We start from the raw sequence: 288,358 nt of genomic DNA, 5'->3' as shown, positions 1-288,358 counted from the left end.
ATTAAAGACACTAAATATGTATACTTTGGTTAAATTAATTAAATGGGGGACATAACAATCAATACCAGAAGGGTATAAACACCAAGGTCAGACAGGAATTTAGGCTTGTATAAGTAAAAAGTATAATAAGAAATAATGGAATTAAATTAGGAAAAGCAAGATTGAGTGGGGTTCCAATTACTCTTCCTTCAGAAACAAAATTCCCTTAAACTTCAACCAGAGCAGGATTGGGTACAAAAATACTAGGAAAAACTGACAGTGAGATGTAATGTATTAGTCCTCAATTCCACGCTCAGACTCTTATTTCAGCAATGAACCAGTTTGCTAATGGCTGACTCATCTTTGAGCCCAAGCTGACTTTAGCACCATGCTCAGAATAGGGGTGTCAGAAGGCATCCCTTCCTGGAGCACTCTTGTGCAGCGAGCCAGGGCACAACAGGCATGTTTGACTCAATTTCTCTTTCAGAGCCCCTAGAAGTAGTCCAAATAGTCTAAGTAGTCCTGTACGTCACGTAGAGCTCCTCACCATGCCCCAGCTCTGCAGTACTGCCTCACTCTCATCCTTCAGCTCTGAAAGCTAGCAGGCATCTCTCTCTGCTATTCTAAACATTCAGTTCTCACGGGCCTTCTCTGCCCTTGGGTTCTTTGGCTCAGGGGGATAAGAAGCTAGCCCCTCCTCTAGCTTCCTGATAATTGCTTCCTCTTTCAGGGAGAGAATGGTAGGGGGAGGGAGGAATTCCAGATCCCCAGAGACCTGCTCCACGCTCCTGACTCTCTGCCAGCTCCCTTTTCTTGATGATTTTCACAGACTTCTGAATCAGCTAGTCTTCTCCCTCTCAGGCTATGTTCACACTAGGAATGCTACAGTGGCACAACTGTGCTAATTTAGTATGAACACTTACTATAGTGATGGAGGGAGCTTTTCTGCCACTGTAGAAATCCACCTCCTTGAGAGGCGTAAACTAGGTCAACAGAAGAATTCCTCCGTCAATTCTGAGGCATCTACAGCAGGGCTTAGGTCAGCTTAATTACATTGCACAGAACATGACATTTTTCACATGCCTGATCCATGTAGTTAAGCCAACCTAATTTTGTAGTCTAGACCAGCCCTCGGGCTCTCCCTGGTTCTTTATAGCCCCAGGTGCAGCTTCACCCTCTTAATTCACCAGACTGGCAGCACCTGTTCTGACACAAGGAAGCTGGACCTGCTTCATTTACAGGGGCCAGCAGCCATCCTGTGATAAAAGGGAAGGGCCAGTCTGCCAGATTTGGGGGTAGCTTTTCCATGGGCAGGAAAACCCTGACACAATGATGCAGGGCTGTCCTCTCTTGTGGCTTTTACCCAAGAGGGGACAAGCTGATCCTTGGTGTTTATTCTATGTCGTTTAGATCCTCCTACTTTTGGAAATGTTCCTACACCATGAAACTTAATCACATAGCATATAGATTTTCAGATGAAAATCTATCACTATCTGTACCCACAGGTACCAAAAGTAGACATGCACAGAAATTATCTGCAAAAATTCCATTATCTTCCAATTTTCTCAAAATGTTTAATACATTTTGATCTCCTGATATTACCAGAGCCAAAAACTAGGGAAAATACTAGCTTTTAAAGACCTTCTAGTCATTTAACATGGCACCAGTGAGCCCTCCAGTGGCTGTTTTAAATGTTGCACATTATAATGCATATTATAATAAAGTGTGTAAAACAAACACACAACAAAAACACTAATCCAGGAACCTATCCTTGCAACAAAGCCCGTTGCCAACTGTGTACACATATCTGTTCAGGGGACACCATCATAGGGCTTAATCACATCAGCCACACTATCAGAGGCTCGTTCACGGGCACATCTACCAATGTGATATATGCCATCATGTGCCAGCAATGCCCCTCTGCCATGTATATTGGTCAGACTGGACAGTCTTTACATAAAAGAATAAATGGACACAAATCAGACGTCAAGAATTATAACGTTCAAAAACCAGTCAGAGATTCTCTTTGGTCACTCGATTACAGACCTAAAAGTGGCAATTCTTCAACAAAAAAACTTCAAAAACAGACTCCAATGAGAGACTGCTGAATTGGAATTAATTTGCAAACTGGATACAATTAACTTAGGCTTGAATAAAGACTGGGAGTAGATGTGTCATTACACAAAGTAAAACTATTTCTCCATGTTTATTCCGCCCCCCCCCCCAACCCACCCCCCCTCCGTACTGTTCCTCACACATTCTTGTCAACTGCTGGAAATGGCCCACCTTGATTATCACTACAAAAGGTCCCCCCTGCTCTCCTGCTGGTAATAGCTCACCTTACCTGATCACTCTTGTTACAGTCTGTATGGTAACACCCATTGCTTCATGTTCTCTGTCTATATAAAATCTCCCCACTGTATTTTCCACTACATGCATCCGATGAAGTGAGCTGTAGCTCATGAAAGCTTACGCTCAAATAAATTTGTTCGTCTCTAAGGTGCCACAAGTACTCCTTTTCTTTTTGCGGATACAGAATAACATGGCTGCTACTCTGAAAAGAAACATTTGTGACACTGCACTCCATATTCTTCATAGTTGTATTATTATGATATAATTATGATGCATTTTGTACACCATATATGTCTTGTCAGGTGTCTATGCAAAAGTTATGATTTGCTGAATATGATCATCCTAGTTGTATGCATGTATCATTTTTGTATCGGAAGTTCTGAATATTGACTAGGTATCTGTATTTCAAATGTGTTTACTCTGGGAACATCCACAGCTAGCCTTTCAGGTTCAGCAATAAAGAAGCTAGACAGTGTTGATGGCCCATCAGCAAAGATAATGGACTATGGAAGACTTAGCCTTCTTGTAAACATTTCTAGAGCTGGGGCACACCTGCTGGGAGACGGGGCTGAAGCCCCAAGACCCACCCCCCCCCACTGAATAGAAGCCCCTACCCCACCACCCCACTGCAAGGCATAGGTCCCGAGTTCATCCCTCCTCCCATATGGGAGGCAGAGAATGGGCAGATTGGGGGCTTGTGAGCTGCACTTTAACAGTAAAAGAGCCGCATGTGGCTCATAAGCCACAGTTTGGACACCCCGCTATATAAGGTGAGGTGTGACATCATCTAGTGGCCTCACTCCTCACACAAGAGCACTCCTGGAAACACCCGAGAAACAAAGACTGAACTGGGGGAAATGCTGGTCCCAAGCTAAAGGGATTTCTAGCCTGTGTATGGAAACTTGGTGGACTGCTTGTATCATCAGCCAGAGTGAGAAATTGCTAATTCATATCAAATCTATCTAGTATGTTAGGCTTAGTTTATGGTTTTGTTTATTTACTAGGTGTGCCACTCTGTACCTCGGAAGAACACCCTACATCCCCATGTTCATCCTTATAATATGATTGTGTGGTATCCAATGCAAAGTTTGTCATTTGGGATGTCTTTGGATGGCTCATGATGCATTGTTGTTATAATAATTATGAAAAATGAAGTGGGGGGTAGCTCCCTTTTATGCACTTCCAGCCAGCCAGTTATCTATAAAATCCCCGTTAGTAGCTATTCTCTACTTGCTTTACCAGTAAAGGGTTAAAAAGTCCATAGGTAAAAGGAAGGGAGTGAGCACCTGACCAAAAGAGCCAATGGGAATGCTAGAACTTTTTAAAATTGGGAAAAAACTTCCCCTTGGTCTGTGTGTGTTTCCTCTCTCAGAAAGGAGGGACAGAGCAGTGATGCGTAAAAAGCTTTGGGCCAGGTATGAAAATCATCAGATCATAACTAGAGAGTACTCATTTGAAACCCCAGATATGTAGGTAGATCAGGAAATGTCTAGGAAGACGTGATTAGGTCTCTCTCATTTTATTTCTTTATGGCTTGTGGACTCCTCTGTGCTAATCCCAGATGCTTTATGTTCAAAATGATCCCACCGCTGTGCCACCATGTCAAGGCTGATTCCCCATTCTGGCACTTCGAGTGCAGAAGGTGGGGGCCCGAAAGGATTCTAAAAATTAATACTGACCACTCCAGGCTTGTATTAAACCCCCAATGTTACAGCCTCTCTCTGATCTTAGATGGGTAGATGCTGCCATAACCCAAGTGCAAAAAACCCCTTTTGGAACCCAGGAATGCGCACTTGGGAATTCCTTCCTGTGGGGTACCCTCAAGCCCTTTCACCCCCACTCCAGGGAAGAGCTGAGAAAGAAAACAAAGAAAATTAGCTGTTGCCACCAGCTAATTAAACAACATATGCACAAACCTCTTAGGATGCAAAAATCCAATCCTGTTCTTAAAAAAAGGTAAATTTTATTAAAAACAAAAAAGAAAGAAAATACATTTGGAACTTAGGCTTTTTGCCAGATTTAAAAGAAAATGGTTACAAGGATTAAGCATCAAGATAGCTTTCTTGAGGTCCAGCTTAATGGCTACAAGCAAAACAAAAGCACCTGGAGTTAGCACAGAGGAGTACACAAGCCATAAAGAAATAAAGAGCAATAAACCTAAGCAGATATTCCTAAATATTTCCTGATCTACTTACATAACTGGGGTTTCAAATGAGTAGTTTCTAGGTATGATCTGATGATTTTTCATACCTGGCCCACAGCTTTTTACAGCTTCATTGCTCTGTCCCTCCTCTCTGGAAGAGCAAACACACACAGACCAAGGTAAAGTTTTTTCCCAATTTTAAAAAGTTCTTCCATTGGCTCTTTTGGTCAGGTGCTCACTCTCTTCCTTTTACCTATTGACTTTTTAACCCTTTACAGGTAAAGCAAGTAGAGAACAGCTACTAACAGGGATTTTGTAGCTAACTGGCTGGCTGGATGTCCATATCCCCCCTTCATTTATCACAGTAAAGTTAGAGGTTGTAATTTTATGTATATAGTTATGAGGCTGAATATGTGTCCTCATGGCTTAAACCAAGCCCAGGCAAAACTCTCCAAGAGCAGAAGGGAAGTTCACACCTCATTAAGGCATGTATGGGACAATCCCAGCCCAGCCTCACAGGAACAAAGGACACGGGCCCAGGCAGCAACAAAGGATCTGTTGGACTCTCGAGTGAGTCACCCCCCTTCCCTTGGTCAGTTTGGGACTACAATGAGGTAATGCTCCCCTGACTCTGAAGCAGGGGGGAAGCCAAGAGGGAAGAAAGAACATGACAAAAGGGAGAGACATTTGCCATGCTCTCTCTCTTCCACCTCCATCTACAGACACCACCACCAAGCGACTGAAGCGCTGATCAAAGGAGAGAGCCTGGCTGAAGGACAACCAGCCAGCCTGTGGTGAGAAGCATCTAAGTTTGTAAGGGCACTGAAAGTGTTAAGATAATCTTAGAATGCATTTTGCTTTTATTTCATTTGACCAAATCTGACTTGTTTTGCTTTGACTTATAATCACTTAAAATCTATCTTTTGTAGTTAATAAATTTGTTTGTTTATTCTATCTGAAGCAATGCCAGAGACTCCCCTTGGGATAATAAGCCTGGTACATATCAATTTCTTTGTTAAATTGACAAACTCATATAAGCTTGCAGCATCCAATGGGCATAACTGGAAACTGCAAGACGGAGGTTCCTAGGGTTGTGTCTGGGACTGGAGATATTGGCTAGTGTCATTCAGTTGCACAACCAAGTAGCGGCTGGCCAAAAGTGCTCACTCATGTAGCTAAGAGCAGCTTACATGCTAGAGGCTGGGCGTGCACAGCCCAGGAATGGGGGTTCTCATAGTAGAGCAGGGTAAAGCTGGATCCCAGAGTTGAGGATTGGACTGACCTAGTGGATCACCAGTCCAGATAACGCCAGGGGAACATCACATTAGGTAATCTGCTTTGTTCTGTTTGCTATCACTTATAATCACTTAAGATCTATCTTTTTGTAGTTAATAAACTTGTTTTTTGCTTTATCTAAACCAGTGTGCCTTTGAATGAAGTGTCTGGGGGGAAATCTCAGCTTGATTAACACACGCTTGTTGCATATCCACATCGAGGGGAAGGCAAACTTTATTAATGAGCTTACATTGTACAAATCCCTATGCAGTGCAAGATGGTATAACTTTGGGTTTATACTTCAGTGAGGGCTGCGAGCCTGAGGAGCTGGGAAATTGGCTGTCTTTAAGTGGCTTAGGTATGCACCCAGGTAGCTCAGTTTGGGGGTGCGGCACCACCTGCTGTCATGTCGGGTGGTAACAGGGCCTAGTGAGGCTGGCCCTCCAATTAAGTGTCTCCAATCAAGAAGTGTGGGCAGGGCTAGCCCAGCTGGGTGATTAGAGGGGCACAGCGGTTCCCACAGCTCCCAGACTGCATCCCAGGGGTGACAACCCATCACAATATTCTTAAATTGTTTTTACATAGAAGTGATTTGTTCAGCTTCTATTTAATTTTAATCAAATTCAATGTCCCAGTAATCTTACACTGCTCTGTTCATTACATGTTATAAAAACCCAGATGCAAACTTGATAATACAATTTCAGCTCAGGTGCCATCTGTTCCCTCTCATGTCCCTGATCATTTTGAAAATAAAACAAATAAATAATAACTCAAAACAGATAAAACTAGAGAAACAACCCACAAAAATTAATGAAGCAAAATAAATGTTCAGAATTCTTTGTAAATAATACCTGCCCAGCTACAGTGTTTGCTTCCCATCATCTTCTCTCACCATGTTGTGTTGGACTTTCTCATTGTGTTATCCATCTAATTTACGCCGATACTGCCAAGACTTAAACATGTGCTTAATTTTTCACACAAGTACTTTCAGTGAAGTCAGTAGTAAGAATGTGTTTAAATCTTTGCAGGATCAGGGTCTTAGACTCCTTAGTGTAGGAAACTTGAGTGAGATTCACAAAGGGACTTAGGCGTTGAACTGATGACCATCACAGTGCTTACCTTTTAGGCACCCAGAAAATCACAGGAACACTCCTGTTCAAAGCCTCTCTTCACCTCAGGTAGAGAGTGGGAATTGAATGTTGATCTCCCACACCCCAGGTGAGTGTCTTAACAACTGAGCTAAAAGTTCTAAAGTGGGGACTGGCAGCACCACCTCCTCCTTTGGCTGGATTCTGAATCGGATCTGATCTGGTAGGCCTCTGAGCACACTTACGGGATTGGGCTCTGTGTACAACTTAGACAGATGAATGCCTATCTTCCCCTGGTCTGTGAATCGCTCTGGGGCTTAGGTAGGGAGATGGGCATCCAGATGCTTATCGGGAGGCAGCAGTGCACCTGCTCAGAGGCTGAAACTTGGGTGCCTAGGGAACTTTTACCTAGAAAGAGTAGGCAGTGAGTGCAGTTAGGCACCTACAGAATTTGGCAGTTGTTTTATTGATTGCAGTGAAACCAAAACTGGGATTTAGGTGCCCAAACCTGAGACTTTGTGGATCTGGGCTCTTATCTCTAGACTACTATGGACATGGAAGGCAATGAATAAATAAATAATAATAATCATTACATCAAAAACTATTGGCAACCTAAAAATAAAGCCATTTTCCCACTTTGGGGTGTTGTGATGCTGAACAGCCGATGAGGAAATTCTGGGCAGGAGGCAGGATTGTGCCTCCTCACACTCCATTTTCTTCTGCTTGATTCTCCAATTATTATACCTTGTAATCCTGTCTTTGAGATACCAGAGTCAGTTGCTATGGAAATAATCATTTCCTAAATTCAGTGTTATGATTTCGTTAAGCACAAGTATTCTTCAATAGTGACTTCTTTTGAAATCCATCTGTACCTTACTACTGTTCCAATCACTCCCCTCACAAGAAAACATCCAAGAGTGGAGTAAATGGAAGGAAATCTCAGCAAAATTATCCTCACAGAGATGATTTGCCATGAAAAACTCTATGGGCCCCCAAAGCCTGTGGATCTGCAGAGACCTGCCTCAATCCTCCTGAGCAACCAGGAGGCACATATGCAGAGGCCCTGTACTTCTGCTGTACCCAGCCCTATGCCCAGCCCTGGTAGTATGGCTCCATTGGAGCCATGCAACCAAGACTTTCCCCGCATCTGGCTGCCCTGGACCTTCCTTAAAAGGGGAGAATGTTCAGAATTCTTTGTAAATAATGCCTGCCAGTTACATTGTTTGCTTTTGTGTCACTGTGTTTGTTTCCCATCATCTTCTCTCACCATGTTGTGTTGGACTCTCTCATTGTGTTCATCCATCTAATTTAACCCCTGATACTGCCAAGACTTAAACATGTGCTTCATTTTACACACAAGTACTTTCACTGAAAGTGCATCTCTTTCCAGTCCTGCCTGGCCCACCCACTCCTTCCTAGCACATAAACTCTCCCACCAGCTCCCTACTTAGGGAATCATAGAATATCAGGGTTGGAAGGGACCTCAGGAGGTCATCTAGTCCAACCCCCTGCTCAAAGCAGGACCAATCCCCAATTTTTGCCCCCGATCCCTAAATGGCCCCCTCAAGGATTGAACTCACAACCCTGGGTTTAGCAGGCCAATGCTCAAACCACTGAGCTATCCCTCCCCCGCATAAGTTGGAAAACTTATGGATTTCCAGATCCATGGAGCACTCTCTTTAGTGTATGGGCTGCAGGAAGGACACTGCCATGACAGCAGCTCATTCAGAATGCTCTATGTGAGGTGTGATCTACACACGGAGGTTCCCCATTCCCCATTATGCAGGCACAATTGAGCCCTAAAATGCTACACTCTGTGGCACCAAAGATCTGTAAGTCTGATCTAATTTACAGTTATACCCACATTTTTACTCCTTTCCTTCAGTCTAACTCTCAAGCTGACAGAAGTAGCAGTTCAACTGTTGTTTATATTTCCAGGTCTGATTCTGCTCTCAGGTAGATACACACACAACCCTATTGAACCAAATTCTGTACGGTTATCAAATAGCTGCAACTCTAACTGATCTGAATTTGGATGAGTGGGTTTCCACCAACGAAACATTCTTCAGTAGAAGTATATATACATGTTTTTGGGTAGAATTTGACTCAAGTGACTAGAAGTAAAAAACTGGAAAATTACAATATAGCTCAACATACTACTTCTTTCCTGAGAAGAAGAATGGCTCACTGGTCATGATACTAGTCTAGGACTTGGGAGATGCGATTCAATTCACGGCTCTACTACAGATTTCTTGTGTGATCCTGGGCAAGTCATTTGGTCTTTCTGTGATTCAGTTCCCAATTTTAAAATGGTGATAACAGTATTTCCCTACCTCCCAGGGTTGCTGTGAGGATAAATACATTAAAGACTATGAGGTGCTCAGATAATAGGGGCCAAAGACGTACTTTAGATAGAAAGTCACTAAGGTAAAGAACTGAAATGAATTCAGGACATACCATGCTTTGATTCTAAAGAAATCAGGGATTAAAGGTGAATTGAAAATAAAAAAAAAACCAAAGTTTTTCAAATGTGGGGGCTTGAATTTAAACATAAATTCATCTTTACACTGGGGGGTGAGGGGTTTCAATCTAAGAGTATGTCTACACTACGAAATTAGGTCGAATTTATAGAAGTCTTTTTTTAGAAATCGTTTTTATATATTCGAGTGTGTGTGTCCCCACAGAAAATGCTCTAAGTGCATTAAGTGCATTAACTCAGCGGAGTGCTTCCACAGTACCGAGGCAAGTGTCGACTTCCGGAGTGTTGCAATGTGGGTAGCTATCCCACAGTTCCCACAGTCTCCGCTGCCCATTGGAATTCTGGGTTGAGATCCCAATGCCTGATGGGGCTAAAACATTGTTGCGGGTGGTTCTGGGTACATATCGTCAGGCCCCTGTTCCCTCCCTCCCTCCGTGAAAGCAGCAGCAGACAATCGTTTTGCGCCTTTTTTCTTGAGTTACCTGTGCAGACGCCATACCACGGCAAGCATGGAGCCCACTCAGGTAACCGTCACCATATGTCTCCTGGGTGCTGGCAGACATGGTACTGCATTGCTACAAAGCAGCAGAAACCCCTTGCCTTGTGGCAGCAGACGGTACAATAGGACTGGTAGCCGTCATCGTCATGTCCGAGGTGCTCCTGGCCATGTCAGCCAGGAGGGCCTGGGCAGACATGGGTGTAGGGACTACATTAGAAGTGACTTGACCAGGTCATTCTCTTTAGTCCTGCAGTCAGTCCTATTGAACCATCTTATGGTGAGCAGGCAGGTGATACGGATTGCTAATAGTCCTATTGTACCATCTTCTGCCGAGCAGCCATGAGATGTGGATGGCTTGCAGTCCTTCTGCACCATCTGCTGCCAGCCAAAGATGTAAAAGATAGATGGAGTGGATCAAAACAAGAAATAGACCAGATTTGTTTTGTACTCATTTGCTTCCCCACCCCTGTCTAGGGGACTCATTCCTCTTGGTCACACTGCAGTCACTCATAGAGAAGGTGCAGGGAGGTAAATCTAGCCATGTATCAATCAGAGGCCAGACCAACCTGCTTGTTCCAATAAGAACAATTACTTAGGTGCACCATTTCTTATTGGAACCCTCCGTGAAGTCCTGCCTGAAATACTCCTTGATGTAAAGCCACCCCCTTTGTTGATTTTAATTCCCTGTAAGCCAACCCAATAAGCCATGTCGACAGTCGCCCCTCCCTCCGTCAGAGCAACGGCAGACAATCGTTCCGCGCCTTTTTTCTGTGCGGACGCCATACCAAGGCAAGCATGGAGGCCGCTCAGCTCACTTTGGCAATTAGGAGCACATTAAACACCACACATATTGCCAGCAGTATATGCAGCACCAGAACGATACCAGGCGAGGAGGCGACGTCAGCGCGGTCACGTGAGTGATCAGGACATGGACAGAGATTTCTCTGAAAGCATGGGCCCTGCTAATGCATGCATCATGGTGCAAATGGGGCAGGTTCATGCAGTGGAACACCGATTCTGGGCTCGGGAAACAAGCACAGACTGGTGGGACCGCATAGTGTTGCAGGTCTGGGACGATTCCCAGTGGCTGCAAAACTTTTGCATGCGTAAGGGCACTTTCATGGAACTTTGTGACTTGCTTTCCCCTGCCCTGAAGCACATGAATACCAAGATGAGAGCAGCCCTCACAGTTGAGAAGCGAGTGGCGATAGCCCTGTGGAAGCTTGCAACGCCAGACAGCTACCGGTCAGTTAGGAATCAATTTAGAGTGGGCAAGTAGCCCACGCAATCAAAGATCTGCTGATATCAAGGGTAGTGACCCTGGGAAATGTGCAGGTCATAGTGGATGGCTTTGCTGCAATAGGATTCCCTAACTGTGGTGGGGCCATAGACGGAACCCATATCCCTATCTTGGCACCAGAGCACCAAGCCAGAGAGTACATAAACCGCAAGGGGTACTTTTCAATAGTGCTGCAAGCTCTGGTGGATCACAAGGGACGTTTCACCAACATCAACGTGGGATGGCCGGAAAAGGTACATGACGCTCGCATCTTCAGGAACTCTGGTCTGTTTCAAAAGCTGCAGGAAGGGACTTTATTCCCAGACCGGAAAATAACTGTTGGGGATGTTGAAATGCCTATATGTATCCTTGGGGACCCATCCTACCCCATAATGCCATGGCTCATGAAGCCGTACACAGGCAGCCTGGACAGTAGTCAGGAGCTCTTCAACTACAGGCTGAGCAAGTGCAGAATGGTGGTAGAATGTGCATTTGGATGTTTAAAAGGCGCGCTGGCGCAGTTTACTGACTCGCTTAGACCTCAGCGAAACCAATATTCCCACTGTTATTACTGCTTGCTGTGCGCTACACAATATCTGTGAGAGTAAGGGGGAGACGTTTATGGTGGGGTGGGAGGTTGAGGCAAATCGCCTGGCTACTGGTTATGCGCAGCCAGACACCAGGGTGCTTAGAAGAGCACAGGAGGGCACGGTATGCAGAGAAGCTTTGAAAACCAGTTTCATGACTGGACAGGCTACGGTGTGAAAGTTCTGTTTGTTTCTCCTTGATGAAACCCCCCCGCCCCTTGGTTCACTCTACTTCCTTGTAAGCTAACCACCCTCCCCTCCTCTCTTCGATCACTGATTGCAGAGGCAATAAAGTCATTGTTGCTTCACATTCATGCATTCTTCATTCATTCCACAAATAGGGAGATGACTACCAAGGTAGCCCAGGAGGGGTGGTGGAGGAGGGAAGGAAAATGCTACACAGCACTTTAAAAGTTTACAACTTTAAAATTTATTGAATGCCAGCCTTCTGTTTTTTTGGAAATCCTCTGTGGTGGAGTGGCTGGTTGGCTGGAGGCCCCCCCACTGCGTTCTTGGGCATCTGGGTGAGGAGACTATGGAACTTGGGGAGGAGGGTGGTTGGTTACACAGGGGATGTAGCGGCAGTCTGTGCTCCAGCTGCCTTTGCTGCAGCTCAACCATACACTGGAGCATATTGGTTTGATCCTCCAGCAGCCTCAGCACTGAATCCTGCCTCCTATCATCACGCTGCTGCCACATTTGAGCTTCAGCCCACCACTTACTCTCTTCAGCCTGCCACCTCTCCTCCCGGTCATTTTGTGCTTTCCTGCACTCTGACATTATTTGCCTCCACGCATTCGTCTGTGCTCTGTCAGTGTGGGAGGACAGCATGAGCTCAGAGAACATTTCATCACGAGTGCGTTTTTTTTTTCTAATCTTCACTAGCCTCTGGGAAGGAGAAGATCCTGTGATCATTGAAACACATGCAGCTGGTGGAGAAGAAAAAAAAAAAGACAGCGGTATTTACAAAAAAGACATTTTATAAAACAACGGCTACACTCTTTCAGGGTAAACCTTGCTGTTAACATTACATACATAGCACATGTGCTTTCGTTACAAGGTCGCATTTTGCCTCCCCCCACCATGTGGCTACCCACTCAACCCTCTCCCCTCCTCGTGGCTAACAGCGGGGAACATTTCTGTTCAGCCACAGGCAAACAGCCCAGCAGGAACGGGCACCTCTGAGTGTCCCCTGAAGAAAAGCACCCTATTTCAACCAGGTGACCATGAATGATATCTCACTCTCCTGAGGATAACACAGAGAGATAAAGAACAGATGTTGTTTGAACGCCAGCAAATATACAAGGGAATCATTGTACAACAAAGCATTGCAGAGTACGTGCTACTGGCCTGAAGTGGTAAAGTGTCCTACCATGGAGGACACAATAAGGCTGCCCTCCCCAGAAACCTTTTGCAAAGGCTTTGGGAGTACATCCAGGAGAGCCGCGAATGCCAGGGCAAATTAATCCTTTCACATGCTTGCTTTTAAACCATGTATAGTATTTTAAAAGGTACACTCACCGAAGGTCCCTTCTCCGCCTGCCGGGTCCAGGAGGCAGCCTTGGGTAGGTTCGGGGGGTACTGGCTCCAGGTCCAGGGTGAGAAATAGTTCCTGGCTGTCAGGAAAACCGGTTTCTCTGCTTGCTTACTGTGAGCTATCATCTTCTTCGTCCCCAAAACCTGCTTCCCTGTTGCCTCCATCTCCACTGAAGGAGTCAAACAACATGGCTGGTGTAGTGGTGGCTGAACCCCCTAAAATGGCACACAGCCCATCATAGAAGCGGCATGTTTGGGGCTCTGACCCGGAGTGGCCGTTCGCCTCTCTGGTTTTCTGGTAGGCTTGCCTCAGCTCCTTAAGTTTCACGCGGCACTGTTTCGGGTCCCTGTTATGGCCTCTGTCCTTCATACCCTGGGAGATTTTGACAAAGGTTTTGGCATTTCGAAAACTGGAACGGAGTTCTGATAGTACGGATTCCTCTCCCCATACAGCGATCAGATCCCGTACCTCCCATTCAGTCCATGCTGGAGCTCTTTTGCGATTCTGGGACTCCATCATGGTCACCTCTGCTGATGAGCTCTGCATGGTCACCTGCAGCTTGCCACGCTGGCCAAACAGGAAATGAGATTCAAAAGTTCGCAGTTCTTTTCCTGTCTACCTAGCCAGTGCATCTGAGTTGAGAGTGCTGTCCAGAGCGGTCACAATGGAGCACTCTGGGATAGCTCCCGGAGGCGAATACCGCCGAATTGTGTCCACAGTACCCCAAATTCGACCCGGCAAGGCTGATTTAAGCGCTAATCCACTTGTCAGGGGTGGAGTAAGGAAATTGATTTTGAGAGCTCTTTAAGTAAAAAAAAAAAAAAGAAGGGGCTTCATCGTGTGGACGGGTGCAGGTTTACATCAATTTAACGCTGCTAAATTCGACCTAAAGTCCTAGTGTAGACCAGGGCTAAGTTACACAACTTCAACTAGGTGAATAACGTAGCTGAAGTAGACGTACTTAGATCTACTCAATGCAGTATCTTCACTACGGTGAGTCTACTGCTGCCGCTCCCCCGTGGACTCTGCCTGCGCCTCTCGTGGCGGTGGAGTACAGGAGTCAACAGGAGAGTGCTCGGGGGTCAATTTATCACATCTAGACTAGATGTTATAAATCTATCCCTGCTGGATCAATCGCTGCCCACCAATCTTGCTGGTAGTGTACACATACCCTATAAATTAAGACAGTCTAATTTTCAGAGGCCCCAGTCCTGCAACAAGCACATAATTAACTTTATGCATGAGAGTAGTCCCATTTAAATTTTCAAAATCAGGGCTTCAGCATGGGGTTTGCTTTTTATTCTAATTGTCAGGTTTCTTGCAAAGCCTGTGGTGCTATATAATTCACAAACAACAACAAATGATCGTGTGTCATCAACACATAAGTGTGATTCACGCTCAAAATCTTCCCAAACTATCAACTGCTTCAGTGATTGTTACTTATTAAGGCAGGGACTAAAGGTTCTTTTGGCACTAATCTGACTGTTCTACTCATCCAGGAAAATATTCTGTGCCAATTTCTAATAAGAACATGTTTGAAAATTGAACTACAGTAAAAGTACATCTAACTTAAAATTCCTCAAATATTTTGCAGAATTAAAAAAGAAAAGGCTGCAGAGAAATCTAATCAGAAATCATTATGTAGACCACAGATGAGAAGCTTTTCACCTTCTCCTTTCTGCCAAAATACAAGAAAACTATTTTTATTTTCATGTGCTAGGCACAAATCCTGGGTCCTGTGCATGTAACAGTAAGGCACAGATAAGTCCCTTGTCACCATGTATACTGGTTTACAATAGCCCAACAAACGCAGCGTATCATCTTCTTGTCATGTCCTCATACTGCTTTCCACCACACCTGCGCACATCCAATTGCCTGATCATTGCACTCTGTCAGGTCATTGGAAGAGCATTTATGCTCAAGCAGCTGGCATCACAAAAGATGCTTCATATTTTGAGTCTGCTACAGTCTGGTATTGGACTCAGTGATGTAGCCGCACTTTATCATCAGGTCTCTAGACCAGCCAACTCCAGTGCAGATGGAGTTGATCTGTACCAGGAGATAGGTGCTCAACTGGTGGCAGCTGGAGCACACGGGCTACAGTGTCATTCTCTACTCTTTTTTGCCATAACTGAACCCTTGGCTGTTTGGGTGATAGTGTTAAGGGGTTTAACATGGCAAGAAAACTTTGTTATGACTTCAGTTGACTCAGAGTCAGTGTTATATCATTACTCCTGGGGGAATTCTGCACTACTGTGCACTCATAATTAACGTGCCATGCATATTTTTAAATTTTTGCACAGAAAAAGAGCTTCTGGTGAAATGTTGCTGAAGTTCTGCCTTTTTGCCCACTAGAGGGCACTGTGGCTATAGAACACAGCAGGTCCCAGCCAGCTAGGAAAGAGAAGAATCCTGCAGAGCCTTCTTTGCAGTGGGCCAGGTCAGGAAACAGGAGCTATGGGGAGACAGACAGCATGGGGTTTGGGGGGGGGGGGTCAGACAGAGGCTCATAAGGGCTAGTGGGGGAGGACAGACTGGGGCAGGGGCTGAATGGGAGCGGAAGCACAGGGCCACAGTAGGGAGGGAGGTGCAGGGCCACATGGTGATGGGGGGAAATGGGTGTCTGCGTGGGGGTGGAGGGACACATGTGGGTGAAGGAACACATGAGGATAGGCGCAGATGTGCCTGACTGAATGGGAGAGGCTAGGGGTCAGCCAGGGTCTGCATGGGGGAAGCGTCTTAACAATCCCTCTCCACCCACCCACCCCCAAAAAACCCTATTCCATACTTTTCCCACCCATACCCAACAACTCTTCAAGTTCACACCCAGGCTCCTTCCCAGCAATTTACTTCCCTCTCCCTCAACTCTTCCGTTAGCCCCAACTCCCACAAGCCTTTGCACTGTTTCTGAGGGGTGTGGGAAATAAGGGTCTGTATTTTAGTTTAAATGAATTACTCATAATTCTATATTAATATGCCTAGTAAGGAATCTATTTGTCAAAAAACATTTCCTGAATCTTTTTTGTTGTCTGTATTGTTACAGACATACTTGCTGACAGGTATTTTGAAATAAATGACCAAAAATAATTGAAACTGGTATGATTATATTGTGTTATATTGACAAATAAAATATGCAGAATTTTTAAATACTGTGCGCAGAATTTTTAATTTTTGGTGCAGAATTCCCCCGGGAATATACTTTTTTTTTTCCCCTCAAGAAAGGAGGAAAAATGGCTTCATGATTTAGATTTTGAGCTGAGGGTTTGACTACAGAATTCAACTAAATCGTGACGTGCACTTATGTTTTTGTCATTTACCTCTATATTGTCAATCTGGAAAAAGATCAACAGAAAATTTGTTTCTTTAGAAAACTATATTAAAGCTAAAATTAATAACAAATACATAATTGCATTTATACAATTATTTGACTGTGCGTAGATGGGTAAGTATTATTAGCCCATTTTACAAATGGGGGTACAAGTGGTTATAGGAGTCAATAATAGAGTCTAAGAATAGACCCTAGATGTCCTTATAATTCTGCCTTCTCAAGTATACAGACATGTTCTAGTAATCTTATATTATTTGTTCAATCAACTGGTGTAACCAGAGATGGGTTAGCACTAGGACCTCTTGGTTTAAACAATGTAAATGGAACCTGAAAAAGAGTTTTGTGCAAGCTTAAAAGCTAGGTATTTTTTAACCAACAAAAGTTGGTCCACCTTTGTGTCTGTACATGTAAATAGACACACATGCAGTTTTTCAGCTACCTAGAATCCTCAGTTAAATTTTTACTCTGAAGACAAGGGTATCCCAAATCATTGCCAGATATCTTACAGATATCCTGTCCAACAAAAGCTAGAAAACCAGCCCCAATACATCATGCATTAGTCAGTCTTAGTCATTAACTAGGATACCCAGTAACCGAGCTAAGAGAAAACAAGTACTGTGGTTGCCTGCTGGTGAAGTCAGTCTGTCCTTATTTTTGCCTTCATGACTCTTATGGATTGCTGGAACTGTGACTCTGGCACACAGCACTTAAATAGTTTTGTCATGCCAATGAAACACTTTGAATTGACTGTCTCTCAATAGCCTAAGAACATTCCTAAGTAAACATCTCAAAAAGCTAGAGCAGAGATAGTCAATAGCCAGACCATAGGCCAAATTCAGACCGCCACGTGCTTTTGAACGGACCCCAAAATCTTTTCATTTACTTACTGTCATTATCATTGCGTTTATTAATTATTATTATATTCTCTGGAGGCTGGACCTTGACTATACCTTTGACCAAGAAATTTGGACCTTAACAAAATAATTGACTACCCCGGAGCTAAAGTAAAAGCATCCACACAGGGAGATACATTAGTGTAACTCTAGATTTATAATTACTCTGGTATAGTTTGCTTGTAAATTTTCACACGTAGACAAGCCTTAAGACTCAATCCAGATAAAACAAAGGCACTGTTGGTAGGTTATAGGAAGTAGTTGGATGAACTGGCAAGTATTATAACACCATCTGTTTGTCACTCAGGGCAGGTTTACACTTACAACGCTACATTGGCACAGCTACATCAGTGCAGCTGGGCTACTGTAGTGCTTCAGTAAAGATGCTACTATGCCAACAGGAGAGTTTTTCCTGTCAGTGTAGTTAATTCACTTCTGTGGAGGCGGTAGCTATGTCGACAGGATTTTTCACACCTCTGAGCAAAGCAGTTATACTGATGTAAGTTTAGAGCAGACCTGGCCTCAACTTTACAATTTAGGGGTATTGTTAGACCTATGGCCACTTTAGTTGGATAAGAAGAAGTCACTTTAGTTGGATAAGGAGAGAGTGACCATTTATTTTTGATATGGAACTGGTAATACTTTATCTACCCATGGCTTTATCACCTAAAGATTAGACTGTTGTATGTTAAGACCATTCCAACCGAACAGATGCAGCATTTATCAGTTTGCCTACTGAGGCCAGGAATTCATGATGGTATCTGGTATTTGCTCTGGCTACCCATGAATTTTTGGGTAGAAATAATGGTTTTAGCATTAACCTTTTATCCCTAAATGGGTATTTGCGAGAACTCCTCTCCTGTCATGCAATTCTGCTGCAGAACAAGTGCCCTTGGTCAAACTAAGGCAAATTGAATCCTCATCCCACACTTGTACGGTACATGTATATCCCAATCCCTGGGTGCAAGCTTGCAAACTGATAGGTGTGTAGTTTCCAGCCTTATCAAGATGCACCCATTTATGCTCCTCAATAGGTACAAGGGATGTTCATTAGAGAAAATTCCCAATGTAATAAGCAGATGTACTACTTCCACTTGAGCCTGTTTTAAGGTCAAAATTATAGAGATGATAGTATCATGTTCATAATACGTAAAGGTGAGCATTTTCCACCATTGGTGATATTGTTTCTCAAAGGAGGATACCTGTGGGAATATGATTCTCTTGAATTCTAGTGGAATTTGTTGATCTATCCCATCTCATATTATAGACTTAGCCACTGCAAGTAACTATTGTTGGTACTGAATACAACTTAATGTCCCTAAAGCCTCATTAATGCATAAGTTAACAACTGTACTTGCATCCATTGTGGGAAAATTTTGGTTATATCTACTGTGGTGGAAGCTAATGTTGAGAAAGCGGAGGCTATAGGTTCAGATAAAGATGCATCATGTCCAGCTTCCCCTATGTGCTTGGCTAGGTGCCACTGATCAACAGAATTTAACATTTCCAAACTAGCTGCCACTCCTCCTAAAACTGTTGCTTCCAGGTCTCACTTATTACGAGTTAGAGTTTGTGAATGTGGTGGGAGAACTCCCTGCAACCAGGTTTTCCATCCTAATATTAAAGGAGCAATATAATATGCATAGGTCCGATGGATTGTGGCCATAGAAATTTGCATGGGCACAATTACCTTTAGGAGTAAATATTGGGACTCTAACATGAGAGTTCTTGAGACATCTCTTTTAACAGTAAGAGGACCCATACGATATTGCGAGGGAGGTGGGATTACCTGTACTTCTCGCATTATCTCAGTTTCAAAAGGTGCCTTAAAGGGCCATAGTCCTGAATGCAGTAAAGTTACACTAACCACTAAATTACCTATACATATAATCAAGTTTATCATTGGGCTGTTTAGTAGACAAAAAACTTAGAAGTAGTATACTCAGGAGTTGAAACGTTACAACCATATTTCAGAGGGGCACAATTCCTGGTCAAGATTAAGCTAGAGTTATTTGGGGAGAGCATTCGGACCTTTATTTTGGTTAATTGAGGGTCCTGGTGGATCATTTCCCCATGGATGCAAAGCTCACCTGGGACTACTAAGGGAGGCATGTCTATTTTTATATAGATGTATTTTGAAACATTTCCAAAGGAAAGCATTAGTGAGCAATTTGCGAACATATCAGCCACAATATTACATTCACAATTTGGACTGATTTTCCTAATGGGCCCAGCTTCAGCTAGGAAGGGTCCCATTAGCTTGTTAGTTACTGCGAATGCTATGTATATATTCTGTCATGACCAGATGACAAACACCTGCTAGCTGATTGGATGCCAATGGCAATAGTAGCCGTTGTTTGTTATAGACTGCTTCTCTTTTTCTTTTTTCGGTGACTGGCTTAAATTGAACCCATCCTTGCTGCAAGTCTCCTATGAATTGCTTTGATCTTATCTTTTCCTTCCTTTGGGGCTACAATTTCGAGGTTGAAGGTTGTATTGTAGAAAGAATTGTGGGAACCATTACCTTGATATCCTCTTCCTATTCTTGGTTGAATATCTCTTCCTGAGACCGGAGTATGTCTTCGATGATGTTTATGCTTGTATTTAGCTCCACTTGCGAGTTATCAATTCCGAATCTTGGGAGGCCTAAGTCCTGCACAATCTCTGGTTGAATCATGCACTCCCAATGCTTGTTTTCATGTATCCTAAACAGATATATTAGATGGTTCCTATCCTTTTCCAAGTTCATATGATAAAAAGAAATAGCAACAATATACAATAAAAAGAATATGGTAGCACTTTCCATCTTCTCTGGATGTTTATACCTGCAGAAAGAGAAGAGAAGACTGATTAGTACTTCAGCCTACAGAGGTTTCTGATCTTCTGCTTTAGGTTTATGGTTGGAGTAACCCCCTTCCATGGCTTTAATTGGGTACTGTGAAATCATTTAAAAAAAAAATCTTTCCTTTTCTCAGTACTTAGTTCCAGCAGATACACAGTAGGACCTGCTTTTTGTACAATTTTGGTGGGACCCATCCATCTGGGACAAAGTACGTGGTACTGTTTGAGATATGATTTGAATAGGACATGGTCTCCTAATTCCCATTCCACTATTTTAAGATTCTCCCTAAGCCTCTGGTCCATGGCTTTGATATTGCTTTTGAGGTTGACTGCCACAGACCTTTGCACTTGTAAGCAAGTTTTGTATCCAAGCCTCTGATTTGTCTGGGGCAGAATTCCTCAGGAGGCACCCCTCCTGGAAGGCACCAGACTTCAGATGTCCTCCTGGGCCTTCCAGTCATGACCTCATGTGGTATAAATCCGTGAGATCCTACAGAGGATCTTATTGCCATGAGAAAGATGATGGGGATCTTTTCATCCCAATTCTTTCCAGAGGACTTGAATACTTTCCTCAGGCAGTCTTTTAAGGTGCGGTTGGTTATTTCGACCAGTCTGGACAATTGCGGGTGTCCGGCAATGTGAAATTACTGCTTTATTCCTAATGCCACGCACACCTGTTTCATGAATTCAGCAGTGAAGGGACTCCCTTGATCAGAAACTAACTCTGGGGAGCCTGAACCTGCTGAAGAGGTTTCCAATAAAAGCTTTGGTGTTCGTCGCTGTACATCTAGTTGTCGGATAAGCTTCTATCCATTTGCTGGATGGATCTTAGACCACTAGACAATAATTACCCCTCCTTGATTTTGGCAAGGGGCCAATGTAATCTATTTGAAGGTGGTGCCAAGGGCCTTCTACATCTTGATGCTTGAGTGGGCCCTTTAGGATTCATGCATCAGGGTTGTTGACAGTGCATTGGAGATAGTAACATAAAATACAAACTGTGTCCCATTGCACAGACTGCCACCATCCTATAGTTAATATGCATTGCAATGTTTTTTCAGAAGCAAAATGCCCTTGTTGGTGTGCCAACTGAATCAGTTCCAATCTGATAACTCCAGGAATCACCAGTACAGGCAGAGAACCCTCCCCTCCTGGACCGTAATCTTGAGCCATTTTAAGCCCTGATTCATGGGTTGTAATAGTCCGGTGTTTATATTTTCCATGCTTTAGCAGCTGATGGAGCTCTGGGTCAGCTTTTTGTAAAGCTAGAACGTCCACACAGTCTACTGATGACTTTCTTGGTTTTACAGCGATTATTGGAGCTGGTATTTTATTCCATAATGCTTCTGGTCCCATTCTTGCTGCCTGCTTGGCTAATTTGTTAGCCATGTTATTTAAAACAGACTTCTCCCTGATTTTTCCTGTGAGCTCTGACCTTGAATAAAAATGTTTCTCCTGATTGCTTTTCTGCCACCTTCCATGCATATAACAGATATTCAGAATAGGTTACTGGATTGTTGTCACTCGTGGTCATATCTCTAGTTTTCCACATGATCATCCAGTTGATCAATGCCCTTACTACCTAGTCCAAGTCAGTACAGATGGTAATATTCTCGGCAGGGTCAGCATTTTCTAGAGCTGAGGTGACTGCAACTACCTCCGTCGCCCGAGCGGAGTGTTGGATTATTTTTTCCTGAAACATCTCTCCTATAGTAGCGTTCATGGTAGCAAAACCAGTGGCAGGCTTGCCATTATGCATTAGGCTGCTACCATCTACCACCCATATGGTCTGACCTTGATTTTTGGCATTCTCAAATTTCGCCTCTAATTTAAAAGGTGACTTGAATTTGAGCGGCGATGCATCCGGGATTGGACATTCATGATTGCTGGTGTTAGCCAGAAGCACACAGAGCGTGTGTGAGTTGACTAGGGGAGCCAATTTTCCTCCACACTGACCTGTTTGTTAATAAGAGTAAGCATCCAATTTGCTAACCTCAGGTGGCTAGTCTGCCTTTGGTTTGCCTTGCCAGATAAAACATATTTTACTGGTGTATGAGAAGTCCAGAGAAGCACCAGGGCAGTACCTGTGAGAAATTCCCAGTGCAATAGGGCCCACACCAAGGCCAAAACCACTTTCTCGCAACTTGTGAATTGTACTTCCACAGGACTTAACAACCTGGACCCATATGCAATCAGTTTTACTGAGCTACCTTGTTCTTGTAGGAGCACAGCACTGATAGCAGTGGATGTACTAGATATTTGAAGGTGGAAGCCCTTATTTGGGTTGCGGAATGCCAAGGCGGGAGCCTCCATTAAGGCCTTCTTGAGTGCCAACATGCCTCCTGTTGTGAGCTTCCCCACTCCCATGGTTGTTTTCTCCTTAGTAGAGCATACAAAGGTTTAGCCTTCTCACTATAGTTCTCAATAAAAGTCTTGCAAGAACCCCACTAGGCCTAAAAAACGACCATAATGAAGTGATGTCAGTTGGGGCTGGTAGTTTGGAGATAAGTCGCACCCTGCTTTCATCAGGGCAACTTCTGGTATAGTCTAACTCAGGGGTGGGCAAACTATGGCCCGCAGGCCGGATCTGGCCTGTCAGGGCTTTGGATCCGGCCCACGGGATTGCCCCCCCGTGGTGCCGCAGGCTCCGCGCTGCTCTCAGAAGCAGCCAGCATCACATCCCTGGGGGGGGGGGGGGGAAGGAGAGAGGGCTCCATGCATTGCTTCTGCCTCGAGGCACCGTCCCCCGCAGCTCCCATTGGCTGGGAACGGGGAACCGCAGCCAATGGGAGCTTCAGGGGAGGTACCTAGAGGCATGGCAAGGGCAGCACACAGAGCCCTGTGGCGCCCCACTCCCACCCCCGGGCCCACGCAGGGACGTGGTTCCGGCCACTTCCTGGAGTGGCGCGGTGTGGGGCCAGGGCTGGCATGCAGGGAGTCTGCCCTGGCTCCGGTGTGTGCCACTGCCACCCCAGAGCTGCTTTAGGTAAGCGGTGCCGGAGCCCAAACCCCTCCTGCACCCTGCCCCCCAACTCCCTGCCCTAAGCCCCCTGCCTGCATCTTGCACCCCAACCCCCTGCTCTGAGCCCCCTGCTGCACCTACAACCCTCTTGCACCCCAAACCCCTACCCTGAGCCTCCTGCTGCACCCCAACCCCCTGCCCTGAGCCACCGCTGCACCCCACACCCTTCCTGCACCCCAAACCCCTACCCTGAGCCCCCTGCTGCACCCCAAACCCCTGCCCTGAGCCACCGCTGCACCCCACACCCTTCCTGCACCCCAATCCCCTGCCATGAGCTCCCTCCCACAGTCTGCACCCCTGCCCTGAGCCCCCTCATGCACCCCAACCCCCTCCTCTGCCCCAATCCCTTGCCCTGAGCCTGTTCCTGCACACTGCACCCTCTCCTACACCCCACACTTCCTCCCGCATCCCAACCCCCTGCCCTGCATACAATTTCCCCACTCAGATGTGGCCCTCGGCCCAAAACGTTTGCCCACCACGGTCTAATTTAACCCCTAAATAGGTTACTTGCTGTTGAAGCAACTGGGCTTTCTCGGGATTTATGAGGAGCCCAGTCTCCTCAATTATTTGTAGCGCTTCTCCCAACACTCAGAGATTGTCTTCCCGAGATCAGGTGGCTATTAAATGTCATCTGTGTAACTGACAACATGCTTAGAGTTCTTCAGGGATTTCCTCATTGCTGAAACCAGCTTGTGACAGATGCTAGGGGCATTGTGCAGGCCCTATGGCACGCTGGTAAATATGAGAGGAGAGTTGTCAAGCGTAAAGGCAACTTTGTGTTGACATACCAGGTTTAGCGGAATAGAGAAAAAAGAATCAGTGAGATCCAGCACCGAATACCCCTGTGCCCCAACTGTAATTACCACTATGTCACAGTGTAGCACTCACCCCTGCGGTGCCTCCTGCTGGTCATCCAGAGAATTAACATTCCAGCCTCCAGAGCACCTTCTGCAGGCCAGCGTCCCGCTTGCCTCTCCCAGTGCCTCTTTTACCCAGGGTGCTCCCCCTGGGCAGTATTCCCACAGTCTCTGGGTCTCCCCTCCCCAGGGAACCTCCACCTCACCTCAGTCTTTGGATACTGTCAGTCACCATTGAGCCCCTGCACACTGGGGCGGACTGCAGTGTATAAACCAATCATCACAGGCAAGGTGAGTTTAGACCTGCTGCCTCTGCCTACCCATGGGCTGCCCCCTGCAACCCCAGTACCTATCCTCAGCCATCTGCTAGGCCTGCAATCTGGGGCTTTTCCAGTCTAGAGCCTCCCAGCTTCTCTGGCCTTCCCCAGCCCTACTTCACCTCTGGTACACTCCCCAGCAGCTAAGCCCATCTCCCTCCACAGCTAGAGAAGACTCTCTCTGCTTCTGGCTCACTGCCCTCTTATAAGGGCCAGCTGAGCCCTGATTGGGATGTGGCCACAGCTGAGCCTGCTTCCCCAATTCAGCCTGGGAACAGCTTACTCCCAGCCACAGCCCTCTCCTGGGCTGTTTTAAGCCCTTTAAGGCCGGAGCGGGTGACCACCCTCTACACACCATTATCTCCGGATACCATGTGATCATAGGTGCCATCCTAGGGGTATTTTTGTTTAGCCCTTGGTAATTGATGGTCCACCATGCGGTCCCATTGGCTTTTTTGATGGGCCATATGGGCGAGTTACACAGGCTATTGCAGGTAACCAACACCCGCTGCTGGAGTAGGGCTTCTATAGTTGGGCATATACCCTGTTGGGCTTTCATCGAATAGCGATACTGCCTTACAGGTTTTGGGTTTGGGCCTTGGATGTTAATGCAGGCATTGATTTTGCTGCAGCTTAATTTTGATTTTGTGAAAACCCTCTCGTGTTTGTTTACCTCATTCATCACCTTCTGTTCCCAAGCTGGCATTTTCAGTGGTTGAGGGGCCTTAAACACAGCCACTCTATGTGTGACTGAATAACTTTGCCTTCCTTTCCCAGCTCTGCCAAGCTTAAGGTCTGATGGGGCAGATCGACTATAACTCCAAACCTGCTCAGCATGTCAATTCCAAGAATACCCTGCTCCTCTAGATCCTGTAACCCAAAAGACCCCTTCTGTTTTAGCGAACCTAGGATGCACATAATGTCCTTTGTAAATGGAATCAGGCTCTCTTTTTCATTATATGAAACAAAAGGCCTAAATTTATGTATTGGTAGTTGTATGTCATTTAAGTGTGTCTGATCCAAAATGCTGGTGGAAGCCCCTGTGTCCACCGGAACCTTTTGGGAAAATGTCCCCAAGTTCCCCTTTAAAGTAATTCTCACAGTCTGCCTTCCCCATTGATCATTTTGAAAGGGGGCCACTACGTTGGGGCTTAGGGAGCCTGAGCACCCTCAACAGGGTGTTTGCACAGACCCACCCTTGGAGGCGGCTATTGGATCCTTATCAGTCTGCTTCCCTTACTTGTATTTGATTAGTCTGGAAAATAGAGAGTCTAGGTTCAGTTTATCTACCACTTCTTGGGGTTTGTACTTATAGAGATGCTGAGCTAACACTTGCTTAGCAGCCCCAAATATCTTCCTTGTTCCCTTGGATCATATACTCTCTTGATCGATAAACTGATCTTTTATAAGACTCTGTTTTTTCTTGGATTCTATTACCTTTATTACCCTTAATTTGGTTGGTACCATTGTTAAACGCAGAAACGTGTTTTTTGGTTGGTATAGTATGGGCATTGGACATTTGCTGGAGCTCATAGATTTCTTTAACCTGAGATTCCAGCTCCTGGTTTCCTACATGTTGTACATTTATAGGACTCAAGGCTAGCCTAATCCCTGGTCTGAGTCCCTGCAAATAAATACCTCTTAACTCTGCTGTATCATATGTTGTAACACCATTTATTGTTCTGCCCATTCCCGCAAGCCAAAATAATAACTTTTTTCTCAAAAAATACCTTTCAGGTTTTTCCCCATCTTGCTGTTGATCTGCATATGCCAAGCCCGTTACATTCTCTTGGGGGTTGAACATTCTAAAGACACCCCTATATACTTCAGTTTGGTTGTTATGCATATTCATAATGACATCAACTGGGACATTTGCAAAATCTTCCATTGACATACATTGCCTTAGCAATGCAATGAAATCATCGTGGGTTACAGTTGGAATAACAGAGATTCTAGGTAAGTACTCTAATGCAGTTTCCCGCATACACTTCCCTAGTTGCTTTCCCAGGGTTTGGGTTTGTTCTGGTGTTAACACCCTGTTCTCTTCCTTTACTATAGGAGCCTGATTTAATCCTGGATATCGAGTCACCAACGTGATGATTGGAGCCATAGGTGTTACGGGCGAACCATCATAAGTAGCATGGCTAAAATAATCTGGGGCAGTGGTGAGACTAGGATACATACTACTGTGATAGTCCTGGTTAACCATTTTTTTGTTATTATATGTACACTGGGGTTGATTCTTTTCCTCCACCTCCATTGTACTTTCATTGTCTGATGAGTCCGCATCCGTGCAATCCTCCTTGGTTTCAAAAGCCGCTAGAGGATTGCACTTCTGTGCCCCCAAAAATCCTTTGTCTAATCTGAGTTCCTTTTGAAGGTTAAAAATCTTAAACTGGCATACAATGTGATTTTGTTTTGAGGTGAGCTTCTCTCAAACCTCTATCAATGACTGTCTCACCACAGCCTGAACCTCTTTCAGTTCTACCTCCCCCTTTTCGGCTGCCCTCTCTGCTGCAGTAGTCCTTTAAAATGTTTCTCCAATTTGCATTTCTAACATGGAGACTTGGAGGGTTAAGGAAGTGATTTGGGCTTTTTCGGCATTTAAGTCCAAAAGGCATTGTTGGGCTCGTATATCACATTCCCGTTTCCCTTTCTAAGCAGAGAACTTTTTCCTTTAATTGCTCAACTTGATTTTGTAGTTCTCGGCCGGTTAAAGCCAGATCGTAAATTAAGGCGCTTCATTTTTCCTTTTTTTTAGGTTGTGGTTTGCCAATGTTATCTCTTTCAGTATTCGCCATCTGTGAAGACTGAATACTTGGTTCATGACAGCTCCTAGGGAGTCCTACCACACTCCCCTATAAAAGGTTGCAGAAAAATGTTTTTGGATGGAAAACCTTAATGCCAAAATTATGCGGGATCTCTACGCTGGTGGTTGACTCACCGAGAGCCACCGTTAGCTGTGAGGATATCTCCTTCACCGGCCCCAGCTTCGAGACTATCCCTTGCCTATCACAGCACGGTATTCCCATTCAGAAAAAGACAACACAAGTGCCTAATTAATCAGCCCCTGGACATTGCTGGGCAGCCAGTGCACTGTGTGCTGGGGTAGTTGAGCACTTACTAACCCCTATTGCCTACTTAAGGAAAGAAGGGGAGGGTTAAAACTAATGGATTCTTCCCACAGACCAGCAGTATTTATGTGCCAGTTGTCCTCCTACTGCTTCGGAGTTCGCACCACGACAGTGGATTTCAGAGTACAGGCTCCAACCTGAGCAAGGACATCTACTGCTATTTTTGCAGTGTAGACGTACCCCAGGTCTCCACCACTATTGTAATCTGAGGTAAGAACAGACAGCAGAGTAGTCTACAGTGCAATGTTAAGTGCAAATTTAGGAAAACTTGAGTTAGCAGAGGGGATTTATTAACGTAAGGCTTGAGCAGCTACATTTATTTGTAACCCCAGGTTAGGAATTGTTGAACCCTGATTCCCACCTGCAGATCCAGCCTATCCACTGCATTAAACAGGTCCAAGTCCAGCCACCCATATCCCAGACTTCCTAGTGCTCTCCCAAAATGTGTCACTCTGGCCTTTTGTTCATGGTGCAGTGTGGAGAAATTTGACTGTCCAGCAGACAAAGCCAGGCTGCCCATGGGATACTTCTAGGGTACTCCCAGAGAGAGCACAAGTCCAATGAGGCTATGTCTACACTGTAAAACGATAGGGCTTGAACCCTGATTCCTGGCTTGACTCAGGCTTCAACCCTCAACTCCCATAGGGTCCTAGGTGCCAGTTCCAGGTTAGTGTGATTGGGGAGCAGGGGAAGGAGTTAGGCTTGAGCCTGTCTGAACCCTGTGCTGACACTACAGTATAAGCACAGCCAGACCGCCTCTCACTGCTAGCTGCAGCAGGTAAGTAGCGCTGTGGGGGGGCGCTGCGGGGGACACGCCTCAGCAGAGGGTAGGAGACGAGCAGGATCGGCCCCTATGTCGGGAGGAGCGGGGCAGCTCAGCAGCCTGTCAGCTTCATCCGCACATGAAGCTGAAGGAAGTCTACACACTGCTGGAACCCGCCCCGTTCCGTAACCGCTGGCAACCGCAACCCATCCCGCCCCTAACCGCCCCACTGCAGCTCACGAGGCAAGCGCATGTCTGGAGAAGACCAAACGGCCTGAGCGGGCGCACGCGCTGACTCCAACTCCCTCCCAACCTCTGCGCGCGCAGCGTACTTTAACCGTCCCACTCATATACCATGCCCTTCGCTCTCATGGCCTCTAAATGGTTGGTCGGGAGAAAGTGAAGGGTACGGGTGATGTAATTGTCTGACGTATGTGATAGCGCGCTCTGTGATTGGCTGGCACTGCCCGCCAATAAACGTTGAATTGTTGGATTCAAATTGAGTGGAAAGCTGAAGGGGTCAGTTAATCAGCGGGCGCTGCCTCAGGTTGAGGAACGCGAGCTGGGTGCTGCTGGTGCTGCTGCCTCCGCCATGGCCCACAAGCAGATCTACTACTCCGACAAATACTTTGACGAGCACTACGAGTATCGGTGCGTGGGTTGCTTCTCGCTGTCCTCCACCCCCTTCCGTGCCGCGGGGCGTGAGCTGGCTGGTCGGCCGCGCGCAGGGGCGTCCGGGGGGGAGGCGCGCGGCGCAGCGCTCTCTGGGGTGGGGGGTGTAAATGCTTTGCCCCGCTGCTCCCCTCCGGGGGTGTGGGAGGGATCACTGGCTCTTCTGGGGCTGCCAGGGGGCTCGGGTCAGAATATGGCGCTCTAATATCGGGACCCGACTCAGGCTCTCTCCGCCCGTCTCGAGCGCAGCCGCCGCTAAGTCCGCCCCGGGAAATGAGGGGAGGGCTGCTCCTTCCGCAGGGGTTGGGGGAACAATGGGCCCTGCGCGAGGAGAGGGGAGCCTGGGGCGGTCGGGCTGTGAGCGCTGAAGGGGCTCGTGAGCCAGTGACTAAGTCGCGGGCGCTGCTCGGAGCCGTCTCCCAGGGAAGCCAGGTTTCCTGGAGTTGATCTCGGGAGAGTTGCTGTGAGCTCACTGTCCCCGAAATTCACTGGGGACACTCTAGCGGCCATTGTTGAGCACTGGCGGGCTCGCAGGTCCCCTTACCCGCTCGGAGCAGACATTGGTGGGACTGGGTTTTACTACCTGTAAACAATCCTGATCTCTGGAATGGGGTGACAACAATGGCGACTGCCTGTTGGCCACATCAGGGGAGGTGCCTTTGGCTCCCTCCAGAACCTGACTCTGCTTTCGCTAGCTCAGAGTGAGGCAATTACTGCTCTAGTCACTTTATAGACGCTCAGTGAGACCACGTGGCCTGGGCAGATGTGCACTTAGCCTTTTGGGGTGTAGCTGTTCTGCAATGCAAGGGAGTCTTGGGAGGTTAACTTGAAGTGTATTAACACACTACCCTGAACAAATCTTAGTAGTAAAGATGCCATGCTTTCTGTGGGAAGTTTTGCTCCGGGTATATTGCTGACTCCTTATGCAGGTTAATGACATTGAGTGCAAGGCTATGGGATAGATGACCTCTTGCTTACCCCACTTGAGTGTTTTGTTCATTCAAGCCTGAAACAATGCTGTGTGACCAGTTTGCATAATAGGGAAGCAGAATACACTGGTCTGAGAGGGAAGAGGTAAACAGACTCCACAGTGCCCTATGAAATACACTACAGTGCCTCTGTTTTGTGACTTTATTAAATGTTACTCTCCTGAAGATAGGTTTGTGATCTGCATGTACAGTTTGGTATTCAAGGGCAGAGGTGAGATTATGTTGGTCAGCAGTTGACTTGGCTGTGATAAGTGGTTTTAGGAAACATTCTTATACCACCAGTCCTGATTCACTTATCTGATCAAGTAGATAGGAGTTTCCTTTGTCTCTTAAACAGTGTGGCAATAACCAAATGCCAGGAGCACTCTTTGCTTTGACTAGGCAGGCATTCTCTCCTGGCTCAAATATATTTCAGATGAAGTAGGGAATACCTTCCCTTACATGGCTGAAGGGTTAACATCTACAGTACTGGCTCTTGGATTTCAAAATTTAGCATACCACCTCTTTTTTAAGCTTAAAAGTGTTTTAATATGAATACTTAAATCTGCATGAATTAAAACTATTGAATCTTTAAATAGCCCGTATATTGCCATTGGTACATCAACATGTAGAACAGTTGGTCTCTCTCCCAGGAAACTTGAGAACAGATGGTGGGCATCCTTCTAGCAGCTAACAGAAATAGATTGGGAGGGGCACAATATCTTAGGAAAAGTGCACTGGGCTTCCCACTGGTGGTCAGGATATTGCCAAGTTGCCTGATATCCTCCATCTGGAGGATATCGTTTTTCTGGTGTCTGGCAGACTGAGTCCAGCTTAAGACATTTCTCTAGGAAAGGCAGTAAGGGTTATAGCCTATAAATACAGGTGTTCTCAAAAAGAAAACTGATCTGTACTGTAGGATAACTTTAGTACTATTATATCTTCAACAGACATGTGATGTTACCCAGAGAGCTTTCAAAGCAAGTACCAAAAACCCATCTAATGTCTGAAGAGGAATGGAGAAGACTTGGTGTCCAGCAAAGTCTTGGCTGGGTCCATTACATGATCCATGAGCCAGGTAAATAGGATGACTGTTCTATTGCTATAATGGCACTTTTAACTGACTATGCAGGTACTTGTTGGGATTAAAAGGACACCCTGAATCTTCTCCTATTAGCAATACCCAACGTTACAGGAATCAAAAGATTGTCATAACTCTGTAGTTGCTTGGGAAAACTAACAGCAGTGGAGAAGCATTGGGGTCATTTTTTTGTGGGGGGAGAATGGGAAGGGGTGGAGGGTGTGGCTTCAAATTTCCTTAACACTTACTTTTTAGATCCAGGGCAGGATTTCTCTGGGTCTAACTAGTGGGCATCTCATGTCTAGTTTGTAGCTGTCAAACTTTTCAAGCCCTGAACTAGAAAACTAACAAGTTGCTATCTGTGCTAGATTAAAGCTTAGACACTAAGGGCTACTCTACACTGGCAACGCTCAAGTACTGCCGTGGCAGCGCTTTAATGTGCCTTGTGTGGTTGTGGCATGCGTTGTTGGTTTTTTTTTTTTTTAAAACCACCTCAACGAGGAGCCGTAGGTCCCAGCACTGGGGCATTGTTTACACTGGCACTTTACAGTGCTGCAACTTGCTGTGCTCAGGGGGGTGTTTTTCACACCCTTGAGCAAGAAAGTTGCAGCGCTGTTAATTGCCAGTGTAGACAAGCCCTTAGATATAGGTAATTGTATAACTTGGTCTTCGTGAACCAAAATAAAACTGTCGTCCAAGTGGCTATATTATAGCTGATTTGCTAGAAACAACAAAAGTTAAAGATTAGAAGATCTTAACTGTAATATTATAATCTTTGTATCAAAGTACAAGTGACTCAATTTCAGACCCTACTTTGGTACTTATCATGAGTGTTTAAAACTAGTACAAACCTGACTGACAGTTATGTTAACTGTCAGTGGACAAACTGCAGGTGATCTCAGTGGTCTTCCAAGTTCGCTGTTTGGAAGAACCAGCAAGCAAATTCAACCAAAGGTAGATTCAAATTTTCTGCAAGCATGGCCTTTCCTTCCAATGACTTACTGTATTTTACTCTCCTGCTAAAGGATGTGCATGCACCACTTGGCCTGAAGGTCTTGTTAATTGATTCAACTTCCTTGTTTAAACTAGACCTGCCTAGAAATCGGTCTAGTTAAATCAATGTACCCACTTGTGGAGACACTCTTGAGCCAGTTTAAAACCGACAAGCCAGCTCTCTACTAGAAAAGGTTGGCTGTATAGCCAACCTGTAGTGTAGATAATGGAGCATAAAGGTGCTCTTGCTAGTATAAGCCAATATAAACTGCATCTACATAGGAAGGTTTGGTATGGAAATGTTGCGAAAAATCAAACTCTACTGACTTTACGGTACTAGCAATAGTCTTCTGTTAAACTGATACAAATTCCTTACCGAAACATGATCAATGCTTATGCATTACAGTTACACATAGATATAATTTCACACTAAAATGTACTGATCAGTCATTTCCAAGTATTTGAAACTTGAGCATTCATGGAAATACTTAACTATTATAGTAATTCCCATCTTAATTTTGAGTGGCCTCTCTTGGCACCAAGGGTAAAACTTCTTAAAAGCACCTAATTGGCTTAAGAGCCTAAGTCACTCAGGTGCTTCTGAAAGTTTTACCCCATATAGAAGGGCAAGCTTGAAGGCACTAATAGGAATGGTCATTTTTCTTACGCTCAGTGGGGAGACTTAACGTTTTGTCTATTAAATGTAGTAATTGAGTACTAAGCTGCTGTACACAAATGTGCAGGACTGGCAATGATAAATATTGCAGGATAACATTGAAATTTGCGTTCAATCTTATTTCCACAGAACCACACATCCTTCTCTTTAGAAGACCTCTTCCGAAAGACCAACAAAAATGAACTTTTTTTTCTGGAAATCTTCTATTAAATCTTCTGGAACTTTATGTATATGAGTGTATATATGTTGGTAGTATTCAGTGAATACTTGAAAAAAATGTACAAAACATACATCCGTATCTGTGCATGAGCTGTATTATTCACAGCAACAGAGCTCAGTCAAATGCAATTCCAAGTAGGCTGCTATGGTGTCTAAAGATTAATAAAAACATATCCCTTTACTGTAATATAAATGCCTATTTGACTTTTTATTAAATTACTTTTGTTTAATAAAGTGTTCATGTTGCATGTCTATGTCCTGACTATAGACTTTCACTTATTACATGTATTTTTTTTCTTTAGAAACTTGAGTAACTCAGTATTGAAACAATGTACAGCATTGTAATTACATATGTTTGACTAGTTCAAAGCCCATGGCTTCCTGACTCTTCACAAGGGGTCTAAAGAAATAAACACTCTCTTAATTCTAGATATTTACTTTTGTGAAGTCTTTCTAAGAAATCTTATGTGTTAGCGGATCGGAATCAACTACGTAGAATTTAGGAGTTAAAGCTAAACTAGTGGAGGAGGAGGTACCTGTCCAAAACTGATCATGAAATCGCTGCATAGGTGGAAAAAAACCACAACCGTGGCTTCACAGGGACATAGTTCTCTATGACATAATACCTGTCTCTGGGAAGACACAGTTGCTGGCTGACTACTCTGAATCAAGAATCTCTTCACAAAACAGGCTAATATAGGCTCTGCTGCCCCACAACAGAATGTGCCCCATCACTTTGCTGCGCTTAGGCTATTTGAGCCACCTCTCAAATCACTTTAGTATGATGAAGCTAGTCAGAAGATCACACTAAAACCAGCTGGAGAATGCAGTTGGCTGTCCTGGCTTTAAGATTATAAATATGCCTTGTGCTGCGTGAGTTTGCATTCAGTGAATAGCAAAAATTCCAGGCTATTCAGGTATTAGTTGTATCTGTCTGTCTTCTGACCACTCATTCCCTTCTGAAGAACTTCCTGCTATAATTTTATATCTAGGCCATCTCAAACCCAAGCCTGGCAATACACTTTCACAGCATGTAGTGTAAATCCAAATCAAAGTTGCTATGGTAAGCTTACCCCGGCTATCTTAGTGGGGTGTATCAGCTCAGGCATCTGTATTTGTGGATTTCTAGGCAACGTGCAGGTATTTGACTCTCTACTATGCCATTATACATGAGTCAAAAGTAAACGACTGCTAACTGGGCCTTCTCCCTAAAGGTCTCTTGACATTAGTGCTTCCCTTTAGGAAGGCATAATTTGTCAAAAATCTAAGTATATGAGCAAGCCATGCTGTTTACTGGAGGTGTAGGAGGGGAAAATATATTAGCTGACAATAGTTTAGCTCATGAATCATGGTTAATACTTAATCACAGTGCAATAAGCTGTAGCCTGAGAATACATCCTTGAAAGGTGAATAGGATAGAGTAAGGGCTGTTCCACTGCAGTCAGTATATTCAGAACTGTATGTAGATTAAAAGCATTAGATTGTAGAATGGTATAGGTTGATAAGGCCATCGGGGCTAGAATCATCTTGTTAGTACTTTGTAGAGCTGAATCTCAAAAATCATTAATGTAACTTCCTAATTATGTTGTAGCTGTGTTTGGTCCCAGGACAAGAGAGACAAAGTGGGTGAGGTAATATTTTGGGATCAACTTCTGTTGGCAAGAGAGACAAGTTTTTGAGCTTACACTGAGCTCTTCGCTTCTAAATTAGTCCCCTTAATTGTCTTAAAGTTCTATCCTTGCACTGGTCAATAGACATACCAAGTGCCTGTGGCTATATCAGATTTAACTTGGGGCTGGCTGTCTTTTGTAAATTACATGTTGGTATTTTATGTTCATGTTATACAAGCACATTGCTTTCTGATATGCTAAGCATGATGAAAGTTTAAACAATGAGATCCTTCTAAGAGTGAAAATGTCATCCTTGTTTTTTATTTTTCATATAAGTTAACTGATTTAGCTCAATGTAAATCAGACATTGGAAATATATTTCAGACATGTTACAAACATTGAGAATGGGCTCTCTACTAGTGCAGTTCTTCTTTTAATAATTTGAAGTAATGATATAGATTTTGTGGAAGAAATAGAAATTTTACTTATGATCATAAACACACAGTTGCACACAACTGTCATAAAAATGGAACAGCCTCAGTAAAAAATGTGCTTGTGTATGCTTCTCACAATGGTGATGATAAACTCTCCTTGTTTCCTTGATGGAGTCATGTATCTGACCCACATGGCTTGCAGTGGAGGGCTGCAAAGACAACACATTCAGAGAACAGCAGCTATGAGTAAGTAATTTTTCCAAAACATATCTTCAGATGAGTGACTACTAACTTTTAAAGGAAATAAAGAGACAACTTGGATGAGGTAAAATCTTTTATTGGACCACTTCTGTTGGTGAGAGAGAGAGAGAAGCTTTCAAGCCACACCAAGCTCTACTTCAGATCTGGGAGAGGTACCTGAAGAAAAGCTCCATGTAACTTGAAATCTCACCAACAGAAGTTGATCCAATAAAAGATTTTATTTCATCAACCTTGTCTCTAATATTCTGGAATCAAAATAGCTCTAACTACATGCCATAAAGGACATTTGCATGAAAAGTTTATGGGATGCCCTCACAATGTTTTGTTGCTGGTGCAAAATCATACACTTGTATCAATTTTTGAATCTTTGCATTGTTGTTGCTGAAATACAGGACAAAGAGGGTCCTGTATTGACTTGATGTGGAACTTTAGGCACTGCAATGTTTATCACCACTCAGTCATCAAGTTTTTTTGAGAGAGAAGACACCACACACATCAACTGGCAAGTACTTTGTTCAAGACTGCTCAGAAATATATGCAAAGGGGAGTACTGGGCACAAACTTCCATTCAAGAAATTGAATTTTGCATTGCTGATGTACTCATAGCACCACATTGATCCCTCTAAGACTTGCTTTCTTGATGGCCAAAGCTCTGTGGTTGGGAGTGGTGGTGTAAAGTATCCCCCCACACACACACTTTTTAAAATTATTATTTTAAATAGGAAGGAGGGAAGAAATTGAGAGGCCTTCAGTTGCCCCTACTCTAAGAAGTTCTCATTCTCTTTCTCACTATGTGTAAGAGCAGCCTTAGATGTTGTGTGCATGTGCCTATTAGCTGGCTCTAGGTGCCTTGTTTTATTATTACTGCACTGCTGTAGTACTGGGGAAACAAACAAGCAAATATAAATAGAAATGGTGAAAATGGAAAGAAAGGTGCCTGATTAATTTGTGCAGTGATTGATGGGAATAAAGTGTTCTCAGATGGTTGTAACAATCTTGGGGTTAAATAACAAACGAGTGAATGAAAAAGGCATACAACTTTAATAAAATTGGAGAGTATCTGTGGTGAACTGAGGCACACAACTATGCCGTGTTACCAACCCTTGCCTCCAGGGCACATCACCAAATGCCTAGGTTCATAATGTTAGGGGGCTTATTCCTTTGCCCACTTACTTCCCTGGTCCTTCTCACATGAACAGAGAGCAATGATACCCAAAGTCCAAAAGTGCAAACAATTTGATGTTTATTGGGGTGAACTTCCAGCAAGCATGATCCCAGTTTCCTTCCTTAGTATCCACCTTCCCAGCTCTGACACCACAGAGCCTTACCTGTGTCCCTGTTCCCATTCCCCGCAAAACATGATTCCAATTTTCCCATTCCCATTTCTGCCCCTTAGCAAAACATGATTCCAATTCCCTCTTCCCATTCCCCCCCTTTACTTCCTGATTGACTGCAGACTATATAGTAAAACTTGAGTTCTGCTTAGCTATACCTTAACCAATCATTTTCCTGAAATTTAACTAACCAATCCTAACATATTGTAACATGATTATTTAACCAATTATATCCCACTACCTTAATTAGTTTACACCCAGCAAAATTAATTATACAGCAGACAAACAATCACAGAACCAGAGAGAGATTATACAGACAAACAATAGGGAAATGGGGACTACAATGATAGAACAACACAGAAATGAAGATTTCACAACTACATCTCTAAAGACATAAGGGTTTCCCAGCTGTGTCTATTGATAAGTGAGTTCTTGCCTGACAGGATGCTATCAAACTAAGTTTCCTTTTACATCTTCTAGGTGCTTCCCTTTCTCTGGAGGTGATAGGCGTTATCGGGACAGGATTGTACCTAACAGCCCAATAGCACCTTATTTCAATGTGACTAATTTGGAATGTGAGTATGTGACCGTTTGCTTCTCAGCTTATGGCTGCCTCTGCAGCTTAGCCAAAGGCCTTAGCCCAAGAACAGGGCCTCAGACTGTCACAGTAAGAGAAGGCCCTTACACTGACAGACAGTGATTTTGATTCTTTCTTATATATCTCTATAAGTAGCGAAGTGATAAGAATACACTTAAATTCTTAGAGTATAGGCGTTTACAGACAGGCCTGAATATCTATATCCTAACACATAATACTATCCCACATAAGGGAGCATTTCTAAATTATAATAGTCTACAAAATACCACTATAGTGTTTACTTGGCCATGAACTGCAAGAGCCAGATAAGAAGGAAAACCCTGGAAAACTGACAAAAATACCATAATTCCAAATGGATTATTTTCACAAAATAACACAAGCAGCTCTCCGTGAGCCACACGCACAGGAGCGCGCCACCCAGACGCTTCAGGGAGTACCACCCAGTCTTGCGCACCGCCTCCAAACTCTCGGGAGGCAGGTTGGGCAGTGCGGTCATGTGACCAGACCAACAGGCTCCTCGTCAGTCCCTCGCTGCTGCAGTTGATTGGAAGGTGACGTAGAACCAGCTGCGCCGCGGCCCTTCTGACGCACCTGGCTGGCGTCATCAGCCAGTCAGACTCGGGAGCTGGTTTGGGGGAGAGGCGGCGCGCGGTGCTGTTGCCCTTCCCGACCAGCCATGGCCACGGAGCGGGAGCCGGGCACGGCCAGCGAGGTAAGGGCGGGAAGGCGGCTCTGGGCCGCGCAGCCCCCCCCCTCATCCGTTACATAAGCGGGGGCCTGGTTACACCGCTGGCCCCGAGGCGCCCTATGCCGTTCCCGAGTCCCTGACAGCGGCGTCGGGGGAGCCCCCGAGAGAGTCACTAACCATCCCCGCGGAGCAGCCGCCCGGACCTGCCCCCGGGGGTCCATGTCCTGCACGGGGAGCCGGGTGGAAACCTCCCCCGGCGCTGGACTGCCCTGCGGACTCGTGTGCTCTGCAGCTCTGCCCTGGGGCGGGGGGGGGGGGAAGCAGCGGCGGCCTCAGCCTTGGCCCTGCGTGGGACGGGCTAAGGGGCTCCGAACTGGCCTTTGAGTCCAGTGGCTTTCTTTTTAAAGGGACCATCAACTTGAAATGATACTTTTGGTCTGAAAATACTTTACCTGCTGTTGCTGCAAGTACTCCACCGGTATTACTGCAGCTGAAAGGGAGCCGGGTCAGGGAGATACCTTGTCTTTAAGTTTTTCTTGTGCTTTTAACAGTTGTTTAGCCTTGATCTTACAATCAGATCCGTGCAGGTGAGCTCTGTGTGTGTGCAGAGCCATGTCCAGGTGTAGGGATTTGCTTATATATGGCTCTGATTGCAGTGGGAGAGGCAGGTCCTTTGCCTGTCATAAGTTTCACACTTTCTTTGTGAAGTCTTAGAACTTGTCTATATGGGAAAGTTATACTGGTGTAAGCTAAAGTGTGCATATAGATCTACTGGTATAACCTCCTGTGTGAACAATCTTATTCTGGTGTAAAGAAATGGCTCTTTTCTGCGTAGCTGGTGTTGCTTGGGAATGGGTTTAATTGATTCTGCAAACGCTCAAGCATGTATGACAGGTTTCAGAGTAGCAGCCGTGTTGTAATTTTACTCCTGATTAGTCCCAGTAGTGTTTGTCCCTGATTCTGCAGCTGGATCCATGCAACTGTTGACCTCTATGGCTCTCTGCATAGGCGTTGGGGTCTGCCTCCTCAGATCCAGTTGCAGGATTGAGATGTCAGTCCTGCAAAAACTTAAATACGTGCATAAGCCTTTACAGAATCAAGACTCTGTTGTTTGTGTGAGCCTTTCACGCAACATCAAGGAAGAGAGAAACTTTTATGAAAAGGAATATATATTTATGAAACCACAAATAAGTAGGAGAGTCAGGAGCTTATGTAGTAACTGAAACATCTTATTAATTTTTAAAGATGGTGTTTGTTCTAATTATCCCAAAGAATTAAAAACCTTTTGTGAGTATTTTGGGCAGCATAGGAAACTAAATTGTACGTGCTGATCTATATGTGAAATATACTTTTCTCCCAAAGCCCTGAAATAGTTATTTTTGTCAGATACTTGTGGAGGAGAGAAGCAAGTAATTCAGAGAAGTATATACAATATTAAGAGCATACTTAAAGGAAACTGCTTTAGAATGCTTCAAGTTCTTTGACTAAAATCAGTCTTTTTACCATTACAGCATTATCAGCAGGAAATGTATTTGAATAAGCATTCAGTGAATATATTGCACCAGTACCTTAAGAACCAAAATCTCATGTTAAGAGAGTAAACACACTGTAGGCATGGTGAAGTGTGTGTGTGTGTGAGAGAGAGAGAATATGTATGAAAGGAACCCATTACTTTTAAGAGTCAGCTATGCTATGGGATAGTCTTCTATTACATTCATTCTGTGAATAATGCCCCCTAGGTTGTGTGTCAAATATAAAATGTACATATATAACCAATATGGCACTAGATTCCATAGAGATCTCCCAGTCAGACTAAGATGTTCTTAAAATTAATGATCAACCCAAATTAAAAGTATTGTTATGGTTGGTATTATTTATGCCTTATTCATTTGTCTGGTAACTAAGCTTTAACTCCAAAAATAACTTGGATTTGTTTTTATACTCGTGTGTACATATTTCATGTCCTGTTTCTCACCAATGCAATCTATATTTTGTATTTAAATGGCCAGGATACATTTGACAACAGTTGAAGTGGACACACTTCCTGACAAACCCATGAAGCCAAGAATCCATATTATCTGTTGGGTTGTAAAAGCCTTAATCCTCAAATTTCCAGGTGCACACTTAACCACAAGAGGGTGCTCATGTGCATTCTAAACACTGAAATTACTGTCAGTGAAACATTTATATAAACAAGTCTCCATGTGCCCTTGCATGGATACAGCAGTTCATGAAGTTGACTTTGTTTTACTGCTTTAACAATGAGAACTAATAAAGCAAGTTATGCCACTGTCTTAGTTATGAAGACCTATATAATCAGCTTTAAAATGACTTACTGCATGTATTAGAATGAATGGAATTATGAAATAGTACTTTGTCCAAGCACAAACTATGAAGTGCAAGCAACAAGTAACATCAATAAATACATTCTGGTTTTAACTTTGGAGCCTCCTTTACATTCAGAAGGCCTCTTGAAGGCAGTAGTAGTCCAGCATGTGGAACACCTCCAAAATTGGGCATGTCAATATGAATATATTAGTGCTGTGACAATCTCATTAAAAAGATGTAGAATTTAATGTTTGATCCATATTTTTTAAAAAGTATGCTTATAGTCAGTCACACTTACTGTACCTTTGGAGACAGCTTTTACAATAATGCTAATAATCTGCTGAGATGATTAGTCACTTAATCAGTATAATCTGAAAATGGAATATTCTTATTTTTGCATCTCACATGTTAAGCAGGATCCTAGCATTTTTGTAATGTAGCTTTCTTTTGTGTATTTTCTGTTAAATGTAGGCATTATGTGGAAATAACTTTCCAAAGCAATCAAATCTTTGCTGTTTATTGTTTTCCCCTTCACTTTCCTTCTGAGAATTTTGTTGTTTCACAGCTATTAGTATTATTATTAGAACAAGTGAACAAACTAGCTCTTTCTTGTGCAGTTTTGCTCTCCCAGAGAAAAGGTTGGTTCCCCTCTACCCCACTTACTTTTGGTTCATCTCAAAATGCATGTATCCAAAAAACATTTTGTTTCTCAGGGCTTCAGGTTCTCAGCAGATGTCAAACCGTTTGTCCCAAAATACACGACAGTCACTGTGGCATGGTCAGAACCCTCAGAAGCATGCGTCTTTCCTACTACATACTACCCATGTGTTCAGGAACAATCTGTGGATAAGTATGTATTTTTCTGAATCTCATATGGGTAATTTTAACCTTCTAGTGCCTTGACTTTGACTACTTTTTCAAAATTGCAGTAGGAGCCTCTAATGCTTTAATTCTTCTAACTGTAGTAGTGCTTGCCCAATGGTTTAGACTTCTACATTGCTCTCTGAGTGATACAGATTTGGTACCTAGGTTGTTGATCCCAAAGACCTGGTATTGTGGAGTCACTAGAGAAGGACAAGGAAGAGTCGTGTTGCTCTGCAGTGCCTAATCTAGCTGATTCAGATGTGGTGTTTGGCTCTGGAAGGAATCACATTCAGTCCTGGGGTAGAAGAATGATAGCTATTGTTTCTCCCATCCATATAATAGCCTATGTATAGAAGGGGAAGGGAGGACCCTTGAGAATGGGGAAGGGGGAGCCTCTCCAAATGCCTTCCTTCTAGATATAAGGAATCTTCACGGTCCTTCCTTGGTGCTCTCCCCCCCACCCAAAAAAAACCAAACAAACAAAAAAACAACTTATTTTAAAAGGTAAACCTAGTAAGAATAAGATACACTTGCAAAAAAACCCCAAACAAATCTATTTTCAATGTAGCAGTTTTCAGGATTTCCAAAAGTAGATTTTACTAAATGGATTGTTAATGCTGTATATTAGGATAAGAAAAAAACAACAATTAGAAGGGTTGGGTTTGATATTCAGTAAGTGTCCTAACTTTTTTATTAGTTTCTCAGAATGGTAAGCATTGGTTTCATTTTAGGCATAATTGCAGTGTCCTGCAACTCATTTATTGCCTTAAAAAAACCCCAAAGATTGTGTTCTTTTTTTTTATGCCTTAACTGACTTTTCCCACGGGCGATCTCAGAATTGTGACAACATTTCCTTTGTATGCAGCCTGTATTTTGGATTGTTCTGATCCATTTAATGATGAGCTGAATTGAAGTCTGATTTATGACAGAATATAATATAATTAAAGACATAGTGAGAAGCACCAATATTGTGATTAAGGTTGCATTGTTGGGGACTTAAGTCAGAAAATGAAGGTTAATGGTTGATACACTATTGTGCATATTTCTCCATATAAATTAGGATAGGCTGAAGTCAAAACAACTCTTACTACCAGAGAGAGAGCATTTCTTCTTTTGTATTGCATATCTGAAGTATCTGCTTATTACAGAATTGAACAGATATATGAAAATAGGAAAACATCAGGCTTATAAACTCTGGCCACACTAAACTGGTTTTTAAAATTGGATATGCATAAGCTAACATTTGTTTGCTCAAATTGAGACTGTCACCACTAGCTGTTCACTTTACATCTGTAAATGTAATTTCTGTGGGAAATGTGTCTTCACTTTCAGAGGCCCGCTTAGAATTTGGCATGATCTGGGTGGTGGAGCCCTTACTGATATCAATTTAGAAAATGTTTCCTTTTCCTCTTTTTTTTTTTTAAACTTTCAGATACGTTGAATTTGCGCAAGTTGTATTTAAGGCTTCCTTTAGCCACTAAGCACAACCCAAATATCTACCATCTAAGCCAGTGGTTCCCAAACTTGTTCCTCCACTTGGGCAGGGAAAGCCCCTGCCGGGCCGAGCCAGTTTATTTACCTGCCGCGTCCACAGGTTCGGCCGATCGCAGCTCCGAGTGGCCGCGGTTTGCTGCTCCAGGCCAATGGGAGCTGCTGGAAGTGGCGCGGGCTGAGAGACAAACTGGCCGCCGCTTCCAGCAGCTCCCATTGGCCTGGAGCAGCAAACCGCGGCCACTGGGAGCCGTGATTGGCCGAACCTGCGGATGCGGCAGGTAAACAAACCAGCTCGGCCCGGCAGGGGCTTTCCTTGCACAAGTGGCGGAACAAGTTTGGGAACCACTGATCTAAGCACCTTTTACTATAGTGTTTTATTGGGATAAATTCTGTCCTACAGAGTACTATATTTATACTCCTGTTTTTAAACTGTATTTTAAAAGAAGTTTCAGTACTTCATATTCCTTTTATTGTAGCGAAGTGCATTCGCACACATCTCTTAGTTGTATTACACTTTCAGTCCTCTCTGTCTTTTAGTTTAAGCTCACTCTTTACCACAAGGAAGTCTGGCAAAATAATAAAGAACTTTCCATCAACTGTTAAAGCTGAAATAGGGAAGTATAACTTTAAGTAAAGCAGAATAGTTTTGAAACTCAGTAACAAATATTTTATAGGTAGAATCATTGTGGTTTTTGAATTTTAAATAACCATTATAAAAGTTTAACTGTAAAAAGGAGAGAAACATTAATATTTTAATCATGTTTGAGGAAAAACTTGAATTTTATAGTTAAAACTCTTATCTAGAAAGCAGTGAGTAAATACTTAATTGAAATTATGGACAATGCTTTTCTTGCAAAATATTATGCCTGCCTTGATATTGAACAAAATCTTCAACTAAGGAATGGTGTATTTATTTAGGCCACAGATGTGTGCAGAAGATGTGTCCTGGAATGGTGCTTCATCTCTTTCTCAATATATATCTGGTAGCGTTATGGGATATACTCCACTTGGTGAATACTCCAGCTCGCTGTCTTCATCCGATGCTGCACCAAATATGTACTCACTAGCCAGTGCACGGTGTAATTATAACAACTCTCAACACTACAGTCATTCCAGGATAGTTAATGAATGTGCCGAACAAATTTGTCCAGTCAGACAGGAGACTAGAAAGACTTCTAAGGTAGGTGAATAACCTCTTCTGTGAGCTTTAAAATGAATAATCACTATTTGTTCACTATTGCTACTACAACAGCATTTAGAGAGGTTTCAGAGTAACAGCCGTGTTAGTCTGTATTTGCAAAAAGAAAAGGAGGACTTGTGGCACCTTAGAGACTAACCAATTTATTTGAGCATGAGCTTTCGTGAGCTATAGCTCACTTCATCGGATGCATACCGTGGAAACTGCAGCAGACATTATATACACACAGAGATCATGAAACAATACCTCCTCCCACCCCACTGTCCTGCTGGTAATAGCTTATCTAAAGTGATCATCAAGTTGGGCCATTTCCAGCACAAATCCAGATTTTCTCACCCTCCACCCCCCCCCCCACACACACAAACTCACTCTCCTGCTGGTAATAGCCCATCCAAAGTGACAGCTCTCTTCACAATGTGCATGATAATCAAGGTGGGCCATTTCCTGCACAAATCCAGGTTCTCTTACCCCCCCCCCTTTTTTTTTCTGGGGACACACACACAAACTCACTCTCCTGCTGGCAATAGCTCATCCAAACTGACGACTCTCCAAGTTTAAATCCAAGTTTAACCAGAACGTCTGGGGGGGGAGGGTTAGGAAAAAACAAGGGGAAATAGGCTGTGCAGTTTCCACGGTATGCATCCGATGAAGTGAGCTGTAGCTCACGAAAGCTCATGCTCAAATAAATTGGTTAGTCTCTAAGGTGCCACAAGTCCTCCTTTAGCATTTAGAGAGATGTTATTAGCAGTAATATAGACTAGATTTAGATTTTTGTAGCAGCAAGATTTTTTTTTTTTTACAGAATCGAAGACCAGTAGAAGTATTTCTATGAAACTCTTACAATTCAAGTATGCACAATATTTTAAAATTCCACATCTTTTATTTGTCAAAATAACACAATATAATCAAGCCAGTTTCAATTAGTTTAATTTATTTCAAAATACCTGTCGTCAAGTACATCTAACAATACAGACCCCAAAAAGGATTCAGGAAATGTTTTCTGACAAATAGATTCCTTACTAGGCATACTAATACAGAACTGTGAGTAATAGTTCATTTAAACTGTGATACAGAAATGTATTTCCTGCACCCCTCAGAAGTAGTACAAAAGCTTGGGGGAGTCAGGGTAACGGAGGAGCTGAGTTGCTGGGAAAGAGGCAGGAAGTGAACCTGGAGCCTCGTTGGGTGGGAGTAGTATGGAACAGGTTTTTTTTTTGGTTTTGTTTTTTTTGGTGGGTTTTGGGAGGGCGGGGGATTGTTAGGGAGCCTCCCCCATGCAGACCCTGGCTGACCCCTAGCCTCTCCCATTCAGTCAGGTACATCTGCCCTGTCCCAGTACCTCCATTTAGCCAGGCATATCTGCATATGGCCCCTCACCCCCACTCACATTCAGCTCCTGGTTCAATGTTGTTACCCCACTAGCTTCCGTGTCTCAACCCCAGTCTGTTCCCACCACTAGCCTTTCTGAATCCCAGTCTGAGTGAGCCTCCCAGCAGCCCTGTGTGCCCTGCTCTGTTCACCCTCCCCCATGCCTCATGCCTGATTACCTGGCTCTGTGGGCAGGGTGCTGTGAGGAAGGCAGCCTCTGGCCTATGAGCCAGTTGCTCTCTCTTCTGGCACCACATCAGACCCTGGTGGGTGAAAGGTTTAATTATAGTGCAACCCCTTTCATGGCTTCCCTTAGCCTCCTTGTCAGAATCAGTTCTTCTGCAGGAGGAAAAATCTGTGGTGGACATTAATTCTGCACTTGCACGGTGGTGCAGAATTCCCCAAGGAGTAATATATATTTGAACAAATAAACACGTCTCTGAACTGAGTTGTCAATTCTCCCAGTATTTTTGTGAGTTGCCACTTCTTTTGTGGCATTAAAATTGTCCTCTTACCATATCGCCAGAAATTCTTGGTGGGTATCTCAAGGTTTCTGACTGAGGTTAAAGAGATACTGCAGTTCTTGCTGCATCCATCAAAGGCCACAGGTAGGAGACTAAATAGCGGGGTTTGGATATCCGTTCCAGCTGCCACCAGCATAGGCTGCTGCTCTCTTTTTTTGACCTGCAAAACGAATCTCTATTTCCTTACTTGTGCTCACTGTAACTAGAGCTAAGCAAATAATCGATTTTTCTGGTTTGGAGGCCAAACCAAAAAATCTGAAATGTTTTTCGACTGAGATTGAAATTTTTCTCACCCAAAAACTTGAAAAAATTTAGTTTCAGAAAATACCACCACACCATGTTTCCAAAAAGAAACTTGCTTCCCAGCACTGGCAGTTGCTAAGTGAAATTAGCATTCTTTTCAATTTCAGCTACTGCAGCAGAGCAATAGCAGTGGTGAAAATGATAAGAATGTCATTTTCTCTCAGCAGCTGCTGGTGCTCCCTGGCTCCCAAACAGCCCCACCATGCATATTGCCTAGGGCTTCCAGATTCCCAGCCCTGCTTGGACAGTCCACATGGCACCACTGCCATAGACCCTGGGATGCTGACCCCGGGCATCTAGGCTTCTGGGTCTGAGGCAGTGAAGCTGGAAGCTCTAAGATCCCTGGCTTGAGTTGGAGTTCTCAGGCCTGCAGACTCCCTGCTGCAGAGCCAGGAGCTGAGTCCCAGGTCAAGATGGGGCTCCCATGGTAGGGTGGGCATTTGACCAGTCCAAAAATAACTCGTCAAATATTTAAAGCAGTAATTTATTGGAACAGTAATGAAAAGAGTAAGACTTTATGGTCTCCAGTAGGCCTAGACTTAGCCTTAGAGTCTTATCCCTAATTGCAAAAAACAAGTTACTTAAATGAGTTGTTTTAACTCGGAAAAATGCAAAACACAATGAAATCAAGTTCTAAAAAAATGAAAGAATGGCACCAGATGCTAGGCCGCTGCCTACATCAAGGCATCACTGGAATATTTGACCATGGTTAATAAAAGCAGGTCAACTGACCAGCTTGCTAAGCCTGTCCCATAGTTTCCAGGCTCTCTGATGCAGAGCTAAGAGCCTAGAAGTCATGCAAACCCTGGCTCAGCTGGGTCTTCCAGGGCTGCCCTGGAGCTGCAGACTCTGGAAACTCAAGCCACGACTCCAGGGGGTTGCAGACAGTTTTCTGCAGAGCTGCTGTGGACCCTAAAATGCTGACTCTAGATTCGGGGAAATGATTCAGACCACAAAATCGACATTTTTCTGACCAACTCTCACTGTAACAAGCATGGGACATGTAATCTGTGAGACAAGTGGAGAAGCAGGTGAGCAAGGATAGTAAAGTGGGGGACCAAGAGGTGTAAAGGTGATCCAAAGAGTGTGTATGGTTCCCTTTCCCTGCAGGAAGTCAACTCTGCTGCACACTCTTAAGAATTGGCAAGGGAAATATGGAAGGGAGAAGAAGGTGGACTGCAGCAGTATCAAGAGTCTGGGGGACAGAGATTGGCAGGAGTCAGAGGTAGTGCTTTGGTAGAAGGAGAGCTGAGCAGAGCCACTCTCCATGGATGGTGAAAAAGGTGTTGAGCAGGGGACTATGTCCTTGAGTGGAGCAGGACAGGGCAATGGCCAGCTGAAGTAGAGCGAGGTACCCATTGGAGGGAAGGGCCTACAGAAGGGAAGGCATAGAGGAGGGAGCTGAGATTAGTGTTTGGAGAAGGATGCCCCCATCAATGAAAGAAAAATGGAGGCAGTCTTCCAGTCTATGGAGATTTTTTATTTGTGCATTTTAAGATGAATTTCCTGAAATCCTGAGGAAGGAAGGCAAGTCCCCAAAAAAGTTTACACATGTTTTAAAAAACCAAAGAAAAACTGCCACAAAACAGCATGATGTTAAGCCATTCTCTTGATGATTTTGGTCTGTTGTGATTTTTGAACTTGTTAGGTTAGCAGTTTTGCAGGCAGCATGCAACTCAGACTGCCTGTCCTGAAATTGCATCCACATAGCTTTCAGAGTAACAGCCGTGTTAGTCTGTATTCGCAAAAAGAAAAGGAGTACTTGTGGCACCTTAGAGACTAACCAATTTATTTGAGCATGAGCTTTCGTGAGCTACAGATCACTTCATCGGATGCATACTGTGGAAGCTCATGCTCAAATAAATTGGTTAGTCTCTAAGGTGCCACAAGTACTCCTTTTCTTTTTGCATCCACATAGCTGGCCTCTTGCGCCAGTGCTGAGCCCTGCTGACTCCAGTAAAACCCTGTCTTTGTGCGGTAGCCCACCCATGTAGATACAGTTGCAGGATCAGAGCCTAAGTATGCATTAGCATGAAGTGTCATGAGAACCTCAAGGTCCAATTGATTACAAATAAGTGGACTAATGTAGTTTTGTTGTCCAAACTGTGAGACATGCAAAAACTAAATAGCAGAAATAACAAAATGTAAATCAGATTTAATAATCTAAGAAGTTCCTCTGATTTTTATTGGTCCTCAAACTGTGTTGGTTATTTTAGTACTAATTTAAAGTCCAAACTCTTAAGGTTATTCTAGTTAAGTATAACTTAAGTTATGGTAATGGAAATATAGTGATCTGACCAAGTGTAACTAAAAAATCTTCCGGAAAGGTTTTCATTTATTCAATTGTTTCTTATTCAATTGCCAATTCATTGTTTCTTACAGAGGAGATCAAAAGGCGATGAGCAGAAATTGGGCAATAAAAGGCTTGATGGAAGTGAGTCATCAGACAGAACAGCAAATAGAAGTTCACTTCTTACTTCTGTGTACGGCAGAGATGCTTTGAAACCAGGTACAGGTGCTAATATGTGGCTTAGTTAAAATATATGCAGTAGAAATTATAATTGTTAATTATTTAGTAGTTTCTAGTTTAGTGTGACTATATGTTTCTGAATCTCGAGGTGCCAAGTCAAGGGGTATGGGGAGAATACTTCTTCGAGTGACTCCCTTTTTGAGAGAGGACCATGAATAACCTTATTTGCTGACTCCACAACATAAGGTAGATTGATATGAAGAACTTCCTAGGCAAGCAACTTCTCCTAGGTTCACTGTTAAATTATTCTTTCTGCATCTTTATTATAATGATTAGTGTACCAATATCTTCAAAATGAGATATCGTTGACCTAAAACTATTCTATTACAATCAGTGTGCTTGGATATCATGACATTTGAGGTGACATAAAAATCTGGGTATAATTTAGTGATAGTTGGCTTCTTTGACTTTACATGTTTTAATTAGACAGGTCTCATAAAGCCATGAACTGGAAATCAAAACAGATTCCAAAAACCGAGTCTCTTCCAAAACCTGCTTTTGAAGTTACCCTTTCGGATTTCCCTAAGTTGCAGAGTCTGGGAAACAATGATGTAGTGGACCTACAAAAACATAAATGGGGACCGTTATGCTCAACTGAAGGCAATACTGCACTCTTGAGACAACCAGTGAGAACACAGACTTCTGCTTTGGTGACCACAGAGGTTAGTTGATGTTTGTACTTTGGAGCCTTGTAGAGTATTTCATAAAATGACTTGTTTAGTGATTCATTAAACCACTTGTGTCATCAGTAGGGTGATTAAGTAATACAAGAACAAGGGGCTGCCAAATGAAATTAATAGGTAGCAGTTTAAAAACAAACACGAAGTATTTTTTCACACAATGCACTGTCAACCTCTGGAACTCCTTGCCAGAGGGTGTTTTGAAAGCCAGTACTATAACAGGGTTCAAAAGGGAGCTAGATAAATCCATGGAAGATAGGTCCATCGATGGACCTATTAGCCAGGATGGGCAGGAATGGTGTCCCTAGCCTCTGTTTACCAGAAGCTGGGACTCGGTTACAAGGCATGGATCACTTGATGATAACCTGTCTGTTCATTCCGTTTGTGGCACCTGCCATTGGCCACTGTTAGAGGACAGGATACTGGGCTTGATGGACCTTTGGTTTGACCCAGTATGGCCATTCTTACGTTCTTATGTAATTCTCCCCCAAGGAGTTCGGTCACAAATTTAATTAATGCATTATTTTTTTAACGAGCGTTATCAGTATGGAAGCACGTCCTCTAGAATGGTGGCCAAAGCATGAAGGGGCATATGAATATTTAGCATATCTGCACGTAAATACCTTGCAATGCCACTACAAAAGTGCCATGCAAATGCCTGTTCTCACTTTCTGGTGACATTGTAAATAAGAAGCGGGCAGCATTCTCTCCACTGTAAACAAACTTGTTTGTCTTAATGATTGGCTGAACAAGAAGTAGGACTGAGTTGACTTGTAAAACTTCAGCACCTACATTGTTTTGTTTTTGACTGCAGTTATGTAACAGAAAAAAATCTACATTTGTAAGTTACACTTTCATGACAAAGATTGCACTACAGTACTTGTATGAGATGAATTGAAAAATACTATTTCTTTTGTTTATCATTTTTACACTGAAAATATTTTTAATAAAAAATAATATACACTTTGATTTCAGTTACAACACAGAATACAATATATGAAAATGTAAAAAAAAAATCCAAAATATTTATTTAATAAATTTAAATTGGTATTCTGTTGTTTAACAGTGCAGTTAAAAGTGTGATTAATCATGATTAATTTTTTTAATCTCAACTGATTTTTTTAGTTAAGCTCATGAGTTAACAGCCATTAATTGACAGTCCTACTTATTAGCAACTGATGGATAACAGCAACCCCTCAGGTGCCAGCAAAAAGTTGCTAATAAGTTGAATCTATCATAGTAAGATGCTTCAGTAGCTCATCCCCTCCTTGTTCCCTCCAGCTACTTTCTTACGCGGGGGCGGGGGGGGGGGAAATAAGGCAACAACCACCACCTCTGTGCAAGGCATTGCCTGTCGATTAATGACTAACTGGCATCAGCTTCAGCCAGTCATTAATTACCAGGAAATGCTCTGCATCTCATTTTTATTGCTAAAGTAAAGTAAGTCTGTGTTCTGATTTGCATTTCGTTCACATAATTGCTGGAGCCTGAGAGCAGGAGTGTCATGGAACCTTTTATGCCAGATCTCCACTGGCAGGAGGTATTCTCAGGGTGCCATTTCTACCCCCTTTTAAAGATGCTTTTTTACTAATTGAATGGTATAAAAGGGTCTTGGTATAGTTGCAGAATATAATCGGGCCCAGTGATTCTGTTCCAGATGAGTCTAAAAAGTTATGTACATTTGGGAGTCTTCTGTATTTAAGAATACAAAACAATATGTTGTTGCTTTGTAGAATGAAGCTTCCATGGAAAAGAAAGCTGTATCAAAAATTTATACAGAAGCAGGTTCAGTTTCCTCTTCACTTGATACTAGAGGTAAGTGCTGGAGAAACCCCAAAATATCTGCCACTTATTGGGTTTGAATTGACTCTGCATCTCCTTAATATAAAAGTTACAGTAGTGCTGAATGCTTCTTGAGAATAAAATAAATGTGCACGTTTTAAAAATAAAAACCTACAATGTGAAAACTAACCAGTGAGAGATAATGAAGCAAACTTGAAACCAATTTCTCCTTCACTGAAGTGTCTGTGTGGCTTGAGGGGACACTTAACTTGAGTAATTGTTTTAATTGCTATGTAAATATCTTGACTTATCACAAACTACTTCCAAAATATATGTAAATAATGGATTTCTAATGCAGCGAGAGTTCTTAGTTTGTAGCAGATCTCTAGGTTTAAAGTTAAAAATTCACTTTTAAAAAGCAAAAATGGCAAAAGGAAAATTGTTCTTAGCAAACCACTTTGCATTGAAAATGCATTCATTTTTCTTTTAGGGCTTAGGTCTCCTCAGATTTTATGTATAAGCTTATCTTGTAGGGTTAAGAATATTTTATGGTAATGTATCAGTTTTTATGTTTCAAAACTATATCCATTTGTATTGCAGCATAAATATCTGCTCTCTCAATTAACCGCAAGTTGTTAACGGGTGTATATAGAATTCACAAGCTAATTGTCCCATTTTTGTCTGTGATGTCATGGACGTTTAAAGAGTAGTGCTGATGTACTTATTCCTGTGCTGCTGCTTTTTTTTTTTTTTTTTAATTAAGAGAAATTATCAGGTATTGAAGTATTTGAAGTCTAGTGATCTTTGACTTCTGATGTTAAGAGTACTCCAAGTTTAGAGCTTTGCTTTCTATTAAAAAAAAGATCAGTAGCAAATTACAAGTACCCTTAACAACATTTAGTAAACCTTGATAAGCAAACTTGTTTTGAGTGGTTGACTACCTGGTTGTTAGTAGCTGTCTTCTTTCACTGGCTGGCTGAGTCCTTGCCATTACAAGTATATTTCATGCTGTCTTGCAGATAAAATGGATCCAATTCAGACTTCACTGTCTGTTTCTGTGGCTGCAGGGCAGTGTCTTGAGAGGAGAAATGCAAGGTCTTCGCTGCTTGAATTTGGGACAGTCTCTCTCTCTTCCCTTCTCCCTTCCCCCCCCCCCCCCCCGAGATGGCAGAAGTGTTGTGAATACTTTTTTGTCATGAGCTGTGCTCTGGACTCGTGTTCCTTGCTGGCTGAAGGCCAGGATGAAAAATCTGGCTCAATTTATTGGCAGAGGTCATCAGTGCCTACTTTAGGGAGAATAGAATGCTAGCTTCTGCTAAAGAAATAGCCAACTATCAGCAGTATCATCCAGTATTGTGGCAAGACAGTTCTGAATATATGGCTGCCTCAGATCTCCTTGATGCAATCTCAGTACAGACTTGAGCACAGGAACTGGTAGCACTACTAGATGAACTCATGTCTATGCTGATATTAAATCTATCTCTGCCTTTGATCCATTGATTGTGAGGTGTTGATGCCTTGTCTCTGAACCCCAGCAGGAGTAGATGGGTAATTTTGTTCTTATGGTCCATGTTGTCTCTCCTCTATTGAATAGGTAAGTGTTGCCTATTATGGAAGGCAGTTGAAGGGTTTGAGTTGCTCTCGCCCAGCCCAGCCAGTGCTGTCAAGATATCTGTTCAAATGTCTTGGTATAGTAGGGTAGACAAGGGAGGTAAGATGGTAATGTTTATTGGACCAATTTCTGTTGGTGAGAGAGAGAAGCTTTCGAACCACACAGAGCTGTGTGGCTTGAAAGCTTGGACTTGTCTATGCTTACATTTTATAGCGCTCTAACTTGCTGGCTCAGGGGTATGCAAAATCACCCCCCTGAGTGCAGCAAGTGTGAGCGCTTTAAAGCGCTAGTGTAGAGAGGCTTCAAGCACTGGCAGCTCTCGGAGCTAATCTCCTTATGGAGGTGGATTACCAGGAGCGCTTGCAGTTGCGTGCGACCACACTCTCACTTCAAAGTGCTGCTGCGGGAGCCTTCCCACAACAGCGCTTCGAAGTTTCCAACGTAGCCATGCCCCTTGTGTCTCTCACCAACAGAAGTTGGTCCAATAAAGGATATTGCCTCACCCACCTTATCTCTCTAATATCCTGGGACTGACACAACTACATCAATACTGTATACAACATTGATATGGTTGGGACATGGATAAGAGCTAGCTGGCTGAAGTTCAGCCCAGATAAGACTGAGGTAGTATTGGTAGTTTGAGTGAGTGGGAGAAGGGAGCTGCTGGCAGGAGGTTCTTAGTGTGAGGATTCCTACTTCTCTTTGACTCTCAGGGCACTCTTGAACCTTATTTCTTTATCAGGGCTATTGTGGGGTAAGGGGTGATGAGGTGGTATTTAAAACAGAGTTATGTTGGGGTGTTCGGTTTCTCATTTTGGCTTTATGGTGGCTGTTTATAGTTTTGTTTTTTTTTTTGTTTTTTTTTTAAATCGAACACTTGAGCCTAGAATAGTTCGGAGGGGGGGTCCTCTTGCATTTAACTGCAGTTGTTTTCCCAAAACTTAATTTTCAGTTCTCTTTTGTAAATAAAAATTAATGTCAAAGCCCACGATCTGCATAACAACAAAGAAGTATGCATGCCCAGTGGAGGAAAAATGTAGTAAGGAAACACTTTGCTCTCTAGCTGCCAAGTAACTAATTTGAACAGCAGTCAAAGAAACTAAATTAAAAACATTCAGAATACCTTGTCACTAACTGTAGACGTGGTAGTATTTGATTAATTCCTAAACCTTTTAAATATTAAGTATCTTGTGAAATAATTTACCTTTAAATAGCTCTGAATATTTTTTTTCTTTCCAGCAGCCCTTCCTCCGACATCTGCACCTTACTCCACGCAGTCACATTTATCACAGGCCACCATACTATCGCAGGCTCCAAAGAGAGTTGTTTCCTCACCAGCCTCTGAACTTATTTCCAATAACCATTCTTGCAGCAAAGAAAAACCAGATGTTCAGGCAAATAGTAAGGTATTCAGAGAATTGTCTGTTACACTCCATTGATCTTACAGTGGTTCTCAAACTGTGGGTCAGGAACCCAAAGTGGGTTGTAACCCTGTTTTAATGAGGTTGCCAGGGCTGGCATTAGACTTTCCGGGGGCTGGGGCTGAAGCCTGAGCCCCACCGACTGGGGCTAAAGCCCTTTAGGCTTTGACTTTGGCCCCCCCCCACCTGGGACAGTGAGGCTTTGGCTTTGGTACCCCTGCCCAGAACGGCAGAGCTCAGGTGGGCTCAGGCTTCAGTCTGTCTTCTTGGTTCAGCGAAGTTTGAGAACCCCAACATCATCCATTGACACATTTAATGGCTTTTTTTTATAGTATCTGTAAACCAAATGCCTCTTTGCTAAGGTAGTTTAGGTGTAATTTTACGCTGTTTGTTAGAAGTGTTGTCCATAATTTTAAATTACACTTCTTCCACATCTTGCTGTCTTCAAAAGTTAAAGTTGAAACATGTCCTCTTTTAGGAGAAATGTTTTCTGCCCAAATCACTGTATCCAAGGTATGCTGTGATAATTGTGCAGTACGTTTACAGCAATATGTTTTCTGCTGTGCTCTGACTGCTGCTGGGTCTTAAATGATGATCAAACTCTGCCCATATGCTATCACAATGTAGATTGGTTAGGGCATACTTTGTTGTACATGTTTGATCATTTGCATAAGTTTGGTGTTTTTTTAAAAAATATTTTTACTTGTATTCTGATACTAGTCGTCTGTAAATTGTTGATTTACTCCACTCGTGGTCTTTCAATAGACAAAAACAAGAAATGATGCTCGTGAAACCGAGCCTGAAGAAGGATCAGAAAAGAAGAAGAAAAAAAAGAAAAAGAAACCTAAATCAAATCCTGAAGTGGAAAAACCTCAAAATGACAGCTTTATAGTACAGGAACCACCGAGGATTGAGGTACAGTCGAAATGTGTGCACATTAAGGGGTTGGTATATGATTTCTAATTTGTAGAAACCTGGATTCAGGTCTGTGGTGTAGACTGATTCTGTATGTATATTTAAGAAGGTAATTTTCTCCCTAGTCCTAAAGTACAGTTGTGACCAGAATCCCAAGGGATCCAGCTGAGGTCACTCAATTAAGGTGAACTGCAAAGAATGGGGCAGACAATCCCCAAAGCTGGTGGATATTCCAATACTTATATTTACCAAGCCAGCACAAAACAGCTTCCATAATAACCTCACTGGTTACCCAGAAACCAACAACACACTTTCCTTAAAGTAACCCAGCCTCAGGCCTCCACCGAGGCACCCACGTTAGATATGATGAGGATTAACAAATCTTATTCATCATACAAAAAAAGGTCCTACCAGTCCCAAAGGATCGGACATATTACTTCCCAAGTCAATGAATCTTCCAGATCTTACTTAAATACACGATAAGAATTACAGCCAATTCTTATTAACTAAACTAAAATGTATTTAAAAAAAAGAAAAGGGAGAGAGGATTGGTTAAAAGATCAGTATACATACAGACATGAGTCAATCTTGAGATTCAGATTCATAGCAGAGATGGTGAGCTTGTAGATGCAAAGAGTTCTTTCAGAAGTAGTCCATAGGTTATAGTCCTATGTTTATATTTCAGGGTGGTCCAGTCAGAACTGGGATCTCAGTCCTTGTGGCTTAGGGTTCCCCTGCATGAAACCTCAAGCAGATCTGAGATAAACAGGATCAGGACCCAAGGGTCTTTTGATACAGTTTTCTAGCAGCCACTTGACCATACAGTCCTGGGTAAACAATAGGCTTTTGATGTAACCTTCTGTTTCCTAAGCACCACCAGTAATTAGTTACACAAATTAACATAGACTGCCTAATGGATAAAGTGCTGCATCACAAACTTCAAAGAGACATATAGACATTGACATTATTTCACCCAAGATTCATCTAAATGTTAATACTCCCTTTTGGTATCTGAATTAATAGTTCTAGTCACAGATGGCTAAACAGATCGTTCCTATGTAAAGTTTGAGTGCACACAGACAATTAGTATCACTTCTAATGTCTAACAATATAGGTTTGCATTTCAAAGTTCTAGCCAATCTAACATCGAATGGTCCTAATTACCATTTCTAATATGTCTCTATAGGTTGGCTCTGGGTTGGTTAGCCTGCAAGCTATTTAACCCTTTCTGGCTGCGTGTTACACTTTGTATAAGATTCGTTGCAATTATATAACAGTGGTAGCAATGATGATTTGCATGGTTATATTTTAATTAGACAATGTCACAACAGTATGTTACAAAACCCTAACTGAGAAGTTAGGCAATTCAGACTCTGTATGTGACAATGGAGATCAGAGGGGAAAACAGGGTGTGGTAGCATGACCCTTGGACATGTTAAGTCCCACTGAATTCCACACCAGTTCTAGTAGATTCCTCTGCAGGATTTGCAGCCATAATGTGCATCATGACTACAAGCAACTAAAACCTTCAACTTGGGATTTCTTTTTGGTAGCAAAGGAAGCAATTAAAATCTGCTTCTTATTGCTTTGCTACACTGTACAGCTAACATTGTGTCATGTGCAGAACCTTCCTTACCCATATGCAAAGTATGCAGCTGCGTAGGGTACCAGGAAATTTGGGGCTCAAAATTTCCTGGTGCCCTGGGTAGCTGCATGCTGCTCCGGCTCTTCCCCAAGCCCCCGCCCCTGCTCTGCCCCAGCCCCGCCCGCACTCCCCTGAGGACTCTAGAAGCAGTCGGGCCTGCACTCACCGGTAAGTAGAGCTACCTGGCCCCAGCCTGCTCCGCTCCCGTGGCTCCCAGCTGCACCACCGGTGAGTGCTGAGGGACGGTTCCCCCCTCCCCCCAAGGCTGGGAGCCAGGGGAGCAGAGCAGGCTGGGGTTGGGTCACTCCACTTCCTGCAGGAAGTGGCCAGCCCTGCTGCTCCCCCCTGCGGAGGCCTGGGGTTGGGGCCCCCCCGCGGAGGCCTGGGGCCCCACACAGCCCCCCCTCCCCCGTGAGGTGGCTGCATAGGGCACCAAAATAGCTAGGGACAGCCCTAGTCATGTGCTTCAGATTAAGTATTATATTGGAGTGGGGGAAGATCCAGTTGATTTGTCCAATATAATTATTCAGGAGAAAATCAGGTATTCTGCTAGGTAAAGATTACACATGTACATTTTTGTGTATTACATGTTAAAAAAAAAAAAAAACAGCCTTTTAATGGTAAGTAGTAACTCTGAACATTTTTCCCTAAGATTACGGAATTGTTCCTGTGTTTGTGCATTGGACAGCACTTTGTATGTTAATTTTTGTTTCTCTAGTAAATGAAGCAGTTTCCATTTGTTTGTGTGGCTCTTTCCTCCTACAGCAGTGGGGAGAGAGGCTTTTTCAAAAATGTGTGGTAAAACGTTGAACTGACTGGGACTTGGAGGGCAGGACATGTGTAGGACCTCAGATTACCCTATTTTTTTGACATTGTCTAGATTTTAAATTGGTTTCCCTTTTAAGATTTTCATATTAACCTTAACTCTTCCACCTTACCTACGTATAACCCAATTTGGTCTTCAGATTCATGCAACTCCTGCTGAAATTGATCAATATGAAGGCATAAGTACTCCTATCTTTATATAAATGGTATATGTTTACAACAGACCTATTTCAAAATATGTGTGTAATTTGGGCAATTTAAGGTTACTGTGAGAGTATTAATGTAAATTTGTTTTTCCTGCCTCCAGAAAAGAATAGTTCTAATCAGCATTATTTTTACTCTAAATTCCTATTGTAATTTAGCTATTGCACAAATAAAACTGAGAAGTAGTTTTCATAGATAACATTCAGTTTTACTTAGTGTGAGTTGCATTTTAAAGTACATTTTGATTGAAAACTGTTTTTTTAATATATTCAAAAATTCCATTAAGCATAGTGTTATGGTGCTAATTGGCTGAGCAAAGAAGTCTTTCACTCAGCTCAGAGATGTCAGTCTGTTCATTACAGATATTTGAACACCACATCCTGTCAGTTCCAAAACTTGATGTTCTAAGCATCAGTGGGCAAAACTCCAATTGATCTGGGTAAAAATTGAAAAAACCTGAAGGGGGAAATAGGGGATTCATGGAGCTCCTTGAATCTTGTAGCAGCTTCAGCTACCTCTGTAATGGTCTTTAGATTGAAGAACTAGTTGATGGCAGCCATTAACACTTTCCAGTGTATCTATATCACCCATCTCAGATCTGCCTGTCCTCCAAGTACAGTTTAAAATTGTTGACATCCTGAATTACTTACCTCCCAGTCAGAGAAAAAAAGAAAAGAAATGAGAATGTGGGGATAGGGAATAGGGAGGAATGAGTAGGCAGGCCATTTGTCCTGCTTTTTGAAGGTTTGTTCCTATCTGATACAAAATTAGACGTGGCTTCCAGTGGAAGTGGAGACATGCCATTCCCAGAAGTACTGAAATGTCGTATTCTGGGAATATGTGAGTGGCCTTTTTAGGAATGAGGGCACATACAGAGGGGACCGCAGGGGTGGGGTGGGTGGGGAAAGCATGGAAAATGGTATGGGAAAGGGAACATGGGGGAGAGATGCCTACCATGTGGCAGAGTGGGGAAATGAGCAGGGACAAAACTCCTGGCGTGGGAGGAGGAGGACAAATGGAACACAGAGCTCCTGGCATGTGGCAGCAGGAAATGGGGAGGGCACACAGAGCCCATGGCATGGAGAGAATGGAGGGCCATGCTATCTTTGGCCTGAGGTGGAGGGTGGGGTGGCTGCAAGGAGTCCCTGAAATTGTGGGAGATTGGAGCATGGCATACAAGGAGCTTGTGCGGAGAATGAAGGCAGTCAAGGAGCCTGTAATGTGCTTTTTTTAATGCCCTCGGCCTACAGAAGCAACAAGAGCGTGGCCTTCTAGTTCGTTTAATATTGTATACTGCATACATGCATTCTCTGTGCTGTTGTTTCGCTGTAAACATACATGGTCAGTTGTATCAAAACGTGCATATACTGATTTCTTTGAGTTCACAATTCCATAGTCCAAAACTTGTGGCACTCTATTTTGTCCCCCTTCTCTCTCACCTACGCTTTTTAAGTCAGAACTACATAACTGGAGGCTAGAGTTGGAAATGGGGGCTTTGTAGTTCAGAATGCTTGTAAATCATCTAAAGAGTGGTTCCTAAAAGGAGCCATTTTGTTACTTTTAACTGTCCATACTAGTTGGCTGCAGTACTGACTGCACTCAGAGTACAAGAAAAGATTCAAGGTCTGGCATCTGTTAATGCAAGCTTTTTTTTTTTTTAAAAAATAATCCCTTCATCTCTGAATTGTTTGCTGCCATATGCAAAATCTGTGCCTTCTGCAGCTTTTAAGCATTAAGATGTTGTTAATAGTTGAAGGAGACGCACTCAGATCTGTGAACCTCTATACACCAAAACAGATGATGTATGTTTCTTTATGTGGAAGAGAGGGAGAGAATGTATATTTGATTTGTAGCTGGGAATTTGGAGCTGATTGTCTTCTTTAAAAATGATGGCTTGTATTTTATTTAGGATGTTGAAGAGTTTCCTGACCTGGCAGCTGCCGCTGACCGAAAAAACAGGGTGGGGACTCAGAAATCATCCTATACTCCTCCTGTTAGCAGAAGGCAGCCTGAAGTAAGAAATCTTGTCAGATGACTCCCATACACTTGCTTTGTATCTCCAAAAACCGAACAGAGAAAAATGGAAACTTTAAAATGTTGAATTTCCATAGTAGTTGTGCTTCTATTTGGTGAAGAGGCTTGCTCTTAGAACGAGTAAGGGAAAATGGACACAGGTGTCTACTGCAGTGTTGTAGCCATGTTGGTCCCAGGACATTAGAGAACAAGGTGGGTGTGATAATATCTTTTATAGGACCAACTTCTGTTGGTGAGAGACAAGCTTTCGAGCTTACATATGACCTGAAAAAGAGCTCTGTGTAAACTTGGAAAATTGTCTCCAACTTCTGTTGGTGTGAGACAATTTTCCAAGTTTACACAGAGCTCTTTTTCAGGTCATATGTAAGCTCGAAAGCTTGTCTCTCACCAACAGAAGTTGGTCCTATAAAAGATATTATCACACCCACCTAGACTCTCAGATGTCTGTTGCTGAGTATCTTCAGCTTCTGGCTCTGCAGCCTGATCAGTGTTAAATCTACTCAATTATATATCTAGGGCACCTAGAACACTACATTTCAGTGCCAGTCTGCAGCAAGGGTAAGAACTGTGCAGCTTTTTGGCAAAAGTAATCTACCTGCATATGCATTCCTTTCACTATTTTCCACTTCAAAATTACTCTATAGTGAAGGAGTAAATCTAAGGCATGACCTGTACTATCAACTTATGTCAGCATAACTACATCGCTCAGGGGTGTGGAAAAGTGACATAGCTATACCAACCTAACCCCCAGTATAGACAGCACTGTGTTGATAGGAGGGCACTGTCATGTCAGCATAGGTAGTGTCTTGGCTAATTGCTACAGTAGCACTGTGAGTGGGTAGACAAGCCCTAAGCCATTTCTGTGTTGCACTAGAGTAGTGTTTATAAATCTTTGGGCTGTGATCTGCAGGGGGATAACAAAAGACAATTGGAGGGTGGGGTGTGTTCACAAAGTATTAAAAACTTTTATTCTAAAGCAAAAAATATAAAATTTCCAGAATAACTTGGAGGCAGCCCAAACCTTCAAAGTTTGTGAGATGAAGCATGGTCTCAAAACACACACACCCACCATATAGGTTTGTCATATTTTTTTTATTGTTGTAATAAATGTAGAGGGGTCGCAAAAATATTTTTCACCACCAACCAGAAAAGAATGAGACATTGCATTAGAAGAATCTAGGTACTATCATAGTAGGCAAACTAGAAATACTGAAGAAAGAGAGAGGGCTTGGATGTAGTTGACTAATCTAGCAGCCAGTAAATGCTCACTGTTTCCTCACAGTGAGAGGAAACTCATTGCTTATTATTTCAGGTCTGGGTCACAGCTCCTGTTACTATAGGTAGACTTGACTACCACATGCTCCCTTTATTCCCCTGCAGATATTCATATTGCTTACATTTTGGTGTTTTAAGTCTATATGACTGGAGTCTAAACATTTTCTGTTCCTTCTTGGCACTTTCTGTCTTTAAATTTCAAAGGTACATCTAACCAAAGAGTCCTGTGACCGCCATTATCAAAATGATATGTCGCACTTGGGAGCTGTTGTAACAGCAGGGAAAAAAACAGGGAAACAGGCTTTATCTGCTATGTTGGAAAGAAAAAAACCTCAGGTAAACCAGTTCCCATAGAAAGTAAGTGATCATAGGCTGAAAATGCAATAAGGACCAAAAGATTCAAGCTTAAATGCAGGTGTATCTTTTTTGTATCTACAGTAAGTGACCTGATTCTTTAGTTGGAAGCACTTGGCACCTTTGTAAATCAAGCCACTTTAGGTTATCAGATGTGAAGAAATTTGGCCAGTGTCTTCACTTGTTTTTGCAGTATATATGTTTTAAGTATTGGAGGTTGTCCCCTTAGCCCAGGGGTTCTCAAACTGGGGGTCGGGACCCCTTGGGGTCATGAGGTGGGGGGGTTGCAAGCTGTCAGCATCCACACCAAACCCCCCTTTGCCTCCAGCATTTAGAATGGTGTTAATATATTTAAGTGTTTTTCATTTATAAGGAGGGGGAGGGTCGCACTCAGAGGCTTGCTATGTGAAAGGGGTCACCAGTACAAAAGTTTGAGAACCACTGCCTTAGCCCATCTGACTTGATCATGACGTGCCCTATCCTAAACCAGTGTCTTAAGAATTCAGGAACAGTTTGTGCTGGAGTCTGAAGTATATTACACACCCAGAGATTATATTCTCCCTTCTACATCCAACCATAGGCTCATCATTTTTAAGCTGTGGAAGGAAAGCAACTTCTCTCTAGGGCTGCAGTGCTGCCCCAAGCTACCTTTTAAGACATAAGCTGCCTTATTCCAAAAAATTCTTGCTGGATCAAGCTTGACTTGGGTTTATTAGCATTCTACTGGGTCTATATTGTTCTCTCTAAACTTTGAGAAATGCTTTTACTGTTTTAGTGAGCTCTTCAAAATTATTTCTATCTTGATATCAAACAGGTGGTAGGGCAAGCTAGTAGTCAGCCATGCGGAGCTAGGTTGTAGCATAGCTCTGGTAATGGAAGTAAATCAGAATGCCCTAGTCTCCTGCTTCCTGGCTTGGCTTGTTATTGGGTTGGTACATTACTAAAATGATGATGGCTGGGACTATGAAGGAAGAAAGAGTTACAACAATTTAGGAAGGCAACCTTGGTTTGGGTATATTGCTTACTCTGGCATGGTTTGTGTACAGAAATCAAGAAGACCATGATCCTGCAGAGATTGTCTTGTGTCTTATTTAGGTAGCTATAAAATAACATTTTGTTAGTACTTTCTGCAACCTTAGGCCTGGCCTACACTTAAAAATTAGATTGACTTAGTCATGTTACTCAGGACTATGAAAAATTTTGCACCTGGAGTACTGTGGTAAGGTTGACCTCACCCTTGGTGTAGACACAGCTAGCTTGATAAAAAAAATTCTTCTGCTGACCTCACTACCACCTCTTGGAGTAGTGGATTAACTACATCAATGGAAAAACCATTTCTGGTGATGTAGGAAGTGTCTATGTTACAGTGGCACAGCTATAGTAAAGACATACCCTAGGTTTCATGTTTCTGCCTCTGTTAGGTTATTTATTTACAGTAATAAAAGCAAGTACATGGAGCTTCTGTAAATTTGGATCTAAAATTAATTTTGTCTCTGGACAGAAGAGGCTACTGAGAAGAATAGTGCCAGCCATGGAGGAGGCTACTTGCCCACCTTCTTGAATAGAGAGACAGGAATATAAGGCTATTTGTCAGATGACTGCACATAAAGTGGGAATCACTAGAGAATTCTTTTCAAAGAAAGGCCTGGGGAAGGGTGAAGTGTCTGCACCAGGCCCAGGTGTTGAAAAACAGCTGCCTAAAACAAAAATGCATCAACTATTTATCCTATATATTTCTGAAGTAAAATTAGTAACTCCAGTAAGCCTTTTTAGTAAAAGGTACCCTACATACTTCCCAAAGCAGAAGCCTGTTCAGTCGTGAAATGTCTGCTGAAGCTAGTGTAAAGAGGTCTTTGATGCTCCATTACAGTAGGTGTCAAAAAACATACATCATTAATCCAAAACAATCACTGTTCCAAAACATTAAGATTTGATGTGTTTTTTCCACTTTAACTTGTTTTAATCTTTGAACACAAATATTCCTGAATGAATGTGTCCATAGTATATTGTACGTCACAAGAAATGCAGCCTCTTAAGATCTGAAATGGGACAACCCCTGTTTTGTTCCTGTCTTTCTTAGGAAGCTTCTAAGAGCAGTGGAAAGAAGAGTCAGATTCCAGTGAAGTTGGATTTGGGAGGCATGCTGGCTGTATTGGAGCAGAAGCAACATGCAGAGAAATCGAAACAGTCCTCAAAACCTGTGGTGCTTTCAGGTATAAGCTATGATTAATTTCCTTTTTTCATGTCAACTGTGTTGATTTCAAATATGGGAAATTTAAAAATAGCCTCACTTTTAATATGTGGTAATTGGAGGAATATACTTCACATTTGTGATGGACAAGAAAATCAAAGTGAAGCAAAGTTCTATATGAAAAGTTAAGATAGATAACATGGGGTGGAGGTATGGAAGAACTACAATTTAGCTGGATAATATCTATTCAGATGGGTTGGAAAGATGACTGAAAATTAACCTGAAGAGTTGGCAAGAGGGGGACATATTTGGTCTCTCTTCTGCTTTATGATGTATGGGGATGGCTGAAGTCTGTTTTAGCTTTTGTTTTTAAAATTAAAACTGTCGGGTCTTGTTTGCTCTTCCTTTGCTTGAGGTCTTCCTTATTGACAATTGGGGAACTGATAAGATTATGACATTGCAAGTGGCAAGACTGGAACCTGAGCAAATGAAAGTGAACAGAATTTCAGTCAGTTTCATTTTTTTTTAACACTGATTTAACTGAAACTCCTGACTAACACTTGGGAGAAAAGCTCTCTGGTAAAGATTCAAACCTTTCCATCTCAGCCCTTTCAGCTGAGGGCTGAGAACTCCCACAGCAATTCCCTGGTTCATGGAAGAGTTATCTAGGCAAAAACAAAAGACAAGACTAGTTAGTTGTAAGGTAAAAAATGAGCAAAAACCTGGCTATGGTGAGGGAAAGAAATGCTTTCAAGCTTTATTTGTATATCCTAAAGAAACAAAAATGGCACAACACATTGCATTGTAGATCACCTGTAAGGAAAACTTACATTTAACTACATTAGTTCAAGTAGAAAGGAAAAACTTAGTAATCCATATCACTCGGCAATGATTAAGAATTTCTCTCCTTATTTTGGTACTGTGGAAACAATATACTGACAATATACAAATATTACCGAGCCCTTGTAACTCAGGGCTCAGTAACATTTGTACATTGTTACAAATAATTTAGTAACAATAAATTATTATATGGTAAAATTAATTTTACGGTAAAATTAATTTCATAACTTTTTTTTAATGCCATGCCATTCTTGAGATTTCAAAGGAATAACTGGATATCAATTATCGGTGTTTTTTGTCTTTGTTCACTGTGAGAACTTGGAATACTTTGCGTATAATCTCTCTTCTAGCATTAAAGGCAGCCAAAATATAATATTGGAGAGATTCTAGCAACTACAATTGTTAATCCTAAATCACAGAGTAGTTTTTAAAAGTACTTACATGAGGATAATTTTAGGTGGGGACAGGGCGAGTGGTGTAGCAGGAAGTAAAGCATCATGAATCATAGCGTCTGCCCCTGTAGTAGTAATTACATTAGATTACTTGTGTCTGGCATTGTCTCGTAAGAGGGATGAGAATGTCTTGGTTGTACCGAGGAGGGATAAGACAGCTATTGCATTATTAAGAACTTTTTGAGACTCAAGTGTTCACAATAAATCACTTGAGACTGAGCCAAAATTTTGAGTCTGGCTTATAGGTTGTGAAATACCTTTATGCTAACAGCTGATATAGCTGCAAAAAAGTAAAGAGAATAGGAAAAGCCACAGCAATCTAATAGTGTGACAAAGATAGCATTTATTCACATTATTGCCTTTCTACCTTTGTGCTTCATTTTCAGAGTATGGTGAAAGTGAGAGAGTGGCTCAGTCATAGTAATTTAAACAACTTTAAATTTTATAAAGGATGTATATATATATATATATATATATAGACATCTGTCATTTTAAAGAACTGGAAGGAAATCACATCTTAACTATGTTAAATTACTGACTTGTTTGACAGCTTCAGAGATTATTAAATGTCTGTTAATTGGTCCTAGAAACAACAAATAGTAATCTCTTAGGATCTGCCTTACATCATAGTTTAAATTCTAAATCATCAGCTGATTGGTTCTTGAGTACTTAAATTGAGCAATATCCTTATTTTGTTTTATTATAACTGTTAGAGGGCAAGACAAACACACTTGGATTTATTAATGTCTGAAGGTAAAGTGTTTGACTCTAAGGGCTAATTTTCGAAATGCTATAACCATATACAAACGACTACAGTATTTATATTTTTTGCCTTCAGGAATGCTAGCAAGGGCTCAGTAAATGTACAACACTGAGTAATTTCTTAGGGCATGGCTACACTTGCAGATGTAGAGCGCTGTGAGTTAAACCCGCCTCCTTAGAGCGCAGTAGGGAAAGCGCTGCAGTCTATCCACACTGATAGCTGCAAGCGCACTGGCATGGCCCCATTTGCAGCACTTGCAGTGGCATTGGGAGCGCTGCATTATGGGCAGCTATCCCACAGAGCACCTCTTCCCATTCTGGCACTGTGGCTTGTGGGAAGGGGGCGGGGAGTGTGGGGCATTCTGGGTCCTGTCCCAAAGACCCGTGATGCATTGTTTCGCATCCCAGCATTCCCTTTGCTTCCGTCCACATTTGGTGCCATCTTTCAGCGTTTTTTGTACTGCGTGCTTTGTCTTCCCTTTCAGTCTGCGGGAATGGAGCCCGAACTGCTGAGGAGTATGCTGACGAGTCTCGCCAGCGTGTCCTGTTTAGCAGTCGAGTTATTCCTTGTGATCTAAAGTGACAGTGAGGGCTCCGACGATGCTATTGACTCAAGTAACGCATATGACACGAGTTTGCTTGTGGCATTCACGGACATACCACCATGGAACGCTGCTTTTGGGCTCGGGAAACAAGCATTGAGTGGTGGGATCACATTGTCATGCAAGTCTGGGATGATGAGCAGTGGCTGCAGAACTTTCAGAAGAGAAAACCCACTTTCATAGGGCTCTGTGAGGAGCTCGCCCCCACCCTGCGGTGCAAAGACATGAGATTGAGAGCTGCCCTGATGGTGGAGAAGCAGGTGGCTATTGCAATCTGGAAGCTGGCAACTCCAGACAGCAACCGATCAGTTGCTAACCAGTTTGGAGTGGGGAAGTCGACCGTTGGAATCGTGTTGATACAAGTTTGCAGGGCCATTAATTGCATCCTGCTCAGAAGAACTGTGTCTCTGGGTAATGTGCATGACATTTTGGCTGGCTTTGCACAAATGGGTTTCCCTAACTGCAGAGGGGCGATAGATGGCACGCATATTCCAATTCTGGCACCAGCCCATCTAGCCTCCGAGTACATTAATCGGAAGAGGTATTTTCTCAATGGTTCTCCAGGCGCTTGTGGATCACTGTGGGCGTTTCATTGACATTAACGCAGGCTTGCCCGGAAAGGTGCATGAAGCACGCATCTTTCGGAACACTGGCCTGTTCAGGAAGCTGCAAGCTGGGACTTCTTTCCCAGACCAGAAGATCACCGTAGGGGAAGTCGAAATGCTCATTGTGATCCTTGGAGACCCCACTTACCCTTTAATGCCGTGGCTCATGAAACCCTACACAGGGAGCCTTGACAGCAGCAAGGAGCGGTTCAACAACAGGCTGACCCAGTGCAGAATGACTGTGGAGTGTGCCTTTGGCCATTGCAAGGGCCGCTGGTGCTCTCTGGGAAGCTGGACCTGGCCGATGACCGCATCCCCACGGTTATAGCCGCGTGCTGTACCCTCCATAACATTTGTGAAGAGAAGGGTGGAAGATTCACTCAGGCATGGAACATGGAGGTTCAACACCTGGAGGCTAAATTTGAACAGCCAGAGAACAGGGCTATTTGAGGGACCCAGCACGCGGCTGCAAGGATTTGGGATGCCTTGAGGGAGCAATTTGAGGCTGAAAGCCACCAGTAATGTCTGGTGCCCTGCACGGGAGTGAATTGCAGTGGTTCCAGTGTTAGGAATCTGTGCTACGCTGACTTGCAGTTCCTGTTTCTTTCCTGGGCTAAGGTATCTTTTACTTTATGCAATAATAAAGAATGTTTTCAAAGCCAAAAAATCCATTTATTGAAAAGAAACATAACTGCTTGGGAAACAGAAAGGGCAAGGGGGTGGGGTGGGGAACAGGACAATCACAGATTTGTGTATGTCTTGTTATCATGCTCGACCTTCTTGTCTGGAGTGCTGTGCAACGCGTGCTGCATTTCAGGATGGCTATACTGCATGGTGATGGGGGTTGAGTGCAGCGGGTAAGGGTCGTAGTTTTCAGGGCTGGGTGGTGAAGCTACAGGTGTTGGAGGCAGCTGGTGGCGGTAAGAACCCAGATGTTGGGGAAAGTGGGTTGGGGGTGACATGGGGGCACAAGGGAAACAGTTTTGGGGCAAGGGCTGCAGGGGCGGGTGGGCCGCGGTAGTGCTCCGCCTGCATGGCTGCAAGCACCTGGATAGAGTCCACTTGGCGCTCCATTATGCTTATCAGCTGATCTGTGCTTTGCTGCCAGAGCACCACGCTTTTGTGCCGGCTTTCCTCATTCTGCTGGCGGATCCTCCTTTCACTCTCCCGCCACTCCTACACTTTTTGATTTTCATTACTTGAATGCTGCATTACTTCATGCAACATGTCTTCCTTGCTTATACATGGCCTCTTTCTGATTCTTTGGAGTCTTTCGGCCGGTGATAACACGGATGGCTGAGATCTCAGTGTTGCATCTGTAAAGGCAAAATGCAACACTTAACAGAGGCAGCATTGTTTACACCAGACAGAGCAATGATTTCCCCTGTATTTAAGGGCAAGCACAATCTACACAATAGCATAATTTGCCTGTCCCAAAGCGAGCGCACATAACCCACAGGAGCCCCAAAATGCTGAGTAAGTACAGGGTCAAGCGTGACTGATTGTTTCACGACTGTACTATCCTCTGGATTTCTGTGCCTTGGGGAGAGCCAACAGCGGCAGGGGGTCCCTATACTGTACACTGTCCCCACATTTTCCACAGGAGTTCATCCTGGAAGATATCTCGCTGCTGAGGGTGACCTGGGAAGCAAGGGAGGGTCTTCTGCTGCAATGTGGATTCCATCCTGACCCATATGCAGCTTGCCTGTGTGCAGCAATGGTCCTCCCGCCTCTCACGGCACAGTGGCGTGGACAAGTTAGCCTGACTGGGACAAGGAACACAGTGGCTCTCCCAAGAAACCTGCGTAAGCACATTGCCCAAGTTCTGGATGAGACTTTTGAAGAGATCACTGAGGCCGATTACCATGATGTGAGAGAGCCCATCAACACCCTATTCCGCATCTAGGCATGCGTGCAGCCCTAACCCTCCTCACCTCAGGAGCCTGCATCAAATAACTTCCTTCCCAAAATAAAAGCCGCTTACCGGGAACCTCCTCTGGTGTTTGGCCTTCCCCAAGCACCAGCTGCCACGACTGGCTACCTTCCTCCTGGCTTGAGAACAGCTCCTGGCTGCATGCATCTAGGGATTCCAGGGTATCTTCCTCCGCCTGAGCACCCTCGCTCCCGCTTTGCTGCTCCTCCTTCTCCTCCCGCCTTGTTGAACTGGGCTCTGAAGTGTCCATGGTGGTCCTCAGAATGGAGGTGAGGTCGCCCCCAACTATCGCGTCCAGCTCTTCATAGAAACGGCAGGTTGCGGGGGCACCACTGGAATAGTTGTTTGCCTCATGGGCTTTGCGGTAAGTATTCCGCAGCTCCTTCACTTTAATCCTGCACTGCAGTGCGTCCCAGTCATGGCCCCTTTCCATCATGTCCCTTGATATCTGCCCGAAGGTATTGTAATTCCTACAGCTGGAGCGTAGCTGGAACTGGACAGCTTCTTCCCACCAAACACTGAGGTGCAGCACCTCGCCATTGTTCCATACTGGGGCTCGCCTGGCACATGGAGGCATGGTCACCTGGAAAGATTCACTGAGAGCACTCCACACCTGGCTGAGCAAACAGGAAGGGGATTTTCAGAATTCCCAGAGAATTTAAAGGGCAGGTCTGACGGTTGGTCACCTGAGGGCAGGGCAGTAGAGTTCAAAAGTGATGACCGGAGTGGCTAGAACAGGTATTATGGGACACTTCTGGAGACAGATCAGATCTCACTATAGGACCAGGGCATCCATACAAACGTTATTCCACTCACCGAGGTGGAGTACCAGCAGCGCTGTAGCCGTGGAGTCAGAGCGCTCTCCGTGCCTTGCCATTGTGGATGGGTCGTGAGTTAGGGCACCTGGGGTTCCTTTATTGCGCTGTAACTCACAAGTATAGCCTAGCCCTTAATTATTTTTCTCCAGGCTGTGAATACGCAGGTATATGCATAGTTTGACAGATGTATTGGAGCCTCAGGATTTTATGCATATTACTGGACATGAAGCAGCACGTAACCTTTAGCTCTACCTACACACACCTTTCTATTGCAGAACTTCCTTGGCTGTGTTCTCAACTCAGTTCTCGTTTACTAAGTCTAGCCTGAAAAGAGAAGCTGTCTTGTATCAGCTTTAAGTAATCTGAGTGCACAGTAGCTAATCAGCTCTGAGTAACTTGCTTGATATTAGAAAGATACTATGCAAATTCCCTTGAAAGCTCTAAGTAGAGGTGGCTGGGAGATACAAAAAGTGACTTGCAATATTTTCAGGAACAAGTGTGGCAATTTCACTCTGCTGTTACTTCTGATGTCTTATTCATTGAAGTACTAAGGTAAAATGATTTCTGTGCAGATCCTGAAAGTTTCATAGACTTAATGCATCTACAAATCCTTATTGGAAGCATGTTAGAGGAAAGATGGTCTAATGGTTAGTGTGCTAGCTTGGGACTTGGGAGATCCAGGTGCAGTCTGTGCTGTATCACAGACTTCCTGTGTGACCTTGGGCAAATCACTTACTGTCTCTGTGCCTCAGTTCTCCATCTGTAATGGGGATAATACTTCCCTACCTCATGGGAGCATTGTGAGGATAAATACATTAAGGATTGAAGTGCTGAGATGATGATGGGAGCCATATAAGTACCTTAGATATCTCGTTGTTCATTTGTTACACTCCAGTAGAAATAGTGTGGTGCTGGCTTGCAAGCAGTTCACAAATAAGAGGGGTGCAGGAGGTTAGACACATTTAACTTATTCACAACAAATAATTCTAGAAGCTCTAGCATATCCTTGAAGCTACCATAGAATCTGTTTGTGGAGGGGACGAAATCCCAAATGGCAAGTCTAGTAGAACTTTAGGTTTCCTAAAATATCCCAAATTAGATTGGTATTAAATTGAATATAGCCTGCATTGCAATATTTAGCTTAATTTCTTCTCCATGTTTTTGAGATTGAGAGATCAGAGCTAATTAATAGAGATGGGTGGGGTAATATTTTTTTGGGAAGGAGCCGAGATAAACTGAGGCTCTTCTTCCGCCCGCCCCCTCCCCCCCAGCTCAATATTGCTTAAAAAATGCCTCTTTATATGGTAGGGGACCTGTTGCATATGACAACCAAACACTAAATTTGCCTTAGATTTTGTTCAGATGTTAACATTGAGTTACAGCTGTCTGATTAAAACTCTCTTATCTCAGTTGGCGGTGCCATACCATTGCTTTCAAAGGAAACTACAACAGTAACAAAAAATCAACAATTAAATCAAGGGAAGACACCACATAATCCATTGGACTCCAGCGCTCCTTTGGTAAAGAAAGGAAAGCAGAGAGAAGTCCCCAAAGCAAAGAAACCAACATCTCTTAAAAAGGTGCTCCAATTTATTACCTTTTATTAAATAGCTCTATTATCTTTTTAAGCAATCACCATCATCTGTTAAATGTATTAATCTGGATTTTAGCCTTCCTACAAATTCAGTTTTAGATATCTTTGATTTTTTAAAAAAAAAAAATCTTTGTATATGATGAAGCTAAATATATTATTCAGTGTTCCAAATCAGCATTTTCTAGTCCTAACTCAAGCCACTTTATAGCACAAGGACTGTCTATATGAAAAAGTGCTCAACTCTTTGGGATGGGGAAACGTATTAAGTACCAAGTTTTTTAGTTTAGCCAGACTGTGCTCAGTGCAGGTTTGGGCAGGATGGTCTGATCCCTAGTATAAATTAGAGCAGCCCGAAAGCTTCTCTAATTTCTGCCTGGTTGCCCATGGAGCTTTTATGGAAACTGAAAATATAAGGACATCCAGGCCCCTTCGCATACCTCTTTGGCATCCCTTTTATGGTGTGGGCAGTGGCGTAGCATTAGTTCAGTTTCACCTGGGATTCCTTAGTACAAGGAGATCCTCATGGAGCCAGTTAGGATGGCTTAATAACTACTCTGTACTGCTGAAGTGCACCTGAAAATTGTACAATATAAAAACTATAGCTAACAAGCAGCAACAACGACATCACCCTTTGTTTATCAGTTTTCAGACTGTAAACTTAAGGGATGTGGACCATGTTTTGTGGGCTTTCTGGGGGGTTGGGGTCTGTACAGTGTTTAGTACATTTAGTAGCCATTGTAATAGGAGTATCTGATTTTGCTTTTTCTTGTTTTTCCCCTCTTAAACTGGGCCCTGTGGTGTGAGTGGTCACAAAGCTTGGACCAGTCAACTGAGCCAGTAGCCCCATACATGTTACCTGCTGCAATAGCAAGCTACGCTGGGGGCTGTTGCAAATGCAGGGAAGGATGACTGATTTCAAGAAGCGGTCCACTGCTCTAGCTATAGCAGTACACTTGGAATGAGTCATCAGACTGGATCCAGTGTTACACAGCTTTCCTCATCCCCAATACTCCCCTTTATCACCCTGTACCACCACTCTCCTTTCCTTTTTGTCGTCTCTGTACCCCTCAGATTTGTCTCTTTTCCCTCCCTCCCCCATGCCTCGCCCCCACAGTTGAGGAACACTGATGTACTACAAACTGACTGGATTTTACATAGTAGGATGGGAGGGAATAAAGCGTCAATCCAGCAAACTACCTTAAATGTGTATGCAATTGGACTACTCCCATATTTTACGTTCATACTTAAGTGCTTTTATCTGCCCCTTTGTTTTGGGCCAACTTTTTGCTCTGACTCATCCCTAATCTTCAGCTTTTCTCTGAGTCCTTGTAGTTGGCCACTAAAAGTCTCTCTTCCAGTTATGACGGTATCCATTAGAAAGCATCAATGTTAATGTAGGTGCAGAAAATTCATCTTTTCCCCTTTGATACAGAGGCAGGCTAGGGCATATGTGGCTTTTGGCTTGAGTCTTTACACTTACTCTGACATCAGGCTGCTTAAGCCTGGTGTGAGGGGATACACCCACAATGAAGCTCAAATGTTAGTGACATGGAGGAGTTGGTGTTTGTGTATTTGGTCTTGGTGTTAAAACTTGATTGTATTGGTGCCTGCCTGACACTGAACTGTTTAATGTTTAAGATTATTTTGAAAGAGAGAGAACAGCGAAAACAGCACCTTTTAGAACAGACAACAATTCCAAAAGATGATGGAGATACTGTTCATCAGTGTGAAGAACCCAAAACTGAAGATCAGACACTTACTCAGGATACCAAAACAGGTATTTCCTGATGCTGAATGTCTTATTTTTTTATTGGTATGGGGGAGGCTCTTTAATTTTTTTAAAGAGCTAACTAACTGGATACCACACCAGCAGTGTCACATTGCTGAGTAGACAATACAATGCGTAGGTGGCTGTGTGGGTGTAATTGCACTTGCTGCTTTAAAAAACTTTTACACAAGACTTGTGAAATGAAGATTAGTATAGAGCTCAGGCCTCCACTAGGGGTTTTCTAAAAGTTTTTTTTTGCAGAGAACAATTCCAGCCCAGCTAGAAGAGCATGTCCGAACTGATGTCTGTGCTGCTGGATAATTGCAAGTCTAGTTGTTGTTGCCTCCTTTCTAGGCACATTGGATTTACTGTATTTGTAATGGTGTCACAGCCCTGGTAAAGCTCCTCCTGCTGAAAGAAAAGGAGTACTTGTGGCACCTTAGAGACTAACCAATTTATTTGAGCATGAGCTTTCGTGAGCTACAGCTCACTTCATCAGATGTTTACCGTGGAAACTGCAGCAGACTTTATATACACACAGAAATCATGAAACAATACCTCCTCCCACCCCACTGTCCTGCTGGTAATAGCTTATCTAAAGTGATCAACAGGTCCCACCTGTTGATCACTTTAGATAAGCTATTACCAGCAGGACAGTGGGGTGGGAGGAGGTATTGTTTCATGATTTCTGTGTGTATATAAAGTCTGCTGCAGTTTCCACGGTAAACATCTGATGAAGTGAGCTGTAGCTCACGAAAGCTCATGCTCAAATAAATTGGTTAGTCTCTAAGGTGCCACAAGTACTCCTTTTCTTTTTGCGAATACAGACTAACACGGCTGTTCCTCTGAAACTCCTCCTGCTGGACGCTCACCATGCTCTGTGATTGGGTCCTACCACACTTGGCTTGTGTACTCTTAAGCTTCCCATTGTGTCTTTTCTTGACCCCTCTGGCACACTTATGGGCACTGGCTCTGTCACCACTTCATTGAAATGGGGTCCTGCCTTCCCGGGGGCCTAAGCCCAATAGCATTGACACTCCCACCCAGACTCCCTAGAAGCTTAAACATACCCTTTCCCAGAGCTCCAACCTTGTGGGCACTCTGGATTTATACTTCACTTCTTCAGGGATTATAGACTTTGTATGGGTTCCAGTCATTTTACTTTAGCTAGCACAAGAAACATGCAGATGTACAAAAACCAATAAAATATCTATACACACTTCCCTGCTCAGTTTCCGCGCCACTCTGGCATAAGCGCAGAAAATGCTTCAGAGGCCTCTACGGTGTCAAGGATCCACTTCCTGCAGCCCATGACTTCTCTGAATCATGGAGTCTGTTTTGCTCCTGCAGCCAGCTTTCTGCTCCTGGTCTCTTCTCCCCCTTACTCTAAGCCCTGCATACAGTGCTCTTCTGCTGTCTTGCACAAGCTTACTCTAAAATGGCTGGTGAGTGACCCTTTTTCATAAACTTCAGTCCCTTGTGTCAAGTAACCCCACTCTGCCCTTCCCTCCTCTCCCCATCCCCCCATCCCTCATCTGCCTTGTCAAGTAAAGAAAGTCCCCAGGAAGTCCACGTACCACCACCCCTGGAATTCAGACTTGAAAAACAGGTTTGCCATGGGTGGTAGCTGTTTGTCCAGGGACGCTCCATATGAATGGATGATCAGCAAAGTTTAACAACCCTCCATTATTATCCTTGTGTCAGGTGCAAGAATTTCTTTTGTCAGTTCCTGTGGGTTTTAGCTCAATATGGAGGCAAACAAGCCCCATGTTGAAAATGAAGTTGGAAGTTTGATATAGGCATGCAGAGTCTCCAATATCAAACAGAATTTGTAAATTGTACAAAGATTGCCCAAATTGTCAAACCGTAGTAGCCTCCCAGGGAAGTGTTACCTAGTGTGCATCTATGTCTTTAGAGAATCTCTGTCTCTTAGGTCATCTGATCTGTTGTTATACCAATAACATAAAAACCAGCAGGATCTTATAAAGGGGATAAGGCAAAATGCCATGTTTATTGTGAATACAGAAAGAATCAGAGTAAGAAATCAGTTATAGCTGTAACATCTCATTCACTCTCATACACATACACACACAAGTTCTGCAAAGTTGTTATAGTTACCAGCCTAGGAGTTGTTCGTGCCAAGTCACTGGCCTGGTGGCCTGGACACGAGGACGGAGCAGGGCCGTGTCAGATGCTCCTGGAGGTTGGTTTGCAGAATCAGACCCAAAGTCAAGGAGTACTTGTGGCACCTTGGAGACTAACCAATTTATTTGAGCATAAGCTTTCGTGAGCTACAGCTCACTTCATCAGATGCATACTGTGGAAAATACAGAAGATGTTTGTTTTTATACACACAAATCATGAAAAAATAGGTGTTTATCACTACAAAAGGTTTTCTCTCCCCCCACCCCACTCTCCTGCTGGTAATAGCTTATGTAAAGTGATCACTCTCCTTACAATGTGTATGATAATCAAGATGGGTCATTTCCAGCACAAATCCAGGTTTTCTCCCCCCCGCCCCCCCCAAATCAGCGGCACTGCTATGGGTACCCGCATGGCCCCACAGTATGCCAACATTTTTATGGCTGACTTAGAACAACGCTTCCTCAGCTCTTGTCCCCTAACACCCCTGTTCTACTTGCGCTATATTGATGACATCTTCATCATCTGGACCCATGGAAAAGAAGCCCTTGAGGAATTCCACCATGATTTCAACAATTTCCATCCCATCATCAACCTCAGCCTGGTCCAGTCCACACAAGAGATCCACTTCCTGGACACTACAGTGCTAATAAACGATGGTCACATAAACACCACCCTATACCAGAAACCTACTGACCGCTATTCCTACCTACATGCCTCCAGCTTTCACCCTGACCACACCACACAATCCATTGTCTATAGCCAAGCTCTGCAATACAACCTCATTTTCTCCCTCAGACAGAGACAAACACCTACAAGAGCTCTATCAAGCATTCTTACAACTACAATACCCACCCGCGGAAGTGAAGAAGCAGATTGATAGAGCCAGAAGAGTTCCCAGAAGTCACCTACTACAGGACAGGCCTAACAAAGAAAATAACAGAATGCCACTAGCTGTCACCTTCAGCCCCCAACTAAAACCCCTCCAACGCATTATCAAGGATCTACAACCTATCCTGAAGGATGACCCAATGCTTTCACAAATCTTGGGAGATAAGCCAGTCCTTGCCAACAGACAGCCCCCCAACCTGAAGTGAATACTCACCAGCAACCACATACCACACAACAGAACCACTAACCCAGGAACCTATCCTTGCAACAAAGCCCGTTGCCAACTGTGTCCACATATCTATTCAGGAGACACCATCATAGGGCCTCATCACATCAGCCACACTATCAGAGGCTCGTTCACCTGCACATCTACCAATGTGATATCCATCATGTGCCAGCAATGCCCCTCTGCCATGTACAATGGTCAAACTGGACAGTCTTTACGTAAAAGAATAAATGGACACAACAGATGTCAAGAATTCTAACATTCATAAACCAGTCGGAGAACACTTCAATCTCTCTGGTCACGCGATTACAGACATGAAAGTTGCGATATTACAACAGAAAAACTTCAAATCCAGACTCCATCGAGAGACTGCTGAATTGGAATTCATTTGCAAATTGGATACAATTAACTTAAGCTTGAATAGACACTGGGAGTGGCTAAGTCATTATGCAAGGTAACCTATTTCCCCTTGTTTTCCTACCCCATTCCCCTCCCCCTGCTCCTCAGAGGTTCTTGTTAAACCCTGGATTTGTGCTGGAAATGGCCCACCTTGATTATCATACACATTGTAAGGAGAGTGATCACTTTACATAAGCTATTACTAGCAGGAGAGTGGGGTGGGGGGAGAGAAAACCTTTTGTAGTGATAAACACCCATTTTTTCATGATTTGTGTGTATAAAAACAAACATCTTCTGTATTTTCCACAGCATGCATCCGATGAAGTGAGCTCTAGCTCACGTAAGCTTATGCTCAAATAAATTGGTTAGTCTCTAAGGTGCCATAAGTACTCCTTTTCCTTTTGCGAATACAGACTAACACAGCTGCTACTCTAAGACCCAAAGTCCTCAGTCTTCAGGGTCTGTTTTTATAGGGATTTATCCTCATACAAATTTATAGGGTTTGCTTCATCATGCTGTTCTCATGTTCGAGGTGATAGTCAATCATGCTGATGGCACAGCAATGACTAAATGATGTTATCTTGTTCTTCAGTTCTTCGGCCCTCCTGTCCTTGGGGCACAGGGTTATCGGGCTATCTCATCCACTGCTTTCTTCAGCCAAATGATCTAATTTTAAGGCTGGCACCTCAACCTTTAATCTTTCATTTCTCATTTAATCATATGTACGTACAGTTACACTCACACTCCAACGTATGTCCTGTCACATCTGCATTTTATCATCTACCCATCCTTTAACATAACCATTCTAAAATCAGTGGGACATGGCAGACTTTAATAAGTTTATTCATCCCACTTGTTACATCTAAAAGGAAACAAACAAGGTAAGCATGCAAGAGTGGGGGGTTCACAAATCTTATTCTGGAGTTTAGGAAAACAAAGTTGTACCATCCATAAAGAACAGCTGTTATCTTGTTACTTTTAGAACAATCTGTGTCTCTGGATGTGCTTCTGCATTTAACATTGATCTTGTAAAACTGACAGGCAATTTCAATTAACACAGACTCAGCAGGGTGGCTGAGAAACGTATTTCTTTCTAATGGTGAGGCCAAATTCTGGCGTCTGCTGTGGAGTCACTCTTTCTTACATTTCCCATATCAGAAATATACCAGTTATTAATCTAGTCCAACGTTGTTCCTCTGCCAATATAGATGGCTAACTCTTTTGTCTAGTCTGAGGTATTCAGCAGGGATTCCACTTCCACCATTTCCAAAAGGAAACTGCTCCACACAGGCTAATAAATCATATTGTTACTGAGGGTTTTAAAATATCAGCTACATTTCCCTTTCTTAACTGTATTCCATTATTCCCAATTAAATCTGTACAGAATAATGCGGTATATGTTATGAATATACATACTTGAATATACTTCAATTTTTAAAGAATTTCTCTGAAAATCCTGAATACATGTAAAGAGAACTAAACTTCCCCTGTATTTGTAATTGTGTTTATCCATTATAATGAAGATTGAGACTACTGAACTGTTTAACAGCCAGTTTTCCAAGTGTTCCAAAATCCACATGCTTGCTTGAATTGTTTTGGAAATTGCTGTGCCCAATGGAGGCCTGAGATAGGGTTAGTTTTCCAGTTTAGAGGTTGTTTGAGCAACTGTTTCCAAAAGTACAGCCCCCCTAAAATCATATGACATCAAAATTGTATGGTGCTTACAACTTTTTTTGCATGCACCTGGGGCTCACACTATGGCTCTGATATCCATCCCAAGCAGGTGATCTCAGTGTTTGGCACCACTGTTTCTTTGGGAAATCAGTGTTTTAAGTTATACAGACTAAAAGTTGATCTACAGTGTTGCCCACACCAAGTTGACAAGCCACAGAAGGGCATTTGCGTATGTGTAGCAGGAAGCACTCTGTTGAAGCCAAAGGCTTTCCAAGCAGCCTGATATAGTAAGTGGGTGGCTCGTGGTGATGATGTGGCCACTGAACCTGAGTAGTACCCATGTGTTGTAAGTTTGAGTCCTGCCTTTGTCAGTCTCTTGATAATGTGGTGTGCACATTAGTTGCTGACTGTCTACTCTTGGCCAGGGTCCTTTTAGAAATTTTACCCTGAGAGCAAAATTTATAGTTTAACAGCTATATTTCAAACTATTCTAAAATCCATGTGCATACTTATATTTTTCTTTAGAAGTATTGTCATGGAAAATAGTATTAACAAGAAGGAAGATTGAAGACTCTGGTAAACAATAAGCTTGGGGCAATGTAATCATGCCACATGCTCATCACCTGTTCCAAGAACAATAGAGTTAAGGCTAGATCTACTCTTAAAAAGTTAAGTTAACCTAGATATATTGTTCAGGGGTGTGAAAATCCACATCCATGAACAATGTAGTTAAGCTGACCTAACCCTGCTCTAGACGGTGCTTTGACAGAAGAATTCTTCCATTGTCTTAGCTACTGTATATCAGGTAAGGTCTACGCTACAAACGCTCCATCGATGCAGCTGCAGCGCTTTGATGAACACGCTCTAAGCCGACGTCAGGTTAGTTACTCCACCTCCATGAGAGGTGGTAGCTATTTCAGTGGGAAAAGCTCTCCTGCTGACATAGGGCTGTCTGCGCAGGGGGTTACGGTCGGTATCACTATTGCTCAGGAGTGGATTTTTCACACCTTTAAGTGACTGTTATACTGAAGTAAGTGTGTCGTATAGACCTGACTTCATGGAGCTGAATTAGCTATAGTGATTGGAGAACCCCTCCTATTGCTGTAATGAGTGGCTATATTTTAAGTGCTGCAGCAGTGTAAGTGTAGCCGTAGTGTTACCCAGAGGTTTCTGAACCCAAAACTATGGTAACTAATCTTCATTTCCCAGGTGGTTTCAGGAAATAAATCAATGGGGGACATAACTCTTCCTTCTGATAAATGATTGGTGCACTCAAGAGGGCTTTCACTCAAAGATCTTTTTTTTTTTTTTTTTTTTTTTTGCGCCTGAAGTGCACATCTGAAATAGTCTAGAGCAACCCAGACATAGTTATCCAAAACCTGAGATGGTGTTGAATGGTCAGTGGCAGGTTTCTGGTGGCCAGCCTTCCTCCTAGTCTCTGGGGACTTAGATGTCAGCCTCCTAGCTTGTAGAAATCCTCTCCGAACTTCTCCAAATTACACACACTAACCTTTTAATAGGTTTGTTCAGAACAAAGGACATAACTCGTAGTAACCCCTAGTGGACTACCAATTTTCCTAGCATCAGCAAAAACCTCAGAATTCTACTTGTCACCAAAGCAACTCCTAGTCATAACAGCATAAAACTCATGGTCATAGATACCCAGGTCCAAGGTCCGTAATCCACACTTCTCCCACTCTCATGAATCTGTCACTTACTCTGTCCTTATTAGCAAAGCTATCACTGCAGCTATTTCGCATGCTTATGCAAACCTCAAGTTATTCCTGACTTTGTGGTGTTCTCGCTTGCAGTTAATGGTGGCTAAGTGCACAAAATGGCTGTGGTTATGTCAAGTCCAGTTCTCTCGTAACAATAGCCTGAGTGCTCAAAGAAAAGAGAGTAGCTGCAACTCTCATCAGTGTCAGAATGATCAAAGTGGTTGCTGAGCGTTACGAAGTGAACCCATAATAGAAAGCTGTATTCTAATTGTTGGTGTAAAGTTTACATTTTCAAATGTAAAACCATGATCCTGGCATCAGTCAAAAGAGTATTTTTTATTTATCATGAAAACTTAACACAACAAATTTCAACTGATAATCATCAATCCCATCTCTGCCAACCAAGGGATCATGCCTATCAATTTTATTTCTTAGTGATGTGTAATTATCTAGAAAAAAGAAAAGGAGTACTTGTGGCCCCTTAGAGACTAACCAATTTATTTGAGCATAAGCTTTCGTGAGCTACAGATGCATCCGATGAAGTGAGCTGTAGCTCACGAAAGCTCATGCTCAAATAAATCGGTTAGTCTCTAAGGTGCCACAAGTCCTCCTTTTCTTTTTGCGGATACAGACTAACACGGCTGCTACTCTGAAACCTATCTAGAAACAGGGATCGAAGGAAATGTCAGACATTAGAAAAATTTTAGTCACGTTGTCCTCTTTAAAACAGTCACAGCAAACTTCAAACTGTATTTTCCCCCGTAAATTGCTATAGAAAAATTGAGCAGTGCACAAACTATTTATTTATTTTTTTTAAAATGATGCTCTAACCCAAATGTGTGTAGAACTTTTTCACACCTATTAAAATGGAAATTCTGTGTAACCTTAACTGTGGTGGCACTGCCATCCATATATTACTGTGCCACATTAGGGTCAGGGTTAGAGATAGTGGTGCAAGTTGGAATTACTTTGTCAAGGGATTCTCAGGTACAGCCGCCCCATGAAGAGCTCAAACACTTCTGAGCATAGTGAGATTATCTTGAAAATTGATGTACTTCAACAGGGGCTGGGGTAGATTTTTGGGATAGTGTGGGAGGATAACACCCATTAAGATGAATAGGTTAATTCACACTTCTCAGAGTTAAGGTTGATTAACAGTGTCTCATGCCCTTTCAGAATGTCTAATACAGCTAAACTTCTTAAAACCTGGAAATACAAAATTAAAGTACATACCAGCCCTGTACTACCCTTCAACCTTAGCTGGTCTCTTTGAGTGACGCCCTGTGCAACATCTGACAGGTGCCGTAGCAGTCTATCTTTGCTGATGATATGGAGCACTGTGGGGATACAGCATGAGTACAATAGGAGAAATCGAGAATGGCGAAGTTGCATTTAGGTTGGCATAATGAACAGCAGTTGGCTATACCTGGTGTATATTCAACCACGTCATCTGCTCTTTCCAAGCAGCCAGTTTTACCAGGTGTCACCACCCCCTTGAACCTTGTCCTGTAGATTCCCCCTGGAATATTACTTGCACTTACCTCTGCTCTGTGTGCTAGCAGACTGCTACAAATCCCCATGGCAAGGATAGACAGTTGTGCTCCTTTACTTGCACAACTGACATAACTTAGCCCAGAAAGCAGATGGACCTCTCCTCGTTACAGTGGCAACCTGCTGCAAGTAATCTCTGCACTGTACATTCAGCTGTCCCTGACGCAGTAAAGGGCAGTTGGGAGTGCATACAGGTGAATGAGAATACAATTCTGGGGGCAACACCACACCATGTAAAGTGGCATACTTAGTCATTCCTCATATCTGTTTATTGTAGGGCAGCTGTGACTTATATTGTATCTTGCGGGTCCAATGGGCAGACTTAAAGTGTTGGCACAGGGCTGGTGTGTACCATAACTCTATTTCCTTTCCTGGTTTTCAAGGAACTGCCAGTTAACCATAACTCTGCATTAACAATGTTTTTAGGATGTGAATTTTTATCTAATGCTGCGTCTTAGCCAAACCTATCTAAAATTGAAAGATCTGAATCTACAGGGAATAGATTGTAAAGCACTCTGGTCATATTTTAATAGTACTTGCTGAGTTATTCACTTCAGTAATAGAAATGATCCAAATAACCCTGAAACAAGTAAAAGCAGGGCTTGTAGGAACTACCTATCCTATTTCTGTGTAGGAGAGTCCTTGAGTTATATTCTCACTTATAGATCAGTTCAATTTTTCATCTGCCTTTTATAACACAAATACAACAGTTTATTTCTTTATGCTTAGATATAGCAGATGATGATCCCATAACCTCAGTTTCCGTGGCTCAGGGCGGTTCAGAAGTATTCCTGGAATGTAAAGTCCTCAAGGATTCTACAGAAAGTTCCTCCAATCTAACACAACTAAACTCCAGCCTTCCAAAAATTCATAGCAGGAGATTTAGAGAGTAAGTATTTGTTAGTATTGACACTTCCTTTATACTATGGTACCACAGGCAGGACCTTGCTTGAATAAGGTAAGTTACATCAGTAACATTCTGTGAAATGCTAACTGAATTTTAAACTCACAACTCTGAATTCTTATTTTCAGCTATCCTGCAGGTTGGCACCTAATAAGTGACATGCCAGTAAGCAGCAAGTGCAGTACTAATATGTCATCAGTCAGGCTAGGAAGGCAAATCCAAGATCAGCAGAGGAGAGGAGGATAATAGGTTTAGTGACGGCAAAAGGAAGGAGCAGCAGATACTCTTAGAAACATAAACACCTTGCTTATAATGTGGAATAAATCACGTAGTTATACAGTAAAACCTGTGTTATCTGGACCTGTACAAACCAGAAAGCTCTCTAAACTGGTATTTCTAACCGTCATAGAAAGCCCGGTTTATAGTCCTGTTGGTGCGTGGCCGGCAGGCTCCCTGCATGGCTCCCTACCCAGTTCCCTGGAAGGGGTGATGTGTCCCTGCTGCTCCTAGGCGGAGGAACAGCCATGAGGGATTTGGAGTACAGGAGGGAATGTGGGGCTGGGGTTTAGGTGTGGGAGGGGGCATGGGGCGTGCGCTCAGGAATGGAGTTTGAGTGTAGGAGGGGGTGCAGGGCAGGGAGTTGAGGCACAGGATGAATTTCGGGGTGCTGGATCCAGAGGATGCTCACCTTGGGCGGCTCCCCACAAGTGGGGACCTGTCCCAGCTGCTCCTAGGCAGAGGCACGGCAGATAGTTCTTGGCCAATGGGAGCTGTGGAGCCAGCACTCGGGGCAGGGCGGGGGCAGTGCGCAGAGCTGCCTGCTGCACCTCCACCTAGGAGCAGCCTGGATAGGTCACTGTTTGTGGGGAGCCGCCCGAGATGAGCCCCCCCAGATCGGGCACCCCGAAACCTGTCCCCAGCCCTGTGCGCTCTCCCGCACCCAAACTCCCTCCCAGAGCCTGCACCCCCTTCTGCACCCAAACTCCCTTTCTCTTAGTTAACTGGCATTTTTCACTTACCAGCAGCCCCCCATACTCCAACATGCCAGATAAAAAAGCTTTTACTGTACTGAGAGAGAGAATTAGGGCTCTTTCACCTTTCCGAAAACACTCTTACTATGGTTAGAATATTTCTTCATTTTCTGCTGCCAGACAAAATGATAGAGAGGTACAAAGCAGAATGTGATTAGCAGGATGACGTGTTTGTGTTGCATGGAAAAATCAAGGGGACAAGTTAGTTGCCCTCTTGTACAAACACTTTAAATGTTGTTACGATAGCAGCTGTGTGTACGTGTTTCCTTTTAACAAGAAACTTTGGTTATTGTGTTTTTGAACAGCAGGTCAAAGATCCACTATAGGAAAAACGAAACTCTGCCATTGACGTAACTGTTTAATAAGTGTTGCTTTCATCTTCATTCTTCAGAAAGGCACCACAGCCTTTTTATGAGTCACGATTTAGTTAATGTAAAAAAAGTCACTTTTTGTATTCCCTCTATCCTAGGTAACAGTAAAAGCAAACTTTTAATTGCTTTTTTTAAAGTGAACAAATTTCTTGGGTCCACAGTAACCGAACATTATTGCACTGAAATGGCAGATAGGTCTGGATATGCTCAGGGCTACTCAACCAAAGAGATCTTCTATTGCTTGGCATTCAGGGTGAAGGATTCTTTTATACAGCTAGATTACATTGTTTTGGATTTTAATGGGTTTGTCCATTAAACTGTACTGAGGTAAATCTGAAATAATAAATGAAGTTCTTCTACCAAAAAAATCCCACTGAAATATAAGACTAACCAATATGAAACCTAGTTTCACTTGTAAGATGAGTAATGGTTAGAAATAGGAGGCCAGATCTCACCCTTCATGGTAATACCTGCAGGAAAGGGCAAGAAACTCTTTGGCTCCCCTTGTGGATTATCCCTGCATTCTTCTGGTGTAAGGAGAGTTAGTGGGCTCCAGTATACCTCCAGAGCAAGAAAACAAGGGTCTGACTTGCAAAGTGCTGGGATCTGTGGGGATACAGGACCGTCCATACAAAGGCCCTATGAATCTGTAGCCACTTACTTTCTGGTAGCCTGGCTTCATGGTGCCAGGGATTCCCTTCAATACAGCTGTCCCCAAAACCCTTTTTTAGAGTGGTTACCAGTGTTGAGGAAGTCTGTGGGAAACTTCAGTGTAGCTGTCTAAGGCTACGTCTACACTAGCACTTTTGTGAATAAAATTTATGTTGCTCAGGGGTGTGGAAAACAGCCCCCCACACACCCTGACTGACATCGACAGAAGCTCCAGTGTGGACAGCACTATGTCAGTGAGAGATGCTCTCCAGCCAACGTAGAGCTGACGGGAAAGCTCTCCTTGTTGCCATAGAGAGCTACATGAGAGACCTCACAGTGGTGCAGCTGCATCAGTGCTGCTGTAAGGTCTCTAGTGTAAACAGCCTAACTTTCCACACTGATTTCCACTGGGTGCTAAGAGGAATGAGGTTCATCTACTCTTCCTGTGGATCCCCCTCCATGGGCAGATCACAAGGGGATCTGGCCCAGAGATAAGTAAAATGATAGTTGATTTTCTCCCTTGCCTTTGGCTCTTGCTCCAACTTTGACATTTCAATCTTGTTATAGGTGACAGTGCTATAAAAATCAACTAGTACTTCTACAATATGGTTGCTATCTCTTGATTCTTATGAGTGAAAATAGGCTGTGACATTGGGAGAACTTTTTCGTTAACAAAACTTGTCCTTTTTCTTGATATCATGTCTTGGTATAACTTGATACAGGAGCTGGAGTGTCAAGAAACAAACCTCCCTATACCTTTTTAATACACTGAAAAACCTGGAAAACTTTTTTTTATTGTCCTGTACATAGAGCTTGTATTTGAGAGAGTGCAGTTATGTTTGCGATTGCAGAATATTTAACACTTAAACAACTGATTCTTTTTTTCCAGTTACTGTAGCCAGGTACTTAGTAAAGAAGTTGATAGTTGTGTGACAGATCTTCTAAAAGAACTGGTTCGTTTCCAAGATCGCTTGTATCAGAAAGATCCAGTGAAGGCCAAGACAAAACGCAGACTTGTTATGGGACTCAGAGAAGTTTTGAAACACCTGAAGTTGAAAAAATTGAAATGTGTCGTCATCTCTCCAAACTGTGAAAAGATTCAGTCAAAGGGTAAATGTTTTACAAAAAATCAAGTTTTATTTTCAGAAGATAAATGTAGAACAGACTTGTTATATTGATGGTAGTACCCTTTGAGGGCCACATCTTACACTTGGAGAAAACTGGCATGGAAGACCAATGATTTATTGGTGCCTTCCTTGAAAAGTAAATCAGATTAAGGAATGTGAAAGCAAATGACTGGTTGGAGGACGTATCAACTTGTCATTGACGTATTATTGCAATGTTATAAGTACATCTCTATCCCAATATAACGCGGTCCTCGGGAGCCAAAAAATCTTACAGCGTTATCTGTGAAACCATGTTATATCGAACTTGCTATGGAGGGCCGAGTAGGGAAGGCTGTGCCTCCCCAAACAGCCTGGCCCCACCCCCATCCGACCCCCACCTACCTCCTGCCCCTTGACTGACCCCTCAGAACCCCCAACACCATCCAACTCCCCCTGCTCCTTGTCCCCGGCCGCCCCCCGAGACCCTCTGCCACTTATTCCACCCCCGCCCCCTTAACATGCCGCTCAGAGCAGCGTGTCCAAGCCAGACATACTGCTACCATAGGCGCCGACTCCGTGGGTGCTCCAGGGCTGGAGTACCCACAGAGAAAAATTGGTGGGTGCAGAGCACCCACCGGCAGCTCCCAGCTCTCCTCCCTTCCGCCTCCTCCCCTGAGCACACTGCTGCTGCTCTGCTTCTCCCCTCTCCCTCTCAGGCTTGCTGTGAATCAGCTGTTTGGTGCGGCAAGCTTGGGAGGGAGAGGGGAGAAGCGGAGCGCTCTGGGGAGGAGGCAGAAGTGAGCTGGGGCGGGGAGCAGTTCCTCTGTGGGCTCTCCCCCCCCCTGCCCACCATTACTTGCTGCTGCCCTCCCTGTGCCCCGCCCGCTGCCTCCCCTCTTCCCTCCCAGGCTTATAGATTCATAAATACTAAGGTCAGAAGGGACCATTATGATCATCTAGTCCGACCTCCTGCACAACGCAGGCCACAAAATCTCACCCACCCACTCCTGCAAAAAACTTCTCACCTATGTCTGAGCTATTGAAGTCCTCAAATCGTGGTTTAAAGACTTCAAGGAGCAGAGAATCCTCCAGCAAGTGACCTGTGCCCCATGCTACAGAGGCAGGCGAAAAACCTCCAGGGGCTCTTCCAATCTGCCCTGGAGGAAAATTCCTTCCCGCCCCCAAATATGGTGATCTAAACCCTGAGCATATGGGCAAGATTCACCAGCCAGATACTACAGAAAATTCTTTCCTGGGTAACTCAGATCCCATCCCATCACAGCCATTAGGCCTATTTACCATGAATATTTAAAGATTAATTACCAAAATCATATTATCCCATCATACCATCTCCTCCATGAACTTATCGAGTTTAATCTTAAATCCAGGTAGATCTTTTGCCCCTGCTGCTTCCCTTAGAAGGCTATTCCAAAACTTCACTCCTCTGATGGTTAGAAACCTTCATCTAATTTCAAGTCTAAACTTCCCAATGACCGTTTATATCCATTTGTTCTTGTGTCCACATTGATACTGAGCTTAAATGATTTCTCTCCGTCTAGTATTTATCTTGCGCAAGCCTGGGGGGAAGGAAGGGAAATGCTTTACCGCGTTATATCGGATCGCCTTATATCGGGGTAGAGGTGTAACTACTGTTCAGATTACTGTCTTTGATCTGTGATCTTGAAGTGATTTTGCTTTTAAAAGTTTTCTTTTTTTGACAGCCATACTTTACCAACACTGCATTGTTTCATACTGTTGATAGTGGTGCTGGTGTGTCATCCAATCTTTGTTCTTCAAATGTAGTAAAATCTGGAATTTAGTAGCAGTGTTATCTGAGGATTCTTGTTGATTCAAAGGGAGAATTGTCAGATTAACCTTTTAGAAGAGTAGATCGTACAGTACACTATCGAGTTTCAAGTAATGTTTCTGTGCACTGCACATTCATAAGTATATTTTAACACATACATTCTGGCATTTCTAAACGCTGCATCTTAAACCCGTAGCTTTTACTAAGGGACTTCTGGCAGTAATGCCTTTTAGTTATAACTGGATTGAATAAATGATACTTTTTGAATAGTCTCATTCTCAGTTCGCTGTCTGTTCCAGGTGGGTTGGATGAGACTCTACATACCATTATTGGCTGTGCCTGTGAACAGAATATCCCATTTGTCTTTGCTCTCAATCGCAAAGCTCTAGGACGCTGTGTGAACAAAGCAGTGCCTGTCAGCGTGGTCGGAATTTTCAGTTATGATGGTGCTCAGGTGAGTTGAACAAAGACACTGGTTCATAGCTTTAATTATTATTACTGTGTGTGTGTGTATATATATATATATAATGCGTACAATAAAGACCTGACTCTTAGGCAGCTAGACAGTCTCTGTCTCACTCCATTCTCTGTATTAATAGTCGACAGGTCTATTATAATGTTATACAGAATTAACATTTATTTCCACACCACCTTTCTCCTTTTTGCTTTGTTCACAGATGTATTTTTGGCCAGCTCTCCGCCTCTTCTCTACCCAAATCTGCTGTTCAAAAAGCTTTTCTTGAGGATAACTGGTATTTTAAATACCTGATGAGATGTCTGGAGGGAGGAGCCTAGTGGCAGCCCTTTTTTAAAAAACAAAAACAAAAAAAACCTTGTTGCAAATTGGGAGAACTACTAGGGACAGAGAGGGGGATACTGAATGTTTTTAAAAGAGACATTTGAAAATGTAAAATCTTCCTCTTCTAGCTGGTAGAATATTAGTTTGAATAACTTTTCAGGAAGGGGGACTAAATTTTCAAACTGGTACATAATAAAAATAGTATTTATAACCCATTAAGTTCAAAGCAATCTATAAAAATGCTATAGCAATACATGTCAGATGTGTGGCTAAAACCACACATTGCTTAAAAATGTACCTTTGAGTTCCTCACTGCATCAGAAAGTCTCTTGATGCATTTCCCTGTTTATCATTAACCAAAACAAGATAAAACAGTTACTAAACAAAATCCAGGTACATGGTTTATTCTGTTTTGCCTGCTCATGTGCTTATTTAATATTCGGAGTAGAAGGCGTGCAAAAACTGTACCCTACATCTTTGCACACTTCAACAGAGAAATATGGTTTAAGCCATAATAGTGTTTCATGTTCTCTTATCACTGGTTTCTCTCTTACTTTTTTTCCCGTTAGGACCACTTTCACAAAATGGTAGAACTGACAATGGAAGCCAGGCATGCATACAAAGATATGGTGGCAGCTTTAGAGGAAGAGGCCGCTGAAGGGGGAGGAAGTGAAAAGCACAGCACAATCTTAACCACTCAATATGAAGAGAAGAGCTTGTCCAAGACTGGTAAAACGCCCCATGTGGAATCTGATGAGGATGTACCAAATTACAGTGAGTGTTCAGTGGTTTATTCTTTGTGTTCAATCAGTTTTCCTTCCTTTGTACTAAAATTATCTGATCAGAATCTTTGTGAGGCAGTGCAGACTAAGGATGTCTGGTTAGGAAGGGCAAACATATCTCTTTGGCCCATGACCTTACCAGACTTCATGAATTGAAGTCCAGCCTGGTCGCTGTTTGGATGGGAGACATCTAAGGAAAACCTAGTTTTTCATGAAGTTATATGGTTGACATATCTGGGTATGTCTGCACAGCAAAAGCTTTGCATGGGCTAGCCTACCTACGCTGGATTTAATCCAGCTAGCGCAGGTAGTAATAGCAGTGAAGTCAGCAGAGAGCAGGCTAGCAAGCCAAGTGTAGTCAGGCTCAGTGCTGGGCTTGTGCTACCTGCGCTGTTTACTAAGTTACCCATGCTAGCTGGGTTTAAGTTAGCTCAGGTAGGCTAACCTGTGCACAGCTTTTGCTGTGTAGGTGGACATATCCTTTGTAAATGGCACTCTTCCTTTAAGTAATTTCTGAAATAGTCCACCTGGTGGTAGATGGCATATGCTGCTCTTTCATATAAGACTTGTAACAGAGCTCCTGACTGTTTGTTTGTGGCTAAAATTCCACTGGTACTTCTTGTAAGATTAGTTGGCCCAAGCAGGCTGGCTAAATTCTGATTAGTTTGACAATTTGCTACTACAGCTTCAAATATTCTTCTTTCTGTCCTAAAATATTTCTATGCTGTATGAAGGCCTTCAACCCTGTAGGTAACTGCATTTGCAGTACTGAAGGAATGATCCCTTTTTGTGTATATCTGTGTGCATATTAGGATCTGTAAATAAAATGTGCTCCTGATAGAGCATTAGAAAGTTATTAGTCAGATCATTACTTTGAAACAGCAGTAGGCAAATGAGTCTGTATCCGTTCCTAAAATGCAGCAAATAACATAGGGTTTAGATAGTCCCCCTGGAGAATTTTCAGATTATCTTCCAGCAGGTGCTTGCAAAGTATGTTGGCTTAAGAGTCCCTTACATGCTGATTTCTCCCTCAGTTCTTACATTGTCCTTCATACCGGGAGATTGAGCATTTCAGTGCTTAAGTAGGGTTGTCTGTGAATACTAAACTGGGGGGAAGAGAATCTGTGGGATACTCTAGGAGAAATTTAAAGTGACTTTCATACTAATATTCTGTTCTTTGTTTATAGTCAAAATCTGGAAGAGAAAGCTTGAGGAGGAGTATAACCCTTATACCTTGGAATTAGAAAAGATTGCAACTACTGAAATGCTGACCTTGAATTTAGAAGAGCCTCAGTAAAGCTGGATCATATTTTATTGGGCCTTATTACTTTTTACATAGATATGTAAATACTGAATTATCTAAAATCAGTGGTCCATCTAAGCTGTGAGGTGTAGCAAATAAAGTAATCTAGGAAACGTTTAAAGTTGGCTAAGACGACTATTCTGATCTCACTTGAAATGCATTGGAATGCATGAAACATTGGCTGATTCTTACAGGTTTCTGTATACTTGACTGGCTACTAAAGCTGCTGCTGCTTCATTCTTTGTATTAGAGAATTAATTTGAAGGGAGGAGAAACTCGTTTTAACCCAGGACCACTTAGGAATGGGCTTGTTTTAATACATGCCATGTTTTTAAGGGTTGGTAAGGCTGATTACTGCTGGTGTCTGGTGACACAAGTAGGGCTAGCTAGAAAACAAAATTTCAACATTTGTTTGAGACGCAGAAATTCTGAAAACCTTCATTTTGGGAAAATATTTCACGTTGCTGGTTATCTGCCTAGAAGGGTCTTGTTAATTTCACTTTCTCCCTGCAGGCAGAAAGTGAGATTGATAAGAACCTTCCAGGTGGGAGCAGTCACTTTAGTTTTTCCAATAGAAAATTTGAAATTTTCTTAGAAAAACTGGAAATTTTCTGAAGGGAAAATAGCCTCCTCTCCCTCCCTCCCCCTCCCCCCCCAACAAAAATCAAAATTATCAACCAGCTCTAGCGTCAAGTCAACTAAAATCTCCCTTCCTTCACTTGGGGCATGCAGCAGCTGGGAGGGGGATGGGGTAATGAGTCAAGAAATTCCTGAGAGATGGGGAAGCTGGTAAAGTTAAAATGGACCACAAAGGAGATTCCTACCCTAAAGAGCTCTTAAGATCTGATGCAGATAGAGCCCTTCTGCTGGCAGAGCTTAGGAATGCTTCAGGGAAAGAGGTGGGTCAGCCTGTTCTGTCCCCTCTCTCCTCTTACAGAATTTCTTCTCTGCCTTAGGAGTACCACAGCTTGGAAGAAGCAGGGCTATAGCAGCGGTACTCAATTCTGCAGGGAAGGGCTATTTCTTCAGCACCTGCTGCCTGCATTTTCTTTAGCTGTTGTCCGGCTGCCTCAGCCAAGCCCCAAGGGCAGCCATTTGTGTAGCACTGTTGCATAAGGGAGAATTATACAGCAATGTGCTTGGCTGCATAAACACAGTATGTGAGCTCTTAGCCCTTCCCTTCAGAAGAATTCGTCAGTCTTGTTGCTACTCTGTTTTTTTAATGTACAATTGTGTATTTTGATTCAGATAATGAAGACTTAATTTGAGGAAAAAGAACTAATATGTTAGAGCCAAGACTGACTGTATATAATTGTGTATCAAATGTAGAGAAGTTTTCTGAAGACAAGCTTAATTTACTTTTGATATTGAGACTTTTTTTAAACTGGACATGTACCTGGTGGTGGTAGAGCACTTTTGTGGGAGGTTTCTTTTATAAATAGCAATGCTTTATATATTTTTAAAATGAAGATGGCACACTTAATGGAGAGGGCCAAATAGTGTAGCAGAGTATTCAGATTTGTATAAGGGTGAAAACCAAAATTAGGATTTCTGATTTCAATGTGTGCAAAATAAAATGGGTGTAAATCCCAGATGCATCTAGTACCTCTGTGTCGTCCACTATGCACTGCATCTAACTTCTCAGAGCAGCTTTCATTTCAGCTTCTCTAGCACAATCCTCCTGAAAAGCAAGTGCCAGGAGGAATCACAGGTAAGCCAAAAGCGACAGAGGTAATATCAAGTCAACCTTGAAATGATTTTTAAAGTATAAAACTGATGTAATTTTATCGTATGTAAGACACAGTATATTATTTATATTGATTTCAGAAAATATGGTTGGGGTTGTCGTCTTTCTGACTTGCATAGCATCCTGTGGTTAGAGCGTAGCTAATGCTTGAGATTGATGTGTGAACCACAGTCTTATGCTCTGGGGAGTAGTCAGTAAAGGAGACAAAGCAGCTCTGCTTTGACACTGAGCTGATCACTGGATAGGAGATTGTTCTACTTTTCCATAATTGCAGCTGACCTTAACTTGACTTTGGGAGTGGGGAAAAAGTTCAGTGCTGAAAGATGATTTGGACTGGCAGTAGACATTCCTGGCCCAGTAGGAGGTTGCTGTGTACTCACAGCAATGCAAACTGTTGTGTATGAAGGTAGTTATGGTTGCACTCTGCTATTAGACTGTTTATTGCTGCAAATACCACTACAGGAGAGGTTTTGGTTTGTTTTGGCAGGGGGCCGGTGTTGGGCAGGTTCACTGCATCATGGAAAGCTCTCCAGCAGCTGAAGAGGTAGCTAGGTTTTTGCTTTACACAACTTCCAGAAGGCAGAAGTGCAGATGATAGAGAATCTGTGTGCTCTAGGGTTGCTACTCTGCACAGGTCATTTTGCACTCCATAGAAGTGCATAAACATGACTGTTAGCCAAGACTTAATGCTAGCATCCTTAGCAGTTTTCATTGTAACAAATTTAGGGAGTTACTCACCCATGTCCTCTCTAAGAAACCCACTGTTGAAGGCAGAATTAGTGTGGAAGATGATTAAGCAGTGAATGGATATTTGTCCTTCAAAACAGCTTTTGAGGGGTTGAAGTGTTCAACCTCATTATCACTCAACCATCCCCTTTAAGACAGTAGTTCTGTGGGCAACACTGTAAGAGAATCTCTGCTGGATTCCCCCCCCCCCCCTTTCTAATCCTGTTGCTTAGTTTCCAAAGTGTTTTTACTTCGCATTGCCACAATGTGCTATGCTTCCCACAGTTTGAGATCTAGCTTAAGTTAAAGCCAGCCTCGCTGCCAACCAACCCGCTCTGCTGGGCCAGCAGTCAGTTATAACTTCTACACATTTCATTTTTCAGTATATAAAATCACCTGATAGTAGTTTCCTCCCCATAGCGTCCACTTTTTTGGGTGGTTGGGAGGGGGGCAGAAAGGCCTGTGGTGTGCTGAATTACAGCCTAGCCAACTGTAAAGGCTTCCTTTCTCCTTGAGACTTTGGGTCACTGGTGGGGGCAGTTCTTGCTGAGGTAGCACAGCAGTAGCACATATCTTTGTGCTCGCCCTCTTTCGCTTTTTTTTAACAGGTAAAGCAGCAGTATTTTAAAAAACTGATTATCTTCTGTGCTACTGCAACAGACGTTAATAGCAAAAGGAAGTCAGGTCACTTGTAGTTTCGGGTAGGAAGAGGAATTGGCCTATTTGCTCAAATTATGCACAGGCAGGTGAAGTGTAAAGTAACCTAAACTGAGGGTAATGTTCTGAGAACAACTTACAATAATGTATGTCAAAGAAGCTATCAGTACTTCATAGTAAGCAGGTAACTTCATTTCTCTAAAGGCTGGGTGTATTTCAAGTGTTTCTCTTCGTTAGCCATTGCACCCCAGCATAGCAGTAGTCTTAGCAAAGCCTCTGATCACCGCTCCTTTAGGACTTCAATAGTGTAAAAAGGAAGGGTCTGATTTTGCCTTTGTTTTGCTTATTAGTGCATCCAACCTTTTGCTCCAGGAATGTCACTTAGTGTGTCAAACTTTTTGAAGTGGGAGGACTTTGGTCCTCTTTTTCACAACTGTCATTGAGGAAATGCAGCTGGCTTCTTCATCCTAAGATCCACAGGATCTGTTAGAATGATACTTCAGCATTGGTCAGTCACTGGCAGGAGGGGAGTGTCCAGTCCCTGAAGTTCCCTTCAGTTTTTCCTGGCACATTAACCAGGCCCCCCTGATTTGAGAATTCCAGCCTGTTAAGTCTAAACATTTGAAATGCAATGTGTCTCATTCCCAGCTGTGTCCGAGGGCAGCATTTGATTTTAGGGGTGATTGTCCCCTCATTTCTGCTTCCCCTTTTGATACATTTGCAGATGCTGGTTCTCCTACAGGCTTGCTGGGAGCGGGGGGGGGGGGGGGGGGAGTAGGAAGAAGAGTGCTAGACTGAGAAAAGCCAGAGGCAAAAAGGAAGGCCTGTCTCTCCAGCTGCCCCCTCCCTCCTCCTTACCAGTTGTCTTGTGTGGGGCTCTGCCAGCTCTGTGGGTAGAGGGCATTTTTTCCTCACAGCTCAGGCCCAGTGAAGTTGGTTCGTCTCTTGCCTATGGAAGAAGGGGCAGGTGGGATTGGAAAAGAACAGGCTCTGGGGCAAGCAGTCCCATCTCCATGAGGGGAGCAAAGCCAGAAGGGCATTTGGAAGACCATGTTTGAGCTCCTACAGCCTGCACCAGCAGCCATGCTTCTGACTGCAGAGCTCAGCTACCTCATGGATGGAGGGCACAGGACACAGCACAGCTGCTACCAATTCCAGAAAGTGGTAAGGGGCCTTCAGACCCAGCTTCCTCCTGCTAACACCCTTCTGCCCAAGGCGGTCAGGGGCTCAGCAATTCTAGCTGGTAAACTTTTACCTGAAATATTAACCTCTCTTATTCAATAGGCCCTTCACAGGCAGCCAAGCCTAGGCTGGCATCTCACAATGAAAACTCAGCCCAAAAAATTAAATATGAACTATCAAAGTGCCCCTGCATGCTTTCACAAGCAGTGCTAACATGAGTGGACAGTATTTCACATATGGTCCTTCTCAACCTAAAAATCACGTGGCCTCTCCCGAGGTAGGGAAAGGGGGGATTTAAATCTGTTTCAGGGAAACATATGGGACTTTGATCCTTGGGATTAGCTACTGTGACAAATCTGTGCATTGACAGCTGGAAACTGAACTTAAAGTATGGACTTTGCACCAGCCAGTAGAATAACTACCATGTTAAATAAAACCCCGAAAGGTTTTATTGTAGGTATATTAAATGTCCAAAGAAAAAAGCCAAGTGGCTGGAGTGCGATGTGTTTAGCATGTTATGAATCTTCCTTTTTTTGATGATTCCCAACATGAAATGCTTCCTTAAGGCAACCAACTTATTCCAGTTTCATGATGTTATAGAACATGACCTTCGAACCTCATTCTGCTCCTCACTGTACTATCCAGATTGGACATGGGGAGCTTTCTCAAACAAGACCTAGTATTGTACTTCTAATTCAGAAGGTAGGTGTAAATTCTGTAGGTAAATTAGAAATGCTGTTCTTCGGTTAGGCATTCAAGTTCAGTCCTTATGAGCACGGACAGTCTCAGGGCAGAATACTCATATCTTCTGTACTGAGACTGCCTTCATCAAATTCTACATATTTTGCATCCAGTCTTCTGCCAAAAAAAAGGAAATGGCATTGGCTAAGTCTTCTCCAAGGGCCGATGTCCATGTCCTGCTTCCCATCCTAGAGGCGAACTGCTACGAAAATCCCATTGTAATGGATCTGTGGACCCTAGAGTCAAGTGGATCACTGAGATGAAAATTGACATTCAGGGACTTAAATTTTACTTAATGAGGACAAGCCCACCATGCTTTGCTTGAAGAAATTGTTATTTTTCCTCAAAGTATATTTAACAATTTGAAGTGCTTAACAAGAGGGAACTTCAGGCATGGGGTATTCCCCTGCTGCCAGGTCTGGTCCCCAAGCTCCAGGCAGGCTGAAGTACCATTGTAAAAGATCTGTAGAGCTTGCTGCTTAAAGAAAGGAATTATTCAGGTAAGCGGGGAAAAGTTTTATTTCATATAAATTCAGGGTTAGGGAGAGAATACAGTACTTTTTGAATGACCATTCCCAGCACAATCAAGCCAAAGCTTTTATATAAAAAGTGAGGGATTTATGTGCAATGCTAACAGTGGAAATGTTGAGGACAAGAGAAGAACAAGTAAATGTCTCAAACTTTTTATTGATCCTTTGCAGAAAGATAAAACTTATTTTAAAACAGCACTGTGAAACAAGTAGGTTCCCAAAATTTGATTGGCTACCTCACTGTTAAGTCTGCAAATGTTTACTAGGAATAATAAAAACAATCCTGGTATCACATTATCAATTGCTGAATATTTGTTTAGAGATGTTTAGCATAAATCAGACTTGATCTTCCACAGTACCAAATATTATGCATATTTTGTAGCTCATTGTGTGCTGTGATTTACAGTATGCCAACTATTTTCAAGTCCTGTAAGTAAATATTTACTGTACCTTAAGTTGTCAAATTTTGTTTATACAAGTTTTCCTGTACCAATCAACAGAAATTTAACTTCAAAACAACCTTTGTACATTAATACTTTCCATGAATTAGTTTTCAATTTAAGGTCTCTCTGTCTGTGATGAATCACACAGTTTCTTTTTGAAATACTATTGTAGCTTTGCTGCCTATTTATACAAACAAGGAAAGTGAATTTGCCCCCACCAAAAAGGAATGTTCTTTAAAATGCCAGAACAGACTTTCAAGGTAAATCTTACTCTCCCCCATTACTTTTCTGAAAAATGTGTTCCAAATCCTTGTTAAATCTCCACTGCTTTAATAATGTTAAAGAGCATCACAATCAAAGTTACCTCGTCTGCATAAAACAGGATTTAGGGGTTGCATTACAATGTTTGAGCACCACAAGTCTCAGTAGGAACACTTAGTTCTTTTTCTGCTAGTTATTGAGGAACAGGTATCAGGTTGTTCAAAAGGGGTAGGGGAGTGTCTTGGTAGTAGATAAATCATTCTTCAGTGCAATGAGGAAATCCTGTTTTGCCTAAATTTTCAGCAGAGTCTCCTGAACAGCAAGCCCCCCTGCCAGCTACCATATCTGCTGAATCCTTTTTCAGATATGCTGGTTAGAGTACTGGAAGCCTCATTTTACAGACATTTCCTTGTCAGCCAACTCTTACTCCTGTCTCTGTCCATTAGGGCGTGTCTTTCTTCTTGCAACTCTCCTGAATGAACAAGACCATTTCATTTTACTTTAGAAATCTAGATTAATATTTTCATGTTAAACAAGCTGATTTTATTTAAAGCCAATCCTATGAGCTAGCAGTAGATCTATCAAGCTGAATTGTCATGCCCATAAGGGTATGTTATCTCTTGAATCTGCTTTTTCCTCAAGACCAGAAGCACTGGAAGTGGCTACATGGAACCAAGAATCTGGTCATCAGACTGGTGGTGCAGAGGGGCAATAATGGCAGCTTAAGGGACATACCCACAGTCTTTGGTGTTGGGGTAAAAGGGATCAGCCAGGAAGCAGCCCTGTGGCTCCAGCTTTGCTTAGCAGCTGTAACAGTCCCTTGGAGGCAGGAGCAGGTGGGCATTATTTACAATAGCCAAATAAGCCCCTGGTCTGTACACTTCTTAGAGAAAGGAATAGAGGTAGGAGTAGTGGAAAGCCACTTCAAATCCCCACCCCACATTGGTCCTACTGATAGTACCATCCATTTCATAGAATCAAAGGGGAGGAGGAAGGAGAAAAAATACGCTCACACTTCACTGATTTGTCTTGGTCCTAAGGTGGACTTTGAGTTGATGACAACATATCCAGGTATGATTCAACTGGCTGGAGACAGTTTGGTGTTATCTATAGGAACCTGGATTTCATTCCTAGCATCAACCCCCAAGGTACTAGATCTTAAAACACCAGAGGAAGGCAATTTTTGTCTAGAAGTAACTGAATGACAAGCAGGCAGTACTATATATGGACTACAAATGGAATCCTATCCTGTTCTCTCAGTTCAATATAGTGGTAAGTCAAAAATAAGGATTTTCAGGCTCCTCCCACTCGCTCACTTAAACAGCATAGCACAAGACAACATGCATGTCAAGAAACTTACCCAGGTCGTCTTCCAGCTTTGCATCATTGCATGATGTTCACTGACTGCACTTTTCCAGCTGTCATACCCCTTTACCCATCCAGCCTGACCAGCACTATCTGAAAATTGTAAGTCATGAAACAAGCTACATGAATAGGCTGTGATTAAATAGATGAGTATCTGCCATTGACTTCAGGGGAAGCTTTGAAAAACGTCTGAGTTAACATCAGTGGAGTTTGGAGAGAATGTTGGTGCTCTCTTGATCCCCAGAATCAGTAGGCACCAGAGCACTTGTATTCTCAGCACTTTTGAAAATCTAGCCAACAGCTCCTATTGCCTTCAGAGGGAGCTGATGGCTACACTCAGCCCCTTTGAAAATCAAGCTCCTTATTTAGATACGTACAGAGGGATTTAGGAGCCTAATGTTAAACACCTACTTTTGAAACCCTTCAGCAAGTGGTTATTCTGGAAATTTTAAGTGACTTCAGTAATATAAATGGCAGGGGGTTGAAGTAGCTACCAAACACAGTAAATCAGTACTGGAAATATAAAAAGCTGACAGCTGTATTCAATCAGGAAACTAAAAATCCAAGCTTGTCTAAATGAACATGTTTTATGGTGGTTTTGAAATTACCCGTCAGCAGACTACCTGTTTTCATAACTCACCAACTATGTAGTCTAGAAATGAAACGACAACAGCAATCACAGTCAGTATGGATATGCTACTTATTCCTTCCAGAAACAAATGCAGCCCTCATGGGAATAAGCCAGCCTTTTAAATATTGTGAACTAGGAATCCCTTCTACAATAACATCTGAAGTGGACACTAAATTTACTTAGAAATTAGAGTGTTTTTTTTAATAGTGACAGTCTTCAAGCATGTATATGGTCTTTATAGGTGAGCTAATTTTAAAGCTGTCCTCCCTGCATCAGGCCAGGATAAGCAGTGCATACCCACTGCAAGAGCCTACCTTTTCCTTCCACTGTGATGAGCACTTTTGATGTTTTATTTCCAGCTTTTGAGAGGACTGAACAATGGTATTCAGAGTTTTCTGCTACAGCATCTTTCACCCAGCTTAGAATATGCACTCTGCCATCAGCCAATGCATGGGATTGCTCACTGACACATGCTTCCACTTTCTGTCCATTCTTCTTCCAGACAAAATGTGCATCACTGGGACCTGTGAAAATGTTAGTTTAATTACTGAAGAAACCATTTGTAAGAAATTAAAAATGAAGAGAGTGTCAAATGTAGATTAAAGTGTGATGAAACATTAACATGAAACCCTGAAATTGTGATGATTAGACAGCACCAGATTCTGGATTTTAGAATATAAATAGCTGAAGATAAGAACTGTTCTGAGGGCTCTGTTTGTTCCTATGGTTCTTGAGTGCAGTGTGGTCAGAAGACTGGGACACCAGTGTTGATGAGCAGGTAAGAATAAAAGCTTAGCACTCCAACAGAAAAGATTCTCAGGGAATTGTTAAGTGGGAAAGAAACACCTGGATTCTGACATTCTCAAAAGTAGAAGCCACCCCTGGAAGAAGTAACATGATTGTAGACTGGACAGTGAGGGAACCTAGGTAAGCCCGTGTGCAAGAGGTGCAGCACTTGTTTTCTTGAAAAGAAGACCAATACCAAGTACAAGCCACTAGCAGAAAAAAGGCCAGAAACTCAGAGCCGTTGAAGATATTAGGTGTAATGGAAGCAAAATCAGATGAAACAGAAGAGACATCACAAATGTCAGCAGGGTAGTCAGATAAAGGAGGTGAAAGAACTTGGCATCTTAGGGTAAGAGGAGCAGAGGGCAAATAGCTATCTAGCCTTTATGCCTAATCACCAATATTCATACCATCCGTGAGGAACAGAATGCAACCAAGCTAAAGATTGACATTGTTTTCTTGGGATAAAGTAAAATAGGGGCTATCAAAGACAGACAAATGCAATTCTGCTTGGTGTGTACAGTTAGGAATTTAGCTGAGACAGATATAGCCCAGATAAAGAAAACAGGGATGTATGCTGTCTTTGGCTTTCCATATCGAACAACTTAAAAAAAAAAAATCCATTACCATTCTGAAGGCAAGTCCTGATGTGCCCATGTGACCTATAATCAAACACCCTTATTGATGAATAGAGGAGGGAAGATAGCAGTGAGGCAGGTGGTCTTAGGCCTCTTTTTGTTGACAACGAAGGGAGGAGACACCATATTAGAGAGACTTACCTACATTGCAAGGGGTGGATTCACTGACCACTACTATGAACTGTATAATGAGTTGATTTGGATTAGTGATTGTCACATAAGAGGGACACTGACCTACATTCAAACAGGCAGACCTTATTAGGTAGGCTTTGCATGGAAAATGGAGAACTTTCACATTAGTGTTCTACCACCACACCCGATGCAGTAGGCATTGTACACATACCAAAAAACCTTCGTCCTTATCTCGGGTTTCAGTAGACAAAGTGGAGTGGTTTGGAAGTTAAAGGAATAAGAAAAGCTTCCTGTTTGTTAAAATACCTTACACAAATGCAAAGAAACAACAAAGGGGTAGTGAGGATGAATGATGGAGATTATGATCTAATTAAACCTTGATAGGACCATTCTGTAAGAGCAAGATAAAAGGGAAGAGATAGGAGATTGGCACAATATATTTAATAGTACTTAGATACCAGCTGATAATCAAGATGGGAGAGATTAAATTATTTGGGAAAAATATATAATGAACTGAAAATACCCAACCCTCAACATCTGCAACAGCCCAGGTGTGCAAGAAGACAATGGAAATGAAAGTTTGCTGGACTATTTGCAGGGCACTGGTATTTTAGCTTCCCCAGTATCTGTACAGTAAACTATACACTCAAAAAACAACAAGGTCAGGATTAAAAAAAACAAAGGCCACACCAATTCTGTGATTTAGACTGATAATTAAAAGGACTCTTGTGGGAGTAATGCCCACAAGAAACTTGAATTCAGGATACTAGTGAATTGGGCAAGGATAGAGATTTTCTTGTTATTCTTTCTACTGATCCCAGATGTGTCATCGAAGTCCAAGGATATTTTAATTTCAGGAAATCAAATCTTGGAATTAAAAATTTAGATCCTGATTCTTCAAAGCCTTACGTAGTTTCCTACTGACTTTTCTAGGCGAGGAGAGTGTTTTATTGGCCTAGGTGCCATGCATACATCTGGTATTGTATTGATAGTAATGTTGCAAGGGACTGCATTCTTCTTGCAAATAAAGAGTAACAAGTTAATATAAGTTTTACTATCCCTGGAAATGGAGAAGTGAGAAATGATCCACCACAAATATGGAAGATCAGTTTAAAAAGAAAAAGTTGATTCTAACTAAAAAGTTAGAAGACATAAAATGGACTTTTGCAAATGTCAAGATAAACGCTTGGAGAGAGAAAGTCCATTGATACAGTGGAAGGGATAAATTTAGTAATGACTTCAACAGCTGAGGAAATTAGTTGCTTTTCCAAAATTTCTGAGAGAAATTGAAATTTGACCAATTGAAAGTCTAGAAATACTTGTTAAAAAGAGCAAGCTAGAGAATACTGTGAAAGTTTGAACAGAGAACAGCTACTATGTAATTGGTTTACTAGTATAACACACTTCATTTTATGACATGTCCCATAAGAATTCATGTGACCTTATCTAATCTTATCTTCCCACTCAGTTGGCATCGTATCATATATATTACTAATCAACTAAATTTAACTATTTGTTGCTTTTAGCAGTGACCTAACCCAGAAGGGGGAAAAGAGATACTAAGCTATACTAAGCTAGTAATTTGCCTGGTTCACTATTCAAGTTTTTCAACAGTTGCAATATGCATTTTCTTTTAAATGAGCTAATGTAAAACTATTCAGTGTACTCAAGTACCACAAAGGATAAGAATGCAGTGTATGACAAGCCATCCTAGATAATACTAACTCTTCTCAAGACCTTGCAAATATACCAGTGTCTGGATAAGTATATATATTTCCATGCAAAAGTAATTGTACAGCAGAATATCAAGATGACTGGCACTAGAAACAACATAAATGGCATACACAAGAAGATGAAGCAACTTATTCCCTTTCCCTCAAAATCCTAATTCTATTCAAAATACAGATCTTCACTCATCCTCTTGCTGTTTGGAAGAGAGGGTCCCGTGATTAGGCCCTTGCTTGGGACTTGGGCTATTGAGGTTCAGTTCCCTGCTTTATCAGACTTCCTGTGTGACTCTGGACAAGTCCCCTCTCTCTGTGTCTTCATTCCCGATCTGTAAAATGGCTAAGATATTTCACTATCTCACAAGGTTTTTGTGAGCATAAATACGTTAAAGATTGGCGGGTGCCCAGACACCACATAAGCATTTAAGAGTGTCATTTTCAAACAAATGGATTCATAGTAGTTCAGCTACTAACTTTACCAAGTTTGATTTGAACTACTTACTATCTTGACCTTCTAGAATGTCCCTTTTTCCTACAGTAGTGGGCGGGCCATATCATGAAACAGCACGTTTAATGCAGAAGACCATTTCCTGCAAACTTATTTTCAATTAATTAGAAATGCAAGTCAGTGTGATTTCATGCTATTTCCCATTTATACTGAAGTGCCAAAAGAGTTGCCAAGCGCCTGCTCTGTTTTCATTACCAAAACAATCTCAGTTCTTAAAAATCATAATGGTCTTGGAAAGGCTTCAGACGCTTTAAAAAAGCTGTAGTTTCCAAAAACAAACAAACTTGGGTTTGGCAATCCCTTTAGAAACTTCCTTGTTCTGGTTATCTCACAAGGAGTGTGATCCTGGGTCATCACTCTGGGGAGTCACTGAACAAGTGACTACTTTGCTGTCTTCCCACAAACATCCATCATATGCATAGTCAACAGTACTGGGATTTCCCACACACACTGCAAGATTTTTTGCACATCAGACTTTTACAACAACCAACCAGGATGCAAACAACATGTTTGTGCCCTTTTTGGTCTGCTTGGGAAAGAAAGCTTTACTGGCCTTTCTGCACGTTTCACGGCACGTTTCACGGTAGTTCAGTCCTGATTCTCTAATCTAATCACATCTTCCACTATGGTACTTAGTTTCATTTGCTCAGCTTCCCAGAAGCATGCAAAAGGTTAAAAAACAAACAAAAAAAAACAATTGCTAGGAAACATCTTGATCTCCCCAATCTTCTGGTTTACATTAAGTACTATATTATGATTTGCATAAATCTTGATTCAAACACCTGTTATGTGTACCTCAGCTTTAACTCTCCAGAATCCTCTGAGATACATTGTTTCTGTAAGTGATATTTAATAGATTCAATGAAAGAATGCCTGCTAAAGTTTCTTGCAGAGATGTGCTGGTGAATCCAATACAAAGGACTGTGCTTCTTTTTAAATTAAGTGATGATACCAGATGATAGAAGTATTGATACTGCTGAGAAATAGTTGGCAATCATATGTCATAACTAGAAAATTTATAGTTTCCTTTGTATTTATGAAGTGGATAGAACACAGATTGAATACAAGAGAATTGCTCACTGAGTGACCATAGAATTTCATATCTTGGGGTCTTCAAACATATTTAAACAAATACTTACATTCAGTTGTTATCCTCTCTTTGTGAGTGCTTGAGAGATTTAAAAAAAGGATTATAAAATGAAAGAAAAGGATCAAATTAATGCATAATAATAGGAGTGCAATATGCATCAGAAGCTATTCTGCACATGTAACCATCAATATAGTAAAACCAACCTTAGGAAATGGACTTTTCAGGGGTGTCATCTCAAAGCCACTGTTTCAAGCAAAGTCACTAGTTACAGAAAGCCATCAAAACTTGGACAACTATTTGGAGATTTACTTGAAAGGAGTAAAATTAATGGTCTGTCATATAGTCACATAAAAAAGCCCCACGCACCACTCTCCCAACAAGCACTGATCTTGAGACTGAACTATTCTTTTCCTCTGGAAAGCTCCTCCCGGTCAGTATGGAGTGATTGTCTGGGTAGTGAAAAGAAGCTTGCATTACCTGTGTTATGCTTGTGTGCATATATACAAGGCTTCATTTTCCAGAGCTGCCACCCTAGTACATTTCACACAAAGCCAACATTTTTAGACTTAACACCTTTGAAAATCAGAAACTTAAAGTTCCCCCAGCTCCAGTTCACATCAATGGGAGCTGCAGATCCTCATCACCTCCAATTTGGGTCACTTTTTAGGTGCCTAATTAGGGATTTAGGTGCCTAACTTTAGTCACTGAAATTTGAAATGTTCTGAATTCCCTTAAAAAATTACAATTTTAAAAAGCAAAGTAAAAAACTCTCCAATGTATGAAGAATACAGCTGCAGATGTTCTACCGGCAATATGCAAGAATACACTTAGAATACTAAAATTCTACTACCAATTTACTGATTATTAAACGGTTCACTGTATACAAACCTAATCCTGAAACAGAGTGCAGACTGCTTCCAAAAAACCTCTGAGATACTAATTTAAACAGCTCATTGGAATGAGCTGTTTCCTTGACAGGAGAAGCAGTAGTACAAGAAAGAAAGATTGCCTGAAGGAGAATATTGGAAAATCCTGGGTCCTGTGGCCAAAAGGCTTCCATGCCTTGCAAAAGAGGGGAAGAAAGTGAGCTTCCACCACTTAATGAGCCACTTAAAGATGCATTATGTAGAACACAAGAAATGCTGTCACACTGCCACTACACAATTTAATGTAGTATTTTTCCAGAATCATGCTATTCCTGGAGCTAAAATGAAGAAGCTTAGATCAGGTCTCCCTGAAGGTCACTCTAAGATTATCAAGGATGGAAATTAAATAGTAAAGGAATGTGACTAGTAATCAGGTAAAAGCAAAGAGTGAGCTGCTAGCAAGAATAAACAGCTTAGAGTTGTACCTAGCTAATCTCTAAAAGTCACCAGTGAATTGATATGCAATGAACTTTAGTGATTAATCAGCAATGGCTGCAAGGGAATCAGAGAACCTTCATCTCAGAATAGAAGGGCTTTTGTACTAGCCTAATGAAAATTTACTCTGGCATCTCAGGTGTGTCCTAAAGCAGGATAACAAGAAGGACTCTTTGTACCGATGGTTGGAATGATGAGAGAAAGGCACTATAAAGAGAGCCAATAGAAAAGGGTGTCATTAATGAATGGTGTACAGGTATGGAAGAACAGAAAATATATACAGATAGAAGATGTGGCTGGCAGCCATGGAGCTGGTTCAGAACAGCCCATACAGGAATAGTGACATTTCTTAATCTCAAAAATGAGAGACATATGGAGTAACAGCTGGTCTACAGGTTTGGTTTGAACTGAACATACTGTACTGCAATAAAAAAAAATTAAAACATCAGAACCATTTAGGAATCCCTCATCCAAAACTAGGATTAGGTTTTAACAAACTGTATAATCTGGTTGCAGAAAAAATGATCAGGAGCCACAGGACAGAAAAGTGAAAGGCAAGATTAGTCTTTTCAAAGCAGTGAACAGAAAAAGAGAGAGCATGCTTCAGGTGGAGCAATTCCTGTTACATTAGAAAGGCAACTACCAATACTATTCTTTGAACAGTAGGTGAATGAAAACTGGGTGTTAGGCTGAGTGATTCTCTATTTGGAAACTGTAAGGGCTAGATGAGAAGCAGAACTCTTGAGGGCTTGTCTAAATTACCCACTAGATCGATAGGCAGCGATCAATCTAGCGGGTCAATTTATCACGCCTAGTCTAGATGTGAGAAATCAACTGCTGAGCGCTCTCCCATCGACTCCAGGGCGAGAGGCGCGGGTGGAGTCAACGGGAGAACGTTAGCTGTCGACTTACCACAGTGAAGACACCGCAGTGAGTAGATCTAAGTACACTGACTTCAGCGATGTTATTCACGTAGCTGAAGTTGCATAACTTAGATCAATTCCTCCCCTAGCGTAGACCAGGTCTGATTGAGTCACAGGCTAGCTGATAATGAACTGATACAACTGAAGCAGACGTAAGAGCTGTGACTCAGCAAACCCCTGTGAACAAGTAGTAAGAAAACAGGGCACTTGCTGAGGGAAAGGAAGTTTCTTGACATGAACAGATTGCAACAAGTCCACAGAGATATGACCTAAAGTGTGGTCTGCTGTTGCGCTTTCCAGATAATGACAAGGAAGATGTTTGTATGAAGGTACCAGCTCCTTACCCCTGTAGAAGAGAAAGTGGATTAGCTTCAATAGAAGCTAAAGTCACAAAGAGAAACATGGGAAAACAGATCTCTCCAACTCCTGGACAGAGGGTTCATTATGTATCATAAAATACTGTTTGTTTCAATTAGCAGCCAATTCATATCTAAAGAACACAACCTGCTGCTTGCACAAAACTGGATTGTTTGTTAAATTACTGCTAAATTTACAGAATAGCTACACTGAAAATGTGTTGATGTCAGCCTTATGGAAAAGATTAAATAGATTGCACATGAAATGCTGCACGTACAAACTAAAAACAATAGAATGTCTCTTGTGGGGAAAAATATCCAGTCACCACTGCGCAATACACATGTATGAATGTAAGACCAAGCATCTAACCTGAAGATGGTAAAAAATGCAAAGAGAACAAACCAGAGGACCGCTGACCTGTCTACAAGGCTGGAAAAGTCAGTCCACTTACGACCTATTGCTTCCAGTGTGTCAATAGTATGAATTTAGATATCAGCTAGGTGGGTCCAAGAAGGGTCTCACAAAAGGAAACCTACATAGTTGCCTGTAAAAGATAATACATGTTAGAAAGCTGAACACTAGGGATTAGTGGGATTACTTAGTTTCCAGATTATGGGTTTTCTAATTTAAAGTACTCTAACAGGTTGGTAGCCTCTTGCATCTAGTAGCAGGGATAAGATGTTCATTTTTTAGTTTAGAGGCAAGGCAAAATAAAGTTCAGCTTCCCAGACTGTTTACGGAGAGCATCTACGTAGCCACTGTCTGGGGGCAATGGGGAAGAAAAGCATGTACCAAAAAACCCTCTAACTGCGGTGCTCTAAAGTGAACAAGGGAATATGTCCCATCATTTTACCTTCATCTTTTGGAGGAGAGGGGATATGGTGTGAAGAAGGCTAGAGAAGGGCAGAAATTAAGTTTGATCCTTGCTGGGGTGGGGGGAGAGGTACATAAAACCTATATACAGCAGGTGAATGATTTCAGCAGGAACAGTAAAAGTTAATGGGATTTACTCAGGCTCCAGATAATGGAAATACCAGCAGTCTGAAAGGTAAGGATTTTTCATTAAAAGAGCTGATCCTAGCTGAAGGCAGAAAATTAGGTCCTCATTCATATTCGTGACCCAACACTAAGCAAGGACACCTAATCACCCCTTCTAAGAGAGAACATGGAAGCTGGCAAAACATATTCTGTTTATAGTCCTTGAATGTTCTTAATATAATGCCTCATTGCTGCAACATGGGTCCACGCATATCACTGATCAGTAATGCATTTTACAATCTAGAACTGTGAAATCCAAATTCTTACTGGTACCAAGGGCTTAGCAGTAAATCTTGGCTTGCTAGTCTGGTCTAAGGCACTACAGAACCTATGATATACACATTAGGCATGGGGGAGGAGATCAAAGAACGGTTTAAGAACTTTATCTGTATTATAAAATAAGAGAGAGGCTAAGATATGAAGTCTAGTAAAACCAATCTACAAAGAACCCCTCTCTCTTCTGAGAGTCTTGGAGTCCACTGCAAGAATCTACACACCATATTTGGGTCAAAAACATACCACAAGGTAACTCAGAGTGCAGACTTTACAAGCTAAATTCAGTATATCTAGATGCTTATGTCTTATCCTTCGTCACAGTGTAAGTTTACCACAGCTGATTTTGTAAACAATTTGTTCTTGTGTCTTGCATTGTATGCCAGCTCAAAATATCACTTCCTCCCCCACTTGGAATCTCTTATGAGAGAGACTGAATCACTGATTTTAAATAACATGTGTGAGTGCACTGGGTTGGCAGCGGGAACACTGGTATTTTAATAACCAGATCAACTTATGTAACTGAGACAAAGGCTATGGCTACACTACAGTTTAAGTTGACATAAATTGTGTCACTCATGGGTGTGAATTAGCCACCTTCCTGAGCAACATAGCATGCCAACTTAAACACCAGTGTGGACAGTGTTAAGTTGGCAAGAGAGCTTCTCCCACCAACAAAGCTACCGTCTCTTACGGGAGCTGGAGTAATTAAGCCAACGGGAGAGCTCTCTCCTGTCAGCTTAGAGCGGCTACACTAGAGACCTTACATCTTACCGATCCTAAGTACTGCACTAATCATTATGTAATGCACTAAGCAGCAAAGTGGTAGGTTCATACAGGTATCCAATGGTAAGTTTTCTACCCAAGTTAGAAGGTACACATCATCGGCTGTATATTTGAGTCTCAGGAGATTATTCACTTTCTATAATAGAACTCAACAGGGTACATTGCCAAAAGAGAGTAGAGATCTCCTTATTAATGTAACACATAGATACCACTCTAAAATTAATTTTAAAAATGTACTTCAGATCTTTGAAGTGTGATCAATAATGCAGTGATAAAATCCCACTGCAAAGAATCAGATTTCACATTGTCTTGATCTTAACTTCCTTGTTATTATTAGTTACAAAAACCCACCAGACTGATGTACCAACTTAAATCATCCAATCTCTTAACAGTGAATGTGCATAAAATTTATAAACAAAATTCACTGATACTTTGTCGAAAACTAAAATAAAAAATACCACTACTGTTTGTAAGGTGCATTTGAAAACATTACATACATGCTAAGAATAACTATTATAACTACAATACCAGTTCTAACTTGAGAAAAAAACCTCTCGAATTTTTAAGGGGAAAATGTTTTTTATAGCATTGCCATTTTCACTATGCTGGTTAAGGTAGTTGTTTGGAATATATGAATGGTATACTAGAACAATGTAATCTACTGCTGTACCTAATGATTCAGTAGAAGGGGAAAATCTCATTGATCCTAGCCAATTGCACAATATTATACTATGGGGGAATACATTTCTCTCTGATCTCAGCTGCTGATTTATAATTAGGGCCTTACCAAATTCACAGCCATGAAAAATGCGTCACTGACCATGATACCTCGTCCCCCACCCGTGAAATCTGGTCTTTTGTGTGCTTTTACCCTATACTATACAGTTTTCATGGGAGAGACACGTGTTTCTCAAATTGGGGCTCCTGACCCAAAAGGGAGTTGCAGGGGGGTTGAAAGGTTATTTTAGGGGGTCGCAGTATTGCCACTCCTGCGCTGCCTTCAGAGCTGGGTGGCCAGGGAGCGGCGGCTGTTGGCCAGGTGCCCAGCTTTGAAGGCAGCACCCCGCCAACAGCAGCACACAAGTAAGGGTGGGAATACCACACCCTGCCTCCCTTACTTCTGCACTGCTGCCTTCAGAGCTGGGCAGCCAGAGAGCGGCAGCTGTTTGACTGAGGGCTCAGCACAGCAGGCAGCAGTGCAGAAGGAAGGGTGGCAATACCATACCAGGCCATCCCTACTTCTGCGCTGCTGCTGGCAGCTGCTCTACCTTCAGAGCTGGACTCCTGGCCAGCAGCCGCCGCTCTCCAGCCGCCCAGCTCTGAAAGCAGCGCCACTGCCAGCAGCAGCGCATAAGTAAGGGTAGCAGCACCGCAACCCCCTCCCCCACAACTCCTTTTTGGGTCAGGGCCCCTACAGTTATAACACCCTGAAATTTCACATTTAAATAGCTGAAATCATGAAATTTATAGTTTTTAAAATTCTGTGACTGTGAAATTGACCGAAATGGACCATGAATTTGGTAGGGCCCTATTTATGTCCCAAAGAGGAATGATATAACCCTTGTAATTCTTACCCCGTTGATTCAGAGTTTATACCATTTAGGCCTAATGTGCTCCAGGCTAAATTTGTAAACAACCATCTAGGGGCTGGAGGATGGTACAGACTTTCACTTAAAATGAACCAACAATGATAATTGTCCCCATTGCAGTTATTTCTTTTAGGGTTCCAGGTTATACTGCATTCAGTTTGGTCTTCAAATGTATCAATGTATAGCAACCGTCAGTCTAACAAGGGAGCTGTTTTCTGTTTGTTCAGATCTACCATTATCACCAAGAATTTAAAAACATTACATTAATTTCAAAGGTTTCCGTGAAGATGCTGTTAACTGACTAGATATTTTTCCAGAAAGGGGGAGGGAAAAAGAGGTGTGAAATAATATTGGCATTTAGAATTGTTTTGCATACAAGATAGGTGTGATCGGTCAAAGCAGGGTCACTGGTCTCTGAAACAGGAAGTGCTCAGTTAACAACATTATAATGAGTCAATAACAACTGTAGGCTCTCAACGAATTTGAGACATAAACCAACAAAAGCAAAGACATTCTTAGTCTAGTTTAACAGGACTACATGCTTTTGATGCAAGTCTTTCTTCAAAGGAATTTAGTTGGTTGTGTAAGCTTGAGTGACCAGCTTTCAGGCCTTGTCTGTTAATATCAATAGGGACAGTATTTTTCAGCCTTGCAGGTTACCTTTGATACTAAAAACAAAAAAGAAATAAGGGGACACAGATGTATATGTAAGGCATAAAGATATCTCAGTAAAGATCAAGCTCCATCAGATTACTATATCCACAGAGGCCGATATTAAATAGTCCTGGGCAGTCAGTTTCAGATTAGAAACAAAAGGTTTAGGGACAACCTAATACAAGAAAGAGGATATAAAACTGGTTAGCAAGTTCAAATTTAGCATCCCCGCATGAAGATAAAGATAAACCAAGCATGGATTAATAATGACTGTGCAGATTAAAGTCAAGGGTATGGGCTGTAGCAAAGAAAAAGCACCACATTATTTTATACTCAAAATTAATTTACTGTCCATAAAAATGTTACAGTAAAACCTCAGAGTTACGGACTGCTCTGGAATGGAGGTTGTTCGTAACTCTGAAATATTCATAACTCTGAACAAAACGTTATAGTTGTTCTTTTAAACATTTACAACTGAACATTGACAATACAGCTTTGAAACTTTACTATGCAGAAGCAAAATTCTGCTTTTAACCTTCTTAATTTAAATGAAACAAGCACAGAAACAGTTTCCTTACCTTATCAAATCTGTTTTTTAAACTTTCCCTTTATTTTTAATAGTTTACATTTAAACACTGTGAACACTGTGCTGTACTGTACGAGCTTTTTTTATTTGTCTCTGCTGCTGCTTGATTGCGTACTTCCAGTTCCAAATGAGCTGTGTGGTTGACCAGTCAGTTTGTAACTCTGGTGTTTGTGACTCCGAGATTCTACTGTACAGATAAAACATTTTAGGAAGTATTCAAATACTTTTTTTCTAAGGGATTGGATGGCTCTAGAAGACATGAGGCTTTTCACCTCTAAGTTATAAATTTGATTTAGGAACAGCTTGTTTATGAGCCATCTGACGGCTGGTCAGTATTCTCAAACTCTGATCTATGAACCACTACTATTGACCTTTCAACTGGTCCACAGAAGTAATAATTAAAAACCATGTACTGATGGGAGGTAAACTCCAGGAATAGCCACTCTCAGAGAAGGAGAAAGCTTGTGTGGAGGTGTATATTGTTTTATTCTTTTGGATTATCAATAAAACCAAACCTCAGGCATTTGTCTGAACACTAGCTCAGGCATGGCCTGTTGAGGACATGATAGATATGCATTCTCTCCAGAGTTATGGGTAACACAATCTGAAGTATTCTCAAAATAACTGTGAGGCTCATAGGGTAACGTCTACACAGACTGAGGTAACAAGCCTCCCGGCCCAGAGCAATGGACTTGGGCTAGTGGGACTCATACTAGTGCTCTAAAAATAGCTGCCTAGACAGCTCTCTGAAGTTGCAGGTGGGGCTGGAGCTGAGCCTTTGAAGCCCAGGGATAAGGGTGGGCTTTAGAACCCGAGCTCCAGCTTGAGCCACAACTTCAAAGTGCTGTCTACGCAACTGTCGACCTTGGCTGGGAGACTCGCTGCCGCGGCCTGTGGACACATACCCTAATGCAGAAGTTTAAAACAAGAAGCGTAGAAATGTTTGCAATGGTAATTCAGTGGAAGCAATATTTGTCCTGAGAAGTGAGAAAGAATAGCCTTCAGAAGTCATTTGTGATTTTAAAGAATTATGGGTCTTTTTTCCCAGTAATATTACGGTTGAGGTTTAAGGGAGGACGGGGGACTATTTGTTTGCACCATATTTTGATAAAGTAACCCTCAAATGGTGATGTGCCCAATCAGGGCAAAGTAATTAAAGGGCTTATTACCTGATTAAGGTATAAATAGCTCCTTTAAAATCTGCTTCTGAACTTAGGGAGCATTTATTGTCATTCACATGGGGTTGTCATTCAGGCTGGAGAGTTGGGAAAAAATAGTAATGGAAAACCTTCAACTTCAGAGAAAAACATCTGGGGAAGGCAGAGTCCCCAAAACAATGAAAAGCAATATTATCTGAACCTGAAAGCCAACACCACAAGGTTTCTCCCCATTACCGCTAGACCACTTAAACCTTCATTGACTCTGACCTGTTTTTATTCTTTTAGTAAAATGAGAGCAAACATAATATATAACTGTAATCACCATTAACAAAAGGAGCTGTATAGCTAGCTATCTGTACCCTCTAGTAGCTCAACCCCATACAGAGATTAATGAGTCTGCTACTGCCTGTGAGCTAATGAGCCTGATCCCTTAGCTCAAAAAATACAGCCTCATGATTTTACATTCAGCAGTGTCCTGGGTCAGTCCTCACAAACAACCAATTATTACAGAAGGAAAACTTACAAAAGAGTATCCTTCCAATCCCATTTCTTAACCTCATTAAAACTTCCACTAATGCCAGCCACCAAGCTCTGGGAGGCTCCTGATAAATGTTGGTTTCCCAGATATGATGTCCAAAATCAAGAGAGAACTCTCTTATGGCATGATTATGAGAGTCTGTTCAGAGAGAACATTAGCTGATTCTTCCTGCCATTACAAATAATGTTAAATGTGGAACACATCACTCCATTGATCTCTGGACTTTCTCCAGAAATGTTCAATGAAGCTGTGAAGTAAAGATTAAATTCCGTTAAGGTAAATTATAACGACCTCAAGCGGGCAGACAAACTATAACCAGAAAACTCCCATTAATAAACAACAAACTTCATCAGTGTACATAGTGTTCCTGCTTGTTTTTTAAACATCTATTTTAGTCAGCTCATGCTGGAGTGATGGGATAGAGTAATATATTTATCTTTATATTCACCCTCCCTTGGTGACTGTTCCTAATGATAGAGGATTAAAACGGGGAAAATTGGCAGATCACTGTTACACCATCCATGACATACTACATTTTAACAAATAAATACTTATAATTTCTCCAAACTTAGGCCACAATCTTGCAATTGCAAGTGCAGATCTTAGCATCTCTATGAAGTCCTACTGACTACAATAGAACTCTGTAGCTGTGTATGTTGGCAGATCCTGATGCAGGCTAAGTGCCAGTTAAATGACAAATAACCCCTTCAATAGGTTGCACATCTCTGGGGCTGGTGTTTACCTGGAGCAGCCTGCCATGACACACCACTGAATATTATGGAAAAGTTAATCATTTTGTGGTAGAGTGAGTGAGTGAGTGTGTGTGGGGAGGCTCAACCAGTGAAGGAGAAGGAACTATAATTGTCCCACCTATGAACTTACTTTACTATTTTTAAACAAAATTCTCTGTTGGTAATATAGCCAAAACCCTTGTGTCCTAGACCTGAATTCTTCACCAGAAACCCCAGAATCATGTGGCACTCTGCCCCCTCCAGCCAATTCCCCCTATCAGGAGTATAGCATTCTTTTTGTTATTAAATTCAATTTATTTTAGTATGCACCAAAGATTGTTTACACATGCTGCGAATTTCTAAATCCACAGAGAGTTGTTGCATTATAGAGATGATTAGGGGAAGCTGGAGATTTGGCAGGTGGGTGACCAACTGTTTGGTCTTCTAGGACCCTGGATAACATAGGAGATTTTGTTCTTTTGTAACCAGCAGGCAGTTAGGCTTTTGGTAATGGGAAGAATTGCATCCTTTTGGACAGCAGAGGTGACTTTAATTTTGGGGTAGGAAGATAGGAATTCTTTCCTCACCTCAGCACAATTTGACAACTAGCTCTCCCCCCTGTACCCATGCTGCTGCTAAAATGTTCAGCCGTGACCTCGTGAGCAATGTTTCCATTTAAGGTATATTATAGTAAGTCTTCAGTGTTAATAGGACCTTGAGATGAGTGGGAGAAGTTCATACCTTTTTAGAACTATTGCTTCAAGGTGTTTGCAGACTTGGACAGACATCATTTACATTGAATTCACATTCAACTGTTTTCTTCCTAACTTAATTTTTTAAAAATAAAGCATAGATTCTGGAGTGCAGTTATGTGGTAGTTTATGTGGCTGCATTATACGTGGGCTCCTGCTTCTTCGAAACTATAGCATTTATTTCTCCACCTGGAAGACAGGATACTAGGCTAGATGGACCTTTGGTTCGACCCAGTATGGCTGTTCTTATGTTCACCCATGCCATGTTATTCTTCTCTGTGTAGCAAAACACCATATTTTATACTGCAGGTAGTACTGCAGGCAATATGACTCCTTTATGGTTATTTCTAAGTAAGATATCACCACTATTCTCTGCAAGAATGCAAACTGCTCTTAATAGAAAGCTTGTTAGGTAACTAGTGCTGCTCAGCAGTAAAAGCAGCATACACCGTTTTCAGAAGTTCCTGCAAAGTTGTGGCCACTGCTTCAGTTTGGTGATTTTGTAATTTTTCAGCAGTGGAATGTGCCCATTCTGCCAGCTGAAGATTCGTAATGTTTCAGAGGAAAGCAAACAGCTCCAGCCTCTGCAAAAGGCCCAATAGTTTGATGCTCTCATTTGAACCCCACAGGTGGCTAAGTTGACACCCTGAATAAAAACACATTTCGTTTTCCCGTATCATTGTTCTAGCCTGCAGAATTTCAAAAGTAAAAATTTATGACATTATCCAGTTCTTTTCAACTATTTGTCTCTACCTTCTGTGAATTCCATAGACTGGCTTTAAGAAACAATTCCTTTTGTTTTAAATTTACTGCCATTTTTTTTTAATTATAATTTATATTTGAGAGAGAGAGAGCACATGAAAACAAGTTAGAACAGACATTTCCAAATACCAATTGAAGAGACACTACATTGGTTAAAAAACAATTTTTAAAAATAAACAAGTTTCCTACCTACATTACTAACATCAACTTAGATTATTGAAACAAAGAATATTTACACATTTTCTTTTTACTATTTATGCTGTTTGCTCTTTGCATTTCCTCATCTTGGACAATAACATAATTATTTTCACTTTAGTTTATAATAATCTTAAACTTGCTACAACATTTGTATCGCAAACACTGAAAGAAATGTTTGTTAAACAGTTTCCACTAACTTTTTTTTTAACTTATGGAAAAATGGCCTTCAATTTTGTAAAGGTTTATTTTATAAAACAAAATATTTTGATCAAGTTCAATCTGAAAGTTGTCCATTAAGAAACATATGCAGAGGCACAGCAAAATGAAAAAAATGCCTTACTTCTAGGGCTAACAGTCTACCAAACACTTCCAAGTCTATTCTTCAAATCAGAAGATAAAAGCGTTTAAGAACATATTTTCTACATGTTTCGTTTCGTGCTCCAAAACCCCCAAAGTAAAATTCTTTTAACTCCAAACAGGACAAATTCTGTACCACATACCTGTTAAAGACAAACTATGAATTTCTGAAAAAATAATAGCTTTGGCCTCAGAGTTACAGCTTTCAGCTGACATATACTGTGACATGAAAGATAGCAAAATAATAAGAATTTTACCAGACCAAAAAAATATGAAAAGTAATTGGTCAGGTCTAGGTAATGTTCAACTCAAATAAATGCAAGCCAGTAAAATTATATAATGAAAAAAAGATCATATAAACCATGAGACTGAAAATGTTTATTCATGTGAGTGAATTTACATATGGAAAGCCACTATTCAGCAAACTACTTAAGCACATGAATAATTTAATTAAAGGCAAGGGACTATTACATGCTTAATGATAACGGCATGCTTAAGTATTTTGCTGGGCTAAGGCTGAAGCATTTACAGTACAGAATTCAGGCCTAACCCTGAAAGATACTAAACACCCTCTGCAGCCACTGATTTCAGGACAGATCCTTAGACTTCCACATGCCATTTATTAATCAGGACATGGGGATGGATACAAAATATGCAATGGAGAAAGTGTTGGTTTACAGAGGGTCTTCTTACTTACCAGTGGCTTGACAGAAGAGGTGAAAGGTCCCCTGGACACTAACATGCTGTGCCTGGTCACTTAGGAAAGGCGGTAACAACATGACCATTACAAGCTCTGTGCTAGCCCAAACATCAGGCATGGTATTGGTGGGTGAAGGAGGTGAATCACTTCCCACACAGGACAAAAAGGAGGTACCAGTAGGAGGGAAAGGTATAGAAGATGAGGCTGTGTGACAGAAGAGGACAGAAAAGAAAAAAGAGGGCACTAAGGAAAAAAGTTTTAAGAAATACATAACACACTGAAGAAATAATGCAAAAAGGACACATGAGTTTTAGAAGGATGACAAATAAAAATCACTAGATTCCTGGAAATGAGCTCTATTCACTATCTACCCCCTAGGAATTTGAAGCTGAAGAGAAAACCTCTGTGAAATTCATTACAGAAGTCTCATTAAAGAAAAGCACAACTTAAGGCTTTACAATATTTAAAGTGGTTTCACTATGTACACTGGATGAAAGTCAAGGATATAATACAACTTATTTTAATATTTATTCTGTTGCTTTTCATATGTACATGATTAAAAATAGAAAAATAAAACCAAACTGAATCTTATAAAATATAAACTGTTTACACTAAGATGATCTATGTTTGAATGAGAGGTCAACAAAAACAACAAAAAGAAGCCTGGGCATACTGCTATTTACTCTGACAATTCTATTTCTAACATTTACAGAAAGACACGATGGAAGAAACAATTCTTCAGAACTGTACCACACAAAAAACTTTTACAGACAAATAGAGCCGCTGTGAACCAGGTTTAGAATGCTTGTACTTTTTCCACTTGCAGGCATGATTCATGTGACAATTCAGCTAACCAATTCTTTTGAGCAACTCCAGTTTCAGTCTCCAGTTGCATACGAGATTGGTGGAAGTTATCCAGAAATAGTGTAAAATTGCAAAGACTTCGTTTTTAAAGAGAAGTTCAGTTACTTTTGAGTATAAAAAAAACTGCAGTGTTGTCTTGTCTAGCTATCAACTGCAGCAAGTTTCCCCCATTCAATTATTACATCAAATTCTTCTAATAAATTCTGAATTGGTTCCACAGAGCAAAAACCTCTCAGAAAGGCATGGCTAAATGACAGCTGCTTCCTGTGCCATTTCACTTAAAAATAAAAATCTAGTTTTATATAGCAACAGAATGCAATGGTGTCCATCTTGTTGGGTTTTTTTTAAATCTTACCTATGTTCCTGAAATCCCAAAAAAATAACATTATCTATTCAAATGACTGTTGTACCTAAATTTCTAGAAAGCAAAAAGATAGCACTTAAAGCAAAGATTATCCCTGAGAATCTTAAGCAAATCAAACCAGCTCTTTCCCAATGCACATTTAAATCTAAAAGGTACACAAACAGCAATTTTTAAAAATTAATTCTGAAACCCATTAAAGCTACCCAACTTGCCAACAGATTCAAAACATTATACTAAGAATAAGAATCACTAGAAGCAAAGAAATGTCCCAATCTGGACAAAATGCTATAATTTACCAATCTGATAAACTAAACTTCATTTCCAATTTGGAATTAAAATGAAATTATTTTTTTTTTAAAATGGCAGCTAAAATATGTGCAGACTGGAAGTATTTTATTTAGTTGATTGCATTAGAGAGTCATTTTTATTGTATGGAAGGAAAGGGATTAAATAAAACAGTAATTGCATTTGCAACTGTTAAAAGTACTCTGAAAAATCCTGGAACAAACATGGTGATCTGCAACTGGCCATTTTTTAAAAACCATGAAATACGATTATCGGATACACCAGTACATTGTTTTCTACTCTAGTGAGGTTTGAAACTGGCGTGCTGAATCTTTTGAGCGCACATAACCCTCTATGGCTAAGTTGTCACATCCAAAGTATCCGTGCTCAACTAATTAACCGTAAGAACCACAGTTATTTTTATGCTTAATGTGGAGGAATTTCTCCTTCAGTCACCCTCTGCATCTGAGTCAGCATATTTTAGTTCACACTTAACATCAAAAGGTTTGTCCTTGACTTCTTTGTGAGCCTGCGAGGAGACATCATCATGTTGAACCTGGCCATTTCCACAATCTGGTTCAGTCTCATATCCAGTGTCATGAGCTGGCTTTGGATGCTCTCCAGTTTCATTCTGGATAATACCTTGCTCCACTAGAGTTTCTTTTACACTTTGCTCACAATCAGAAAAATCTGATTTGGGTTTTTTCTTACCAAGTAACATAGCAGAGCGGAATTTTAAACACTGGCCTGGTAAATAGCCTTTGTAACAGTTGTAGGACAACAGGCTTAGGAAGAGAACAAAAAAGAACAGAAAGAGAAACATTAAAAGGAAATTATCATTTGACTTTAAGAACATTGTCTTTTCGGGGACTCCATCAGGAACAGAATTGAAGATTTCAGGGTTGGAGGCTGCGCTTGTTAGGATGGGGCTGATTGGCTTTGTAATTATCCTTCCTGTTGTTATTGATATAATCTGGGTGGTTGAAGTTTGAGCAGTAGACCCTTCTGTTGGTACAGTTGACATTTTTGGTACATCGGTATTACCTTCTGTCTGTGTTGCTGGTTGGATTGGACCCACAGTACTAGGCTGGATTTTTTTCAGTTTCAAGACATGTTTAGCCACCACTTGAGAAAATTTCTTATTCTTCACTTTTTCTTCTGACAAACACTGATAAATACCACTATCTTCTTCTGATAAATTGAAGATGAGCAATGCTTTCTCCAGAAGACGATACTTGGGGCTCTCAACTTTCAATACATCATCTTTGAATTTCCAAACTACCTGGGCCAGGTTGGATTTTTGAGAACATTTGAGTTCTGCTGTGCTCCCATGCTTGAATGTATGCTGCAGAGAATTCTCTCTTACTTTATCTGGAACATCAAAATAAATTTGCAAAGTATCAGCAATGATTTTTGATTGCATTAATCCCTATAGTTTCATGATTCTGATAGTTTTAATGGAAATATAAAGTTTACTCCATGAAGTCTACCTCTATTCCTCAGTTTGAAACAGGATTACATCACCACCAACTAGGTACTTTTTAGTTCACACCAGCAGGGTTTACACAGGACAGTTAGAGCGCAACACTTCAGAGTGCTCTCCAGATCAAACCCTCTTAGTCCAGACTGTGGTGATGGGTAGACAAGCCCCTAGGCCATGAAGACATTCAAAGTCTGAACAAACCACCAAACAACAGCTATGCCTGAGATAGTGAAGATACTGAGGGATATAAAACCTCAGACTTTAGGATTTACACTAACTTCTTAATTTAAGAATTAGGATTAGGCCTTTACGGGGTAGATTATCCCACATCTTCCTATTAAGGAGTGTCTTGCACCTTCCTCTGAAGGACCTGATGCTAGCCACTTTTAGAGACTGCCAGGATATTGGCCTAGATGGACCACAGGTCTAATCCCATATGGTAATTCTTATGTGTAAGTAGTACATTTTTGAGTATGTAAATATTGTAAGCATCTAAAATATGATATTGATATTACTCAGAAATATCACTTATCAGTTGTAACACACTAACCCCCCCACACCAAAACAAAACACAATTAAAAAAAACAACATATACACAAAACCTATACAGCATGATAAAGCTAAACAATCAGCAAACAGCATTCTGAAAGTGATCCATACAGTGCTTGATTTAATAATAAACATGGTAAAGTAAACCCTTTGAAAGCCTCAGCTACTGCAATGCAAGTCTCCTGGAATCCTAATTCTCCCCAAGGATTCCTTGATGTGGTGACAGCAGCAACACACACATTACAAAAAAGAAAAGCTGTGATTATTTGAGCTTTCAATACCCTGGAGCATCGTTTCAGCTACTCTAGATATCTGCTCAGTGGTATTCAGAACCTTTCTCCCAACCATAAATCAGTTTATCTGAAGATCATTTCCTTTGCTCTAACCATAATAATCAGTTATTTCTTAACACTGCCATTAAAATTCCCAAGTCAGCTAATAAGTATCAAGAATGTAATTAAGGACTTCAATGTAATTCCTTACGGCAAACATCATTCTCATTCATAAGCAGCAGCTGCAATGGTACACATTCACTGTATTATTGCACTGACTGTAACTCTATGCAATGTATGTCTATCAATACAGACATTCTAAGATAATACACCTATTGTACAGATTCTCAAATACAATATATACAACTGAAGTTTAAACACATGAAATGGAAATGCACCTTGATAAATAAAAATATAAAACAAATGAATAAACATGACAATTTAAATGCACCACATATTTATTTTTTAAATCACTTTTATAAAAAAACAAAACTTACCAGGGCAGGAAGAGGCATCACCACCTATGTTCTGAATCCAATCCCTATACAAATTAATCAAGCATTAGAAGTTATAATCATATATTCCTCACCACCACCCCATAATTAAAAGGATCAGGATAATGATGATGCTTAAATTATGCAGACAATAGTCAACTAATAGGAAAATCAGAGTTTGAAGATACACCGCGTGCATGGACCATGAATATAAATAAATTGTTACAGCGTGCTTCTTGTTCATTAATGTCAACTGGACTTTTTAAAATTAAAAAAATTATAAATGATAAATAAGGTAACAAGTGTATCAATATTACATAATTTTGTCAGGGAATATTCACACTACAAATGTAGAGTTTCTTATTGCTAATCGCAGGACAGTCAACAGGTGCTATTACCTTTCAATTTCATCTTCTTTAAGAATATTAGTACAGGAGGCTTCATGTGATTTCCAAGCACAGTAGGGATCTCTAGCTAGAACACAGTCAACACAAGTGCTGTACTTGTCACAGAATGCAACAGGAGACTGAACCACACCAGAATTGGAACCTGCATAGAGATACCTTTTGCCCTGCGGATGTAACAGAGAGAGATCGTCCACAATCATCCTCTGGAAATCATGTAACAAACATATTACATTCATTAATTAACCACATTCTTAGGACTTGCAGGCAGAGAACAAGAGGACAGCCAAGAAAATGATGGATAGACCATCTACAGGAGGACAGAGTGGATATGGGGCAAGCATTGGACCAGCAAGCCTGGAAAATACTGATCCAGTGACCCAGCCCAGTTAGCTAAGGGGAAAAAAAAAAAGGGGGGGGGGGACAGAAGAAGAAAATTAGGACTTGAGGGGGCATATTATAAAATACAGATATATACTAGTAGAGGACTGGTGGGAGATGAGGGAAGGAGTACTTTGTTTTGAATAGTATTTTAAAAAGGCAAGGAAGCTGTCTCAGCGTGGGGGTGTGGATTAGATGATCCCTCAAGGTCCCTAGCAGCTAGGGTGACCAGATGACCCAATTTTATAGGGACTGTCCCGAGTTTTGGGTCTTTTTCTTATATAGGTTCCTATTACCCCCCACCCCCTCTCCCGATTTTTTCACATTTGCTGTCTGGTCACCCTACTGGCAGCCCTACATTTCTATGATTCTATGATCTTGACAGTGTTCAATGACTGGAAAAATGAGGGGAAATTGTGAGCGTTATGAGTGCTTGTAATAGGAGTAAATATTCAACTTTAAATCTAAGAGTCATCCATCGATTTAGAGCTGGGAAAACAACAGATTTTTCGGTTCACTGGCAATTCCAAAATAAAAAAATGTGTTTCAAGTCAACCACCACATTTTCTTTTGACAAAACTGAAATCTTTTATTTAAATTTCGACCGTTAAAAAAATCAAAAAACATTTTAAAATAAAAGAAAATTGTAAAACTAAACATCATTTTGAACCAAAAAAAAAAAAATCAAGAAGTTTTGTTTCAAAAAGGTCAAAACAAAATGTTCACATTTTTTCAGAATTTATATGAAGTGTTGTTTTTTTAAAACCAAAACAATCTGGTAAAACTGACATGAATTAGCAGTATTGCTGAATCTGCCTTTCTGAAAAAAGTTTTAGATGAAAAAGTTCACTCAGAGCTGCGCATGCAAAGCCCATGCTGCTGAGGACTCCAAAAAACAGGAATGGATGGTGGGTTGTGGGATCCACACTGACACCAACATCTCAGAGACTCACAGTTACTACAGGGTAAGGTAACTTCTCTCTTCTGAGTGTGTCACAGTGCAAATCCCACTGCAGGTGACTGGCAAGCAGTATCCTTCCTGGACTGTGGGAGTGAGGAGTTTCAGTTGCATTAGACAAATAACTGAAGTACCACTCTCCTGAACTTGGCATCAGACCTGGTTGCTGTGTCACAAACATAATGTTTAACAAAGGTCAGTAGGTTCTTCCACGTTGCTGCCCTGCAGTTCTCGGATACAAACACATTCCTAAAGCAGGTCAAAGATGCTACCTGTGCACTGGTGGAGCATGCCTTGATATTTGGAGGGAGAGACTCAGCAAATATCTGACAGCAGGTAGAAATGCACTGTGATCCACTTAGAGATCGTTTCAAATGAGATGGCTTGGCCTTTTGATGGGCTGGATATGCCCATAAGGAGGCAGGGAGACCAGCCTAAAAGGTTGGTTAAGCTCTGTTAAGGTAATATAACAAGGCTCCTGAAATGTCCAACATATGTAGCTTCTTCTCTCCTGGGGCTAAATGAGGTTTCAGGAAAGACTGGCAAGTTGACTACTTTAAGTGAAATTATGAAACCACTTAAGGATGAAGTTAGGTTGTGTTCTCAGAACGGTCCCTATGAAGAGGCATTCCTTCCTGTTCTGCAGAGCGCCACAGTGCAGATCCTGATGGACAACACATCTGTAATGCACTTACAAATAAGTAGTAAATAAGCTCACAGGCACTTGTTCATCCCCTCTCTGCCAGCAGGCCATCAGACTGCAGACTTGGTGTCATCACCATGAAGTAAACCCCACTGGCTCTGCACCTTTCAGGAGTCAGTAACAGTCTGGCAGACTTCTTAAGCAGACGTATACTGACATGAGCATGAGTGGTCACTGCAGAATTCCATCACAGAACTGATATTTCACCATTGGGGGACTTCTATAATAGATCTGTTCATTACAGAGGACACCACCAAATGTTTTAATTTCTGCTCTAGAGGGGGCATGAGGCTGACCACCTTATCAGACACCTGCCTGCTCCAGTGGTCTCCAGGCCTCCTGTATGCCTTTCCACCAATTCTCCTGAGCTTGAGAGTAATATCTAAGGCTACTCCAGACAGGCTATATTGATTGTTGATAGCTTCCTACCAGCCTGATGGCTTGGACGTTGGCTGGCTGAGTACTACCCACAGGGACCATTCTTGACAGGTTTGAGAAATTCTCATGCTGCCCAGGAAGCCATCTGCTAGGAAGACTTACTCCTCCAAATGGAATGGTTCTCCGTATGAGCAGTCCAACATAATTTAGACCACATCAAAGATCCTCAAGTACGTGCAGCATTTGAAGCATTCTAGATTGGCATTTAGTTCTCACAAAGTCCACCTTCCTGCCATACTGGCATGTCACATTCTGATTCAGTAATATTTGGTTTCACATCTGATGGCATCAAGGTTCCTCAGAGGCCTCCTGATACTTACCCACCTGTCTCCTATGTGGGATCACAACATAATCCTCCTGAAATCAGTGAAGCCTCTGTTTGACAGATCACCTTACCCTCAAGATTGCCTTTTTCTGGTGATTATCCTCTCAGCTTGAAAGGTTAGCAAACTCCAAGCCCTTATTGCTAGACCTCCTTACAATGGCCCTAGGCTCCAGGACGTTCATATGTACATTCAAATAGATCTGAGACCATATCCCTTGCATCTGCAGATGGTTCTGATGAGTTCCCCAATCTATCCCCAAGGTGTCCATGATGAATGTCATAATCAAGAAGAGGGCAAAGAGGGGCACCCCCCTTTGTATATTTCCTGGGCCCAGCCACCAAGTGAGCTTTCGCAGGACATAGGGTGAGACTGTGATTCTCTTGATCATACAGTACTTGGACAGGGAGTACACTGATCTCAGCCTTAGCTCTAAGGGTTGCAGGTGAAGTCTGGCAATTGGCATCACTTACATACTTGCCAACATGTGACCTTGTAGCCCCAGACATATCCAACATCACTGTTGGATTTGATTTTATTGGATTTATTTATTGTTGGATTTGATTATTTGCCATTGACTGGAGAGACTGCAACCTGTCCATTCTCTGGGAGATAGGGCAATCCTGGATAGCCCGGAAATTGTCAATATGTTGAATATATGAAATTTCTCTTATGACAGATGTCTCCTCTCTAGGAACTCTAAAATTCTCATAAATTCTTGAAACAACTTTAAACCATCCAGCACTGGCACCAGTGCAGAGACACTGCCTTGTTGGGTGATGAAGAGAGATTTTTTGGTCGTTGAGTGGGGCCAGAGCAGCAACAACGTCCTGAGTCCAGTTCTTGGTAGTCCTCTCTCTCCAGGTCTGGCCAGGGATACCGTTGGGGAGAGCATCCTCTTCTTAGAGTGCAGTGGAGATTGGCTCCTAGAAGCACGAGGGGGGACACGAGTAAGCCCACTAGGACTATGGCAGCATGCTGTAAGGCTACTGCTAGCTTGTTTGATATTGGCCAGTCCACAGCCATTCCTGATGGGGGCAGTGGTTGAGCCCTGTAGGAACAGCTGACTGGCCTTTTGGAGATACTGCCCTTGGATCTCAGAAGAGAGGATTCTCTGCTTAAAGGGGACCAGAAGACATGCCCCGGTGACAGGGAGAATGAGTAAATCTCTTCTAGAGACAATGCTAAGGTATAGGCACTCTCATTACACGGTCTGCAGTGGTACCAAAGATGGTCCTGCTTTCTTGCAGGGTCATGTCAGTTCGCTTTATTTCAATTGTAGGGGTCGGTATGGAAGGTTGTGTCACTGGTACTGGGATTGGTGTCGGAGAAGTTTTTTTCTCCGTCACAGGCTACTCCTTATCAACAGCCTTCAGTGCTGTGGGGGATTTTGTGGGTCTCTCTCCCGAGGCTTTAAGAGGTCCATCTTTGTGCAAAGACAATAAGCTCCACATGGATTCTCTGGCTTTGCATTTGGAGAGGCCCCCTTGGAGCTGGGCTTCAATACCGGTGGTGTTGGTGTCAATGCACTCTGCTTTGGTGCTGGTGATGCTGATGCCAAAGCGGGTGCCAGTCTTTCCTTGATGTTATCTTTTTCTGAGCTGGTCTTAAGCACCACATGTCTACTAGATGAGGTGCTGGTAGAAGCTGCCTTTCTTTTCAGCTCTGAAGACACAGTCATTGATTGTTCTAGTAGACAAAACTTCAACCATGTGTCCCATGATTTACATGCCTTCACAGAGAACGAGAGGCATACTAAGTATCTGCTTAGCACATGGGACTCTCCTACATAGGAGAAGCATCTGCTATGCTTGTCTTTTAATGGAATTAGTCTATTGTGGGAAGGGCAGGCTCGCAGGTTTATAATCCACCATACTGCAGTACCCTGTACAGGAGAGGGGTGTTTATGGGGGTATGACCATACAAATTCAGTCCAGATGAGTCTAGGTCATTCACAGCAATTCTGAAGAGTTTGGGCAAGGAGAGTTCTGAAGAAGTTTGGAAAATTTAGCTAGAGAGGGTTAGACAGTTATCAGGTTTCATCTCACTGCTCCAGGCGATATCAGGGACCTGGGAGAAGGTTGCAGTCACCCTGCACCTTATGCTCCTGCATAGGAGTCTGAGTAGACACAGCGCCCCTACATGACCCTAACAGACACTGCTGTTCAAGAGACTCCAATCTCATGGGCATGAAGCCCATGGGCATGCACATCTACCGTGGGATCCACACTAACACATACTCAAAGAACCAAAAAGAAATTGGTGAGAAAGTTGTGGGGGAAAATGGAACAGGAGACATGACTACAAAGGAAACATTTAATATATATATTCTCCCTGTGTGCGCAATGGTTACCATTAAAAAAAATATCAAGGGTTGCTAACAGTTATTGCACATTGATGTTTGAGTTATTATTTTATTTCCCTTTACTTAGTGATTGAAATAAATACAGTATCTGTTGGTTAATACTGACAGACTGGCAATTAGTGTGTGTGTACGTGCGCATTTTCCATTGTGTCTGGTAAAATTAAACACAGAACAACCCACTTTTGAATATTAAAATATAATATTAAAATATTATTTTATATTAATTTACAAGTTTTATTTTAATAAAATAGTTTAATACAATATCGTAGCATATATTGAATTAGAACATAAGAACGGCCACACTGCATCAGACTAATGGACCATCTGACAGCGGCCAGTGCCAGATGCTTCAAGGGAAATGAACAGAACGGAGCAATTTAGAGTCATCCATCTCCTGCTGGCCAGTCCCAGCTTCTGGCAGTTGGAGGTTCAGGGACACCTGGAGCATGAGGCTGCATTACTGATCATCTTGGCTATTAGCCACTGATAGACCTATCCTCCATGAACTTATCTAATTTATTTTTTCAACCTAGTTATCTTTTGGCCTTCACAGCATCCCACAGCAACAAATTCCACAGGTTGACTATGCATTGTGTGAAGAAGTACTTCCTTTTGTTTTAAACCTGCCGCCTATTAATTTCATCGGGTAACCCCTAGTTCTTGTACTATGTGAAAGGGTAAACAACACTTCCTCCATACCATTCATGATTTTATAGACCTCTATCAATTCCCCACCCTTAGTCATTTCTTTTCTAAATTGAACAGTCCCAGTCTTTTTAATCTCTCCTCATATGGAAGCTGTTTCATACCCCTAATCATTTTTGGTGCCCTTCTCTGCACCTTTTCCAATTATTTTTTGAGATGGAGTAACCAGAACTGCACACAGTTTTCAAGGTGTGAGCGTACCATGGATTTATATAGTAGCATTGTCATATATTCTGTTTTATTATCTATCCCTTTCCTAACAGTTTCTAACATTTTTAGCTTTTTTGACTGCCACTGTACAGTGAGTGGCTGCTTTCAGATAATTATTTAAATAATGCTGTTAAAATAGTTAACATCCCAACAAAAAGTCACAAAGGCAAAAGGGAAAAGGAAGGAATTTAAATAAGTGATTAAAACTTTTTTTTAAATGATAGTTTCTTAATTATATGCCCCATATCATTAAACTAGCTCTTATCTCTCAAATAATTTGAGTGAAGAAAAGAAGAATTTTCATTACATTTCTTTTGAGAGTAGAAACCTTTTATTGCTTTTGAAATTCTACTTGCATAAGATTTTTCTGTGGTGCAGCACAAATACATGGACGACACTGGAAATTACCTAGGAATCTATGGACTGGGAATGCGTTATCACACTGCAAACCCATCCACTAAAACAAAAAGTGGGCTCTCTGCATTTACAAAGTTTCTCTTCATCTTCATGAAAAATAAGAAAGCTTTCCAGTGACAGGTGCTGGAAAAATACACTGTGTAGGGCTCTATGAAAAAGAGGCAATACTGCTGACATGCAAAATGTATTTAAATATCATAGAATCATAGAATATCAGGGTTGGAAGGGACCCCAGAAGGTCATCTAGTCCAAACCCCTGCTCAAAGCAGGACCAATTCCCAGTTAAATCATCCCAGCCAGGGCTTTGTCAAGCCTGACCTTAAAAACCTCTAAGGAAGGAGATTCTACCACCTCCCTAGGTAACGCATTCCAGTGTTTCACCACCCTCTTAGTGAAAAAGTTTTTCCTAATATCCAATCTAAACCTCCCCCACTGCAACTTGAGACCATTACTCCTCGTTCTGTCATCTGCTACCATTGAGAACATATCAAGACTCAGCACAACAAGGCATAGATTGCCTTTCAGATACAGTGGTAGCCTCCCCAGTCGCAAGCTTCACGGCATTTATTGATCACCACAAACTTGTAAAGGTTAGGATAACGATCTTACATTTATAAAAAGTCTTTCATTTCCAATGAGCCCAAAATGTTTACAAATGCAAGTAATTCCATTGACATTTATGGCACTACTACTGCGGGTAAAGATTACATGCATAAATAAGGGTTTGCAGGGTCATGTCCCTAACTAGTGTACAAACTACATACAGAATGATCATCCAGATCTTGTCAGAAAACCACCCAGCAATTTCTTGACAGTACAGCGCAAACTAGACTAGAGTTTAGGACATGCAGTGAAGAATCTCTTTTCCATTTGGAACAGCAGGGGAATTTCAGTAGGCAGAATGCAATGATCCATGCTGGAATGTGACCAGGACACTGGAATTAGACACACCTATTCTTATGAAAAGTACACTACAGAAAAATCTGGTAGAATTTATATTGAAATGAATCATATCAATAACATTTGCAGATGACATCCTTGCTATAGAACTCCATTTGTTGGTTTAAAAATTCCACAGAAAGGACATCATTCCCTTAAATTCTACAGAACTTTTCCATAAGGGGTAATGACTTCTACTTTATATTTAATCAGAAAACTGGTACCTCCAGCAGCAGCAGAGTAGTTCCTAATATCATGCTGGGGAACTGGTTCTAGTATAGACTTGGGGAGAAGAATGCCACCTACTGAAACACCAGTATCTCTTTCTTCCCCACCTATGCATTCACCCTTGGAAGCTTCCCATCCACGTACCAAATGACCCAGCCTGACTCTCCTTATCTGGTGATGTCAGACAGTATCACAACACAAGATGTTATCCTATATTCTGAGTATTATTTCAGGGATAGTCACATTTTCCAACAAGTCCTTTTCTCTTTCTTCACACTACTGGGGTTACCCCTTTTTTTTTTTGGATCTTCCACAAAATGTCCTCAACACAGTCCTGTTTTTCACGCTTACCTTTTTTGATGAAAGCAACAGTGTCTGAACTGGCTCAAAATTTTGGAAAAGCTGTATTTCTTCAATAATATGCATTCCATTTTCATAGCTAATAGCTTTATGCAGGGCTCCTTTATCTGAAATATCCAAGCAATACACCTAGTAAGGACCTCAAAGAAGAACTGTGTGTAAAATGTGTATGTTTGCTATAGCTCGCATCAATGATCTTCACTAGAAGACTTCATGAACGATAATACTTTGTGTTCCATCACACAATGTTGACATGCACTGTAAACATTAACAAATTAGGTCCCAAGACAGCCAAGTAACATCAGTATTTCAGCCTCTATTTTACCAAGAGGGAAAATGATGCACGAAGAGGTTAATGGCCAGAGTACACTCCAACTTAAGTAACTGGTAAAACTTCTGTTCATTTTAACAGAAGAAGGATGAAATAAAACACTGGAAAATGTCCTTTTTTCCTGCCTGTCGAAATTCTTGACTTCTTGTCAAAAACCAAAACCTGAAAAATTGTGGGGGTTTTTATGGAAAAAAATCAGAAGTTTTTAGACAAGCAGACACTTCTCACAAAAATTTCTGTTTAGTCAAAAACTCAATCTTCCATAAAAAAAATAAAAGTTTAAAATGGAAAATTTTCAACCAGACATAGGATTAAGGGCTAAGTGGCTTGCTCAAGGTCACACTTAGTAACCCAGTCCATGTCTAGAATACTAGGAGCTAGACCCAGAACTCAGACCTTTTCATATCCAAGTCACATGCTTTAATATTAGATTATGTTTCTTCTAGCATATTCCTATGATTCAACCATTAGACTAGATTAAAAGAACCATGCCTAAGAAAATTTTCTCTTTAGCAGTTAACCATCATATCCAGTCTATAAAATCTATGGTACAATTCTGTTGGAAGCATTTAATTGAGACTATATTAAATTTAAATAGAGATATTATGGCTATAAATGTGATTTTTTTTTACTCTTGTGCAGCCATTAAAATGTTCCATTAATTATGTTTTCTCATTTAATTCTTGGAACTTCAGTGTATTTTCAGTTTGAAACAAAATACTGCAAAATTTGTTAGTATCTAGTACAAAGTACAATTTGAGCAACTGAGCCAAACACAACTGCTGGACTTGGTAACTAAGTTTGTTCAGGACCATGTTATTGTAAATGTGAGAGAGGAAAAATGTCCATTTAGCATAACTGTAGAAGGAAGTGCAGAAAATCTGGATGGGAAATAAAGGGAGAGACTTGATAACACTGACTGACCTGAGTCCATGCCAAAATGTGTTCAGGCCAATTTGGCAACTAAGTGATGATGTGTTGTGCTAACAGCACAAAGGCTTTTCTCATTTTAAAATCCTGTTTTGTACCAGAAAGTCTACTGTCTTGTCAAATATGATCCACCTGCCCCAGTTTTTAAATCTTTGCAGTATCTGTTTGTGTATTTTAAAATTTCCATTCCCTACTGATTTTTAACCTTAAATCACTAATCTGTATTGCACATGTGAACTAGGCCAATCTCCTTGTGTGGTATATTCATTTCCTAATTGGATCTGCTTCACTAAAAGGAATTGCTTATTTTATTTTGTACTAGAGAAGGCAAGTTATTTGAAGACTATTCATGAATGTTTGGTTAGGTCAGGCGGATAGGAAGAAGGGAAGGACCCCTCTGAAATGGACATATACACAGATCAAACAGGGGAAGTTAAGCATTAAAGGAGACACACTTTTATCATGTCAATTTCCATATAACGCCAAGAAAAACATAATTTTGTATTCTCCTGAATTTCAAACGCAGGGACACCTTGATTAAAGAAACTAATATGTACTTAAATACAACCGTAAGAAATAAAAATATTTTGTAATTGTGAAACCTTTGCATCAAAGGTCAGAAGAGCTTTTTGTTGGTTTAAATTAAATATAGCATGAAAATATCCCAGGTGTCGTTATCAGGCACAACAGATTCTAAGTTGTAGAGACCTACTAGTATAGCTGTATCTATGTGGTGTGGCACTTTAAAGTCACCCTTTTTCAGTATTACAGAAGAGTTCTTCAGGGAAATTAACAGTAGAGAGGAGGAAGAAGAGTCTCTCAGACAAGTCAAACACAAAACTACACAAAAAAGTGAACTCACTTTGTAGCTTTCTGGGAAACATTCAGATTTTTGTAAATTATGCAACTACCATTTCAGTTTCACCGATTTGCCAATGATCTTTTTTAAAACAAGGAATGCCCATTTTTGTGACATATACTGGACTGCCAAAAGCATGTCTGGGGTTTTTGTTTGTTTGTTGAAAGTGAGAGTCTCTCACTCTTTAAACTCACACTTTTTTTTTTTCTCCAATTAAGAGATGGTCAAGGTGAAGGAATGGCTAATCCTGGTCTTTTCTTTAGTTATTTTGATGTTAGATTAAAATATTTATTGGTCCCTGGCCAATCCTCGCCTTTTTACAGGCAGACGCCCTTCCCTACATGTGTCTCTTACAGAAGCAGATGGTACAGCACTTGGCTCCCAAAGACAAAACTGACGTTTCATACAGCAGTTATTGGAGATGCCTGGGTAGAGGAGGACGAGGAATACATGTGACCTTCCCCTACCCCTGACCTATTTGTCTTCCTCCAGAGGTTGATCCCCTTCCTACAGAGCTACCTGCTCTCCTCCTTTCCATCTGCCACCAGGAAGACTTAGGGCCTGTTTGCTTCCGTGAGCCTCTTTCAATTCAATCCTTCTCACACTGCTTGTAGGGGCAGGGGCATACAGGTGCATTGTAGGCTGCTGCTGCTAACTGAAACAACAGCTGGCTATTACCTTTAGGCAAACAACACTGTCAAAGGATACTGTTATTGGCCTTTCCCCTCCTGCTGCTGATACAGGGAACTCTTCAGCAAGGAATGAAACTTCAGAAAAGAAGACGGACAGTTTGGAGGACCCTAACACATCTACAGTTAATTTTGTGGGGATATTTTTTTAAATGGACCAAGACTGGCCATCATGGCCCTTACTTTTTAAAAAGCATGGACACCAGTTGGTATGAAAGTATTGTTCATTCTGTTTGTTGACAATATATTTCACCCTACTGTACTAACAGAGACTTAAAATAGTGTAATGCAAACTCACCTGTACTAATAAACATAACATCATACACGCTGCCATTGAGTGCTGGGACTCTGTCTACCACGATCTGTGTATACCTCACATCTCGTTTAATTAATCTGGGTCTGTCCCCTATCGGGGCCACTGAGTCATCCATTAGAGGGTGATCTTTAACAAACTGTAGTGTTTTGTCCGGTAAATTTAGAGAACTCAGGTAGTTCACTGCTCTTGCCTCCTTGTTTATACACTGTCAAAAGAAAAATTGTATCATTTGTTTTTACCATATTGTACACTGTTGATAGCAGCAACACCTGCTTTTTACCAATCTTATTTTTAAAGTTATAAAACACTGTAGGAACATAGGCTCTGTTCTTTGTTATTTCTCTGTGCAGTGCTGAGTACAATGGGGCCCAAATCCTCACCGTGTATTCCCAGGCACAAATAAATACTTACATACATACTTGCTGTTTCAAAGGGATCGCTGTTTTTTAAAAGATCCTATTGACATAATATGATTGGGCCATCTGTAAAATGGGTCATGTATTTAGTGTACACCTTTCAAAAAGAATGTTTAATATATCTTTGAAAGAAGCCTGATGGCTAAAACTGTGGAAGTGCACCTTTAAATAATAAAACTCAAACCAAACATACCCCTCAACAGTTTTTTCAGGTGCGTACTCATATTTTACAGCTTCCTGGTTTGCACAAATACCAGGTCTCAATTTGTAGCAGGATAAGTGAACAAATATATTAGGCATTGGACCCAACCAAAATATATATTTAAACACCTCCCCCGGGTCCCACACTTCTAAGCTACAATCAATTTACCATGCCCCTAAAATTAACTAATATGAAAGCAGAAAACATGTAAAAGCAGAAAAAGAACTGTAAGGACCCAATCCTATAAACACTAATTACTGTGAGTAGTGCTTCCTAGTGAGCAGTCCCACTGAAGTCAGTGAGATGACTTGAAAGAAAGGATTGCAGGATTATGCACTACTTTTGTTCCTATTGATCTAGAATACACTTTTACACTACCATAATGTGCTGTGCCATCTATTTAATTATAAGACAATTTGTTACCAAAAACTGAAAAAATGAATATGAAAATTGTGATATAAACCAACTCTGTGAACTATAAATAGAAAGAAAAGGAGGACTTGTGGCACCTTAGAGACTAACCAATTTATTAGAGCATAAGCTTTCGTGAGCTACAGCTCACTTCTTCAGATGCATATCGTGGAAACTAAGCCTGCTGCAGTTTCCACGATATGCATCTGAAGAAGTGAGCTGTAGCTCACGAAAGCTTATGCTCTAATAAATTGGTTAGTCTCTAAGGTGCCACAAGTCCTCCTTTTCTTTTTGCGAATACAGACTAACACGGCTGTTACTCTGAAACCTATAAATAGAAACTACTTCATTGCTAGATACAAAACTTCAAGATCAATCAGTTGGCAATATGGCAGTGATTAAAAGAAAAAAAAGTTTTCTAAGGAAATAGTATCCATATCAGGGCACATATATTAACTAATATCCTTCTCTAATATTTTCCCTGAATTTTTTATAGGTTCTTTCGTATGTGCAAGAGAAAAGGAACTGCTGTCATCCAAGTTTATCCAAACTTACAGCTCCAGGTCGAGGTTTAGGAATCTCTCCATTGTATCGGACCCACTTTGTATGAGACTGTTCTACTGTGGCACTCTGCATATACTTTCCTTTGGAGAAAACTTCTTCCACAGTAGACAAGTTGTATGCACACACGGCTGACAGCCCCACATTATTCCTAAAATTAAACAGTGGAAAATGTTACCATCTTACTGTGTGGTGGTAACCAATTGAGATTAAATTCAATTTCTGGAAAAAGATTAAATGATACTCACAGTTGTGGGGTAAAAACTCCATAAATCACTGGTTCCTTCAAACTTGGAGACTTTAGAATAAAAACATCATTGATAATGTTGAAAATTAAATTCTTGTCAGGTGTGGTACAGATCAATCTGGCCTTGAGAAAGGAGGTCCATTTTTTCTGCAAAGTCCTTAATCCTCCTTGGTCCCTCTTTCAGAGGGGTTGAGGGAAAGAGAAGGAAAATGTAAGGTATATTTTCTTTCTTAAATAAAGGTTCAACACATACAACACTTATGTACTATCTAAAATTTAAACTGAATAGTCATGAATAAAAGCAAAAAAGCAACTAAAAGATACAACAACAAACAAATTAAACAATGCTGAAGAGGTTTTTTTGGATACAATAGAAACAATGTAGAATGGTTTCTCTCAGCACACACAGATAAGTGTTATAGGGCCAAATTCTACTCCCAATTAAGTTGTGCAGCTCTGAAGTCAATGGAGTTACTTAGATATATGCTAATGAGTACAAAAAGAAAAGGAGTACTTGTGGCACCTTACAAACCTGCTAATGAGTACAGATTTTCTGGAGGGAAGATGAAACTTACGACAGCTTCAAAGAACTGTATTACAATAATAGGCAGTAAATTGAGCTGAGCACAGAGCTTTAAAAAAACAACAACTGTACATGGGACAACAATTTAAAGTAAATAAAGCTGCATTATAACTGCACTTACAAAAGAAATAATACGATGTCTATTCTGTGATCATCTCAAAATGTTAGTAACTTAAGATCTAGTCTGGCAAACACATATGCACGTATTTAATTTTACTTCATGTGAATAGTTCCTAGGAGACAATGAGTATTAGGGCCCAATCCTTAAATTAGGGTAAGTACCATGAGTAAAGATTTGCAGGTTCAAGGCCTTTAAAATAAGAGAGATCATTCAACTACTGAGACTGTATACCCAGAAATATAATGAAATTAGTTGTGCAGTGACTATAAGAAATTTTACAATATTCGGGATCTCAAACTTCAGCTGTGCTACTAATCTTTAAAAGCAGGCATCTCAGACCCAAATCCTTGACAGAATTTCCTGCCCTTTCTTTAAGGCTGCTATGCAGAATATTGTATAAAATATGCTAATTCCAAAAAAGCAATCAAGTATTTTTTTCCTCTTTTTAAGATAGTGTATGCATATAGATGGGTAATCTGCAAGTGGTTCCAAATAGATAACAGTTAAAAAGCTATTCCAAATTTTATGGTTCTCTCACTTTAAAGCATTGACAAACTGTCAGCAGGCAAAGGACCATACTAACAAGACCAATCTAAATTTGCCTCAAGCTGCTGGAAGATAGAAGCCTCCAGGGAAACATTTGTTATTGGTGTTTTAAAATTAAATTAAATTAAATTAAATCAACGTAACAAAAGTTAAAACAATAAAATGTTCTGACCTTATAGAAATAAAATGTTTAGATAATTTCTCATTGCAATTTTGATTAAATCAATACATTCCAGCAAAACATTTTGTATTTGTATAATCAGCATCTTCTGTTCCATCAGAAAATTTTCACACCAGCTCTAATGAGTAGAGAATCAACTCAGCCTGCCATATCCAGGTTTAAACACATTAAATGTGACAGAATCAGGTTGCTGGTGATTGTTTCTTTCCAGGCTAGGACACCTCTCCATGAAAGTACTACCTGTCACACCACAGTGAAGAAACTAACCATCTCTACATAAAAAAAAGCCTTATTTGGCTGGTCTGTAACCATTTAAAAATAACTCATAAAAGTCCACAACAATCACCCTATGGGCTCAGTTCTGCTTCTACTGAAGTCAGTGTAGCCTTTAATGCAAAAAAATCAAAGAATTGTTTCTGTGTTGTATAAAAGGGAAGGAAAGGGTAACCATCATCATTACTTTTTCAGCTGGGACACATGCTGAAATCTTACTCACTTCAGTTGTAGAGAGCTTAAAAAAATATTTGTTTTCACAGGCACCAACTAGACTGTCTGAGTAACTATATTTAGGTACAGAAGACTGATATGAATATTTGATTTGCTAAGAATAGATCTGACTACTTTTAATGTGTGTGTAAAACACAATATGAAATATCTTTCATATCTTGCGGATGTTGTCTCGATATTGGTTAAAGCAAATTATTAGATTGTGTCCCACCTTGCACACTCTACTTATTCTTGGAATCATCAACTTTCCAACAAATTCATATTCCACAGACATCTCAGTGAAAAAGAAGTACACTTTGTCATCTTCTTCTTCAGTGCTGTTTTGATCTGCTCTTATCACATCAGCAAAAACAAAACTGGGTTCTACGGATACAAATAAAGAGAAGCATTCTACATTAATAGCTACTTTTTCATTATTTCGTCATTTTCCTCTAGAGTTCTCTAGGACCATCCTTTCTCCCAAACCCCACGTTGTGGGCAACTGCACTCCATTTAGAAGGCCTGGAAACGGCTCCTCCATGAGCCCATCAGTATTGTTCCTATTTGGATAGGGCTGCTGGAGAGCACAGCTGTATGAAATATTTGCATTCCGACTCAAACTGATTGGAATGGAGTTACAGGTTTGCGATCCCAAGATTTCACATGCCCACACTCAACAGCATGATCTGAAGCTGCTTGCCTATCTGATCATCTGTCTAGTCACCCTCCCTGGCCAGCCTCCACCTCCTGTACCAACAAGCCCTAGGACCTGCTGGAAGAAATGCAAGGTAAGAAGGGGAAAGTGATGCACTACGGTTCATGCTCCTTTGAGGTTTGAGTTAACTAAATATGAACCTCAAAGCAAAGGTGCAGGGGTTGGTCAGTTTCCATTTTCTGAAAATCCTTTCATGAGTTGAACCCTATCTGCACAGCCCAATTGAAAATCCACCCAACACACTCGCAAATTCAGCTGGCTTGGAGTACAGGTCCTTAAACTGAACTTGAAAACATGCTGACAGGAGGGTAAGGACACTTTTTTCCTTATCATCTAATAGTCTGGCTAGTCATGCCAAAGCAAGGTGAAAGGTGAATGGAGACAGGATAGACTGTACTGCTTCTGGATCATGTCAAAACCTGAACGTCCTGATGATTTTCAGAGTCAATGCCACTGAGACTCGAAGTCTCAAACTAAGTATTTTCTCTCTCACACACTCAAACAATTAAAAAAGTAAACAAAACACCTTTTTCTTCTAAAAACAAAACATAGCAAGAAACAGCACCTCAGAGCCATCACAAAATTGCCTTTTTTCTTTGAATATATCCATGGACTTCAAGGTAACTATGCTCAGAGATCTGAACTTTTATAAGGGAAAAAAATATCCATTTTGGCCTTTTTTTATGTATTAGGAAGAGGTTTTAGTGGTAGTAAATAGGGAAATGTGGTAGGAAAAACCTTCAGTAAAGGAAATTGGCTTAGTTGCCTTCACATTTACTTACCATTAAGCCAAGGTATTGCATATTCTGTTCTCAACGGGCTCTGATGAGAGTTTCTAGAAATAATAGGCTCACTTCCCAAGAAGTTATAGGAAGTTCCTGAATAAAGCTCTCCATCTTTAACATAGAAAATAAAACACAATAAATACTTCAAGCCATACTACTTATTAAGTAACAAAAAGGTATAGAAATATTTCAAGACAAGTTTTCAAGAGAATATATGGTAATTTAAACCTCTCTTGAGGGAAGATGGCAAGAATTTCCTATATATTAAATTTGACATTTTTAGTGCTTATGTTTCCCCTCTGATCTTCTTTAAAGCTGATGTTTTTATATCTAATTTGTTACTGTTCTAATACAACTTTGATGGCAGAAAGTTACCAGGATTGCTCCTGCAGTAATTGTGAACGCATCTGCTTACAGCTGATTTATATTGTATACATAAAAATATAAATGAACCTAAAATATACCACTGAATTTTTGTAATTGAATAATTCTTTAGAAATTATTCAGAAAAAGTATAGGATATTCCTGCAAAAGTGAATCAAACTGAATTAATAAGAAGAATTTAAGGATCATAATCCAGTAAGTGTGTTCCTTCTGTTTCCCGTTTCATATTAATTTAAACTTTTCTTCCATGGTCTTGCTATATAAACATACAACCACAAACTTCACTGGTTTTCCCATATGAAGACTTAGTGTGGTTTAACCCTCTAATGATATGTTCATGATCACTGATTTCCCATTAATCTATTCTGTTTGGAGAAGAAGAAAGTATTCAGCCCACTTACTTTTTCACTTTTTAATTTACTGACACACGTTTTTAAATTACTTATATTTATACACAGATTCTTCTGCAGTGCAATTTTCTTTCACTGACAGTTTCATCAGATACTAAAGTGATGGGTGCTTTGGAAATACAATCTGGTGAATGAATGACTATATCAATAGCTATCATCTGCTTGAACTGAAAATCCTAAACATTATTCCCAAAAACCCAAAATGAAAAAAAGTCTAAAAACTATGAATTGCTGCAAGTTTTATGTTAAAAAAAATCACTTCAATTATAGAATACAAATATTTTGATGTGTGTCTAAAAAAAACCAACATCACAAACCCTGGTATTATGTCCTAGTGAAAAGATTAGGGCATGATGGAGGAGAAAGAATCAATGATTTTGTATTGATGATGTCATTAAAGTTTGAACTTACCAACCATAACTGATGTGTAGCTTTGGGCAGGGTCAAATGGACATCTACCTTTACCATCTTCATTTTTACCTCGGAGTTCAAATGACGTTAAATTCTATACAGAATTAATTTAAGTTAAACCAAAAGAGTTACATTCTTTACTTTCTAATTCAAACAATACATGTATGCAGTCAAAAATAGCTGTATAAAAATATAAAAATAAAGTTTTCTGTATTATTAATACTAAACATCAAAAGACACTTTAAGAGACCATATATTGAATTAAAAAACAAACAAAAACCTTTAAGTAATAAAGAGAGGAAATAACCCAACAGCTTGGGAGCACAAAGGGAGGCGGAGGAAAGGGTAGTGGGAGGGGAGAAAAGAGTTCCAGACAGATGAGGACGCCCAACTGAAAAGGTGCAGGGAGAGAAGACAGTTACGAGGTGAAGAACAGAGAAGTGGAGAGAGAAGTCAGAGGAGGTGGTTACAAGGTGGGAGAATTAGTTTGAGAAATGACTATGCAGAGTTTTGAAAACCAGAGATGGACAGGAAGACTGTGAAGTTGTCAGATGATGGGTGTGACATGACCCTATTTTTGGAAGTGTGGGAGTAATCTGTCTGCAACTTTATGGACTTCCAGATATTAAGAGAATAGGGGTTTAGCAAGACCACTAAAATGGGAAAGGAGCAAAAAAAATGGGGGGACTGAATGAATAAGGACTTCAAATGAGGCAGAGTCAAGGGATGTACGAATTCTGGCAATGTTCTGGAAGTGCTGATATACAGACTCAAAGACAAGCCACAGTCTAAGATAATTCCTAGATTTCTAGCCTTGGGAACACAAGTTAAGGGGAGCAATAGTGGAGTTAGAGACATGGAACAGGAAGGATATTTTGTTTTAACCTAGAAGAAGGACTTCACTCTGAAGTATTCAGTGATATGAAGCTCTGGAATACCCATGAGCTGATAGAGACAAGATAGGCAGAGACGGGAATCTGAGAGAGGTCAAGGAGAGACAGAAATGGGTATCATCCACACAGAGTGTCAATACCATTTAAAACTATGTATTTTGGCTACTGCAAATTTGCATCAATAGAACGTAATGAAAGCAAAGCCTTAAAGTAAATATGTTTCTGTTAATAACCAAGCTAAATCAATATTTTGTTAAAGGCTTTGTACAGGAAGAGTGAAATTAACCTCCAGACTCTGTGGTTATCATGAGACAGTATCACACCCGCTGGAAAACTATGACTGGCACTGGAATTCCAATTGCCTTAGGAAACAAAGATTAACTCATCAGGTACACTTTTCTCGAGTTCACCTTATTATTTAAATGAGCCGGTTTAGCTGGTTTTAAAGTTATTATTAAGAGAGAATGCATAGTCACACTTACCAGATGATCACAGATTGGCTGAAATGCATTTGTGCCACACACATAGAGAACATTATCATTCAGCGGTTGTAAGACACGCACATAGTTAAGGCACTCCGTCTGTAGTATGGAAGGAAAAAATAAATCCATTCTGATCAGCCACAACTTCAACATTATAATAGGAACACAGCTGACAACAAGCTATGTTGTCAATTCTTCCATTTCTACTCCTCATGTTCTATCACAAGCAGCATTTCATATGTTTAAAAACATACAGGGCTAGGTGATATGATCATTATTGAGACCAGAATCCACTCTAGCTGACTCCCTAAGAGCAGCATCCAGTGTTATATTTTTGGTGTACAATTGTTTCTAATATGCCCATTATCTCCTAAGTGACCAATTTTGCTTCAGAATTAATATGTTCGTATACAATAGCTAAAATTCGGATTCACTTGGATCTCAAAATTTTGTCTCAAGTCTAGTTCAGATAAAATGGCCTGTCATAATCCAGAAGTAAAGTCTTCAATCTGCCACACATAAATGTCACTTAGCTTCAGATTATCATTTCCTGGATTTTTGTATATACTACCACTCTGATGTGGGCAGCAATCATTATGACAGTTAACAGCTCCTAGTGTGTGAATTTGCCATGTCCACAGGGGTTTCCCACTACCTCGGATGGCATGCTGTAAACTTAGTGGTTTTTATAGCTTCCTGCAGCCTTTTGGGATGCTGGTGCTGGCAGCCCTCACTTTACTCAAAAAATAAACATCCAATTACAGCAATTAATTCCTTTAGCTTTGGAATGAAACTGGCAGTTTGGACATAGCTTCGAATGTCAAGGGAAGAGTACAGATTCAAAATGCTGAAAACCAATGAGAATGCTTGTTAACTCTGAACACCCATCTGTGTTTATTGACTTGATCAATAATCCCTATCTGTATTGTGAGCCTCATTTGGCAAGTTCCTGGTGGAATACAGAAAGACACCACCATTGTTCAAAACATACTGGGAGCTAGAATAAATAAGCATGCACAACATAACAATGAATACACACAGAAAGTCCCAGAGAGAGCAACAGAAATTCAGCGAAAAGAATAAAGGATGAGACAACAGAAACCATATGAAATACCATTAGGTAAATTACATATAGCTAGCATAAAATACTCAAGAACCAAAGTAACCTATGTGAATTACGGCAGTGTTTCTCTAACAGTTGATCGGGACTCTCAGAGTAGTCACAAAAGGCAATCAGGGAGATCACAAGGTACTGAGAGTTTTATTACAGTTCTAAAGCAAATAAAATAAAATTTCCAGAATAATTTTAGGGCAGCCAAAACCTTCAAAACCTGTGAGGTCAAATGTAGGAGACAGGGTAGCAGTAGCAGCCCCACTCCTTTCATGTGAGCACAAGTGACTCTCTCGCAATACACTATCGCACTCTCCAGCTCCCTGCACACCTTTTCTATTCAAGTGCAAGTGTTCTCTATCACCACTCACAACACACGCACGCACACAGAGTATAGACTTATCCATATTATCATTGATACAATTACTATAAAAGTAAAAGTAACAAATTGAAGCAGGACATAAGGAAGTGACAGCCTGAAAACATTGCAAAAACTGTACCAGAGTAAGTAGTTAAAGTGCAAAATTAACTGCTGCAGTTTACAAAACCCACTGCAATTAACCATTTGCTGGAATTTTTTTTTATAAATTATCACTCCTAAATAGTTACATTCAAAACACTGTTGAAAATGCTTTCCAGAAAACTAAATTCATAATGCTTTGCTGAAAGCTAAAGGACAAACAAATTCACCTGTTTGGATTTGCCCTTGTCTGCACATTTAGTTTTTTTGTCTTCAGTGACCTTCCAATACAACTGGGGGAAAAGAAGCGAAACAAAAACAAGTTCAGTGCACTTCACATTCACTTGAAAGCTATTATTAAGCGCAATGCATAATACAGAGAGCAGATCATGTTTAAAAGACAGTCCGCTGCAAATAAGTCATTCTGCAAGTAGCTGTCAGGGACCCCTCAGTGTTTGTCTTTATCCTCTGGGGAGGTGGCATTTCTGAATGCATGTGCAGTAATAGAGGTTTCAGCCACGGCCAGCACCTCTTAGAGTTCTGTACAAAGATATACTATGACGTTTCTTCTCAAATTATTAATGAAGTTCCCTGTGTTGTGTTTACTAGTGAGATAAGATTATGGTAGTTTTAGAGACTTCTACATTAAAAAAGCTGAGGGAAGAATACAATTTTTTTGGGAAAATGTCAATAATTCCTGGACCGTTATGCAGCTAAAAGGGCTTCAGTGGCTGTACGTGTCACCATGGATACTGGACTGTGTCCAGTATATCTATCTCCTGGTGTTTTTCACTGAATATCAATGTGGTTCTAGAGTAGTTTTGCTTCTTAATATGTTTCAGATAGTTTAAATGAAAATGATCAACTGTTGAAGAGGGATCAGTTTTACGTGCAGCTGAAAATCAATATAATCACGGGTCATGAGTATTTCCTTACACAACTTTGTGAATTAAACTTAAGAATCAGAAGGAATTTTCTCAAGACCGTTCTAGGTGAGAAACTGTGCTCTCTCTCTTAAGGTACGTCACGCTCCTTTCCGAAGACCCTAAAGTACATATACACACAACTCTAGCATGGATATAAACAGCAATGTAGATGGTGAAGCATTGCTTAGGCGAGTCAAAGATGTGCCTGAACCCCATAGGTATGTACTCAGATATATACCCTCCATGGCTCTCTATTTGTTCAAGCAGTGCCTGCCCGGTACAGTTTTAGCAGTAGAGTGTCCCACTGCCTCTCCTGCAGCACGGAAAGGCTCCAACAGAGTGAAGTCAGTGGGGAAATGCTCTGGCAGCTCCCAGCTGCTGAGTCTTTCCTCTCTGCTTCCCCTGTGCCACAGCCTTTCATTGACATGTGTAGCTACACACCGCAGCATGGACGTAGTGTGCTTTTCACTGCGACTTTCAGCTACGCATACCATAAACACTACTGCAAGAGGTGTGCAGTGTAGATGTAACCTTAGAGACACACTGCAAAACTTATAGCCCAGGAGGAGACTGCTGGCTTTAAGGAACCTTTGCACTATCCCTTTGGATAGTTATGGAGTGTGGAGAGGCCCCACTACAGGGTAATTCAGACAATGCTAGGGGTCGGTTAAAGTTATGGCAGCCTGTCCTATGGCCTAAAGTGCTGCCTAGAATCTCTGCAGTGCTGTTTGTTGTAGTCCTGCTCCTGACGAGCCCTTTCTGCCTCCAGCATGCCCCCTACACCAGGACTTGAAAAAGGGTCCTTGAAAGGCAACCTTGCAACTGTCTCCCACAGTGTCTGCACCAGATACGAGGCTTTTCAGACCCCCGTAAGCCATTCCAGCCCTTAATGCATCATAAAGGGACCATAGCAGGGATGAGGATCTCATCGTCTGGCTATTCAAAATCAAGATGGCCAACCTAAACTAAACCCTCACAAAGTTTTAAACACATGGAGGGGCAGCAAAACATTTATTTCCCCCCTGATTCTGTTCCACATTAGAAATGCAATCATGCAAGGAGCTCTGCACCTTACACACCCAGTCATAGCTTCATAAATGAATGATTTATCAAGGTGGCAGCAAGGCTACAGAAGCCTCTAACTCCACCTTCAAATTTATTTTACTTGACAGTAGCCAAGATACTGTAACAGGGAGGCCGTTGTACACCTCATTCATGGTTGCTGAAGATGGCTTGTTGTTTTTCTTTTTAATTTTCAAAATTAGAGCTCAAAATTTCAGAATTTAGGAGGCAAAGCACAAGTTTTCTACAAAAATGTCACCAAAATGGCATTTATACAAGAATCTGTTTAACATTTCTAGGTAACATTGCTAGGTAACATGAAAAAAATACTTAGGAGTTTAGAATTAGAAAAAGCACAGTAACTAGTGCTTTCAGGGTGAATTTTCAGAGTAATGTGCATGGATGGAGCAAACTTTCAAATTCCCACTAATGCTCACGGGAATCACAAGGTGAAATCACCTATTTGGCAAACCGAAAATTAATCCATTAAAGAATAAAAAATACATTTTTAATTTCAAAAAAATCCAGTGTATTTAAAGCAGTTCCAGACATAAAATACCTCAGTGAATCTTTACTAGAATGTTTTAAAATTCACTATTTCCTTCTCACCTTTCCTGTTTTTCAATGACATTACAAAATTACCTGTAATTTTTTCTTCCTGAATAATATATATGTGCAACATAAACACAAATATATTTACTATAGTCTACACACTATAGCTACATGAAATATCCTACTATCTATAACATTAGAAAAACGAATCTACCCCAAAAAATTCTGGGATGCAATTTTTTTTTAAAGGTGGATAGGAAATTAAAAATGCATACCTACCTCATGATGTTTTTCAGCAATATTCACTGAATTTAATGCAAAGATCACTTCTCTAGCTCCTACATATAAAACGTCTTTGTCATCACTTAGTAATAAAGTTGAATAGTTAAACACTTCTGGCTCCTGAAAATGGACCAGTTGTACTTCTGTTAAAGTAAAACAAACAGTGATGTGTAAAGAATGAAAACCATTTGAGGACTTTTTTTTTCTAATCTATCTAACCAATATTGCAGTACTTTGACAACATCTTAAAAGCAGCAAAACTGAACATAGAACCCTATTATAATAAAAATATTGGGGTCATCAAAAAGAGTAGTTAAATCGTGGGTTCAGTTAGTCAGGAGTTTGGGGCTGCAGCACTGACATACAATTGCTTTTTCCTGGATTTCAGTTTAAATTAATATCTGGGATTTGTGCTGCTGATCTCAGTTTAATTTACAACTGGGATTTCAAACTACTGCACATTTGTTGCATCTTTATTTCATATTGTGTACACATGCACACAACAGTATACAAAAAATGACATTAAAACTCTAGAGGTCTGCCTTAAACTTTAACCCTCTGCTTCATTCTTAACTAACCCTCTGCAAGACTGAACAAAGTGTTAGACTGCCCAACCAAGATGCACCTTGATAGGGGTAGGTAGAAAACTACATTTACCCCCATACACCAAACTTGCATTCACAAGTGCCACCATCAGCACAGAGAATAGTATCATGCTCTCGCAGGAAACTGCTTTACTCTCAGCTCCATGTGCTGCAAGTGAAATGGATTAGGCTGTCATTCTCTGATCCTAAAGTGAGATGAGTACAAAAGAGCAATTCAAAATGGCCAAACTTTGCAACAAAACGCTTGATAAGGGAGTGAGGGGAAATAGAAGACACAGGCCACTCCCTTTACTTTGGGCTTTCTCGCTGCCCTCCTGAGGCCTGGAGCTTTCCTAATCAGTCACAAATGCCTCGGAAGGGAAACGAGGGCTGGCAGGAATTAGACAAATTATTGAGCAAACTTGTCAGAAAGCTGGAATTTTCTCAGAAAGCTCTGCTGCAAAGAGGCCTGGTTGAGCTGCCAGCTGCTTGGGAAGCAGGAAAAACTGGGGGAAACTTCAGAGACACAACATAAGAATGGCCATACTGGGTCAGACCAAAGGTCCATCCAGCTGAGTATCCTGTCTACCGACAGTGGCCAATGCCAGGTGCCCCAGACCATGTGAACCGAACAGGTAATGATCTAGTGATCTCTCTCCTGCCATCCATCTCCACCCTCTGACAAACAGAGGCTAGGGAATCATAGAATCATAGAATCATAGAATATCAGGGTTGGAAGGGACCCCAGAAGGTCATCTAGTCCAACCCCCTGCTCAAAGCAGGACCAATTCCCAGTTAAATCATCCCAGCCAGGGCTTTGTCAAGCCTGACCTTAAAAACCTCTAAGGAAGGAGATTCTACCACCTCCCTAGGTAACGCATTCCAGTGTTTCACCACCCTCTTAGTGAAAAAGTTTTTCCTAATATCCAATCTAAACCTCCCCCACTGCAACTTGAGACCATTACTCCTCGTTCTGTCATCTGCTACCATTGAGAACAGTCTAGAGCCATCCTCTTTGGAACCCCCTTTCAGGTAGTTGAAAGCAGCTATCAAATCCCCCCTCATTCTTCTCTTCTGCAGGCTAAACAATCCCAGCTCCCTCAGCCTCTCCTCATAACTCATGTGTTCCAGTCCCCTAATCATTTTTGTTGCCCTTCGCTGGACTCTCTCCAATTTATCCACATCCTTCTTGAAGTGTGGGGCCCAAAACTGGACACACTACTCCAGATGAGGCCTCACCAATGTCGAATAGAGGGGAACGATCACGTCCCTCGATCTGCTCGCTATGCCCCTACTTATACATCCCAAAATGCCATTGGCCTTCTTGGCAACAAGGGCACACTGCTGACTCATATCCAGCTTCTCGTCCACTGTCACCCCTAGGTCCTTTTCCGCAGAACTGCTGCCTAGCCATTCGGTCCCTAGTCTGTAGCTGTGCATTGGGTTCTTCCGTCCTAAGTGCAGGACCCTGCACTTATCCTTATTGAACCTCATCAGATTCCTTTTGGCCCAATCTTCCAATTGGTCTAGGTCCTTCTGTATCCTATCCCTCCCCTCCAGCGTATCTACCACTCCTCCCAGTTTAGTATCATCTGCAAATTTGCTGAGAGTGCAATCCACACCATCCTCCAGATCATTTATGAAGATATTGAATAAAACCGGCCCCAGGACCGACCCTTGGGGCACTCCACTTGATACCGGCTGCCAACTAGACATGGAGCCATTGATCACTACCCGTTGAGCCCGACAATCTAGCCAGCTTTCTACCCACCTTATAGTGCATTCATCCAGCCCATACTTCCTTAACTTGGTGACAAGAATACTATGGGACACCATTCCTTACCCATCCTGGCTCATAGCCATTAATAGACTTAACCTCCATGAATTTATCCAGACAGGGCGTTCCCCTACTGGACAGGTTTGGCCCACACCAAAGGTGCAAACAGCTGAAGTACCATTGTAATGGATTTGTGGACTAGAGCTAATTAGGAATTTTACGACAAGTTGCTTTTGCATCAAAACCAAAACAGTGAAACTGGATCGGATTAGATGAATTTCCCAACTCGAAAAAGCATAGAGAAAACAGTTTTCATATTGTTAAATCATTTTGTTTTGACATTTTCTCAATGAAGATATTCTCATTTTCTGGTTCAAAATGACTTTTGGTTTCAAAATATAACCTTATTAGACCAAAAAGTCAAAATCAAAATTAAACTTTTCAAAATTATTGAAACATTTTTGATCACCTAAATTGAGGGGGCGGGCCAACAGTTTTTCATTTGTGAATATTTTCAAGATTTTTACTTTTTGTCCCAATGCAAGATGGAAAACAAATATTCAAATACTCAAAAATATTCATGAGATGGGAAAACCATTTCCTCTGTGGGCCTTAGCACAAAGAAGAAATTTTCTCTGCGAGGAGAACTAATGACCAGCCAAGCTCATGTTTAATGCCTATCAATTAAATTTCTCACTCTCATTTCCTTTCCCTCTATCAATTCTTTCCCTCATTTCTGTCTACCCTTTTGTTCATTTTTCTGCTCTACCCTTTATACCAGTAGTGAGCAACCTGTGGCCCATCAGGATAATCTGATTGCGGGCCGTGAGACATTTTGCTGACATTGACCGTCTGCAGGCACGGCCCCTCGTAGCTCCCAGTGGCCGCAGGTTGCCCACCACTGCTTCATACTATACCCTATCTTCATTATCAGCTCCTTTCTGCTATCCCCCAATCTTCCTCTTTTTCACTCTCATTGCATGTGTATTTGAAACAGAGAAAGTCGCCATATTCCCTACTAGTAGTGGGGCAGTTGCCCCACTTTGGCAGAGGAGGGGTTAAAGCAGGCTAAAGGGAGCCTGTGCAGAGAAGGGCAGAAAGTTGGCCAGGCTGGGCCCTCTATAAAGGCTGCAAAGCAGAGGAGGCAGCAGCCTCTTCCTGACAAGCAAGGGAGAAGGACTGTTACCTGCCAGGTGGCGGCTCCTAATGAAAAGGGCCAAGAAAGTGAAAGGGCCAAGGGGAAGTGGCCCAGGGTACACAGGGAGAATAGGAGATTGAAGGAGGGCAGTGGGAGGCTGCTGCTAGAGGGTCCCTGGGTCGGGACCCAGAGTAGAGGGCGGGCCTGGGTCCTCCCCTTACACCACACCTTACCATGGAGGAGCATGACCGATGTACTGTGCCTTGTCCCTGGGGCAAGGGACTAGACTTTGGGGAGGCAGGTGGCCACGAAGGCAGGTGCAGACTGAGGACTGCTGATATCCCTGGAAGGGGGTGCGGGGGGGGGGGAGGAGAATAGAGCAGGGGCACGGCCAGAAGGCTGTGTTCAGAAGAGGATGCTGCAAGCCAGGGAGTAACGCGGGTTCCAGACAGCACAGCTGAGCAGGCAACGGGTGGGACACCACCTGCAGAGGGCACTCCATGGCTAGGACATCGCTAATTCCCAAAGCAACCCACAGGAGGTGTCGCAGTGATGAGGGCCCGACATGTTACACTACTACATAAATCTTTTCCAAGAGAACTAATAGAAAATCCCGCACCCAATTAGAAGAGACTGCAGGCAACATGTTAATGTATAGCTGTTGTGTGAATTTAAATTGGGAGTTCAATTGGAAATATGCATAGTTTGGCTGGAGCCCTATGATTTTGGTGCATGTTTGTATTTAAACACACCCTAATTTAGCAATATAGCAGAAAATTCCAGATTAATACTAGGTATGGGTATATGTAGCTACATATTTTTGTATAAAATTTGTTTTCTCTATTGTCTTTAAAGAGTCTTTCATAATGCAGGAAACTGCATCTGATATTTCAAATATTTTTCCAAAGAATGTCCCAGGGCCCCCCTCACAATATGCTAAAATTCCCCCTTCTGAGTGAAATATGAATGTAAGAACATATCTCCATATAACATGCCTAAGACTGACATGTAACATTAAAAGCTGTATGTGCCTAATGGAGAATAAGACATTGTGGTGCTGGACAGAGAACAAAGGAGCAGTTGTGTTCAGGGGCAGGGGTATACATCAGAGCTAAATCAAACCAAGAGAAACTACTGCTGTTAACTATAGTCACCGCTATTTGGGAGCTCCAAGATGCCTAAAGCTTACATACAACATTTTTTCTCCAAGGTAATAAATCTTATATTCCCATGTTTCCTGGCTCTTTATGCCCATTAACATGGGAAATATTTTCAGGGCCTTATGCCAGTATTTTATTGTGGTCCTAATGTCCATGTATATTTTCCTGCAATAAACTCATTTGTACTTGACATCTGTGCTTAAGGCTATTTCTTCACACTGGCCATAAGCTTGCTTCGCTACACACTGCAAGCCTCTCATTTCAGTTGCGGAGTCAGGAAGAGTCAAGGACTCAATGGTATCCTTCACTCAGGATTTTCTCCTTACCCAGTAAAAACAACCTTTATGGTATCTAGAAAGAAACATCACAGACATTACATACAGTAGCTCAACATATTTTATTGCCTTATAATCCGTGTTCCAAAAATTATTCAAGTCCTGGGCTATACAGAGCATGTAGAATTCCATAGATTTACTTTTTCACCCCATATTTGTTCCATTTATGCTAATAGAAATCAGAATGGTTATGAGTACTAGGTGTGATAGTGGCCATGGGGGAAAAAAACGGCTCAGTGAAGAAGCTGGATTGTGTTCCAATTCCATGTCATCACATGGCAGATGGAGAAAGGATCAAATATTTATTTGCTCTTTATTTGGTAGTTTATACTGAGATGTGGATTTATACCTAAGCACACAAACCCATTGAGTTATAAGAACTTACATTTCTATCAAGCCTTCAGAATGGACTGAAGAATTTTAGCTTCAAGCAACAAAAGGGGTTGCACATCTAGGCACATGCAAAGTCCCCCTTACCCCACATCCCTACAAAGTTCTCCCCTTAATAGTAATTTAACTTTCTACATTTCTTTTTCATCAACAGTAACAAGAGAGATACAAAGGGAAGAACAGGGCTTCAATTAACAATGAACTGATCTCAGTGGCTTTGGGACTGATTAGGACCAATTGCAACTGTAAATGAAATGGCTACGCAAAGTACACAATACTATACATTGACACACTCCAACAGTTGCTAAAAGGTTCTGAATGGTAAAATGACTGCACTGACAAGGTACTTCTACTCACAAAACATCATGTCTGCTATGGTATTATTTCAAATCCTATTGCAATCAATGGGACTTTGTCTTGTATTCACACTCCACTTAAAGCTCTACTATGTAATGTAAGTGTAAGTTTAAAAAAAAAAAAATTACAACAATAGTTATTGTGCAAGTACAACAGCTGTGTTCCAGAGTTTTAAAAAGGCATGAACTGCTTAGCAAGAAACTGATTTCACAATTCCATCCACCCACCCAAACAGTACTGATAGGTCTTCTCTGAAAAATTTTGCCGCACATCTTTCTGACAGGATGTGATTTAGATCTAAAGAGACTTATTGGACATGATTGCGAATTAGCAGGAATGTAAATAATTCTGTTTTAAACTTTTGTCCAGATTTTATTTTATGCTAAGTAGCCTTGGGCTTCTGACTACCTCTCAGTTGTGGACAATTTCTCCTAAAGTTTGTCCATCATGAGACATGCTAGTCTCTTTTCTCTGTCAATCCTGCAAAAGGATTGAGCATAGCTGGGGAAATGTACAGAGACCTTCAGTGACTCCACTCGCCAAAAAAGTGCTAAGATCCCCCTAAACTCAGTTTTTCCTATGTAGCAATACAAACAGCTTAGTGGCTATGATTAAGGCTAAGATTTTGTCTCAGATATTTTTAGTAAAAGTCACCGACAGGTCACGGGCAGTAAAGAAAAAATCATGGAAGCCTGTAACTTGACCCTGACTTTTATTAAAAATACCCCTGACAAAATGGGGAGCCTAGCTGTGGGGTCCTCATACTGTATGCAGAGATTGGACAGCTGCCGGGGCAGGTAGGGGCTCATCGCTCCAGGGTCCTGTGTTCCCTGTAAGCTGTGCGCTTGGGCAGCGTGCAGGAGAGATTTAAGTGCCGTGCACAGCTGGCAGCATTTGTTCAGGTGCCCCTCCCCCATGTTGCTCTGTCCTGCAGTTGCTCCTGGGACCCTGCTGGCTGTGCAGGGAGGGAAAGGGAGGGTGTGCTGATGTCAGGGTGTCCCCCTCCCCTGTACCCCATCTCCACAGAGCAGGACAGGGCAGAGGGGACAGCCTGGCTCAGGAGGACTCGGAGCTGCTGCCGTCTGAATGGTGAGTGTCTGAGTGCACTGTTTCTGAGATTTCCCCAGCAACCAGCTCACACAGTCTCTCTGTCTCACTCACAACACACCACACACTTGCTCTCCCCCCACCCCCGAAGTACCCCATTTCCACAGAGCCGGGGAGGGGAGACAACAGGACTCCGGACAGAGCAGGGGAGCTTTCAGTGAGTGTCTTAAAGAAACAGCGCACAGCTTTCCCCAGCAGCCAGCACACACACACACACACAGTCTGTCTCTTTCACACTCACCTCCCAACACATACTTGTATTATTGTTGTAGTTAGTTCTTGGTACTTCCTGTAATGCACATACTCTCTGAAATTTTATTCTTTCAAAGCGTACTGGTCTATGCAGTCCATAATTTTTATTTCTCTTACACTTAAATTTAATTGAGTCCTGAGTTCTAAAATGCCTAATCTGTCCTAGCTGGAGTAATTATCCCTATGGTAACTTTTTAAAAATATATATTATATCTAGGTTTTTTGTTTCTACTGGTGGCACACATAGGCACATACCTCGGGTCACATATCAAAATGTATTCCACACATGAATGGAAAAAATTAGAGGGAACATTGCCGTGGTCCCCTGGCTCAGAGCTCTGGGGTACCCCCGCCACCTGCAGCGGCCAGAAGCTTTGAAGGATCCCCAGCACCCTCAGCGGCTTGGAACTTTGGGGCCCCCGGCACCTGCAGCCACGGGGAGCTGCGGGATCCTCCTGCCACCACGGGTGGCGGGAGGACCCTGCAGCTCCCGGACGACAGGGCTGAATTCATGGAGGTCGCTGGAAGTCATGGGTCCTGTGACTTCTGCAAACTTCTTGAAAAAAAATCGTAGCCTTAGCTATGAAATGTGACAGATAAGGATTTACTCTTTCTTGAAAGGAGGCAGGCACTTTTCCGTAACTCAGTAAATCACATGAGAGAGAAATGACAATAAATTGAACAAAAAATTCCATACTAGTAATATATTATAGATTTTTTTCAGCAAACAAAATCTGAATTAATAGGTTACTTATTAAATGCTCTAAGACACATTTTCCCCTGACTCTGACTTTCCAGAACTTTCTATTGCTGTAATGATGCTTGATAAAAGAAATACATGCAGGTGTCGCCTTATGTACCGTATGAAGACACATCCTAGGAATTTTTCAATTTTTTTCATATCAAGAAGCAAACCAAGAAGTTTTGGCATATTTTTCACAGCATAGAAACAGTCAATTAAACGAACATTTTTATATTGTTCTTTTTCCTCGTAGTGAAGGGTCTAGTCCATGCTTTTCAAAAGTGACTAGTGACTCTAGGTTTCTATTTAGGGTGCTGAAAATGGAACAAATTCAAGGGGCCTGGTATTCACACATTAGCTCTTTCTGAAAATCAGGCCCTAGAATCACTAGTTACTTTTGAAAATGTTAGCCTCGATCATTCATTCAAGTTTCATAATAGCAACAGCTAAGCAAAGTCTCTGTTAAATTGGGGGTTGAGGAGTTAACAAAGAGACTGGCAGGGCCCATATCACATTAATAGTTTTCTGTTACAAAGTGTTTAAAGAAATTACATAGAACACCCACACCCCATTTCACTACTTAAGTCATTGTTCTTACCTCTATGTTCCCAAGTGATCCTTGGTACTGGACCAAATGCTGCTGCTGCTCCAAACAATAAACCCAAAGCTGCATACAAACTAGAGAGAGCCATGGTAAGAGTCCTTGCTCTACGGAAGTTGGAGGATAACTGCAACAATTAATGTTCCTTTTGCGAGGAAATCTCCAGTTCCAAATAGTATGTTACAGGGTAGACATTGCCGAACTTAACGTTGCAATAAATGGGTTGGAAAGATGTTCCCAAGCCTATGCATCCAATAGATTACTTCTCGAAGGTAATACACATTTTCCGGGACGCAGAATACAGAGATTGTTCACACTTTCCACAGTGTTTCTCAGCAATTATTCTGCCTCTTGAGAACATTCTTCTGATTCATCTTAGTAGTAAATGAAACTGCATAGAGGAAAGGGGGTGGAAAAAGAAAAGAGAAGGAAGTGGGTTGAGTTTTCAACAAGATCAATGACTTACAGCCTGTCACGGTTCCTCCCCCACTCTGAACTCTAGGGTACAGATGTGGGGACCTGCATGAAAAACCTCCTAAGCTTATCTTTACCAGCTTAGGTCAAAACTTCCCCAAGGTACAAAATATTACCCCCGTTATCCTTGGACTGGCCGCTACCACCACCAAACTAATACTGGTTACTGGGGAAGAGCTGTTTGGACGCGTCCTTCCCCCCAAAATACTTCCCAAAACCTTGCACCCCACTTCCTGGACAAGGTTTGGTAAAAAGCCTCACCAATTTGCCTAGGTGACTACAGACCCAGACCCTTGGATCTTAAGAACAATGGAAAAGCATTCAGTGTTTTACAAGAAGACTTTTAATAAAAAATAGAAGTAAATAGAAATAAAGAAATCCCCCCTGTAAAATCAGGATGGTAGATATCTTACAGGGTAATTAGATTCAAAAACATAGAGAACCCCTCTAGGCAAAACCTTAAGTTACAAAAAAGATACACAGACAGAAATAGTTATTCTATTCAGCATAATTCTTTTCTCAGCCATTTAAAGAAATCATAATCTAACACATACCTAGCTAGATTACTTACTAAAAGTTCTAAGACTCCATTCCTGTTCTGTCCCTGGCCAAGACTACTACAGACAGACACAGACCCTTTGTTTCTCTCCCTCCTCCCAGCTTTTGAAAGTATCTTGTCTCCTCATTGGTCATTTTGGTCAGGTGCCAGCGAGGTTACCTTTAGCTTCTTAACCCTTTACAGGTGAGAGGAGCTTTCCCCTGGCCAGGAGGGATTTCAAAGGGGTTTACCCTTCCCTTTATATTTATGACACGCCCCCCAAATCTCAGCTAGGGTGAAACACTGGCTGGGATTTCTTCCTGGAGCTCTAGGAAAACAGAGTTAATAAGACACATGCATCTCTAAATATACTAGCAAGTACATAAAGACTAACAATATTTTCCACATCTCAAGGACGATTTTAACCAGTTGATTCTGGGAAACTTTCACGGGAGAGTGCATCAGCCACTTTGTTTGAAGCTCCTGAGATGTGTTGGATGTCGAAATCAAAATCTTGGAGAGCTAAACTCCACCGAAGAAGTTTTTTGTTGGTTTCCTTGACGGTGTGAAGCCACTTTAGTGCAGCATGGTCGGTTTGCAGGTGGAACCGCCGTCCCCAAACATATGGGCGTAGCTTTTCCAGAGCGTAGACAATGGCATAACATTCTTTTTCAGTGACTGACCAGTTGCTTTCCCTCTCAGACAGTTTTTTGCTGAGAAACACTACAGGGTGGAATTCTTGATCAGGTCCTTTCTGCATTAAAACTGCTCCCACACCACGCTCGGATGCATCTGTGGTTACTAGGAACGGTTTGTCAAAGTCTGGGGCCCTTAGTACAGGGTCAGACATGAGTGTCGCTTTAAGCTTGTTAAAGGCCTTCTGACACTTTCCGGTCCACTGAACAGCATTTGGCTGTTTCTTTTTGGTTAGGTCTGTCAGTGGGGCAGCGATTTGGCTGTAGTGCGGTACAAATCGTCTGTAATAACCGGCCAAGCCTAAGAAGGATTGAACCTGTTTCTTTGACTTTGGGACAGGCCACTTTTGGATAGCATCCACTTTGGCCTGTAGGGGGCTGATAGTTCCTTGACCCACCTGGTGTCCAAGGTAAGTCACTCTGTTTAGGCCTATTTGACACTTCTTAGCCTTAACAGTTAGTCCTGCCTCCCTTATGCGCTCAAGGACTTTTTGTAGATGTTCCAGGTGGTCTGCCCAGGAATCCGAAAATATGGCCACATCGTCAAGGTAGGCGACTGCATATTCTCCTAATCCCCCTAGGAGACCATCTACAAGTCTTTGGAAAGTGGCGGGTGCATTTCGCAGCCCGAAAGGGAGTACATTAAATTCATACAGCCCGAGATGTGTGATGAAGGCTGACCTTTCCTTGGCAGATTCATCTAGCGGTACCTGCCAGTACCCCTTGGTTAAGTCCAAGGTAGAGATGAACTGGGCCCGTCCCAGTTTCTCTAATAGTTCATCGGTGCGTGGCATTGGATAGTTGTCTGGGCGAGTTACAGCATTTAGCTTACGGTAGTCCACGCAAAAACGTATTTCCCCATCTGGTTTGGGAACTAGAACCACTGGAGATGCCCATGCACTTTCAGAGGGGCGGATTACACCCATCTGTAACATATCCTGGATCTCCCGTTCTATAGCAGTTTTAGCTTGAGGAGACACCCGGTAAGGGTGGACCCTAATTGGGTGAGCATTACCTGTGTCAATGGAGTGGTATGCCCGTTCAGTCAGTCCTGGGGTGGCTGAGAACGTTGGCGCGTAGCTAGTGCACAGCTCCTGGATCTGCTGTCGCTGCATACGCCCAAGGGTCATGGAGAGGTTCACCTCTTCCACACCACCAGCACATTTCCCTTCGTAATAGACACCTTCAGGCCACTCAGCGTCGTCTCCTCCCTGGGCTGTAAACTGACAAACCTTTAATTCTCTGGAATAAAAGGGCTTTAGAGAATTAATATGATACACCTTAGGCTTTCGGTTGGAGGTGGGGAATGCTATGAGATAATTAACTGCTCCCAGGCGCTCCTGGACCACGAATGGCCCTTCCCACGATGCTTCCATTTTATGGGCCTGGAGCGCCTTTAAGACCATGACCTGGTCTCCTACTTTGAAGGAACGCTCTCTGGCATGTTTATCATACCAGGCTTTTTGCTCTTTTTGAGCATCCTGTAAGTTTTCTCTAGCAAGGGCTAAAGAGGTTCGGAGGGTGTTTTGTAGGTTGGTTACAAAGTCCAGAATGTTAGTTCCTGGAGAAGGTGTAAATCCCTCCCATTGCTGCTTCACCAACTGCAATGGCCCCTTAACCTCACGGCCATATACAAGTTCAAATGGGGAAAACCCTAAACTGGGATGTGGTACAGCTCTGTAGGCAAAGAGCAACTGCTGCAACACTAGGTCCCAATCATTGGAGTGCTCATTTACGAATTTACGTATCATGGCCCCCAAAGTTCCATTAAACTTCTCCACCATGCCATTTGTTTGATGATGGTAAGGAGTGGCAACCAAGTGATTTACCCCATGAGCTTCCCAAAGGTTTTTCATAGTTCCTGCCAGGAAATTAGTCCCTGCATCTGTGAGGATGTCGGAGGGCCAACCTACCCTGGCAAAAATGTCTGCTAGTGCCTGGCACACACTTTTAGCCCTGGTGTTGCTTAGAGCTACTGCTTCCGGCCATCGGGTGGCAAAATCCATGAAAGTCAGTATGTACTGCTTTCCTCTGGGTGTCTTTTTCGGAAAAGGACCCAGAATATCCACAGCTACTCGCTGAAATGGAACTTCAATGATGGGGAGTGGCTGGAGAGGAGCTTTGACCTGGTCTTGGGGTTTTCCCACTCTTTGGCACACCTCACAAGACTGGACATAGGTAGAAACATCCTTGCCCATTCCCTCCCAGTGGAATGACCCCCCCAAACGGTCTTTGGTCCTGTTCACCCCAGCATGGCCACTAGGGTGATCATGGGCTAAGCTCAAGAGCTTGGCCCGGTATTTAGTTGGAACTACCAACTGTCTCTGAGGATGCCAGTCTTCCTGGTGTCCCCCAGAAAGAGTTTTCTTGTATAAAAGTCCTCTTTCTACAACAAACCTGGATCGATTAGAAGAGCTGAGAGGCGGTGGGTTGCTCCGTGCCGCCGTCCACGCTCTCTGGAGGCTTTCATCTGCTTCCTGTTTGGTCTGGAACTGTTCCCTTGATGCTGGAGACATCAGTTCCTCATTGGATTGGGGACCTAGGCTTGGTCCCTCTGGAAGCGATATAAGGGATGGAGCTGTTTCTGTTGACTGTGAACCGCTCTCCGCTGGTGCACTATGTTGGGATTCAGGCTCCGGCTGAGCCTCTTGTGTAGGGTTATCGGCTGCTGCCAGTTCAGGTTCGGTGGGGCCCTCTGGTGTTGAGGTTGCAAGTACTGGATTCAGTGCTGACACGGGGTCTGGTGTTGGTTGTTCGGCTGGTTCCGGTTCTGGGACTGGTTCCGTCTGGGTCTCTGGGACTGGATCCACTACTGCTGTTGCAGACATTGGCCTGGGGTCCAGGTCCATCACCTCTGACTGGGTCCTGATAGAAGTTTCCGGAACAGAGCTAGGCCTCACGGCTTGTTTAGCCTGGCTGCGGGTGACCATTCCCACCCTCTTGGCCTGCTTCACATGATTGGCCAAGTCTTCCCCCAACAGCATGGGGATGGGATAATCATCATAGACTGCAAAAGTCCACAGTCCTGACCAGCCCTTGTACTGGACAGGCAACTTGGCTGTAGGCAAATTGAAAGAGTTGGACTTGAAGGGTTGAATCGTCACTTGGATCTCTGGGTTGATTAAATTGGGGTCCACTAAGGAAGCATGGATAGCTGACACTTGTGCTCCGGTGTCCCTCCACGCGGTGACCTTCTTCCCGCCCACACTCACAGTTTCCCTCCGCTCCAAGGGTATCTGGGAGGTATCTGGGCCTGTGGACCTCTGGTGTGATTCCGGTGCAATGAACTGTAATCTGTTGGGGTTCTTGGGGCAGTTGGCCTTTACATGCCCCAGCTCGTTACACTTAAAACACTGTCCAGCTGACGGGTCACCGGGGCGAGGAGGGTTGCTGGAGAACGGGGTGGTGGGACGATAAGGGGTCTGGAGGGTTCTTTGGGAGGTAGGTGGGGCTTTGGGCGGCCCCCGGTAATAGGGTGTGGTCTGGGGTGGTCCCTTCTGGTCTCCGCTCCAACTGCGACCAGTTTGCTTCTTCTCTGCCACCTCCACCCATCTGGCTCCAATCTCTCCTGCCTCAATTACAGTTTTGGGTTTCCCATCTAGGATGTATCTTTCTATTTCCTCAGGAACACCCTCTAAGAATTGTTCCATTTGCATTAGGAAGGGCAAATTTACTGGAGATTCAACACTTGCTCCTGATATCCAGGCATCCCAATGTTTCACAATGTGGTAGGCATGTCGGGTAAATGACATGTCTGGTTTCCACCTTAGGGCTCGGAACCTCCGACGAGACTGCTCGGGTGTTATCCCCATTCTGACTCTCGCCTTGGATTTAAACAGTTCATACTTGTTCATATGTTCTTTAGGCATTTCAGCTGCCACCTCAGCTAAGGGTCCACTGAGCTGCGGCCTCAGCTCTACCATGTATTGGTCAGTAGAGATGTTGTACCCAAGGCAGGCCCTTTCGAAGTTTTCTAAGAAGGCCTCAGTATCATCACCTGCCTTGTAGGTGGGGAACTTTCTGGGATGGGAAGTGGTACCTGGAGAAGGATTGCTAGGGTTTGTTGGTATATTCTGCTGGGCCTTTATCCTCTCCATCTCCTCCACATGCTTCCTTGCCTCCATTTCCCTCTTGTGGGCAGCCTCCTGTACCTCCTTCTCCAGCCGCATGAGTTCTATCTGTCTTTCATGTTCCCTTTGTCTTTCCTCAGCCTGAAATTTGGCTAATTCGAGCTGTAGTCGAGCCGCGGATTTTGCCATTCTAACCTCTCTGTTTTTAACTAACTTTACACCCGAGGTTTAGAAATAAACAAACAAAACTTGGCTGTAAAATTTTGCTGTGCTGGAATAGAATACCTATTCTCTGATAGTGATTGTCAGCCTACAGAAAAAGACAATTCCCTTGTCTCTGCTCTGGGCCCAAATTAAAGTAAAAAACCTCCAACTACTTGGAAACCTGCTTACCCAGCCCAAAGAAAAAAAAAATTCCTTTTCAAACCTGTGCTCCTTGTAGAACGAAAAAAATCAAAATCCTAAAAAAAAAACCCTGCCATTTTTGTCTCCAGGCAAATGGGTAGAGCACACCCGCCCTATTTACTTTTAGGAAGAAAAGAAAAAAAAAAACCTCTGGGTTGGAAGACTGTGAATTTCCCTACAGGAGTTAAGTACCCTGCCTCCAGGCAAAGAAAACCTGCAATTCACAAGATAATCCCCTTTTGTCTCTGCTTGGCCACAAAGCAGAGAGAAACCAAGCTGCTTTCAGTTTCAAAGCTTCTTTCTGGACTTCCTAAAAATTCCTTTTTAAAATCTGTATTTCTAGTTCAAAAAATCTCAACTGGATCTCAAAATGATTTCAGGTTAATCCCACCGCTGTGCCACCATGTCACGGTTCCTCCCCCACTCTGAACTCTAGGGTACAGATGTGGGGACCTGCATGAAAAACCTCCTAAGCTTATCTTTACCAGCTTAGGTCAAAACTTCCCCAAGGTACAAAATATTACCCCCGTTATCCTTGGACTGGCCGCTACCACCACCAAACTAATACTGGTTACTGGGGAAGAGCTGTTTGGACGCGTCCTTCCCCCCAAAATACTTCCCAAAACCTTGCACCCCACTTCCTGGACAAGGTTTGGTAAAAAGCCTCACCAATTTGCCTAGGTGACTACAGACCCAGACCCTTGGATCTTAAGAACAATGGAAAAGCATTCAGTGTTTTACAAGAAGACTTTTAATAAAAAATAGAAGTAAATAGAAATAAAGAAATCCCCCCTGTAAAATCAGGATGGTAGATATCTTACAGGGTAATTAGATTCAAAAACATAGAGAACCCCTCTAGGCAAAACCTTAAGTTACAAAAAAGAGACACAGACAGAAATAGTTATTCTATTCAGCACAATTCTTTTCTCAGCCATTTAAAGAAATCATAATCTAACACGTACCTAGCTAGATTACTTACTAAAAGTTCTAAGACTCCATTCCTGTTCTGTCCCTGGCCAAGACGACTACAGACAGACACAGACCCTTTGTTTCTCTCCCTCCTCCCAGCTTTTGAAAGTATCTTGTCTCCTCATTGGTCATTTTGGTCAGGTGCCAGCGAGGTTACCTTTAGCTTCTTAACCCTTTACAGGTGAGAGGAGCTTTCCCCTGGCCAGGAGGGATTTCAAAGGGGTTTACCCTTCCCTTTATATTTATGACACAGCCACATGGTATTTTTGGCAAGTACTTCAATAGCATTATGCAGAGTTTATAAAAAGAGTAATTTTCACAAATTACATGATTATAAAATTATACTTTATATGATAACCACAGGCAACTATTGACAACAGTAATTTCCATCTACTACCCATATTATAATTCATATTTTGAGGCACATAGTACTGCCATTTATGTAGAGCTGAAAGTCTACTCTGCTTTACATCTTTTCCTGCCTTTAAACGTGGTTGTTTTTTTTTTTTTTTTAAACCCTGCTTTTCTGAAATATAAAAAAATAAATACAATGGTGAGTTTAGCAAATTTATATTTCAACATGTTCTCTTCTGGAATCATGTTGAGACTAGAGCTGACAAAAATGTTTCACCAAACTGTGTTGAAAGAAAACATTTCAAAAAAGTCAAACCATTTTGTTTCAATGTTTTCAAAACACTGATTTTTCAGTTTGAAAACTTTTTTAAAAAATTTCCTTCAATTTTATTTTTTTTTAATTAAAATAATTGAAAATACTTTAATTTGAAATGAAATATTTTTGTTTGACCCAACACACAAAGAATTTAAACTTTTTAATTCACCAAAAATTTTGAAAAAATTTGTTTTCAGTATGAGGCAAATTTGTTTTCCCCATTTTTTCAGAGTTCTCAACAAACCAAAAAAATCCATTATTTGCCCAAAATGAAATGTTTTTGCTCTTTCAATAACCTCAATTTTTTTATGGTCAGTCTACTTCCTACTCAAAAGCTCCAAATCAGTCATCAGAGATGTGTGGATCCAAGACACAAATACAGGGCTAAATTCTCATATCCTCACTCATGTAAGGGTATCATAATACCTTATGCCACAAGCGGTTTCACAGAAGTCAATGTGAGTAAGTGTAACAGGCTGGGCCTTTCTCTAAGATCACACTTGAGTGGTTTCAGAGGCTCTTCTCCCACAGTTCTTTTCCTGCTTTGGAACCGTATTCCAGCCTTTCCAGGATCTCCGGTCTGGGGGTCTTCCACTAACATTCAGTCTCTGAGTTTCCTGTAAAGGTCTGATTTATTTATAGGAGTCCAGTAAGGCTGGACCCCAGGTCAGGGTTTATCTTTGCCCCCTGCCCCACCGTGATCAGCTCTCGGGTCTGTTAAGTCCTTGTGGTCAATGGAGGCTTGTCAGCAACATTTTTAGGGTATTATTAATATTTGGAATCGAACAAACAGGCCAGCATGCCCTTAAGAGACCGTCTTTCTAGCACAATAGTACTTAATAAACCACACATTTTAAAGGCGATTTGTAAAGGTTTTTCTGGTTTTGTTTTTAAATCCCCCTTCAAACGTTAGTTAGATTCCAGAAGAGGAACAAAGCAAATGTAGTTAGCATTTACCACCAGCAAAAAAATCCTGAGAAAATCCTAGCTACAAATATTCTCATTTCCCTGACACAGCAAATTACACTGCAACCAGAACAAAGATTTGAAAAACTCCTTTCCACTTTAAACCTGTATATTCATTCCCTATGTTTATGGTACAGTGGTTGTGATGTCATTCAGTCTGGCAAACAAATGAGTAAGTCTGCAGTTCAGACTTCACGGGATATCAGAGAGATAACTTTCTTAAAATACAGCACTAGCTGTGTTTCTAATAAATTATATACTCCCCCTCTGCCTCCCATCCTTGGAATCGTTCATGTTTAATTACTTACCCTACAGGAACTGCAGGTTTTCAGGATGATTTCCCATATGTATATTCCACGTTTGGTGTGTGTACACGCTATGTACTGGAGACTGATTCTTTTGGTCAGCAGTAACTGTTGTAGCTGTGCCTGAGCCCTGAGTGTCCTTGTGCCTCCAGCTGAGCACATAAAGGGCAGGGCTACCTCAACCATCTCTCAGTTCCTTTACCCCACAAAGTCTGGATGTTATCAGACTCTGTAACAGGAGGGATGGGGGGCAGGTCAGCGAATATATACGTATGGAGCACACATCTTGAAGAATTACAGTAATAGTAAGGTAAGTAATCATTTCTTCTTCTTCCAGAGCTTGCCTATGTAATATCCATTCCACTCGTGCCGATTCCTATGCGGTGATCTAGTCACAGGAGGTGGATACGATGTGCTGCAGTAGAAGTGTTTTAGGGCATTGCTATACTGAGTGGGAACCAGTTTAGTATTTTTATTTCCTGTAATTTAGTAGAAGTGTAAAAAACAGAACAAATATTTTTGTAAAATGGCAAAACATTTTAGTTTCTTTTGGCTCCCCTTCCAGTTGAATGGTAATTTCTTCTTCTATTCTATCACTTAGCTTACTGAAGAGACTTGGTAGGTCCCCAGTCCACATTAATCGGTTTTCCTCTCTCCTCCTCTCTTGTTCTTTCTTTATAATTACATATCACCAATATCACAGGAGCATAGAGGCAATCATTTCTCTCTACCATTTATTTAATAGGCAGCTGAAAATGCAATGACCTATTAACCCTCCTATAATATGAGAGAGAGGTCTCCAGAGTGATACTGTTAGTGTCCTGTAAGCTTATGAGTCCCAAAATAGAATTATTTTAATCCTATGGCCCCATGATGGAAAAGTATTAATGCTTACTAGTTGCCATGGCTACTGTCTTGGGCTATCTCACCTTTCTTAGACTATGAAAAATGACAAGGAAAGTCTGGAACAAACAAACTACATTATCTTCTCAAACTGAGGAAGAATAAAAATTGTCTGGTTGGCTCATTAAGTGCTCATTTTTCAATGTTAACTGAAAAGCCTTCTGGATGCCCGGCAGAAATATGACATTTTATACTCCCTGTGTTGATCTGCAAATGAACCAATCTATAAAAAAATTAAATTTGACTTACAGGACATAGTCTGTTTAGGGCCAACTTGTGACACAATTAAAAATATATATAGGTAGTTTGGTACAAAATATGCTGTACTGAGGGACACAATCCTACAAGGTGGTGTGTATGCTCATCCCCCATTAGTTTCAGTAAAAGCTGGAGCGTGACAGGATCTGGCCAAATCCACCACAGCAAAAATTACAGTATATATTTATATACAATATACACAGAAAATGCCTAGGATTTACCATTTTTGCAGTGTTGAAAATTGTTTGTAGGGGCTAGTTCATTCATACTTGCAGGGAACTTATCCCGAGTGTGCAAGGTTTCAGTATGAGACTGCTTTGATGTAATTCAAGTGAGAGAAAGAAAACAATGCAGAATATACAAAACCAGTGGCCTGATTTTCAAAACTGCTGAGCTACTGCAACTCTCATTGACTTCAATGAGATTGATGAGTGCTCAGCACTTCTGAAAGTTAGGTAATTGTGAAGAGATTTAATCCCAAAAATGAGCCATAATTTGTCCAAAAACAAGTAAATATTAGAAAGAATACATAAAGCAACCTTGAAACCTTAAGTGTACTATCAACTTTAAATATTTAGGCTATGTTCTTCAGGGCAACGAATGTTTCTATGTTCTGTAACACATCTATAAGTTTTCAGTGGCAGATACATTTAAAATAATAATACATGATGTTAAAACATATACTCTGCTGCCAAGAATGTTTTCAGTCATCATTTGGCTGCAATTAATCATGATACAAAGGGCACACTGCCTGTATGATCTCTCCATAATGCTCTATATCAACAGTTGACTGAAATACCACCTTTATACAAGAAAGAAACAATTAACAGAGCACATGGCAGTTTGCCAGGGCACAGCTGGAATTCCAGAGCTGTGAACGTCCCTGTGTTCATCAATAATGCTAGTGCACAGACAGAGAAATAAGAGATGTCAATTTCTGATGCAGCAAAGGAAAAATAGGGAAGTAAAACACCTACTCAAGAGGGCATATGGAATTGGTAGACAAAGCCTCCATGGTTTGAAAATTTTATTACATAAACAATGGAGAGTAAAACAGTAAAGTCTAAAATACAAAAATGGGGAGCTAGATGGCTTAAAATACTGTTATAGAGACAAAGACACATTCACCTCTATGTCACCAGCTTGAACTTGCCACAGGTTAGTAGTGACTGAATGTTAGTATGCTTGGTGGACTGTATGGAATGATTTAGTCTCTCGGGCCATTTTCTGCCAGAGCCATATCCCTACCAAAAAACGAGCACTGCAACAGGCACTATTGTTGGCAGACTTAACAGAGAGACCAACGATGAAATGGGCCTGAAAGAAAAACTGCCTTCGTATCGCTCATGGTGGTCAGGATGGAGGCCCCCAGTAAAATTAAAAGCAGTCATAAACAGGATCTTATTAGTTAAATTTTCTAACAAGCTTAAACTATACCTGCACTGCCTATAAAATACACCCACACCCTACAACAATTCTAAGAGATGCATGATGCAGACTATTCTCAGATTACTTTAAAAGATTCAATATTATAAAGTCCAGAACCTTCTATGCTATCTGTGCAATCCCAAAACATTATGATTTACTGTCATATATAAGGCAAGGAGGGCCTGGGAGCAGTCTTGTTGCAAAACTAGCCCAAGGTTCGTTTACTCTAGCATTTATCTTAGTATTTCTCACCAGTAGTGGGAGCAACAGTGGGAGCGCTGGTGCAAACAAGGTACCAGTGTGTTAAACGCTCATCTAGACCTTCTGTACACAACATGACGATTTAAACACAGCCAGCCAGACAGCCCACAATAGTGCCTCTTGATGGAATTGCAGCACTGAGTAATGCAACAGTGGAAACTGTTAAGGAAAAATACTAGTATGGTCACACTAAATGAGTGAAATGCTACTAGGTAGCATCTGTTAAAACAATGGGCCTCATGATTTTTGATTAAGAAAATACAAAGGGAAGCTTGTAATCCTGGGCCTCATGGAAGCACATCTTTTTTATTTTTATTCAAAGATTATATTACATTTTTGGATAAATAGAAATAAAAGAGGGAAGGAAGGCAAAAAATCTCTATTTGGCAGTGAAATGGGAAAAGAAGCTGGAAACCAAAGGGTGGCATTATCAGAAGTGGTAGAATTTGTATGCAACAACCAAGCTACAGTTTAACAAAAACAACAAAATCCAACACTCTACAAAGCTAATCAGAGGTTCCCAAATTTTGTGATGGGAGTTTAGAGTTCTCCAAACTCCCGGTACAGATATTTGGAAGTCAGGCAGATGGATATGGAACATTTGTTCCTTTTCTTATTTAAAAATATGTTTGACTTAATTATTGTGCTGTAGTTCAGGGGGAGCACCAATAGTTTTTATGTCTAGAGAAATTAGTATGTGCCACCCTAACATACAGCTGGTGGCAGCTGATAGTGCTAGGTAACTTTCATTGTCTGCAAGGGAGAAACATACAAGAAAGGAATGCTTATTTAAAATGTTCATAAGTGACTGGCTTCTCTACATAATACTGGGATTATTGGTTAATATAACATCCTTCAGAATGAAATTATTCTACGGATTGTTGAAACTGGCAGGTCACAAATAGTGAGATGTAAAGACATTCTCCACCCCATAATCAAATGAAGCATATCTTTTAAAAGGCTAGTTAAAAATCCTATTTATTCCCAAATGTAAAATATAACAAACAGGAAGCCTAGGATGATTAGATAATGATTTGTTAGATTCTTTAGTAAATGCTACTGACTCTATTCCATATTAAGTTGAAGAACAAAGAACAAAAACTAAACCGAACAATCTTTGTAAACTATAGAAAAAAATAGGGACTTCTGTGATCCACTTGCTATGCAACAAATAATCTCCACAACTTTGTTCTATGTAAATCCACCTCTCTCCTATCCATTCATCTGAAGTTCTCTCTCTTTGTTATGGCTAATGAAGGACCTGTCTACACCATTTAAAGCATGATGGGCTTCCTATGTGAACCAACATAAAGCCACGTCACAATCTTAGAGAACTGCATTTTAATCCTGAAAGATTCCTAGTCTAAAACCCAATTCCCTAACATGGCTTCGAGTATTTCACAAGCATGCTGCCCCGTTCTTATAGGTGAGAATCAGACATGAAACATGAGACAGAAACATGTTACAACACAATCTATGAACATGGTTATTTTTGCAGTGTAATAGAGTACACTGAGCATTAGGCTTTAAGCGCATTCTGGGGTAGGTATCTATCCGTTGTCTGTAAAACACCATGCATAACTGTGCCACACTATAAATAAATAATAATTTTGAAGTAGCATTCAATTCTGGCAGTTATTAAATTCAATTCTGCTTATTAAATCAACCCTCTGATAAATCTCCTGTGTCCAGAGTTTATTTAATGTGTTCTTCAGGGATAGGGAATTTTTTCCTCAGGTATCTGTATCAAATATTGTTGATATGATACAGGATTTGAGGCCAATAACATGTGCTTCAAATCCAATTCTACTTAGCTGCTATGGGGAATGTTTGCCAGCTACAGCTATGATAATTCAGGTTATAATGAATCTGGAAATGTTCCATCAAATTTTAAACAAGACTTAATTTATTTGTTGAAGACACCTTCCAGGAAAAATGATGTGTCTAACATTAATCCAGCTTCTAATTTATGCTTTCTAATCAAGAAGTAACTTTTCCAATTACATATATTTAATTACAAACACAGCTTGCTCAACTCGATTTGCTTGAAAATTTCAATCAATTTTCAGAATGCATCATAGAAACTGAACTGTGAAAGAGTATACAATAGTTCTGTTAACTGCATCTGATTCACGTTTCTTTCACATTTGATTACATCAGCCTTCACAACATCTGACACTGATGTACATAGTGGTTTTTTGTTTTGTTTAAACACAAATTTATTTTTTTACTATGCATACTGCACTGTGTGTTTCCTTTTCCACTTGAATAATCTTGGAGGATGGAAACAGAACAGTCAGGCTCATATTTGTTTCAGATCAATTTCACTTACAAGGTCTCCTAAACTAGAAAAATACTGAAATGTTTGTGTTGCAAACACTGGATTTAAAGAATCCCTTCAACAAATAAACAATTTCCATTACATTTTTTAATAACCATGAAACAACTTCTCCTTTCTATACTGCACCAAAGATGTGGTCCATTTTGTGACTGATTACTTAATGGAAAGACCATTACTATAAACAGAGTGTTGTAACGTACATGCCAATGTGTAGTTCAAAATTTAACCATCAACATTTAGTGCTACACGGTTGTTATCTCTAACATGGCCATGCAGGGTGTAAGAAAGACAGCAGCTCTAGGTCCCTCCACAGCAAGTGATCTAGGTCCCTCCACAGCAAGTGAGAGGAGAGGGGAGCAAAGCCATGACCGCTCTCCCCAACAGAGGCAAACAGAAGTGGTAGGCACCTTTTTCAGGGCTGCAGTTATTTACTTCTGCCCCTACTACCATCACCATAGACGGAGGGGAGCCACAATTCCCATATACTCTGGGCTGACCCTAAAGGATCACTCTAGCCCATGGGAAGATGATTAGTTTTTCCCTTTACATTTTTATATCTTCTACGTTTGCACCACTGACCCTCACATTGGGCATACGTAGGTAGTTGTTGGCCAGTGAGGTTAAGGGCCTCGAAATGAGCATCTCCTCCAGCCCAACATTAGCTGCCAGGAAATCTTCTCCCAGTCAGCCAGAATGGAGTAAGTAAGTATGGTAGCTTTTGAAGACAACTGAATATAGCAGATTGTTCTTTTCATGATAATTGTTTAATTATATGATTTCATAGAGGCACATTATTGAGGTAAGGGTGAAAAAAATCTCACTAATAATGAAATAATATTTTAAATTAAGTCTATCAATTTAGAACAGTATTCTGAATGCAATGGAGCCGTGGTGAGGATTAATTCCACAGGAGCTTTCATGGACTTTTCTTGTCTAATCACATTTCTATTGGCTGCCTGCCTGTCCAGGAGACATTTGTAGTAATACCATACAAATAAACTGCTATTCATAGTTTGCCAATAGCTATGACACAGTTACACACATTAGCGCACTGGGACTTGAATATCAAATTGACATTCCCATCAATTCCAAAGATTCAAACAAATCCAGGCGTCCCCCTCAGGATCTACCATCTGTTCTAAAATTTTCACAAAAGCCTTAAAACCACAAGATGCAGGGAGTTCCACAGAGATTGTATTATATTTTCAACCTGTTGAAATATTAAATTATATTCTTCTATATCAGCTAAGATTTCAAAGCCCATACTGAAAAATTATTTATTTCGGTAAGTTATTTAAGTATGGTGACTTTTTTTTTAAAAACCCAAAAAGTTACAGTCTGAACAATCATTCTTTGTAAATTTTCAATAAAAACCTCCCAACTAATTATTTTGACAATTGTGACTAAATTATGAAAGGTTAAAGAAAACATCCACTGGATTACAGATGAATGAAAGTATGGAAACAAGTTAAATTCATTATATTCATCTTCAAGGAAACTTTAATTTTACTGTAATTCTTTTACATAAATTGAACATAAATCCTTCAGCATTCTAAAAGGGAAAGTGCTCACACCTCTACTATAAAACAAACTGTATGAAACATTAACCTACTAAAGGTACTTCTGAGAATTTAGGATAACTGACTAAAAATAACTGCACTACCCTCCTCTTTAATATAATTTACCAGTAGAACCTATCACTCATGTGTACTCCTTCCTGTAACTAGCCTTTTGAAACGGCTGCTACTCTGAAACCAATCAAAAGGAAAGAAATTTAGAAGAAAGCCTCCAGACAAGCAGCAGCTCTCCCCATCTTTTATTATTTATTTATTTATTATTTTAAGGTCTGGAACGGTAGCATTCAAACAAAAACATCCACTTTTCTCACCAAAATATAGTTTCCATTCCAGAGGTCGGCTGCTGAAAAACACATATATACTCTTGCTGCTAATGCAAACACTTCACTCGTACAAAAACCAGCCAAACCGCCTCAATATAGTTCAGTCTTATCAGTAAATTTATTTAAACACATACAGAAGCAAACCGCAGGTTAAACAGCCAAATAGTAATGAACTACCACAACTGCATATGCTATCAACAGATTGTTTTCAGAATGAATTCTCATGAATAGCCTGTGTGGTTCAAGAGTTCTAAAATAGAACAAGTCAGTGTATAAAAAGGTGGGTTAGAGCTTCTGAACTGAAATATTGTAATACACATAATTAGCATTTTGTTTTAGTAATGTGGATATCTAACATATCAAAATAATATTTGCTGCTACATCAGTTTCCATCGTTCTACCCTTATGCTGGAATTCTATGACATCTCCTAATTTGGTGCATAACAGGAATGACCAAGAGGCAGAAAGAAAACAAGAATGGTAGAGCAGCAAATGAGCTAGGACTATAAATAAAGATCAATGCAAAAGTAATCTGCCCATTCACTGCTCCTGCAGCTTCTGTTTTCATGGCAGTATCTAGTACCATATCTGCTATGCTGGCTATATTTTAGCTCATATAACTATATCCTGGCCTGCAAAAAACTAAAAGATAGCACTTTGGAGAGGAAATCAGTAGCATCACTCATGGACTTACAAACAACAACTTAAGGTTTTCACATCTACGACTTTCTGTGGACAGCCGTCAGCTTACAGAAATCCTGTGCTTCACCGGTGTTCTTATTAAAAAAAATAAAGATAAGTAAATGATTTGTTTCTGAAAAGGTATTGGGAGCTACTTTAGTCTACTACAATTCAGCAATTTATTTATAGTTCTCCAAACCATTCCTCAAATACTCTTTTTTTTTTTTAAGTCAAAAATTCAACTCTTAAACTGCATGTTGGTGCTCTCTTTTATTGTTTCCACACTGTCATAGATTCCAAGGCCAGAAAGGACCACTGTGGTCACCTAAGTCTGATCTCAAGTATAACATAGGCCATAGAACGGTACCAAAATAATTCCTGGAGCATATTTCTTAGAAAAACATCCAATCTTGTTTTAAAAATTTTCCATGATGGAGAATCCACCATGATTCTGGGTCAATTGTTCCAATGGTTAATTACTGTCGCTGTTAAAAATCTATGCCTTATTTCCAGTCTGAATTTGTCTAGCTTCAACTTCCAACCACTGTTATACCTTGCTCTTATAGACTGAAGAGCCTAATGCTAAATATTTGTTCCCCTTATAGGCACTTATAGACTGTGATCAAGTCACCCCTTAATCTTCTCTTTATTAAGCAAAATCGATTGAGCTCTTTGAGTTTATTGCTATAAGGCATGTTTTCTAATCCTTTAATCATTCTCATGGGTCTTCTCCAAATGCTCTCCAATTTATCAACATCTTTCTTGAATTGTGGGCACCAGAACTGGACACATTATTTAAGCAGTGGCTGCACCAGAGCCAAATATCAAGGTAACATAACCTCTTTACTCCTACTCTAGACACCCCAGTTTATGTACCCCAGGATTGCATTAGCCCTTTGGCCACAGCATCACACTGGGAGGTCATGTTCACCTAATTATCCACTATGACCCCTGAATCTTTTTCAGAGTCACTGCTTCAGAGGATAAAGTCCCCATCCCGTAAGTACTATCTACATGTACTTTATTCCTACAGGTATACATTTACATTTAACTTTATTGAAACACATATGGTTTGCTTGCACCCAGTTTACCAAGCAATCCAAATTGCTATGAATCAGTGACCTGCCATCTTCCTCATTTGCCACTAGCCCAATGTTTGTGTCATCTGCATATCAGTCATGATTTTATGTTTTTTTGCAGGCCATTGATCAAAATATTAAATAGCAGTGAGGCACAAAGTGGTCCCTGTGAGATCCTATTGGAAACATACCTGCTCAATGATGATTCCTCATTTAGACCTATCAGTTGGCCAAGATAAGCTTAATACATAATGCAAAAGAACACACTATCACAACTAATTGCAGCAGAAAGTTCCTGCTCCTAACTAACAAACCACACTTTGTGTTTGGGAGACTGCATCTTCTCATGTGGCCTCAACAATTATCTTATCCTGGTGACTCACAATCATACCTTTCTATTCCCTCAGCCCTATTTTGCATCTCAGCCTGGCTCTGTGACACTTCCTCCTGGTGTCTTGCTCTCAATTTAAATTTAGCATGGCCAAAACTGAGCTCTTTCACTTTCCAGTCCCCATCATTCCCCTGCCTCCCACAAACCTCGAGTAAAGGCTGGTCAGTGAGAGCCCGAAAAAGGACAAATCCTATTCCTGCACTCACACAAAAAACCTTAACTCCAACATTACGTATTTTACCACCACACATTATTTTTATATATATAAACTGTAATATGAAGTTGGAGTTTATCTTGGACATTTGAGAGTTTGTGAGGAAAGGAACACATGCATTATGAATGGTGACCTGTTGGAATTGAAAGAGAGGTTACTGTGGAGCTGAAAAGTCTATGAATGTTCTAATTGCAATAACTGAGTGATAAGCATGAATGCTGAAGTTGGTCTGGATATTAATTGTAGGCTTAACTCGTGATTTCCTTGATTTTTAGTGACTGTGTTGATAGAAAATGTATTTGAGCAACCTGAACTCTTTATTAACAGAGTGGTGTGTTTGGTGATATATATTTATTAAAAACTCCTCTGACAGGGGATTTCATCTTATTTTCTGCCTAAATGAGTGACTAGGATACTAATTAAATTTTAACATACAAGAGTAAATATTAATTCTAACTGTTCACTACAATTTCAGTTAAAGCATACTACTAAGTCTCTCATCACGAAGTCCAGCAAAGAACAAGGATTCCAAGATTACAACTGTCGGGGGGGAGGGGGGGGAAACGGGTGTTGGGGATCCATCCAACACTGAGCAAATGAAAGACCAAATCCAACTTTGCTTCAGATTCCACTTTTAAAATAAAACTGTCATTTTCTGGCCTTATACAAATTGTTTCCCGAAAAACTATGATGAACTAGGGCATGGACACTTTAGAGCAGTCAGCAGATGCTCTTCCAGAAGCAATGTCAGAAAGCATTTTTGTGGTCACTAAGCAATGCACTTCATTAGGACAAAAGATACTGGAGTATCTGTGCACTCAACCACCTACATGTATGAATGCTCGAACAACATATCATCCGCACATTTTAAAAAAATAATATTTCAATCAATACACAGAGAAATACTGTTTCCCTCACCATACACATGCTGTTTATTATTTTGGGAGGTCCTCTGAAGTGTAATCTCATCCTCTCCTTCTTCCAGAGGAAGGGCTTCAAAATAATTTGTTGGTGCTAGTAATAGCAGAGCTGAAAAGTATGTGGAATTATTTTTCTTAAGATGAGGGGAGGGGAAAGAAAGAATTTCCATGTAAATTTAAAGGTACAATATTTTATCAAATACCAAGGGCAGAAAAACTGCTCTACTTCATTCGATAGCTAAGATTCCAGGTTTTTAAATGCTGTACGGTATTATGCCAGTGGTTCCTCAGTTAGTGGACCCTAAATTGTTCACATCCTTCACAGTACGCAAACACACAAACCATTTACTGTGTAGATCAGAGTGCTTTCAGTATCCCAGCATCCAAGACCAGTCTGCCCCGAAGACAACTCTACTGGTAAAGGACATTCTTTTTTGTATTAAAAAAAAATGCACATACCACAATAGCAATAATGAAAAGAAAACAAAAATCCACTTTGAATAAACTGCCTTCCCCCTCCAGGAAAAGCGATATGAAACCAATTTAAGTAGGGGTGGTGAGTAGGCAACAACAAAAAACAATTGGGGATTGGTTCTGGTTTGAACACGGGGTTGGACTAGATGACCTCCTGAGGTCCCTTCCAACTCTGAGATTCTATGATTCTATGAAAAACAAAAATAATCCCACCAAGGAAAAGACCCTGATGAGCCCTCTCTGTTTGAAAAGGTGAAGAGACCTTGAAGTTTCTGATGACTTTTAGAACATGCCTGCAGTAGTGTCAAAAACTCCCTAAAGTCTGGAGTGCCCTCATGGCATTTGTGGAGAGTGAGGGAAGGAGGAGAGTTCAAAAAATAATTTCAACATGAAGTAAAGGAGTGAAGAGTTTTAGTTCCTCAAAGAAAGGACATGTCTCAGACCCAAGTTCAAGGATCCACTTAATATTTTAAAACAGACAACTTAAACCCATGAAGTCAAATTCTCTGCTGGTATAAGTTGGTGTAGCTCCACTGACTTCAAGGGATCCTTGCCATCTTACACTAGCAAAGGATTTAGTTCAGGTTCTTCAAAGAGGTAAGCAATATAACTTACTTTATTTGGCTATATGTAACGGACAAACCTTGCCCTCAGTTCAAAAAAGCTGAACCTTGAAGCAGTATTTTAAAAATGTGATTACAGTCCAAGGATGGAATTTACGTGAGTTCTGTAAGAAACAAACCTCTCACATCCCAAGAAACAAAAAACAAAGGATTGCCTCAAGCTCTAGTGAGTCATGAATGGTCATCCCTAATTCATAAACTTGAGCTAGGTTCATTTAGGCTTGTAAGTACACTGATCTTATACTGTAAGTATACCATCTTATACTGATCACTAAGCATATTTTCCACTATCATGTATTTTCTTTTAAAATTTCTCTCTCATATACTCTGTGTGTGTGTGCGCACGCATACACTCATTCATATATAATTCAATACTAAACTAAGTGAACACAATTGCAGACAACAAATGCTGAAATGTGTGTATACTTACAAGACTTAAAAACACAGTGTTTTCTGTCATGTGTTAATGTATTTGTTCCATTAATGGTAAGTAACATAAATCACTAGAATTACAGAAGAATTATCTGTACCTTTGTGCAAGACTGTGTGTTGATATTAACAATGTGAAGGTCACTTTGTGACCTTCTCACTAATAACTGTGTATCAGAAATCTGTAGTGTGTTTGTACCATACTACCACCTCTCACTTTGTTAAAAAAATACAGGTGCAGATCTTTCAATGTAGGTACTTCAAATTTCAGTCAAATTATGTGAGCATATGGGATTAATAGAAGTTTTGGTTGCTGAACAGGATCCTAGTAATGCCAATGAGACTAACTCCAGCAAAGCCTAACACAGGCTTTTTTCTTATGCTAAACGAAGAGTTTATGCCAGAGAAGAGTCATTATTATAGTTGATGATTAACTTTTTAGAATTTGGCTGGTGCAGCGATCATCACATTATGAAAGGGGAAGGGTAGATGTGAAAGTCAGCTGCACTGGGGAGGTTTTGTCTCAGCAAGTCTGCAGGAAATGTTGACCACTTTAGTTGTAATTTTCTAGTCCATGCATGCCAAGCAAAGGAAGAGAAATAAGAACTTTTCAGCATTACAAAATGTCAGAAGAACCATGACAATATATGGAAACATTAATTGAAGGCACATTTGTGTTCATGTACTTCCTCACAGATATAAAATCGAACAGTGGGATATAAAAAGCTGAGAAGACATCAGAACTGTATACCAGCCACAACTTAGCTCAAGTGGAAATACTGCAATTTGTCAAGTTTCGCTTTCAGGTTAAGAAAGCAGAAGTGTGACTAGGTGCATAACCAACCCATAAGCAAAAATAAATTGTGGTCTAGACAGACCTGTCAAAAAATTCAAATCCATTTACAAAAAATAAACCTATTTTAGTCAACCTGTGGAACTCATTGCCAAGGAAAGTTCTGAAGATCAAAACTATAATAGGGTTCAAAAAAGAACTAGCTAAAATCAGGTAAGATAGGTCCATCAAAGGTTATTAGCCAAGATGGTCAGGAACACAGCCCCATGCTCTGGGTGGCTCTAGTTTCTGACTGCCAGAAGCTGGGAGTGGATGAAAAGCGACAGATCACTCAATGACTGCCTATTCAGTTCATTCCATCTGAAGCACCAGGCACTGGCCACCCTCGGAAGACAGGATACTGGGCTAGATGGACCCACTGGTCTGACCCAGTATGCCCATTCTTATGTTGTTCAAGATTAATTTTTTTAATGGCAAATCAAAAAACTCCACACAATGTAGTGGGTAGATATCTAAAATTTTCAGGATTTATAAACCTTGTAATTTTTAAAACTTAAAGATGCAGCCAATATACCAAGGGTGGCCAAACTGCGACTCCTTTACACTTAAAGTGTGGCTCACGGAACCCCCCACTCTCTGCTGACCAGACTGTGGGGGGGAAGCTTGGGGCTTCTGCCCTGTGGGAATGGGGGGGGGGTCTCAAGGCTTCAGCCCTGCAGGAAGCAACTGCTGGGGCTTGGGGCTTCAGCCTCACAGCAAGGTGGTGGGGCTTCAGCCCTGCAGCAGGGTGGGTGGGGCTCGGGGCTTCTGCCCTGCAGGAAGGGGTGGGGTCTCAGGGCTTCAGCTCCTAGCCTCACCACCCTGCTGCGGGGCTGAAGCCCCTAGCCCTGGCAGGCACCTCCCACTGTTGGATCATATTAAAGAAGTTCTGTATTAAAATCACAAATGAGTTTGATTCCCCAGAGTTTAAATTCCAGGGTAGTACTAATTAAGAGGTCTCTTGGGTTTTGGTACTGTTTCTCTCCCTCTGTGTGTGAAACTTGCAAGCTGCTAATTGCGTTAGTACATTCTAAGACAGAGTCTGTTCTCAAAGCAGTTCACACAGAGAGAGACTCAAAGCAATACTCTGTAACAACAGAAACAGCATCCAGAGACTCCCCGCCCTCTTGTTGTATTAACAATTGTGATTAAAATAGAGATAGAGGATGTATGTGGGTGGATGCTTGGTGTGGATAATAACTGAATGATCAGGGAGGTGCCAGCCTAAGAATCCAGTGTCCATCGGCTGAAGGCGGCGGCAAGTGGAAATAACCAGAGGACCCCCAGAGGGCAGACTGGAATCCACCCAACAGCCTCAAGAATGGGAGAACCAAAGAACAAGATAACATCTAGCAGCACGGAGCCGTCAGGAATGTGCTATCTGCTGATTGATTCAGCAACAGCATGATGAAGCAATTCCCACAGACTGGCATAGGAAGAAATTCCTATAAAAATAGACTCTAGAAAGTGAGACCTTTGGGGTCCGATTTTGCAAACCAACTTCCAGGAGTATCAGATGAGCATCTGACAAGGCCCTGCTCCCTCCTCATGTCCAGGCCACCTGGCCAGTGGCTTGGCATGAGCAACTCTAAGGCTGGTAACTATGATAACAACCTTGCAGAACCTGTGTGTGTGTGTGTGTGTGTGTGTGTGTGTGTGTGAATGTGTGAATAAATAGGAGATTGAATGGAATGTTATAGCGATAACTAACTGCTTACTATGATTCTGTCTATATTCACAATAAATGTGTTAATTTTGCCTTTTCCCCTTTAATAAGATCCTGCTGGTTTTTACTTTATTGGTATAATACCACGGGGCAGAAGCCCTGAGCCCTACCACTCAGCCACAGGGCAGAAGCCCTGAGCCCTGGCAGGCTTGCCCAGCTCTCAAAATTCTGAAGATTTCTCAAACTTCAGAGAGTCAGTAAGTTTGGCCACCCCTACAACATACAATATTAATTTATTCTGCAAAAAATCGAATGCATCCATTTTTGTTCTGGAGAAGAGGCCCTACCAAAGTCCCTCACTTCTGATCCCCACTACAGCTTCAGGGCCAATTTAGTGGTCCCACCATTTTTGCCAGAGAAGAGATCATGGACATTCCTCATGGAGCTTATCGTGTTTCTGAAATAGCACTCAACACTGTTTGGTACTGTTCACACTTCCAGTTAAACAACGTTCTGCTGTTATCAGCAATGCATATATTGACGAGATTCCTATGGTTTCAACCCAAAACCATGTATGACCCAGGGCTTGCTTGAAACTTTCACAGACCTCGTGAGCATGTCAAAAGAATTAAGTCTCACAACCCTGTGACATAAGCAAGCATTGCCCTGTTTCTACGTTTGGGGAAATGGAAGAATAATGAGGTTTAGGTCAAAATTTTCAAGAAACTGTCCCCTAATTTTGAGTGCCTCAGTTTTTAGGTGCCTGATCTGAGACTTGTCCAAGATAACATAAAAAGCCTGTAGCAAAGCCCGGAACAGAACACAACTAATTTGAGTCTAACTCTTGTGCTTAAGCCACAGGCCACATTTCCTTTTCAATTCCTTCCTAGAGTTTTGAACTCAAAAGTTACAGAAATTGTATCCACATTTCAGCATCAAGAGATATGAAGGGGGAATGGAACTCATGTTGTGTACAGCAAGGTTAGGACACACAGCAAAAAAAAACCCTAAAATAAAACTAGGGGATGGAAGACAAAGAAAATAAACAATGATACCCAATTGAGGTTACATTTTAGAAAACCTTTTTTCCTTCAAGTTCCTCAAGACACTGGAATATTACAGCAATACACTTCATGCTTTTTCCAAAAAAGCAATACTCACGTGCCACACATTTATCTTAGTACAGTGAAGAACAATTTGCAATCCCCAGATGGGTAATAAAACTAGCAATGAGATACATACATCAAAATTTGTCACCTCACATTAATTCAAATCAATTTAAATTCTTGCCTTACAGACTCATATTTATTGAAGTTATATTTTATTTTATATTAAGGGTATATTTCTTTCACCAAGGCTAAATTTTATAGTGCTGTAGTTTGTTTTTTGAAACAGTTTCACAAGTTACCATGTCTTCAAATTCTCAAAAATGTAATTAGCTCTCAAACAGAGAGGCATAAAACAATAAATCTTATTAGCTCAATTACCTTCCCCTGCTTCTCCTCCCAACATATTTCCCCAGGTCACTGGAACAATTAGCTTTAATGATGACTAGTGTGCAGAATGCCAAATCAAAATAGGGTACATATATTAAATGTGGAGCTTGTAGAATCTGTCAGGGTTCCCTCCCTACTCTGAACTCTAGGGTACAGATGTGGGGACCCGCATGAAAGAACCCCTAAGGTTATTTCTACCAGCTTAGGTTAAAACTTCCCCCAGGCACAAATTCTTTGCCCTTGGACAGTATGCTGCCACCACCAAGTGATTTAATAAAGAATCAAGCCCTTCCACCCCCTTTCCTGGGGAAGCTTGAGAATAATATCCTAACCAACTGGTTACAAAGTGATCACAGACCCAAACCCCTGGGTCTTAGGACAATATAGAAATCAGTCAGGTTCTTAAAAGAAGAATTTTATTTGAGAAAAAGGTAAAAATCACCTCTGTAAAATCAGGATGGAAAATAACTTTACAGGGTAACAAAAGATTCAAAAACACAGCAGAACTTCCTCTCGGCTTTGTTTCACAGTTACAAAAAACAGGAGTAAACCTCCCTCCAGCAAAGGAAAAACGTACAAGCAGAAAAAAAGATAATCTAACACGCCTTGCCTGGCTTTTACTTACAATTTGTAATATGAGAGACTTTTAGGATGGTTTATAGGAGAAGGAGTTTTCTGACCTGATGCTTCTCTGCTTCCCAAGAGAACACACAAAACAAAGCCTTCCCCGCCCCCCCAAGATTTGAAAGCATCTTCTTTCCCCGTTGGTTCTTTTGGTCAGGTGCCAACCAGGTTATCTGAGCTTCTTAACCCCTTACAGGTAAGGAGAAATTCTAGGCTACCCTTAGCTGTATGGTTATGACATACATAACATGCTGCGCTGGGCATCACAAAATGGGGAAGAGATGGCCAGCCCTCTGTGGAGATAGAGGTGGTTAGGGACTATTTAGAAAAGCTGGACGTGCATAAGTCCATGGGGCCGGACGAGTTGCATCCGAGAGTGCTGAAGGAATTGGCGGCTGTGATTGCAGAGCCATTGGCCATTATCTTTGAAAACTCGTGGCGAACCGGGGAAGTCCCGGATGACTGGAAAAAGGCTAATGTAGTGCCAATCTTTAAAAAAGGGAAGGAGGAGGATCCTGGGAACTACAGGCCAGTCAGCCTCACTTCAGTCCCTGGAAAAATCATGGAGCAGGTCCTCAAAGAATCAATCCTGAAGCACTTGCATGAGAGGAAAGTGATCAGGAACAGCCAGCATGGATTCACCAAGGGAAGGTCATGCCTGACTAATCTAATCGCCTTTTATGATGAGATTACTGGTTCTGTGGATGAAGGGAAAGCAGTGGATGTATTGTTTCTTGACTTTAGCAAAGCTTTTGACATGGTCTCCCACAGTATTCTTGTCAGCAAGTTAAGGAAGTATAGGCTGGATGAATGCACTACAAGGTGGGTAGAAAGCTGGCTAGATTGTCGGGCTCAACGGGTAGTGATCAATGGCTCCATGTCTAGTTGGCAGCCGGTATCAAGTGGAGTACCCCAAGGGTCGGTCCTGGGGCCGGTTTTATTCAATATCTTCATAAATGATCTGGAGGATGATGTGCATTGCACTCTCAGCAAATTTGGGGATGATACTAAACTGGGAGGAGTGGTAGATACGCTGGAGGGGAGGGATAGGATACAGAAAGACCTAGACAAATTGGAGGATTGGGCCAAAAGAAATCTGATGAGGTTCAATAAGGATAAGTGCAGGGTCCTGCACTTAGGACGGAAGAACCCAATGCACAGCTACAGACTAGGGACCGAATGGCTAGGCAGCAGTTCTGCGGAAAAGGACCTAGGGGTGACAGTGGACGAGAAGCTGGATATGAGTCAGCAGTGTGCCCTTGTTGCCAAGAAGGCCAATGGCATTTTGGGATGTATAAGTAGGGGCATAGCGAGCAGATCGAGGCACGTGATCGTTCCCCTCTATTCGACATTGGTGAGGCCTCATCTGGAGTACTGTGTCCAGTTTTGGGCCCCACACTTCAAGAAGGATGTGGATAAATTGGAGAGAGTCCAGCGAAGGGCAACAAAAATGATTAGGGGACTGGAACACATGAGTTATGAGGAGAGGCTGAGGGAGCTGGGATTGTTTAGCCTGCAGAAGAGAACGAGGGGGGATTTGATAGCTGCTTTCAACTACCTGAAAGGGGGTTCCAAAGAGGATGGCTCTAGACTGTTCTCAATGGTAGCAGATGACAGAACGAGGAGTAATGGTCTCAAGTTGCAGTGGGGGAGGTTTAGATTGGATATTAGGAAAAACTTTTTCACTAAGAGGGTGGTGAAACACTGGAATGCGTTACCTAGGGAGGTGGTAGAATCTCCTTCCTTAGAGGTTTTTAAGGTCAGGCTTGACAAAGCCCTGGCTGGGATGATTTAACTGGGAATTGGTCCTGCTTTGAGCAGGGGGTTGGACTAGATGACCTTCTGGGGTCCCTTCCAACCCTGATATTCTATGATTCTATGACAGAGTCAATCTTTGTTTTGCAGCTGTGGACATGTCGACTTCTCACATTCTCTCCGCTTCCTTTTGGCAGGACATTGATCATTCTTCTAGATGAACAATTGTGCTTCAATACCAATCTTGCTAACAGAATGTTGGGAATCATTAAGAAAGGGATAGATGGAATCTCCATCGTTAGAGACTGGGACTTTTCATAGAACCATAGAACATCAGGGTTGGAAGGGACCTCAGGAGGTCTAGTCCAACCCCCTGCTCAAAGCAGGACCGATCCCCAATTAAATCATCCCAGCAGGGCTTTGTCAAGCCTGACCTTAAAAACTTTTCATCTTGGAAAAGAGACAACTAAGGGAGGATATGATTGAGGTCTATAAAATAATGACTGGTGTGGAGAAAGTAAATAAGGAAGTGTTATTTACTCCTTTGCATAACACAAGAACAAGGTGTCACCAAATGAAGTTAATAGGCAGCCAACCAACAGGAAATATTTCTTCACACAGTGCACAGTCAACCTGTGGAATTCTTTGTCAAAGGATGTTGTGAAGGCCAAGACTACAATACGGTTCAAAAAAGAACTAGATAAATTCATGGTGGATAGGCCATCAATGGCTATTAGACAAGATGAGCAGGGATGGTGTCCCTAATCTCTGTATGCCAGAAGCTGGGAATGGGTGACAGGGGATGGATCACTTGATGATTACCTGTTTTGTTCATTCCCTCTGGGGCACCTGGCATTGGCCACTATCGGAAGTCAGGATACTGGACTAGATGGACCTTTGGTCTGACCCAGTATGGCCGTTCTTATGTTCATCCACACAAAAACAAATACCAGCCAAAACCAGGCTACCATTTTTCTACCACTTGTTGCTAGGTGACTCTTCATCCATTTGACTGTATGTTAATGGTCGTAATGTACTGGATAAAAGTATAAAACTTTTTAAAATGTAAGGTTCATTTGAGCTTTCTTGTTCTTTCCACTGGGAAAAGCTGTTTATCATCTTTGGTTCACCTTTAATTCAGAAAAACATTTATATTACAGTATGTATGTAAGAGACTGAATAGCCTAGTAGCAAGGACAGTGGGTCCTAAGTATCGTAACGCACGAAGCAAGCTGCTCCTAATGAGCCCAATCCTGGAAGGTGTAGAAGGCTCTCAGATTCTCCAGGATCAGACCCAAAATCAAATAAATATCTGTTCAACAGGAAAGTTGATTGTCCATGTACTCATCACTTTTCCATGCCAGAACTATGTGTTTTACACCAGCTCTTCTGAGCAAGGACACTTTAAAAACATCAAAACTGACTATAATTTTTTACTATATAATATGCTTTGAAAGACTTGCAAGTCCATCCTAAAAACCATACATGTTAAATTGACAACTATTATGCAAGTGCACTTAAACAGACCCTACTCTCAAGACTTCCAGCAACTCTACTGTCAGATAGATGTATATCTGATCATGTCACTTGACATCAACTTGTTGGAAGCAATAAATATATAAATAAAAATTCTTTGCTTAAATATTCTTAGCAAGCTTATAGAGAGGAATTCAACTATCCACAACATTTCAGTATTTATTTTTTAAACTAAATATTATCAATGTACAAAACAGATTAGAGGAGCTAACAAGGTGATTTACAGTGCTTCAGCCTAATCAGATATAAGCTGTTCTATCTGGTTTCTATGTTATTCTCATAATGAAAAAAAATTAATAATTAAAATAGTTAAAAATAAAAGAATATAAAAAAAGTCTTACATAAGATGGCCAATACTGGAGGAGAAAAAAGAAATTTGAAGTTTCCACCAAAATCTAAATAAACTACTCTACATTTTGCCTAGGAGGACACTTCAATTCTTGTTGCTTCAATTGAGATACACTGGATAATTCCATTGAGAACAAGTTTTCCACACATCTTAAACAATTTCTAGAACTTTAGTAAATGCATTGCCTAAATAGAGTGTTCTACTAACAATTCCAGAATATGAAATTTTTTAATAAGGTTAAAATCATTGCTAATTTCAAGAATTTGGGTGTCAGAGAGAGTGAGAGAAGGCTTTAATTTGTAGTTATATCACAGTGTTAACACCTCTTGCAATCTTATAAAAATTGCTAAACCCTCCTTTCAAGGATCCCATCCACAATTAACATCCTCAAATAAAGACAACATAATCAACACACAAAAGTTGTGTCAACAACCAGAAAATGCTCTACTACTAAAATAATTTTTTAACACAGAATTACACAGGAGAAGCCTAAAGCCACACAAAAATATTAATATACCACTGAAAATGCATAACATAACACACAACATATAATTGAAGATAGCTTTGAAGTGCTGTGTCCCCTTTTAAATCTCCCTTCCTAGCTTCCTGGACTTCTGGACACAGCTCAGACAGGAACTCTACTTTAACGTGTTGGGTCCAGTACAAGTAATAAACATTACTGGTCACCTTGTGATCTCGGCTGCTTGCCTTTTAATTCCTGATTCTGTCTAACACACAGCACATTTTTATTTGGCTTGTAGAGAAGGCAGAGAAGGCCAGCATGTCTATCATCTTCTGATCAAAAGTCCAAAACAAAAGATTAGCAGTTGGGCCTAGGGAAAAAAGTTTATGTGGAAATCTATATACTGGCGCTTAGCAGTCATAGTAAGTGGATATAGCATAGCACAATATGAAAAATTAGGACATGACATATAGCAGCCATAATTAAACTTTAGTAACAGTGAGACTAAACTGCTTACTTTTGATGGTTAGAGTTTAAGTTGTGCTTCCATCTTATTCAACCAGTAATATTCCTGAACTGCAACCAGATCAAATTTTAATGAACACATTACATTAATATTTCTACAGTGAATATACGCTTGAAAAATTCTGGCTGCACCGGTCTTTCTTTTCCTGCTGTAAATCTCATGATTTTATCTTAGTCCCTTACACATTTAAATTAAATTAAATTAAATTAAATTAAATTAAATTATTTCTGTTTTCCACTACAGTTTTGTTTGGTCATTTTTAGGAACAATGCAGGTGATGTGTGCATTCTATGTTGTAATATTAACCAGCTAAATAAATTTACACCAATTTACTACAGAGAACCAACAAGAGATGGAAAAACTAATAGATCTGCTTATGTGTTTGTTTACTGAAAGGAGCGTTTGTGTGTATGTACTGATTTGTTAAACTTTCTTTCTAGATATTTTATGTTTTTTGCACAGTTTCAAAAATAAAAATGAAGAGTTACATACTGCGCTTAGGGTATGATCAATATATTTTCAATTCATAGAAAAAGTTCTCTTTAGAACATCAGCACTGGACTTTAAACATTTTACAAAAAGGCTAGAAAACAGTAAAATTTTAGGGATGATGGTCTTATACACACCCCATCTTCAAAACTGCAACATTCATATTTTAGTAATATTCATTGTTGTATCAGACCCTTAACTACTTATAGACACAAATCAAACTACGTGCAGCATAATATGGTTCAAAAATATACCTTAGTAGCATAAGATGAAATTATGCCTGAACACCTTGAGTGGGGGTCTCATTTATTTTCTCCTCAGTTGATCTGTACAACATACACATCTAAAGAGCGCAGCTAAAATGACAGGTTATCCACTTCCCAAAAGGCTATAGTTCAAAACAGAAATAACTAAATCACACAGTGCTGCAAATAAAACATCTCCACGCAGTTTAGATAAATGAGTGACATGGGTGCAAGCAAGGGCGCCACTCACTCCTTTCACTCACTCAGATCCAAAGGCTGACTAATGCCAGGTAACCAGCCATCTCCCACCGCTGTTCAGCATCTCATTTCCAAGTTTTGATGATAAATTGCAGAGCTACTGACAAGCAGCAACAGCAGCAGCCACTGCTGCCCACTCATGCCAGCCTATTCAACTACAGCCTATTCAATCCTCCTGTATGCTATCATCAGGCGAAGAGACATGGCTTCCAAAATAACACAGAATGGTCATATGACTGTTCAGACCACCCAGATGTGTGTACACATGTACAAAGTCAGACATGCATTCCAAAAAACAAGGGGCAGGCCATCTTACTCTGAATACAGTCTTACACAATAAAAATCTCATTGTCCTTCAATTAGTGCCACACTGACCTTCTAAACAGAGCTAAATAACCAGATCATGAACCATTAAACTGATCCATTGGGGAAGACTGCATGAATATTTCAATGTATTATCAGAACAACTTAAATCCTGAGAGTTTACAGAACTTGGTTATTATTCCTGAACAGAGAAGTTATATTGTTAATCCGCAATGTAGAGAGAAGCTGTCTTTAAAATTTCTCCTCACTGATGCCCAAGACCCTAAAGTAAAAGCAGAGCAATGGGTTATTTCTTCTCTTAAATTATTCCATTTAAATTGAATACAAAATCATTACTGAGCTATTTGGGGAGTTTGCAAATACTTTATTTTCACTGCCTTGCAAATAGGCAGTTTTGAATGATCTAAGTATTACTCATGATGGTTATTTTATTGTGCTAGATTAACAGAAGTGGCATATCTTTTACAAAACCTCCCAGTTAAGGTTGTAGCCATAAGACAAGTAGGTGTATCTCTAGCAGAAGAAACTGAGTTGAGAAAAAGTCTCCCCACTGTATTTTCCACTACATGCATCCGATGAAGTGAGCTGTAGCTCACGAAAGCTTATGCTCAAATAAATTTGTTAGTCTCTAAGGTGCCACAAGTATTCCTTTTCTTTTTGCGGATACAGACTAACACAGCTGCTACTCTGAAACCTGAGTTGAGATTGGAGAAGTGGTAGTTTTCAGCACCAAAAAGAGCATTGCAATATTAAAATACAGCAACAGTGGCTTATTGAGTCGGGTGGCAAACACTTTATACTCCGAACTACCATCGCTATGGGAAGAATAGTATCTATCTTTAGTTACTTCCATTTTCCTTCTTTATCATGGCAACAAATTGGTGAAGGAATGGGTAAGAGGTGTATTCATTCCCAGCCAGGTCTCACTATGTTCTGGCCACCTCCTCCTAGGAGAGCTTGCTATCCTCTGCCAAAAGATCTTCATTCACTCTGAAACTAAATTAAAATAAGGGACGCTCTTCTTCAATCACTAAGCAGTATCAAGCACACACACATAGCTCTTTAAAACACCATAAATCATTATTTTATCAGCATAGCATGTTCTAGAATTTAAAAAAAGGGAAAAGAAAACAACAAACCAATGAAAACACACCCACTGTTTGAATACTAGGACAAAGGAAACATACAATTCAGTGCATTTATTCAGAATTTCTGTGTAGGTATACTGAGCAGGCTTGGAAAATTTACTCAAACATCTACTAACCCAAAGGCTAAGCCTATCAGCTTAATACCTGTGAAAGAAAAATACCTGTGAGACAAAGTCCCTGAATGCCATGCCTCCTACCAGTTATAGGAATAAAGTAATTGTATACTGATTCTTCTGTACATGTATTTAATTGTAACATATTGCCAGTCAAACTTCTATTTAATTTTTTTTTTTCAGTGTAACCATCTCCTTTTGCTGTTCTCATACATTCTTTCTCTTCCTGGAAAATAGATCATAGTTTGTCCTCTCCTACATTATTGTCAGTTTGTTTCCTCTTTACTTTCTCTCTCCCCACCCTACATTGTGCTATCTCCTCTATATTTTTAATTTCTCCTTTCTTTTCAGCCTCAACTCGCGCTCTCTCTCAATAGATGTTCACAAACACACAAAATGTTAAAAGAACAAAGTAAAGCACATCTAAGTCAGGAAAATGCCAGAATTAAAGACTGGCCTGTACAAGCTTAATTTGGCCCACTTGTACATATGCACTGATACAGTCTTTAAATATATGATCACATACTCTTTTCCCCACAGGACCCTAGTCTCATGCATTGCACGGAATGGATGATGCTCATCTAATGAGCAACTATTCAATATTTTGTTTTATCTTTCTTGTTCAGTGTGTGGCCCCATGCCTTGTTTATTTACTGGACACAATTACAATCCTGCTACAAAGACAGAATTACTCATTTCTCTGTGGACTTTTCTATGGTGCTCATCTCTAGAGTATCTGAATATTTCACAAATATTAATTTATCTTCAAAAAACCCTTGTGAGGTGAGGTGGAGGTACTATCCGCATTTTACAGATGGGGAGTGGAGACACAGAGTTATTACAGGTCAAAAGTATCCACTAATTTTGGACGCCCAATTTGAGACACCAAAGATCTGTTTTTTCATAGAACTTTCCATTTTCTAGTACTTCATATGTTCAAAGCACAGTTCCAACCAACTTCAGTTAGAGCTGTGAGTACTCAGAATTTCTACAAATCAGACCTCAGGGTTTCAAGTCAGGCCCCCAGAAGATGGAGCACATTTCGGGACCACTGTGAAAGGTATGGTTTAAGTGACTTGAACTCTGTGGCTCAGACAGGGGTAGAATCCAGCTCCCCAAACAGCATTCAGCTCCCTTAACCATGAGACCATCCTTTCCCTTCCTGCAATCCCCTGCCTCATTCACTACACACTTTCAATTACTGTAACAAATGACGCTGGAGTCCTAAAGAGCAGGTCTATCCTGTGCACTGAATGAGACAGGGGCTTGTAGAAAAAATTGTTTGGAACCATGTAATTTAGACAAACTTATGCACAGTGGGGCCAAATTAAAGTTGCATGACAATCAACCTTAATTCTGGCATTTCCTGACTTTTGAGTGCTTGAATTTGCATCCTTAATAATCTTCTTTTAACTAGCTACCAGCTCTACCCCAACCTACACGTGCACACCAGGCTACTCTTTTCTAATTCACCCCATCAATCTATTTCCTACACACACAAGCATGCCTATGTACACACGCCAACCAGAACCCACACTTACACACATCCCCTCATCCCAATCCACTGATAAGAATAATCCGAAAAATCTTACTAGACACCTAATAGCCACAGAACTAAACTATTACCCAAGGACGGATAATGAGGATAGGAAGCTCCTGGCTGTTCAAGGGCCACACCAAGGCGAGAAGCCAAATTTCCTCAGCTGGGATTCCTACCAGAGTACTATCACTCTACACATGACAAATGTGGAGCTTTTCCTTATTTCCCCCAACCCCTTTTGGCTGCTGGGAGGAAAAAGGATCATTCTTTCTCTGTCCCAGTCCTCTTTGTCCCACTCAGAGTCTACTGGCTGCTGCAAAGGAGTGCTCACCACCAATATACACCTCCATCCAGTCTTCTTTTTTGGGTTTTCTTTGCTTATGCATAACTCCCAGTTCCTCCCTCTGCTGCTGCTCACAGCTTCTATCAGCAGCAGAATGATACTGACCCAATTCTTCTAAGCTTCATTGCTGCCACTGGGTTATGAATTGCAGCAGTTACAAACAAACAAGATTCTGGTCAGTTTTTCTTTGCTGCACATTAGGAAAGCTATGAGCAGCAGGAGAGACACCAGAAATGTCAGCAGACACTTTACATTCAGGTAATACTGGGAACATTATATTTACAATTGTAAGGGCCAAAAACACTTTTTAATGAAAATTTAGATTCTGTGAAAGCTGATGGCATTTATCTGGAACAGAAAAATAATTGCCACAGGCAAGCGGAATTTTCACGCCCTAGGTATTAATGTACAAGTGCTGACTGTATGTACAAAGAAGTGTCTGAGATATAGTACACACACATACGCACTAACCCCCTTCCCTCTATTCAAACATACAGATGCTATATTTCACAAATGCTCAATACAGCAATTGCAAAAATTAAAGATGTCTATGGGTCTTAATAATCACTTCTACACTTTTGAGCAGAAAAAAAAAATTAGAATAAGAAGAGTGATTTTTTTAATCATAACCATACTAAGCTGTTCAACTTTGTGGCAGAATGCAGCTGACTTTATAGCTAACATTTCACTATGTGAACTGACAGAAATATTTGCTCACATAAGCTGGTTAAATGTGATTCAGCTCAGACATCTCAATGGCTTAAACAGTCTTTGTTAGGAGATGTTTACAAAATATCAAAAAGTAAATACACACACCATCATATCACAAGGTTCCTACACAATGTACATATGGGGCTGTGAAAGAATGAGGCCATATTTTTCATATTGGTGTTTCTTTATCTAGTATACAGTAATAATTATAGCATAGTAACATGATTAAAACAATGTTGCATTGAGTGTTTTTCTCACAGAAAAGACAAATAGAAGATAAGAGTTCTAAAATGGACCAGCATGGGGAGCAGTTCATTGCAGCTCTGTTGTATTAATTTAGATGGAATAAAGGTCCAAAGAGTTAAAGGTGTTAACATTACTTTGTGAATAGTTAGTAATGCACAAAGCCTTGGAAACAAGCAGGGAGAACTGGAGGTCCTGGTGATGTCAAGGAACTATGACGTGATCGGAATAACAGAGACTTGGTGGGATAACTCACATGACTGGAGTACTGTCATGGATGGTTATAAACTGTTCAGGAAGGACAGGCAGGGCAGAAAAGGTGGGGGAGTAGCACTGTATGTAAGGGAGCAGTATGACTGCTCAGAGCTCCGGTATGAAACTGCAGAAAAACCTGAGTGTCTCTGGATTAAGTTTAGAAGTGTGTGCAACAAGAGTAATGTAGTGGTGGGAGTCTGCTATAGACCACCGGACCAGGGGGATGAGGTGGATGAGGCTTTCTTCCGGCAGCTCACGGAAGCTACTAGATCGCATGCCCTGATTCTCATAGGTGACTTTAATTTTCCTGATATCTGCTGGGAGAGCAATACAGCGGTGCATAGACAATCCAGGAAGTTTTTGGAAAGCGTAGGGGACAATTTCCTGGCGCAAGTGCTAGAGGAGCCAACTAGGGGGGGCGCTTTTCTTGACCTGCTGCTCACAAACCGGGTAGAATTAGTGGGGGAAGCAAAAGTGGATGGGAATCTGGGAGGCAGTGACCATGAGTTGGTTGAGTTCAGGATCCTGACGCAGGGAAGAAAGGTAAGCAGCAGGATATGGACCCTGGACTTCAGGAAAGCAGACTTCGACTCCTTCAGGGAATGGATGGCCAGGATCCCCTGGGGGACTAACTTGAAGGGGAAAGGAGTCCAGGAGAGCTGGCTGTATTTCAAGGAATCCCTGTTGAGGTTACAGGGACAAACCATCCCGATGAGTCGAAAGAATAGTAAATATGGCAGGCGACCAGCTTGGCTTAATGGTGAAATCCTAGCGGATCTTAAACATAAAAAAGAAGCTTACAAGAAGTGGAAGGTTGGACATATGACCAGGGAAGAGTATAAAAATATTGCTCGGGCATGTAGGAATGTTATCAGGAGGGCCAAATCGCACCTGGAGCTACAGCTAGCCAGAGATGTCAAGAGTAACAAGAAGGGTTTCTTCAGGTATGTTGGCAACAAGAAGAAAGCCAAGGAATGTGTGGGCCCCTTACTGAATGAGGGAGGCAACCTAGTGACAGAGGATGTGGAAAAAGCTAATGTACTCAATGCTTTTTTTGCCTCTGTTTTCACTAACAAGGTCAGCTCCCAGACTGCTGCGCTGGGCATCACAAAATGGGGAAGAGATGGCCAGCCCTCTGTGGAGACAGAGGCGGTTAGGGACTATTTAGAAAAGCTGGATGTGCACAAGTCCATGGGGCCGGACGAGTTGCATCCGAGAGTGCTGAAGGAATTGGCGGCTGTGATTGCAGAGCCACTGGCCATTATCTTTGAAAACTCGTGGCGAACCGGGGAAGTCCCGGATGACTGGAAAAAGGCTAATGTAGTGCCAATCTTTAAAAAAGGGAAGAAGGAAGATCCTGGGAACTACAGGCCAGTCAGCCTCACCTCAGTCCCTGGAAAAATCATGGAGCAGGTCCTCAAAGAATCAATCCTGAAGCACTTGCATGAGAGGAAAGTGATCAGGAACAGCCAGCATGGATTCACCAAGGGAAGGTCATGCCTGACTAATCTAATCGCCTTTTATGATGAGATTACTGGTTCTGTGGATGAAGGGAAAGCAGTGGATGTATTGTTTCTTGACTTTAGCAAAGCTTTTGACACGGTCTCCCATAGTATTCTTGTCAGCAAGTTAAGGAAGTATGGGCTGGATGAATGCACTATAAGGTGGGTAGAAAGCTGGCTAGATTGTCGGGCTCAACGGGTAGTGATCAATGGCTCCATGTCTAGTTGGCAGCCGGTATCAAGTGGAGTGCCCCAAGGGTCGGTCCTGGGGCCGGTTTTATTCAATATCTTCATAAATGATCTGGAGGATGGTGTGGATTGCACTCTCAGCAAATTTGTGGATGATACTAAACTGGGAGGAGTGGTAGATACGCTGGAGGGGAGGGATAGGATACAGAAGGACCTAGACCAATTGGAAGATTGGGCCAAAAGGAATCTGATGAGGTTCAATAAGGATAAGTGCAGGGTCCTGCACTTAGGACGGAAGAACCCAATGCACAGCTACAGACTAGGGACCGAATGGCTAGGCAGCAGTTCTGCGGAAAAGGACCTAGGGGTGACAGTGGACGAGAAGCTGGATATGAGTCAGCAGTGTGCCCTTGTTGCCAAGAAGGCCAATGGCATTTTGGGATGTATAAGTAGGGGCATAGCGAGCAGATCGAGGGACGTGATCGTTCCCCTCTATTCGACATTGGTGAGGCCTCATCTGGAGTACTGTGTCCAGTTTTGGGCCCCACACTACAAGAAGGATGTGGATAAATTGGAGAGAGTCCAGCGAAGGGCAACAAAAATGATTAGGGGACTGGAACACATGAGTTATGAGGAGAGGCTGAGGGAGCTGGGATTGTTTAGCCTGCAGAAGAGAAGAATGAGGGGGGATTTGATAGCTGCTTTCAACTACCTGAAAGGGGGTTCCAAAGAGGATGGCTCTGGACTGTTCTCAATGGTAGCAGATGACAGAACGAGGAGTAATGGTCTCAAGTTGCAGTGGGGGAGGTTTAGATTGGATATTAGGAAAAACTTTTTCACTAAGAGGGTGGTGAAACACTGGAATGCGTTACCTAGGGAGGTGGTAGAATCTCCTTCCTTAGAGGTTTTTAAGGTCAGGCTTGACAAAGCCCTGGCTGGGATGATTTAACTGGGAATTGGTCCTGCTTTGAGCAGGGGATTGGACTAGATGACCTTCTGGGGTCCCTTCCAACCCTGATATTCTATGATTCTATGATTCTATGATTAAACAGTGTTAAACCAGGTTTGGGGCGTGGTATACAGAGACCGTAATTTGTTAGTTTTACGGCAAACATGTAAGAAACTTATGCCATGGTTTAGAAATTTGTTAACTAAGATATGTAAAAGAAAAGGAGTTAAAACAAGTTATAATGCAGTTTAAAACAGACACTGAATGATTATGCAAAACAATCAATCAAAACCTTTTAAAGTTCCTTTTTAAGAGAGGATATCAGTCAGAATTCCTTACTGAGTTGGACAACCCTTTTTTGGGGTTAAGAGGGTAGCTCAAGCCTGGTCTATATCTATTTTTTGTACTGATATAGTTACATCACTTAGGAGTGTAATTTTACCAAAAAAATTATCCTGGTACATCTCCTAGAACAGACCCAGTTATACAAGTATAACAGTGCTCATACCAGTATAACTTATTTCCATACAGGAAGGGGAATAAGCTATACCAGAATACGCACTTTTATACTGGTTTAACTGTCCACAAAGGGGAGGAGTGTGTGTTGCACCACTTATGTCAACTATACTGGTATAGTTAAAGTGGTACAACCTGTGTGTAGAGATAAGGCCTCTGTCTCCATACTCTCTTCAATCCTCAGTATCTCAGTTGATACCACAAATACATGTACCAATTAAAGCCAGTTGTGGTGGTAGCTTTTATTATATGAACACCTGTCTTTCAGCAATTAGTAATTAAGCAGCGTAATTGCCTTTACACGCCATTTATTGCCACTGTTTACTATTAATTTCCAAAATAAGAAGGAAAAAATAGTACAACATTTAGCAGGCAATCCTGTATGCAAATCTCTGATTCAGGTTATGACACTAATAAGCTACAATACAGAGACAACTCAATGCTCAAAAATGTCTAATTTCTCTCTCTTCCACAGACATAACAGTCTACTCAGTGTTCATCTCCAAAACCAACAGGGACTTCCAAAACCCAGCCCTGCACCAAATGCTGATAGACCATAACTAAAGAAGGAGCTCTATTCTCAGTCTTCAGAGATAGGAACAAAGACAGAAAAGAAGTCCCAAAAAGAGAAGCAGGCAAGCACTAAAAACGTAGAGATTGATTTTCATTTACACTAAGGTCACTTTCAACCATTCTAGCAGTGTAAAGGGGCCTTAAAGTGGGTGTGGACCCTTAGGATACATGTACATCACACACTAAGCCCAGACTCCAATTTGGGTTTGAGCACAAACCCCCCTTCCATCCACATACATATCAGTCTGATTTAGGTCAGCAAGCACTCAGAACCCAGGTCCTAGTACCCTGGATGGGGCCGTGGGTTGGGGCGGCAATGTTCGGGGGAAGACCCATTGTGACCCAGGTCCAAGCCCTGTCATTTTTCAGTGAGGATGCAGGTCAAGCTGCAGACCTGAGTCTATATCTGTATATTTTGTGCCATGTTTGGTCAAATTCACTTTGCAATCCAGATATGGGGAAAGATTTTAAAGAATTTTATTTCTCAAAGTTCAAATAGCAATTTTTGCATACAAAATTTAATTCCTTTAACTTTTTTCTACATCAGCCAATTCTTTCTACCCTTAAAGTCAAATCTTAGCATCAAGCAAGATTATAGTAAAAATCCCACTGACTTCAACTGGACCATATTTGACTCTTACAACAATAATATTCTCTGTAAATCCACAGGAAACATCTACATTCTGTCCAGTTTAATGGATGAAACAACACTGATACAGTCTGTAACCATGTCAAATATATGTGGAATTGCACATAAATATAAGAATCAACTTAATTAAGATACACAATAACCAAGAGCTCCTGAAAAAATCATATTTGTTCTAGAAAGAGAAGGGAGAAAGTGATACACTACATACATTTTAATATAAAAAATTATTCATAATATTGGAAGTCTTTTTAGCATTTTGCGACACTTTTAATTCTACTATAATAATAAATCATAATACCACCACCCAGTTCTTAATGCTACTTATTACTGGAGCGCAAACAGGATAGCTTTCATTTAAACGTTACAGTTTACAACAAACTAAGTATCCATAAGACTTCTCAGAGAAAACTTGGGGGAAGGGGAGTGTTGGAATTCCCAGAATGAGATCAGTAATATCCTAGTAATTTATCCTTCAAACACAAGGTCATTTTCTTCTCTCAGATTGTGGAATGTATTGATTCTAATTAAGCACACAGTCTCCTGCAGCAACAGTAGTTAATGTAATGTCTGGGTCAAAGGGTTTCCGGAATTCATGCACACATTGCAAATTCATCCTTGAAAAACATTTTTTTTTAAATATTACTTTCTATGTAATACAAATGGCTTTTTTTAAAAAAAAAAATTGGAAATTTCATAGATAAGTGCACCAGTAAAGCACATCTGGTTTGCCAGTTTTAGGTATAGTATACTATTTCAGCAGTACTTGCTGCAGAATTCTTATACAGTACTCAAGTATTCGATGCAACATTGTTATAGCTGGGTAGGCCCACAATTAGCTGGTATAAAGATTTCATATACAGCTATGTACATGATATTTGGTGCAACAGCTACCTCCAACTGTTACTAGTGTTGGCCCCCTTTCACAGTTCACATTCAGATGATCTCCTTAAAATGCCCCAGGCATAACCCAACCCATTTAAACCCATGCCCATGACCCTGGGCAAGATACACCATGAGCCAACCATGGAGCCCCACCGTAAGAGCTCAGTCCTCCCAGCAGCTCCAATCCTGTTTTCCACTAAAGGTGGGTTGATATCAAATGTGTAACAAAGGGGCATCGCCACCCATCCCCAGCCTCTTCAGCATCAGAAGAATCAAGCAACAGCTCCCATTCCATCCCTGCTGAAGGGAACCTAACCCCTGGTGCCAGGGCCAAAGAACTAATGTTGTATTTCTGTGAAACAAATTAAATGAACCATACAATCTGTGGAGAGTGGTGCAGGCAGGTGCCCACTTCCACCCACCAGTGGCCACCACTGGCCCATCTGCAAGGATGAGGCCCACCCATTCAAAGTCCTCTCAATCCAGCACCATCTGTAATGGACAGTGTTCCTTTCCTGGTTTCAGTGGGGTTAGGACCATTGAAATATTACTAGAAAGGCTGTTAGTACAACTCATTACTAGGCAGAATGATTGATTGGTAGATACCTAAACATTACATCTGAGCCTCTCTTCATTTGTCCATCACTCTTTTCAAACATCAAACACAATATGACTACATAGTTCAGGGCGGAGGCTTGGCTCCAAGGGAAGCACATGCTTAACTTTCAAGTGCCTAAAATTAAACGTGTATTTCAATGCTTTGCTCATCGGAACTCAAGTCCGTAAGACCCTACCACTATGGAAATTTTTCATCAGCAGTCTGGATAAATACACTAGAGAATCATATAGCAGGAATATAAAGGAGGAGGAGGAAAAACTACCCTTTGGATTCTGTCCTTGCTCTCATCCTCAGAAATTAAATTCTTACCATAACTAGAAGGGTACAGCACAGCGCTACTTGGTGTTTTCCAGAAAGGGAAGGCAATAGAAAAAACTTTACAGCATAAGATCAAAACAACCAGAAGAAAATACAGATAATTTGTCTCTCTGACTAATTATTCAGGGTTAAGGAGGCCAAAAATAAAACTGTCAGAATCTATTATCTCCTTTCAAGATATACAACACATGTACAGAAGTGAAATTAAAGAAATAGGCTATCATCTTAGTGTGTTCATTTTAAATTACAAATCATAGCTTCCACAATCCTTCACTCCATATTTAACAAAACAAAAAACAAAAGGCATTTGTATTTCTGGCAGCTTTTATGAAAGAATTGCCATAAGACAAAAGTCTGCAACCTCCCACTTGTTCAGCCGCAGAACACTAGTACAAAATAGTTTGATCTGGCCAGTTTTCTTCCCCAAGCAACAACTGCTGTCCTTATTCATGAAGAAAATTTAATGAAGCCATCTGCCCCACTGTTCAGAGAAAACTAAAAATATCCTGTATTCAGTTCTCTTTCACATTCCACTAGCTAACATCCCAAGGCTGCACTTCTCACAAACAGTACTCCAAGAAACAGAGTGAATATACATCAAACATTTTATATATTTAGTCTGTCACTGATCACAAGACTTGTACCCTCAATAATTTACTTTATTGCATATTACTGTTTCACAACAACCGCCTATTAAACAACCTCCTATAAAATAATGTGTCTCAGTATCTAGATGTTAAAAAATTAGACTCTCACAACAATTTAAGCCTTTGTTGAAAGCACTAATTTCATTATAAGAAAAAATGTTTACGCAGCATGTTAAATAGATTCCTTAATTTCAACTGTTCCGGGTGTTTAAAATAATCATAGAAGCACAGAAATGTAGGACTGGAAGAGACCTTGAGTGTCATCTAGTCCAGTCCCCTGCACTCAAGGGCAAGATGGTACCATACACTATAATCATTAATTGTAGTCAAGAATCAAAAGTCCATATTCTTTCAGTTTTCTCCAAAATAGTGAGTAGGAGATCCAAATTCTACTCCTGGGGGCAGGGACATCCCTAGGGGGGTGTAGGGCCCGGGGCATAGGCACTGACTTTATATCTGCTAGGGGGTTTCTATCCAAGTTTCTATCTCTTCCCCCCCCCCCGACACCATCCAGGCCCTGCTCCCACTCCACCCCTTTTCCTTAGGCCCCACCCCCGCCCTGCCTCTTCCCATCCCTGCTCCCCACCCCCCACCCCTTCCAAGCCCAGTTCCGTCTGTGATGGATTCGGTCACAGAGATCCCCCTCGGACTGTCACCTGAGATGCTGGAATTACCTCTGAGCCTGTTTTCCACTGCCAGCTTGGGACTCCAGAACCCGGCCTTGTTGAGCCAGACATGCTAGTCTGCTACAACACAGACCCAAGTCTGGTCCATGCCCCCAAAGCTGAAGACTTTAACCAAAAACTGCTCAGCAAGTCACTTATCTCCAGCACCCAGATACCCAGCTCCCAATGGGATCCAAACCCCAAATAAATCAGTTTTATTCTGCATAAAGCTTATACAGAGTAAACTCAAATTGTCCACCCTCTATAATACTGATAGAGAGATATGCACAGCTGTTTGCCCACCCAGGTATTAATCACTTACTCTGGGTTCATTAATAAACAAAAGTGATTTTATTAAGTATAAAGAGTAGGATTTAAGTGGTTTCATGTAATAACAGACAGAACAGAGTAAGTTACCAAGCAAAATAAAATAAAACATGCAAGCCTAAGCCTAACACATTAAGAAACTGATTACAGATAAAATCTCACCCTCAGACATGTTCCAATAAGCTTCTTTCACAGACTAGACTCCTTCTTAGTCTGGGCCCAATCCTTTCCCCAGTACAGTTCTTGTTAGTTCCAGCTCAGGTGGTAACTAGGGGATTTCTCATGACTGGCAGCCCCCTTTGTTCTGTTCCACCCTCTTTAATAACTTTTGTACAAGCATGAATCTTTTGTCTCTCTGGGTCTCCACCCCACCCACCTTCTAAACGGAAAAGCACCAGATTTAGGATGGATTCCAGTACAGGTGACATGATCACATGTCTTGTGAGACCCCAAGCCTCCATTCTTTCCACCCTGACTCAGAAGGACACAGGAAGGCTTACAAGTAAACAGAGCCATTTACAACCAATTGTTCTAGTTAATGGGAGCCATCAAGATCCTAAGCCACCATTAATGGCCCACACTTTGCATAATTACAATAGGTCCTCAGAGTAATACTTCATAGTTCTAGTTTAGATACAAGACTGATACATTCACACAAATAGGATGAACACACTCAGTAATTACAAGCTTTGTAATGACACCTTACAAGAGACCTTTTGCATAAAGCATATTCCAGTTACATTATATTTACACTCATAAGCATATTTCTATAAACATATGGAGTGCAACGTCACACCACCCCCTCCCCTGAGCATGCTGCACCCTTCTCCTCTCCCCTCCCCCCAGTGCCTCCAGACACAGCAAAACAGCTGATCAGCGGGGTGGGGGAGGGGGGCGTGCTGATCTGCGGGGCCCACTGGCAGGCAGACGGCGCTGGAGGGAAGGGGGACTCCTCCTCGCCCCCCCCCACCTCACCTCCCCACCTGCCTCTTCACGAAGCAAGGTCACCCTGATTTCCCATAGCCTAGGGACAGTTCTGTCTGGGGGAATTCAGTCCAAATCACTAAAGCAACATAAGCATTTATAAAGCCATACTGTCCTTTACACCAGTGGTTCTTAACCAGAGGTATGTGTACCCTTGGGGATACGTAAAGGTCTTCCAGGGAGTACATCAACCCATCTAGATATTTGCCTAGTTTTACATGAGACTACATAAAAAGCATTAACAAAGTCAGTACAAACTAAAATTTCATGACTTGTTTACACTGCTCTATATTCTGTACACTGAAATGTAAGCACAATATTTATATTCCGATTGATTTATTTTATAACTATATGATAAAAATGAGAAAGTATGAAACATTTCCTGTAATAGTGTGCAGTGACACTTGTATTTTTATGTTTGATTTTGTCAGCAAGTACTTTTTAAGTGAGGTGAAACTTGTGGGTATGCAAGACAAATCAGACTCCTGAATGGGGTATAATAGTTTGGAAAGATTGAGAGCCACTGCTTTACACCATTCTAGCAATGTAAAGGAGGCTTAAAACTTTTACACCTGTTTTATACTCCTGGAGGAATTCTCAAAGACAATGAGAACAATTCACTAAGCAGGCAGGCTGCCACATTCTGCTCTGCCTGAGGGGACAGAGCCTGCCCCACACCTACATCCTCAGAAACACCCCAAACCCCTGCCCCTCCATGCCAAGAATGCCACAATAGCGAGTGAGAGGGACAGACTGTCTTTCTCACACACATATAACTGCCCAGCCCCCCTCCCCTCCTGGCGGTGATTTACATCTCTACCGGCTGCTCCGGGTGCCTGAACTGACCTGCCTGCGCTGCCAGGAAGGGGCATGTGACTGCTCTTGCAGCTTCCCTTTGCTCCCCCATCAGAAGTCATGTGCTGAAAGAAGCATCCATGGATGAAGCTTGAATGAAGGCATAATGCTGAGTAAAATATGTACAGAGCCCCATGTAGCCAACCTACAGATTTCTAAGAGGGGAATTCCTTGCAGAGTTGTCACTGAGGTACCTTGTGCTCTGGTTGAGTGGGCCTCACATCTTATTGGGGAGGGGTTTCCATTAATTCACAGCAAAGCAGAATGCAACAAGAAATATATTTGGAGAGTCTTTGTGATGAAACTGCATCATTTGCTTGTGGATGGACACAAATATTCCCAAAAACTTCCTAAAGCTGGGTTTCTCAGCCTTTTTGATACCAGGGACTGGCTTGCTGCTTTCCTAAACTGGGACAGTGAAATCTAAGGGATTGGCAAGGAGGCTGCCATGGACCAGTCTTTGAGAAGCACTGTCGTCTGCAAGTAAAAGGCCAAAGCTCTAAAAAACATCCAGCAAGTGAAGCTTCTTGTTGTCCCTGTTATCATGAGGTTTGTGGATAGAAGATAGGTAAATGTATACTTTGACTGAAGTGAAATCTGGAGGAGACCTTTGGGATGAACCTGGAGTGCAATATCAGAGACACTTTAATCCTTATTAAACACCTGTAGGAGGAGTTTACTACAAGAGCCCCGTGCTCACCCACTCTCCTGACAGAGGTGATTGCTGTTAGGAAGGCCACTTTCATGCAGAGGTATAAAAGGAGGCCGAAGACTTTAACAGTGGATTCATAAGCACTGACATCAATAGGTTCAAGTCCCAGGAAGAAGAAGACTGAGTAGCTCTCCACTACAGGACAGAAGGTATTAAATGCTACTAGATGTACAACCAGCGAGCTAGTGGATAGATCCAGTGACTTTAGAGATAGAAGACAGTTCAAGATGAGAGTGATCCCAGAGTCCTCTGGAGGTATGTGAGGTTGCTGGCACCAAAGAGAGAACCACTTCCATTTGTGGCATAACATTTCCTTCTAGAGGTTTTTCTGCTATTATTGAGGATGAACTGGATCTCTTCTGAACATGCTCTCTCTCTCTCTCTACGTTTGTTGTCTGTCCAAGAATCATGCTGTCAGAAGGAGCGATACCGGGTTGGGACTATTGGTTCTGTCCCGATTCTGAGTTGGTAAATCCAGGAACAATTGTATGCATGCATGGATGGAAATGTCCTGCGGCACTGAGTAGTGGAGGTCCCACTTGTGATCCTTTTAGGCAGGGTTGGCCTTCCCATGAGGCGAAGTGAGGCAGCCGCCTCAGGTGCCAGACTATGGGGGGATGCCACTAGGACCCAGAGTGTAGAAAATTGTGTCTGCTGCTGGTGCATATGTATTCTCTCTGCTCTAGATGCACAGAGATGGTGGAGTGCTGTGCTGGAGGAAGGAGGGCACAAGAGACATAACAGGCAGGTAGGAGAAAAGGTGAGAGGGAACAACAGAAAGCAGCAGGAGCTGCAGGGAAGAGAGGAGGAGGAGCCTCGTATGTACCTCTCTAGCACCCCCAGGAGCCTGGACTGATTAACACCAGCGTCTCAGGGAGCTTCCTGTTTCCTGCTGCTTCCCTGAACCCACTTGAGGAGAACAGACAGTAAGTTGAAGTAGGAGGAGCCAATTAGGCCCTTAAGATGCTGATATCTTCCCTCACTCAGGCCCTGCTACCAGCCTGCTTATTTGTCCCCTTCAACTGAGTGTTGAGAGCCACTATAGCTGACACAGAACAGCAGTTATGAGTGAAAGAAAACACTCCTCTTGGGCAGCATTCAGAAAAAGAAAGCAAGCAAGCAAAGGAAGCTTTTCTATCTAAGCAGGAAGGAGCTCTTGTGAGATACATAGACACAAATGTTCACAGTGAGCCTTCCAGCCCCAGTGAGGATGTGAGTGGTGAGGAGATGCCTGAACTTCCAGTTAGTCAGAGTGCAGGTGACCAGGCAGCTACTGCAGCATCCATATCTCCATCTCAAATGGATGTAACCATGCACATTCCTGAAGAAAAGTGTAGATCAGAGAAGAGTGTGGTGGAGGTGCAAGAAACAACTGCTGCTGAGTTTAGTTCCTTAAGTCTAGATGATCCAGGACTGTGGACTCACTTGAGCAGTAACCTAGGGACTTCCTTGTACAGCATGGGCCACAGCAAGTGAAAAAAGTCATGTTCCCCAAAGACAATGAAAATAGAAGTTTCCATCCAACACATTACTGGCATCAAATCCCCAATGGTGACAAAGTGGAGAGGCCATTGCTTATGTACTCAAAAATTCAGAAGGCTGCATACTGTTTTTGTTGCAAACTCTTCCAGTCTAATGTTCCAGCCACATTGGGTTCTACAGGAACAAAGGACTGGAAAAATCTGGCTAGAAATCTGGCATGCCATGAGAAGGCAGAAAATCTCCAGAGAGCATTCCATAGGTGGAAGGAGCTTGAGATGAGACCAAGGTTAAAGGCCACCATAGATCATCAGCATCAAGAGAAGATTGCATCAGAGTCTCTTTACTGGCAAAATGTTCTGAAAAGGCTCATTGCCCTTGTGAGAATGCGTGCTACCCAAAACCTAGCACTGCATGGCACTTCAGATCAGCTGTATGTGCCAAACAATGGAAACTTCCTTAAAATTGTGGAGCTGATGGCTGAGCTTGATGCTGTACTCCAGGAGCATCTAAGAAGAGTCACCACCCAAGAAATGTACACACACCACTACCTTGGAAAAACAATTCAAAATAAGACCATAGAGCTACTGGCAATGAAAGTCAAACAGAAGACTGTGGCAGATCTGAAGTCAGCAAGATATTACTCGGTTATTCTGGACTGCACACCTGACATCAGCCATACTGAACAAATTACTTTAATGGTGCATTTTATAACAACAACAGAACCTAGTGAAAATGTCCCTGCAATGGTGACTGTCAGAGCATTTTCTAGAATTTATTGACTTTGATGATACTACAGGAGCTGGTATGACAAACGTGCTTCTTAAAAAAGCTGGAAGATACGGGAATTGCAATAGGTGACATGAGAGGTCAGAGCTACGATAATGGTGCCAACATGAGAGGAAAGAACAGAGGAGTGCAGACACGGATCCGAGAGTTAAATCCTCGAGCTTTTTTGTCCCATGCAGTTCTCATTCATTGAATTTGGTGGTCAGTGATGCAGCATCAGCTTCTAGTGAGGCTGCTGAATTTTTCAAATAATTCAAAGCATCTATTTATTTTACTCTGCATCAGCTCATCGATGGCAAATTTTGAAGCAACATCTGGGAACATCCTCTCTGACACTGAAACCATTGAGTGCCACACAATAGGAAAGTCGAGTGGAGGCGATAAAGCCTATCACACACCAAACTGGGAAGACAGATGATGCCATAGTTGCCATTATGGAGGATAATGCTATGACAGGAACTGTTCGTGGGAGAACGGTGGCAGAGGGAAATGGAATCACCAGAAACATACATAACTTCAAATTTCTCTGTGGCTTAGTGTTGTGGCATGACATACTGTTTGAAATAAATGTTCTAAGCAAGAGACTCCAAGGTGTTGACCTTGATATATCTAGAGCAATGGAACAACTGGACAAAGCAAAGTCATACCTACAGTCTTACTGGTCAGATGAGGGATTTCAAAACGTTCTGCAGAGTGCACAGAAGTTGGCAGAGGAACTTCACACTGAAGCTATTTTCCCACCCATTCAAGAATACAAGAGTCACCGAAGAAGACAACGACATTTTGATTACAAGGCACGGGATAAACCCATAAGAGACCCCAAACAACAATTCAAAGTTGAATTCTTTAACCAGGTGCTAGATTATACAATACAGTCAGTTGAACATTTCATGCAGCTCAAGGAACACAGCAGTATATTTGAGATGTTGTATGTTATTCCAAAACTCCTCACTATACCTGAAGAAGGCCTACACCAGCAATGCAGGGCACTGGAGACAGTGTTGACACATGATGACATGCGCGATATTGATGCAAGCGATGTAGGTGATGAACTGAAAGCCCTTTCAAGATACATTTCAGCAGGATCAACTCCAAAGGCTGTTCTGGAATATATGTGCACAAATAAGATGACCACCCTCTTTCCAAATGCTTTTGTTGCTCTGCGCATACTTCTAACACTTCCTGTAACAGTTGCCAGTGGAGAAGGAAGGTTCTCCAAGCTGAAGTTAATAAAAACACATCTATGCTCCACAACAACACAGAAGAGGCTGGTCAGCCTTGCAACCATCTCAATAGAGCATGAGCTGGCCCAGACTGTGGACCTTCAGGAAGCAGTTCAAATCTTTGCAACCAAGAAGGCACGGAAAGCACCACTTTGATTATTCAAACAGATAAAAATGCCAGTGTTTACTATGCAGACGAGAAAAGTTTCAAACGCCTGAACAGCAAATGTAAGTTAAGTGTTACTTAAAATTTTTGAACAAGGCATTTTAAGTGGTTAGTTCTCCTTTATTGGGGTAGGTAGTAGAGCAGTACCATGAGAGAAGTAGAACAAAAAGGTGGCAGAATAGGTAAAATCTTCCTGCAAGCTTCATACACTGCTAGTCTGAGAACACTGATGTTCTGTTTGGGCTCTCACAGAGTCTGAGAGCCCTGAGCGACATGGTCATCCAGGTGCACTCCCCAGCCCAGTATGGAGGCATCCAAAAGGAGCTTCTTTGTGGATCGTGCAGACACAAAGGGGACCCCAATGTGTGTTTCTTTGGTTTCCCACCAGGTGAGTGATGTTAGAATGCTCTGAGGAATCAAGATTCATTTGTCCTTTGTCTACTGTCTAGAGAGTAGACCTCCACAACCATGCATGGAGGATAGCACTCTGCAAAGGGAAGCTATACGGCCTAGAAGGAACAGACAGGACCAAATAGTTATCTGGGAGCTCAGTCAGAGTTGGGCAATGAGATCCCTCACTGCAAGAAATTTGTCCTGTGGTAAGCAAGCACTGGCTGAAATCAAGTTCAGATTCATTGCAATAAATTCCATAACTTGTGTGGGGAATAAAGTGGACTTTTTTAGATTGACCCAAAGTTCCAACGAGTGAAAGATATTGAGTAAGGAGAGGGCTACGATCTGTACTTCCTGATATGACCATCCTGTCAACAGTCAGTTATTGCTGGAAATAAGGCATAATTTTTTTAACAAGACAGTAGTTAACCATTGCAACAATTCACCAAGGTTCAGGGATGGATTCCCCATCACTGACAATATTTAAATCAAGATTGGATGTTTTTGAAAAAGACATGCTCTAGGTATTATTTTGGCAAAGTTCTATGGCCTGTATCATACAGAAGTTCAGACTAAATGATCACAATGGCCTTGGAATCTATAAGGTAAGGATATACTGGGCTGCTCTGCCGATGCGGATACACTGCTACCATGGAGAACACCCTCCTGAAAACTCTAGGGTCCACTGAGAGTCCAAAGGGAAGAACTCCAAATTGACAATGTTCCAGACCCACTCTGAAGTGCAGGAATAGCCTGTGCACTGGATGAATATCTATATGAAAACAGACATCCTTCAATCAAGAACTGTAAACCAGTCACCTTTATTTAAGGAGGAGATTATGGAGGCCAGGGTGGTCTTCCTGAATGGTATATGAAGATACTTAGATGTCTTAAGTCCAGGATGTGTCTCCAGTGTCCCTTCTTTGTGTGGATGAGGAAATATCTGGAATAGAAATTCCTCCCTTTGTGTTGAGGAGGCACTAGCTCTATTGCCTGTAACTGGATCAAGGAGGCCACTTCCTGTTTTGAGAAAGGGGCTTTGGAAGGTGGGTTTTGGAGTAGGGGTGGAAAGAAATTGTGTCATGTAGCTGGTTAAGATGATTCTTGGACCCATTTGTCCAAGGCGATATGCTGCCACATTGGTAGAAAATGGCCCAGGTGGCCACCGAAGGATGTGGGGACTACTGTAGAGGCTGGTTCGCAGTTCACAAGGGTGCCATCAAAATGACTGCAGGGTGGGAGGCTGGAGTTAAGGAAGGAATGACCGCAGGGCGTTATGACTTCTGCTTTGTATCCTTTTGTGCTTCTTGGGGGCTCATAGGCTCTTTGATGGTACAAGGGCTAGAGATCAGGATGGTGCCTATAAGGAGGCAGTTTGTAGTACTTACTCTGAGATGCCAAGGAGTATATTCCAAAGTAATGGAGAGTGGTGCGGGACCTTTTAAGAGTATGCAGTGACTTGTCTGTTTCCTCACTGAAAGGATTAATGTCCTCAAAAGGGAGATCTTCTACCACCTGGGAAACCCTAATGAATGACGCGTATCTCATAACAACCAAAGTCACCATGTAGCAGGAAGCAGCCCCTTTTCTTAGAGGATTTGGGAGCGGATTTCTCCCCTTTCTTATAAGAGTGTTTGCCCTTACCCTGATCACATCTTTGTTTGGATGAGTCCTTGGGTCTGACCTCTGAAGATGCAGAGCAGGAACTCTAGCTGCGGCAGAGCAGGAATGCTAGCAAAGCCTGAGGACACTGAGTGGTTCCATCTCAGACCATGAGCAGCAGAAAAGAACTGGAGAAGTGGTCAGTCCATGCTGTGCCTTGTACCCTCAGTTTGGAGCATGAGGAGATGCAGAGCCCTGGCGCAGACCAACAGATTTGGCTAGTGAAAAACTTTTAATCTCAGGCACATGGAGCACATGTGCACCCACAATGAATACCTACAGAGACCATTACTCAGAGAATAATTTTGAAATATCAAGTCAAGTAGCCGTCGCCTCTGGCATGTCCTACATACAGAAGATTGTGAGGGCATCCTTGCAGGGCATTCTTATTGCTGTCTGCTGCAGTTCCTGTGCTGGGAGAACCCTCCCTGGCTCGAACTGGGACTTTTATAGCCACTTTACGGTGCATAAAGGGCCAAAGTAGCATAAAGGGACAGGAGCAGGAGTGAGGATTTCAGTCAGGACAGGTAGACCCGATTCTCAGCAGGAAGGAGGGAAAAGAAAGACCCTGGGGCAGAGATAGTAACCTCAGAATAGAGGCGAAATCCTAACAAGTTAATTTTTTTGGCAATGTGGAAATTTAAGTGGATGGTGGACTCGAGATACTAAGATTAATAAATCTATACTCATTAGTCCCAGACTTTACTGGAGGGATGTGGTGTTAGCAAAGAGTGAGAATAATAAACAAAGTTATCACTTGTAAGCCATATGATTCCTGATGTATCAATGACAAAAGTTATAGGAACAAGTGATTAGAAAATGAGGGAAGGAGCTTTTTTGTGCTCTTATATTATCTTTGTTGCCTTCCCACTTCATTGACTTTAATGTTGTTAATCTTGATTTGAACTGCTGTAGGGTAAATGAGAACCAAGCCCTTGAACTACAGTTTTAGCAGGTAAAGTTTCTATCTTTTTCATTCACATTTATCAGAAAATTTGGTACATCAGAAATCAGATAAAGCATAGAAAACATAATTTACATTCAGATGCTGGTTGAATTAAACATTTCACTTGCCTACCACAGTGCTGAAAACTATAAGAATGGGCAATAAAATCCCATGCGAAGAAATATAGGCACAAAATGACAGGCATCAGCCAAAATTCTGTAACATAGTAGATTTACAAGGTTACATTTCATACAGTGTAATTATACTGTGAATTCCTTGAGGCAAACAACCCTATCTTCCTATGTATTTGTAATATATTAGCACAATGGGATCCTGATTGTAATTGGTCAATGGAGATGTTACCTCAGTTCAAATGAATAATAGAAGAAAAAGTAGTTAATATTTGATCAATTTAAAATTGATGTTTTTGACCTGAAGAAGAGCTCTGTGTAAGCTAGAAAGCTGGTCCAATAAAAGATATTACCTCACTTGCCTTGTCTTTCTAATATCCTAGGACCAACACAGCTACACCACTGCATATATCTTTGACCATCAATTTCACAATTCAAAAACAATCTCTTCCATGATAAGGCCATTTGCCAGTCAGTCTTCCCTCCACATTTGGATTATATAGCCTTTAAAGAAAGCTGTCCTGGATTGTTAGGAACTCTGAAAAGGAGCAAACTAAATCTAATGGGTTTTAGAAATGTCTCTCTTATTAATTGTTTACTGGGAGCCATTTTACAATACATGATACAACTGCAGAACCAGTGTAACAATCATATAATGAATAAGATTTATGCCACCTGCAGAACTGTGTAATTTCAGAAAACAAGTCTAAAATTAGAAGAATTTGCTGTCGAAGGCACTAGTGGAAGCTCTTAAACAAGAATTTAAAGAGTTCCCTTCCACTTCATCATTTAAACAACAGCTTTTTCCCACAAGCCAAGTGAGTAATTTGATGACAGCAGCAATAGTATTTAATACACATGCTAGAAAGAATAATTTTATTATCCTTCTATTTCTTTCTCAGTTGTCACATATAATATTCCTCAGCAAGTTTTCAAATTTAGTCTATCCTTTTCTAAAAGGCTATCCTTGTGAGCCATTCACTTGTTACAAAGTGTTTAGAATGTGTTTATAAAGAGTATCAAGTCAAGACTACAGTAGCATTATGGAAGACATTTTTATCAGAACAAGAAGCCCTGTAACAAGGGATTTGGGGGTTTTAATATGTAATGTTGCTCCATATATTTTGTATAATATGATGTTTGAACATCAATGGAATTATTTTTTTTTAAATTCATCATCATCATGCTTAAAATATATAGAATATTAACAATACTAACTTCCAAACAATGGTCATGATTGTTGTAATGTACAACCCAATTAGGAATTTCAAAACCATCCCTACCTCCCTGTAGAAGGGAGTATCAAGGAAAAATATATGGAAGAAAAATAATGTCCAAACTATAGGGAGAGTCAAAGAACGAAGAAACAGAGAAAGAAACCGATCCTCCCCGCCCCCCACCCCAAGCCTAAGAATGTAACAGACCAAGATACAGAAGTGCTTCTAATGGTATTGATTTATTCTATTACAGCCTGGGAGTGTCGGGTTACGTGAGGAGGCAGGTTGATGCATGACTGCACATGGGGGGAAACGTTTTTTAAATAATGATACTGATCTTGTTCTACTGATGTCAAGTGACAGTGTGTCTTAAGACGACGGATGAAATCTTTAACAGCTCCTTAGAATTTATTACATTTTTCTAACTTTCTTGAAGATCCTCTTTGCACTTACAAAGATTTACTCCTCTTCCCTCAAAACAGACTGAGAAGAAGACAAAAGAGATAAAAGTGGTTTTATTCAATAATATTTCATAGATACCATTATTCCTTTTGCCTTTCTCAATTGTTTTTCTTCTTCTTACACTTGTGCTTTCAAGAAGTCTTTGCCTTTCCAAGGCACAGATCAAATGCTGCATATGATTAGAGCATGTGGGATCATGCAGCAGCACCTCCATACTACAAAGAAAAACTGGCCCTGGACTTGAGCAGAGAAACAAAGTAATAGTAATAGTTCTTATACAGCACTTTACATCAACAAATCTCAAAGCACTTTTCTGAAGGAAGGAAAATTCTGGAGAGGCTTTTATGATGTGTGAAAACAACAGCCACTTTAGGCCAATCTTTTGGGATGCTGGGTGGCTAAACTGTGCCACACCAGTGATGGAATCTTCTTGTAAAACTGGACTAACATGCCCTGGGAGAATTACCCCAATGTAGGGGAAATATGTAGTAGCATACAGCAAGCCTACTGACTCCTACACCACCACCACCCTTCTCTAACCTACAACACACCTGGCTGCTGGCAAAGAGAACCTGAACAGAGCTTCCCTACAGCCTACTGATCCTCCACTGCTGTTTCAGCACCCTGGGGTTTATTGGCAGGTGGAGCAAGTTTAGAGGGGCAAGGGGGGGGATCAGCCCAGCACAAAGTGGTCTCAGGACTGGGGACACCCAAAGGTAAGTTTTATGACATCTTTGCATTCCATTGCTCCCAAGTTGTACTGCATATAGTTTGGCAGGATACCCAAGATCTAGCTTTTCATTTTGTCTCCCAGGGAAGAAATGTCTTTATCTGGATAAGAGATTATAATGAAAAACAATTATCTCTGCCAGAATGCACATGTACTGGACAGTTACTGAAGCATAACTACAGATTTTCCCAGTTATGCAACTCTGACCTTTGATTGTTACTGGGTGCTTGACTTGCATAATCATTTCTTTTCAATTATACTGAGAATATGCACATTTCTCTACTAGGACTGGCCTTAGTACTCTGAATTGTTAAGTTGTTTGACAGCAACAAAAACACTTCATCCTCATTCCCTTCAACTGAAGCAGTAAAATTTCAAAAATGTACATGACAAATTCCCAAAACAGAAAAGAAAACAGGGTTATGAAAAGCCCAAGAGACTAATAAAAAAGTAAAACCTTGATTAATTTCTCTTTTTCCTCTCTTCCTCACCCTACAGATCAAAAAGGCTCTTACCTATACTTCCTAAAGTCAATGAACTATATTTTTGTTTACATTGCTTACAATATGAGAATCCCAATACCACCTTCTCAATTTCATTTCAAAACACAATGTAAACAAAAAAAGATTCTGTTTCTATTGGACACAAGAGCCTTGTGAAGGAAAAGAGATAAAAGAAAGGCAGTGAGGAAAAGAAGAATAAAGAGAAAGCCAGTTTTGTTTTAAAGTTATCTTTCAGCAGTGTGACAGACCATTTTGATTTCTGTAAAAAAATTTGTTTAAAATTTGAATAGTGTGTTAAATTTGTCATTACAGTAATTTGATTTTCTCTCTCAACTCAATAATAAATATACCATGAAGCTAAAGGCTCAGGAAATCTGAGGTGCTCACAGGAAAAAGATTTAAGTCTCTGAGGGTATGTCTACACTACGAAATTAGGTCGAATTTATAGAAGTCGGTTTTTTTGAAATCGGTTTTATATATTCGAGTGTGTGTGTCCCCACAGAAAATGCTCTAAGTGCATTAAGTGCATTAACTCGGCGGAGCGCTTCCACAGTACCGAGGCAAGCGTCGACTTCCAGAGCGTTGCACTGTGGGTAGCTATCCCACAGTTCCCGCAGTCTCCGCTGCCCATTGGAATTCTGGGTTGATATCCCAATGCCTGATGGGGCTAAAACATTGTCGCGGGTGGTTCTGGGTACATATCGTCAGGACGCCGTTCCCACCCTCCCTCCCCCTGTGAAAGCAAGGGCAGACAATCATTTCGCGCCTTTTTTGTCTGCTGCCAGCCAAAGATGTAAAGGATAGATGGAGTGGGTCAGAACAAGAAATAGACCAGATTTGTTTTGTACTCATTTTCCTCCTCCCCTGTCTAGATCACACTGCAGTCAGTCACAGAGAAGGCGCAGCGAGGTTAATCTAGCCATGTATCAATCAGAGGCCAGGCTAACCTCCTTGTTCCAATAACAACGATAACTTTGGTGCACCATTTCTTATTGGAACCCTCCGTGCAGTCCTGCCTGAAATACTCCTTGATGTACAGGCACACCCTTTGTTGATTTTAGCTCCCTGAAGCCAACCCTGTAAGCCGTGTCGTCAGTCGCCCCTCCCTCCGTCAGAGCAACGGCAGACAATCGTTCCGCGCCTTTTTTCTGTGCGGACGCCATACCAAGGCAAGCATGGAGGCCGCTGAGCTCATTTTGGCAATTAGGAGCACATCAACCACCACACGCATTATCCAGCAGTATATGCAGCACCAGAACATGGCAACGCGATACCGGGCGAGGAGGCGACGTCAGCGCGGTCCCGTGAGTGATCAGGACATGGACACAGATTTCTCTGAAAGCATGGGCCCTGCCAATGCATGCATCATGGTGCTAATGGGGCAGGTTCATGCTGTGGAACGCCGATTCTGGGCTCAGGAAACAAGCACAGACTGGTGGGACCGCATAGTGTTGCAGGTCTGGGACGATTCCCAGTGGCTGCGAAACTTTCGCATGCGTAAGGGCACTTTCATGGAACTTTGTGACTTGCTTTCCCCTGCCCTGAAGCGCATGAATACCAGGATGAGAGCAGCCCTCACAGTTGAGAAGTGAGTGGCGATAGCCCTGTGGAAGCTTGCAACGCCAGACAGCTACCGGTCAGTTGGGAATCAATTTGGAGTGGGCAAATCTACTGTGGGGGCTGCTGTGATGCAAGTAGCTCACGCAATCAAAGATCTGCTGATATCAAGGGTAGTGACCCTGGGAAATGTGCAGGTCATAGTGGATGGCTTTGCTGCAATGGGATTCCCTAACTGTGGTGGGGCTATAGACGGAACCCATATCCCTATCTTGGCACCAGAGCACCAAGCCGGCGAGTACATAAACCGCAAGGGGTACTTTTCGATAGTGCTGCAAGCTCTGGTGGATCACAAGGGACGTTTCACCAACATCAACGTGGGATGGCCGGGAAAGGTGCATGACGCTCGCATCTTCAGGAACTCTGGTCTGTTTCAAAAGCTGCAGGAAGGGACTTTCTTCCCAGACCAGAAAATAACTGTTGGGGATGTTGAAATGCCTATATGTATCCTTGGGGACCCAGCCTACCCCTTAATGCCATGGCTCATGAAGCCGTACACAGGCAGCCTGGACAGTGGTCAGGAGCTGTTCAACTACAGGCTGAGCAAGTGCAGAATGGTGGTAGAATGTGCATTTGGACGTTTAAAGGCGCGCTGGCGCAGTTTACTGACTCGCTTAGACCTCAGCGAAACCAATATTCCCACTGTTATTACTGCTTGCTGTGTGCTCCACAATATCTGTGAGAGTAAGGGGGAGACGTTTATGGCGGGGTGGGAGGTTGAGGCAAATCGCCTAGCTGCTGGTTACGCGCAGCCAGACACCAGGGCGGTTAGAAGAGCACAGGAGGGCGCGGTACGCATCAGAGAAGCTTTGAAAACCAGTTTCATGACTGGCCAGGCTACAGTGTGAAAGTTCTGTTTGTTTCTCCTTGATGAAACCCCCCGCCCCTTGGTTCACTCTACTTCCCTGTAAGCTAACCACCCTCCCCTCCTCCCTTTAATCACCACTTGCAGAGGCAATAAAGTCATTGCTGCTTCACAGTCATGCATTCGTTATTCATTCATCACACAAATAGGGAGATGACTACCAAGGTATCCCAGGAGGGGTGGTGGAGGAGGGAAGGAAAATGCCACACAGCACTTTAAGCACAGCACTTTAAAAGTTTACAACTTTAAAATTTATTGAATGACAGCCTTCTTTTTTTTGGGCAATCCTCTGTTGTGGAGTGGCTGGTTGGCCGGAGGCCCCCCCACCGCGTTCTTGGGCGTCTGGGTGTGGAGGCTATGGAACTTGGGGAGGAGGGCGGTTGGTTACAGAGGGGCAGCAGTGGCAGTCTGTGCTCCAGCTGCCTTTGCTGCAGCTCAACCATACACTGGAGCATTCTGGTTTGGTCCTGCAGCAGCCTCAGCATTGAATCCTGCCTCCTCTCATCACGCTGCCGCCACATTTGAGCTTCAGCCCTGTCTTCAGCCCGCCACTTACTCTCTTCAGCCCTCCACCTCTCCTCCCGGTCATTTTGTGCTTTCCTGCACTCTGACATTATTTGCCTCCATGCATTCGTCTGTGCTCTGTCAGTGTGGGAGGACAGCATTAGCTCGGAGAACATTTCATCTCGAGTGCGTTTTTTTTTCTTTCTAAGCTTCACTAGCCTCTGGGAAGGAGAAGATCCTGTGATCATTGAAACACATCCAGCTGGTGGAGAAAAAAAAAGGGACAGCGGTATTTAAAAAGACACATTTTATAAAACAGTCGCTACACTCTTTCAGGGTAAACCTTGCTGTTAACATTACATACATAGCACATGTGCTTTCGTTACAAGGTCGCATTTTGCCTCCTCCCACCGCGTGACTACCCCCTCAACCTTCCCCCCTCCCTGTGGCTAACAGCGGGGAACATTTCTGTTCAGCCACAGGCAAACAGCCCAGCAGGAATGGGCTATACTGAGTGTCCCTGAAGAAAAGCACCCTATTTCAACCAGGTGACCATGAATTATATCTCACTCTCCTGAGGATAACACAGAGAGAGAAAGAACGGATTTTGGTTGAATGCCAGCAAACATACACTGCAATGCTTTGTTCTACAGTGATTCCCGAGTATGTGTTACTGGCCTGGAGTGATAAAGTGTCCTACCATGAAGGACGAAATAAGGCTGCCCTCCCCAGAAACCTTTTGCAAAGGCTTTAGGACTACATCTAGGAGAACCGCAAATGCCAGGGCAAAGTAATCCTTTCACATGCTTGCTTTTAAACCATGTATAGCATTTTAAAAGGTACACTCACCAGAGGTCCCTTCTCCGCCTGCTGGGTCCAGGAGGCAGCCTTGGGTGGGTTCGGGGGGTACTGGCTCCAGGTCTAGGGTGAGAAACAGTTCCTGGCTGTCAGGAAAACCGGTTTCTCCGCTTGCTTGCTATGAGCTATCTACAACCTCCTCCTCCTCCTCATCTTCTTCGTCCCCAAAACCTGCTTCCGTATTGCCTCCATCTCCATTGAAGGAGTCAAACAACACGGCTGGGGTAGTGGTGGCTGAACCCCCTAAAATGGCATGCAGCTCATCATAGAAGCGGCATGTTTGGGGCTCTGACCCAGAGCGGCTGTTCGCCTCTCTGGTTTTCTGGTAGGCTTGCCTCAGCTCCTTCAGTTTCACGCGGCACTGTTTCGGGTCCCTGTTATGGCCTCTGTCCTTCATGCCCTGGGAGATTTTCACAAAGGTTTTGGCATTTTGAAAACTGGAACGGAGTTCTGATAGCACGGATTCCTCTCCCCAAACAGCGATCAGATCCCGTACCTCCCGTTCGGTCCATGCTGGAGCTCTTTTGCGATTCTGGGACTCCATCATGGTCACCTGTGCTGATGAGCTCTGCATGGTCACCTGCAGCTTGCCACGCTGGCCAAACAGGAAATGAGATTCAAAAGTTCGCGGTTCTTTTCCTGTCTACCTGGCCAGTGCATCTGAGTTGAGAGTGCTGTCCAGAGCGGTCAGAATGGAGCACTCTGGGATAGCTCCCGGAGGCCAATACCATCGAATTGTGTCCACAGTACCCCAAATTCGAGCTGGGAACGTCGATTTAAGCGCTAATCCACTTGTCAGGGGTGGAGTAAGGAAATCGATTTTAAGAGCCCTTTAAGTCGAAATAAAGGGCTTCACTGTGTGGACGGGTGCAGGTTTAAATCGATTTAACGTTGCTAAATTCGACCTAAAGTCCTAGTGTAGACCAGGGCTCTGTATATTCAGCTGAGGATCTGGCTACTACCCATATTCCAGAAAGTACTCAAGTTCTGACAGTAATACCTTACAAAAAGCTGTGGCATAAAAATTAATCTACATGATTTAAGGATGTTTTAGGATACTAAAGGGGAAAAAGTGAAACTAAGTATACTAACAAATTAATCTTAATTTAGCCCAAATGAAATTAATAGGCAGCAGGTTTAAAACGAACAAAAGAAAGTATTTCTTCACACAACACACAGGCAACCTGTGAAACTCTTTACCAGAGGATGTTGTGAAGACCAAGACTATAACAGGGTTCAAAAAAGAACTAGATAAGTTCATGGAGGATTGGTCCATCAATGGCTATTAGCCAGGATGAGCAGGGATGGTGTCTCTGGCCTCTGTTTGCCAGAAGCTGGGAGTGGGCAACAGGGGATGGATCACTTGGTGATTGATTACCGGTTCCATTCACTCCCTCTGAAGCACCTGGCCTTAGCCACTGTCTGAAGACAGGATACTGGGCCAGATGGACCTTTGGTCTAACCCAGTATGGCCATTATTATGTTCATTGGATTACAAGAGTAGGGTGGGAGGGACAACACAATTCCAGTATGAGAATAATCTGTGGAAAAAAATATTAACGAACAAAGTCTGAACTAGTGACATCCCTTAGCCTCTTAAAGAGTAATTCCTTCGTTAACATCATTATTGTGAGAACAACAGATACTAAACTCTACTCTCCCCCGCCCCCTCCCTGTAACTGATCCCATCATTGCCTGGTTAGATATGAATGCACCGTATTTGTTAACCAGTACACTGATGATCAAAAGGGGAACAAAAATGAATTGTAATATCTGAACAGCCAGACTTCATGGCAATTAGAAATTCTTCAATAAAAACTAACAGGCATCATCTTAATTCAAGCTATAGTGACAGTTGCACAGCTAAACCCCACATGTGCAGCTGAAAAAAAATCCTCATAAGAGAAAAATAATGGCCTTGTAACTGGATTACACATTAACCTACTCTACACTATGCTTAGTATTGTGTCAATATTTGTAAATAAAGAATTCAACTTAACTAAATAATCCTGAGCAACCTCATATAAATCATTTCCAGAATAAAAGTGAAAGTAAGAAATTAAATGTGCGTCTTAAACATTTAGGGCCTGTTTGTGGCACTCTCACTAGTACCAAATAGTACCTTACTCCTCAAAAGTTCATAGCTCTTAGATCAGTAGTTCTCAAACTAGGGCCGCCGCTTGTTCAGGGAAAGCCCCTGGCAGGCCGGGCCAGTTTAACTGCCGCATCTGCAGGTTTGGCCGATCGCGGCTCGCGCTGGCCGCAGTTTCGCCACTCCAGGCCAATGGGGGCTGCAGGAAGGGCGGCCAGCACATCCCTCAGCCCGCGCCACTTCCCACAGCCCCCATTGGCCTGGAGCAGTGAACCACGGCCAGTGGGAGCCGCAATCAGTCAAACCTGTGGACGCGGCAGGTAAACAAACCGGCCCGACCAGCCAGGGGCTTTCCCTGAACAAGCGGGCGGCCCTAGTTTGAGAACCACTGTCTTAGATGGCCTATGACAGGAAAAAAAAGTGGAAAGGAAGTGGCATTGTTGGCAGAAAACACAGTTTGATACAGACAAACTCAAACAAATAATTTTTACAGACCAATGCCCTTGTAGTAATGGAGGCAGGAAGGGCCTGAGAGCTAGGTATTATTATTACCTTTCTTCTGCCATAGCGATCGCAAAAATCACACCACACAAAACTTTTCCTGACTGTAAATCACTAAGTGGAATCCACACTGCTTTCACTCTTTCCCAGCAGCTCTCACTGCAAGGAATTCTCATATTTCACAGAAATCACCTGCACCTTGGATGGGCCATGAAGACCGAGAGGCCAAGCACACACCGGAAACATAATGGCTTTCTTCCAAGAATTCGCCTATTCACACATGTTATAGTCATGGAAGCAATGATGACAGTCTGCTTTTCCTGGATAGGCAAGACAGTAGACCTCTCAAACATCTCCTTTGTGGCCACCCACCCTAAACCACGCAGTAGTCCAACCAATCCTAAAAGGATCATCTCTTGACGCTAGGGACCTTGCAAACTACCACTTAGTGTTGAACCACCCTTTTTAAAGCAAGCTAACCAGAAAGCTAGCAAAAAGGAGCCTCTGCAACTCTGCCTATTCACCGCCCATAATGTATCCTGGTCTTTCCCAGTCAGGCTTCAGGTCAGAGCAGGTACCAAGACATCATTTGTAGCTCAGATGGATGACCTTTGTCCGCGCAAAGTACATCCATACTTATCCTGCTGGAACTCTCCAAAGCATTTGAAACTGTTGATCACCAAATGTACCTGTCCGGGAAACTGCCAGGGTTCACAGAAATACCTTGAAGTGACTTCTTAAACTAAACCCAGGTTGCCGTTATGAGCAATTGTTCCTTCAGTGTCAAAGACCTCACTTACAGAGTCCCATAGGGCTCAATCATATGTCTACAGAGCATCATTCAACATTTATATGAAGCCATTGGGAGTGGTGGCTTGAGCTAGCACACTAAAAATAGCAATGAACTACACATAACTGGAGGCTGCATTAAGGTTTTTTTGAAAATGTGGCCTTCATATTTTATATGCATTTGAATATTTAAATCAAATTATCTGTGTTTGTGTTACAGAGAATATTAAGGACATGGTGATACTGCCATAACATCTATTGAAATAACCACATAAACATTCTTTATGAATTTTTCTATATAAAAAGTAATGAAAGAAAGGTAATTATCATCATTACAGAGACCTTGCTGAAAAATCAAGGTGACACACAGGCTTAGCATCTATCATCCTACCATTAGGTAGCCACTAGAAATAATTTAATGCACAATTCTAGACAGCGTTATAATTTTAAGAAGTGCTGTCTTTGTTGAACATTAACTGTGTAATTGATTTATCTAAAACTTAAAAGCTATTTACCCGTGCTGAACACATTAAATGATCAATCTGTTTCACTTAAGGGTCAGCTCCTTTTTGCTCCAGACACACAAATCAAAGGCACAGCAAATAGAAAGTAGCACAATTTACTTAAAAATTCTATTATGTATAAAATATCTACATGCTGTACGCACAAGTTTCTCTAGAGTAGGTACAGTTTCTCTTTGTCCTTGCAACCAGTGCAATAAATCTGACAGAACAAGGAGTAATGGTCTCAAGTTGCAGTGGGGGAGGTTTAGGTTGAATATTAGGAAAAACTTTTTCACTAGTGAAGCACTGGAATGAGTTACCTAGGGAGGTGGTGGAATCTCCTTCCTTAGAGATTTTTAAGGTCAGGCATGACGAATCACCTGGCTGGGGTGATTTAGTTGGGGACTGGTCCTGCTTTGAGCAGGGGGTTGACTAGATGACCTCCTGAGTTCCCTTCCAACCCTGATATTCTATGATCACACATTATACCATTATAGCTCAGAAAATGAACTGACCTGAGCTCATCTGACCGAAACATATAAAAGAAAATACTGTGTACCTATTTAAAAGAGAAAAGCTTCAAGAGTATACTCTTATAGACAATGTGAAACATTAAACAGAAATCTGAGTCTAAAACCACAGTCTTTCACAAAGGAATTCCTATTTATTTTCAGGCTTTTATTAATTAAATCAAAGTTCAAACTGGGTCAGATATATATAGTTTCATTTAAAAAAAAAATCAAATTATACATTTTACAGAGATTCATGCGCCAAATGAGCTACCACAAAAAACTCAAATGTGAACCCTCAAGTTGGAATCTAATCCTACAGGCATTATTTGTTCCTTAAACCTTGCTTTATTACACAGGTCATGCCACTTTAAACTTTTAAGTGCTGAAGAATCACATTCAATTTAATTATGTACATTTTATTCTTCAGGCATTCCTCATCACGTAGATTCAAGACCCATCATGCCTAAAATGTCCTCTCTGCCTCAGAAAAAAAGATTAGAAACCAGATGCTCTGATCTGGCTCCGTAATGCAAAATGTTTAATACAGTGATGTTTGTCTGGTCTTATGAATGTCAGAAATTTCATTCAAAACCAGCCTTCCTAAGAGAACATCCCCATATATTTTCAAAATGAACAAGGCTTTTGCAGCTAGCAAAGCCCTTACATTCTTCATTGTCAAAATCCGGATATTGCTTCTCAATGAAACTTCCAGTATCTTACATAAATATTTGATGAAAAATAATACAAATCTAAAGAAATTAAGTGCTGATCGGTGTAACAATTTTCATATTCAACTTACAAAATTAGTCTGTGTACTGCTTACGTAATAATGAGTTTATTTCAAGTCAGATGTACCAATACATGTAGGCGGGACTCTCCTTCCAAAGTGTGGGTTAATCACAAAAAAGACTGATAAAAGGCAAGTAGAATTCTGAAAAACACAAGCTCACCAACCAGCTGCTTCCTTCCAAGTCATTTCCAAAAGACAATCGCTTGTTCACCAGGAAGGTCCTTCTCTAGATTGTTACATGGTGTAATAAAAATTCATTTTACAAGTAACACACTAACTTTTCTGTATACTGCATTTAATGATGGACAACAAATTACAAAAAACAAACCATCTAATTGGGACCAAAGAGATTAATCAAAGCCAACAGAGTGAGTTATAACTTTATTGTGAGAAATCCCCCCAAATCGCTAAGGGCCAGATTCTGCCACTTTTGCTCACTTTGAGTAACACCTTACTCCATGAAGTACTCCTTGATTTAAAATTGGGTTACCTGCAGAGTTAGGTGCTATTCAAGGCAAGAAAGAGCAGCAAAATTTGGACCTCAGTGACTGAGACCAATCACTTACACCAAGTCTTAAACTGAGCTGAAGATTCTATTACTGCCAGATGTCTGAGACAACATACCACACAAGAAACAGATTTTTAGGGACAGAAGGAACCATTACAGTCATTTAGCCTGACCTCTGCGATAGCACAGGTCTTAGACTTTCACCCAGCAGTTTGTGAATGAAGTCCAGTAACTTGTGGATGACCAACTGAATAACTTTTAGAAAATTATCCAGTCCCGATTTAAAGATTAAAGTAATGGAAATTCCACCAGATCCTTTGTCTTCCAGTGGTTAATTACTCTCATTGTTAAAAAATTGTCCCTTATTTCCAGATTGAATTTGTCTAGTTTCAGCTTTTGAGTCTTGTCATTGTCTTTGCTAGATTAGACCTGACTATCAGATATCTCTCTATCTTTACGCGCTGATATTTTTTTTTTTTAAAAAATGCATTACAAAGCTGAAAGATTTCAAAAGTTGCAAAATGAGATTATATAGAACAGCAAAGCATGTCAACCCATGTAGGCCATACTTACAGGATGGAGGACTCTATCCTGGGAAGCAGTGACTCTGAAAAAGATCTGGGAGTCATGATGAATAATCACCTGAACATGAGCTCCCAGTATGATGCTGTGGCCAAAAGAGCTAATACAGTCCTGGGATGCATAAACAAGGGAATCTGGAGAAGTGGAGAGGTTATTTTACTTCTGTATGTGGCACTGGTGTGACTGCTGCTGGAATACTGTGTCCACTTCTGATGCCCACAGTTCAAGAAGGATGTTGATAAATTAGAGAGGATTCAGAGGGACCCAAGAGAATGATTAAAGCAGGGGTAGTCAACCTGAGCCTGAGAAAGAGCCAGACTTTGCCAATGTACACTGCCAAAGAGCCACAGTAATACGTCAACAGTCCCCCCATCAGCTCCCCTCCACCCCGCTCCCAGCACCTCCCCCTCCCTTCCCCGCACCTCCCAATCAGCTATTTCATGGCATGCAGGAGACTCTGCGGGGGAGACAGCAGGAGGAGCGAGGGCACTACAGGCTCAGGGGAAGGGGTGGAGTGGGGGCAGGGCCTGTGGCAAAGCCAGGGGTTGAATAGTGAGCACTCCCCGGCACATTGGAAAGTTGGCGCCTATAGCTCCAGCTCTGGAGTCGGTGCCTATACAAGGAGCCACATATTAACTTCTGAAGATCCACATGTGGCTCCAGAAGCACAGGTTGGCCACCCCTGGATTAAAGGATTAGAAAACATGCCTTATAGTGATTGACTCAAAAAGCTCAATCTATTTAATTTAACAAAGAGAAGACTAAGGGGTGACTTGATTACAGTATAAGTGCCAATATGGGGAAGAGATATTTAATAATAGGCTCTTCAAGCAGAGAAAGGTATAACGTGATCCTATGGCTGGAAGTTGAAGCTAGACAAATGCACACTGGAAATAAGGCATAAATTTTTAATGGTGACAGTAATTAGCCATTGGAACAATTTACTAAGGGTTGTGGTGGATTCTATATCATTTACAATTTTTAAATCAAGATTGGATATTTTTTCTAAAAGATACGTTCGAGGAATTATTTTGGGGACGTTCTATGGCCTCTGTTTTACAGGAGGTCAGAGTCCATGATCACAACGGTCCCTTCTGGCCTTGGAATCTATGAATCAAGACAATCCAGTAAAAGTTAAACCTGGAGATGGAGTTTTTTAAAAAACTCCAAGAAAAAAAAGCAAACAAACTTGACTTACTAGAGCTTTTAAGTAAATACCAAGTACTTAGTCCTAAAAAGATAGACTTAATTATTTTCTCAACACAAAACTGTTTCTAGATGTGTTTTTAAACTTCTACAAGAGGATTGGATAGAGGGATGTGGGAGAGGGTTGGTGGTGAACTGTGATGGAATGAACTATTTAAATAACTAATATTTCTTTACTTTATAAAGTGTATTATGCTATAAACCCCTAGTGTTCCCCCCCCCATCCCATGCAAAGGTCCAATGCATCATTAGCGTGGTAAATTAAACATGAAAACAGTGCTTAAATAAAGGTAAGGCTGTAACTTGAGCCAATAAATGCAGTTATATTGAATTAAGCCTCTCACTCCATCCTCCTTATGTGGGTCAGTGTGCACATGCTACATGAGTTCACTCACTAAAGGGAGGTCTTTGTAGTAATCTTACACCCAACTGCATGTCTTAAGGCTGAAATAACTTTTATTCTGAATTCCTTCTTATTTAAATAAACATGGTTAAGTGCGGAAGATATATGCATTTTTGATAATAAGAGTTTGTTATTTAAATGACTCCACCTCAAGCATGGGAACATTAGCATAGCAAACATTTTCTAATATGCTTCTTTAATCAAGTAGAGATGCACAACTTTAAAACGTTATAAAGACATGATCTGGAAATGAAATATAATTACTTTACAAGCCAATATGTTGTAGAACATCTGAAAATACATGACTTTGCTATTTTAGATACAGACAGGCAAAAATAGAAGATTAGTGTCTTTTTTGTGCCTCCCTATCTCTCTTCCTCATTCTCTTTTTTTTGACCTGGTAACATTTTGAACTTGATGGCTAAATTCTGATGATAGGTTTGATCTGTTGACTTTCAGAAAATAAACTGGTTGGTTTTTTTTTTTTTTTTTTTTTTTAAGATGCTTCAGTCTTTAACCATTAATAAATCAATGGTGTAAAACTTGGTGAGTCAGGAATACACAATTTCTTGTGAACAGGATATCTACTGCTAACAATCATGAAGATGTCAGTTTAGATGATAATCAGTTACTGTAAAACTATATATTCTTGTATTTATGTTCTTAATACAAGAAATACTTCAGCACCATGGACCTAAATGTTAATCCTCATGAGACATGTGGAGTCTTAAGTATCCCCTTTCACAAGGGCTTTTGGTCAAATACATTGTGTACTTCAGTGCAATTTATCTTGACAATTACTAAAATACACAGTTGTATTGAAAAAGAGATTTTAGCCATTTCATTAGCTTCACAAAAGAAATGAGTTTAATTGCTCAGGTTGAATTGCTTTTTCTAATTGTCAGTAGAATGTGTTAGTCTTTATACAGTAAAGACTCCTGATACATTTCCTTTTGCATTAGCCAGGCCTTCTGAGAAATACATGGAGAAACAGAAGATTTTTCTCTATACCCCTCTCCCACAGGAATGCATAGAAAATAAACTCCTAGGATCTGGTACACAGAGTAGAAAAGTAATAAAAAAAATCTATAGTCTTTGAGCACATGTTAAAGAGAAAGACCTAATCAAAATATGATACAAACAAACACAGAATCTTAATGATTTTTTTTTTAATAATTTGTCTTTTATTTGTAATCCATATGTTGTGCTGGTGGTTGTTTCCAAAAAAAGATATTTAAAAACTATTTTAGCTCCATAACCTTTGCCTGCCCTTCATTTTTATCAGCAGTATGTGGCTAGTCAGCCAGAAAATAAAATTAAACACCTTTTGAGATTACCATAGTATTCTAAGGGTTTGTCTTCACTGTCAGTAAATGATAACTAACAGCCTGCTAGCTTTAGCAAACCCTCTGTAAAAGCCCAGTAGAGACAAGACACTGTAGTTTTTACCACAAGGTAGCTAGGTGAGGTCAACACTATACCTATACCCATGGTTCATCTCACCTAGCTACTGCATGATAAAAACCACAGTGCCTTCTGTCTACCAGGATTTTGCAGTGGAGTAGCTAAAACATCAGCTAACCTACTTTAAAAAGCATAAGAGACAAAAAACCCACCTTTAGTTTAGTGAAGACAAAACCTAATATACGTTGTCGTGTAAGTGAGCAATAAATATTCATCCTCACTGAGCCATCCATGCACCGTTTGCAATCACTAGCCTTAGACTAACTAAACTCCTAGTATGCATGTGTGTACATCCCCAGGTCCATCAGTTTGGACTCATGGGTTATTCCTCCCTTTTGTTCAAGACAGACAACTTTCTCAGTTGCCTTCTCCGTTCTTTAACTCATTTCCCCTACTTCATCAGCAAATAAGCAGCCACAGCAGCTCTGTTCCTTGGAGTAATATTCCTTTATCTGCTGAGAGGAACCTTCATAAATGCTAGTTTTCCCTCTATTTTATCCAGTCTGCAACTGAAAGTCTTCCCCGCTGCCATTCAAACTAGAACTATGAAGAGGAAGATCATTCCTTCACCCAAGTTTTCACCAGAAGCAAAAGCTTTTAATCTTTGCATCTAACTGCATTCTGCTGAATCTGTGGGCCTTGTCTACACTGACAAGTTTCTGAACAATAAAGCAGCTTTCTGCAGTGTAACTCCCGAGGTGCACACACTGCCAAGCCGCTTAGTGCGCAGAAACTGCACAGTTGCAGCGCTGTAAAAAAACCCACCCCGATGAGAGGTGTCCAGCTGTCTGCGCCGGGGTACAGCGCCGCGGTGCCAGTGTAGACACTGTGGTCGATTACGGCCCTGCGACTGGCCTCTGAGAGAGGTCCCACAATGCCTGTTCTCGCCTCTCTGGTCATCGGTTTGAACTCTACTGCCCTGCCCTCAGGCGACCAACTGTCATCCCCAACCCTTAAATTCCTTAGGAATTTTCAAAGTCTCCTTCCTGTTTGCTCAGTAACGCATGCAGTGGTCTCAGCACATCTTTCCAGGTGGCCAAGCCTGCTCCACACACAGAGCAATCCCCCACTTGGAACAACGCTGAGCTGCTGGACCTCATCAGCATTTGGGGAGAGGAGACTGTCCAGTCCCAGCTGAGCTCCAGCCGTAGAAATTATGGTACCTATGGACAGATTTCACGATGCATGACAGAAAAGGGCCATGACCGGAACACAGTGCAGTACAGGGTCAAAGTGAAGGAGCTTTGGAATGTCTACCACAAGGCGCGGGAGGCAAACCACTGCTCCGGTGCTGCGCCCACGAGCTGTCAGTTCTATAAAGAGCTGAACACGATACTCGCTGGCGACCCCACCTCCACTGTGAAGGCCACTGTGGATACTTTGGTGGCTTGCGTGCCAGCTGAGAGTGGACCGAACCAGGAGGAGGAAATCTTGGACGAGGATATGGAGCGGGAGAGGGACCCAGAGGCAGAGGATGACTCGCAGGTCGGAGACGCATGCAGTCAGGAGCTTTTCTCTACCCCAGAGGGGGCTAGCCAGTCACAGCTGTTGGAGCTTGGCGAAGCACAAACAGGAGAGGAGGCCCCTGGTAAGTGGCTTTGATTTGGGGGAGGGCATGGGAAAGGGAATCACTGAGGCGAGTTGTTGGGGGCAGGACAGTTGCAGAAAACAGGCTTGCGTCTGTATGATGCACATACCACCACAAGCCTATTCTGAGCAGCGGAACAAGGTGTTGATTGACTCCTTCACTTCACGGGAATCTGCCTCAGAGATCTCCACAAAACTCTCATGGAGATACTGGCCAATCTGCTGCCGCAGGTTCTTTGGCAGAGCTGCTTTGTTTCTTGCCCCATTAAGGGTAACTTTCCCGCACCACTCTGCCGTCACGGGGGGACCATTGATGCACACAGGCAAGCCACATAAGAGCCAGGGCAGAAGACCCTCCCTTAATTCCCTGCTCACCCTAAGCAGCAAGGTATCTTCCATAAGGAACAGAGCCTGTGGAAAATGTGGGGACAGTAATGATTGTAAGGCCCCCCCCAAACAGTGCTGGCTCTCCACAAGAATCACGTGTACAGTACGGTCCTGGAATACTGATTTCCCCTGCCTCTTCAGTTACTCACCATTTTGGGGGTCCTGTGGCTCATGTGTCCTTGCCTGGGGTCAGCCAGCTAGTGACAAGTATGTGAATCGTGGCTGTGTTTTAAATCACTGAACCAGTGGTCTGTGTGTTGCAAACAATACTGCTTCTGTAAAATGTTACATTTTGGCTTCACAGATATAACCTTGGGAGCCCAGAATCACTCTTTGTTATCGCCAGTTGAATGGCTGCTCAGAATTAGAAAGCATCCATGAAGAACTAAAGAGGACTTTCTACGTGATGTCATGATGCACTCAGCCACTTAGAAACAAGAATTGAAGGAGTGGCGGGACAGCGAGAAGAAGGACCAAAAGGAGAACGCGGTACGCTAGAACAAAGCCATGGAGCGGCTCTTAAACATTATGGAGCACCAAGTGGACACGCTCCAGGCACTATTAGCCCTGCAAACCGAACAGCTCCACACCCACTCTCCCCTGCAGCCACTGGCGAAAAATTCTTTCCCATGCCCTCCCCCAGACACTGCCAACACACTCTTATCAACCTTCTGGCTCCAGTCTGTACCCATTGCATTCCACTCCTCCCCCATCACAGTCCAGCCCTGCGGACACCCAGTACCCACTGCACTCAACACCCATCCCTCTGCAATGTCACGCACGTTGCCCAGAGTCACAGTCTTTTGGAGCAGGATGTGATTAATGGCCCTGCACACTTCCGTCAACATGCATCCAATGGTAGACTTTCCCACTCCGAACTGGTTAGTGACCGATCGGCAGTCTGGACTAGCCAGCTTACACAGTTCAATCGCCATTCACTTCTCCAACGGGAGGGCAGCTCTCATTCTCATGTCCTTGCACCATAGGGCTGGGGCGAGCTCAGCACACAATCCCATGTATGTGGCTTTCCTCATCTGAAAGTTCTGCAGCAACTGCTCGTTATCCCAGACATGCATCACGATGTGATCCCATCACTCAGTGCTTGTTTCCTGAGCCCAAAAGCGGCGTTCCACTGTGGTCAGCACCTCCACGAATGCCACAAGCAATCTCATGTTGTAGCTACTACGCATGGCGAGATCAATGTCGAACTCCTCTGGCCTTTGTAGTTTAAGGAATAACTCCACTGCCACTCATGACGTGTTGGTCAGGGCGAGCAGCATACTGGTCAGCAGTTTGGGATCCATTCCTGCAGACCGGAGAGGCAGAGCGCGCAGTACACAAACTGTTGAAAGAGGACGCCGAATGCAGACAGAAACACAGGGATTGCTAGAATGCGAAGCAATTCATCACGGGGCATTGGGACTGGACCCAGTATGCCCCGCAACCCCCTCCACCTTCCCACAACTCTTAGCGGCAGAAAAGGAAGAGATGCTCTGTGAGACAGCTGCCCAGAGTGCACCGAATACCACTGCAAGTGCCGCAAGTGTGAACACACTATTGCTCAGGCAGCTGACAGTGTGAAAACACAACAGCGGTTTCCCTTCAGCTCTCTCTGAGTGGTGCTGTAACTGCCAACACTGTAACTGGGCCAGTGTAGACATATCCTGAGTCCTTTGAGTTCCTGACTGAATCAGGGAGGATGTTGCTTTTGAGATGTTTTGCCTTCTTCTAGGGTTTCATTCATAGTTGAGGGTTTTTCTCCCCTCCCTTTGCAATAATCTATTTCATTTGAGTTCTTATAATGATGCTCATCATGGTAGTCTCTCATGATGTTGACTTCTTAAAGTGGATTGCATATCATTTTACTTTATCCAGAGTCAGTTAAAAATGTCATGCTTGTGAAAGCAAACTGGCTTCCAGGATACCTGGCTGTCACTACAAGCCTTCCCCCACCTCTAATGCCCCTGCACAGTTTCTAAGCTGCAGAGCATAGCAAACAACGGGAGAGGCATGGTATGCTGAAGAGGGCATACTCCATAGGGTAGTCCAATGGGCACATCTCATGCTCTGGTGGCACCACAATCTCTCACAACCACCCCCATTGTAGGGAAAGCAAGACTTTTTGAACCCTGTCCCCACCCGCTTCTGTACCCTCCCTCTGGCTCACACTTTTATTTGATAAAAACAAAAAAACACTGCCATCACACACCTTTACATGTGTTTTCTTGGACTAACAGTCTTTCCTCTATCAGTGGGTATCTTTCACAGTTCTCCACAGGCAGATTCTGCAGCACTGACCTGGCACCATGCACCTATGTCATCCTGCATCTAATTACTTAGGCATACCCTGGAATGGCCTAACTTTTTAGCAGTAACTTCTATTATGCTCTGCCAACCCACACAACATAAAATTTGAAAATCCATGCAGGCTGCTAACCCCATGGCCACACATCAGTGATCAAAGAATGAGCACTCTCTTCCCAAAGCACACTTGTGCTCAGCCTATCTGAAAACTCCACTGGTACATAAATTCCCCTCAAAGGCCTGCTTAGGATTTAAGTCCCTATTTACCTGCATAAACTGCTTTGGAAATTTCATCCCAGATTTAATAAGAAGTTGTAAAGAAGAGTCTTAAAAATACACATATCCAATGCTGGCCTGACTTACAGTGTTTTAATACATTTCAATACAGCTTCTCTGTACCTAGTACTGTTCAGCATAATCATACAATGTTCTCTCTCTCTCTGAATGTTTTAGCAAGATGCATTTAAACATAATGTGCATAAACATTTTCATTGCATATCTGTTTCAACACTGTCCTTACACTGTGTCATGTCATTTATTTCTCAATTTGTAAAATGCACCTATAAACAACCATGAGCATATAAATGGCCATTATAAAATACAATATAAGTATTCAGATAGAAATGTCCACTGGAGGGAAACTTCCGACACTGCAGAAGAAAATTAAAAGCACCCAAGAAAATGCTGAATGGACAAAGACCTTTTAATATGTTAGGAAAGTGGGGAAAAAAATTTCTGACTGTCAAACCAATGTAAAAGCAAAGTTCAGAGTTGAGGGCTGTCCAGACACACACACCCTGAGCATGCTTATCACCATCCCCCCAAACTTTTACTTGTCTTTGTGACAGTCTGCATAACACTTTGGCAGAACTCAGCTGCAGGAATGCAGCATAAGGAGAGGATTATACAAGTTTTGCTACACTAACATTTTTGAGCAAATCTCTCCCCATTACTACACGAATCAGTAGTACTAGCATAGCCTCAGCTCAGACATTTGTGCTCCCACCATTATTACACCTCATGGAAATGCATGGGTAATGCAATGCTAGCAGATTTCCCCCCAAAATGGTAGTGTAACCATGTAAGGTTTGGGAGATTAAAATCAACACCTTGAAACACACCCATCAACAAATAGGAAGCCAATGCAGTCTACTGGCATAATATTCAGTGTGAAAAGCCAGTTACATTCTGCAATAGATGAAATTTTCAAAAGGTCTTCAAGGATAGTACCCTGCATAGCACACCGTAGTAGTCCAATCTGGGGGTGACAAACGTCCAACAGCTGAGAAGAGGTCTGCATTCTAGAGGAGAGGTCGTAACCCACCTCTTTGCCACAAGATGATGAGAAATAATGCACATATAAATAGATTTTTCTTGTCTACTCCTTAGTATATATTCATGTTTGCTGTATGTGAAACTATGAGTAGTGGCGGACCTAAAAAGTAGGCATATTCTTCTCAAATCAAGTTAGCAGATACAACTTCCACTATGTACTCTGGAAGTTTTTCCTGGTCTCAATAATATCACTTCCCATATACAGCCAACTAGCTCTCGCCAAAGCCCCAGTCTCCACTAGATTCCCAGACAAAAAAAAAAACTATATTAAGCTGGAGTTACTTGTAAACACATTTTAGTAAAAATTAAAAAAAACCTTCAAGAATAGCGAACTAATCCTAAAAACCCATTCGAACCCATATGTTCGAAACCTACAGTCAGTTAAGTGATATCCAGATTTAAAGAGATTTTCAATAGGCACAAAGGAGAGTTAGACACCCAACTCATTGATTTTTAATGGGAGTTGTGGACCTAACTTCTTTTTTGTGCTTTTGAGGATTTTTCACCAACTCAACAGAATTTAAACCAACATATCTTTGTAAGTGTAATTTAACTTAACAATATGTTGCAGCCCCTCAAGTTCCTGTAAAGCACTTAAACATCTTCCTCATTTTGTATCCAGCCATTCTATAGTTTTCCCAGAGGGATGAACAATAATGCAACATATATTTCCAAAAAAACTCTTCTCAGGACTCTTGATCATTTGCATCTCTGGAAGCTAACACAACTGGGTGACTATGTCAGCACTATTTTTATAAGCCATTTTAATTATTAAAGCCAGTATGCACCACTGGATCCTGCTTTGACATGCTGTGTTTTACATCCCCATCTGGTCCTTGTTCATACTGTTAAAGCAAAGACGGACTAATCCCAAACATTTGGGATTCTTTTAAGGACATTAGTTTCATGGCAGTTCTTGTGGATGTTATTTTATACTGATGAATGCAAACAGTGGGAATAACAATGTCTACCTTGTCTACAAAATAGAACAATACTAGCTGCCTGGACCATCTTAAATTACTGATTTTTAACCCCTTTCGTACATAAATTAAGTTCAATACAATGCAAAATTGTAGAACTAGTCCTAGATTTTTCCTTCATTTTCTTTTACTATCTTGTTATGATGCAGGTTAGAGTTATTGGGGGGTTGGGTCACACTGTATTTATGGAAACAGCACGTATATTACCTTACCTAAGAAAAAGCTCTCTGCAGAGAGCTTACACAAATGTTCACATTTGGGTCAATCCCCTCATCATGGTAACTGTTAAAACTGATGAAGAGATTAAAAAAGATAGATCTACTTTGCATTTTTAAATATTTATCCCTCTGATCTCACAAATAAAGTTTCCATGACTAGGCAAGAAGACAAAAAACGTCAATACATGGTGTGATAAAATGCACAAGGAGAAAATGTAAAATCTTTCATAAAGGTGACTTATTTTCAGCAACAGGCTATACATTTGCTTTCTGTGAATAGAACAAACTAATTTAAGTGAACACAGATGGAACATTAAAGCAGCAATAGTCTACTAAAATAACAAAGTAAGGGATGGAAATCCACACAATTTTTGTCCATGGAGACAGGAAAATCCCTCTGCAGCATCTGCAGCCCACTTTAATTCTAATTGCTATCACCCAACATAGAGGTCAAATTGTGGACCAGGTTAACTAGCTTGCCAGCTAGGACTAAACTTGTCCCTCATCCTCAGTCACTTTTTCTATTAAAAAATAGAATATAATAACTGAATCCCACTAGGACCTACTTTCCTACTTCTCCTTACTGCCACCCATACAGGCCATGCCTGTTGGTGACAAGTGCAGCACAGCAAGCTTCTTACAGGGGCATAGCCCTTTTAAGGACAGAGTTTGGGGCATTTTAGTCACCAGAAGGTCACTTTATAAGCAAAGCTCTTGGCTCAGTATTAGAGCCTGGAGATGGTCCATTCAAGCCAGGCACAAGGCCCAGTGGAGCTCCCAATGCAGAGAGAGATAGGGCAGCAGCAAGATTAGTAGGAGGCCTTGCTAGGGTGGCTCTATGAAGCTATGATACAAGAAAAGTACCACCTGTGGCACCTTAGAGACTAACCAATTTATTTGAGCATAAACTTTCGTGAGCTACAGCTCACTTCATCGGATGCTGTAGCCCACAAAAGCTTATGCTCAAATAAATGTGTTAGTCTCTAAGGTGCCACAAGTACTCCTTTTCTTTCTGCAGATACAGACTAACACGGCTGTTACTCTGAAACATATGATACAAGAGTGACTGAAGCATGATGTAAGAGTATCTATGAAGCCCAGGACAAAGGACAAGTTAGGATTTGAAACCTGGATACAGAGGTGAAGGTTAAATACTTTTTGTTGAATTATATTAATAAACCACCAGGTCCTAGAGGAGAAGGCTCTCACTTTTTACACAAGTCACGAGGCACTGATCAAAAGAAGGAAAACTGAGGCACAGCAGCATACTCAGACAGAGAGGACACAGTGACCTTGTGCAACATCAAGAAGCATAATTGAAAGAAGAGTGATTTTTAAAACAGAGCATCGGGTTACCACCAATCAACTTAAAGCAAACTGACTATAAAATATCTCAGTGTCTAAAAATACTGCATTTTGCCATTTTCAATAATATGTATAATTATCAAGAAGCTGGGGCAAATATTCTCAAAGTACTCAGATGGAGCATTAAGCAAAATAATTCAATCTCTATTTAAAATAAGTCAGCCCACCCAGTTACCAAGTGCTTTAGTACACCACACAAACCAGGGGTATTACCAACTGGGAATATACCAGTCTGAAAGAAAAAAGAAAAAAAAAGCCTCTGGCTGCAGTGTAATATATGAGTAAGTGAGGATGACAAATTAGTAGACAGACATTAGCTTCAGACACAGTCAGATAAGAGTCATTCCTGTCTGCACATTTCCTGCTACTCATTGCATAGGATTCATAACTTTAAATTGTGAAACCTTTTTTGCAAAAATCTGTTGTGAACAAATATAAGTTCTCTCAAGAGAGAAGTCTGACCTACCCTTTGTAGGGAATGTTTCATTACTTACCTGTTAATTTAGTTTCTCTAAATTGTTCCAGATTCTAAGGTTTTGTTTCTCTCTACCACCTGCTGATAACCCTAGAATATGAAGAGCCAAAAGAGAATGATAGAGCAAAAAAGGGAATTTTTAGTATCTCAAGATTGAACAGCACATTTTTTAGATCGCTATATTTACTGACCAAAGCTACCTCTGAAACACAAGCTTGTTTGTATGTCATTGTTTGTATTTTTGTTGTTACTGCTGACTGAATTTAAGGGTTGACCTAACAGAAAAGCCTAGTAAAAGTTAACAGCTGCATTCATATTTTGATCTGGGAACCATACACAAGTGGAAAAACTAAAATATTTTAAATTAGACAGTTGAGACTACACAGTTCAAATTTCAAGTTAAATTATTGAAAACATTTGTAAATTTTGTTTTATTTCCGTTTCCCCTGCACTGTGTGGGTGTGCAATATCATCAGCACTGACCACATGCATTAACATGATGACAAATCTAAAATATTAAAATTTTCTAATAGGTTCTCATTGCAAGGGAAGAAAAAGTCTTTTAGTAACATGGTAGAAGGTTCTGATGGCCCCTAAAATACAATTCTGAGCCTTACAAATTCCTCTAGCTAGAAGGCCAAATGACTAAAGTAGAGTTAATATTAGCATCACAGCTTGAAAGGGTGAGCTCCAGCACCACACTGATAACAGAGGTGTACTCAAATTAAAAACATTTAAAAATAGAAATACATATACTGGTTATTCAGTATCTATCTACAGTACAGTATGAGCAAATGCATCAACTTGCTACAATAACCACACACCCAAATAATATATTCTAAGCACAGCCATAGCTAAGAGAAGGCTTTTCCACTTAACCTTTTAAAGCAAATGCTTAAGTGTGATGTTATTGACATGAACTGTGACCGTATAGACCATTGTTGCAACCAGTGTCATACAGTGGCACCAAATCTTGTACGGAGAGATCAAGTGAGGTGTCTACAACAAAGTTATGATTTGCTGATTACGATTATGCTATCTGTATGCATGTATCATTTTTGTATTTAAAGTTATAAGTACTGGCTCTATTTACTGAATGTTAAACTGTGTGGTCATGTAAAATAAATAAAAATGCATGTATAAAAGCCTCAGCAAAGAATTTAAGCATGTATAAAAGCATTTATATATTTAAATGCATGTTTAAATGCATATTTAAATATGCATTTTAAATATGCATTTAAATATGCATTTAAAAATGCATATTTAAATATATAAATGCATTTATATATTTAAATGCATGTATAAAAGCTTCAGCAAAGAATTTAAGCACATGCTTAAATGCGTTTCAGCAAAGCACTTAAACCCAGGCTACACTTTAAGTGAACGTTTAAAGTACTCTGTTGAAGAGGGATGGACCTCTGAATAGAGACAATAGTACATAGATGAAAAGTGAAAGGAGGAAAAAGATCTCAGTCCAACACGTGCACAAAGATAAAGTCAGAGTGCTTTACAATAGGCTGTAATTTGGAGGACTGAATCAATTTATAGTTTATTTGAAGAATCCAAGTTAGTGTAACAGATCCTAAATCTATTAAACAGATTAAACAACTCTATTTTAGTAGCTACCCTTTCCTATTTGCATATTGACTCAACTTTACTGAAACGGTTTAAGTGAGGGTGAAAGCAGTACACAGGTTCTCTTTAGCGAGGCCCAAATTATATGATGTTTTTACAAGACAACGGCCTAGTGCTGTCTCCTGAATTATTTCTTATTGTGCCAGATCTAACATGATAAAGCAGTTTCCTGTGATCTTTCAATTCATGTAGACTTATGCAGATGCCTAAAACTTAATTTCCCTCATATAACTTATGCTATATAGCTGTTCTCACATATCTTTTTCACACAGATGTAACCAAAAAGTCTCCCTCGCCTCTAGGCAATGTAGAGATTTGTTATCAAGTAGTAAGTCCTCCGAGACAAGAATGACAGCTCTGTGGAGGCCTGCTGCACTTAAACCCCTATGTAGCCTAAACTGGATTTAGGATCAATACTATATTCTTTAAAGCAAAACAAATCTGGGCAAAGTACAATCTGCATATAAGGGCATCTGCAATACATATATGATCCTCACGTTATAACTGTAAAATATGATGCAGCGTAACACTAGATTAATTTCTATTTAGTCAACTGTAGAAACAGAACATTTTATATCTGATCTTAACTTTGCTCAGTAAATCAATCATAAACTAAACAATTAGCTATGCAATCCAGAAAACCCTTTTGAATGGGACTGACTGCATTTCTGCTGGGGGAGGAAGAGAAATGCTAAAATATTTTCTTTGTCCTTGCCTTATATTTTTCCTGCAAGGCCCCATATCATAGTTAACATCTTTCTGGCTGAAAATGATTGGCTGGGACTCCCTTTGGAGACAGTCAACGTCACTCACTAATCAATGGAAGCATGGTTGAGTGATATAAGGCACTTCCAACTTCTCCCTGGGGGTAAGCACAGTGCCTCAGCAACACAGCACTATCTGTCAAGAATTAAAATGAACTTTTAAACACTGTATTCACCTCTATGAAGGAAGAGTCCAATATTTCAATAAGCCAAAAATAATAAAGCTATAATCATTAGACCACTCACAATTAAGACGCTTACATTTGTAAGTAATTTATTCCAAAGAATAAATTTTCTGATCCATATAAAAGATCAGAGAAAACTACTTGGAAAACAAAAAAAGAATGCCATTTCATGAAGATATGAAGAAATATGCACACACGTTGGTGACACTATTGATGACAGCAAAACACGTAGGAAAATGGATTGGTCTTCCATCGGGATAACAAGACAAAACAGTTACAAGGTCACATACCAGTGGTACCATACACCAGTAAAACTAAAACAGATTTATAAAATGAGACCCAATTTACAATGAAGGACATGGAAACATAAAATTACATTCCTATATACATGGTGAAAGTACTTCATAAAACAATTCTGGACAGATATTTGCTGGCTAACTGAGAAAAAAACAGGCAAGTGGTTACCAGTGGACTTTATGGTACTTTTATTTATCTACCAGGAAATGGAATATCTGAATCAAAGTGACAAGAATTAATCAGCCATCTACTAATAGCAGTCAGCACATACTGTGAAGTTATTCCAGATGGAAATGCCAACATCTAGAGATTATTCTGCAGCTATGTTTCTTCAAACAAATCCAATCACTTTTTTTTCTATTGTGCACACTGCTAAAAAAAATTTATCTTGGCCCTAATCAACCCCATTAAACCCAATCTTGATTATTGTAACATCATCTTTCCCGATACCAACATTCCCACTCCCATCCACACCAATATGCAGCTGTTGTGATCATCTTCCCTGATCATCCACTGTGACACATTTTAATCCTATATCTGACTCCCTTTTTTTCACTGCATCAAATTCAAGTTTTGTCCATAATCCCTCCATACCTTGTTGCAGCCCCAATTCTCTATTCCCCATTTCCCCCGACCTGCTAATCCCCCTGCCCTCCCAGCAAGCATTCACATTTGTAATTTATTTCTTTTTGGGAATAGCTTGAGCATCTTCTGAATTATCTGATGTATTCAGATTACATTTCCCCCCAAATAACACCCACTGCCCCGAACAGAGGAAGATTTTTGCAACAAGCCTAAAAATCTCTCTTCAGATTTCTGCCATGGGTAGGATTCAAATTGATACTGGCTGGGTGTAAGTCAGGTTCAATGGCCAAAGCATGTCCCCTTTAGCCCCAGAGATCCTGTTAATATTGGCTGGCTAGACACCCGTTTGGGTACCCTGCACATCCGCCGTGTAAGCCATCAGGATCAAGACTGATGGCCATGTTTCAATCTGTAGAGTTTAACTCTTTCTTGAATAAGATTTTCAATATTGCTTCCCCAAAGAGGTAGTGGGTGCCATGCACTAGCTGGAGTAAATGTTGAGCGACTGAAACCCTTTGGGACCTGATCAGATCCATGGGAACCCTTTGGTCAAATAACTCCAAATCTGGATCACTAATCCTACCCCATACCCACACAAGGCACAATACATTTCAAGGCATTTCAAAACAATGCAGATTTTAGAGCATTTAGAAGAGTCATCCTTTAAACGAAAGGGCTTCTCAACCAACTTTACTGATAGTGGAGCTGGCGCTCCGTTATAATTATTCCTGTACAGTGTAAGTATTTAGATAGCTACTTTAATGCACAAGAGAGCTGTTATACGATATATATTAAGAATCACCAGCACGTTTTCTATCCTGCAGGTGCCTGAAAAAGAAATGCTCAACTGCTGATCTTCCAACTCCACAGCTGCTTTTCTGCTCTTCCCCATTCATCAAATAGACTTCTGACAGTACATGACCATCCTAGAAAAGGGATTTTTGAGTGAAGTCAGACTTTTTAGTACATTTATTTTCTCTTCTTGCCAGCGAGGCAGACAGAGCATTATGGTCAAAGTCCGTAATCATTCCAGTCTCTATAGAAAAAAAGTCTCTATATAGAGATAAACTGGAATTAATGAACTGTGATGTTTAAACAGTATGAGCCCGATCCTGCCAATACACACAAGTAATTTTACTCATGCGAGTAACCCCACTGATACTACAGGTACAGATGTGAGTTTGCAGGACTGTGCCTTAGGCTACATAATTTAAGAACATCCTGGCACTTTTTTTATTGACAAAGACAATTTAATACACGTACAGTAGAACCCTATTTATCCGATCCTCCATATCAACTGAACCAGCGCACACAGGTAAAGAAGCTGGTGATCTCTCCTGTGGATGATAGATGGCGCTGCAGCCTTTCACCTTCCCATTCTCCAGATTATCCAAATTTTTGATTATCCAATCTGGTTCCAGTCCTAATTAGATCAGATTAATGGGGTTCTCCTGTAATATCACCATAAAATATAATAAATTGCACAAAGCCCTTGTAAAGACTAATATTTGGCTCAAGTAGAAAATATACATAACAAAACTCTCTTTATTTATCCCCCTGACACTGAGAGGAAGATTTTTTTTGGCACACATCCTAATGATAGCATACATTTTCCAGACCCACTACACTGCTCTGATGTGCATGTGGCAGATATGGCAATGTCCTGCAATATCCTGGACCCAACCTATTGAATTAAGTTTAAGTATCTTAGGTGTTCATTTTATTAAAAATGGAAATGCTTGTATATTATTGTGGAATTCTATGTAATGTCTCAAGGGGAAAGAGATGATTGATGTAAACCCTGGTAAGTATTATGAGCTTCAACGGACTCTCTTAAACAATTCACTTCCCCCTCCTCCAGTTATACAAAAACCCAATGTTTTAAAGATTTGCTCTGAGGAGGGGACCTTTGTCAGCTGAACACCTCTTACATGAAGACAAGATCAGAGGCCCACAGTGTATAAAGGAGTGAGTCTCAGATTCATGGGTGTGTTTGTTCTGAGCCAAGGCGGTTATGATCTAGTAATCACAGAAAAACCCTTGCTTGGGGTTTGATGAAACGTTCACCTACCAGGATAATGCTTTTATCTTAAGAATAAATGTACTTGCTTAGAAACAGCTGTGTGGTAACTTAACTGTGGCCAATTACACTGTTTATACCCTCTGAGGAAAGGCAAAGCAGGCCTGCAGAGACTGTCTGACTTGCTGGGGAATTCACAGTGTAAGCATGGAACTGCAGCCTGAAATACCCTAGTCAGGAGGAAGAGAGACATGTCTGTGCCCAAAAGAGGTGACAGTTGGGGAGCTAGAAGCCTGCATGTTGGTGCCCATGCTGGACCCGGGAGTTGCCCTAAACTGTGACAATGCGTACCAGCACCAAGCAGAGCGAATAATATGGTCTCTGTGTGTTTTGTTACTCCTAAATGATGTAGCAGTTCCACCATTTAAGCCAACCTAAAATGTGCAACTTTTACATACAGTTCATCACTGTGATTAATAAGATCTGTGTACTCTTAATGGGAGTTATAAAGTACTACATTCAGACTTGTTTAAAAAGGAGGTTTATGTATTTCTGTAAATTAAAGAATATTATAGTTAAAACTCAAACAGGAATATAACTACAATAGTTAAATGAATGGCAACTAAAAATATTGACTCTGCCTGAATGACGCGTCTAAACAGCCTACCTAATATTAAACTTGTAACATAATTTCAAAAAAAAGTTTTAAAAATTTCCATGAAGTCCAAGCTCCACTTTATAAGGAAATACGCTTGTATGTTTTTATTAAGAAAAAAAAAAAACAACAGACCACCATCCAGTAGGCATTCCTCAATTATATAAAAATAAATAATGAATGAAGAAAGAAAAGCCATTCAAAATTAACCAAAAAAAACCTTTTTTTTTATTAAATGAAATTTCATCACTTGGTTTTAGCTCAGTTTTCTGCCTTTATATGCAATGGAAGCCATGAGACAATAAAGCTGCTGTTTTTCATTGTGAGCACTAGCCATGTGACAGCGTTCATGAACACAAGAGCAAAAATAGCCTCATAAATATATTCCCAGAGCATGGCCTGCTGAAATTAACACAGCGGTACAAAATTATTTGCATTTTTCCACTTAAGTGCTGAACTCTGTAGACATTTACCTTTCTGGAATCTAAGCAATATAACAAATTACCTTAAGATTAAAAAAAAACAAAAAAAACCCCAATTTTTGTCCCACATACTCCTAGAGATTTTTGTTAAGAGATTTTACAGCCTTACTTTCAGTACTTTGGTAACATTAGTACACCTCTTTGATGATGAAATATAACAGCTAATATAAATATTTTAAACAAGCAGCTTTTCCAACTTTCAATTTGCAAAGTCTTAAAATTCAAAATACACGGTCTTGTTCAGGTACATAGAATCAAAAAGGTATTTAGAGGTTACACAAGTATGGACTGATATCAAGCCCACTAAATTCTTATAGTTGATTACAATGAGCTTTGGATCAGCCCCGAAGAGCCTGATTCTGCAAAAACTTCTATGCAAACTTAACTTTATTAACATGAGTAGTCCCACTGGCTATAATGGAAATACTTATATAAGTTAAGGATTTGTGTAACACCTTGCAGGATCAGGGCCAAAGCTACTACACTATGATGTAACAGAGTCAACCTAACAACAAAAATGGAATTAAGGCTGCCATAACTCATGCCTGTTGTGCCATTGTCTTATTTGCGCATATTTGATTTCTGTAGTACTTTAAATGAGTACAGACTTGCTCCTGTGTGCCCATAAATCTTGCATAAAAGTCAGCTATTAGAAGCATGCAATGTAGCCCAAGCAGCCAATTCAACAAGAGCATGAAAGAACAATGGAGACACATGCAGAGACATGCATGAGGGGTCAGGAGTGCAAGGTAAAACAATGCCTAAAATTACTGTTTTACTCTAAGTTATGAATTTGACTGTACAATCAGAGATTTTATAATATACTTAGTGAAAGATAATTGAAATTGTACTGATTTAAAATCCTAAAGAGCAAACAGATGATTTTTCCTTAGCATAGAGGGCAGAGAGAAACTTGCACACTTTTTTAATGAGTTCTGTCGAAGTTTATGACAGAACAGAAAGCGGGATGGAAATCAAAAATTCTGGGAAAGTTCATAATGTAGATAGCTTGGTCATCAAGAGTGCTCAGGGCCAGATTTTCAGAGGTGCTGAGCTGCTTCCACTTTAACTGGAGTACTGAGCACCTCTGAAATCAGAGCCTAGTTATTTAAATTGGGCACCTAAAAACTGAAACAGCCAGAACTAACCAACTAACCAAAATCTGACCCTTAATCTCTTGGCATCTCAGTTTTCCCATCTATATCTACCCACATGCAATTTTGGAAATTTTAAGTGAAGTATTTTCATTTCTTCAGATTTCACTTTATGGTAAAACTTGTGACCCTAACGGAGATGGGAATAGAACTTGGAACCTCTGGCTCACAGTCCTGCACTCAATCAAGAAATACATGGGCCTTCCACAGAGACACTATTACCACCACAAAACTGGATTTTTTAATACAGTGAAGCATGCAAACAGAGAGATTTCAGTCTCCTGAAATACTGAGAAAGTTTTTAATTTCAGGAGGTACAGAAAGCACAAAAGCTAGCTGGCAAAATAGCTCACTAAACTGTTTCCAGTTATTTTGACCAGTTCTACTTCTGATACTATTCACAAGATATACATCATAGATAAAAGCCCGTTTGGCCTCTAACCACAAGTTAGAGTATGCAAGATTTTTTCCAGTTCCACCCGCTATTACAGTACTTTGGTATAAATCTTGGTATCTATGTTCAAGAAGAACAATCCATTCCATCTCTTCCACCCCTTTAAGGAATCAATGAAATTCTGATGGCAAGCATCATTTCAGGCAATATTTCCCCTTTTCTGACGATTAACTTTTGGAACAAACTAACAAGGGAAGTGGTGGATTCTCCATCTCTTAATGTCTTCACATCAAGACTAGATGCCTTTCCGGAAGATATGCTTTAGTCAAACACAAGTTACTGGGCTCACTAGAAGTAACTGGATGAAAGCCTGTGATCAGTGTTATACAGGTGGTCATACAGATCTAATTCTTCCTTCTAGTCCTAAAATAAATGACTTTACTACCACATTAAACAGATCAGATACCCAGAAAGACCACCTCATATAAGAGCATCTCATACATACAACTCAAAAAAGCTGTTCTGGCAGAGAGATTTTCTTTTTTTTAGGGATTTAAGAGTCTTCAAATTCAGAGGCTTCTCTTTGGCCCAACTGCTGACCTATGACAAATTCTGCCCTCAGATTCAACTGCAAATGATAACAAATGAGAGTTGCATGAGAACACTAACCGAGGGCAAAATTTCATTCTGAGTTATTTTAGGCTGTTCACTCTCAGATATATCTTTATTCTGATTAAAGTGCATCTCTTTCACATGTAGGTACTTACAGACCGTGATCAAATCACCTTTTAGTTTTCTCTTGGATAAGTTTCTTTAGTTTCTCACTGTAAAGGCATGCTGTCCAAACCTTGAATTAGTCCTGTAGCTCTTCTCTGAACCCTTTCTAATTTGTCAACATGCTTTTTGAAATGTAGACACCAAAAAGAGACACAGTATTCCAGTAATGGTCTGACTAATGTTATCTTCAGAGGTAATACCACTCTCTACGTCTATTTGATATTTCCCTGCTTACCTATGCAAGGACCATTCGCCCTTTTAGCAACAGGAGCTCTCATTCAACTGGTTATCAGTAGACTTGGAAGAACAGATTTTTATCAGTAAATGCTGGTAAACACTGATTTCACCATACACACACAAACTGGAAAAAATATTTCCATAGATAATAACTGAAATTTGCAGACAAAGTACAAAAAAAGCTGCTTGAGAACTTATTATAGTTTGATTTAAGGATATTTACTTTGTACATTTTCATGTGATGTTAACAATTTGTGTTTTAACAGTTACAAAGATTTAACTTTTTGAATATCAACACCTACTGTCATTAAATTATTGTCTGACCCCCACATTGTCTGACCCCTCCTTTAATTTTCCACAATTATGAAACTTTTGATTTATAAAAATAGGAAAAAATGCTTAAATAAACATCGATATTATCCATCAAAATTATAAAAAAGTAAGAATTGAATTCTGCCACACCTAGTTATCTACCATTACACCTAAGTCATGTTCGTAGTCACTGCTTTCCAGGATACAGTTCCCATCTTGTAAATGGGACTTATGTTTTTGTTCATATTAAACAGAAATCAGTGAGTATAAAACCAACCAGATGCTAATTATTTCATAATCTCAGAACAAAGCAATTGTCAAAACACAGTAACAAAAACATCTTGCATTCTATTTCAGATGATATGGCAAGACTTTGAAAGGATATTCAGGCAGACATAAAACCAGAAAGATATAAAGCTCATAAAAGCCAACAATTGAATTAAAGAACAGGAGACAGGCATTGAACAGAGATTACTTTCCCCCAGGGTCTGTCATTTCAAAAGCAGGAGAAAGAGGAGTTCCTAAATATCAACATGTATGATCAGCTGTGTGATCAAGCTACATACATAAGAGGCCCATTTAAAAAGCACAAGTGCAGGGAGAGCCTTCTAAAATTGAATCTAGATAGAAAAATTCAACCACATGTGAAGTCAGATATCAGTATCATCGAATTGGGAATGTTTAATACTGACTGGCTTTACAGTTAAAAGCACTTTTCATTTTCCTGTGTACCGAACACAATATTCCCCCAAAGTAAATATATGTGCATTAGAAATGAAAACACTACTATCTTCTCTACCTCACTTCAGTTTAGGAGACAGTCCACTTTCTCCACTTGTCATCTCACTGAATATCACTAATAATTCTGTTGGCACTCTCAGTAAAATCCTGGTCCCATTAACTGAGTGATAAAACTCATATGGACTTCAGTGGGACCAAGGATTCCCCCTTCCTTTTTAAGAGTTTTTTTTTTAAGAGTTTTTAAGAGTTTTTTAAAACTCTTTTTAAAACTCTTTTTTAAGAGTTTTTTAAAACTTTTTAAGAGTTTTTTTTTTAAGAGTTTTTTTTTAAGAGTTTTTTTTGGATGGGTCTATATATACACAGAGGTGAATACCTGCACCGTTCCCTTGTCTGTGCCTGAAAATAGGCTTAATTTTGACTGAAGTTAAAAAAGCATAAGGAGAAATATGTACTTTCTTCTTCTGAAGCTAGTGAAAATACTGTGAAAAATAAAGTAGTACTATCTTATGCAAAAACAAAACTAGACAGTTCTAATTAGCAGAGCTATCTATTCTCATTCACCTAATGATCCCTTCAATTTTTAAGCAATGTTTTCTTTTTATCACATCTACATTTCGGCCTTACAGAAGGGTTAAGTTTCTGATAAGTGGGCTCTCCAGTTACAGCTAAGTAAAGGAAAAGCTAATACATATGCATGAATTCTTAGCAAACCCTGAGCAGTTGTGCAACTACTGTGTGGAGATGGTTATGTAGAATTTTGCCTCCTGGGGATTTGTGCAACTACTCCTTCTCCCTCACTCTCATCAGGAGAAGGCCACGTGGGCATGTCCTACCAAGGTACATTAACCTATTTAGCTAATATTCCTGTTTCATAATGGATCTTCTCTCTCCCCCACACATTTCATACCCATTCTTCTGTTCCACCCTTTTTGGGATTATTTCACTGCTCCTGGAGCAACTTCCATTGGCGAAATCACAGCAATGACCTTGCATTAGGCCTCAATCCTACAAAATAATCCATGCAGTGGGTAGGTCAATGTGGCTTAATGTGAGTGCAGAGATCTGCCCACACTTGCAGGATCAGAGCCTATGTCTATCAATGTATGCAGTGTGAAGCTATGCAATCTTCCAATCTGTTCCTACAGGCTTTGCTGCAATAAAAATAGACTGTTCTTACCAAGCTTTATCAAAACAAAAAACGAACAAAATCTTTTTGAAATGTTGGCTACAAATTCTAACAAGCTAAGCATACTTGTAGACTCTAATCTATCTCCACACAATCAATATGGTACATTTGCCACATTTTGGTAATGTTAAGATCCCAATTTAGCAAGATACTTGAGCATGTGTCCAATTTTATACACGTGAATAACCTCACTGATTTCAGTAGAACTACTTACATGAGCAACTGTTTGCAGGATCAGGATCTAAAAATGCCCACAATGAAAACTCAAGGCTGACTTGGTGAAGTCAATCTAAGAGACTATTTAAGCAGCCCACAATACTTATTCCTTTACATCACAAGTGAAACTATACTTCAGAATTGAAACAAAGTGTAACATTTAACTGCAATAGTGTTATGTATTTAATTTTTTAAGAATTTCCTGCAGATGCTGAGGATGCCAGGATGTTAATAAAACCACTTAAGGGGACAATTTCAAGTTAAATTTGACACAAACGGAGTGTTTTTCTTCTTTTAACAAGTATTCCCCTTACAGTGTTTGCAAACCAAATACTGTACTAGCACATAGAGAAACAATTATCCTGCTTTCAGGAGCCAAAGGGTTAAAATTGGCAGAATCAAGTGACCTCTGTCATCAAACATATATTCAAAGATTGTGAGTAAGCACAGGCCTGTGAACCAAGGCTATTTGACTTCGTCCAGGTCTGCACTATAAATCTTTGCTGGCATAGTAATATTGGTGCATAGGGGTGCAATGAGATGTGATTTGTGACTGACATAGCTATGCCACCAAAAACCCCAAAAGTAGATACAGTTTTGCCAGTATATGCTGCATAAATTCTAGGAGCACTTACTGGTTCAGTATATCTATACTGGCAAAGCACTCCAACTGTCCACCTGGTCCTTGTTTATGTTCCTTTAGTTGTTTTCTTCCAAATCAATGCAAATCTGGCTGAACTGGACAAAACAACAGTGTCAATCCTTATTGCCAATTTGAGGATTGATTAAAATTAGGCTAGCAAGAGCCTGGAGCCTTCCCTCCTACACCATTTTCTTCAGGAGAATGGGAGAATGAAGTCGTCAGAAAGATGTGAACCATCAGAAGAGATATAGGTAAAGTTAGAAACCTGTAAGAAGTCAGAAAAGATCTAAGTGGAGAAGGAAGCATTAGAACTAAGGCAACATATAAGGAGAAAGGCTGAAACACAAATCTAGGACGAGTGACAAATATAGGCAGTCCTACTGAAAAGTTAAAATACTGCTAATTAAGACAACATACTTCTACATTTGTGACACATAGAAAATAGTTGATATAAAAAGGGAGATTCAACAGTCTTTCCTGCGAGAAGCTAGAAATTATATGACACTTTGGAGATAATAGACATTAAATAGCCTAATCCCACTTTTAAGGAAAATGTTCTGGCCCAAAGAAAATTTTCAAATCCTTAAAGAAGGAATGAAAGATTCACAATTCCTGAATGGCCAGACATAGTCAATGCGATGCTTCCCAGGGGGCACCCACCACCTGTGCTTAGTGTGAGGAAGCGTTGTCCGTGCCTGCCATGGCTCTGCTCCCCTACTTCACTGGTCACAGGCAACTCAAGTTCTGAGCTTAGCCTACGCAGGCTCCACTGTAATGATAGGGCCGCTCAAACTCCTGAGCCTCCCAGCATCCCCCTGGACCGTCCAGTCCCTGTCCCAATCTCAGGACACTCCATATTTACAGAGTAACTGCTCCCAAAGGAACAGTACGCTTCAGCTTACCTGTTACACCTCAGATCCCAGCTCCCCTTAACACACAGCAATTAATAATGTTTACAGTAAAACAAGCAAAAGTTTATTTGTCAAAGAGTAGAGATTCTAGTGAAAGCAAGTAGAAGTACTGGAAACAAAATGGTTACCCATAAAATATAACATGCATTCTAGACTGACTTACTTAATTACTGCAAGTTCTTACAGAGCAAAAGCCCTCTCCAAATACTTACAGCACATTACAGCCAGGCTTGGCTGTGATCTTCCATTTGTGAGACAAGTCCTTTGCCTCTTCAGTGGGAAGGTTCACTGGGATACCTCTCCACCCTCCCCAATGCTCCAACAATCTGTTGTCTTCATTCATAAACCAGATCCCCTCCCGCTTTTATTTCTTCCTGTAAATTTCTTCTCTTGAAGATTTCACAATCTCTTAATGAGTATTTTGGCTCCAAATGCAAACTGACCTATACTGCTGAACGGACAATACACAGGTTTCAGAGTAACAGCCGTGTTAGTCTGTATTCGCAAAAAGAAAAGGAGTACTTGTGGCACCTTAGAGACTAACCAATTTATTTGAGCATGAGCTTTCGTGAGCTACAGCTCACTTCATCGGATGCATGCCGTGGAAACTGCAGCAGACTTTATTTATACAAGAGAATATGAAAAAATACCTCCTGTAGCTCACGAAAGCTCATGCTCAAATAAATTGGTTAGTCTCTAAGGGACAATACACAGTGCCCAGCCAAGGAGAAAAGCTTCTACTGCCTGGAAAGAGCCAGTCTGAGTCATATCACCCCGTTTACCTGCCTTAATGCCAAGGCTTTGAAAACAATTTCCAGTATAGATACATAACTCCTTAAATATTATCCATACATACATTTTGCAATGATTATGATGACTAGTGGGCTACTGGCTCTCAGTACAAACCTCACATGCACCCTTTGGAGAATTATTGCGCACGTATTTGAGCAAGAAGATCTCTATAAAACTTTGTTGTCCCCCCTCCCTCATGCCCTCTGCCAGATGGCACAAAAAGGTTCCTGGGTCACAGTTAGAAAATGCAATGAATTTTTCACAGAATTTATTGTGAAGAATATGTCCCCTTTTTCGTCCAAAATTTTCAACTGGCTCTAGCCCCCCCCCCCCCCCCAAATTAACATATGGCTCCAAAATAGTCAGACCTCAGAGGAAAGTACCAAAAGGGCCTCCTATGAAGCAAGAACCTAGCTACGGAAGCAAACAAGCTTGGCCTAGCCAACAGTGACAAGACCAAACGCAAAGGAAGAGCCCGAAAGTTCTGCTGTACCCATGTCCATTAGTCATCCACAGTATCCAGTACACTAGGAATCAATCACACTCTCATACTTCCAATCCAAGCCAAGATGTAGTTAAGCAGACACCTGACATTTAGCACAAACGAATGATGAATTTGATATGTTATATATTGTTCTTCAGTTGAAGAATTTAAAGATTAGACTTTCAAATGAAGTTTCTAACTGCACCATAACGTAACTTCATTTGCCAGTAGACTTACAGATAGTAAACTGCCAATACTAGAGGTAATTACTTAGTGTGTGTCACATAAGTACTTATGTTTAAAGTTGTCTTTGAAGTGATACACTCTGCTGAACTCCCTAAACATCATTGGGCTGTAATTTAATACCTATCTATTTCAGCATCTGGCCAGCGATAGTCACAGACAATATTTGTATTGATTTTAAAAGGTGTTTAACATTTTAATCCAAATATGTGTGTGTGTGTAACACACACACACACATATATATATATAAACTTCCGGTTAGTTATATTTAACTTTCTATGTAATGTCACAATATTTTTACTTCCTCTGAAGTGTGAATGAATTGCAGATGAAAACTATGTGGTTATTCTACACTGAAACGTACTATCAAATGCTATTTTACTTCTTTATTGTTTTAGTTACTCATTCAATTTAAAAAATGTAATTTATTAGACCTTAGAGCTTCAGGGCTTCCATTTATTCAGAGAGCAAAAGCAGTATCTTTTTCCATTTCAATACCAAGTCAGCCTTCCAATAGTTTGTCAACATCCATTTTAATATTATTTGGGTTTATCTATATTGACTGACTGCTTTTAGAGCATGAGAATCTGAAAGTGAACTCACTAGAAACTGACTAGCCTATTTTCATGAGGAAATTATTTCAGATTTTATAAATAAGTTATCTGTTACATAGGTAAAGATTTTTAAAAGATGTAACCTCACTGCTCGTGAAACTATTATACTTTAACAAACTACAAGATGCTTGTTTCTCCATATAGTTATTGGGAAATATAAACCCTGCTGCAGCTCCAGCTTCACTATAAAAAAGTGATCCATCTGAAACTTTACAAGCTGATTTTATTATATTTTTCTGGAAAGGCAAATTAGCATGTGGTTTTGGGGAGATATGGGGATTCAAAAATAAAAATCATCTACCATTTTTATTTTGTTATACCGTGTTTTTTTAGCAATCAAGTGTCAGATCAGGGAGCAGACTCATTTCTTAACCAGATTTATCTCAGGATTTCAGGCATGTTTTTGCTTGTGGTGAACTGAGAGCCTTTTTTTAATCACCACGGTATGACTAAACAAATGGGATCTCAACAAATTAGAACACTTATGCAAAGAGGTAGGAGCACACATTACCATGCATTCCTATGAATATGTACAAATACGAATACTGTAATATTGCATCACTTTTAGGTTTTATATGTATGAAACTTTCATAGAGCCATAGAATATCAGGGTTGGAAGGGACCTCAGGAGGTCATCTAGTCCAATCCCCTGCTCAAAGCAGGGCCAATCCCCAATATTTGCCCAAGATCCCTAAATGGCCCCCTCAAGGATTGAACTCACAACCCTAGGTTTAGCAGGCCAATGCTCAAACCACTGAGCTATCCCTCCCCCTGATCTCTCACCAGCATCTCCCTTTGGTTCCTCACCAAGCATGCTGGCTTTTATGGACTGCAGTCTAAGCTGCCTATCTCTCCCCATGCATTGTATAGGGAACCTAGGTGCCTAACTCAGGCTTTGTGCATTGCAGTGATCGTCCTGTGATTTTCTAGGTGCCTAAAAGTTAGATGTTACAATCTTCAGCGTTACAACACCTAAGTCCTTCGTGGATCCAAGCCAAAGTGATTTTCTTATGGTCACCCCACAGGCCAGTGGTAGAGCAGAAACAGAGCCCAGGTTGGTCTCTTAACTCACAGCCTAGTGCCCTGTCCAGACAGCCACACTTGCCTCCCCTATATGAGGTTATAAATCCTGCTTCAAGGATTTTCTTAACAGAGGCTTACAGGTAGCTGCATGTGTTTTTTGGTCAAAGATTCTGAGTTCTATTTTCCTTGACACTTGTATACAGCTAGCTGATGACTTCTTGCTTCTATAGATCATTGTTAAGAGTATACAATTATAGTAAAGCTTTCTAGTGTGTTAATTTAAAATTTACATGTGGAAAGGTAAGGGACTCTATATTGTAACTTGGCTTTCTTCAATTAGACAAAATTATAATTTACATTCTAACCAGCCTCTGATAATGTGGACAGATTGCTGAAAAAGCACCTTTAGGAGAATATGAGCATTTTGCCTGGACACACAAATTCTAGTGATTCTGAATGTACAAATATAAACTTTTTGTAGTCATAACTTATTCTTTAGGGTGGGAAGGGCAGTCATGGTGTATTTACTTAGGGATAACTAAGATGGGCATAAAGACTTTTAGTTTTCTGTGCAGTTGCATCTGGGAATGAAGCAACATGTAATCCATGTTCACGTTTTACAAAACAAACAGTGTTGCAATTCTGAGACCTCTTTAGAGATTCTTTATTCCAGAAGGACAGTAAAGATGACTTCTCCATGTTTTTCAGCAGGATGTTTTTTCTGTTCCTAACCAGAACAAAAGTACTGTTACTAAAAATTAGTTTTAGAACTATAACAGAGATGTAACATTCTAACCTCAAAACATAAATATTGATTCATAAAACTCACTGCACATCAAGATTATGCACTCATTTTTCAGTCACTAGATCACTTCCCACCCCCCACAAACATGCTTCCTCCCCTCTTTATGTGTACAGTGGTGAACTCATTGATATCTAATAGGCACCCTACACAGTGAGCTTCTTAAAACTTAGTATGGCAGAACTGCACACACTGCAGCAAAATTAGAACATGTTGGCCTCATTACAGGAACAAGTAAAATCTCCAGGTTCAATTTCACTTGCTCGCTGACTCCAAATTATATCTGTGGGTATATAACATGGCATGGGCCTGATTTTAAGAAGTGTCCATGCATAATTTACCCTGGACCTAATCTACATGTTCATTTATATCAACTGCATGTGCAAACTAGATAATTATGCACATTGATGGCCAGTTAAACTAGGAAGTTGGTCACAAGGTGACTACCCCTTATAGGGAGATAGGGCCAGCCAAATCTGTGTCATAATTAATTAGCTGCTTCCCAGATTGAGGGGGTCCACTAAGAGGGACAGGTGATAGCTTATAAAAGACCTGAGACAGATAAGTCTGGGAGTGGGCAGATTCCTGCAGAAGACCCTAAGCCAGCATCTGAGAATAGTACTCAGGGGAACCAACTTTTAGGGCTGAATATATGGGAACAGGTGCCAGAAGGTGGGTTGCAGAGAAGCTGTAAAGAACAAAGGAACCTTTTTTATTTGTTTGGACTTTTTTAGTTTGACTTTTGCTGGAAGAGGCTATGTTTGTTTGGGACTTAGCCAGAGAGCTAAGCCAATCTCTAGCACAGGTATGAGGAGAGCTTAAGGGACCTACTTCGGAGAGGGAAACTGAGGTAGGGAATGCTGCTGTGCCACACTTTGCCAGCAGGGACCACGAGGAGGCAACCATGCCCCTACATCAGGGTCACACATTTCCTAGCTTCTGTAGGCCAAGCGTATTGCACACATCAGGGGATCATTCCATCCTTTCATTTCCTCCTCCCCACCAGGTCCCTGTGTGCATGTCTCCTTCCCTCCATACAAAAGGTTCTGTACGTCCCTCTCCCTTATACCATAGTCCCCCATTTTGCCTTCCATGCCAGGGCTGTATGCATGCATGCCCCTATTCCCTCCCCACCCCCATGTTATTTTCTCCCACCACTATTCTTCTTTATGTCTGATAGATAAGTCATTCCAGGTATCAACATATTAAACTACACTGGGAGGATAGGCAGAGATGAAAGAGGAGTACTCTTATGTTGGAAGGCATTAAACCAATTGTTAGATCTACAGATTATGACAGAAGTGCAGCTTTGCTAAAGAACTGGCTGGGAGGGACTTCATGTACTCCCAATTTTCCCACTTTTGGTTTTCCCTAAAATCAACAGGGTTGTGGTCACTGATATCTAGATCTTTTCCTGACATTTTGGAGTTGGCTGGATGCAGCATTCAACAATTGTCAGGTTAGACAGACACACACATGGAGAAATGCTGCCAAGTGTAAGGCCTTCGCCAGCTCAGCCAATTACTCCTGGGAGAATTCTGCACCACTGTGCACATGCAGAATTCATGTTCCCTGCACATTTCTTTGCTTCCTCACAGAAAATTATGGGGAAGCAAAGGGAAGCCACATGAGCAGTCAGGCACCCTTCCCCAGCAGCACAGGTGCCTACTTTTGGGTGCCCAGAACAGCCGGAGGAGAGGTAAATACTGCAGTGAGAACCAGGCTGGGATGCTCCCAGCTGGCAGCTCCTACCCTGCGCTGGGCTCAGCTGCTAGTCCTGGTTGTGCTGAAGGCAAGGAAGGAGAACAAGACTTCCTCTTCCCCTGCAACGAGTAGCGGGGTCAGACCCACACCCAGAAATCTTCCCAGCTGCAGGAAGCTCTGCACGCCCCCCAGCTGCTTCTTGCCCCCATCGCTCCCCAGCTGCAGGGAAGGGGTCACTGTATGGGAGCTGCTCCCCTGTCCACCCAACCCCTGTGCATCTGGTGCCCCTCCCCCAGCCAGCCACCCACCCAGAGGCAGATTAGTGTTTTATGGGGTCCTGGGCCAGAGCAACTGGGGGCCCATCCCCACCCCTTCCACCTACAGTCCTCCGCTCTCCTCCCCTGGTGCTCCTGCCGGGGAGCAGGGTCAGGGCACAGGGGCTTGACCTGATTTCCAGCAGGAGTGCCGGGCAGAGTGGGGCAAGTCCCAACACCCCAACTCCACTTCCCAGGCAGACAGATCAGGGCAAACCACACTGGTTCCTAGGGTCCCCTACCTATTAGGGACCCTATTAGGTAGGTACTGCACAACAGAAGGATAGTCCCTGTCCCCAAAGCGCTTATAAGTATTTCAATAACCAATGACATGTTATTAATTTTGTTGTAGAAAAAAATGTTAAAGTGATACTTTCAAAAGTTTCCACTGAACCTGTAATGACAAGTAGAGAAATGGACAGGAATGCTTAAATGTGAGAAAGGAGCTTTTTTTACTTAGGCTTGTGACCATTTTTTCTTCTACAGGATGGAAGAAGCAGGGTTTTGAGGTGTTTTAAGTTTTAATTTTCTTCCCTCTACCCACTCCCCACAGAAATATCAAAAATGCCTCATCCGGTCTCCTTTGGGTTTGCCAGTTGACTCACAGCATGTTTAATGTGTCCTGGCACAGCTTAAATGAAGGGGTATAAACTTTGAAATTTTAAGAGACTTTCTCCGAAACATTAATCAGACACTGAAGTTAAATAGGTGTTAAGAACAAAGGTCAAAGTGTTTTAAGTAATTTGACTAAAAATCCATTTCCCGCTCTGCTTTTACTCTTCATATGTCATATCACTAGTCTCCAGTCATTATAGTGCTTATTTACACTAAGAAAACAGACATTCAATTCACTCTCAGCACAGCTCTTCTGGTGGTAGCCACAGTAGAAACTGTTATATAAATGAGACTCTGTGATGGTGGTAAAAATGCTAGAAGTTACCAGAACCTTGTCTGCACTAGTGCAGCTGAAGCTGGCAGAAGCATAGGTGGGATTATTTTCCCCCACCCTCAACATAGACAACTCTCTAGAGTTTTCCAAGATAGAGAAGACCTGAATGTGAAACACGAACAGAAGTGTGTGTGTGTGTGTGTATATATATGTGTGTAAGAATACCTTAAAAGTCATTGATTACACCATAACATTACATACCAAGATGGATTTTCCAACACTGCCAATTTTTAAATCGAGATTGGATGTCTCTAAAAGATCTGCTCGAGGAATTATTTTGGGGAAGTTCTATGGCCTGTGTTACACAAGAGGTCAGACTACATAATCACGGTGGTCTCTTATGGCCTTAAAATCCATGAGTCCACAAAGTAACAAAATAGAACACAAATCCATACCTCTTTCCTTTAAGGTACCATCTCATTGTTATATATCATCTTATGCATTTACTACTTCTTGCATTCTCTAAAAATGAATCATGAAATATGAAATCAGTCACATGAATAAGTAACTAAGGTTTAATTTAAAACAAGAAAAAACCTACTAAGTTTACAAACAACACAAGTGACCTTGCACCTTGAAAAATCCCCTTTAGACTCATGTAAATCACAGAAAATTTTGGTTCTTATAATGATCTGCATTTAAGTTTCACTGTATAAATTATGTCAGTCAACTTTGATAAATACCACTCTCCGTCACTGTCACTTCTTATTTCAATATGTCTTTGCCCAACAAATACTGTTGAAAAAAGAACAGGAGTACTTGTGGCATCTTAGAGACTAACAAATTTATTAGAGCATAAGCTTTCATGGGCTACAGCCCACTTCATCAGATGCATAGAATAGAACATATAGTAAGAAGAGATATATATACATACAGAGAAGGTGGAAATTGCCATACAAACTGTAAGAGGCTAATTAATTAAGATGAGCTATTATCAGCACGAGAAAAACAATTTTGTAGTGATAATCAAAATGGCTCATTTAGACAGTTGACAAGAAGGTGTGAGGATACTTAACATGGGGAAATAGATTCAATATGTGTAATGACCCAGCCACTCCCAGACTCTATTCAAACCCAAGTTAATGGTATCTAGTTTGCATATTAATTCAAGCTCAGCAGTTTCTTGTTGGAGTCTGTTTTTGAAGCTTTTCTGGAGCAGAATTGCCACCCTTAAGTCTTTTACTGAGCGGCCAGAGAGGTTGAAGTGTTCTCCTACGAGTTTTTGAATGTTATGATTCTAACTATAGGTTCCATTCTATGCATCCGATGAAGTGGGCTGTAGCCCATGAAAGCTTATGGTCTAATAAATTTGTTAGTCTCTAAGGTGCCACAAGTACTCCTGTTCTTTTTGCAGATACAGACTAACACTCCTGCTACTCTGAAACCTGTTGAAAAAAGGATATTTTCCTTGAACATTTGAAATACTCTGTATTCTTTCATCAGAAAATGTTTCATTTCCTACATTAGACAAAAAAAGCAATGACAACAACTGCTTTTTGGAATTTCTTATTTTCTAAAGCCAACAAACAAATCATAAGATATCTATAAACATTACAGAATTTAAATTAGGGATGTAAAAGCTTAAACATTAACTGGTAAGTATTAGGTTCAGCGTTAACTGGACCTTAACTGTTAACCCCAGTGGCCGGCGGGACCCCATCCATGATGGGCAGGTGAGACCCCAGCCACAGCCGTACCGGAGCAGCTCCAGCCCCAATCCCATCCACAGCGGGCAGGCAGGACCACAGCCCTGGCCCGCAGCCCTGGCCCGCAGCCCCTGCTGCTGGCCCACTGGAGTGACCTTGGTTAATGATTAACTGGTTAAATGATATAATTTTAATTGTGTAACCGCTTAAACTTTAAGCAATATTTATATCCCTAATTTAAATAATATTCCAGAGTAATTCCCTTATAGCAGCACCATTCACATTGATCTAAAGAAGAAAAAGACTCTTTGGTTAAAGTATTTCCTAGAGACAATACATATCTGTTGATTTACACAGCACTTTCTGCAGACTATGTACGGCAAGTCTTAGATCTTACAGTAATTAACTCTTGGCTTTAAAACAAATAGACTATTTCAACACTGCATGTAATTCAAAGAACTCATTATTTTCACTAACATTTGTAACAAAATACAAGCTATGTTCTACTTCGTAAGACAAAAATTCTTACTACAACAAATGTTCAAGTAAACAGGTATTGTGCAGGTGGTATGTGAGAGAGTTGAAAGGAGCAGAGCAAAGAGAGCACATGCAGCCCGCTGCAACCTCACATCATGGCCAAGCGGCTCCACACAGCTGGTACCTACTCACCATGCCTCCACAGTCCTCCCTCACAGGATTCACACAGAGACAGCCACTGTAAAACAGTTTGTGCTATGGCAACTGTGGAGGGCTCCTTAGGGAAATGGAAATGGCAGGGCCAGGGCATCCAGGGGATTCATGTAACTCTCAGGCAGTCTTTATGGCAGGACTCATAAAAAGCCCCAGAAAAAGTTCAAAGCCATTCTCCTTTGGCAGAGGGCAGTTGTACTCATGCAACGTATTATTATGTCTGTATAATACAATAGTTGCTTAAGCATTTTTTTTTTAAGTGACCCATCTATTACTAGGAAACAGAAAGCAGCAACAGCGTTGGTTAAATGAAAGTAAGTCTTCACACAAATCTTCCCTTGAATCCTTAGGATATGTCTACACTGCAAGAAGACACTTGCAGTTGGCCCATGTCAGCTGACAGGCTCGTGGGCCTCAGGCTGTGGGGCTATAAAATTGCAGTGTAGACGTTCTGGCTCAGGCTAGAGACCGGGCTCAGGGACCCCTAGGTTATTAGGTCTGTTAGGCCTCTCGTTCCACAACTTCTGGCCCTTCATCAAAATAAATAAATAAATAAAATCAAAAGAATAGTGGAGTCTTGAAGTTTACACTACATTCTGCTGTTCCACTCAGCAATTTAGGTTTTTTCTATAGCAAGGCCACCATTTTTCAAAGTAAACACTGATTTTGTGTTAACTTTTGAATGCCCAATTTGACACCTAACTAGACCTGTGTGAATAACTGATTTTTCTGTTTGCTAACAGTTCTTAAAATTGGATCAAATGAAATGTTTTGTTTGACTGGAAACTAAATGTTTTGTTTTGAAACTTTTTTAGATTATTTTAAATAATATTGAAGGAAATCTGAAAACAGTCTTCTTGAATTGAAAAATCAAAATATTTTATTTTGAAATTGTCAGAACAAAACATTGTGGTTTGTTTTTTTTCCTAAATGTGTAGGTTTTTTGTTTGGTTGGTTTTTTTAAAACTGAAACAATTTGGCAAAGTCGACACAAATTCTCAAAATGTTTCAGATGACCCAAATCCACATTTTTCAGTGGAAAAAAAGTTTCAGCTGAAAAATTTCATCCAGCTCTTCACCCAATACCCAAGTTTTCAGAGGCACTCAGGATTCATAGCTCTCATCAGCTGGAATGGTGGGTCCTCCATGCCTAATTTTTACAGGTACTAAGTGTCTGAGGTTGGGCATGCAAATTTAGTTACTGCCTCTTATAATCTGTCTGAAATACCTATTTTGTTAGCACCTAGAGAACTGTGTAAACATTTTTCCTGTTAGAAAATTGCAAACTTAAGGCCTGATTTTGCAGTTGTGTCTGAACACGCATATCCCTGCCCCTGTATGAAACCCACTGACTTCAGCGTTATTCTGCACGGGGTCCACCTGTGTGGATGCAGTTGCAGAATTGGAGCCATGGTTAGTAAATGCAGTGTAGAGAGTAGGGATGTAAAAGGTTAATTAGGCTTACCATTAACCGGACCTTAACCGTTAATCCTGGTGGCACGCCGGCCGCGCAGGGCCAGCCAGAGCAGCCCCAGCTGGGCAGGCAGGACCCCATCCACGCAGGGCAGGTGGGACCCCAGCCCATCCGTGCTGGGTGGGCAGGCAGGCTTTGGCGGGCTGGCCAGCCGGCGGAACCCCAGCTGCGGCGAGCTGGAGGGCCCCAGCCCTGGCCATGCCACCGGGACCCTAGCCCCTACCTCCCAGCGCTGGCCCGCCACAGCGACCTCAGTTAATGGTTAACCAGTTAAACAATGTAATTTTAATCATCCCTAGTAGAGAGGGCCTTGAATGAAATATTTACGTCCCTAGTAGAGGGGGCCTTGACTGAGAACAAACCAACTATGGCAACAGCAGAAAACCCTTGTAGCACTCCAAGGGCAAAACTGGGCCCCTACCACATCCCCTGCATCAAAGGAGGACCCTAAACACAGTGGGTTCCACTTTGTGGAGTTAGCAGATTACAAATCTGCAGAGAGGTACTTTGAACTGCCTACAGGTATCAGAGGAGTGTACTCCGATTCCTGTAACTGCAGCAATGCATTGGAAGATTTGAAGGCAAGAGAGTAATCAAATTTGCCACTACACGTTGTCTGGTCAGAACGCCTCACTTGGTGGGAAAAAAAACCCAAAAAACAGGTGCTGAATAAGCTAGGGCCTCAGTAGGGGCTATTAAGCTTCTCTGCCTGAAGCAGAGAATTCTGGGTCTTCCAGGGCAAACCTATGCAAAGTTTGTTTGCTCAGATTTTGCAGAGTGGTCAAGGATTTGATCCAAAATATGGTTGCAGAAACCTGTACACAGTCAAAAGGTAAGTTCAGAAGAGTGGTTTTTGTGTTGCTTTGTTTTTTAAGAACTAAAGCCATGATAGTTATTTTAGCTGGGCAGGAAGGAAAATGGCTCCTTTCACAAAGAATGAGCTTTTCAGCTCTGCTGGACACTAAAGATATGTCTACATTGCAATAAAACACCAAGACCCAGGCGATGGGGCTTCGGCTTTCTACCCTGGTCCCCAGCAAGTCTAATGTCGGCTCTGCCAGGCGGACCCCCTGAAACCTGCTCGCCTCCCCCCAGTGGGCCCTAGACCTCTGGTTGAGAACCAGACATAATCCATCCGCATGCTAGGGCAGGTACAGTCATCCCCCACAGGATGCATTATATATTAATATCAATACATTACATCTAAGCCAAAGTATGCACCATTGAAATTTATGATCACTGCATTATCTTTATGCAAAAGAATTATAAACTGGAGATTGCCTGGTGTCTAAACCTCAGAACACATTACCAAATAACATATACCTTAGACTGACAGCACAGAAGATTTTCATTTATAATTAGCTTGAGGGCAAATAAGAATTGACAAGAAACTCTGATGTCATTTCATGCATCTTTTGTAACCTCATCACCTCTGCAAAAAGCTGATATAAAATCTTACCACAGCTGAGAAATAAAAGAATACACAGTGGTTCTTTGAAAACATATGCAGCAAGTTTCCAAACATTAAGCATCAAATACAGGCTTGATTTCTGTTTCATGTGAGAATGAGATTTTAAACAGAAATCCTGACTTAAGCACCATGATACCACAAGTTCAGTGCCAAGCAATCTACACCTTTTGATTAGAGGTAAACAAGCCACTTTCCTGTTCAATGAAAATGTCTCAGATTGGTATTTACCAAAAAACAAGCAGCCAGCTCAAATATCCTTTACTTGTTGATCCTGGCAACACACCAAGAGGTTCAACTCAGTGCAGCCAATCTGCTACAACAGGTGCAGCTCAGACCAACAGCGTCCTCTTCTCTATTTGGAATAACAAAACCAAATAATACGGTTGTGACCAGAAGACAAACACAACACCACAAAACGTATTGCTTTACCCCACCCAAACTGCCTGAGGATAGGACTCCCAGTGCAAGCTTAAACCAAACGAGCAGCCTCTCCTTTTCGCTAGGCAGCTGGAGTGGAGCTGGTGAGAGAGAGAACCAGATTTGGACTGCAGGGCTGGAGCAAGGGGGACAACAGGCAGCGGGGGCAAACAGGGCTGGAAGGGGAAAAACTGATGAAGCTGTCAAGGAGAGACAGGAGGCGTCTCTTCCAAAGCATCTCATGCCAAGGCAGAAGTTTTGTAATGGGTCTGAGCAGAGCTTAAAGCTCGCTATTTCATTTTTCTCCAGCGCTCCCTCCTTCAGTTTGTCACAGCTGGAGAAAGCAGCAGCGCCTCGGCCTTCCCTTCACTCCTCTCCCAGACTCTCCCTCCTGGCTCCTTTAAACTGCTGCACAATCCGATTGGGGGGGCGGGGGCGCAACCCCAGGGAGGATCAGCACTTTCAGAGCTCTCCCTTTGTGACCGTGAAACGCAAGTAGAAACCTGCCTCTTTACATGAGGCAGGGACCGGAACAAAGCGGGTGTGGTTTGTCCCCAGGCTTCTGGGGAGCTCGTGTCCACGCAGGTTCCCCACTCAGGTCAGGTGCGTGTGTTCACACGCAACGCGAACGAAGCACCCCCCATTGCCCGCGAGGCACGGCGGCGGGGGGGGGGGTGTCACCCCACTATCCCACCCCTCCGTTTCCCCGCCAGGCTGGGGCGGCTGGCAGCGCGAGCTCTTGCTTGGGCAACAGCAGGGAGGGAAGCGGCGGCGGCTTTAGTGGGAAAGCGCCGAGCCTAGCCCTGGGAGAACCGGAGCCGCGTTGCAAAAGGCGACCTGTGAAGCAACAAACCCACCCGAGAGAAGCGGTCCCTTCCCCTCACCCACCTCCCCAGCCCCCCGCTCCGGAGCGCCACTTCCCAGCCGCCTACCATCCCCCCGAGCCCTGCGCACAGATTCTGCCCCCCCTCCCCTGCCAGCTGCCCCCACAAACACCCTCCCCGCCGCGGCAAGCCGAGACAATTCCTCCCGGGCCTCCGGCCAATCCACCCCTGAGCCGGCCGGCGCTCCCAGACACGGACCGCAACCCAAATCCTGGAACCGTAGATGCCACTCACTCAGCCCGCAGGCGGCGGCGGCGGCTCCGCGTCCCCGCGCCGCTCCAAAGAGCTCGGCCAGGCAGCCGTCGGCGTGCAACGTGCACGGGCAAAAGCTCCTACCTGCCAGGCTGCAACTCCCCCGCTCGCGCTCCGCTTCCCGGGCCGCCTTCCCCTGCTCTGCGTGCCGCTGCTGAGGCGCCTGCAACAGGGGGCAGCAGCAGCAGGAGGAGTTGGTGCCAGTGTGTAACAAGTTTGGGTTGCCCCGCAGTATGGCGGCGGCTGGTGGAGGAGGGAGCTCAATGCAGCAGCCCGAGGGCTTGTTGCCCTGCCGAGAGCAGCTCCAGGGGGAGGGGATGCCGGGGGCTGTGACTTGGGGGGAGGGGAGCTGTAGGCAGCCCGGGCTCACGCTGTGACCAGCGAGGCAGATTTTGATAGTTGTTTTCAGAGGGAGATTTTGGTCAATAGCTCGGGGAAGCAGGCACAGAAAAACCTGCCAGCCTTGGGCTGGGGGAGGGGAGAGCACTTGCAAACCCGGCCTCAAAATGATGATGGAGTGTTAGCTGCACGTCTAGGGAGAGGGGGGGGTTCTGACGTTTTTGTACACAGAAACCACGCTACATTTCCATACACTGCTGCTGGTAGCTGTAGGCACTGACAGACTAAAGGAGAGGAAGACCTTTCTCTTCAAAATACCAGGGCTGGACATGGAAACCTCCAGAACGGAGGGTTTTTCACCTGTAACCGACGTTATTTCTCATTTGTGTGCCATTTGATCCGGCCTTGAATCATAAACCTGGATGTCTTTCTTCTCACACACAGACACTGTATAATCACCTGACTAACCCAGGCAAGATTGCTCCTGCTGAATATTCACAAGTGCCCTGACTACTGTGTCATCTCCTGTATATAGAATGAAGTTATGTAGCTGAGACAGAAGGAAATGGAGAACTAGTGTGTGAGTGTGTGTGTGAGAGAGAGGAGGGGGGATACGAAACAAAAAACAGGAAAGGAACTGTCAAACACTAAAGATTGCCTAGGTGTTGGGAGACCACAGAGACTAGATGTGATAGAAGAACCAGTAGCCAAGGCTTACTTTACACAGGTACTTTATGGATGTAATTTCATTTGGTGTCAAGGGGACTATTCGGGAAGCACACACATACATTGTTTTGTAGTTTTAAATTAATTCCCTTCACACATCATCTAGGCCAGTGGTTCTTAGCCTTTCCAGACTGCTGTACTCCCTTCAGGAGTCTGATTTATCTTGCCTACCCCAAGTTTTATGTCACTTAAAAACTATTTGCTTACAAAATCAGACATAAACATACAATGTCACAGCACATTATTACTGAAAAATTGCCACTTTCTAATTTTTACCATATAATTATTAAATAAATCAACTGGAATATAATATTGTATGTACATTTCAGTGTATAGGATACAGAACAGTATAATAAAGTCATTTTATGTATGAAATTTTAGTTTTTACTGACTTCACTGGTGCTTTTTATGTAGCCTGTTCTAAAACTAGGCAAATATCTAGATGAGTTTATATGCCACCTGAAAGACCTCTGCGTACCTGTGGTTAAGAACCACTGATCTAGGCACTATAGCCTTTGACAGCTGGCCCCCTAACTGACTGTGCAACACTGACTTTCTCCCACAGTGACTTCACTCTCCTGCTCCCTTGTCAAAGGATACCACCACAATGGGAGGTTTAAAGTTGGTCTGACCAACAATAAGCTCCAGGCTAGTTCCCTGGTACTAGCATGACAGAGCAGCATTGAGTGGCTTTTGCTACCTTTTTAGCTATAGCTTTAGCTTTTCAATAGTCGTTTTTCTTTTTTCTACTTCTGTGCTTCCTTATATGCTATCAAAAGGAAAGGGGATATCCATTTTTCAACCAGAACGGAGCCACCCTTAATGAAAAAGATGGCAATTGCATACAATAAATCAACCAATCATTGATTATTTGATTGTGTACCATTTGAGGGTACCTTAATGTATTTATATTGAAAAAATAGAGTTGGTACCTTCAGAAACCTATCAAGCTGCGCACTAGCTACCTATGTAATCAACTGATGTTATTTCATTACTCTTGTCCCCCCCCCCCTTGCTCCTTTTTATTCTTCACACCCACCTTCTGCAACTTGTCTTAAGCTAGACTACAAAATCCGGACTGGGACAGTATCAGTGCAAAACACAACAGGGCCCAAATCCTGATTGGGGGCTTGCAGCAATAGCACAATACAAATAAATAATAATAATTAATAAGCAAACATATACTGTGCAACAGCAATTTCAGTTAAGTGTAGACGACTTTATCTGTAATATGAGGGGAGCAGTAGCCTGGCAGAGGAAAGGAAATAGGCCAATGACTATGCAGATGTGACCCATGATGCTTCTGCTGAGTCACTGATGAGTTTTTGATTACAATCATATCCTATGCAAAGCTATGATAACTGTTGTTTTATTTACATTACAGTATAGGTGAATATGAACCGGCACTGCAGACACACAATTTCTTAATCACTGGGGCAGGGGTCAGCAACCTTCAGCATGCGGCCCATCAGGGTAATCTGCTGGCAGGCCGCGAGACATTTTATTTACGCTGACTATCCGCAGGCACAGCCCCCCGCAGCTCCCAGTGGTCGCGGTTCGCCATTCCCGGCCAATGAGAGCTGTGGGAAGCAGCGCAGGTCGCAGGGACGTGCTGGCCACCATTTCCCACAGCTCTGACTGGCTGGAAACTGCAGCCACTGGGAGCTGCGGGGGGACGTGCCTGCAGACAGTCAACGTAAACAAAATGTCTCGCAGCTCACCAGTGAATTACCCTGGTGGGCCATGTGCTGAAGGTTGCTGACCCCTGCACGAGGGCCCTACCAAATTTATGGCCCTGAAAAACACATCACGGACTGTGAAATCTGGTCTTTTCTGTGTTTTTACCTTATACTATACAGATTTCACAGAGGAGACCAGCGTTTCTCAAATTGGGGGTCCTGACCCAAAAGGGATTTGCAGGGCGTCACAGTATTGCTACCCTTACTTCTACGCTGCCTTCAGAGTTGGGTGGCCAAAGAGCGACGGCTGTTGGCCAGGTGCCCAGCTCCGGAGGCAGCGCCCCGCCAGCAGCAGCGCAGAAGTAAGGGTTGCAATACCAGACCATGACACCTTTACTTCTGTGCTGCTGCTTTACTTCAGAGCTGGGCAGCAGGAGACTGGCAGCTGCTGACCAAGGATCCAGCTCTGAAGGCATCAGCGCAGAAGTAAGGATGGCGATACCATACCAGGCCATCCTTACTTCTGTGACTCTGCCTTCAGGGCTGGGCTCCCAGCCAGCAGCCACCGCTCTCCAGACGCTCAGCTCTGAAAGCAGCGCCCCCACCGGCAGCAGCACATAAATAAGGGTAGAAGTACCACAACACCCCCTCCCCCCCAACTCCTTTTTGGGTCAGGACCCGTGAAGTTACACCACCTTGAAATTTCAGATTTAAATATCTGAAATCATGAAATTTACAATTTTTAAAATCCTATGACCATTAAATTGACCAAGATGGACTGTGAATTGGGTAGGGCCGTATTCATCACCACAGAATGGAATTCCAGTGTCCTTTGATTATTCTTGTTTTGTTATCAGGAACCAAATAAACACATTTGAACAAAGTATTTAGTTTACTGGAGAGGGAGTCTGCAGCGCAAAAGAGTGCTTAGATCCAGCACTACAGAATGTGCATGGGTTAGTGCAGTGATGTCACAGTTCTCCATTAATCTGTCCATAATTCACATTAGATACAGAAAAGAGATATTGTTAAAACTGAGTTACTGAGAAATTGGAGCCAGATATGGATTCAGACTAACACCTCCAGCTAGGGACAATTGACCTGCAAATCAGGGGCCGGCCACCTTGACACTTTAGGCTGACTGTGACTTAGGCTTTGTCGATACTAGCACTTTTGTTGGTCAGAGGTCAGGGTGTGAAAAAACACACCCCTGAGCGACAAGTTTCACTGACAAAAGCACCGGTATGGACACCGCTATGTTGGGAGGAAGATGTTCACTGGGGATGGTTCAGTTATGCCGGTGGGAGAGTTCCAGGAGACCTTACAACGGCGCAGCTGCAGTGGTACAGCTATGCTGCTATGAGGTCTGTAATGTAGATATAAGAGGCATTTGAAATGCTAGGGTTTGAGAGAGGTGGCAGGATGTTAATAGATATAGGGAACGTTAGCTATTATACAGAGGACCGTGAGTAATCCAATCCCCTTCAGGTGATACTGCTGACCAAACATTACATTGTTGAAATGCCAGTCTAATCCAAGCCAGCATGCCTGACACTATAATGGATTTTGTCACACCTTTAACATCAAAAAGGGTCACAGACTCTAAAGAACTTCGATTTCAGGCAGCAAGAAGGGGCCGATGACACATGGTTTTAGAGCAGTTTCTGAAAGGCTGCCTGACAAAGGGTCTGAGAACAGGACGATATGGGGAGAAAGCATATGGGCTCTCGAAGTGTAAGGCCTGGTCTACACTTAAAAGTTTTGTGGCCGTTGCTGTATCTGTGAGGAATGTGGGGGGGGGGGAATCACACCCCTAACCAACATAGCTATTCCAGAAAAAGTTTTGTCCGTTTGCTAGTATAATTTATTTTGTTTGGGGAAATGGTATAAGTTGTACCAGAAAAAGCATCTTTTCCCAGTACAGTGGCATCTCCACTAGGGGAGTGGAGTATATCAATACTGACAAACCCTTTCTACTTCAGACAAGGCCTTTGATTATGGGGGAAGCTGCTGCATCTCCTGAGGGGTCCAGTACAGATGGCACAGCCCAAGGGAAGAAAGACAAAGATGGCCTTACACCACCTTTTCATCATACAGATTCTGGGTTGCTACAGGAGTTGAGATGGCCCTCAACATAAGGTAAAGCAACCATAGGGTCACTAAAAAGAAAAGGAGTACCTGTGGCACCTTAGAGACTAACCAATTTATTTGAGCATAAGCTTTCGTGAGCTACAGCTCACTTCATCGGATGCATACTATGGAAACTGCATGCATCCGATGAAGTGAGCTGTAGCTCACGAAAGCTTATGCTCAAATAAATTGGTTAGTCTCTAAGGTGCCACAGGTACTCCTTTTCTTTTTGCGAATACAGACTAACACGGCTGTTACTCTGAAATTAGTCAAAAGGGCACAGAAGAGATCCTCTCCCATGAAATTTGTCACTGTCAGAGACGCGGCCCTAATGATGCATGAGAAATGCCTAATAGCCAGTGATGAGAACTGAGTTTAAGGGACATAAGATAAGGGACAGTATCTGTGTCACTGTAAATTCCTGTCAAAGTTCCCACTACAAATAACATCTTTCAGAGGATTTTAAAAACAAGTGGCAGCATTGTGCTTAAGTGAATGTAGTGTTGGCAAAAGGTGCTGACTGACAGCCTGAGAAACTAAGGTCTGTTATTTATCCACTGAACAGATACAACACAGGTAGCAGGGCTGCTACTGTCATATCACCTTTCCAATATGCCCCAGGCCTAACATTCATGGCTCATTCGGTCCTGTGATTGGAAACAAGAGTACTATTAACATAATTTGTGATGAGGATACCTGCCTATTAACCTTGCCTAAAACTAATTTCACACAAAACTATCAGATACTTCTCATATCATTTTTATGAATGAATTTTGAAAGCAAAATTATTTTGACAATTAGTAAAGAGCAAAACAAAAATTTAGCACAGCAATGTGTTTCACTTTTTTTTTATTTTTATTTTTTAAAGCTGTCACTTTCTTTTTTTAAATAAAATGTATTGCGGCAATGAGGTCATATAATGAACAACTATTAATACAGGACAACAGCAGTTGCTTCTAATGTGGATTCCAAAGTAATGCATGAAACATGACTTTAAATAACTCTGTTATAAGTAAAGCATAATCTTCTAAACACACATTAATATATGCTACAAAGAAATTTTACACAAAGTCTGGCTCAGTCTTAACATAGCTACTGCTTTGGTATCATGTTCAGAGGAGTATTACACTCCATGGCATATCAAAAGAACATTTTAATTACATGGTAATCTGTACCTGATCCCAGAAAGAAAAGTAATTAACAATGAAAAACTAAATTAAAATAATCTGTAGACTCTGACTGTACTCTCAGAAACAAAGATATAAATTTAATCATAGGAGAAATATACTGTAGTAGCAAAAGATCGCAGAGAGCTGTGGTGAGCAAGTAAGTGAATGCACAGCTGAACAGGTCAGACTATATTTTTATATAACTATATTGCTGTGATATTTCAATGTCAGTTAATCAGTGCTGTATCAATGCAAAAAAAAAATTACATGTATTTCTAACTAGCCATTTCAAATTGACCATCATGAAAAGGGAACCATAGTGAACATATTTTAATAAGTATTTAGTATTTAAGTGCACTTTAAAATTCTGAAACCAACAATAAAAATCCTTTTGGAAATCATAATTAAGGCTACGATTTTGTCACGCAGGTTGTCGAAGTCACGGAATCCCTGACTTCCCATAACTGTGAATTCAGCCCCAGTGGCTGGGGGCTACAGGGTCCTACAGTCGCAGGGAGCTGTGTGGTACCCCCGCCGCGGCAGCGGCCCCCCAAGCTCCCAGCCAATATGGGCGGTGGGGGTACCCTGCAGCTTCCAGCTGCCACGGGCAGAGGAGGGTACTCCTCAGCTTCCAGCTGCTGTGGAGGACAAGGGGACCCCGGCAGCTCCCTGCCAGCCACAGCAGCAGGGAGATCCCTGCAGCTCCCTGCCACTGTGGGGCAAGGGGGCAGGCGGATCCCCATGGCTCCCCAGCCACCACGGTGGGGCAGAGGGACCCCAGCAGCTCCCCACTGTGGAGGTGGCAGGGGAATTCACACAGCTCCTAGCCACTGGGGAGAGGGCACGGGGACCTTGGAGCTCTGAGCCCCCACGGGTGGTGGGGACCCCGGAGCTCCCAGCCACCCTGCAACTGCCTAGTCCCTTCCCATTTTATCATGGATGTTTGTAGTAAAAGTTAGGGACAGGTCACGGGCTTCCGTGAATGTTTCTTTATTACCCATGACTTACCCATGACTTTTACTACAAATATCCATGACAAAATCTTAGCCTTAATCATAATGTACATTTAAGAAGTGGAGACATTTTTTTAAAATGCAAGCAGAGGTTTTCCACAGGCTTACACTGTTTAACAACAACTCCAAAGGCAATATTGCTACTACTACTAATAAATAATAATAATAATAGTACTGAGCACATTTCATCCATAGATCTCAAATTCATTTTCAAAGCTGGATATGTATATTATCCCCATTTTCCAGATGGATAAACTGAGGTACAAGGAGGTGAAGTGACTTATCAAGGTTACATAGTGATTCAGTGGCAGAACCCCAGGAACAGATAGAACCAAGGACTTGTGCTACTGTGCCCTACCCACTAAACAACATAAAATGTTTTGTCATTTGCTCCATAAAACTAGAGCAGCTATATAACTATAAAATACTAGCCAAGGGATGTACTTTCCCAGGGATGTGGGGATTTATCTAAACACTTCCTAAAGGTAGAATTCACTCTTTTGCAAATTCCAGGCTCTTATAATTGCCCCTTTACTAGACATGGTGTATGGGTGGTGGAGTAGCTGCTGCACAGGCCTCTGCCTAGCCTGTGGTTCTGTGCTGGCTCCAGATGAGATAACATGGAGGGGGTAGATCACTAGATTCTCATGTGCTTGATCTAGTGGCCAGTAATCCCTTACTGGGGGCATAGAGGTGCAGTGTCCCCCATTCCAGCTCATAATCTAGATTAACAGACTCATAGGGGCTATAACAGGGGTAGGCAACCTATGGCATGCGGGCCAAAGGCGGCACACGAGCTGATTTTCAGTGGCACTCATACTGCCCAGGTCGTGGCCACCAGTCCCGGGGGCTCTGCTGCTGGGTATCGGCCCCCAGCCCTCTGCCAGCTAGGGTTCCATCCGCCAGTCCTGCTCAGCCCGCTGCTGGCACCGGGTCCTGGCCACTGGTCTGGGGAGCTCTGCTGCCAGCCCGGGGTCCCAGCCGCCAGCCCGGGGCTCTGCAGCTGCCCCCAGCTATGGCCCACTGGCCCCAGCCTGGGGCACAGAGGGGTGCAAACAGGGGTAAGAGGGAGCGCAGCTCAGCACCCCCACCTTAAAAATTGTTCCAGCACCACTGTACTGGGATATTTTAAAGTCCTGATTTGCTGCTTACATTACTATCATGCCACGTGGAACAGCACACTGCATTTGACATTGAGATTAGAATGTACATGCAAGAACTGGAATCAGAATTTTCTGACAGATTTCAAGATTTCCAGCGATTTGGCCTAATTCCTTCTTTTCTAATTAAACCTGAAAAGTTCAATGAAAGTGACTCAGATTTCTCTGTATTTCAGTGGATGTGTGTTCAAGATTTTGAAATGCAGCTCATTCAGTTAAAAAGCTCAGAACTGTGGGCATCAAAGTTTGGAGATCTGCGCAGTGCACTTGAAGCTACCAAGAAAGATCATGCGACCTGTATTCTGACCTGCTGGACGTCCCTGCCAGTGAAATTTAACTGTTTGAAGAAAATTGCATTTGCAATGCTTTCAACATTTGGATCCACATACCTGTGTGAACAGGTATTTTCACACATGAAATCTGTCCCCTGTCCCTCTCAGAGCCGGTTAACAATTGATCGCTCAGAAGCCCGTGTGCAGCTTAAAATATCCAAATACATGCCAGACATTGGAAAACTCAGCAAGGAAAAGCAAGGGCAAGGATCACACTAAACTGATAGGATCTGCATTTTAATTTAATTTTAAATGAAGCTTCTTAAACATTTTAAAAACCTTATTTACTTTTCATACAACAATAGTTATATATTATAGACATATAGAAAAAGGCCTTCTAAAAATGTTAAAATGTATTACTGGCCCGTGAAACCTTAAATTAGAGTGAGTAAATGAAGACTCGGCACACCACTTCTGAAAGGTTGCAGACCCCTGGGCTATACTGTAGTTCAGTGCCCAGCCAATGAGATAGGGAACAGAATTTCGCTCCATTCCAGCACCATTTAATCAATTTAAGGGCCATAGCCTTTGGCCCTTACTCATGTGAGTAACTTCACTTGAATTACATATGAGAGTTGCAGGCTCCAAATTCGGACACTAAAAAGCAGAGAGTATTAACTTTGAAACTTGTATTGCAGTTCCTGCTGCTGTTGTACTGGCTCCATGTCTCAAACTGTTTCAAGTAACACACAAACCACTGAATGCCGTAGTCACTCAGCCAACCAATGAACCCACAAATGGAGAAGTCATCATCTAAAATACCCCTGGAATGAAATGTGAAAGTAGACTCTTCCTCTTCTTCTGTTTCCTCATCATCATATTTTTTTAAATGTTTTCTTGCCTGCAATCTTTGTCCTTCTAATTCTAAAAGAATGTAAAAACCTGATATAACTTGCTACCCGATAAACTGAATCTCTTTGCTGAAGCTAAACCAGGTCACGATTCCCTGAAGTGTGGTGTTATTTTCCTGTCCAGCTGTGAGGTTTTACTTTCCACCACTTGCTACTATTGAATTTCTGTTATTTCAAATGGAGAATAATAGCTCAGGATCCAATTGCTTCACAATTATACGTTAAATAAAAGGATACAAGGTAAAGGAAAGAATGGGATTTTCTAAGATGGTATGAGTAAATTCAGCAAACAAAGATCTGATGGGAACAGAGTTCTTTGTCCTCGAGAATAAGGAACAGGATCATAAAGAGCAGGGTAGAAGGGATAAAGATCAAGGACAGTCTTTGATAACAGACTATTATAGGCATAAAAGATCACTGTTAACAGCATGAAATAAAAAATGATATGTGTAGGCTTCATATACTTTACATAAGGGCCTCAGTGAGTTATAGTGCAAAATATCAAATATCACAACTGTGTCTCAGAAAAAACATTGAAAAATCACAGAGCAGTGCACTTCCTTTCAGTTACTGAAACTATTTGCAACCTCCCCCAAAAAGCACTTGATCCTATCATCAGCTGATCCTGCTGTGACCTGCAAAAATTATAGACTCAAACCTTTTAGCTGACAAATCCACCCACCCTTTACAGCTTCCCTACTAAGCTCTCTGGAGAACCACCCAGACCCAGATAGATATGTTGCAAAAAGGGAGGAAAGTCAGGGAATGAGAAGAAATTAATTAATAATTAATGGTCCATCACAGTGTGACATAGCAATGGAGATAAATTAGATTAGGCTAGAAACACAGACTCAGTCTGACTCTTCTGAGTCAGTACTTAAACACAGAGTTGGGGGGCATCATATGGCTGCAGCTGCTTCTTTTGTTCATTTATTAAATACGTCTTAATTTCTAACAATTTTAGAATAATAAAAGCAAGGAACTCCAAAGAAAAGAACCAAAGATATAGCCAATGACATCAACTAGTAATTACCAATGTGTTGCTCTGTAGTAAGAATGAAGGTGGCTACAAAAGAGAAAGTTCTAGAGGACAGGAAGTGTGACAAGCAGAGAAGGGTGCCTATACTGAGAATTCACAGGGGTGGAGTATGTGGAGAGGGCTAAGGGCTGGGGCAGGAGGCTGGGGTGCAGAAGGGAGTTTGGGTGCAGGCTCTGGGAGCTGCCCCCGCCTGCAGGCGCTGCCCCGGCAGCTCCCATTGGCCACAGTTGCTGGCCAATGGGAGCTGTGGAGCAGGTGCTTGGGCAGGAGCAGTGCATGGAGCTCCCATGGCCAGCTGCTCCTATGCCTAGGAGCCAGAAGGTCATGCCGGCTGCTTCCCAGGAGCCACGCAGAGCCAGGTAGGGAGTCTGCCAGCCCCACACCAACCAGACTTTTAAGAGCCCAGTCAGCACTGGTCCCTTTTTGACCAGTTGAAAACCGGACACCTGGCAAACCTAGTGGGCACAGGAGGAAATTGGGTAAACAGAATTAATTACCTGAACTAGAATTTGGCCAGGTAACAACCTTAGATTTTAAAAAAATATCATTTTGGAACATTAGCTCAGTACATTTTTGTAATGCAACAAAAACACATGTAATACGATGCAGCTGCCCAAAACCTGTCTGTGATTTGTGGTATGACATGCCTAGAGCCAAACAATTTCAAGCCAAGGCCTTTTTGAGTCAGTGAATGACTGTGTGACCAGTCTACTTTAACTATTATATGTTTTTCTTTGTTGAAAGAAAGAAAATAAATGACCTTTCCAATAAAGGATAAAAATATGGTCATTATTTCTATCTATCCCCAGTTTTTCCATGACCTTGCACATGAACCAAAATCAAGGATGAATGAAGATTTAAGGATCTTCATCATATCAATCCCATTCAGCTTCTGCCACACGTCAGATGTCTGTGAACTCAACAGGAGGTGTAGGCAAGCAGCCTTCTTTAAAGCTGAAATTATGCTATGGCAGGGTCAATCTGCAAACAGTGTGTGAATTTGAGGCTGGCACACTATACACCTCTAGAGCCCGAACACATTACCTACGCAACATGGGTTATCTGCTGGCAGGAGATCCAAGATCAGGTCTCTTCTGAAACTCAGTTTTCCATGTCAGAACACGCAGGACTACTGAAAATTTTGTAATGATAAAGGAACACATTTGTTAATTCATTCTCTATGAAGCAAACCACCCTCTCCACCAAACAAACAAATCCAAATGTGAAGATATGAAACACTAACAAGCCCTTAAACAAATGTTATGTGAGAAATGTTTTTAGAGAAAATAAGGTGCAACAGCAACTTTGAATGCAAATTTGTGTGGTATATTACTAAACTGTTATTACATCAAGAAAACAGCCCTGAGGCTGAAATGAATTTGAACAAGAGGCTACATTACCTGAGGCTCAGGAATGATGGATTGATGGAAAAATATTCACTTAGAGAGCTTTTATATTTCAGCATTATCTGATTGAAACCATTTAACGTTCTCAAAAACTGGACCATCTGGGTCTTTTTCAGACACCCAAGGTCTGCTAAAACAGATTTTAACATAATTGTTATTAAATTTTAGATTTATAGGCTGTCAGTATTTTGTCTCACAGGCCTGTACTGAGTCTTGGCTGAAATGTTGACTAACTGGTTAACCACGGAAAGGAACAAGGGCCAACTTGGCCCTTTCTAGGTTTCATAATTTCACAAGTGAATGGAAGGGAAAACTCATCCCGCTGAATCAAAAAGTGTGTGGGACCAGTCAACCACCTCTGCAGCACTGTTTCACCAGCCTGAAGCCCTGCAAATAGCAATCTGTGCATCTGGAGATTTTGTATATGAGCATGGGTCAGCCCTAGGAGAATACATATTGCCCCATTAGGCCTGAAAAATGATGGCCTCAGGCTATAACTACTTTCCTGTGGAGCCTCTCCATGTTGTAAAATCCCCTCTTCATGGAGGCTTTTGAGCAGCCGTCACTGGATGAAGGCCTGGCATCTCAATCCTATTCCAAAGGAACCCCGGGAGGATTTAGAGCTGGTACTGAAGCACAGGGCTTCACTGTAGGTCGCCCTTGTCTCCTGAAGTATTTAGATCATGCATAGATTCTGTGGGAGGAACCCCCTGTTCATTCTAGGAGAACCCCAACTTCTCAAAAAAGTGATTTTGCAAAAATTCTGCAAGGGTAACCTTCACATTTTTCCTCCCTGAGCAGAGACCCCTTCCTCAGGTTTTCTCACAGGAGAGGGCAATCTAGACAAATATTTCTTTTAGCTTGATTATTCAGATGGCTCATCTTTTTCCAGAATTTTTACATGTCTGCTGATCCCCTCCCTCTTTTTTGTTTACAGACGTTGCAAATTTTGTGCTCATTGGACCCCAGCCTACTCCCTTGGAAACCATAGAGTTGTCCTATTGACTTCATCAGGAATCCCGTCAGTCCCCTTAATGTCTTGCAAAATTCTGATAGGTAAAAAAAATCCCAGTATAGGTATATTTAAAGCAAAATGTGATACTGTTAAAATCCTCAGTTGGTGTCAATCAATATAGAATGCTGATTTACACCAGCTCAGAATCTGGCCCATGGTTTGAAGGGTATTTTTTCATGTTCTAGAACCAATAAAGTAAATTAAACTAATAAACTGAAGAAGACACTTTTCACTCTGGTGCGCATTGAACTCTTGGGACTTAGTTATAGCAATTAGTGTATGTTACAAAAGAAATGTTAAAGGCAGCTTTGGAGTACTGGTTAAAAATATCCCTGAAGCCCAAGTTAATTTAAGTAGGAAAAAATCTCAGTGTTTTAAAAAAAATAAAATGGTCACCAACTGATATACTGAGGGCCAAATTCCATGAATGACAGTTCACTATGGTATAGGCCATTGCATAGTTGGGGTCCATGCTTGTTATGTCTTTCTCACAATCTACTGGAGGAAGGCAACTCCCCTGAAGTCAGAAGAGGCACCAAAGCCTGTCCACTGATATGTAAATCAGAAACAACACACTATATGATTTAATTAACAAAGTAAAAGCTAACAAAGAACTATGCTGAACATGGTTTGGTCTTGTCTATACTTGCAGTTAAACCATTTTCAGTACTGCTGTCTCCCATTATCAGAGCATGGTTTCATGAGGCAGTGCTGAAAATGCTTAAGTCTGGTATGCCAGCATTTACACCATCGCTAGCACTGGGATGTCTTTTATTTCAGTGAGCAGCCCACTCCTGTCTCTTTAGTCACAGATTCATAGATTTTAGTCCCTTATGGCCCTATTAGATCATCTAGTCTGATCTCCTGCATAACACAGGCCAAAAAATTTCATCCAATAATTTCTGCAGCTAACCTAATTTGAAGCCCTTATTACTTTTAATAGTTCTGTAAGGCACTTATTATACTTTAGGGAACAATATAAATAAATACAACTAACAAGAACCTTATTGCAGCCTGAACAGAGTTGCCAAAGACTGAATGGGTCTGGCTACTGAACTGCTGTGCCACCCCTATAAATGGTTCCTTCACATCATAACTGAGACAAAATGGCTGGGTAATGTAGGGAAGCTTTCACTACTGCTGTGCAACACGTCAATACAAATTCTTAGCATTATAGTGATTTTGATGTTTGAAGTGCTTTTATAGACATTAACTGATTCTCACAATACCTCTGCAAGGCAAAGGACTTTGGTATTCATTGCTATCAATCCAGCACCTTTCAGAAGCGCAGTGACTTACAAATGTATACACAGGCACACTCACGCATACAGTATTATTATTCACCTCTGATACTAAAATCTGTTACTTTCAAAGTATTAGAATACATGAGAAAACACGTACTAAAATATACAGCCTGATAGGCACAAAAGACTGCTTATCACAAAGCACAAGGGAACTATGTGTTTTTGCATGGATCCTGCAAGTCTGAAAGCCAAACATATGGGAACCAAATAGATTTTCTATATATATGTTAATTCTGCAAGAGCTTCCAAGGGGCAGCCTTGCCCCAAGTGATAATTAATGTATTTTCAGAATCACAGTAGCACATCATCTGTTTAAACTGAGGTGTGATTGACTAAAGAACAATTGGTATCTCTTTTATGGAGCATAAAAAAATTGCAATAACCCTCAAAGCTTTTCAAATTCTTTCACTGCAGTACCACAGTATTAAACTGATTTGTTTTTGAGGCTACCAATAAACATAGGCAGTCTTGACCCAGTCAAAAGTAATGGAATTACTTGTCACAATTCTGTTTACTGTGGTCAGTGCCATCTACCTCCATTTGAAAAAATAATTTTCTTGAAAGCAACTGTGCTCTGTAGTATAGCAAAGCTTGATAAAACCAGCTCCTATCTCTGGCTAATCTTTGTCGTAATATAAAAAGCCTTATTTCCTTTTTCATTAAGTAAAGTGCCTTGCAAAGACAAAATGTCAGTGTATTAATGGTATCAGAATAGAGGGCCAATATATTTGATAATATATTGACTCTAACCTAGCAGACGGAAATAATCAGCCTTGAGAGTTCAGAAAAAGGAAGGAACTAAAATAAATCCTTTGGTAGAAAGCTATCAGAGGTACTGGATGGCCCACTGAGCTAAGATAACACAAACCTGTCTTTTCTGGAAATGTTATTACTATTATTAATTGTTTAGTGCCAACACTGTGTTCAGTACCTCATGGTACACAAAATAAAGTCTGTTTCTTCCCCAAAGAGGTTGTAATCAAAGGGACCAATCCTGCAAACACTTACATGTGCATAATTTTACTCTTGCATGTAGTTCTATTGCCTTCACAGGTAGATACATGGAAGATACTGGAAAGACCAGCATTGGGGCTCCGCTATAGTGCCCAATACCCTCCTGGCACTGCTAGACCTGGTGCTGCTGAGAGACTGTGGCAGTTGAAGGGGGTAGAGGAAGTCAAAAAGTAAAGGTAGTAATTAGCACTGTGCTGAAGTTACTAGAATTCAGGAGCTGTGAAGACATGCAGCTCCTCACTTCCTGGGCACTCTTCAGGTTTCTGGAGGGTTTGGCTCTGCCTTGTGGGGTCCTGTTTCTTCTCCAGCCCCTATGCCTCCCTCCCGTCCCCCAACTCACCTCCTTATGTGTCTTTACCGTGCTTCAGTGGTCCTATGCTGCCTTTTATAAAATGGTTTTGTCTATTTCAGAATTTAGTATTTCAGTCATTATTAATGGGAGAAGGGTCGGAATTTGGGAGGAGCATGGGCTGTTATAGCAGCGATAAAGGAGAGACAAGACAGATCTGGGGGGGAATCAGATCAGTATCTTAGATGTTTGTATACTAATGTGAGAAGTATGGGGAATAAGCAGGAAGAACTCAAAATGCTAGTAAATAAACATAACTATGACATAGCTGGCATCACAGAGACCTGGTGGGATAATGCACGTGACTGGAATATTGGGTACAGCTTGCTCAGGAAGGACAGGCGGGGAAAAAGGGAGGAGATGTTGCCTTATATATTAAAAATATAAATACTTGGACTAAGGTTGAGATGGAAATAGGAGACAGACTTGTTGAAAGTCTCTGGGTAAGGATAAAAGGGGTAAAAAACAAGGGTGATGTCATGGTAGAGGTCTACTACAGACCACCAAACCAGGAAGAAGAGGTGGATGAGGCTTTTTTTAAACAACTAACAAAATCATCCAAAGCACAGGACTTGGTGGTGATGGGGGACTTTAACTGCCCAGACATCTGTTGGCAAAATACCACAGCAAGACACAGATTATCCAACAAGTTCTTGGAATGTATTGGAAACATTTTTTTATTTCAGAAGGTGGAAAAGCTACTAGGAGAGAGGCTGTTCGAGATTTGATTTTGACAAATAGGGAGGAACTGGTTGAGAATTTGAAAGTGGAAGGCAGCTTGGGTGAAAGCGATCATGAAATGATACGCAAAGCACTTTACCCGTATGCAAGTTTCCTGGTGCCCTGCGCAGCCGTGTGCTGCTCCAGCCCCTGCTCCGGCTCTTGCCCAAGGCCCCCGCCCCAGATCTCCTGAGGAGTGCAGTCGGGCTGGGCCTGCACTCACCGGCAGCGGGAGTGCAGCGACCCGGCCTCAGCCATGCCGCCGGTGAGTGCTGGGGGGTGGTCTTTCAAGAAGGCAGACTTTAGCAAACTAAGGTATTTGGTAGGTAAGATTCCATGGGAAGCAAGTCTAAGGGGAAAAACAATTGAAGACAGTTGGCAGTTTTTCAAAGAGACTTTATTAAGGGCACAAAAGCAAACTATCCCACTGCATAGGAAAGATAGGAAATCTGGCAAGAGCCCCCACCCTGGCTTAACTATCATCTTCAATGATCTAAAAATCAAGAAAGAGTCCTACAAAAAGTGGAAACTAGGTCAAATTACAAAGGATGAATATAAACAAACAACACAAGTATGTAGGGTTGCCAACTTTTTAATCCCACAAAACCAAACACCATAGCACCGCCCTGTCCTCAAGGTCCCTTCCCTGCCTTTTCCCCGAGGCCCTGCCCCAAGCTCACTACATTCCCCCCTTAATCAAGGTGTGGGAGGGGGCTGCAGTGTGGGAAGGGGTGAGGGCTCCAGCTGGGGGTGCGGGCTATGGGGTGAGACTGGGGATGAGGGGTTCAGAGTGTGGGAGGGGGCTGTGGGTTAGGCAGAGGTTGGGGTGCAGGGGGGATTAGGGCTCCATCTGGGGGGGTGGGGTCAGGGATGAAGGGTTTTGGGGGCAGGAGGGGCTCCAGGCTAGGGGGGGTGGAGCAGAGGGGTTCACGGTGTGGGAGGGGGCTCTGAGTTGGAGCGGGGGTTGGGGTGCAGAAGGGGTGAGGGCTCTGTCTGGGGGTGCAGGCTCTGGGGCAGGGCTGGGGATGAGGGGCTTGGGGTGCAGGAGGGGGCTCAGGGCTGTGGCCAGAAGGTTGGGGCTCTGGGTTGCAGCACGGGCTTACCTCCGGCAGCTCCCGGTAAGCAGCGCAGGAGGGGGGCTAAGGCAGGTTTCCTGTCTGTCCTGGCACCACAGACCACACTGCGCCCCGGAAATGGCCAGCAGGTCCGGCTCCTAGGCGGAGGTGCGGCAGGAGGCTCTGCACGCTGCTGTCACCCACAAACACAGCCCCTGCAGCTCCCATTGGCTGCAGTTTCTGGCCAGTGGGAGTGCAGAGCTGGTGCTTGGGACAGGGGCAGCATGCAGAGCCCCGTGGCAATCCCGCCTAGGAGCCGGACCTGCTGGCCACTTCTGGGGCACAGTGCAGAGCCAGGACAGATAGGGATTAGTCTGCCTTAGAGATCCACAGCATCGCTGACCAGACTTTTAATGGCCTGGTCAGCAGTGGTGACCAGAGACACCAGGGTCCCTTTTCGACCGGGTGTTCTGGTCGAAAACTGGACACCTGGTCACCCTACAATTATGTAGGGACAAAATTAGAAAGGCCAAGGCACAAAACAAGATCACACTAGCTAGAAACATAAAGAGTAACAAGAAAACATTCTACAAATATATTAGAAGCAAGAGGAAGACCAAGAACAGGGTAGGCCCATTACTCAATTGGGGTGGGAAATAATAACAGAAAATGTGGAAATAGCAGAGGTGCTTAATGACTTCTTTGTTTTGGTTTTCACCAAGAAGTTTGGTGGTCATTGGACATCTAACATAGTGAATGTCAGTGAAAGTGAGGTAGGATCAGAAGCTAAAATAGGAAAAGAACAAGTTAAAAATTACGTAGACAAGTTAGAGGTCTTCAAGTCGCCATGACCTGATGAAATGCATCCTAGAATATTCAAGGAGCTGACTGAGGAGATAGCTGAGCCATTAGTGATTATCTTTGAAAAGTCATGGAAGACGGGAGAGATTCTAGAAGACTGGAAAAGAGCAAATATAGTACCAATGTATAAAAAAGGAAATAAGGACAACCCAGAAAATTACAGACCAGTCAGCTTAACTTCTGTACCCAGAGAGATAAGGGAGCAAATAATTAAGCAATCAATTTGCAAACATCTAGAAGATAATAAGGTGATAAGTAACAGTCAGCATGTATTTGTCAAGATAATGTGATAGCTTTCTTTGACAAGGGTAACAAGCCTTGAGGATGGGGGGAAGTGGTTGACATGGTATATCTTGACTATAGTAAAGCTTTTGATACTGTCTCACATGACCTTCTCATAAACAAACTAGGGAAATGCAACCTAGATGGAGCTACTATATGGTGGGTGCAAAACTGGTTGGAAAACCATTCCCAGAGAGTAGTTCTCAGTGGTTCACAGTCATGCTGGAAGGGCACAATGAGTGGGGTCCTGCAGGGGTCAGTTTTGTTCAATATCTTCATCAATGATTTAGATAATGGTATAGAGAGTACACTTATAAAGTTTGCGGATGATACCAAGCTGGGAAGGGTTGCAAGTGCTTTGGAGGATAGGATTAAAATTCAAAATGATCTGGACAAACTGGAGAAATGGTCTGAAGTAAACAGGATGAAATTCAATAATGACAAATGCAAAGTACTCCATTTAGGAAGGAACAATCAGTTGCACACATACTAAATGGGAAATGACTGCCTAGGAAGGAGTACTGTGGAAAGGCATCTGGGGGTTATAGTGGACCATAAGCTAAATATGAGTCAACAGTGTAACACTGTTGCAAAAAAGCAAACATCCTTCTGGGCTGTATTAGCAGGAGTGTTGTAAGCAAGACATGAGAAGTAATTCTTCCACTCTACTGTGCGCTGATTAGGCCTCAACTGGAGTATTGTGTCCAGTTCTGGGTGCCACATTTCAGGAAGGATATGGACAAATTGGAGAGAATCCAGGGAAGAGTGACGAAAATGATTAAAGAAAGGTCTAGAAAACACTGTGAGGGAAGATTGAAAAAATTGGGGTTGTTTAGTCTGGAAAAGAGAAGACTGAGAGGGGACATGATAGCAGTTTTCAAGTACATAAAAGGTTGTTACAAGGAGGAGGGAGAAAAATTGTTCTTAATCTCTGAGGATAGGACAAAAAGCTATGGGCTTAAATTGCAGCAAGGAAGATTTAGGCTGGACATTCGGAAAATCTTCCCAACTGTCAGGGTGGTTAACCACTGGAATACATTGCCTAGGGAGGTTGTGGAATCTCCATCATTGGAGATTTTTAAGAGCAGGTTAGATGAACACCTGTCAGGAATGGTAATACCTAGTCCTGCCATGAGTGCAGGGGACTGGACTAGACAACCTCTTGAGGTCCCTTCCAGTCCTATGATTCTATGAATTTTCTGTCTATGAATGGAGATGAACTCCCACATGAGAGAACTTTGTAAACAGACTGGCTGATGATTGAAGGAGAGTGTAAATTTTATACTGTTCCCCTTCCTGATAGCTGGTATGCTACACTGCAGTTCCTGCTTTCAAGAATGTTTTCATGTGTAAAATGAATGTGATAGAAGGAAGATACAAATTTCAGCATTGTGCACAGACAGTGGTTGAATCCACTGACAGCTAAATTGCTCTTTTATGGGTAATTGTTGGTATGAACCAGCACAAGGATATACTCAGGAGATGAAGTGAGATCAGCTTGTGCAGAAATCAGCCATATGATGATGATATTATTTTTGCAACACCATAGAACCATGACTGGTCCCTGCCCCAAGGATTATGGTCTAATCTAATTGTACCATACCATGCATATGTGAACAATTACTTCTTGAACCATAATTAACATTACAGAATGCTCTACTGATTGCTATGGCAGAGGCTAAAATAATTGCTGAGGGGACTACAGACCATGACCCAGCAGTTAATTCACAATTTATGGTTTCTCCAGATGAAAAAGCACTGGAAATAAACAGAGTACAGTTCTTACATTTAATAAGCAGTATGCATCCCAGCACCTTTACTTTAAACAAAGGGTATGTCGACACTACCAAAAAAACCCCCCAAAACTGCACAAAACCAACACCCCACCCCCAACTCTGTGCAGCGAGTCTCAGAGCCCCAGTCAACTGATTTGGACTCATGGGGCTCACACTGTAGAGCTAAAAATAGCAGTGTAAGTTCCCCCACTTGGGCAGAAGTCCAGGCTCGAAGATCCATGCCTCTCGCCAGGTCTCAGAGCCTGGACTTCAGCCCATGCGGGGACATCTACCCTACTATAGTGCAGGCCCCACAAGGCCGAGTCAGTTGACCTGGGATCTGAGACTCTCTCCCGCACTCTTTTTTTTCTTTTTTTTGCAGTAAGTCATGCTTCCATGGTAGATATATGCTGCACATAGTGTAATATAGAGGCTAGAAAAGGTGCCCAGTGTCAGCAATGTGAAAAGGCAAGGAGGATGTTTTGCTAAAACATGCTTCACTTCTCACTTGACAAAGTAGGTATATAAAGTCAGTGTTCCTTATGTCATTTATTATTAATGAAAATAATTATTTTCATTTGTTAAATGCTGATAGCGTGACTAGTCCAGTGCAAGACACAGAAGAAGACAGCCTCTGTTCCAAGGAGTTCACGTTCTCAAACAGTTGGATGCAATGAAAGATCCAGAAACTGCTAGTAAAATGATTTCTCGATTTAATCATTGTCAAGAAGGAAGAGTGACAAGGACACTATTCTGATTAAAAAAGGTTGCAACTTTTTTGTTGTAAACAGCTGTAATGTCAGCAGTTTGATGTAGGAACTTAAAGTCAACAGTGAGATAGACCCTAAATCAGTGGTCTGGTGAAAAGCAGTTGTGCTTTATGAGTTATAAAGGCAAATAAAAAAAGACTTGGCACATATGCACTGAATTTTGTGCCTCATTCTCTTATTCTGCTAATATCGGTCTATTGATTCTGCACAGGTGTATAGCTTATGACAATTTATAGGCACTCCTACATTTTTCCCGCCAAAAAGATAAACTGTGTCAGAACAAACTTTCTTGGGAGATTTCTGATACTTCCTGTCTTTTGGATAGCCAGAACACTGTCAGAGCAGCTTGTCTTGATGCTTCATTTGTTTGGTTTTGGCACCTCTGCTTCTGGTGTTGGCTGGTAATCAGAAGGGAAAAAATATACATATATAAATTATAGCAAAAGTGTCCTGGTATGATCGGATTACTACTGTCTGATTCTTGTGAGGTTTCCAGCCAGCTGTTACAGGACACTCAGGTATGGCCAAACCCCACAACCCAGAACCCAGTTTTCTAACTAGGTAGATAGCAGCACTATCAGGAGTTAAATGGTTGAAGAACTGATGCAACTGGGACTCATTTAAACTTCAGCACCCTTGGCTGCTGATGGTGAAATGCTAGTCTTAAAGTTGCCATTTTAACTAGCAATTTGCATGTGAAAATACACAATTTGTATGCATACTTGTGGTCAATGATCAAGCAAATTCAACACAATTTTTTTAAGAAGTCAGGTTCTAAATTGTCTACATTTCAAGTTGAAAATATAATCCTCAGTCTACAAATTGATGAAAGCAGAGTTTGCTACCTTTCAGAAAGGCATCAGAACACGGAAAGGTGGGGGGAAGGGGAAGGGAGTTAATCTGCCATGCAGGGTTTTCTACCTGAATTATACAGCTGCAGGCAGACAACAACTGCAAGCCTCTATTCTCCTCTGTTGTGCTTCCTTGATGCTTCACTCTAACCCCAGTTCAGGAAAGCACTCCCTACTCAGGAAAAAATGTAAACGTGTCTGCTTGACTTAAGCATCTACCCAAATGCTTCCCCAAATAGGGATGGGCTTAAGCAAAGGCTTAATTGCTTTCCTGAACCGAAGAGACAAGATGGGTGAGGTAATATCTCTTATTGGACCCACTTCTATTGATGAAGGAGACAGGCTTTCAAGCTTACACAGAGCCTAAAGAAGAGCACCGTGAAAACTCAAAAGCTTCTTTCTCTCACCAACAGAAGTTGGTCCAATAAAAGATATTACCTCACCCACCTTGTCTCTCTAATATCCTGGGACTGACATGGCTACAACAACACAACATACAAAAAGTTTTTGTTTTGTGTGGGCTATCTGCAGATTGATTTCCAAAATCCCAGCATGGAGGACAAAATGGGAAGGAAACTGCACAGACTAGTTTGGAGGCTTGTGAGCATGTAGGAAAATACAGATGAGGGAAAGGAAAGACAGAAAGAGGAGAGGTCACTTGTATATTTGAACTATGCCTGTCTGCAATTTATTTTTACATGGTGGCCCAGCTGTCTCATTAGTTCTGTGGCGAGATAGGCTGAACCAATACAATAGCATCAAGAAAAGAGTAAGGTTTTCCCATTTATCTTGTTGGAGAATTAATTTCAAAGCCTAGCTCTAGCCATTTAAATGCTTTCATTATGAAACCAGTATCTATGTTACGAGAAAGCATCATGTTAGAAAACATGGTAACTGAAATGCTGTAACAAGTTGCCAAATACAATTTTGCCGTAATGTGAACAAAAGGGACAAAGGCAGTTTTGTTTAAATATGAGGTAGTTGGTCATGGTTATTCCTAGAAATGGACGGTAGGGTTAACCACAACCAGCCAATACCGTTTTTAATGCAACTGCCTCGTGATATATTTAATGCTGTTAATTTGAAAGCACTCTAGATTACATCTTTAACTGGTGAATTTTCTCCTAAAAAGTAACATTCTGCAGGGATTACTCCCCCATCCCTCAAAATCAACACAAATCTGCAGTAGGGCTTGGTGGCATGTTAGCTAGAAGCTGCATATTTCTTCCTCTTTGTTTTGAATTTCACCTGGCCTTTTGAATGCCGAAGAGGAGAGTCACAAAAAATACACATCTTCATTACAACCAAACAGTAATTCTAAGTTCTAAACACAACCATGACAAGCAGAAAATGGTTCACAAAAATTTGGAAAACTCCATGGAGATATCCTACACTTAACTATACAATCTAAATACCCCTGAGCTAGGGAAGGCTTTGCAATACTGAAGAATTATTAATTCATAAATATTGTAGCAAACACTGTATGAGCTTCTGGTACCGAATATAAACATAAGTATGATCACTGAGAAACTGAGTCTGTTTTAAAAAAAAAAAAATCTTAAACATGAAGAAAGCTGCTCCTTTTGCAAGGCCAGTTATGACAGGCTGCAAAACCTGTGTTCACAGTTGCCCCCCACCCTCCCGGGGCAGCAGAAAAAGAAAGTTCTGCTAGGGTTGCCAGTTTTGATTGGACATGTTCCTGAAGGGTTTCATCATATGACATCATCTTTAATTAAAGATTAATCTTTAATTCCTGGATTCTCCAGGACGATCCTGGAAAGTTGGCAACTCTAAATTCTACTCTGTTCTTCACTCCTACACACAAGGAGCAAGCATCAGGAAGCTGTACTGAGCCTCCGACCTTGAAGCTCTCTTGGCCTGGCCAAGGGTTTACATCTTATAAATGCCCCTTTTCCCTACACCCCCACCTGGTGACACACAAGAGGAAAGGGGATACAGGGGGAGGATCAGTGACTTTTTCTCCCTGTCTCCCACTTCCTGGTTGGTCTTTTCTTATTCCTGAGCCACTCCAACAGTAACCAATGTCCTTTACTAGGCTCCCTGACACAGTGCTGCTCTTGTCCCCAACTGCTTCCAAAGATTTCTTCCCCTCCTTCCTGCTGGTGCTGCCCCCATGTTGGGACTGTCAGTAAGGCCCCATCTTCTGAGAGGCTGCTCCCCTGCCCCTAACAAGGGTTTCTTCTCTGGCTCTAACTCCCACCAAGTTACTCCCTGTCCTCAGCTGGGGCTTCCTCTTCATGGCTACTCTTGTTCTGAGCAGGCCTTCATCTGGTACCCTCTTCCCCAGAATAGCTGTGTGTGCACACACAGCCCTACCTCTGAAGGACCTGATAAGATTCTTTTCTGTCTTCTTTAATTTCCTCTGTGCCAGGGCTATGAGAATGCTATTTCCTTCTTGTGTTAAACCTATCATAAATACTTTCATGGCTCAAGGTCACACAGGAAGTGAATGGCAGAGCAGGGAATAGAATCTAGGTCTTCATATCCAAGGTTAGTTCCCTAACCCCTGAAGCATCCTGCCTCTCAGCTCATATAAAGTATTTTCCTTTTGGTGTGAATATACAAGTAACCTTAAATTTGCTTATCACAAGCAGTTCCTTAAGAAAAACTCGACCATTCAAATTTTTGCAAAAAGCCAACTCCAAAGGGAGTGAGCACAAGTGAAGGGAAGTAATTTTTAAACTTCGGTGAACCCCTGTGGGAAATATTTTGCAATATTTTCCCAGGAGTAAGGAGTGGAGGATCAGGCCACACATTGTTCCTTAGCACCATGTACATTCATATTTTCATTCATGTACTGGCTCATGTTAGAGAAATAAAATGGTAGGCCTTTTGTCTTCTCCTGTACTAAAAACAGCTGATTTGTCAAGAAAATGGATATGAGAAAAATCAGTGGCCATCGGACTGTGACTATTGAAATTCAGAAGATTCTCAAGTTTCATTAACTCACTCATCGAAATTCTTCATCAGCAGAAGCTGGTCCTTTAAAAACCACATAAAAATTAATACAAAATGCAGAAGCCTCTTTCCAACTAAGTGAGGGCTTGGCAGGCCCTACATTGGGAATATGCAAACATTTCCCTTTCCACCTTTAAAAGAGAACATCACAAACAACAAAGAGTTTAAAAAGGAACTTGAAAAGCAATTGACAAAGGTTCTTTGAAGAATAAAACCCACAACCTGGTGAGGAAGTTATAAAAATGCTACCTTCAAAGCAAATGTAAATAAATACAACCTCACTGAAAGGTTTATATGGTACTAGGAACAGTAGGTGGCTTACACCTGATTGCAGTATATTTGTCCTTTTAACTTTAGTACATTTTGCATGAATTTGGTCAAAAAGCTGCGCTCTTTATAATTTTCTCTAATTCTTTAGATGTTCAATGACTTCACTGGGACTACTGACAGTGCATAAAGTTAGGTATATGCAGGTTTGGGGCCTCAGTATACACATAAATTAAACCACTGCATAACTGGGTGGAATTTGTTGGAATATGCTTGCGGGGTTATTTAAAAAAAAACCCAACAATTCAGTTATTTAATATTACACATCAGCTAAACAAGATTATTGTTCACTAAAACTATTTTATTAATTGCTCTGATCATTGCATTTAGTTAGAAATAAAACAAACTATGTGGTAGCTTAATGATCACCTAAATCCACAGTAGGGAATGTAACTCTATTAAATATCCATTTTCAGCAATACCCACTCTTAGATCTTCCTTTTACTTATCTGTAAAGCACATGCAGACCTCTTCATTTTAGTCATGGCTTGTAATTCAGTGGCACTGGCAAAGTGATCATGTTGTTTCTTTTATTATTGTATCTTGTCACAGTGATATCCATAAGGTCAATGCTGCAAAATGAAATTCCTTTATCTCCCTCCTTCCTCAGTATTATCTGAGTTAACAATCAAAATACCAATTATTTACCTTCAAGGAAATGTGAACACAAGCCAAGTTCCTTCAGTAAGTGGGGAAATGAGTTCAGTATTGTTAGCTCATCCCCTGTGGATTCAGCAGATGGCACCAGACAGCATAATTTGAAGTCTGTTCAAGTGTGAGACAGGAATAGGGCAGCATGAAGAGTGAGCCCTGGTTTTTTCCAGGGCTATAGTGGTTTGGGTGTTTTTTTAAGCTTGGTTATAATACACATGCAGGACCAAAACATGTTAAACAATCGTGCTTTAACAGTCTGTTTATTAATAATGTAGATTGGTCCTGAAATAGCCACTTTCCCCTAGAGAGGGTGCTCTCATTAGGTATGGGTTAAGGTCTTTCACAGGTCAGTATAGTGGAGGGAGATAGGGAATGAAGCATTGCAGCTGCTTGCACTAAGCTAGTTCAGTGTGTGAATTCACTAAATGGAGTTTAGTCTCTGTTCTTTAAATATCACAAGCATACATTATTCACTCAAAATACATTTATCTCAGAACAGAAGTGCTCGCAAATCAGAAATGGAATGTCTTAGTGGAGTCTGAAACGGCTAAAGCTAGACTGGCCAAAGCATAAAACAATTGGTATAGCCAGTTCCAGGGGATGGATGAGATGGCCTAATAGTTCTTTTCCATCTCTATTTTCTATGATTTTATTATTCCAATAGTTTTTAGGACAGATACTCAAGTGTAATAAATTAGCATTTCTTCACTGAATGCAGCTACATTGATTTACAGCAAGCTGAGAATCTGGCCTTTAAGATCTGTTTTAACCTTTAGAAAACTGACCATTTTTCAGAGAAACAGGAAACTAGCCCCCTCATTATCCCTTCTTTGTTGTGCAGGGGTTGGGAGGTGCAGGGAATTGTGACAATGGGTGACCAAGGAGATGAAAAATTCACCAGCCTCTGATAATTAGGGTAAAAGGGGCCATGGCCTCAGGAAAAGCACACAGCTGGGGAAAAGTCACCTACACGCTATGCTTCACAGTGTTCCCATCTGTGCTTCTGTCAGTCAGGAACTGGCAATTGGAAGGAGGTACAAATGGACATCTAGGGGCTCTTAGACAGAGCTGGAGGGGAGGGAAGGAGAGGCATAGAGCGAGACCAGCACCACACAAGGGATTCAGGTGGAGACTTCTGGAGGGTTCTTCAGGAAGGCAAGGCACCAAAGGAGGATAGCTGGCCTCTACTATGAGGCTGAGGACAGCACAAGGGTACTTTGGATGGTTCAGTAGTTGTGGGGAAGATGAGAGTGCTTCTTGTTAGGAAGGCAGAGATGAGGCTGGGTGTACTTATGACGTTTGTTTTACTGAGGACACTCAGCATTGGGGAAGTTATTTAAAATTCCTGGAAGCACAGATTTTACACTGACTTACACCTGTGCAAGCCACGGAAATCAGCGAGGCTACATAAGGAGCCTCATTCAAACCCTACCCTATTGAGGTCAGTGGCAGCCTTTCCAGTGACTTCAAGGGGTTTTGGGTCAAGCCTAAGGTGTGTACGTCAGGAAAAATCTCGCCCTTTGTTTTGGAGAGTTAACCCTCGTACAGACCTTCCTTTCCTATGGCTTCTAACGGCACTGATAAAAATATCTGTCCCAGTCACCCCTTCCCATAAGGGTGGGGTAGCAGTAGTGAGAACCTGAATAAAACACAAGGTCTGCTTTAAAAGAAGGTCAATTGTGTATCTGCATTCTCAACGAGGAGAATTAATTGTGGGAGGAGGACACCATCACTATTTTATACCATCTGTGATTTTGTGGTGATATTAAGAATGTTACTAATTAATAATGCCCTGCTTAGAAAATCTACACTGGAAGGTAGAGCTGCTAATCCATCTACTGCACTTACCCCTTTTCTTGTCCCTGTTTCTTAAGCATTTCCTTTCATTATGAGATGGAAAAATGAAGCTTTTATTTGATGGCAATTCTGAGCTATCAGATAAACAATGATTGAAGGCTTATGATGGAAAAAATGAAATATTCTTAGGAAATGGTCTTTAGCACCGAATACTTATAGTTATTTCAATCTCTCTTCGGAACATCTATTTAGCTCATAGAAAATACATGTTTAGAGGTCAGTTCAGTAAATATTTCAGCATTCTGAAAAGTCTATTAGCTACCATGAAAAATACGTATGTTGGTCCCACACTACACATATGTTGATATCCAGTTTTACCTACCAGGCAGTAACAATGGAATCACTGGATCACAAAATCTGGAGATGGAAAAGACCTAGTAACCCATCTTCTCTATCCCTCGGTCAGTGTAGGATTGTTTCCAATAGTATGTTATTGCCTCTCGTTTGAAATTACTCAAGCGACAGTGGTGGGAATGGGGGGACTCCATGTTCCTCACTATTCAGATTGCTTTCCTGATACCCAATCTAAATTTTCCTTTGCTGAATTCTATTCCTTTACTTCTAGTTATACCTGCTTAACTCACTTTATACTGTCCTACCCTTCCTCTTCTCCCTCCAATACTGTTCAAAGGCTCTGAATACTTGTAAATGGGTTTCATATATTCCCCTTAATTCTCATTTAGCAAGGCTTAGATAGAACGATAAAGGTAGGATCTGCTTCTATAGAAGAAAATGGGAAAACTACAATGGACTTCCAACAGAGCAGGATAGGCCTTTTGTTCTTCTACTGTTGCCTCATACATCAGTCTCTCTAGTCCCTTCACCGTTTTTATTGGTTGCCTCTGAATTTTCTCCACTCTATCAACCTCTTTCTGGTGCTGGGGTGCCCAGAAACAAATGGAGGGGTCAGGTGGTGTAAATAGTTGTTGTCCCATTGAAGTCAATGCTTAGACCCAACTTCCCCACTCAACTGTGCTGTGTCCAATGACCCCGCATACAGCGGGATGAAGGTGTTTGGGATGATGTAGTCAATTGCTTCAATAAAGCTCTGTTGATTTATAGTAGCTGAGGGTCTAGCTCACCATTCTAGATGCAGTTTCACCACTATCATGTAGAGAAAACTAACTCTTCCTTGGTCATGATGCAATACCTCTGGATGCATATCTTAAAATAGCATTTGCTTTCTTTCCTGCCACATTGCATTTCAAATTTAAGGTCCTCTCATTTTCTCTCCACTGTGATGTGACTGGGAGCTCCCTAAATCAGGTACCGAAGCTTATGCTTACATTCTGAATGGCATTCACACTGGAGCTGAAAAACGGTTCAAGCCCTCTGCATTATTTAGGCTCCACTTAAACTCAACATTTCTCAGTGGTGTGAATGGTCAAGTGGCTAGGAGGTGGGCACTGGCCCACTGCATGGGAGTTTCAGAGTAGCAGCTGTGTTAGTCTGTATTTGCAAAAAGAAAAGGAGTACTTGTGGCACCTTAGAGACTAACCAATTTATTTGAGCATAAGCTTTCGTGAGCTACAGCTCACTTCATCGGATGCATTCAGTGGAAAATACAGTGGGGAGATTTATATACACACAGAACATGAAAAAATGGGTGTTTATCATGCACACTGTAAGGAGAGTGATCACTTAAGATGTGTAAAACTATTTCCCCTTGTTTATTTCCCCCCCACACCCGGTTCCTCAGACGTTCTTGTTAACTGCTAGAAATGGCCCACCTTGATTAACACTACAAAAGGTTTTCTCCCCCCCCCCCCACTCTCCTGCTAGTAATAGCTCATCTTAAGTGATCACTTAAGTGATCACTCTCCTTACAGTGTGCATGATAAACATCCATTGTTTCATGTTCTGTGTGTATATAAATCTCCCCACTGTATTTTCCACTGAATGCATCCGATGAAGTGAGCCGTAGCTCACGAAAGCTTATGCTCAAATAAATTGGTTAGTCTCTAAGGTGCCACAAGTACTCCTTTTCTTTTTGCATGGGAGTGAATTTCACCCTCTGAATATTCTCCTAATGTATAGGGTCAGATCATAGAATCATAGAATATCAGGGTTGGAAGGGACCTCAGGAGGTCATCTAGTCCAACCCCCTGCTCAAAGCAGGATCAATCCCCAATTAAATCATCCCAGCCAGGACTTTGTCAAGCCTGACCTTAAAAACTTCTAAGGAAGGAGATTCTACCACCTCCCTAGGTAACGCATTCCAGTGTTTCACCACCCTCCAAGTGAAAAAGTTTTTCCTAATATCCAACCTAAACTTCCCCCACTGCAACTTGAGACCATTACTCCTTGTCCTGTCCTCTTCTACCACTGAGAATAGTCTAGAACCATCCTCTCTGGAACCACCTCTCAGGTAGTTGAAAGCAGCTATCAAATCCCCCCTCATTCTTCTCTTCTGCAGATTAAACAATCCCAGTTCCCTCAGCCTCTCCTCATAAGTCATGTGTTCCAGACCCCGAATCATTTTTGTTGCCCTTCGCTGGACTCTCTCCAATTTATCCACATCCTTCTTGTAGTGTGGGGCCCAAAACTGGACACAGTACTCCAGATGTCGAATGTCGAATAGAGGGGAACGATCACGTCCCTCGATCTGCTCGCTATGCCCCTACTTATACATCCCAAAATGCCATTGGCCTTCTTGGCAACAAGGGCACACTGCTGACTCATATCCAGCTTCTCGTCCACTGTCACTCCTAGGTCCTTTTCCACAGAACTGCTGCCTAGCCATTCGGTCCCTAGTCTGTAGCTGTGCATTGGGTTCTTCTGTCCTAAGTGCAGGACCCTGCACTTATCCTTACTGAACCTCATCAGATTTCTTTTGGCCCAATCCTCCAATTTGTCTAAGTCCTATCCCTGCCCTCCAGCATATCTACCACTCCTCCCAGTTTAGTATCATCCGCAAATTTGCTGAGAGTGCAATCCACACCATCCTCCAGATCATTTATGAAGATATTGAACAAAACCGGCCCCAGGACCGACCCTAGGGGTACTCCACTTGATACCGGCTGCCAACTAGACATGGAGCCATTGATCACTACCCGTTGAGCCCGACAATCTAGCCAACTTTCTATCCACCTTATAGTGCATTCATCCAGCCCATACTTCTTTAATTTGCTGACAAGATCCTTAGCTGGTGTAAATCAGCATTGTTACATGGAAGTCAATGGAGTTACTACAACTTACACCAGCTGAGGCTCCTAAAGTCCAGCCCTAGAAAGCCCCCAACTCAGTGTATTTAAAA

General features: G+C 41.7%; 3 protein-coding genes across 7 annotated transcripts; 2 read left to right on the top strand and 1 right to left on the bottom strand.

Annotated features, from left to right (window-relative positions):
• Positions 1–28,723: 28,723 nt before the first annotated feature.
• On the top strand, positions 28,724–33,411 carry CKS2 (CDC28 protein kinase regulatory subunit 2). The gene is made up of 3 exons (XM_073346232.1): positions 28,724–29,024; positions 30,964–31,091; positions 32,893–33,411. The coding sequence occupies exons 1-3, from the start codon at positions 28,966–28,968 to the stop codon at positions 32,943–32,945; spliced, it is 240 nt and encodes a 79-aa protein (XP_073202333.1). The 5' UTR covers positions 28,724–28,965; the 3' UTR covers positions 32,946–33,411.
• A 4,366-nt stretch (positions 33,412–37,777) lies between these two features.
• On the top strand, positions 37,778–95,682 carry SECISBP2 (SECIS binding protein 2). 3 transcript variants are annotated; one of them, XM_073344907.1, is made up of 18 exons: positions 37,779–37,931; positions 40,949–41,085; positions 43,512–43,773; positions 48,369–48,495; positions 48,943–49,178; positions 50,930–51,011; positions 53,833–53,996; positions 54,777–54,926; positions 59,510–59,614; positions 61,114–61,245; positions 63,344–63,476; positions 70,877–71,046; positions 72,699–72,837; positions 82,159–82,318; positions 85,276–85,496; positions 87,599–87,753; positions 88,668–88,872; positions 90,068–95,682. In XM_073344907.1, the coding sequence occupies exons 1-18, from the start codon at positions 37,896–37,898 to the stop codon at positions 90,175–90,177; spliced, it is 2,724 nt and encodes a 907-aa protein (XP_073201008.1). In that variant the 5' UTR covers positions 37,779–37,895; the 3' UTR covers positions 90,178–95,682. The 3 variants fall into 3 exon arrangements, with proteins under 3 accessions (XP_073201009.1, XP_073201008.1, XP_073201007.1); XM_073344906.1 differs by having other exon boundaries at positions 37,780–37,931; positions 53,830–53,996; XM_073344908.1 differs by lacking the exons at positions 70,877–71,046; positions 72,699–72,837 and having other exon boundaries at positions 37,778–37,931; positions 53,830–53,996.
• Positions 95,683–116,222: 20,540 nt separating this feature from the next.
• Positions 116,223–257,605, bottom strand: SEMA4D (semaphorin 4D). 3 transcript variants are annotated; one of them, XM_073344910.1, is made up of 15 exons: positions 257,530–257,605; positions 152,647–153,040; positions 144,204–144,349; positions 141,615–141,677; positions 139,814–139,912; positions 138,439–138,532; positions 137,231–137,344; positions 135,966–136,117; positions 133,818–133,993; positions 133,564–133,720; positions 131,962–132,184; positions 128,846–128,961; positions 120,822–120,994; positions 120,427–120,470; positions 116,223–118,996 (listed from the first exon to the last, which is right to left on the bottom strand). In XM_073344910.1, the coding sequence occupies exons 2-15, from the start codon at positions 152,738–152,740 to the stop codon at positions 118,074–118,076; spliced, it is 2,574 nt and encodes an 857-aa protein (XP_073201011.1). In that variant the 5' UTR covers positions 152,741–153,040; positions 257,530–257,605; the 3' UTR covers positions 116,223–118,073. The 3 variants fall into 3 exon arrangements, with proteins under 3 accessions (XP_073201011.1, XP_073201010.1, XP_073201012.1); XM_073344909.1 differs by lacking the exon at positions 257,530–257,605 and adding an exon at positions 257,428–257,516; XM_073344911.1 differs by lacking the exon at positions 257,530–257,605 and adding an exon at positions 161,745–162,114.
• Positions 257,606–288,358: the final 30,753 nt, after the last annotated feature.

The sequence above is a fragment of the Lepidochelys kempii genome, chromosome 5 (assembly GCF_965140265.1).
Source record: "Lepidochelys kempii isolate rLepKem1 chromosome 5, rLepKem1.hap2, whole genome shotgun sequence".
In the NCBI taxonomy this organism is placed as follows: Eukaryota; Metazoa; Chordata; order Testudines; family Cheloniidae; genus Lepidochelys; species Lepidochelys kempii.
This window is presented reverse-complemented; position numbering and strand designations above follow the sequence as displayed.

Bases quoted from the DNA above. Each gene is read 5' to 3' on its own strand.
- CKS2 (XM_073346232.1), top strand. From the start codon at position 28,966: ATGGCCCACAAGCAGATCTACTACTCCGACAAATACTTTGACGAGCAC. The intron at 29,025-30,963 runs GTGCGTGGGTTG...TATCTTCAACAG, and splicing joins GACGAGCACTACGAGTATCG to ACATGTGATGTTACCCAGAG. The intron at 31,092-32,892 runs GTAAATAGGATG...TTATTTCCACAG, and splicing joins TTACATGATCCATGAGCCAG to AACCACACATCCTTCTCTTT.
- SECISBP2 (XM_073344906.1), top strand. From the start codon at position 37,896: ATGGCCACGGAGCGGGAGCCGGGCACGGCCAGCGAG. The intron at 53,997-54,776 runs GTATTCAGAGAA...GTCTTTCAATAG, and splicing joins ATGTTCAGGCAAATAGTAAG to ACAAAAACAAGAAATGATGC. The intron at 61,246-63,343 runs GTAAACCAGTTC...TGTCTTTCTTAG, and splicing joins TGGAAAGAAAAAAACCTCAG to GAAGCTTCTAAGAGCAGTGG.
- SEMA4D (XM_073344910.1), bottom strand. From the start codon at position 152,740: ATGGCTCTCTCTAGTTTGTATGCAGCTTTGGGTTTATTGTTTGGAGCA. The intron at 138,533-139,813 runs GTAAGTGTGACT...AATTCTGTATAG, and splicing joins AGCCAATCTGTGATCATCTG to AATTTAACGTCATTTGAACT. The intron at 133,994-135,965 runs GTGGGACACAAT...CCCCTCTGAAAG, and splicing joins GAATAAGTAGAGTGTGCAAG to AGGGACCAAGGAGGATTAAG.